Source organism: Natrix helvetica, assembly GCF_964273705.1.
Source record: "Natrix helvetica genome assembly, chromosome: 4".
In the NCBI taxonomy this organism is placed as follows: Eukaryota; Metazoa; Chordata; class Lepidosauria; order Squamata; family Natricidae; genus Natrix; species Natrix helvetica.
The window spans coordinates 116650982-116939339 of NC_138550.1; the positions used below are offsets into that span (position 1 = coordinate 116650982).

At 39.6% G+C, this 288358-nt stretch overlaps 5 protein-coding genes across 25 annotated transcripts; 1 reads left to right on the top strand and 4 right to left on the bottom strand.

Moving 5' to 3' along the window:
• Positions 1–8358: 8358 nt before the first annotated feature.
• Positions 8359–46849, top strand: PPP4R1 (protein phosphatase 4 regulatory subunit 1). 10 transcript variants are annotated; one of them, XM_081951915.1, is made up of 20 exons: positions 8359–8595; positions 9098–9142; positions 19484–19589; positions 20292–20398; positions 22428–22570; positions 25215–25361; positions 28374–28481; positions 29947–30012; positions 30625–30783; positions 31978–32108; positions 32885–33387; positions 35988–36163; positions 36777–36875; positions 38469–38654; positions 39477–39638; positions 39897–39997; positions 42243–42363; positions 42453–42587; positions 43457–43598; positions 45781–46849. In XM_081951915.1, exons 1-20 carry the CDS (start codon positions 8589–8591, stop codon positions 45942–45944), a joined length of 2808 nt encoding a protein of 935 aa, XP_081808041.1. In that variant the 5' UTR covers positions 8359–8588; the 3' UTR covers positions 45945–46849. The 10 variants fall into 10 exon arrangements, with proteins under 10 accessions (XP_081808041.1, XP_081808039.1, XP_081808042.1 ...); XM_081951913.1 differs by having other exon boundaries at positions 8363–8595; positions 19484–19619; XM_081951916.1 differs by lacking the exon at positions 8359–8595 and adding an exon at positions 8785–8887 and having other exon boundaries at positions 19484–19619.
• A 2212-nt stretch (positions 46850–49061) lies between these two features.
• On the bottom strand, positions 49062–99123 carry RALBP1 (ralA binding protein 1). Its single transcript, XM_081951919.1, has 11 exons — positions 98824–99123; positions 82817–83113; positions 79954–80412; positions 74475–74824; positions 60127–60288; positions 58985–59116; positions 58056–58163; positions 56974–57095; positions 56211–56331; positions 50061–51597; positions 49062–50024 (listed from the first exon to the last, which is right to left on the bottom strand). The coding sequence occupies exons 2-10, from the start codon at positions 83058–83060 to the stop codon at positions 51316–51318; spliced, it is 1980 nt and encodes a 659-aa protein (XP_081808045.1). The 5' UTR covers positions 83061–83113; positions 98824–99123; the 3' UTR covers positions 49062–50024; positions 50061–51315.
• A 648-nt stretch (positions 99124–99771) lies between these two features.
• TWSG1 (twisted gastrulation BMP signaling modulator 1) lies at positions 99772–129105 on the bottom strand. Of its 4 annotated transcripts, none has more exons than XM_081951709.1 (6): positions 128377–128565; positions 126273–126429; positions 119669–119768; positions 114867–115130; positions 114421–114575; positions 99772–99795 (listed from the first exon to the last, which is right to left on the bottom strand). In XM_081951709.1, exons 2-6 carry the CDS (start codon positions 126390–126392, stop codon positions 99787–99789), a joined length of 648 nt encoding a protein of 215 aa, XP_081807835.1. In that variant the 5' UTR covers positions 126393–126429; positions 128377–128565; the 3' UTR covers positions 99772–99786. The 4 variants fall into 4 exon arrangements, with proteins under 4 accessions (XP_081807835.1, XP_081807834.1, XP_081807833.1 ...); XM_081951708.1 differs by lacking the exon at positions 99772–99795 and adding an exon at positions 103216–104906; XM_081951707.1 differs by lacking the exons at positions 99772–99795; positions 128377–128565 and adding an exon at positions 128575–129105 and having other exon boundaries at positions 111296–114575.
• Positions 129106–131806: 2701 nt separating this feature from the next.
• ANKRD12 (ankyrin repeat domain 12) lies at positions 131807–207135 on the bottom strand. Of its 9 annotated transcripts, XM_081952774.1 has the most exons (15): positions 206709–206889; positions 189157–189352; positions 172009–172145; positions 163422–163569; positions 162080–162160; positions 157867–157935; positions 151590–151736; positions 150196–150396; positions 148373–148515; positions 145942–146089; positions 140389–144956; positions 138085–138183; positions 137662–137805; positions 133958–134053; positions 131807–133206 (listed from the first exon to the last, which is right to left on the bottom strand). In XM_081952774.1, exons 3-15 carry the CDS (start codon positions 172093–172095, stop codon positions 133021–133023), a joined length of 6117 nt encoding a protein of 2038 aa, XP_081808900.1. In that variant the 5' UTR covers positions 172096–172145; positions 189157–189352; positions 206709–206889; the 3' UTR covers positions 131807–133020. The 9 variants fall into 9 exon arrangements, with proteins under 9 accessions (XP_081808900.1, XP_081808899.1, XP_081808898.1 ...); XM_081952773.1 differs by lacking the exons at positions 189157–189352; positions 206709–206889 and adding an exon at positions 206943–207135; XM_081952772.1 differs by lacking the exon at positions 189157–189352.
• Positions 207136–213699: 6564 nt separating this feature from the next.
• NDUFV2 (NADH:ubiquinone oxidoreductase core subunit V2) lies at positions 213700–235516 on the bottom strand. Its single transcript, XM_081952786.1, has 8 exons — positions 235345–235516; positions 229282–229347; positions 223985–224047; positions 223719–223835; positions 223250–223418; positions 222308–222417; positions 218633–218709; positions 213700–213855 (listed from the first exon to the last, which is right to left on the bottom strand). The coding sequence occupies exons 1-8, from the start codon at positions 235384–235386 to the stop codon at positions 213762–213764; spliced, it is 738 nt and encodes a 245-aa protein (XP_081808912.1). The 5' UTR covers positions 235387–235516; the 3' UTR covers positions 213700–213761.
• Between the last annotated feature and the right edge of the window lie 52842 nt (positions 235517–288358).

Below are 288358 nucleotides of genomic sequence, written 5' to 3' on the forward strand. Positions count from 1 at the left end.
CTTCTCAAATGGGGGTTTCACAGGATTAAAAATGGCTGCTGTTTCAGAAAGGACTGCATCTAGGTCACATTACTTCAGAGACCTCCTGTTGGTCACAATTTTGAATTCCTGTCATAAGTACACTTTTGAGATGTATTCAAACTTCAAACAGTCATTAAATGGCCTGTCTATCTCAAGAACTACCTGAATAGACTTCAGAGAAGTAATCTTTGGACTACTATAAAATAAATACAAAGACTTATTTTATAAATAAAGTGGCTAAGTTTTATAGTCAGATAAATATTCCTATATAACAAATATTTTAAAAAATCAGTCATATTCCAGAAGATATTTGGCAATAATTAAGCAAACAAATATATATCAAATCTATAAAACACTGAAAGAAAATACAAATTCAATCCTATAAGATTTAGCAGAAACGTGTTGTGCCAGATGTCAACAATTAAGAAAACACAGCCATTCTGCTTCATAGATCCTTGCAACATATTTTCCAAAACACGTATGTTAGAATACAAGATGAAAAGGTATCACAACATAGTCCTTTCTAGAGCAATGTTAGTATACCTATTTCTTTGTTTGAAACAACCAAAAGGAAAGATGCGTGAAGAAATAAGAACTATTAAAATAGCAGGACTTTTTTGGGACTTGGAGAATGAAATGTTTATGAGCAGAAGCAGAAGCAGCATCAGTCACTGAAGAGATATGGATGGCAGGGAGACAAATTATGAAATGCATACAACAATGTTATCACACACATTTACATGTTTGTGTCAGAAATTGAAATTCAAATGTATAACAGTGACATTTGTATAAAGTTAACACCCTGTCATCATTGCAGTTGCTGCAGATGGTGCTGTGAAAAAATATATTACTGGGATGTGAAAGACCCATATATGAATCTATAACACAAGCTGTTGGAATTAGTATACATAGAATATGTTAAGGAAATCTCAATGAAGATATGAGTATCTAAAATCCCTGTTTCTTATCAATAAGAAACTTTTGTCAGGAAGTTATTACTAGCCAGAACTACTGGGCATAAGTACACAGTGGCAAATCAAGATTTGTCTCTGCATAAGACATTAATGATCACTAGAAAAAAGATATAGAAATAGAATTATTGGCCACGTGTGATTGGAGACACACAAGGAATTTGTCTCTAGTGCATAAGCTCTCAATATACTGTACATACAAACAACAAGTGATAACCATAACCGTAAAATACAATTATCTGCTTAAATCATAATACAACAATCAGTGATTGTCATAGGTTACTAAAGCAATCAACAAAATCATAATACGATACTAAATAAAAGCAACCAACATGAATCATGAGATACAATAACAAGTTATAGTCATAAGAATCTAAGGAAATAGGTATGTAACAATTCCATACATAAAAATTATGGAATAGGTGCATGAGAAAAAGCAGATAGACCTTTGAGAAAAAAATATATATTGCTCAGTTGCTTCTTCTGACAGCCAAGAAGCAACGCATTGTCATACTGGGATTGTGACACTTCCCTTAACCAGGGATGTAAAGCAGCCAATCATTTGCCTTTGTTCTAGTATTATACTTTTTGTTGCTCAAGGAAACGAAGCTAAGAGAGACAGGTTTGTCACTTATGCTCATTTTATTTATTTCTACAAAATATTATGTTGCTTAGACTCAAGGCTGTCCTTAATTAACCAACATTCATAACTTACAACTCCCTCACAAATTAATTAAGCACCTTTCCTAGCTAGTAAGTGCATGGCAGCTCTTAGATTGCTAACACCAAAGATTCAGTGGAATGACTTATCTCGAGTACCTTCCTGAAGGCTATGAGGTTTAGGATATTTCACACCTCAAGATATGTTCCAGAGTATGAAGGCAGTCCTTAGAGAAGAAAGATCATTGGATCCCCATGTCACTCATATGGAGTGGGAATTCTCAGTGGCTGGTCCCTGCATGAATGACAATTTTCTTTGCTCACAACCATTTTCTATTCCATTTCCTTGTTTTTTACATCAAGTATACTGTATAACAAATGGCTAATAAACATGTGCAACAAATTGCACATAAATATTCTAAAAAGCAAGTCATCTGAATTTTTATAATGGTTACATTTCAGCGTGGACCTAAGCATGCTTCACAGTGTTGGACAGGGATCAAAATATTCTAAATTCAGTAATTCATTTTAAAAATGTTTTTATGAACATAAACTGCAGATCTAATCATATCTACCCTACCTATCTGAGCATAGAGGCAAGGAATGCTGCAAATCCCTTCTTCCAAGGAGGTATATTATCTATTGGGACCAAGAAGAAAGACATCTCTATGATGGTTGCTTCCTTTTGAAACATTATCCCAACAGAAAATAAGATTGGCAACCTGTTTCACACACTTTCACAAGGCCCTAGTTTTGCCAACAAACCTGGGGAACCCAGAATGGAATGGGGCCCATCAAATGGTTTATTTGACGGATTATTGTCTTTAGGTGGGTGAGAAGTTATTGCCTTTAATGGTTTTTTTTTTTGCGATTTTTATCTTTGTAAGCTGCCCAGTCACTGAGAATAAATTAGGCAGCAATATAAATTTTCATTCATTCATAAATGCACCCTTGAATTTGAAGCAGGAACTTGCAATGGAAATTTCTTTTTCCATATTTTCCATTTGTAGCTAATTTTTAAAATAAAATTATATATTATAAAAGTAGTATTCTGGGTGATCACTAAAATCTTTGGACCACTAAATAGTATTTTAGATTGAAATCTATGGGTTATAATCTGGTTACATGAACATAGAGAACTTATTTGTTTTGGTGTTCAGCCTATGAAATGCTTTTTTGTGTCATTTGGAAAATATGAACTGCAATATCTGGCAATGCAAAACGCAACATTCACCTTGTTGTGAATGTCTACACTGTATGTGATTAAATGTACCTTCATATGAAAAGCTCTCTAGTTCCTTAGAACTCATGTTATAGAAATCTTATCCTATTCAACTTAAAATTATCTTTCTATATGATAATTTAAACATTATTTCATATCTTGCATTTAGTAGAACAGACAATAGCTTATGTCTTTTTTGTGAATAACAACTGTCAGGTACTTGATATGTACTGTCATATCTAGCACTTAATACTTTACGAGGGTTAAACATACTTAATTTCTTCAATTTCTCCTTCTAATTTTTCTTTGTGTGTGGCACCAACTTTGTTAATCTTTTTCTGAACCTCTTCTATAAATCTTAAGTCATTCTCATTTTCATCCACGTTTCTGAGAGATGACCTTTTTTTTGGTAAATTTTATTTTTCATTTTCATAACATAATCACATGTATACTAGTACACAACCAACATTGTATTGTATTATTAAATGTTTACATCAATTCATCTTACCATCAACTCCCCATAAGAAAAAAAAAACCCGTTATTGGCTCTTCTGCTCTCCATACACTATATTTGTGCGTTCACTTTCTTCTCCCTCTTTCATCCTCCTCCCTACCTCCTTTCTTCTCTGTCCTCCTTCCCTTCTCTAGTTCCCCTTCCTCTCTCCCCTTTACACTCATTTCTTTCCTCCTCTTTTCCCCTCCTACCCTCTCTCCTTCCCTTCCTCTCTCCTTTTCTTCCCACTCTTCATCTCATTTGCTTGGTGTGTTTCAGCTTCTGAAATGCTCCCCCAATTTGTGACTCTGCCTTTAAGTCTCCATAGTTTCCCATTATAAGTGTATTTCGTGTTCCCTCTCCAATTTTTCCATGTCTTGGATTAGATTATCTTTAGTTGTCTATGAGTAGCAAACCTCGCTGTTCAATATTCATTTCAATTCCCTTAATCTATTGTATAGAATAACAAACGGAAACATCTCACTTTATTTCATCATCTTAAAAGTTCTATGTATATCCATGTTTCATATATTTTAACCCATGCTTAGTTGTCCTTCTGTTGTCGTTTCCAGTCAATTTGCCACTCAGTTTAATTCATGTATAAAAGTGAATGGCAAGCCTCTACTTTACAGAGAGATGACCTTTAATTGGGCAAGATAGTGTGGTAACTTTTGAATAAAGGTACTTCAAATGGGCTAACTTAGTTTCCAAAATCTGGGGATCATGACTCCCAAGGGAATGAAAATTGTGGCTGCTTCAGTGCTACTGGCTGCCATTGTGCTACCAGATTATTGCAATCAAATTATCTTCATTTTTAACATGCTGACAGTTTCCCAGTCAGTCTCACAAACCCTTCCCCCATCTAGCAGCAGCCCCTTTCCTGCATATTAGAAAGGGACGGGATGGGTTGGGTAGGGGAAAGTTTCAAGATTTCAATAAGAAAACCCACTGGTAAAACCAAAAGTTGGAAGATGCTCCTGCTACAGTTTTGCCTGCCTTTGATTATTGGGTTTCTGTTTAGTTAAGGAAATATCTCTAAAACAATGATCCAATGGGACACAGGCTGTCTAATACTTTCTAAATCTCTTGCCATGCACACATTTCACACAACTTTCCTCCAAGGTTGTTAATTCTCATTCTATGTTCTCTTCAGAATCTTAAATATCGAAGTATGGTATTTTATTCTACTGCTTAATGAATCTTCCTGCAGTTCCTGCAAGTATGTGTTTCCTCACTGTTAATGGAAATGCCTTTGCTTCCTCTTTTCTGTTGGTAGTTTTCCGGTGGACCCTTCCTTTCAATCTATGTCCACTTATTTTATATAGATCAGTGACAAAGTGTTTGCTTTCCCTGTTTACTTGTTCTCCACCCAGACTTTTCTTATCTAAATATTGAGCCAGTCTGCAGCTGGTAGTCCTACTGCATTAAGTAAATGTGATTTTTTAAAAATACCATTCTATTTAACAACCATTGTACGATAACTAGTTCACACATAATTTTAATAAACTCTCCAATGGTTTAGAGAGACTTGTGAATAAGTCATTGTGTGTTTTTCAGGGTGGCAGGGTATGAGGTTACAGATTTTAACTATTTAACCTGTTTCCCTGAAAATAAGCCTTCCCCGGATAATAAGCCCAATCGGGCTTTTGAGCATATGCACTAAAATAAGCCCTCCCCGAAAATATTGCAACACAGCAGCAGCCATGAGGTGACCACACTTGCTGCCTCTTGCACCTCAAAAATAATAACACATCCCAAAAATAAGGCCAAGCGCTTATTTCACGGGTCAAAAGAAAATAAGACCCTGTCTTATTTTCGCGGAAACACAGTAAATGGTAATATGTTATTATTTATATTGTATTTTTGTATTTATCTATTTTTTAAAAATAAATGTATATGACTGCCCAACTCACAAATACAACACTTGGCAACTGATAAAAATTAAAAAAATACAATAAGAATATATTTCACAACCAATTGAAAAACAAAGTGGCTAGTGAACCCAACATATACCGGCAGTGTGGGTTCGTTTATCCTTACTATCTCCATGCATGGAAAAACAACTTTAAGTCTTTCCAAAAGTTGAGTGAAGTTGGGGTCACCCTAGTCTTAAGCGATATGGCATTCCAGTACACAGGGACAGCTTTGAAAAGACACTTTATATTGTTTTATCTGTATTTGTATGCAGTATTCTTGACATGGGAAGAATGCAAATAGGCAGGCAGGTTTTAATTAAATAAGGGCAGATGTAGATCTTTAATGTATTAATTATGATTTTTAATATGAGTGTTCTTGGATTTCCAGGATATAGTTTTTGAAGTTTTATTATTTGCTCCATTTTAAAATATTTCAACCTGGATAGTTGTAAATGATACCTATACTAAACTCACCCCCCCCCTCTTCTCCGGGATAGGTACCACAGATTACATGCTACATAGAACAACTTTCAAATGGCCCATGGTAAGATCATAATACAGAAAATGTAATGATACCATACCTGTATCTGACTATATCAGATGAATCTGGAATTTCCTTCTTTTGTAAGAGGAACTGTAACCACAGTAACATAGTTTTACAAGAAGGTTGAGGTTGCAAATGTAGCAGTTATTAATGCAGTGGACATTAAATGAATCAATTGTTTGCGATGAGACATTTTTGTTGAACATTGGAAGTAAAAGCAGTTTTTAGCAAAAATATTATAAAATGAGGTGTCATGATTGTAAGTCTCTGCAAATGGTTGTAAATGTGTTACCAAGACCCTAAAATGAGGTTACATGACTGCAGAGGGGGCCCAGCCCTTGGAACCTCAGAGCTCGGACATAAGTTCCTTTGGGGGTCCATAGTAACTTTGATTGGTTATGAAGTATTTTATCCATATTATACATTGTAATATATTATTGTCTTCATATGATAGATTAGAAGCGGGTGAGACTATTAGCTGATCTGTAACATAAGCCTTACTTCACATATTAGCTTCAAAATTTTATTAAGTTCTACCCTTGATTTACCCTTATACGTGCAATTGGAGGACAAACATTATCTCACTACTGATTTTCATTATATCATGCCCTTATAACATTGCCTTCATTCCATTTCTATCCTACAACTGAAGCAAGTTTTAACTATTCCTATTTTAAAATAGTGCTCTCCCTTTTCTCCCAATGCACTTTTTGACAATGGGAAAATGGCATATCTAGTACTTTTCATTGATAATGTAATATTGTGAGATGTAGGGTCTGCCCAGCTCCTACTGACCAATTTAAGTTTCTGAAGGCATATCCTCTTTGTTATGATCTCTAAGAATTACCATCCATAGCCATCTTTGCATGGGCTAATGGGGTAAGCAGGTAGATGGCTTCTGTGAAGGCTTTTATCTAAGTGATGTCTGGCAGGGGCTTTCTGGTACATTAATAAGGTAATGCAGCCTTTTTATAAATATTGGTTTCGTCTTTTTAAAAGAGTTGTTGTACCTGTTTTTTTTTAAAAATAAGTATTTCATGCCCTGTTGAAAAAGAACTAGATATATTTTTAAAAAGTAGTGCTTCTTTAAGAAAGGGCTAATCCTGTGCTGCAAAGTTTGATATAAATTAGAAGACAGCCAGGTTCTAAATGTTCTCTGTGACTGGTTCTGCCATCAGAGTATAGCATTATCAGGTGGAACTTGTTCATTATCAATCACTCTCTTCTGTTTACCCCAACTCTCTTCCATGCCTACAACTTGTTTGCTAGTTATTTGGACACAGATTTAGCTCTTTAGTGAGAATGCCAGACTCATAATCTAACACAGCATAGGCACTGAGCACATTGGGGTCTACAACCCATTACGTAGACAACCTGATAGGTAGCTAAGCATGCTACACCAAATACTTCCTTATACTAGATCATGTCACATTAGACAGAGTGATTGGTGGCTGTTTTCCTGTTGACAGGTGATGCATGGTGAAGGACTCCACCAATCCTTTTCTTTAAAGTGTTGTGCATTAAAACAGTAAGGATAGCAATAGTCATCAGCTCATTTCTGTGATAGAACAGAGCTAGGAACCGAAGCAGTAAATTTTATGCCAGTATATTTTTCTGCAGAAAAGAAAGAAAAATAGCACATCAAATTATTTTCTCTTCAATCTCAGTGTACTTGTATATGAGCCTAAGGATTCTTATTATTAATGTGTCTTTCCTTCACATAGAAGTTTGCATTCCAAACCATAGTTTCAGATTTTTTTTGTACAATTTCTTATACTGCCAAGAGATAAGATAAAGCATGAATTTGCTGCATTGTGACACCAATTCTGAAAGGTAGTTCTTCATAGAATGACATCATAATGGTTTAATCTATTTATTGCTGTGCCAGACATCAATAGCTCCATTTGCCATCTTATAAACCAAAGGGGTCACCTACAGTTAAAATAGTGAGTTCAATTTTATCATTCGTTTATTGTTGGTTAAATTTAATGCATAATATTCTACATAGGAAAATAGTACTACATAATAACAGGCTTCTAAGGTAACCTAGATAGGGGTTAAAAGCATCCAACAAGAGAAAGATGAAGTCAGTGACAATGCCAAGAGAACATCCGCTCACAAGGGGGAGGGGGACGAGTGTCTGATCCAAGAAACAGAAAGTGTGTAAAGGACACCTAACAATCTTCAAGCTCAACTATGAAATGGTTCCACTGCCCATCAGAAAGACGAACACCTCAAATTTCATGTCTTTCAACCAATTTGAAAGGGAGAGGGCAAGGTCGGGTCCGAGTCAAGTGAAGTCATTCTCAGGACAAGAGCTGGGCTCTGGGAGGGGCGCGCCAATGTGCCATGTGGCTTTTTTTCGAGCGGGCTAAAGCCATTCATTCCGCATTACCGATTCCGGCTGGGCCTGTCCGGCCGGGATAAACCGCTCTTACAGGGCTGCGACCGGTTCAGGCGGCTCTCGAGGCTGCGGTGAGTCAGTCGGAGGAGGAGAGGTGAAAAGCATAGCTGCTCAGCTTGTCTGAGGCAGGCTCGCCCGCCTGCTTTCCCTCCCTGGCGGAGGCGGGGGCAACCGTTTGTGTCCGACTCAGACCCCTCCCTCTCTGGCTCGCTCGGTGTGAGACTCTCCCGGGGACGCCCGGAAACGCGCCTGGGCCCAAAGGCCTCAAGCCAGTCGTCTTTTCCCTCAGCCCTCGCTTCTTGGTGCCCTTGCGGTTAAATGTAGCCCCTGGAACCGGGCGGGGAGGTTTGCAAGAACATGGCGGGTAGGTAGCACCTCCCTTCCACCCCAATTCCCCACTCCCACCCCATCGTCCCGTTGCGAGAACCCCCTTCTCGAAACAAATAAGTCCCAAAAAGAAAGGCAGCGGCGCCTTAAGAGAGAGAGAATGAATCCCAGGCAACTCCCCGATTTGGGTGGGGTATCTGGGGCCTCGCCGCCCGAGTTGCATGGGGTGTGCGCCTGTGCAACTATGGTGAAAGTGTGGGGTGTTTTTCCCCCCTCTTCTTTTGAAAAAAAAACTATGCGGCTCGCTCGCGTTTCTCAGTCACAGTGAGGTAGGAAGGGCTTGTGGGATTTGTTGGCAGAGGGAGGCGTCCCCCTCCCGTCTTCTCTCTTCCCTCGGAGTGTAAATGTGAGGAGGGGGCGAGGTGTGGGCTCGGGTGCCAAAAGGAGCGCGTAATGAGGTTGGGGGGGGGGAGGGCGCCGCGCGGAGTCCCTCGGCGAGAATTCACGGTCTTTTGTTTTGTCTTAATCCGCCTGCCCAGATCTGTCGCTGCTCCAGGAGGACGTTCAGGAGGAGATAGACGGATGTGAGTATCCCCAGCCGCCGCCTTCCCCCTTTGCACATGGAAGGCCCTCCCAGCCCTGCTGCTAACTGGGGAGGGCCGAGGGGAGGGCCCACTACTTCCTTCTCACCCGGAAACTCTGGGTACCCCCAAGTCTTGAAAGAAATGGGGAGAGGGAACCCATCTCTTTTCAAGCGCGGTTGGTGCCTTGGATGAAATCCGGGAGGGGCAGAGGAGTATTGTTGACCTCTTTTAATTTTCTTTCCGTGAATGGAGGGTTTGAAATCGGGAGGGCGGCCCAAGTTGCATTGTGGGAGGAAGTAGCCAAGCTCAGCTGTCCGGGTTGTTTTCCCCATTTGAGGCCATTTAGACGTACCGTATGCAAAATTATCTGTGGGTGCCTTTACTTCCTTGGCAGGCCGTGAACTGAAAATGGGGAATGCTATGAATTTGATGGGTTGGTTGGGTTTAATAGCATGGTTGCTAGTCTTTTGATGAATATGAAATAGATCATGTGCGTCTGAGCTGCTACTTTACTACTCCCGCCTTTGAAGGGAGTTGTTTATTTCTTGCCACTGAAGTTGGTTTAACGTGGAAATACAGGAATTGATTTTCTTCCTGATTATGTTTATATGTTTAATTCATCCCTTGACTGAGGTTGGCTGTATTCTTTTTTGGGCTAGTTGATGCAGTGAAGAACAGTTTACTTCCTATAAAGAAAATTTTTAAATGTGGTAGTTTAACTAGATAGAATAGATGCTTCTACAGTGCAAACAAATAATTCTTCATGTACCCCAAATTTACTCTGGAGAGATATAGATAGCTTAGTAAATAGATCTGGGGTGGTGCAAAGCAGGGGCTGTACAAAAAAGGGGGATGTCCAGCAGTTCAAATAAATATTTATTTACATTGCTTTATATTTTGCTTCAGTTTTAGAAAAATGCAAGTTAATTTTTATTTTAAATAAATTTGGTGATGAATTTGCAGTTGGGTGAAGGTAGAAGGGATTTCCTTCTGAGACTTGCTGCCAATTGGAAGGACTATAATTAATACAAGAAATGTATTTACTTAGAAAAAGGGATAAGTGTTTGAAATAGGTTGTATTTGCACTGTCTATAATTTGGCATATTCTATTAATTCCTGGAAAAGTGTGAGTATCTTTTAAAACTGTTCAGAAAACTTTGTAGCCTTTCCCAACCTATTTATTTTCATGATATGTTTGGCCAGAGGTCATATAATTCTGAGCCAATACTCAGGGTAGGGAATTCTGGGAGTTCCGGTACAATTCATATGAAGGTTATTATTTATTATCAATCAGGTTTGAAAGATTTGTGAATTATGCCTCAGAGACTTGAACTTTTTAAAGTCAATTTGTGCATTCAGCATTTTGATATCATGATATAGAAACTTTTCTTAAAAGGCTGCCATGTAGGAGGGCTTGTCCATTTGAACAATATCAGATTCATTTTGAATCTGGCTAATGAAATATGAAATCTCAGAAGTCAAAACAACAAGATAGCTCTATAGTGTTGTGTGTTGTTCAGCCAGTACTAATTAGAATCCCCTCAATTAGACTTTATTTGTTTTCTGGACAAGTCTGGACATTTATTTTAAAAAATAGAAGTTGTAGAAACTTAACATTTCCCCCTCCTGTAAGATTGCCTATAAGGAATGCAAATAATTCTTGGATATGAAATATAGAATATAGTGATTAGCTGTGCAGAACATCAATTTATTTTTAAAAAGAATCTTTTATTTGTTTTAATGATTGACAGGTACAGGGCTTGTCAAGCATAGATTGAGTATATTGGCTTCCATAGGCATTAATGAAGATCCTTGATATAATGGAAAAGTAAACTAACAATGAAAAAGTCAGAAGTGATTGTACTTGAATTATATATATATCTCCAATAAAGATGTAAAACAGTTTGATATTGCTTATTATAGCATCTTTTTTGAGGGACTCCAAAGCCATCTGCCTGGAGACATATATTGTATGTAATTATTTCCTGGCCATTAACTTTTAGATTGAATTACTGTGCAACAGTTTATCTTGCAAAGTTTCTAAGTTGTAAGGGCAATTTTAGGGGAAAGTAAAGTTGCTTTCTAATTGTAAACAGTGTTCTAGCATTCATCTTGTACAGCTGAATTACATTAATATTCACAGGGTTGTTTTCTCTCTTCCTTTGCTAACCCATGAAAGTGGCATTTGTCGTATGAGCTTTCATGCCTTTACTTTCTTGATTATTAGACTTACAGTGGGAAAATTTTATCAAAGAGGAGTATCTTTTAATGAGTGCTTGACGTGTTTGAAATCTATATTAGCTTCATTTCCTGTAAAAGTCATCTTTGTGCCAAAATTCTTCAACTGAGAACACATTATTTCTTGTTCTTACATGTTTTATTCTGAACGTTGTACCCTGTGTGTTCCTTGAGTAGTGCAGCTGTCTTGGCCCTCTATACAGAGGCTATAGAAATGCTCATCAAAATACTTTATTTGTACACAGAGATTTATGGGTAAAGGTAGAATCTTTACCTGGCCATAAGTGAGGCACTGATAATGCCAGTAAATTGAATTGCATGTTATAAGTTGATCTCCTATTAGAGATTGGTTGGTGGTTATTTAAGCCTAGAATTCAATAATGCAATTTTTTTTGTTCCTAGGTATGGCATTATATGCCTTAGGAAAGAAGAATACTGTTCTTTACTTTTTCATTTGAGAGTTTATACTCTAAAGTTATTTTATGCAAAAATAGTGGCCCAATTTCTAATGTCTAAATTGTGTCTAATTAGACGGGGTTGTATTCCAGTTAGTCATTTTTGAGAACACTATCTTTCCATCTTCTATTCCTCCTTTAATAATCAGGATTAACAAGGGTATTTTGATATTTTTTAACCTTTTCTTAGTTTGGCTGGCTTTGCCAATAATTTTCAAACAAATAAGAAAACAATTCTAAAGAAACTGCTGCCATATGGCCTTTTACCAGAGTTTGTATTATACATGGTCTATGAGAAGGCTAGAGATATTCTTAGGAAACATTTTGGATGCAGAATATACAAAAAAATTAAATCCTGAAAGCTGACCTCTGTTGGAAACCAGTTTGCTACCATACCATTTTAACTATGTCAAAATATTAGAAAACATTTTATAAGGCATTCGTTTTAATGAATACATTTGCCCTTGTGTTTCTGGAACCACTGGAATATTAAAATGATAGGTCATGTTTTCCATTATTACACTTTTTACACAGACAAAGTACATTACTTTTATTAACTTTTGTGGTCGTTAGATGATTTTAACATTTGTCAGGTAAACAGCTGAATAGGATTTACAACATACCTAATTTGGTATAGTAGCTACAAAGATAGGAAAGAGATCCACTATTATTTGTAAATAAATTACACATATATACTATTGTGTAGTTTGCATACTGACAGTTATATTCTTCTTCTTGAACCATTCTAAAGTTACTGAATTTTCAGCCCAAATTATTAGTAGTTGTTGGGTTGGATGTATACAATTAATTCATTATTTAGGAACATAGTGAAAAAAAATTAAACTCCTATAGCTCAACTTGAATACTTGAATTTCAAGATTAATATAATTGCCATTTTGAATGTAATAGTATATCAATCTGTGATAGAAACATTGCACTGAATTACCAATACTCAAATGCTAAAAGCATAGCTAGCTTTTGAAATAATTACGGTATATACTTTTTACATAACTAAACTTTTCTAGCTAATTTGTTTATTATAATCCTCGGTAAGCGTTTTCTCAATTTCCCTACAATTTTGTGGACTATTATATTGATTCTCCTTTAATAGATATTGAATGAATTAATTGGACAAAGTTTTTTCATTTAATTTATGCAAGTACCGATGCTACATTTTGAATGAGTTCCCATTTTAAAAGTTCAATCTAGTTCAGGAATACTTCTCCAGCAGTATTAACCTATATTTTTTCAGAAAGAACTATGTCGCAATGGAACATATGCAAAGATGAATATAGATAAGACCTTCAGAAACACTGCAGCAAGATAATAAAATTTAGCATTTTATGTATGGTTTTTCCCCAAAACTGAAATTAGAAACATTGCAAAAAAAAAAAAAAAAAACCCACTAAAATTCTGGCTTATTTCATGTTTTCATTATAAAAATATTGATGTATTATCACGAAATAAGTACTATTTAACATAATGCTGCGAAAATAGGAGAAATTTCTAATACTTTAAATGAATTTGCATCATATTCATCATATCTGTTTAATAGTCTATAATACATTAATAAGTTATATTGTATAAATATCTCAAAAGCTGTTTCTGTATTCAAAGCATTAAACTGAGCTGAGCTAAATTGAACTGAGATATTTGAACAGAAAAATAGTGGTTTAAATGTAGTATATAAATAAAAAATATTAAATATAATACTGAAATAATACTGAAAAATAATTAGCTAAATAAAATATGTTTGAATTGCTGTGTTCATGTTTACAGTTGTCTGAAAAATCCCTTGAAAAAATTACTTAGCAAATTTTAAAAAGTTCCAATCATATTAGTATCATTTTTCAAAACAACTATGTTTGTCTGAAATGATAATTTTTCTTAAAAGAAATATTTTATTAATTTATGTGTTCCCTTTTGCTTCAAAATAGACTTAAATATTTTACAAATCTTTATAAAGATAGATGTGGAAGACTATTAGCAATTTATGATAATGCAAAAAAAAGCCTTACCTTGCATCAGGGGGTCCCATTGTGATGTATCTACCATTAAGTAAGTAACAAAAAACTGATTTACATCTATACTATAGAGCTGAAGTACAAATAAGAAAGCATGTGGAGACAACTGGAATAACTGTCTGTGTGAAAAGAGTTAATATTTGGGATTTCATCTTCCCATTGTTCACTCAAAAAATGCAATAATGGAAATGCTTTTTTTAAACTTGTTACAAGCATTCTTCTTGCAAGAAGACAGTATTAGGATAAACCTTGTTAGATTGGTAGTGTAATCAAAATGGCTGAAGTGAATTCCACTGATGGCATATACCTGAAAGAATCCAAATCAACCACCTTTTTGGAAATAGAGGGTATTTTGTAAGATTTCTCTAACTGGATTTTCAACAATGTTTAAAATATCTGTAAAATGATTAAATGCTTTAGTTTTAGCTTTGGTTTTAGTTTTAATGTACAGCATTTCCTGGTTCTGTATTTTTTATAGAAAGTTATGTACAAATACAAATTTACACTTTTGATAAAAGGTGTAGAACAATGTGAGAGATTAATGAATTAACAAATGAAACATGTATGTTTACTTCAGTTTTCCATTGAATATTTCTTAGTTTTAGTTGAGAGTTATGTAGAAACTGAGAAGCCTGTGCCAAATTTTCTCATATATTCTCTGTAAATAAATCTTAAAAGAGTCTATAGATCTCAAAGAATCAGGTAAAATGTGGCCTCATGTTTATGGCCTCATGCTTAAAGCTTAATGATGCGCCACTGATTGACATAAGTTAATTTCCATTAATGTGAGTCTCAACTTAAGGCATGTTAGTTTTACACACAGCATTTATATCTGAAAAGACCTTTTTTTATACTAGTTCAAAATAACAAGCGAAAATACAGATTTAAATGAAATGAGGACTTACAGAATTGAATATATAAATTTAAACAAATTCAAATTTTTATTTAGGATTTGTTTTATTAATATTATTGGAAATACTTTAAAATTACAGAAGCCAGCAGACCTCATAAATCTGATATGATCTGGAAAAGGCTAAGCAGAATGGGACCTACTTAGTGCATCAGTAGAAGATCACCAAGATGCACATCTTTGTAGACTAGCTTGTGAAGAAGGCAAATGGTTTCTGAAAGAAATAGCCTAAAAGGGACAATGGCAACCATTTCTGTATTGCTGCCAAGAAAAAGCATAATTTCACCAGAATAAATTTAACTTGAAGACCTGACTTTAAAAAAAAAAACTGTTTTGAAATACTGTGACTTAATAATGTACACTAGGTTTTTAAGAAACCTAGTTTTCATTAGTGTTTAAGAAACGGAGAAATCTAAGTTGGAAGGTTTCAAAAAAGGAAAACATTTCTAGCATTGCAAATAGTCCCTCATTAATGGGATGATTCTGTAAAGCATTAGGCATTATTTTAAAAAGCAAAAAAAAAAAAAAAAAGATTGTGAAGGGCTGCAAAGAATTTCCAAAGCCCTCAACATCTGTCCCAGAGAGCAACTTGAAGCCCCACTGTGCAAATATGCTTGCTTATCATTTTAAAATAATGCACATCAAAATAAAAAACCCAATACTCCTAGCATTAGATTTTGCGAGAAATCTGCTTAGTGAAACTCTTGGCATAATGTGTAACTACTATAAAACAAATTCAGTTTTTGGAAAGAGATTGAAAGTAAACTGTATCCTTACTTTTTAACAATTGTGGTGTGGATGCGCTTGGAATGTTCTGTGCAATGCTGTGCCTCTCTTTTACCAAATTATATTGTAGAGTAAGGACCATTGTGAAAGAAGAAAGTGATCCAGTACTGGAAGTGCTTCTCTATAAACTTAGATTACAATGGCAAAGTTCAGTTGGAATGATATCAGAATTGTTTAAAACTCATTGCTATGATGTGTTCTTTGCTACAGTTGCTGGGTCACCTACTGCAGCAAAACACACACACACACACACACACAAATACACTCCATTGGCAAGAAGAACTGTTAGCATGAAATAGCACACGGCGAATTGTTGTTCAGAATTCTGACTCATCATTGCAAGTGAAGCTTGCAGTCAAGGTGGATACAAATACCGGTAGATGATTTTTAAAAATAAAAAAATGGATTTTTAAATTTAAATTGGATTTTTTAAAAATCAATTTTAATAAAATGCTTTTGGACTAAAAATCTATCTAAAGATACGGTAGTTTAATATTTAAGATACATTAATTTAGTTCATTCAGCATGAAACGAATTACTTGCGTAGCATGAGGCTGTATATTCTGCAATATTAGGACTTGCTGTGTCAACAGCAGGTCAGAGGAGGAGCTGCTGCGGGACAAAGATGACAGTTGCTCTTTAAAAATTATGATTTAAATCAATCCTTTTTACTAGTGATTTAAATCATGGTTTAAATTGACTTGATTTAAATGAAATCTACCCTGCTTGCAGTGTTTGGACTTTTTAGGTTGGAACACTGAAGTGAGTATATGATAGTTACACAGTTATAGACATTTTTTCTATTACTGTAATTCTAGAAACAGGTTATTGAATGGAGGGGAGTTTATAATTGTCTAGAAGAAATAATGTTCACAAAGCATTTATTTAACCTGTGGAATTCGTTTCCTAATGATGTGATCCATCTGTTTATGCTTCAAAAGTGATTGGAAATACTTATGGAGAAATATATGTATTGATAAATTGATGTGGTAGAAATGAGAACCACTCCATTTGCTCAACTAGTTTTAGATACATTTGTTTTTCTCTCATGTCATGCATTTATTTTGCTTACTATTTCTTTCTTCTTTTTGTTGCTTTTAGAGAGAAGCACATCTACAGTACATGGCAATAAGGCTATCAGTGCACATCTACAGTATTAGAAATAGTGGACCTTTCATTACCAGGTTCCAGAGAATAGGAAGAGTGCTGATACACTTGCAGACTCCTCTCATATCTGTTAACCACTGTGGAAAACACAATGGAGGACCTAAAAAGTCTTTAATTGATATAGCAGGACACTTTTTATACAAATAAGCATAGATTTTATGCTTTGTACACACTGCATTCAGGATTACACAGTACTATATAATTGTGCAGCTTATTTGATGTGGCATTTTGCTTACAAGCATAGTCCCTCGTTGGTTCCGTGTTGTGAAGGCACATTAATACTGTGTTCTATGTGCAGGTTGACACAGAAAGAAACAATGGTTCTAGTCCAATTGTCTGCATAGCCAAACTATTGAATGGGATGGTTTACAAATGTAAACTTGTAATTCTTTGTAATTAATTATTTCCCCCTTTTTATGAGAGTTTTTAGCCTATGGGATACAGATTTAAATAGCATATTTATCTCATGTGCCTGATTCAGTTTGTCTTCAAAAGATTTTGTGGATAGTACTGTTAATTTCTGCAAGAGGTGAATTGAATTCTGTAGTATGAGTGACTTAGACTACCGTAAACGCCTCAAACTAAAGACAGTCTGGTTATGTACATTTTTCTAGCTTAACTATCTGATACTGTTATTTTCTTTACCACTTACAATATAGAGTGAGTGAGGATTCTGACTTACTCTACCTCTGTAACTTAGTTCTCTTCCCTCCCTCCCATTGCATTTCCCTGTTTAGTATATCCTTGAATATCTTACTGCTGTTTGAAACTCAAATAATGTTTTCTTAAGACAGAAATAACTCTTTACTTTTCTTCCTATGGCGAAGATGTTGCTAATCATCCTGTTCTAATCTCTCATTATTTTTGCTTGTCACATTCAATCAATTTGCAAGTTAGACTTTTACAGTAGTGTACAAATGTCTTTGATCTCTCAGCTAAAATTCTGGTTCATGCTCTGATAATCTAATGCTCTTACTGTTTCTGCCAGATTCCTTTATAACTGTACAGTGTGCTCACTTACTCAAAATTTGCCCCCCCCCAAAAAAAATAATTCAGCTACTGTGTTCTTCATAGATTTCACTCTGCTTTTTTTCCCTTTAGTTTCTGCGTTGCACTATGCTCACTTCAAAAACTATTGTGTCTTCAACTCTGTGCCCTTCTCATATGTTAAACATCAAGACCTGTCACTTGAATCCTGTTCAACTGGCTAAGTCTCTTAGTACAGCTTTGCACTGAATACCTTATTAGTTTTTCTAATTTTCTGACAAAGCTTCCAACTTTATTCTTGATCCTTATTGGCCAAATATTTCATGTTTTGTTCAAAATATACTTATACTGTGCCTCCTTTTAAGCATGTTTTGTTTAATAAATCTGACTGTGTTATGATATGGTTTATTTGTCTTTGACTTTGTAGAGTATGTGAAACCTATTGCAGTGTGTAGTTGATGTTTCATTTTTATATAATTAGAACATTATAAATGTAATATGACAGTTAAACGCAACCATTTTCCAGATGGATAATAACACTTAAATAAACCTAAATTATAATTTAAATAAGCCTCTTGGGATCTTCTTTTAACATTAGAAGTTTAATCCAGCTGATATTGGCAATTTGCATTTTTTAAAAATAACATTTTATTGTTGTTCAGCTAGATGAATTATGATAAATATTGATGCAAAGATCTTTAAAAACTACTTCATTTTATTATTCATGTGATTTTATTATTTTTATTATTTTGTTCCTTGAGATATCCAATCCTTGCAAAAACCATAATGCTTAAAATATTTCTAAGAACATGATCAAGTGAATTATTCCAATTGGTTTCACATGGAAATTTGGTGTTATATAGTTGTATATTTTATAGCAATAGATTTTAACAGCAGATTTACTGATAGGTTTTCCCATAAAATATGGAAAATGTGAGCTCCGTACATTTTGGAATTTTTAGCCATGTTTGAAAGAAGTTTAAAAATACAGGCATATTGTCTTCGTTTTACCCATTTTCTATAGAACACCAGTATGACTGGTATGATGTGTACAGCACTGACATCAGTTATGTAAAGCATGGAGCATAGCTGATGCTTTCATAGATTTCCTCAGATTTTTTTCATGTATAAAGGAAGTAATGCTTTCTTTAAAAAAATGTTTGCATATAAGCAGTACTTTGGCTTAAATAAACTGAGATTCTAGCCTTTGGAATCTTCACTCATTCTAGTGGGTAAATACACAGATTATAATTATAGAATTTTTATTCAGTATAACATGAATTATAAACTAAGTCTGTCATTTCACTAAAGAGTCCTTTGTAAGTAGCTTTAATTTACTGTTTCCTTACAGAAAGATTACATGGTTTTTGTAACTTTAGAAATTTGAGATATTGGAGATCCTTTTTTAGAATGAAGTGCAATATTTACATGGAAGGAAAATTAATCTGAATGTCATAATTCCTTGTCCAAAAGAAAGGGACTTTTTCTCTAACAACATTATTAGGTTCTTACTATATTTAAAACAGAAAGATCTTTCTATTTAAAAAGACATTTATTTTATGAAATAACTTAGAATATTTTTTCATGGTAAATGCAGTTAAGTGTAAATTTCAAAAAAGTCATTGCATTATTTCCCAAAAGCCTCTTTTGAAAGAGAAACCATTGTGAAAGATTCAGTTTTAAGAAATATTATTGCATAAGGCTTTAAGTATCCATCTGTTTTAAATCATAGAAATGTGATGATGATAAGAAATATTTCTGATGTCTCTGATAGTTGGTGTGGATGACTACATCTCAGAATCTGATGCGATTATTGTATCTTCAGCCCTGGACTTTGTTTCACAAGATGAAATGTTGACGCCTTTGGGAAGATTGGACAAGTACGCTGCAAGCGAGAATATTTTTAATAGGTGTGGTATATAGCCTAAGTAATAGAGTAAATATTTTATTGTGCCTGTGTGTGTGTGTGTGATGTGTATGAGAGAGAGGGAGGGGGAGAGAGAGAGAGAGAGAGAGAGAGAGAGAGAGAGAGAGAGAGAGAGAGAATGTAATCTTTATATCATTTTGAAATGAAATGTATACCCAAATCTACATTTTTTCTATTTTGTGGATTACATGCCCCTTTTCAGGGCTTTTATGATATTTTATATAAAACTATAACAGTAAGAATCTCTTACTATGATCACAGAAAAAATAATAGTAGCTCAAGTACTCAAGTCTTGGATACTGAAATATATGTATGATAAAAATGATCTTAATTATTTAATGAATTCTCAGTTGCAGTTCTATACACTTGTATTGAATGTTTGTAGCAGTACAATAGTGCTGCATTAGGGGAACAAAATTACTATGCTAACTCCGCTTAAGCTCAGATTTGTTGTGAAGGCCTAGGAAATATGTACTAATTTTAATTCTACAAAGAAGGCCAGGATAAAAGTGAGATTGCAAATCATCCAGAGATATTTACTAGCTGGCAATCTATAAATGTTTGGGTTGTTTTTTTTAAAAAAATGGGATAGATAAAGTTCTTGCAATGTAATAATATGCAGTAAAATTACAATAAGCTTCTTTTTATGCTATAGGCAAATGGTGGCTCGAAGTTTGTTGGATACTTTGAAAGAAGTGAGTGATGATGAGAAAGATTGTATTGCTGTATTGGAAAGAGTCAGCAGGCTAGCAGATGATTCAGGTATGTAATCAATGTCAGAAAGAACCATCCATCCAAATTTTATAGATGTGAATAATGCTAAGATACAGAGACATAATTGACGGACAGGGAAATTTAAAAACAATTGAAGAATTTGCAGAACAAAACATGAAAGTTGACTGGCTAACCTACTTGCAAATTAACTAAACACAATAATGATACTAAAATATATGACATCGAAACAGAACCACACGAATTGGATAAAATAATTCACAGCTCAGATAGAAAGATGATAGGGAGAATATATAAATTTCTCCTGAAGCATAAAATAGAAGAGGAAATCGTGAAAGAACAAATGGTAATATGAACAATTTTTATAGGACAGTATGATAAGAGAAAGGACTTGGAAATTCAGAAAGTAATAAAACTTTAAGAAAGGACAGAGTTGTCTAATTGATCAGGAGCCAGGCAGGGAATGGAAATCTTTCTGATTAAATGTAGATTAAAAAAATCAAATAAAATCAAATTCAAAATGATGTTAGCGGTCATGAAAAATAATAATTAAATTAGAAGGAATCCATATGGGATATTTATGTATTTGGGGATGAAGTTCCAGAACTGGTTCATTTCCTACATAAATAATAGCTAATGTCTTCTAGCAAAAAAGAGCTTTTGAAGAAGAAATAATTGCATGCGAGAGACATTTTTATGAAAATATGTTAGCCGTTCCCTTTTTTATTATAACAAAGTTATTGTCTATATATCAGATCCATCCTTTGGGTTGCATGTGTGGGAGTGCTATTGTTACTAGACATTGTATTATAGTCTCTGCTATGAGTCCTGAGAGAATGAGAGATCCTATGAGTGTTCCTCAGATTTGTTGGTATATTTATCCATCAAACTGCAAGTAGGTAGTGAGGCAGATGTGGTCCATGATCCTGGATATTTTAATCTTAATGTATTTAGAGAAGACATGTTTAATCTTAGGTATTTGGAGTACACATATATAACAATGAATATCTTCAAAGGAATAAAATCCAGAAGGGAAGAAAAAAGGAATGTACTTTTCTTCTTGGATATCCTCATTAGCAGAGGAAACAACAAATTAGAAACCCGTCTGTTGACAAACACCCCACATTAACCAAATGTTCCATTGCCAAAGTAACAGCCCAATCTCCCACAACAGGAGCTGTGTAAGAGCATTATTCAGATGAGTACAAATGCACCAGAAAAAGGAAACAGACTGTCGTACAATATTTTCCAACAAAATAGATGGCCAGGCAAGTTTATCAAAAAATGCCTGACTGCTTAACTCACTACAACAAAACTAACACAAGTTATGAAAAGGCTAACAGTACATATGGTACCCCCAAAACATAACAGAAACAACCAATAAACTATTGCAAACACACAACATCACCATAGCACACAAACAAAACTCCTCCAAAACATCTAAGGAAACCAAAAGATTCAGTGGCCAAAGGAAAAATAAAACAAAACTTATCTATAACATACAATGTAAGATATAATAACTGTACAGACTTACAGATGGATGGATATATAATCAATACTCTTTTTTGACATGATATTTAGTGTTTGTTTAATTTCAATATATTTTGAAATATTACTTGACTTATGAAATATTTCTGAATATTTTCCTTACAAAGATTTGAATAATAATCTTAGTTTCATCCTGAATACTTCAAAACTGCCTCCATTATGTAGAGAGCTTTCTGCCCCAGGCTTCCTATCTTTTAATTTAGGTCTACCAAAGGATCAGTAGAGATCTTATGTAGCTTGTAGATATGGGAACAATTGGCTATATTTTGGTTTATCAAAACCCTTTATTTATCAGTGGCTTGAGTTTTAAAGAAGGAAAAATAAGGTATTTTTAAAATAAGGCAATAATACTTTTTTAGGACATTCATTGTCAACTATAAATCAAAATAAGACTAATTATATAACCCCTTTGCTAGCAATATATTGTAAGTAATAGTAATTCACATTCAAATGAACATAAACATGCAACTTACAAGTGATACGATTTCCTTCTTTGTGCTTTTATCGATAGAGCCAACAGTAAGAGCTGAGTTAATGGAACAGGTGCCTCATATTGCTATGTTTTGTCAAGAAAACAGGCCGTCAATCCCTTACGCTTTTTCAAAATATTTATTGCCCATTGTGGTGAGGTATCTAGCAGACCAGAATAATCAGGTAAGATTAAACTTTTTGAAACCATGTAAATATTTTACCTATTTGGAATTAAATAATTTGTATGATGTCTTTTGCATCATATCTAGTTTCATAATTTTTGTAGTTTTTTAAAGTGCAAACATGGTATGTCCTTACCCTTATCTGAAAACCTCACACTTTGAAATCTAGATAAGGGATTGCTTAAAGACATATTAGGTGAAAAATGACTTAGCTACTGAGTTAATCAAATTTCTCATTGATATATTATCTACAACTCAACAGTCCATTATTTTCCACCACTATTTCATTGTTTCAAACAGAATTTGCAGTTCTTGTACGCTGTATATATTTTTAGATTCCTTTTTTCTTTCAAAAAAGTAAGACCTAGGAGTTTTAGAATTACAATTTCTACTACCCAAGCTACTTTTATTACGGATGAATTTCCAAAACTCAGTGACAAAGTACCGTATTGCCAAGGTTTCTAAAATCAAAATATGTGTATTAATCAATTGTTATATGTCACAACAATTTAGGAAGCAGTTCTTCCTAAAGAGTTAAATATTGCAGCTGTGCCAGTGGTGGGTTCCGGATCCCGTTGCAACCGGTATGGTGCAACGGGGGCAGGCTCCACCACATACACGCGCGCAGCACGCACATTTGTACTTACCGCCCATGACACTCCGCGATGCTCCAGGTGCTCGGTGGAGCGTTGCGCAGGCGCCACACGCTCCATGCACATGTGCAGAAACCCCGAAAACCTCAAATACTGGTAAGGTTGCCCTGCCCGGTGGGCGCTCCAGAGCACCATACCAGAATGGTACCAGGTGTTCCCGGCAGGCACAAGTACACTCCGTACCAGGGCGTACCAGCCGTAACCCACCACTAAGCTGTGCCCTTCTAATGATATCACTTGATCCTTTCTGTATCTGAGGGTGCAGAAAGAAAGCAAGGACTCGGGCAAAGATAACTTTTGGCTGCTATATTGGACATTTTATATTTACATTTTATATTTGGGTAAATATGGACAATATAAGGTTTGTGTGGAATATGTACATGCTACTGAATTTCTGCCACCAGATTTTAAAAAAAGGGAGATGCTGAAGCCTGCTCCAAATTTATTCAGAGAAGGAAGAAGTATGGTCCAGAATTTTATTTTAGAAAAAAAAAGAAAAACAAGAGTAACAAAGGAAAAAGCAAAGTTTTTCTTCTAAAAGAATAGGAAATCTGAGAGGTGAAAGACTGGGGAGCACAAGGGGATAAATGTATGTGAGTAGTATAGAGGAAACATGATTTTTTTATTCAAAATGTTTTGTGTAGGAGAAAATAAGGAGGCAAAAACTCACAACCTACACATTGCCAGCACAGCAACTCTGCTGTTCCATGCAACCCGTAGCTAGCTAATATTTTCTGTAGCCGTTCTGGAAGATTAATGTTGGCTTTATCTTTACATAGGAGCTAACACAGCTTTATAAAATTAATTTCTAATTAGGAAAGATTTCGTTATTTGTGAACCAGTGTTTTATTTTGTCATTTTGAGTGCTTTTGTAGTAGTCCTTTTTTTTCTGTTCTGAAGATCAGAAGGATTCTGGTAGCAGCTTTTCAGACTAGCAAATGTTGCTAAAAGGCTTAAACTTTCATGAACTACGATTCATTTCATCAGGTACATAAAATGTCTAACAAATGTAGGATTTAGAAGAATAGAGAAAGGAGAAAGAGGAGAAATCAAGGGTGGTTATGCAGTGCAAGTTATATGTGAGACAGATTACAAGTATTTTATCAATTATGTTTGAGGTGTGAAAAACCTCATGCCTTTATTGAGATCTTCTGAGATGGCCTGAAAATGTTTGATGTGTAGAGTACATGAGTTCAGCAATTTCTTCCCTTTCTGCGTTGGTAAAATATTTTTGTTCCAAAACAACAACTTTGAAACATTGTAGTGCAATGTTCTGGGAGATTAAAATGCTCTGATGTTACTGTGCTCTGAGTTTTGAATCCAGAGTTGTGTCCATTTTTTGTGCAGTTTGCCCCATGGAAAGTTTGTGAATTAAATCTACGTATATGAAGAATGGAAATTAATATTTCCAGATAAGAATTCAGAACCACTTGGATTCCATAACAGAGTGAAACTTCTAAAAAAAACTGTGTGAAAAGGTTATTTGATTATTCATCTCCCATTAATGCTTTGTAATGCTTAACAAATATCATCATTGCAGTAATACAATTAATGCCAATTATTAGAATCTTTATCACACAGATGACTCACTGCTAGGAAATATATTGCAGAATCCATAAATACATGCAGATAGTCTTTGACTTACAGCCATTTGTTTGGTGACAGAAGTTATGACAACACAAAAATAAAAGACTTTTTCCATTTTTCACACTTACAACCATTGAAGCACCCACACGGTCACATGAAATAAATAATAAAAATAATTCAGACACTTGGAAACTGGCATGTATGTATGACAATCTCATGTGACTAACTTTTGCAAACTTTTGATAAGCAAAGTCAATGGGGAAGCCAGATTCGCTCAACAACTATAGTATGAAAGGTCTAAATGAGACAAAACTCACTTAACTGTCTTGCTTAGCAATGGAAATTTTGCAGAGATTGGGACAAATGGAATTGTCCTTTTCCTTCTTTTTTTATATTTTTACATAGGTGAGAAAAACAAGTCAAGCAGCATTACTTGTTCTGTTGGAACAAGAACTTATTGAACGATATGATGTGGAGACCAAAGTATGTCCCGTTTTAGTAGAACTGACTGCTCCAGATAGCAATGATGATGTGAAGACAGAGGCAGTGGCAGTAAGTAAGAAAATGATGTTCCAGGAATTGGTGTTTGACTGATTATCTGAAAATATATTTATACATATACATACATACATACATACATACATACATACATACATACATACATACATACAAACATACATACATACATACATATGTGTGTGTGTGGGGGGGGGGGATTTGTGCTGATAAATAAATAAAGGGAGACTAGTATAGATCTATTTCAAGCTATTTAGCTCTCATCAGCTAGCCATACCCTTACTGGGATTTGAACCTGGGCTGTATTACATATTAGGCAGGAGTCTTAGCCACTAAGCCACAGGCACTCCTCCTTATCAGCTGAGCCAGGGAAATAGGTATGTATTTGTGTTACAACCCCTGGTATGCCCAAATATGGGAGGGAGCTCACTACTCCCCCTTTCTGTATAAATAGCTTGAAATAGATCTATACTAGTCTCCCTTTATTTATTTATCAGCACAAATACAACACAAATATAAAAAGGCAACATTAAAAATAAAAATATGGTTTTCTGCCTGGATGGTTTTCTGAAATGAGCCGAAGTTCAGAAAGGGGGAATAGTGAGCTCCCTCCCATATTTGGGCATACCAGGGGTTGTAACACAAATACACACACACACACACACACACACACACACACACACACACACATATGTATATATGTATATGCTGGTTTTGTTGTATTCGGGTCTTGTAAGGTTGAGATTGTCTTTGCAACGTTTCGGCAGGATCGCACCTGCCATCTTCAAGCTGTGGGCTTAAAAACAGCTTGAAGATGGCAGGTGCGATCCTGCCGAAACGTTGCAAAGACAATCTCAACCTTACACGGGAAAAGACCCGAATACAACAAAACCAGCATACCTACACCCGTGAAAATCTACGAAAACATATATGTATATATGTATATATGTATATATGTATTTGTGTTACAACCCCTGGTATGCCTAAATATGTATATATATATGAAGATGGCAGGTGAGATCCTGCCGAAACGTTGCAAAGACAATCTCAACCTTACACGGGAAAAGACCCGAATACAACAAAACCAGCATACATATATATACATATACATATACATATACATATACATATACATATACATATACATTTATTTATTTATTTATTTATTTATTTATTTATTTATTTATTTATTTATTTATTTATTTATTTATTTATTTATACAATACTTTATCAAAATGTAAAAGACTGTTGATCTAGCATTTCAATAATACAGCTAAATATCTCCAGTTAAAAAAAATAGAAAAGCAATCCAATTTAGATTATCATATAGGGATCAGTAAGTCTCATGGTGTCAGCTCATTTTCCCAAAGTCAGTGGAGAAGTAGAGGCACGTCAAATATTGAGAGAAGCACTTCCATAGGAAAAACACATCTCTGAACCTCCCCTTTCTTTTATCTCCTTCTTCACAAAAGTGAAGGGGTGAGAAGTATTTTTCCTGGGATATCTAAATTGGGTATGTTGAAAGTAGGAGGGAAGATTTTCATGCAAGTACACCATACCAAGCCATGTAGATCTTAAAGATGTATTGCACTCAGAAATGAATAGGGACCCAATGCAGAACCCAAAGCCACAAATTTAATATGTTTATGTTGTAGGCATTGTCTAGTAACTGGGATACTGCATTCTGGACAAGTAAAAGCTTCCAAGTGGTTTTCAAAGGCAGCCCCGTATACAGCAGATTGCTTCCAGGCCACCTTGCCTAGCAGTTTCTTGTAAATGTTAAAAAAGCCATCCCATTCCCAGATCTGAATTGTTCCAGAAAAGAATTGGGATAATGTGTTCCTCTATATTTGTACACTGACCAAAATCTTAGTCATCTGTAATCAATAATCTCCTCTAGAAAGGGAGGGGAGGCTAGAGTCAAAATGATAGTTGTCAAATACTTACAAAATCATGGAGGTCTCTTAAGAAATGGGCAAATTCTTTCAAGCCTCTTTCAACCATGCTGATACTAATTGCCCATTTGAAGCAAAGCATTGACCTTCTCCCAGATGTCATGCTCTCTCCAAGCCTCCAAAGGAGTCAAGAGGGACAAGCAACAAATACACAGTTGGCTGAGGAGGACTTGTCCATTTCATCAGGTCTCAGAGACCAGAAAGAGTTCCAGATAACATGTCAAAATATTGCCCCAGTCATAACAAACTGCACATAAAGTGTCCAAATTTTGGTGAATCTGGATGACTTACCAACCAGGTTCTATACCAATTTGTCCTAGCGGCCTGACAGGAAATTTGTCCCAATACGGTAACTTGCCACTTTAAATAGGATAATATGAGAGGAAAAATCATAATATTTTAATCATAACATTATTTCCCTTATTCCTATTTTATAAGCTCAGCTCTGAGGTCATACCCATATTTAGTCATATTCACTTTTCATTTTTCTCAGTTTTCTTTTTTGATATTTCTAGCCACACAGCCTTTATATTTTAACTGACCTTTATTTATTTGGATTTAAAAAAACCCAGCATAGTGTAATTTTTAATTGAGAGGACTTTGTTTACATGGATGTAACTAACTTCCCATGTGTTTTTCCAAGTCATGTGATTTGTGTATTTATAACAGTGATGGGCAGTTCCCATCACATCCATTATTGACTCTTATGACATTGGATTGGGGGATTGGAATTTATTGTGACACATTGCTCACACATCCTTGAACCAAAAATCAGAAATCTAGTATCAAATCTATATTTCTCTGAACTGTTTATACTGTATCTTACTGCTGCTTAAGAACATGCAATAAAGTGCTGTATAAAACTGACCAAAAGTGCATTTAGTTAATGTCACAGCTCATTCGTAGGTGTCTTCTACTAACTTTATATTGAAAAACAATGTTATTTCAATTTTTGTTGATAATATTTCAGTGTCTATGAATGCAGACAAATACACATACGCACATGTACATTTATAGGATGCAGAGTCATAGGTTTATAAATTTAAAGAAGTTGGACTGCTAGATGCATAACTAAAATTGTCTTTATGTTTAGATAATGTGCAAAATGGCCTCCATGGTTGGAAAGGACATCACAGAGAGACTCATTCTTCCTAGATTTTGTGAAATGTGCTGTGATTGTAGAATGTTTCATGTACGGAAGGTATGTTTTCTTCCTTTATAAATCTGTGCTGCTTTTTATTTAAAAAGCACATCAGTATTAACTAAGAACTAGACATTATGGCTCTCTATTTGTAGTCTGCTATAAGACAAACTGTTATGGTTGAAATGCTGAAAGCTGGTGGTCACAGTTTATACAAGATACTAGCAAAACTATACTCAAGATGCCTAAGAGAAGAAAAACTACACACATGGAAAAAATGATAAAATGTCTCTTATACACAAGAAAGGTGATTTAGAATAGAATAGAGTAGCAGAGTTGGAAGGGACCTTGGAGGTCTTCTAGTTCAACCCCCTGCCTAGTCAGGAAACCCTACACCACTTCAGACAAATGGTTGTCCAACATCTTAAAAACTTCCAGTGTTGCAGCACTCAGAACTTCTGGAGGCAAATTGTTCCACTGATTAAGGCAAGTTGTTCCACTGATTAAAGTTGCTCCACTAATTTATAAAACTATCACCCAGTAAGCCTTCTTTCAGTCATCTACAAAGTTTTCACCAAGATAATAGCAAAAAGAATATTGAGAACATTAAATGATACACAGCCAAAGGAGTAGGCATATAGGTTGGAAACCAGTGGAAGAGACCTTCATCCTGCAGTGGATAGGCAATGGCTAAAATTGATGATAAACTATTCATGTTAAGAATTTCAATTACATTCTAACCTAAAGAAAAATATAATGCATTTGTAAGCCAAGTAAATTGAAAACAGTGTTGCTATAAGGAATTATATTATTTCTCATGGGAAATTTGAGGAGTTGGTCCACATATAAAAAGGGTAAGCATGGGTTTCAAACTTGTGGCGTCATGACGCCATAATGTGATGTATTGTGACATTTTCCCCCTTCACAGAGCTGGGGTGGGTGTGTCCTACACATAACTCATTTGGCCACAGGCTGCCAGTTTGACACCCCTGCCATAGAGAATAGTATTCTATGGAGATTTATTCTGAGAATTTTAGTTTCAGAGAGCTGAGAAAAATTAGAAAGGTCATAAAAATAACCTAATTTAGACAAATTTCTTATGCATAAATGATACTTGATTTACTGACAAAAGTAAAACAATATCAGATTTTTCACTAAGAATGGTAGTTGAAGGCAAAATATCAATTATTCCGTTTAATCTGAGGAATATTATCCTGAATATGGTAGTTAGCAGAATGTAGAAAAAGATTTACTTTTAGATCATCCCATGGAGCACCTATGAATGGTAAATTGGAGTTCCTGAAGCACCAGAGAGAGGTGGGAACTGCAGCGGATAATTTTTCATCAAATAACCTACTGTACTTGCTGTTAATTTAAAAGTACTAAGTAGTAAAAGTACTAAGTACTACTTTAAAAATAATTGAACTGTGGTCCTGCTTTCGTGAATTATCTTCGAATCCCTAAACTATTACTTTCCTTGGTTAATTCATTGCCAATTCTAATTAAAATACTTATTTTTGTCCAGGTGTGTGCAGCCAATTTTGGAGATATTTGTAGTGTAGTCGGACAGCAAGCTACTGAAGAAATGCTGGTGAGTTTCATATGTCAAAGTTTTATCTTTATTTAATTTTTAATTGCAAAACTGTGCTGAATTTCAATTTGGGCATTTAAATAATTTTATTTGAGCTTGAATAAAAATGGATAGGATAGAGAATTTTTGATAATCATTTCTTCAGGAATACAGTCTGTTGTTAATAGATACTGCATTATTACATTTCATACCTAGAATAAGACTATTATATATATTTTTTTCATTTCTATAAGGTTCAAGCACATTTTTTGCATATTGCACATAGTAAATGATTTTATTGAATTATTTGTTTGCTTTTTTCTTTGAATGCATTCCTATAATCCCTGCTTTCACTGATTTGCTACTGTAAAAAATATTTCCTTCTGAAATTATTCTACTTGGGAAAAGGTGGAATTATTCTATTTTAGTTTCCAAAGGTAATATTGGCCATTGTTAAAGACTGTAAAGTAGACTAGTTCCAGAAATAGTAAATAAAGCCCCAGTCCATACTTTTATAATCTTACCCAGTTCCTACATTAGAAAGTTTCTCTTAAATGTTTTGACGTCCATAAGGAATGGAAGAAGACCCAAATTAAATCATTTGTATTTGATATCATATTTTATATTTTCCAGTTACCTAGATTTTTCCAGCTTTGTTCAGATAATGTGTGGGGTGTGCGGAAGGCTTGTGCTGAATGCTTTATGGCTGTTTCATGTGCCACATCACAGGAAGTCCGTCGAACAAAATTGTCAACACTTTTTATTAACCTTATCAGTGACCCTTCACGATGGGCAAGTCCAATTATTAAATTTACCTTCTATTTCTTTAAATTCTCAATTTCTTTGTTTATTCACTTTTTCTAAGAACAAATCATATGATTGAAAGTACAATTAACATGGGGTGGGTCATGTATAAAGAAAACTATTCAGTCCTTTATGGTCTACTCTTTTGGAACCAGTGGTTTGCACTGTAGACAGTGGGTATGTTTAAAATGTAGATTAGGAGGATGGTTTGGAGAATATCTCTGCTTATTTCCACTGTGCTATTTGAGAAGTTTTCTCGGAATTAAAGGCCTTTGGAATAGTATGAAAAAAATGTTACTAGGAGTTGTGTAGAAAAATGGAGCGGGGAGGGGGGGGATCAATGTTTTCCTCCGGGAAACTTCACTGAATCCTGGTGCAAATTCAAAGAAACATCTATCTACAGAGCTCCCATCTGAATGCAACCCATTGATTATATCTGCCCAATAGATCATTATGATTGTGAAGGCTGGGAATATATTTAATATGGGTGAGATATTCCAATTCTGTCACTACTACAGATAGTCCTCAGCTTATGTCCATTTGTTCAGTGACTGTTCATATTTATGTGACATATTCATATGTACTGAAAAAATGGGATGGATGACTGGTCGTTGAAATTCCACCATTGGAACTGCGCCATCACCCTGTAGTACCACCATGATCACATGATTGCCATTTGCAATCTTTTGCAAGTTTTCCTCCCAGCTTCCCACAAGCAAAGTCAATGGAGAAGCTGGCAGGGAAAGTTGCAAATCATTTCAGTAAGTTGCTCCTGCCGGTTTTTCTCTCACCCACAACATTCCTGCCTAATTCTGTATATATGATATCTGAGATTAATATTGATACCATCCATGCTTTCATTTTACAGTAAAAACATTTAAAACTCTAAAATAACTAGATTTCTAATAACTTACTTTTAGTGATTTTAGTAGTAATCACCATAGAGATTAAAAACTATTATTATCCTTCATGAAATAAAATTTGATCTATAAGAAACCTTATCCAAATAAATGTAATTAAAGACTTTTTCAGATAGTTCAAATAGCATATTGCCATATCTGATTTTTGGACCTGAACATTCCCAGATGCAAAAATTCCCTGCTGCATACTTTTGCGAGTGTATCTCCTCCCTAATCATGCCAATAAAATAGCTATAGTTTTCTATGGAATATGTTCTTCCAGGTTCGCCAAGCTGCCTTTCAATCCCTGGGGCCTTTTATATCAACATTTGCAAATCCATCCAGCAGTGGTCAATTTTTTAAAGAAGAAGAATGTAAGAACCCTGACAGTCAGAATTTTATAGAAGAACACAGGTATGGATAATAAAATTCAACGAAAATAATGTTGAAATAAAATATTAACACATTTTCATATTTGCTCATCTTTCTTTAGAAGTGAATCTCTCACATTCTGAGATATTATGATAAAACATGCTCCGATTTTTTCCTAATATTTTGAAAGATGATTCTTTTATTTGTGCCAAATTTCTGTTTATTGTAGAAAAGCCTCAATGATTTTGAGGCTTCCATCTGTGAATGAGTCAGTGAGCTTATGTGTTGTTATACAGATCAGAGTGAGTAATTTTTGAGGGAAATATGCCAGAAGTTGAGATCAGTTTCCTGTGTATTACAGTTTGTCTACTGTTCTTTGTACTTTTGTCAGGTTTTTACCCCTTTTTGTTTGTTTGTTTTTATTATTCCTGTTCAGGCATCCTACAGATCCTCATTTCCTTTTCCCCTTTGTTACTCACAAGTTGTTGTTTGACCAACTGTATTCTAGCTAAATTTGTATGGATGGGTGTGTCTGTGTGTGTGTATTAGCAATAGCACTTAGACTTATATACTGCTTTACAGTGTTAACAGCCCTCTCTAAGCGGTTTACAGAGTCAGCACATTTCCCCCAACAATTTGGGTCCTCATATCACCCACTTCGGAAGGATGGAAGGCTGAGTCAACCTTGAGCCTGGTGAGATTTGAACTGCCAAATTGCAGGCAGTTAGCAGAAGTAGCCTGCAGTACTGCACTCTAACCACTGCGCTACTGTGGCCCTTATGCTAGATGAGCTAATATTGACATCTGTTTTCATCCAGCAGTGAAAACAATAAGGATTCAGAAGATGTATCCACACATGATGTACAAAGCCAGACAGAGTTGTCTTTAGACACTGAGGAATGTGATTTTGAAGCCACCCCTGAAAATGACAAAACAGAAAGTAACTTGGTTCATTTCCAGGATGAGGCATTGCTACATAGTACTTTGTCTTTAGAACCATGCAAAGAACCTTCAGATGAGAATGAACCCAGTTTTGATCATTGTACGTTAGCAGTGCTACCAGAGCCTGCATTGCATTCACAGGAAAATTCACTTGTGGCACAAGAACTGTATAATTCATTCCATTTCTGGAGGACTCCACTTCCTAAGATAGATATTGATTTAGAGCTTCAGGAAAATGCAGAAAAGGATGATTTAGCAAATCAGAAAGGACAACAGGAGATTATGGCATGTGCATCTTCAAACATAATGGCTACAAGAAAGGAGTTGGAAGAAATGATAGAAAATTTGGAGCCTCATATAGATGATCCAGATGTTAAAGGTAATAAACATCTTGTATTGTATTGTATATGTTGAGCTTTGAATTAGATTTTTTATAATGTTTGTTAAAGTTTACAAATAGAAAGCTAAAAAGCTAAAAATATAATAATAAAAGTGCAAAGAAAAAATAAAGGAAATAAAGGAAAATAGTTATACAAGAAATAACTGATTTTCCTGCTTCTATTACTTTTAAAAGATATATATAAATAAAAATATGTAAATGATGAATGTTTTAAGATTATAATAGGAAACATTTGAAATATGTTATTTAATGCATAATTTTTACCTTTGGTAACTTATAAAAGTTTAAAATAATGCTTTAATTGTGTCAGAATCTACCAACATTCTCTGTGAAGCAGTAGCAAGGAAGCAGAGAAAAAGGAAGTAAACACAATTTGGGGAAGCAGGAAATTGCTAACTTGAGAAAAGCCCAGGAAGGGTGTTGAATTGCAATATTTTAGCAATATCAGAAAAAAAAGACATGACAGACAAAATTCGATATAGTAATAAAATTAATGAAATGAAGTAGTAAAACAGCTGGTCAGAGAGAGACTTAGGGAAAATAGGTTCAACAAATGGTCTGTTGGCCTGTCTTATATTATCTCTTTTTTTCTTGTAGACTCCAAAAGTTTCCATTATTAATTAGTTTTAATAATTATTGTCCAAATTATACTTTCTCTTTTACCTTAGTCCAATATTTAAATTGCCTCTGCTGTTGTGAAGCTAGCATGATTTTGCCAATATCGCCCACATTTTATATGGCAGGAATACAAAGAAAGGGTAGCTACAGAAGATGTGAGCACAAAATAGGTCACATAAGGGTAAAACTGAGACCTAGCCAAATGCAATTGCTGGATAAAAACTGTCATTCAGGAAGCAGCGGTTTAGTTGAACTTGAAAACTGAAGATGGGATTAGTGCAAGATGAACTGGGGAAAAACTTTATAATGCTGATCAGAAGCCGAAATCAGTATAACTAATAAAATTATGAATGACATAGTCCAAACGTCAAACATGAGAATAAAGTTACAAATCTAGAAATAATAAAAAACAAATTCTCCCATTTGATATGAATGTGCCTTTAAAGTATGGTGCTAGAATAGTAAAATCCTTTTATTTTTAAGGTAGCATGGAAATTGTTCCTTCAGTGTAGTTTATATTAAAAGACTAGTTCTTTTGCAGAGTATTGAGCAAGTAACCGTTATAATGTGCAATGAGAGATCAGCAAAGTGGAAGTAATGGTTATATTTTCTCCCACAAAAAGGAAACTTTTAGCAAACCACCTGTGCTTTTTCTTTCTCTTATTTTGCAGAGTATAATAATACTTCTGGTTACCTGAAAGCTCCTTTTATAAAATTGATAAAGTAATATTTGTGGAAATCATTAAACGTCCAATATTCTCTTTAACTGTTTGTATTGTTTGTGAGGAATAATATACGTTTAGCTGTTCAGGCTGCATAACACATACCATTGCTGAACAAAGTCCAGGAAAAACAGCAATTAATTTCTTTTTGTCCATATAATTTTTATTAAAAAAATGTTTAAAAGAATAAAAAGCATACAAATTTTGTAAGAAAAGGAAAGTAATAAGAGAAAAAAGTTCAAAGAAAAATAAGGGAGGGAGGGAGGGAAGGAATGAAGGGAAAGGAAAAAGCATAGTTATAAAAAACCAGCTTCTGGTCTTCTTGATAATGGTTACAAATACATTTATATTTTACCACCTCTGTCTAAGGTTTCCTTCTTTCCTTAGTCTAGCCTTTAAAGAACAATTAATTACTAATGCCTGAGAAATACTAGCTGTATATTGAACAGCTAGAATTCTTTCTTTTCAAAAGAAATCAAAAGCTAGCCTGAGATCATCAGTTAGCTGATCTTTTTCTCAGTAGGTAAATAGCCAGAATTAACAGCTTTATTCCCTGTGTTGCTTTCATCTGTTGTGAATTTAACAACTATTAATACAATTAAATTAGGCTCTGAAAATCTTTAGTGCCTGTAGTTTGATCTTTTGGCTTGCACCACTAAACAGGCTTTTATATTATGAAGCCTCCAATAATTTTCATATTCTTGAAGTAAAATTTACATATATGTATACTAACATGCTTTATCTTTGAGTCAGATATGTGGTAAAATGATTGCTGTATAATAATTTTGAAGTTAGACTTTTAACCATAAAAGACTTTTAGAAAGGCAGAAAAAAGGACTTAATAGAATTTAAAAAAAATAATACTGGACTCCCTTTCAGTCTTTGTTTTGTATTTTCAAAAAATGTTGAGGATCCTACTCATTGGTTCTTAACAATTTTCAAACTTGGGTCTTGACTAAATACACTGATTGGAAATTAGGTTCATTTATGATTTTTTGGGTGCATGAATTAACTTGGTTTCACTGAAGTCAGAGAAAACTCTGGAGAGTATGCCTAATTTGGCCACAAAGATATGAATGAATCTGCCCAAAGTTACCAATGGAGATCTCTGTTTGCCCTTGCCCTACCTGTATATTCAGAATGTATGTGGGAAGTGATGCTGAATTACTAATCTGTGTGTATCATTGCTGTGTAGAGGACCTTTCTTGATATATCACAGTATTTCTTCTTTCTGCGCAGCCCAAGTGGAGGTACTCTCTGCTGCTCTCCGAGCTTCCAGTCTAGATCCTCAACAGGAGCCTTCAGCAAGCATGGGCAAGTTCTCAAACTGTCAAAATGAAATGTACATCAAAGACCAACTAAACTGTGCATTCATCCAGAATGACACAGAGCCTTTAATCAATGATGCTGTTGAGGTAAATAAAAGAAAACATAATTTATGAATTAATATAGCACATTCTATATAATCGTGATGGCAAACCTATGGCACGTGTGACATAGGTGGCATGCAGAGCTCTGTCTGTGGGCACGCCAGCCGTCGCCCCAGCCCAGTACCACCACGCATGCGTGTGCGCCTCCCACCGGCCAGCTGGTCTTCAGGTTTCTGCTGCACATACACCGGGGGTGGGGCACATGTGAAGGATGTGCATGTATGGGGGCACTTGCATTGAATTTTGGGATTGCATGCATGCGCCCCCCCCCTCACCCCCGTTTTAGACGTGGAAGGCCTCCTGCACCAACCTGTAAGCCAAAATACGGAGCGGAAATGCCGCGCAAGGCCACCCATGCCCCATTTTGTGCCTGGAAGGTCTCCTGCACCAACCTGGAAGCCAAAAATGGGTGAGGGGCACAGGGCGCATGCACTGGGATGCTTGTATTGCATTTTGAGGTTGTGCATGCGCTTTGGACACTCGGCACCAAAAAGGTTAGCCATCACTGCTTGATAGTTATCCTGTGCTGTGTAAATATGTCTAGGATGTTGCTGTACACAGTCTTTCTACAAAATGTTCTTTTTTCCCTGCACTTCAGGACATTGTAGAATCCACTCTTCATTATATTCATAGTGACTCAGACTTGAACACTAATAGTTTTTTCAGCCCTGAAGAAGAAAAAAAATCTAAAATTCAGGTATGTTTTAAATGTTTCTGTCAGATTCATAGAGAAGCTGTACTTTCGTAGAAGCTAAATCTACATATCATTCATCTCTAGTCTATAACAAGATAACCCTTAATCTGTTGGGTAATTATTTTAGAGATATTTTCTTACCTAAAGAGAAAAATGAATGTCTAAGGGCAAAAAAGCACTAGGAATAGAAACAACTTCTGATTCTTTAGTGACTTAACTGCAGCTGACCACCCTCCAGCAGCCAGTGGTAGGATCAGTCTATGTAGTCTCTAGAGGGGTAGAATACGACTGATCTACTGAACTTCCAGGCGGTGGTGTAGCAGTTTGGCAATATTGAAGCAGTCACAAATTCACCAAATTTCAATCCCATGGGAGTCCTGGGTTATGGATGCATTCTGCAAATTAGCCATTTGAGGATTCTTGATTCAAAAACTGTTGCTCCATGATACTATTTTGGCTCATTGAAGATTACATACAGAAGAGTTTTAGTTGTATATAGATATTTGTAGGTATTTATCAGATCTAATTTTTATTTTGTTAGTGAGCCTTAACACCAGAGATGGTATTCAGCCGGTTTGGACTGGTTTGCCCACCCTGGCTGTTTGCTGTCCTATTTAGGCATGCGCGGAAGGTGCACATGCGAGCAAAGTGCATGTGCAGAAGTGGCACATGTGCCCACAAAGTGGGAGCACACACACAAAGTGGGCGGGCGTGGAGCGAACCAGTGGTAAGAAAACGTGAAACCCACCGCTGCTTAACACAGTTAAGTTGGAATTTGAATGTTCCAGCTCAAAAATGAACATGCAAGATCAAGCTGTATTTCTATTTCTCCTTCTTGTTTATTTATGCTTGGGGAAAACAACTAAAGACATGATTGCTCTAATCCTTTTCTTACAATCATCAGTTTTTATATTCCAATTTTAATCTTTACTGTTCTGTTCCCTTGTAACTCACACTGAGATAGACTGGTTTACCTCTTGGCTTTTTGACAACCTCATGATTAAGAAGGAAGTTACATACTCTTAACTTTGGCAGCTGCAGTATAACACTTCCATGAATCTTGTTTTTCTTTAAATATATCTAAACAGAACGGGAGCAGCATGAATGTAGCCTTTTTTCATCTTTGCCTCAAATCCTGTATCTTTGTTTATTTCTAAGATACTGCTTTTTAATCTTGGGACAACAGTGTGAAGTAGATATTAACAAATTTGGATAAGAGTTTCAATTTATACATATAATTTTTTAATCTGTGTTTTTTATAATTAGACACATGGCATTCTCATTGAATACAATCCTAAATATTGACAGTCTTAACATAAAATCAGAAATCAGGTGTTTAAAATTGACTGTACAACTTCAAATAGAAAGTTGGAGAGAAATCATTAAAGGTATGAGAATTTCCCCCAGCTCTTTAATCCAAACAGATCATCTTGGACAGGATATTTTAGTCTTGTTGGATTTGCCTACTCATAATTTCATTTGTGTATACAGCCACAAATGTCTCATTTAAGATACAACCATGCATTCTCCTTTTCCGGTTTTGCAGAGGTATTTATCTCTTTCAGAAGACTTCTAAATTCTGTTTTTCTGTTTTAGGACGTTGTACCTCAAGCCTTGCTAGACCAGTATTTATCCATGACTGATCCCTCTCGGGCTCAGACTGTTGATACTGAGATTGCCAAACACTGTGCCTATAGCCTTCCAGGGGTGGCACTTACCCTAGGTAGACAGAACTGGCACTGCCTGAAGGATACCTATGAGACTCTAGCTTCTGATATGCAGGTAATGGAAAATCCACATTGTACTTGTACGGTATAGAAATTTGTTATGCTACCTTAAGATTAATTTGTCTCATTGAAGTAATAAAAAAATAAATGTTGGTTTATTTCTTGTGCTTCTTGGATTTTTTCATGAGAAAAGTGTTTTAGGAAAAGTGAGAAAGTTAATGTGTAGATTATATCTCTGTTTAGATAGTCGAATAACTAATGGAATTTTACTTCACTCTACAATAGAGTTACACTGCAATTTGTTTGCTTGTTGAGATGTAATTTCTATAAAATACCATTTTTCCTGCTTAATTGTCGTTTCAGAAATAAATATGGTTATCTAATAAAGGGGGGGGGGGAGGAAGCAAGAATTAGAAAAATATTTTACTTCCTCTCAGTAATCGTTACAAAACTGCTCTAATATTTCTAAAAGGCAGGCATTATTAGCAAAAGAGGAATTGTTTTACTGCAAAATTGCAGGCAAACAAAGAGGAGATTTTACAACTAGCCCTGTATTTTGCTTTGATGCACAGGGAGGCTAAGTTACATGTTAGGCACCTAATCTGGTTAAAAAAGAAGGCTTACTGGTATAAAAATGCTTTGTTTAAGGTTCGTGGGTTGGCAGAGTGCAAAATAATTTTTAAAGAAATCAAAAGAAAGACAAATGAGCATGTATATTTTTTCTCCTGAAAATGTTTCTCCTGTATGCCACTGTTGTTTTTTTCTAACTTCTGATAAAATTCAAACATATCTTCCTTTGTCTTGCTTTAATACTGGACTTGCAATGAAATGAACCGAAGTCATTTTGTATAACTGATAATTGCTTGGGTCCTTTCAGTGGAAAGTTCGAAGAACGTTAGCTTTCTCCATACATGAACTTGCAGTCATTCTTGGAGATCAGCTCACTGCAGGTGATCTGGTTCCAGTCTTTAATGGCTTCTTAAAAGATCTTGATGAAGTTAGGATTGGTGTGCTTAAGCACCTACATGATTTTTTAAAGGTACATTCTTCTTTTATATATATATATTCAAAGATAGATTAGTATTTTTCCTTCATTCCTATATTGTTCTGTGTTTTAACTTGTCAAATTTATTTGTAATGTAATTTCTGATGTAATTTTATATTGCATATTGCTGTCTTAACAATTTCAAAAGTGCCCTTTAAGACAACTTTTTATACAGTGATTTTACTCAGATTCCCTTAGCAATGATTATTTTCTATGTGATTCTTAAAAGTGTTTCATAATTATTTATTCCAGCTTCTTCATCCTGATAAAAGACGGGAGTATCTTTACCAACTTCAGGAATTCTTGGTCACAGACAATAGCAGGAACTGGCGTTTTCGAGCAGAGCTTGCTGAGTACGTTTTTGTGATAATTAGATATGTCAGCAACATGTGTAAGGGCATGTTGCTGGTTTGTTAACATGTGGAACCAAGATCAGTCTTGTTTTTCTCTTAATAATCTGTGTACTAAGCCAAAATGCAAACCAAGGAACTCATGTTGGAAATGGCTTGTGTTTGATTGCATGTTTCTTCCTAACTCGTTCAATGTGCTGCTTAGATACCCCCCCCTGCTTTTGTTGCATACCATCCAGGAGGGTTTTGTTTACCCTTAACAATAACATCTTGGCAATAAACATCATCAAGATGAAACTGATTATTAAGATAGCCATAATTATACTGTTTCAAAAAGAACATAATTAAAATTTTGAGAAAACCAGCTCCTTAATTTTTCTCTTACCAGATGATATTAGCTATGACCCATCTATGGTTGCTCATAAGTAGGTCCTTATGTGTTCAGAATAATGTATTCTCAATAGAGTTTTAATTCAGAGAGGTTTACTATTAAACTAATATACTTGGTATTGTAGTGCACAAGTCTTCTAATTCTAGATACCCAAGAAAACCTTCCTTGCTAAGTCTGGAACAAGCTACAAAGGTGGTGGGTGACCTGTAGATGTTAAAGAATGCTACAGAATCAGCAGTGTCAATAAAGCAGATGGTTCCTGCTATCCTATGGTTTCCTCCGGAAAGGTTATATTAGGTTAGATCAGGACTTAGTTCTATGCTGGGAGAGATCACAGTTCTTTGTGATACATCATCATTTTCAATGAGTGTCAGAAATGATGGCAAAGAATGCTAGCATGGAAAATATGAAGAACAGCCATTTAATGTTAACAAGTCCTATGAATGATGGGTCCTATGTGAGTTGATCAGCAATAAATCCAACAATTGTTGAGTCAGTAAATACATTTGATATTTTCAGACCATGTCATGATTGCTAAACAAAATGACTGGAAATGCCATTCACAGACTGGCTTCTAAGGCTGGTCATAAAACACCAGTTTACCATCAAGCAAGCAAGGTTGTTGCAATACTCCTTTCTATTCTACCCAGGATACTACTATTTGTATTCCTGTGACTTCATCTTTTGGTAGGGAAGGGAACATTTACAAACAAAAAATTGGCTATAACTGCTTTTTATTTTCTCAGCATGCCTGTAAGACTGATGTAGAATCCAAAGGCATCTTGAGAAATGAAAATTATTCTGAAAGCTAGTGTCCTGCTTGGTAGCAAGCCAGCTTTTTTATTTTTGTTGAAATGTCTCTTATTTCATTGGCAGGCTGCCAGCCATTGGCCTTGTTTAAGCTAATGAATTCCCTTTTAGGGAAACCTGCACAAATAAATCATCCATCTGGCCAGTTTGACACTATTGCTCACAACTTTGTCAACAAAATTACTCAGATTCACCTCAGTCTGAACTCTTCATGGGAGGTGCTTGAAGCAATGACTGACATAACATCCTGCAATGGTCTGGTCTGTAGACTGTTCAAATGACCAGAATACTGTTCTCCATCATGTATTGACTGGATCTGTGCCCGCCTAGATGTTTTGGTGGACAGGTGGGAATAGTTTGCACTCAGGGTAAACCTGCTTTGCCTACCACTAAATTTCCAAATGCAATTGAAAGTAGCTATCAGACTCTATATGGCTTGTTACAAGACAATTTGCAGATTGGCAACTAGAACGAACTCATGTGTTTTCAACTAGAGGAAACCCTTAAGGAATTTGCATTTCCATAAAATAAAGAATCAAAACCAAGCAACAATATTTTTCTGTGATGGCTCTTATATTATGGAATAGCATATTAGTATAGGTCATAATAGTAACGGCAGGGATAGGAGTACATGATGTAGATTTTTATAGAGACTCAGCATATATCTTTAGGCATATTGCTGCCGCCATGCATTGTATTTGGGAAATACCATCATTTTCTGGTTTTATCTCCCTAGAGATCAACTCAACTCCAGAGATTAATGATCAGCACTCTAAAATTATTGCCCCAATAATTAGATTTAACAGATTGCCCCTGTAACAACCTCATTTCAGTACTGAAGAATGTCACTCAGGATAAATGATAAACTCCATAGGGGTTGAATAATAGTGATCTTCAAAGGTTTGTTATGTTTTAGGACAGTTGCAAATAATTAATAAATTAGCATATGGTCAACTCATTAACTTTCATTAATTGAAATAAAATCATTATTGTGATTTTTTAAAATAATTCTGACCTCGTTTTGTTTTGTTTTTTCTATTTCTGTAGGCAGCTGATTTTGCTTCTTGATCTGTATAGTCCCAGAGACATATATGATTATCTGCGACCTATTGCCCTCAACCTTTGTGCAGACAAGGTTTCTTCTGTTCGATGGATTTCCTACAAGCTGGTATAAGTTAAAAAGCAGTCCTTGAACACAACAGTTTAATACACCAACTATTTTAGCGATTGATTTACGTAATGGACCATGTTTTCTAGGTTAGTGAAATGGTAAAGAAGCTGTACAATGCTCCAACACCAACATTTGTGATTGATCTTATGAATGAACTGATTGAAAGATTCTGCAGATGTCCAAAGTGGTCTGGTCGACAAGCATTTGTCTTTATTTGCCAGGTAAGAATTATTCTACTACCTCTTCATAATCACTATTGTCTGTGGCTCCTCCATTTTCAGTACTGAATTATTTTGCATTTTAAAATGCAGTGTATGAAAATGGACCCAAAAGGAATAAGGTACAAGCTGCTGACTATATCATTCTTGTTTCTGTGTTCCTTACATAAAGGGCAAAAAATTGCTTGCTCTGGATTAGTGTAAATGTTGATCATTTTCTCAATCTGGATTAATCAATTATTAATCCAATTATTTAGTAATTAATTTAATTACATCAATTTAATTATCAGTTTAGCATAATTTATTTAACAGATTATATGATCATAGGCATTCATGGCCTATTCCAAATACATAGTTAAACAAGCCGGGATTCAGTGTGATTTAGTGTAATTGTTACATATGAGCCGCGATGGTTACAGTGTGGTTGTGCAAGTTACTTCTGCTGATCACCGGCTGCCAGCAGTTTGGCAGATCGAATCTCACCAGGCTCAAGGTTGACTGAGCCTTCCATCTTTCTGAGGTGGGTAAAATGAGGACCCAGATTGTTGGAGGCAATATACGGACTCTGTTAACTGCTTAGAGAGGGCTGTAAAGCACCGTGAAGCAGTATATAATTGCTAGTGCTAGTGCTATTGCTATTTCATTATCCAAAATAAGATTTTTTTTAACTGACTGACTGATTGTATTTACAAGATGAGAAAGAAGAGGCTGAATAGGAGAAGAACATCAAAGCTAGAAAGTAAAGAAAAAAAAGCCCAAATCTGACTTAATTCTTCTTCCATGCTATTTTAAGCCCTTATTGCTCACCTCACTGCCCACCATTAAACATTGGTTTAATGAAGCAGGTGTTTTTAGATATTATTCTTTTTCAGACTATTATAGAAGACGACTGCCTGCCAATGGATCACTTTGCTGAGTATCTACTGCCCCATTTGCTACACTTGGCCTCAGACAGAGTTCCAAACGTTAGAGTCCTGCTTGCAAAGACCTTAAGACAAACACTTCTAGAAAAAGGTTGGTGGTACTAAACTTATCAAATTGCCTTGCTGTCTTTCCTCTTACCTTGAAAGCAATTTCCTATGTGCTTATTATCTAGAAGGGAATGACAAGGACTACTGAGTAATCCTTTGTTTTAAATTGGATTGTAATTTTTGAACTAAATTAGAAAGTGGAGAGTATTTTAGCCAAAAATTTAGGGGGTTATACGTTTTCTAAGAGTCAGGTCTGAATAAAGGAGAAATGGAGATATTAGTATAGGTAGGTAGAAAGTAGTCAGGAAATACAGAATTTGCCTGTCTTAATTTTAACCAGTTTTGTCTCCAGATATTATTTAATTAAAACAGTTCATGATCAAGGCTGTCAGAAGTATTGGCTGTAAAAACTCTTCCTATAATGCAGGGGTAGGACCCAAGAGAATTCTAATAATTCTTGGAGAGGCTTAAATCATCTTTTTTTTTTAAAAAAAAAAGTCTCCCTACAACACACCCCAAATGGATGAAAAGGTTTACCTCTGTTCTTTATGATGTTATAGGTAGTCCTCAATTTTTGACCATAATGGAGCCTCGAATTACAGTCTTAAGTCATGCTAGTCGTTTAGTGAGTCATCACATGGCCATGAACAATTTTGCTATTTTTTTTGTAGCGGTCATTAAGTGAATGCAGCAGTCGTTATGCTAACGTGGCAGTCATTAAGTAAATTCGGATGTCATTAAGCAAATTATTCACAATGGGCATTTTTTTTTGTCAGAAACCAGAAGTAAATATTGGTTTTTGGCAAAAAAAATTATAAATCATAGTCTCCTGAATGCTGCAAATGACCATAAATGCTGGCTAGTTACCAAACACCCAAAGTGTGCTCAGTCGTCAGAACTTTGGATATGGGTTTGTAAGCAGCCTGGGGGAGGTCTGCCATAACTTTGAATGGTTGCTAAGTGACTGGTTGTAAGTTGAGGACAATCTCTACTGTATTTATGCTACACTGTCAGCCATCCTATAGGCAAACCACTCAGGAAACGACGAGATGAGCTAATTCTACTTTATTGTAAGGTTACATTAACAGAATTTCGCAAGTCTAAATGTACAGTTCTCCTGCTGTTCTTTTTAACTGCCTGATCAGTTAGGGTGGGTCCTTCCTAAGTTACTTCCTCTCACTATTAAGCCACTGGGGACGCCTCTCTTTTTTTCTGTTTCCTGGGCAGCGTATCTTCCCCTCTTCCCTCAAGGCCATTCTCACACACCATTATACATGCCCACTTTAGCTTTCAAAACCAAACAAAATAAGAAGAGCAGCTCCTAATATCAAAATAGTTGCCCATTCCAATCAGACTAAACTGATTGTGATTCCCTTATAGTTGAAGATACTTGGCATGTGCTCATGAACAAATCTGCAATCCTGAACACATTTATGGGGAGTAAGTCTACTGGACAGGATTGTGATATATTTGATAAGATTACATTTTACTTTTATTCCTTCCAAACTATATATATTACAGTGAAAGACAGACTTCTTGCTTTCAAAAATGTTCTCCTTTTTATAGAGTTTGAGAAATGAGAGGCACCTGATAAATTATTGAAAAGATTAGTATCCAGCGGGAAAATGAAAGACAGACTGAATATAGAAAATAATGGAGAAAAATATTTATGGGATTATGTGAATAGAAAATGAGTTGGAAAGAAAATACTGCACAATAAAGAGATTTTATTGGCAAAACTGATAGCTTAGAAAAGACTAAGAATAGAATAAGGAAGAGACAGAAGCATAATTAGTGAGAAAGGACCTGTAAACATGGAAGGACAGTGGGAGGAGGAGGAGGAAAAACAAGGTAAAGAATTCATCCTGAATTTTGCAGGGTGGAAAAGGACACACGAGGTAGAATCAATAATTTTTAATTAAAAATGCAAAGTAGGTTAGGTTTAGAGTAAGAAACTGGTCCAGAAGCCAGAATTAAATAACTGATTGCAGAAATAGATCCAACGTTGTTTATTATCTGGATTGAGGTAAAGGAAGATATGAACACTAAGGGAAAAGAAGGGGAAAAGAAAACAATCGCTTGGCTTCTGCAGACTTTAACTTACATTTCATTTCTGTAACACCCTGATTTTGATGACCAATACTTGCTATTTCCTGCATGTTGATTGGAGCATGACTAATAATACTTCATTCCCTTCCCATTTCCTTTCCCCCCTCCCCATGCAGAATACTTTCTGATGTGTGTTAATTCCCATCAAGAGGCTGTAGAACAGACAATCGTGGCCCTCCAGATGGATAATGACAATGATGTCAAGTATTTTGCAAGCATCCACCCGGCCAGTACCAAAATTTCTGATGATGCTATGAGCACAGCCTCTTCAACTTACTAAAAGTAGTTCCTGAATGTTGGTATAATTTTAATAAAAGAGAACAAACATTACAAAATTGTAGGCAATCATCAGGTGCTCCTAACATGGATTACTGAAACCTCTTTTCCACGGAGGAGAGAATATCTTGCCAGACTTTTCAGTTGGATGTTATCTAAATCTGAGATCAAGAATTTTGGAGTCAAGGAAAACCCGTTATGTGTGGAATCTTGACTCTAGAAAAATTTTGCTCAGAGGATTGTATTTGTCACCAGAGCCTTAAATCTTCTGTCTTCCTGAATATGTGAAACTTGAATTGTCTGAGCATTTTCAGTGTAGAAAGGGAGTGATTTCCAGAGACTGTCATTTGTTTTCTGTCAACGAGTTACCTTAGCAAACTCTTTCTTAGGAACCAATAGCTGGCGGATTTATACCGAGAAGCAAAGAAGCTGTCTCCAGTATTAGCTATTAAAGTTTTTAATCTTTGAGAAGACTTACATTTGTGTGCAGCTGGGCACACCCTTAAGTGTGAATAATTTTGATGTGTGTAAATGAGGGGAAAGTAGAAGTTTGGTGTTTTGTTTTTCTCACCTCAAGGGTTCAGTGCCAATGTTAAACCACAATCTGATTTTAACCCTTAAAACACAGCATATTGCTGTGTCTGTGAACAAAAATCTATGCTGAATACCTGTGTCCTGATATTTGATTTTTTTTCATGCTGGTCATGACCTGAAGGAAATCTAATAGCACATGTACTTCAAGTCAGGTATTTTAAACTTGATCATGATCGGTTCTGAGGTGCAACTTTTTCTTCATATACTGTACATATCTTGGACCACTCGTGGGAGTGCAGTCTTTAATCATGCTATTTCAAACTGTTGTGATAACATGTTCTTTCCTTCTCAGAATAAAAAATTTATTAATAAGAATGAACTTTCCTTTTCTTAATGCCATGTAATCCCTTGAAACTATGAATTGTTTTTTATAAACGTTTCCCTGTTCCAGTGTTCAAATGTTCCTAAAATATAGATTTAAATTAGCATGATTATGTCAGTGTGTTTTGATTCCCATGTTTTCCTAAAAAATAGTTGAACATACTTGATTCCATTGGAGAAAACATCTGAACAACTAATATTTGTGTTTATATTTTCATAGCCTCAAATTGCAATGAAGGTATTTTAGGGGACGAAACAATCTGACTTAAGCCAGTTTGTACGTAGGTCTTTTTAACCCTGCAAGTGTGTGTTTTTAGGATCGCAGCATTTATGAATGTCGAAGTGCTTAAGAGCCCTGGTGGTGCAATGGTTAGAATGCAGTATTACAGGCTAACTCTGCCCACGGTCTGGTCTGGAGTTCAATCTGATGGGTCTCATGGTTGACTCAGCCTTCCACCCTTCCAAGGTCGGCAAAATGAGGACCTAGATTATTGGGAGTAATATGCTGACATTGTAAACTGCCCAGAGTGTGCCATAAAGCAATACGAGATGGTATAAAAGTCTAAGTGCTATTGCTACTGCTGTGTGAATACCTCAGCATAGTTTATAATAGTATATAATACAGGTAAGACACTGAGATGGGAATTCATTCCTGTGAGTCCTTTAAATTATAGGCTGACCTTCTAAGGCCTTGTTCATTTTGTTAACTATATATATGCTTTAAATCATTTCATCCACATCCTTAAAACATTTTAGCAAAATAATTTCTCTGCAGAAATCATGGTTTTTCTAAAGCAGGTTTCCTTTTATGTAACTTACAATTTTGACTGGCATTTTTTAATCAATGCATCCAAACCAAGTATTTTAACCAGTCTTCTAGTTTTGAAACACTTATTTCTCCCTGCTATGGCTCTTTTTTTTTTTGAAGAGTTAGCAGAACACGAGTTTCATATAGTTCCTTAGAAGCTGGCCTTATGACCATATTTTAACCCAAAAAAATATGTAAGCAAAAGTTGTTTGCAAGTTTCATAGCTTCTTCTCAAATTGGAACAGAAGGACCATCAGCAAGAGTGGATATGTGGAAGTTGTATGCAACCTTAATTTACAACAATATATGGCATTCTAATCAGATTTGCATTAATTTGCTGATGGTCCTTCTGTTCCAATTTGCATTAAATTGTCATATAACATATTTAACGTTTGCTTCCAATTTTCTGTTTTTGAACCAACGGAAGAGAACTCTTACTCTGGCTCTCTTAATGGAACTTGAACAATACTTATGTATGTTAGTATTTGTGCAGCATTATATATGAAACATTTCCTCTCCTTTCTTCAGTCAGTGGGAAAAGATACTTAAGAATCAGATAAGCAAATGACTTTAAAAACAGTAAACATTTGCTTAGTTAATACCTGCTTAAAACAGAGTTGGAACACTGAATACACTGAAGAATGACATGGGGGAAATAATTATTTTCCATGCTATAATAAGTCCCTAATGAAAACATGGGGCTATCTTCAGAAACTGGAACAAAGCAAGATTGTGTTCTCTTCCAGCTCATTCTGCTATGATGAAAGAATACATGGAAATTGGAAATGGGGAAAACAGATTCTGCTGTCAGACAACAGAAACCAATGTAGGGTCGCAGAAGCAAGCAGCAAGGCACTTGACTTTGTAGCATAGATAGGTAAATTATGCATCTACTAATCTACAGAAAATTCATAAATGAAAGAAGTGGGGATGAATACAAATTTAGGTCTCATTGCTGAGCTGCTTTCTCTTCATTAGGGTGGATAAAACATTTGGAATTCACAACAGTTTGAGCTTACAATGAGTTAAGTTCAAATCAGGTTGTTGTGAACATTCCAGAAACGCTTCGCACTCAAAACTCAATTTGCCAACAATTTGTATCCTAAGAGGATTTTTTTTTCAACTGCCTTCTCTCATTAGTTAACCATTTTCTGCCACAGAGAGTGATTCTGGTTCTTGATTAGACTGAAGAATCATACAGTACAATCCAGAAATGTGAGTCAGAAAGAACCACAATTAGTAATCTGCTGTCCTTTTAGTTTTTCCTTAGAATTGCATTTATTTAATACAAACATTTTTCATAGGTTCAGTTGGTTATTACCACATTAGGGCTTTGAATGTGGACCAGAGAATTTATTTGTGAATCTTGACATTTTTAATTCAATAAAACCATTAGCACATGGCTGTTAAGTTTATTTTCTTGATTAACATGTTCTTGACAAACAAAAATTAGCCAATATCAAAATATTTGATGAACATTGATTATAAAAGTTTGACAATTTAATAGAAATTAGTATGAATTCAAAACAAAAAGGTTTAAATACTGTCAGAAATATAAAATGTATGTAACAGGCCAAAAAAAAACCCTACCTACAATTGTCATTTAACCAACCTCCATAAATTTTCTTTAAGGTTTTTAAAAAAGTCATTCTTTAGAATGCGCATCTCAGTGTCATTTGTACAAACATTAAATCATGGCCAATGATTCACAACAGTGCAATAGGCAAAAAAAAAAAAAAAACCCCAAACACCCCATCCACCACATAAAAAATAAATATTACAGACAGAAACTAAATAAGCTACAAGCACCCTATAGAGTTCAATTAACATTAACCACTTCAAATTGAATTGGGATTTTAATGATGTGGCTCTGAAAAGCCACAATTTATTGTAAGAATTCACTGCTGGCAATGGTAACTAATTAAGCATAAGGCAGCTGAACATTTCTATCACAAATTTATAGATATATATTACCAGCTTTTTTATTTGTTGGAATCACCCTCTTTTAAGCCCACAAAAGATCACAAATGCACTCCCCTATTGCCTTTTAGAAAATGCCAGGAAAGGGCTTGGGATGGACCTTCTTCCCTCCATTGCATTGTGCTTGAGAGGACCACCAAAGCACTTACAACACACTTTCAAATGTGTACCAAACACTGTACAAGTTCTAGAACAATTATGAAGCCCTTTCTGAATGTAATACTTCTTTCAAAGCCACTAAAATGGGTGAGATTGTTTCTTATCATTCACCCCAGTTCCAAGATCCTGTTGGATACAGCGCACTTGTGTTGCACTGTACTTCAAAGGGCTCTTAATCCTTCAAAGAAAGAGTGCAACAAAAATCACCTCCAACTCCTTTTCCTAAATCATGGGACCTTGATGATCAACAACATTCACTTTCTTTAAATTATTAAAAGAAAGAACGAAAGGTCAGCATTATGAGGTTTGCTATAAAACCTACAAAATGCTTCCATTCTCTAATTAATTGGCAACCCTAGGAATCAGTTCTACATATAACTGCATTGACAGGGTTCAAGAATTCATAGTGAATTTATGGATATGTGCTTATCAATCTTTTCAATTTAATTTCACGTACTTTCATAAAGCTTTTAAAAAGTCAGGTGAAAACATTACATAATACTAAAGTTTTGAAGATCTTCCACCGTTTTGGGCACATCTATTTTGTAAAGCTCCTTTGTTACTGAAAGGCACAAGTAAGAGTGAATAAAGACAATTATGAGGAACGAGAGCAAAAAAATTACAAAGCAAATAAATGGGATATGGATTGGATCTCCCCATTCTTAACCAACAGCCACTTTTCATACAATTACTTTACCCCCACAGAAAAGCATGGACCATTGTGGAACATGCTTGCAAACATCTATTTTGCTGTGCCAAGTGTGGCTTCTCTATAAACACTTAACAGACAACTGCACTGATTAGCAATCTATCAGCCTTGTAAATAACGTCATAAAAGCCATTTCGATGCTAAGAGGAAGTTCCTTTTCAAGACCAGAATGGAAATGCTTACCAAACTTCCTTTTAAATTAGACTACCCGCAAATGGCATAGAGAGGACTTGTGCAGTGTTCTCCCCTCCTGTTGGTTTCGGTGCTGGTCAGAGAGAAACATGATTATCTGCATGTGTGGCCAGAAAGATAACCAAATGGAGAGATTTGGGGGAAGGGGATATGCAACCTTCTCTACCTGAAATTTCTGGTGGCCAAGAATTACCAGACATATTGCTATATGCCCAGAAGACTATGTACTTTTTCCTACGTCTGTGCAATGAAATATCTTGTATGAAGTAGCCCTTGGACAGATAATGCATGAGAGAATTTGAAAGTCTGCTTCAGTGTGAGTATGTAATCGTTCTAAAATGTACCATCATCCCCTCAATTCCCAAAGATCAGCCAAAGCTAATGTTTCACAAGGCTGAATAGAGAGCTGCCGCCTCCTGCCATCTCTCTCTCTCTGTTTTATCTTTCCAAGTAACCTGAGCCTGATAGGCAGAAGCCACACATAGGACGGGGACAAAATATCCCCAGAATGTAAAAGAGAAAATATTTACAGAATGTACAGGCCATAGATTTACAGTAAGTTGCGCAGTCCTGGCTTTGCACAGGCAAGAATCCAAATGCTCAGAAATCCAATTAAATTGGAGTTTCTTTTCTATCCTTGCTTGGAGATGGCTTTACTGACTCCTGGATTGCCTTTGGCTGCTCTTTCATAGCTTTTGTCTCTGGGACACTGTCTCTTGGCAGGGGCGGCTGCTGCTGCTGCATCGGGCCCCCTCGTTTCTCAAGCTCTTCCTCTTCCTGCACCTGCTGCTCCGTTTTGGCTCGCTGTATCTGCAAGAGGCGAAGCTGTACTCGCAGTTCAATGATGGCCTCGCGCTCCTCGTGAATCGCTTGGTTCAGATGGTTATTCTTAACCTTGATCCAGCAAAAGGGGAAAAAGGGTCACTTGAGCTTTATATACAGCCAGCTACTGATGGAACTAATGAATCATTAATAAGGTATTCCTCACTGCAGCTCTCTCTTGGAAGGGAGACAAGCGGGGGTCTCATCAGGCAGAACAAAACAAGAAAGGAGGCCCTTGGAAAATCCAGCTCTAGCAGAAATGAGCAATTTACAATGGCAGATTCAAAGGCAGCATAAAATACACGCCTCCTTCCCCCAGCCTTCCTCATAGGTCTTGGGATCTGTTACTTATTTATTCATATATATATTTATTTTTGAAATGTGCTTAAAAAGAAATTTTTATTTGCACTTTTATTGGGGGATTTATCACTCAACATAGGTGAAGACAGATGTGATTAATAGCCTATGAAGTGGTTGCCCAGTATATACACCTTAGCCATTAACTCACAAGCTTTCATGGTCACATCCATGTCATCCCCAAGAGGGCTTAACTCTTAAGAGATGTAAAGGCACATCTGCAAACTACAAAGGCCTAGTTAATACGTCTGCCTCAGCTTTCTTTCCAGCTATAAATAAGAAAGCAATAATGTTGATCAGTTTCTCAGGCTGCTGTAAAGATTGTTGAAAAAAATCTACAAAGTGTCATTGCTTTTGCCTATTATATATTTCTATGTATGGCTTTTGCTGCCAATTTGAAAAAGTTAAATTGCAGAGTTTATTTCTGGGCAGACATTCAGATTTTCTGTAACACAGAAAATTCTAACAATCAAAGAAAACAATTATTTTGGTTACATGTTTTAACTAAAACAGGAAACCTCTGTCTGAACAATATTCTGTATTTCATCTAAATGGAAGAGTTTATTAAACAGTAGAGAAGCAACATGAAATGCCTTTGTTGGAAAGACAGGAAAACTTTTTCAATGAGAAGGTTAACCAGGAAACCCACAGAAATCTGATGAAACTTCCTGCATGGGTAACATGGATCAGTGTTTGCGCACTTCCACAATGTCCTTTTTTTAAAAAAAAAACCTTGCATGAAAGAAAAGGACAGCATGGAAAACAGGCTGGTACAAATTTAAAAAGATTATCATACTCATTCAGTTATTTTTGTTTTATTACATTTCATTGCTCAGCAATACTATTGATTTTGAAATTAAAATTTCAAAACCAGAATGCTGAGAAAAATATTTTGGTTCTTAAATAACATAATAAACTGCATGGAAAGTATTGCAGGAGCCAATATTAGTCTTAATAGTGAGCTTTTCCATCAAGTATCTGTCCAGATGACATCTCTACTAGAAAATCATTGTGGACTACGAGAATGTCACATTCACACTAACTTATAGCTTTATTTTTAAACGGTGCCAAAGGCGCTCCCTCTCATGGGAGGGGTTAGGACAGAAATTAGGAAGAATGACCTCCTGTGCCCGGTGGAAGGGTGAATTGACCTTTGGGAGGAATGTAGGGTCCAAGCGAAAGACCACCTTGTCCTGGTGAAATTGATAAAGGTCGTCCTTGGATGACAAAGCCCCCAACTCGGAAATGCGCCTGGCAGAAGTCACGGAGACTAGAAAAACCACCTTCATGGATAGAAACTTAAGGTGAACCGTGCGCAACGGCTCGAAGGGAGCTCCTGTCAAGGCCTTGAGAACTAGTGGTAGGTCCCAAGTGGGGAACCTATGTATGGGGGGAGGTCGCAGGTTGGTGGCTCCCCATAGAAATTTCGTGACTACAGGAAGGTGAGCCAGAGATAAATGTCCCTCACCAGGCATGACCGAGGACAAGGCCGCTACCTGACGCCGAAGGGTGTTATGGGAGAGACCCCTGTCTAATCCCTTTTGAAGGAAGTTGAGTATCTGAGCGACCGAAGCCTTGGTGGGACAGATCTGAAGAGGGGAACACCATCTAATGAAGGCCGACCACGTAGAATTATAAATTGGTGTGGTTGACAGACGTCTGGATGCTTCTATGGTCGCTATGACCCGGGAGGACAGATTGGCTTTCCTCAGGAGGCTCCGCTCAAGTGCCAGGTGGTCAGGTGGAGCCACTGGGACTCCGGGTGGATTAGGACTCCCTGGCACAGGGAGATCTCCTCCTGAAGAATCCTCCATGGGGGAGATATGGAAAGGTGGATGAGGTCCACAAACCAAGGCCGTCTGGGCCAATGCGGTGCAATCAGAATGATGTCTGCCCTCTCTACCACTACCTTCCTCAAGGTCCCCGGAATTAGTAGGAGATGGGGAAAGGCGTATAGCAGGTCCAGAGGCCATTTGGTCCGAAGGGCATCCATTCCTTCTGCTGCCCGGGCTGGGAATCGGGAGAAGAATCTCGGGAGCTGGGCATTTGCCGGGGTTGCGAACAAATCCACCAGTGGAAATCCGAAGCGGTGGCAAATCTTCCAGAACAGATCAGGGTGACTCTGCCACTCCCCGTGGTCTATAGTCATGGGGCTGAGCCAATCGGCCTGGTGACTGGCCGAGCCCGAAATGTCTTCCGACACCAGTGATGCCAAATGTCTCTCTGCCCAAGAACCGAGCTTCAATGCTTCCAGCCAAAGGGGTCTAGAGTGAATCCCACCCTGATGATTGTGGGCCTTTGTGGCCACATTGTCTGTCAAAAGAAGAACATGACAGCCTGTGATCGAGTCCTTGGAGGGCCAGGCGGGCCACCTTCAGTTCCAGCCAATTTATATTGTGGCGCAGGTCCGACACAGTCCAATGCTCCTGCGCCAACCTGGAGTTCATCAGGGGCCCTCAACCGAATAAGCTCGTGTCCGTGGTAATGGATATGCGATCCGGGTCCCAAATTTGGGACCTGCATCGTAGAGCCGGAGACAGCCACCACTTCACTGACAGGCGTACCATCTGCTGGCATGAGTCGCAGGGAGTTGCTCATGTGCTTCCGTTGGAACGGGATGAGGGCCCACTGCAAGGTTCGGGAGTGGAGACGAGCCCAAGGCACGATCCCTACGCACGACACCATTTTGCCCAATAAGCGGGCCAAAGTCAGGATGGAAGCTGACCTTTTTGCGCATACCTGCCGTGCCAATGACTGGAGGCCGACGAGACGTTCTGGAGAAAGTCGAACTAGGCCTGCAACTGAGTCTATCACCGCCTCCAGATGAAGAATCTTTGTCGAGAGCGAGAGATGACTCTTGGGGAAGTTGATGGAAAACCCCAGGGACTGCAAGGTCTGGGTGGTCAGGCGGAAGTCAAGGACCACCTGTTCATGCGAGTCGGCCTGCATGAGCACGTTGTCTAGGTAGCAGTGGAGTCTCACCGGAGCAGAGCAGAGGTGAGCCGCCAATGCCGCCAGGACCTTCGTGAACGTGCGTGGTGCTGAGACTAGGCCTAAGGGGAGAGCCCTGTATTGGAAGTGGTGTCCCTTGTGGAAGAACCAAAGGTAATTGTGATGGGCGGGCAGGATCAGGATGTGGAGGTACGCCTCCGTTAGATCCACCGACGCTAGGTAATCCCCCCGCCTGATTCCCTGAAGAATAGATCCGAGGGAGGACATTTTGAGGCGCCTCTATACTAGAAATTGGTTCAGGCATTTGAGATCCAGAATGGCTCTCCATCCCCCCAAGTTCTTCGGGACAATGAAGAGATTGGAATAGTGTCCCAACCAGTATTCCGTCTCCGGGACAGGTTCCACCGCCTGAATGTCTAGCAGGTGTTGTATGGCTTGGGACACAGGCGGGAACGATTCGGATCCCGGGAGGTAGGGAACACACGAAAGACCTTGCGGGTGAAGGGCAAATTGCTGACCCGACACTGGCCGCAATGCAATCAGGCACAATTAGTGTCCAAAATGGCCGCCTCCACGTGCGTGTTCCAAAATGGCCACCGGAGGCTCCTTGCGCAGTTTAAATGCTTTGTTTCTCTTCGCCGCGGCTTGTTTGGATAGCTGCGGCTCGATTGATGGGTGCGCGGCTGAGATAAGAAGGAAAAATCGCTGCTAGCCCAACCGGCGCTTTCCGCTTTGCTGTCTCACCCGCAGAGCTGCTGGAAGGAGCCCAACACCCCTGTAGTTCCAGGGATCAATCGGAGCTCCCGGTGCCACGAGGAGAGCGCAAAAGAGCCAATTAGCTCTCCCTCGACTCGCTGCGAGACGAAGGACCCTGTCGAGCGAGGCAGCAACTTTCTTTGGAATTTAGAATGCCCAATGGATCAAATAGAATGATTAATAAATTTACCTATTTCTCTCAATGATGCACTGGGAACCAAAGCAGTTGTTTGGACCAAAGACTGAGAGGAACTGGGAGCCAACAGGGAAAGGAGGAGGTTAAAATAAATTTCCCTCAGTCTTTGGACCAATCAGGCTTTCGGAATATCCCATGTGTAGCCCCTCCCTCGAGTCTACTGGAAAATATTATGTTCTCTACCACACACTGGTCACAGAACAATAAATGAGGAAATTTGCCACAAAACTCATCTAATCCAACCCAGTGACAAAGAACAGCATCCGGTAGATTACCTCTTAAAAAAGGAGGATCTGCTACTTTCTAAACTATGCTATTCCATAGTTAAATAACTTCTAATATTACAAAAACATTCTTGCATCGTATTTTCCTATGCCTGAATAAAGAACTCAGTGAATATCTACTGCACAGGAAGCCATCTCACCTCTAGTTCTTCATTCTGCCGTTGCAAATCTTCTAAGATTATCTGTAACTCTTCTTCATCTTCACTCTCACTCTCACTCTCAGAAGAATATTCTTCAGTTTCACTGCGACCATGCTGGCGACTAGATGTGCAAGTGAAAATTTTGTGACATCTATCACTTTTGGCTTGGTTTGCTATACATTTTTCAAGCATATTCATGCACATACAATGAATCTATTCCAAAACACAATTTAATGAATTTAAATGCTCATGGAGAAGAATTACAATGTGGCATAAAAGTTCATCCACTGTAAATGTTCTGGTGAAACAATGTTGAAAATATTATTTAAATTCAGTAAGTTTAGCACCGTAGAATTTTGGCTGGAAAGGACTATGGAGACCATTTAGTCTGAGCCCTGGTTCCTTTCAGGATCTGTAATATACCACTGTAATAACTTTCACCAACTGGATATCCTGCAGATGTTATTGGTGCTACTACAACTCTTAGAACTTCCACACAAAAGGACCTTGGCCTCAGACTTCCAATCCCAATATATGTGAAAGGTGGCAAGATGGAAAAAGCTATGCTGCAACATTCCCTAAAAAATAACTTTCCAAGTTCAGTTTTAGTCAGTTTCAAGAAAGGAGAGTCCACCACTTTCTTAGGCAGTCACTACCAGCCAGAGCCTATTCTGTAAGAAACAATTTCTTCTAATGTTTAACTGGAATTAGCTGACTTGCAATTTCCACCCACCAGTTAATCCTCAAACAGAAGCTGGGTTACCTTTGAATTTCTGCTATTTCTTCTCGGAGACGATCTATTTCCTCCTTTTCAGTTGCAATTTGTCGACGTAAAAACTGTTCCATTGTTAATAGTTCTTCCTGTTCTGTCAAAATCTCATTCTCCTATGTAATTAAATTACATGAGCAATTTTACTGAAATGATAAACCAATCTTGATTCAGAACATTATTATTTTTTCTTCACTATGGTCATAAAACCTAGCTTCTTATGTAGCTAAGTAGAAAATGTGCAAAAAAGAAGATTGAGTCTCTCTCTGGGGAGGGATGAAAAAAAATACAATGCCCACTGTACATACAATGCCCTCATATGCTTCTCAATATATTTTTCTAGGCTGAGACATTTATTGCAGATTGTACAAAAATAACTCCTTTTTTCTAGTTGTTACACCCTGCATGAAACCATAGTAGTGCAGGTGCTCTTCTCATGTAGTTTTATTTTCATTTCCTAAATATCTCTTGGCAGAGATATTTGCCAAGAGAAGTACATAGGAATCCTAAATTAGGAAGTTTGTGACATAGTTTCATGTATTACATCTGGAAAAACTAGGAAGGAATTGTGCAGCATTTCAGGGATTGGGTTTGGAAAACAGGAAGAATAGGAGATTAAGGAAAATAGGAAAATAGAAGGGGCTTGCTGCAGGGTGGCAAAGAACTAGCAGAGATTGTAAGATGCTATTCAATAAGTAGTTCAATCAATGCAACCAATTTGTTATTTCAAAGGGACTTGAAATTCTGAATTGACAATTGTCCAGATTTACATACAAAAATAAGCTTTTTTAGTTATAAGTCAGTGGTGAAACACATATGCTGGTGCTGTTTTCAACTCTGATTCCAGACATTCCAGATCAGCTACTTTCTGTGTCAACCACCAAGCACTTCATTTAGTCCCTCGGGATATTTATAATTGGCATTATACTTGATAGATATCTATGATTCACTCACAGACACACATACAACATCTGTAAGAAGAAATTATCTCTTTCAGTCAATTCTCCCCAATTTACTTTCACAGTGTGTATAGGATAAACATTAAGAATAAAAATACTTTAAACAACAGATACTACCTGAGCCAGCAAAATATTTATAACTTCTTCATTTTCATTCATTTCTTCTTTGGAAACATCCTCCTTTGAAAGACTAGCAATTTCTCGCGCAATCTTTGTTTCACATTCCTGTATTTTTTAAAAAAATGTCTAATAACTCGGTTCAAAGGATCATACATTAACATGCAAGAATATTTAAACTGCAGCTTCTGCAGGATTTTACCTACAACAATATTGGGAAACTCTGCATGTTATCTCAAGCTTCCTAAAGCAGCATTTGCAGATCAAATTAATCACTCATTTTTATAAGGCAGATGGTAGTCGAATGAGAATGGCTGCTTTGACTTTCCAAAAATTGATAGACCATACATTTTTGTTGGCATATCATCAGATGATTTAGGCAGTACAGCAATTATAAAGCATTCCTACATGCTGGAACATAACTTAATTAAGTAGTTAGGCAATGCCTGATAAAATACAAGGTAAATATAGTATAAGGTGGTTATAGTCAAAGATCAAAACAATCAAACTCTGAAAGTGAAATTACATCCAGAAACCTAAAGCCTACTTATAGGAAAAACAATCAATGGTGCAGTTAGATTTATTCTAAACAGAAACTAAACTGTAAAAAAAAATAGTATCAACAGATGATGTGAACATTATAGTAGAATCACTTAGGTCCTGGCATAGAAGTCCTGATAAAGTACCGTTTCAATTTTTTATCCAATTGAATCAAAGCACCAGTGAAACCAAGAATCTAATAAAAGAATAAGTGGGATTAAAACTATCAAAAGCCCCATAATTCTGCACTGCACTCAAGGAAAAAAAATGAAAGGAAAACTTAATGGTTCTATTTATCTTGCCAGGGTCAGATATTTTAACTATACTGATGTTAACTAAACAGTCAACATTCCATCCACACGATTTAATAACAGAAAAGCACAACTTACTTGTCTTTTAGCTTCTCTTAGCTTCCTTTTCAGAGCTGTCAAAATCCTCTGCACTTCCCATAATCTTTCTTCTTTGGATAAATCTTTAATCCCTACCTGAAGATCTCGGTGCAAACAGTTCAAAAGAAACTCCTGGTTTTAAAAAACAAACACATTATTAAATATGCAGTTAGTCCTTATTTAGCTACCATTACTGTGACAGCAACCTGGTTGCTAATTGGACACACATGACTGTCATTATGCTTATGATTTTACATCAACTTTCCTTTTTCCCCACTCCCTTTTGGAATGTTCACTATGGCACTGGTGATTGCAAGAAGGGAGTTAAACATTCACTGGAGAGAAATTATTGAAAGTTGGCACACAATATAATCAAAAGGAGTGCACTAGCACTTGGCACACTCAGGGGCTAGGTAACTAGCACATTACTTCCAGTGGTATTCTAATCATGTGCCTGCTTACTCTCTTATAATCCTTTCCTGTCCAATCTCTGTGAGGGGAGAAAAAAAACAATAAATAAATAAAAACAGCAAATTGTAAATTGTAACGGCAACACATGATTGTGAAGGTTGTAAAAATACATGCCTGGATCATGAAGTTATTTTTTAGCACTATTATAACTATGAACAGCCACTGTGCAAGGCAGTTAGTAACTGAGTTCTAACTATTTTTCCACAAATGGAATATGTCAATTTAAGTTAGCAAGTTAAATGTCCAAAAGATCAATTTCTGTCTATTATTGAAAGTACTGAGGTAGTTCATATATATCATATTTTAATTAGACCCAAAATCTGAAAATTAGGCCATTTGTTGCAACACTGTGAGATTTGATCTCAATCTACAAAAGAATACAACCTCGTTTGAAAAAAATCAAGGTACTACACGAACAAGGGAGAATTAAATCTTAAAGAGTATGTAAGAGAAAATTATATATTCAAGCCTTAACTTATAATGTCCAGGCTACCTAAATTATAAGTGTAAGCTCTTCTCTTAAATCTAAAAGCTGGAAGTTTTTTTATTCTTCACCATCATACAATAAAACTTTGCTCAATTAAAAGGGCCATAAATCACTGATAAAAAGATTGAAAATAATTCCCTCAATCAAACTTCTAGAAAGTTCTAATCATTCAAAGACGACCAACCTGTCTTCGGATCTCTTCTTTAATGCTTTCCTGTGTTTCTGGCAATGCTGGCATGGTTGCCATGTTAGACCAACGAAGAGGCTTTGTTACTGGCTTGAGGACCACATTTCCAAAGAATTCTTGAACATGAGTGAAAAACACGTAAAGGACACGGTTGCTGATCTGAAAAGACACAGTACCACTTTAGAAGTATTGTCATTCATTGTGTAGACACTTGCAAAATAATAAAACATTCCTTTCCAAACACACTTACAGCATTATATTTGTCAAGGTTGGGAAACATTGTGTTAGATTATTAAAGCAACTGGATCTTTTGCAAGGCTTTTAGAGCTGCTTAGAAAGCTGTCCTGCACGACAGCCATATGGTGACACTCCCAGCAGAAATGGCTGTGTATGCATGCATCTATGCCCAAAAAAAACAGGAGACAGCTGCTGAAGCTACATGAGCCTTACAAAGAACTCTATCTGTGTGAGTAACATACAATAGTTTCTTCTAAATGCACCTGTCCTCAGCACATATTGCTCCATTTTGTAATGGAGAATGACGTGAAATGTCCAAATGATATGGGGCAGTCTGCAATAGCAATAGCACTTAATATGTACCACTTCACAGTGCTTTAAGCCCTCTCTAAGCGGTTTACAGAGTCAGCATATTGCCCTCAACAACCTGGGTCCTCATTTTACCCAGAAGATGGAAGGCTGAGTCAACCTTGAGCCAGTGAGATTTGAACTGCCAAACTGCAGCTAGCAGCCAGCTGAAGTAGACTGCAGTACTACACTCTAACCACTGCACCACCTCGGCTCTCCATATCTCTTGTAGATATGACCAAAGATGGGACTGAATGATTGTCCCCTGCACAGCAGCCCTTAGGAGCAGCAATCTATTCAACACTCATGCTTTGTTGGATATGTGGTCCTGAATATCAGTTGGGAAAAACTGTGCTATAGTCTTCTTAAGAGTGTCATGCAAACACCATACCAATCTGAAAAAGCAGAATGACCATTGGCTTACCTGAATGGTCGTTCCCTAGGCGCTGCGGGGTGTCCAAGCATGGGTTAACTTTAGCTTGCTGCCCAAGGACTGAGTTTAAATCTTTAGTGTAGCCATGCCTCCTGCTCCCTTTGGAGGTCAGTTTGAAAAACGAGGTGAAGTCCAGAAGGATGTCAAAGAAGGTGAACTATGTCTTCAGGAGAGGCGATTCAGCTCCGCCAGATTACCCCAGGGTGGGGTTGGACACTCCCGTAGCACCTAGAGAATGACCATTCAGGTAAGCCAACGGTCATTCTCCTAGGCGTTGCTTGTCCAAGCATGGGACATACCCAAGCTATATAGTCCTAGGGTGGGAAACAGAAACATTCCGTTGCTCCGGAGCCACTAAGACCTGCTGTAGGACCCTCCTTCCAAAGGAGGCCTCCGCTGCTGCAAAGGAGTCCAATTTATAGTTACGAACAAATGGGGATGACGAGGTCCAAGTCGCTGCCCTGCATATCTCTTCGATGGGTGCCTGGGTTGCCCATGCGGCCGAGGTTGCGGCGCTCCTCGTGGAATGAGCAGTGATGCGAGAAGGAACTGGCCGGGCCTGATGTTCATAGGCCAGTTAATGCAGGCGCACAGCCAACGCCAAATAGTCAAAGAAAAGGTACAGTATAAGTGATACCTTGCTCAGTAGTAGTAACTGTGAAAGGGATCTTGGAGTCCTAGTGGACAACCATTTAAATATGAGCCAGCAGTGTGCAGCAGCTGCCAAAAAAGCCAACACAGTTCTAGGCTGCATCAACAGAGGGATAGAATCAAGATCACGTGAAGTGTTAATACCACTTTATAATGCCTTGGTAAGGCCACACTTGGAATACTGCATTCAGTTCTGGTCGCCACGATGTAAAAAAGATGTGGAGACTCTAGAAAGAGTGCAGAGAAGAGCAACAAAGATGATTAGGGGACTGGAGACTAAAACATATGAAGAACGGTTGCAGGAACTGGGTATGTTTAGCTTAAGAGAAAGAAGGACTAGGGGAGACATGATAGCATTGTTCCAATATCTCAGAGGTTGCCACAAAGAAGAGGGAGTCAAACTATTCTCCAAAGCACCTGAGGGTAGAACAAGAAGCAATGGGTGGAAACTAATCAAGGAGAGAAGCAACTTAGAACTGAGGAGAAATTTCCTGACAGTGAGAACAATTAATCAGTGGAACAGCTTGCCTCCAGAAGTTGTGAATGCCCCAACACTGGAAGTCTTTAAGAAGATGTTGGATAGCTATTTGTCTGAAACGGTATAGGGTTTCCTGCCTAGGCAGGGGGTTGGACTAGAAGACCTCCAAGGTCCCTTCCAACTCTACTATTGTATTGTATTGTATTAAGAAACCTTACTGCCCATTGAGGCAGGCTGGAAGGAAATAAAGGATTCGGACTTGCGAAAGGAGGCTGTCCTCTTCTTATATATGCGTATTGCCCGTCATACGTCAAGTTTGTGCCAGACCCACTCTCTGGGATGCGGGCAGAAATCAGGGAGAATTACCTCCTGTGACCAATGGAACAAGGTGTTGACTTTTGGAATGAAGGAGGGGTTAAGCCGAAGAATGACCCTGTCCGGATGCACAACACAGAGGTCCTCCCTGATCGACAGGGCCACCAATTCAGAGATTCTGCGAGCCGAAGTGATTGCAATGAGAAAAGCAGTCTTAAATGATAAATGGCGTAAAGAGCCAGAAGGAAGTGGTTCGAAGGAGCAGAAATCAATGTCTGCAGAACAACTACCAGGTCCAAGGTCGGGTATCGGTGGACCGTTGGGGGATGTAAGTTGGCAGCTCCCTTCAGGAAGCTGCGAACCATGGAGTGTCTGCTGAGCGGTGTAGAGTCATCTCTGGACACGATGGTGGCCAAGGCAGCAGCTTGCCTCCAAAGGGTGTTAGGGGCAAGACCTTTGTCCAATCCGTCCTGAAGGAAGTCAAGAATTTGTGGGATAGTTGCGGCAGTGGCAACAATTTGATGCAATAGACACCAGTCCAAGTAGCGTTATAGATGCGCACCGTGGAGGGACGTCTGGACGCCTGGATGGTGCGGATGACCCTGTCCGAGAAACTGTCTCGCCTCAGGAGGTTCCCCTCAAGTGCCAGATGGCCAACTGGAGCCATTGAGGATCCAGGTGTTGAATGGCCCCCTAGCTGAGGGAGATCTGCTCCTGAGGAATGCGCCAGCACTTGGTCAAGGACAGCTTGACGAAGTCGGAGAACCAGGGTCTTCTCGGCCAATGGGGTGGGACCAGCAGCACCTCGGCACCCTCCAGCAGGATCTTCTTGATCATCTGAGGAATGAGGTTGAAAGGGGGGAAGGTGTAGAGGAGACCTGAGGGCCAGCGACATCTCAGGGCATCCGTCCCCTCTGCTCCGGGGCACTGGTAGCGCGAAATAAACCGGAGGAGTAGCATGTTCAACGGACTGGCGAACAGGTCTATCGTCGGAAAACCGAATCTCTCGGACAGTTGGCAAAAGAGAGATGAATGGAGCTGCAAAATGGTGCCAATAGGAGAAGTCCTCAGGGTGCTGCAGGTCCGCGCTGTTAATAAGGACAAGGAATGGCCCAGAAAGCCAAACTCCTTGTGGCCGCCAATCAAGATCTTTGGGGGAGGGGGGCCTGCCTGGCGACCCAGAGCAAGGCCACTTGACCAGCACCCCTCCCGGCGGTGATCTGCTAAGGGACCAGGCTGCAGCACAGTGGACAAGAAAAAAGTGGCTTGGATTTAAAGCGCATGCTGTTTTTTTTCTCCCAAAATGGCTGCCCTGCATTTGGAGCAACACCTGGCTACCGTCGGTGATCCGGAGTGCTCAGTAGAGCCTCCGGAACTAAGAAGGCTCTTCCGACAGATTGCAGGGGCTCCTGACTTCCCTACCTGACCCCAAGGCTCATCAGCAGCCGCTAACAAGCCTCCCGGTGCTGCCAGAGCCTAGTGGAAACGAGGAAGGCTGTAATGCTCCCAGCAACCTGGTCTGCGCGTGAGGAAGCAATTAGATGAAGGAAACTCTGTTCGTTGGTAAAAACAAAAAAACCTAGATCTACCTAAGACTACAACTGTGTAAAAAACAATAAAAAGGCTATACTAATGCAATTAGGAGAAATCCAGCTTGCTATTCAAGGACTGGAAATTGCAAAAACATCCTTTTAGGGCGACTGAGTTTTTCAAACTGACCTCCAAAGGGAGCAGGAGGCGTGGCTACACTAAAGATTTAAACTCAGTCCTTGGGCAGCAAGCTGAAGTTAACCCATGCTTGGACACTCCAAGCAGCGCCTAGGAGAATAGCAGAGTTGGAAGGGACTTCGGAGGTCTTCTTATCCAACCACCTGCTCAAGCAGGAGATCCTATACTTCTTCTATCCCTCCGAATAGGATTTCTGTTTCTGCTTTGCTTCTTTGTAGCTTGCCATGCCACCCAATTCAGAAAAACACCACCTAACATTAACTATGATTAATCTGACTGAGCTAGGTTCAAATGATTGTTTGTAAATCTGGATTCAAACTAAATCTGGTTAAGGCCAATCACATGTTTCAGTTAGCAAGCTGATCTTATTGCAAAATAGCCTCGGGCCCTGGGTAAGGGTGGTGGGGTGGCGGTAGTTATACAGGAAGGTCTAGAACCGAGGGAGTTCACTGTTCCTCAGATACCCGGGTGTGAGTCCCTTGGTGTGAAATGGGGCCCAGGGAGGCAGTGGGGTTTGCTGATTGTATACTTGGCTCCTCGCTATACATCAGCGGCCCTGCCCGAGCTCCTCGAGCTGATCTCGGAGACGGCGGTTGAGATCCCCAAGCTTGTGGTTATGGGGGATTTCAACCTGCCGTCAACGGGAGCAGCATCTGAGGTGGCTCGGGAGTTCATGGCTTCCATGACAGCCATGGACCTGACCCAATTAATTCAGGGCCCCACACACGAAGGTGGCCACACACTGGACCTTGTTTTTGTATCTGAGCAGTGGACGAGTGATCTGGGAATAGGGGACTTAGCTGTTACACCCGTCATGGTCAGATCACTCATGTTTCCGGTTGGACTTCCCTGGCGCTACCCCCCACCGCGAGGAGGCGGGACCAGACGGTCCAAGCTGGTACCGCCCCAAGCACCTGATGGAGCCGGATAGGTTCCAGACGGAGCGTGGGCCATTACCTGTAGCCCTGACCCGCGCTCGGTCAGAGGACCTAGCGGCCGCCTGGAATAGGGAGGCGGCTGGGGCCTTAGACCGGGTTGCGCCTTTGCGACCTCTCCTGCGGCAGCGACCCACCCGAGCTCCTTGGTATACCGAGGAGTTGAGGGTGATGAAGCGCCATAGGAGACGTCTAGAGAGCAGGTGGAGGTCCTCACGCTCCGAATCTGATCGAACACAGGTAAGAGCCTATTTACGGACCTACCTTGTGGCATTGAGAGCGGCCAAACGTAGATATTGTGCCGCTCTTATTGCGTCCGCTGATAACCGCCCTGCTGCCCTGTTTAGGGTGACCCGCTCCCTCTTATCACAGAGGATGCAGGGGGCGCCCTTGCAGGGCAGAGCAGAGGAGTTTGGGGAATATCTGCAGGACAAAGTCGCTCAGATCCGGAGCGGATGGGCCCACTTCAGTGGACCGGACGGGCCGCCAACAGTGAGTCTTGTGAGACCACTCTGGGAGGAGTTTGATTCTGTTGCCCCCGAGGATTTGGACAGGTTGCGTGGACAGCTGCGACCCACCACATGTTTAATGGACCCGTGTCCCTCCTGGTTGGTACTGGCATCTTGGGAGGTGACTCGAGGCTGGCTTCTGGGCCTGGTGAATGCCTCATTGGGTGAGGGATCCCTACCAACTGCCTTGAAGGAGGCGGTGGTGAGGCCCTTACTTAAGAGGCCTTCACTCGACCCAACGGAGCTAGCTAATTATCGTCCAGTCTCCAACCTTCCCTTTCTAGCGAAGGTTGTCGAGAATGTGGTGGCGCAGCAGTTTCCACGACACCTTGACGAATCCGATTATCTAGACTCACGCCAGTCCAGCTTCCGACCCGGGCACAGCACGGAGACAGCCTTGGTCGCGTTGGTCGATGATCTCTGGAAGGCCAGAGATAGATGTTGTTCCTCTATCCTGGTCCTATTAGACCTCTCGGCGGCTTTTGATACCATCGACCATGGTATCCTATTGCGCCGGTTGGAGGGGATAGGAGTCGGAGGCACCGTTTTGCGGTGGTTCGGCTCCTACCTCTCCGACCAGAAGCAATGTGTGTTGACAGGGGGGCAGAGGTCGACCCTGAGGCCACTCACTTGTGGGGTGCCACAGGGGTCGGTCCTCTCGCCTCTCCTGTTCAACACATATGTGAAGCCGCTGGGTGAGATCATCCGTGGTTTTGGGGTTGAGTACCATCAGTACGCTGATGATACTCAGCTGTACATTTCAACTCCAAACCACCCCAACGAGGCTGTCGAAGTGATGTCCCGGTGTTTGGAGGCCGTCGGGGTCTGGATGGGGGACAACAGACTCAAACTCAACCCCTCCAAGACTGAGTGGCTGTGGCTACCAGCACCTCGGTTCAGCCAGCTAATTCCATCGCTGGCCATAGGGGGCGAACAATTGCCCCCTGTGGAACGGGCGCGCAATTTGGGCGTCCTCCTTGATGCCCGGCTGTCAATGGATGACCATGTGGCAGCCGTGGCAAGGGGGGCGTTCCACCAGGTTCGCCTGGTGCGCCAATTACGCCCCCTACTGGACCGGGATGCCCTGCGCACGGTCACTCATGCGCTGGTGACGTCCCGCCTGGACTACTGCAACGCTCTCTACATGGGGCTGCTCTTGGGACGCGCCCGGAGACTGCAGTTGGTTCAGAATGCAGCCGCGCGGGCTGTGATGGGGAGTACTAGGTACTCCCACATAACACCTCTCCTGCGCGAGCTGCACTGGCTGCCTGTGGTTTTTCGGGTGCGTTTCAAGGTCTTGATTACCATCTTTAAAGCGCTCCATGGCACAGGACCTAGTTACTTGCGGGATCGCATCCTCCCACACACATCCCTGCGGCCAATTCGCTCACACAGGGAGGGGCTTCTCCTGGTGCCGTCCACTAGGCAATGCCAGGGGGCGACACCAAGGAGTAGGGCCTTCTCTGTGATGGGCCCAACCCTCTGGAATGACCTCCCCCCCGATATCAGAACCACCACTGACCTCCGCTCCTTCCGGCAAAAATTGAAGACTCACCTGTTCCGACTAGCGGGCCTGGCATAATTACAACTGTTACCTCCTGGTAGACGTACTATTAACTGGTTATTTTAGGGGTATTGTTTTTAATTTAATTTGTGTGTTTCTTAGGGGTTTTAAAATTATATTTATATATACTGGCTAACTGTACAGTTCTTTTTAATTCTATTTTTAACCTCCTCCATATTTAACTGTACATATTTAATTTTTCTATTTATTGTATTTTGATGTATTCTTTGTATGGACTGTACACCGCCCCGAGTCCCTTTCGGGAGAGGGGGCGGTCTAGAAGCACAGTAAAATAAATAAATAATAAATAAATAAATAAAATCTTCTGTTTACATTTTAATCCAATGTAATCTTCTTTAAAAAGTCTAGAAATATTATATGTGTTTATAAATTAACATGGCAGCTGCTTTAAATATGTATTTTAACCCTTTCCCCACCATAAAATATTCCAATGAACCTTAGTTATGTTCTATTATTTCTCAGGAATCTTAAAATGTAACAAAATTGACCGTTGGCTTACCTGAACGGTCGTTTTCTGGGCGCTGCGGGAGAGTCCAAGCATGGGTTAAATTCAGTCTATTTGCCCAAGGACTGAGTTGATTTTCTTAGCCACGCTGCCTCTCCTCATTGAGGACCAGTTCAAAAATGAAGGCATTGGTCTGTGATGAACGTGTGCACGGTGTCTCTTCCAGTCCTGTTAAAAGTGTCTTTGCTCCACACAGCCTGATGTGATCCAGTAGAGAGGGAGTAAACCCCAGGGCGGGGTTGGACTCTCCCACAGCACCCAGAGAATGACCGTTCAGGTAAGCCAACGGTCATTCTCCTGTGCGCTGCTTGGAGAGTCCAAGTATGGGACATACCCAAGCTATGAAGTCCCAGGGAGGGAAACAGAAATGTCCAAGGTGCGCAGAGTCACTACAACCTGTTGTAACACCCTCCTCCCAAACGAAGCCTCGGCTGCAGCATAGAAATCGATGTGATAGTGCTTAATGAATAAGGTTGGAGAAGTTCATGTGGCTGCACGACATATTTCCTCCACGGGAGCCTGTGTCGCCCATGCTCATTCTCGTAGAATGAGCCGTCACTCTAGGCGTACTGCCTTGCCCTGCTGTAGGTAGGACAACTTAATACAAGCCCTCAGCCAGTGACCGATTGTAGAAGGGGAAACTTTCCGTCCCATGGAGCCTGGCTGGAAGGAGACGAAGAGAGATTCGGATCGGCGAAAACCCTCTGTCCTTTTGATGTATCTGCAGACCATCTGCCAAACGTCTAACTTGTGCCAGGTTCGTTCCCTGGGATGCTGAGGGTGAGGGCAGAAGTTAGGGAGTACCACTTCTTGAGTTCTGTGAAACAGTGAGTTAACTTTCGGCAGAAAGGCCGGATCTAACTGGAGGATGATACGGTCAGCATGAAAGATACACAAGTCCTCACGAATCGAGAGAGCTGCCAGCTCTGACACCCTCCTGGCCGATGTAATAACAATAAGGAAAACGGTTTTCAAGGTTAGGTACGGAAGACTAATGGACCAGATCGGCTCAAATGGAGTCTTGGTCAGAGCCCTGAGAAGAAGGGGAAGGTCCCATGTGGGGAACCCGTGAACAGTAGGCAGATGGAAGCCCCTCTTAGGAAGCTTTTCACCTGAGGATGCTGTCCTAAAGACACTGCAGAATGTCTAGTTAAGATGGTGGACAGGGCAGCAACTTGATGGCAAAGGGTGTTGGGTGCCAAATCCTTGTTCAACCCCTCCTGCAAGAATTCAAGTAGTTGTGGCATTGTAGCTGAAACCACGACAATGTCGTGAGTCCGGCACCAGGTATCGAAGGCGGCCCAGATGGCGTCACAAATTCGAGTTGTGGAAGGACGACACGATACCTGTATGGTACAAATGACTTTGTCAGACAGATTGTCTTTCCTCAGGAGTTCCCCCCCCCAAGGACCAGACGGCCAACTGCAGCCAGCTGGGATCTGGATGTACTATGGTCCCCTGGCTAAGGGAGAGCAGCTCCTGAGGTATCCTCCATGGTCTGCGAATGGAGAGGCTGACAAGGTCCGCGTACCAGGATCTCCTGGGCCAATTCGAAGAACCTCTGCTCCCCCTGCCAGAATCTTCTGGACTACCTGCGGAATGAGAGGCAGTGGCGGGAAGGCGTACAAGAGGCCTCTTGGCCAATAGCAGCGCAGGGCATTGGTCCCTTCTGCTTGCAGAGTGGCGTACCTTGAGAAGAACCTCAGGAGTTGAGAGTTGGCTGGATTCGCGAACAAATCAATCACCAGAAGGCCGAACCTGACCGTGATCTGGTGAAAGGTGTCCGGATGAAGGCGCCATTCCGTGTTGTCGATGGTCGTCCGGCTCAGACAGTCTGCCCTCACATTGTCCACTCCCAAGATGTGGGCCGCTCGTAGGGAGGCCAGATGACGTTCGGCCCACATCCCTAGCGTCTCTGCACCTGGCATGAGGGTCTTGGACCTGATGCCCTCCTGGCGGTTTATGTGGGCCTTCGTTGCTATGTTGTCTGTAAGTAGCAACACATGGTGGTCCACAATGTCCCTGCGAAAATGGCACAAGGCTAGCCTGGCCGCCCGTAGCTCTAACAGGTTTATGCTCTGTGCCGCCACTCTCTGCGACCAGTTGCCTTGAGTCATTTGCTCCTGAAAGTGAGCCCACCCATCCTTGGAGACTTGCATCGGTCGTGACTACCCAGCCAGTCTGGTTCTCTGAAGAGGCAACCCTTCGTCACTGCCCGCGATTCCCACCACCGAAGGGACTGTTTTACCTTCAGGGTTAGCATAACATGCCTGGGAGAGTTGCTGGCCTTCATCCTCTGGATGGGAGGAGGAACCATTGTAGTTCGTGTGTGTGTAGATGTGCCCATGGAACTATGTTTATGCAAAAAATCGTAAGTCCCAGAAGTTGAGACAGTGACATGATGGACGCCAGCTGGTTCACTCTCGCAGTCCATGCGCAGGTTGAGGTTGCGTCTGCGGTCCGGAGACAGGAACACTCGGCAACATTTTGAGTCTATCAGTGCACCTAGATGTAATATGCGGGTGGACAGCGTTAGCTGACTCTTTTCCCGGTTCACCGAGAACCCGTGATGTTGTAGAGTGGAGATGGTGTGTTGAACATCTCTGACGCCTTGTTCGGAGGACGCTGATTGAATCAAGATGTCGTCCAGGTAGCAGAGTAGCCGTATTGGACGGGAGCGCAGTGCGCCACTACCACTGCCAATATCTTTATAAATGTCCTCGGTGCGGAAGACAGGCCAAATGGGAGAGCCCTGTATTGGTAGTGCCTGCTGTCATAGTGGAACCTGAGGAACCTCCTGTGAGACCTGCGGATGGGGATGTGCAGGTATGCTTCCTTCAGGTCTATAGAGGTCAATCTGTCCCCTCGTCTGATGCAACCCAGGATGGTCGGTAGGGATTGCATCTTGAAACCCTTGTAGGCCAGATGTCGATTTAGAGCTTTGAGGTCCAAGATGGCCTTCCACCCCCCGGAACTTTTGGGGACAAGGAATAGAATGGAGTAGAACCCCTTCTTTTCTTGCTCTATGGGAACTGGCTCTATGGCGTTTATCTGTAGGAGACGTTGAATCTCCGCCTGCATGCGTTCCCTCTTGGGAAGGGATGTGGGGCCGGGACACTGGACAAAGGTCCTCGGGGGAAGGGATAGAAACTCCAGGGTTAAGCCCTGCCTGACCATGTTGAGAACCCACACGTCCGTGGAGATCAGCTCCCAAAGGTCTTTCAAAGGTCTTTTCTAAAGCCCTATGCCGGCGGGCCTCAGCCTTGGTGCCCTTATTGCCCTTTTCCACCTCAGGTGGATCTGGCCTACTGCGTTTTGATGAGGGTTCTGGATGGTCCTCTGGCGCCCTCTTGCCTCTCTCAGCCATGATGTCTTCAGCTGGAGTCTTCAACGCTGCAAACAGTAGGCCTGGCACCGGCGCGAGTTAACAGAAGTTGTGTGCCTCACAGTTGTGTCCTCCGGACAGGAGTACAATCCGAGGGCCAAAACTCTCCTAAGCTGCCCGATTTAGGTCTTCTTGGAGGAAGCCTTGCTGGCGCCCAGAACGAAGGCTAAGAACTCCCCCGCGGCAATTTGCTGGCTATAAGGAAAAGCGCGGCAAACTGCAACGGCCGGAGCACCAAAACAGCTTCAAAATGGCTGCCACGCTTCTTCGGGCAATAAGGGAGCTGTCAGACGCAATCCGAGGTCTCTGGGCAACGAAGAATCAATTGACAGCCGAGGGGGGAAGGAAGCCTCCTGCCGCCCCCCGGGCTCGCCAGCCGCCGCTGGACAAGTGCCCCAATGAGTGCTTCCCAGCAGTATAACAGCAACGGCATTTTAAAAGGAAATTTTCCTCCTGACTACGACGAATACAAAAGTAAGAAAATATCTAACTAATTAGGAGAATCTCAGTCTATTCACCCCCAAACTGAGGAACTCCCCAAAAACAAGTCCGAACTGGGCTGGACTGAGTTTTTGAACTGGCCCTCAATGAGGAGAGGAGGCATGGCTAAGAAAATCAACTCAATCCTTGGGCAAATAGACTGAATTTAACCCATGCTTGGACTCTCCAAGCAGCGCACAGGAGAATGGCTATAAGGATGCTAAAAAGATCTACCGGGTGGTATTACTATTAACCATTTTTTAATGTTGCTATATTTAATATCTGGAAAAACTCCAAATTCCATAAAGGACTGAATTCAATTTCATAATACTGAAACTCTAGATAAATAACCAGAGTGAAGAGCATATGAACATGTTGCATTCATTTAACGTAACTGTTAAAAACTAAGGTGGAGTAGGGTGGGTGTAAGTGCCAAGTAAAGGTATGAACAATTTAACCAATCCTTACACGTATACCTTACCAGTAATGAGTCATATCAAAGAAATACAATACCTAGAGTCCACCCTAATCTAATTATGTTAAATTATTGGGCACAATGGAACATATTTGAACAAAATCAATGAAATATCACTTTCAAATTACTTTTTTTTCTGTCATAATTTTTAAACTATTGACAGTAACTGCATAAAACAGCCATTTCACTTAGAAGATACTGTAGAGTTTTTATTGATTGGTCTGGAAACATTAGTAATACAGTAGAACCTCGAGTCACGAACGCTTCTGACCATGATCAAATTGGGTACCGACCAAAAAATCCGCTAAATATTTAACTCTGGTCGCGAACACATCCTCAGAAGGCGATCAAACACAACTGCAGCAATTTTCCCTGCTGCAGCAATTTCCCCTTCCGCACCACTTTTTTTTTTGTACACACATGCACAATCAGTCTTGCTTCCAGTCACAACCAAATGGGGTTGCGACCGAAGTCCTAGAACGGATTACGGTTGTGATAGGAGGTTCCACTGTAGTAGTTGTAGGTTTTTATTCCTGCAACTGCCCACTCAGGGACAAGGACCAAATGCTTGTGACTATTATAATATTTTAATGTTTAAGTTTTATAATTTTAATATGGATTTGTATGTTGTTTTAACTTGTGATTGGGAATGGCCCAGAGATGGTTATAAAATGGGTAGCTATATAAATGTTTTAACTGAATAATAAATTTAACATAAGAATAGGAACTGTTTAGCTACAATCCTACAGTAAAACATCAACACATACACCTGCATTATATTGTGGATGCTCCTTTTGTTGATTCATTCAGAGTTCCTCTTTAATTCAAACGTTTTGAATTATCTGAATCTCTGGCATATTCAATTTCAGGGATATGTTTGAACATTGTGATCATAATTGTTACCAATTGTAATACAAAACAAGATTTTAAACTGTCCAACTTCCTTGTTTTTCTTTACTGCATCCAGATTACAGGTAGTTTGTTAAAACCTGTGGATATCTTTATATCTAAATATATGATCTTACAAATAATAAAAAATATACACTCTGGGGCACTTGGAATTACCCCAACCATCTTTAATTTCTATTTTATACATAATTTTTATTAGAGAATTGAATATAGATAAAAATTCAACAAAAAAACAATAGAAAAAAGAAAAAGTGCAGGAAAATAAGAGAGAGAAAAATATTAAAAAGTATCTTCCAACAGTCACAAACAAACCTATTAGCTCTCCTTACTCTTTAAGATTACATGATTCCCCTTCCCGAATAAAACCCTTTTTTAAATTGGCAAATCTATTAGTTACCTTCTCTTCAAATTCCTGGATAGAGAAATATGTACCAACTTTTATATTAATGAATTCCTTCATGCTAATTTAAGTACACATAGATTGTGAAATGCCTGCCACCAAACTAAATTTTCATTTGTTATACAATTTAACCATATCTATCTTAAATGAAGTACTAATTCAAGATGGAAGGACTAAAATATCTGAATTCAATTAATAGTTTGTTTCAGTAAACCATATAAAAGTTGCCATACACTTATGCATTCTATGTGGCATTTTGTTACTATTTATCACCTAACATACATAATGCATCTAGCTCATAAAAAACCCCTGTTTAAATTTTGATCTGCTTTTGAATACTATATCCAATATGGATTTGGTGCTAACGATATCTGAGCACACTCCACAATGACTTAAGATAGGATTTCTGGTGGCATATGAAAAGCAGAGACTTGTAAGTCCTCAATCCTCAGCACAAATTCGGAATCAAATGCCAATTGAAAGTCCATTTTAATAATGAGTTAATCATTTAGCAATATGCCAGGTCTCTTAACAGTAACATCCATATATGGCCTCATGTTTTTTTTAAAAATTAAGAGAATGTAGTTACCTACTAATACTTCCAACCAAACCTGCTGCAAAATATTAATCACAGTGATTCTGATATCAAAGTCGTCTTAAAATATTAAAAAATATGCTACATCTATAAAATAAAGGCTATGTTAAATTCTAAGAACTCGAAGCATAAAACTAAATCCAGCTTTGTTAAGCAGCAATCCTCTTTGAGATTTGAAGTCCCCGCAAGAGTATCTCTAGCTAGCTCACTTAGTAAGTTCCATTTGAAAGATGCACTCTGTAAGTATATTTCTGTTTTGGACATAGCACACCTTTTCTCTACAGGGGAAATACCATAATCACATGCAATACAAATAAGGTGACTTCCAAAAATATATTTGAAAACAGTTTTAAATAACAGCTGGCTAGCACACATACCTGGACAGTTGGACTGAGCACTATAGAAATATTTTGGATATTCATTTTTGTTTCTAGCTCCTTTGCAATGACATGGTCCATATGCACCATCAGCCAGGAAATCAAGAGAAAGTTACATTCTGGTAGCTCTTTCAGGAGGCGCTGGCATTCCTGCCGTTTCTCGGACTCCAGACTCTTCCCACAAGCATCTTCAAAATGAGGCATCAGCTCTTTGGTAAGCAGGTTTTCAGGAAGTTCACGCAGGTATTGTTTCAACAAGCTAGCTACTGTGTTGGGCTCATAGTCCTCTAGGTTAGGGGATTCTTCTCGGTCATATGCTGCTTTTAACTCATCCACCTTTGATTTAATTCCTTAAAAATATTTAGAATGATTTTTAAATCCTTTGAGAATAAAAAAGAATTATAGTTCAATATTTTCTGTCTTCTCAATGAGCAGTATCACTTGTTACATTTTACTTTTCATCTCAGAACTCCAAAAAATTCACATGGTATACCCTCTAATGTTCTCATAGTAACAATCTATGAGATAGGCAAAGGCACAGACATCAAACTCGCGGTGTCATGTTACCGTCATGTGACGTTTTGCAACATTTTTCCCATTCGCAGAGCTGGGGTAGGGGGTAGATGTGGACTACATGTGACACATCCGGCCCATGGACCACCAGTTTGACACCCCTGAGCTAAGAGAATGACTGATCCAGAATCTCTTCCTAAGAAAAATTGTTAGATGGGAATTTGAACCTAGCTATTTCAGCAGCAATTCTATCCATAAAAGATAGAACAAAATTAGTGATGCCCTTTGAATGGTCAAAAAGCCCTAAATCCTACCAAAATTAAAAGAAAAACACGCGGTAATACGACTTTGTTTACAAGATTCTATCTTTAGCTGCTATTTAAAGCTCTTCTAGTCCTCTTGAACAATACTCAATATTGGTTTTCCATCCTATCTTCCTTCTGGAGAGTAACAAATTCCTGGACCCAAATCACATATAACAATGGTACACAAGGACTGCGAGTGATTTAAAAAAGTGCAATGGAAGAAAGATTTGGCCATCTCTCATTGACAAAAAAAGACAAGAGGAAAATAGAGAGGATGATAATTGGTTTCAATTTCAGAATTCTCTCCATTCCTTGAAATTAGAAAATATGCCTAAAAATATTGCACCTATCAGTTGTCAAAGAAGACAGTCTCTTCCTCTATGACCCATATAATAATACGTTGAGGCTAGCAGAAAGGGAGGGAACGGATCCCTCTAATCCTTTTCAAAGGTTCTAAACCAGGGATGTCAAACTCGCACCTGCGGGCCGGATGTTCCATGTGCTGGCCCCGCCCCCGCCTGGTTTAGCGAAAGGGAAAAAAGTCCCGATACGTCACGTGACGCCACCGTGATGGCACAAGTTTATCACCCCTGTTCTAGACTTTTAGCAGTCTACTAATTTATATGGGCTTAACTGAAAGATTATTATAATCAAACAAATTGGCTTCCTTATATCATTTGAATTTCTGCTCATGTTCTTCTGGATTCTTATATGAATTTTTCTTCAAGCCAGAGAAACATTTAGTTATTACTGAGAGAAGCATGCTTTCTGCTATGCTCAGGTAGCATATTCCTTAAAAGCTCAACAATTCTCCCATCCAGTCCTATCATTTTTCTAAGCACTGGATACACATTGTCCCACTCTGTGATAGTGACATTCATATTTATGGTATTCCAGAGTAATAAGATACTATGCTTGCAAAGTATTTATTTTTGGTGCAGTTTTGTCTTTATTCTTTGCTTCTGCATTACATGAATGTTGCTTGCATCATGTCTCTCACAAGTGGAATTGGCAATAAAAGCATAGCTATGCAAATAAATAACTCACTCAAACCACTGTTAATTTTAAATGAGTCAAAGTTACACAAGTACTGTGAATGCTAATTATCTTGGCCTTACTACCAGGATGTTTTCTTCAAATCTTAACTAAAAATATTTAACTGCTGTTTGGCACTTTCTCTGGTTTGAGGACACATTCTTTGAGAAAGTGACAAAAGTAATGGACCAGAGGAATGCCGTCAATGTAGTTTACTTGGACTTCAGTAAGGCCTCTGATAAGGTAGACCATAACCTGCTACTAGATAAAGTAGAAGAATGTGGGGTAGACAGCATCACGCCAGATGGATTTGTAACTGGTTGACCAACCGCTCTCAACGTGTAATCCTCAATGGAACTGCATCTACATGGAGGGAGTGGAGTACCCCAAGGCTCTGTTTTAGGCCCAGGACTCTTCAACATCTTCATCAATGATTTGGATGAGGGAATAAATGGGGAACTCATCAAATTTGCAGATGACACCAAGCTGGCAGGAATAGCCAACACTCAGAAGGATCTTGACAAACTTGGGCACTATCTAATAAAATGAAATTCAATGGTGAAGAGAGTAAAGTTCTACATTTAGGCAAGAAAAATGAAATACACAGTTACAGTACAGGTGGTACCTTGCTCAGTAGTAGTAACTGTGAGAGGGATCTTGGAGTCCTAGTGGACAACCATTTAAATATGAGCCAGCAGTGTGCAGCAGCTGCCAAAAAAGCCAACACAGTTCTACGCTACATAAACAGAAGGATAGAATCAAGATCACGTGAAGTGTTAATACCACTTTATAATGTCTTGATAAGGCACACTTGGAATACTGCATTCAGTTTTGGTCGCCACGATGTAGAAAGATGTGGAGACTCTAGAAAGAGTGCAGAGAAGAGCAACAAAGATGATTAGGGGACTGGAGACTAAAACATATGAAGAACGGTTGCAGGAACTGGGTATGTCTAGTTTAATGAAAAGAAGGATTAGGGGAGACATGACAGCAGTGTTCCAATATCTCAGGGGTTGCCACAAAGAAGAGGGAGGCAAACTATTCTCCGAGGCACCTGAGGGTAGAACAAGAAGCGATGGGTGGAAACTAATCAAGGAGAGAACCAACTTAGAATTGAGGAGAAATTTCCGACAGTTAGAACAATTAATCAGTGGAACAGCTTGCCCCCAGAAGTTGTGAATGTCCCAACATTGGAAGTCTTTAAGAAGATGTTGGATAGCCATCTGTCTGAAACGGTATAGGGTTTCCTGCCTAGGCAAAGGGTTGGACTAGAAGACCTCCAAGGTCCCTTCCAACTCTGCTATTGTATTGTATTGTATTGTACTAATGAAAAGGAATTCCATCAATACCGAAGCATAGGAAGAAGACACAAATTAATGAACTGTTCTCTAAGTTCTTGACAAATTGTTACTTATTAGTACCATACCTTCTTGCCCTGTATAAATAAAAATATTTGTTTATTTAGTCAATTTGTACGGCTGCACACCTCAATAAATAAGTGACTTTGGGCAGCTAACAGTCTTAAAAGAAAAACAAACACATCTATAAAAAGTAAATAGTACAGAGCAACCCAGCAAAATCATAACAACTATGAGCATAGCCAGGAAATTGCCTCCTTCACATACTTGGGGTCCCAGGAAAACAGCCTCAAGGATAGATCCTAGCACAGTGATGGCGAACCTATGGCACGCGTGCCACAGGTGGCACGCGGAGCCATTTGTCAGGGCACATGAGGCGCTGCCCTGTCAGCTGGCCAGCGCGCATGCGCGCACGGGCCAGCTGAGTTCCCCCTTTTTTAAAGCCATTTTTCGCCCTCCCCAGGCTCCAGAGCCTTTATAGGAGCCTGGGGAGGGCGAAAAGAGCCCCCCAACGGATGCCCTCCGGAGGCATCAAGGAAGCATCCGGACAGTCCCTGAAGCCTTTGGAGCATTTAAAATGACCCTCCGAGCAAACCGGAAGTGACTTCTGGTTTGCTCGGAGGGTCGTTTTGAGCGCTCCGAAGGCTTCAGGGAAGCCTCCGTACGGTCCCTGAAGCCTTTGGAACGCTTAAAACAACCCTCCGAGCAAACCGGATGTCACTTCCAGTTTGCTCGGAGGGTCGTTTTAAGCACTCCAAAGGCTTCAGGGACTGTCCGGAGGCTTCCCTGATGCATTCAGAAGGCTTCAGGGACTGTCCTTCCCTGATGCATTCGAAGGCTTCAGGGACTGTCCGGAGGCTTCCCTGATGCCTCCGGAGGGTATCCCGGGGGGCGGGGGAGGCTCTTTTCGCCCTCCCCAGGCTCCTTTTTAAAAGCCATTTCCGGTTTGCTCGGAGGGTCGTTTTGAGCGCTCCGAATGCGTCAAGGAAGCCTCCGGACGGTCCCTGAAGCCTTCGGAGCGCTTAAAACGACCCTCCGAGCAAACCGGAAGTGACTTCCGGTTTGCTCGGAGGGTCGTTTTAAGCGCTCCAAAGGCTTCATGGACTGTCCGGAGGCTTCCCTGATGCATTCGAAGGCTTCAGGGACTGTCCGGAGGCTTCCCTGATGCCTCCGGAGGGCATCCCGGGGGGCGGGGGAGGCTCTTTTCGCCCTCCCCAGGCTCCTTTTTAAAAGCCATTTCCGGTTTGCTTGGAGGGTCGTTTTGAGCGCTCCGAATGCGTCAGGGAAGCCTCCGGACGGTCCCTGAAGCCTTCGGAGCGCTTAAAACGACCCTCCGAGCAAACAAAAAGTCACTTTCGGTTTGCTTGGAGGATCGTTTTGAGCTCTCCGAAGGCTTCAGGGACTGCCCGGAGGCTTCCCTAACGCCTCCGGAGGGTGTCCAGGGGGGCGGGGGAGGCTGTTTTCACCCTCCCCAGGCTCCTATAAAGCCTCTGGAGCCTGGGGAGGGCGAAAAAAAGCATGCAAAAAGGGGGGGAGAGCCTGTAGTGCGCGCATGCGCACTGGATGTCACACATTGCATTATGGGTGTGGCACACACGCACATGACCACCCTGCGCTCCCACTTATGGCACACAAGCCAAAAAAGGTTCGCCATCGCTGTCCTAGCAGACACAGGATACAAAACTTATTTAAAAATATAAGAAACCTCCTATATATGTTTACACTATTGGCCTTTATATTGCTTTGCATGGAACTTTCTGCATGGAAAACACACACACTATAAATGAGCTACAGTTCCTCTTCATGAACTGTACATTGCTATACTAACTCTGAAGAAATTAAACCAACACCATCCTATTGACATTCAGAACAAAATGACCAATGCAGTTGCAAATTGCAAATTTGCAGTTGCAAATTTGCCCAGTGCCAATTTAAAAATCTGCGCTTATCAAAGGTGGCAGATGGCAAACTATGCTATTTGGAAATCAAAAGCAACCCTGGCATCTGTAGAACAATAGGTTAACCAAACGAACTTTCAAAACACTTGTATTAAATAAGCCACTGAAACTTTTTAAAATATATAAATACGTTTGTGATTCGTTCAATCACAATTACGTCAGAACTAATAATTATATATTTCAAGTCAGTGTAAACCCTTTTTCATTTAGGGAAGCACCCTAATGACAGAAATATTATGGAATTTAAAAAACCATGAAGCAGCAACATCTCATCAGGCAATGAAATCTACCTTCAGATAAGCCACTGTACCTGACACTCTGTAGATGCCTTCACATTTCATGCCGTATTTTTCTACATAATCTATACATTCCCGGAACACTGCTGGTAGACGGATGCCATCATATAACATGGTCCTTTCGGCTGCATCACTCAATGGGACTCCAAACACAGGCTGGTGCCTAGGAACATCCACTGGTGGCATTTCTACCTCTTGAACTGTTTTTTTCTTTTTCTTCTTCTCTTTCCATTGTTTGACAACATCTGCTGCTGTCAAGTCTTTTGATTTCTTCTCTTTTTGCTTCTCTTCCTTGTGCTTGTCATCTTTATGCTTTTCATCTTTGGGTTTTTCTTTTATCTTAAAGTCTTTTTCCTTCTTTTTGGAGAAACTTGGCTTCTTAAAAACATGAATCCCTTTAGAGCGTTTTAGCTTAGAAGGACTTTCAGCTTCATCTCCAGAGCTATCTTCCTGAAAAGCTGCATAACCTTCCGCTGTTGGGGGTTGGGATTGGGGGTGAGACAGGAAAAGCAGAAATAAAACCAGATGTTTAAGTTTTGCGTAAGAAAAAAAGCTAGTGCTGAACTCTAATGTGCTATTATTCAAAACACACACTTTGTTCAGCAGAACTAAACAAGTCAAATATTAGGAGTTTTGCACATTTTCCTTTCTGAGCAAAACCAGAACAGTTCATCTCTTGATTATTTACTGTCTACTACCCAGAGTTTTGTCACTAAGTGCAATCTGAATTTATTATAAATAGCAATGCAATTGTTTGATAATTCTGAAAACATCTCACTTGAATCTAATGGTATTAGATTAAGAACTGTAACGTTATCACAGAATAAAATCTTGTATCAAACTGAATCCAAAACTGATGTACAGAATAATGGCCAGTATAAATGACACATAATCTCCTCAGTCTAAAATCTTAGAAAGATAATGCCAAGGTTATTTTCTGCTCTTAGTTGATTTTAAAAAATCAAGGAATGGGGGAAATAGTTTTTAAAAAATCTCTGTACCCCTTCAGTACTATAATTGTCGTGACCCTAAATCAGTAATTAACAAGCACATTTAAAAACAGTTGTTGAAAACTGCAAAGAATATAATTCCAATTTAACTCTTTCAATCACTTATTTTTTCTTTCTTTTTCAAATATTAAGCCAGGTATTCTAGAATATATATTAATGTGCCCATTCTCTAAAAAGAAAGAAAACTTACTATTTAGTTGGCAAAGCCATCCCAAGCATCCTGTCTCTGTATAAACTACTCTTGCTCAAGTGGGTTATACAAACTGCACACGTGAACCCAATTCCACAGCCATAAAACAAATTTAGCTCTTGCCAAATTGAATTACCAAATTCTTTACAGCCTTTGAACTATATGCATGTCTAATAACCGATATCTCCTCTATAACTAACCCTGCCTAGCCTCTAGGTAGGAATAGGAAAATCAGTTTTAAACAAATAAACACATATACCTGCAATTAATTGCAACACAAATGCTACAATATAAAGCTTCCCAAACTTTTTCCTTCGTTACCCCAAACACTTATCAGAAAGCCCTTTTTACTCAATGTAGGTAGAACATTTTATATCAATTTAAATGTCCTTGTTATGATTGTGTAATAGGTCTCTGTGGTTACCTACAGAAACACCACTTTTACCCAATTTTCAGTAATTTATACAGGTTTGGAAAGCACTGATATAAAGAAAAATCAAGGAATAGGCTGAATGCAATTAAAGTTTTCAGGCTGCAAAATGTGATAATTAGTATACCAGAGGAATTTACAATACAATTTTTGTGCAGTGGAACCTCGATTTAGGATACATACTAACCATGGCGAGTGGGATCCAGTGTTCCTAATTGACATTTAATCAGATAGCAATGTCAGTGTAGTGATTTATGTTATTTAATCATTAATATCATTGCACAAATGACTTAGATCATCAGGATAAGTTGGTCTCTTTTACGTAAAATATGTTGTACCAAAGTACTATATTATGGTTTGGCTATATTCCTAAACCTTGAATAAAAATTACGTTTTTAGAGAACTAGAGTGCATGATGCAACTAGATGAAAATAAAAATTATAATTTTTAAACACATACAGTGTATATTTTCAAACTGTTGTGCCAGAATCCTATTATTTATTAGTAACTACAATAGATTCTAGTTACAAAGTGTGAGCCCAAAAGTGACAATAACAGCAACAAAGTACAACCTTAGGATGCAATACTAATTAAATTTCTATAGAAGTAAGCTTTGATTATTAGTTTCCCCAAAAAGATATATACAATTGTTCTCTACAATCTCAAATTCTATATATTTCTTAAATGACATAATCAGAAAACAGATTAAAATTCATTTAAGGGTTAAAAAATCTCTTTCAATGTTTCAATATTCAAAGTTGTTTTTGTACTTCACAAAATGCTAATAATGGACTGCTAATTAATAAAAATGATATTAAATTATAGCCATTTTTAATTATAAGAACATTTTGTTCTTTGACACACACACACACACACACACACACACACATATATCCATTAGCATACAAAGAAATGAAAGGTATTACTTTGAGAGGACATTGTATTATTTTTCCTATGTGGAAATACTTTTCACATAAAAGCTATGAAAGCTTTTCCATTTTACAGACATTTAGAAACTGACAACTGAAAAGCCAGGGCTTGTCCTGGTTAAAAAAGTTACTCAAAATATATGTTATGAAGTTCTTCATGCTTAAAGAACAGCTGGTTATTTTAAAACATGGATATCATTAACATTCAAAGTGAAGTAATAAATAAAGGATAAAGAACATTTGACAAAGAAACTGGGTCATGAAAAAAAGACAATCACCGCATGCTGATAGCATACAGTTTTTCTTAAAGTGACCTACTTCTTTTCTCCTTTTTCTTAAATTTCCCTTTCTTCTTCCCATGTTCTTTCTCATCGTCAGACACAATATCAGGAGGCTCATGGAGGCTGTCATGAGGTGGTGAAGGCTCATTCGTGCGATATAAACCAGGGAATTTGGTTGGGCTGATTTCTTCAGAGCTTGGGGTCCTGGCCAGACTTCCACCATGCTCGACCCTGCGGTGTTCGCTGGGACTGCTGGTGGGGGGCAGGAAGCACTCTGTCATTCTTACTCACTGGCACCACAGCAGAATAGTATCCTGTTACCTGTCCATTACTCCTGCAACAAAAAAACAAGCTGAAACCCTCCAAATATTCTCAGGGACAAAAAGATTTTTCCAGACACATTTATAATGTGAGCTATAAGATGCCCATCCCTTTGTCACAAATGAGCAGGAATTCCACTACATTTTTCTCTATTATTTTTTATTAAATATATCAGGAAGATTTATCCAGGAAAACAACATAGCCATCACCTCATAACTTTAATTACCTCCTGGCAAATTCTTAGGATTAATTAATCCATGGAAATTCTCAGTTTACGTAATACACTAAACCTAATCAACTGCTTTAATCAAAAGAAAAGTATAATGGCATTCTTGTTGAAACTGGCAGGATAAATATGTTAACCTTGTTTGTACTGTACTTACCATTATCCAAATATACCCTTCCACTTCCTGAGCATTTTATTCTTTTCCAGGCAATCCCCTTGTATTAATTTTGAAATTAAAAACTTCTTAACACAGAGCTATTATTTAGGCTAATAACAAGATACAGCATCAGGGAGGGAGTAATTTAGTTTAGTTTACTTTATTGTCATTGCACCTCATGCAACGAAATTAAATGCCACCTTCAGTGTACATCATACATAAGAAAAGGATATATATATATATATATATATATATATATATATATATATATATATATATATATATATATATATATATATATATATATATATATATATATATATATATATATATATATATATATATATATATATATATATATATATATATATATATATACAAACACACATCCTCACATTCTGTACAATTGAACTGAAAACCCCTGACACTGCATTAATATTACACTGTACAGTAGAATTCAATATAGTTACTACTCTGCGATAGGAGGTGTTTTTCAGCCTATTTGTCCTTGTTTTTATTATCCTGTACTCTCTGCCAGATGGTAATAGTTCAAAAAAAGGGTGCCCAGGACGGATCTTTAAGAATGTTTTGAACTTTCTTAAGGCAGTGGAAGCTATAAAACTCTTCCAAGGAAAGGAGAGGGCAACCAATGATCCTCTGGGCAACGATGTTAACCCTCTGGAGTGCTGTCCTATCTGCCACTGTGCAATTAGCAAACCATACACAGGTGTAGTAAGTTAAAATACTCTCTATAGTGCAGCAGTAGAAGGTCACCAGCAATTTTTTATGCAATTGTTCTTTCCCGAGAAGTTTCAGTAGTATAATCTCTGCTGGGCACTTTTGACCAGTGCTGCAATGTGAGCATCTCAGGTCAGGTCCTCTTTTATGATAACACCCAAAAACGTAAAACTGGCCATTTGCTCCACTTGGTCTCCATTGATAACCAAGAGCTGGATGTCTGATGGTATTCCTTCTGTAGTACAATTCTGTAGAATTGTAATTCTACAATTCCTGTGTATATACATAATAGATAGGCAATTAATAGGCACAAGTTCCCAAATATAATCATTCTTCCCTCAGCCCTTCAAACCACCATCATCTAGTGCTCCAGATTGTCAAAATAATAAGCCAGATCCATGTTGGGTCTCCTGAATGCCAGAACCGAGATCCAGCAAATAAAGGAAAAAGCAAGCAAGGAGATTTTCTTGGCAATTCTTCCTTCCTTATATTGCCTTGATTCACTAGAAACGTTTCCCAATCCTCTGCAACAGTTTGTCAGAAGGAATGGGCAGCTACAAGAGACAACATGAAGACCTGCCTACCTTATCACTACTCTGATTTAAGCTACTGGTAAAATCCCAGGAACAAATGCTAATATGAAAAATAACATTTCAACACCATGTCTCTCCTTTTTCTTGAGATTCTTTGGAAAGATAAAGAGCAGAGGTGCTTCCAAAGTGTTTTTTCATTCCTGAATTGGATATTTGTGTACAGAAATTTAAATAAATACAATAAATAAATGAAATTCAACATTCTCAAACAGAACTGATGCCAGATATTTAACAACATCACAAATACAATGCAGTATTCACCAAATATATTAGGCAGCAACTGGTTCTAAAAGCAGATGCGTAAAATCCACCTGAGAAAACATATTCTCAATTTACATGTCATTTATTTTTATCCCTCCTTTATTATTTTTATGAATAACTCAAGGCAGCAAACAAACCTAATGTTCCTTCTTCCTCCTATTTTCTTAATAAGAAACTTGTGAGGTGGGTTGGGCTGAGTGTGTGTGACTGGCCCAAGGTCACCCAGTTGGCTTTAGCCACTAGACCAGGGCTGACAATCTCTTGGCCCACAGGTCGAGATGCATCATTTGCTGCCTACTCCTGGTTTAGTGAAGGGGGAAAAAGTCCTGATACATTACGTGACACCGCCGTGATGACATGAGTTTGACACCCCTGCACTAGACCAAACTGGCTCTACTATATGTGTCAGTACTCCACTGGTACTTTAAAATATATTTTGAATGTAGATTATTGGGGGCTGCACCTTTAACAAATCTGCGAAGCAAAATGTCAACTCGTGAAACTTTTCTGACCTGCTCCCAAGTTGCCATAGGCAGGGGGATGGGAAATCACGCCTCACAACTGCGATTTCCCATCTCCCTGCCTGTGGCAACTTGGGAACAGGTCAGGAAAGCTTTGAGGGTTGACATCAAGGAATTCACACCTCAAGTCAAAACAAAACACATCCTATCTGGCTGAAGTCAAGCCCATCTCTATGGAGACCGCAATGGCCAGAGGGAGTGACTACTACCACCTGTGAAATTGCTTCATTGGAGAATGTGACTGGTGACACACCTTGGGAGGAGGGGAAAAAAGGGTCAGAGGCAAGATGCGAACTGGGTGAAGTCAGAGCTGGCTTCACTTAGGTTGTGTTGACATGGTGCTCCTAATAAACAACTGGATTTTCCTTGCAAAATGGCTTGAGGCTCCTGATTTTATTAGGGCATTGGTCGGAACCCTGACATCAAATGCTTATATCAGATAAATGACTCCCACCCAATGGCATGACAGCAAATTAGCAATGGTGCACAAGATCGCATCCTCCCACATACATCCCTGCGGCCAATACGCTCACACAGGGAGGGACTTCTCCTGGTGCCATCCACTGGACAATGCCGGCGGGCGACACCGAGGAGTAGGGCCTTCTCTGTGATGGGCCCAACCCTCTGGAATGACCTCCCCCCCGACATTAGAACCACTTCTGACCTCCGCTCCTTCCGGCAAAAACTGAAGACTCACCTGTTCCGATTAGCAGGCCTGGCATAATTCAACTGTCCCTCCTGGCAAACGCACTATATCTGGTTATTTTAGGGGTTTTTTAATTCACTGTATTTGTTTTTAGGGGTTTGAACTTATTTTAATCTGCTTTGTACAGTTCTTTTAATGTCATTCTAACCTCCTCCATGTCAACTGTCAACTGTACATACTTAATTTTATTGTATCTGATATATTTTGTATGAACTGTACACCGCCCCGAGTCCCTTTCGGGAGAGGGGGCGGTCTAGAAGCATTAAATTAAATTAAATTAAATTAAATTAAAGAGGCTGCCAAAATCCTGACCACTTTTATCTTCCTGGTTTCTACATTTTGAAGGTGGGATTTATACATATGAAATTGGAAATTCAGAATAACTACTGCAAGTGGCAGAAGACACAATAACATCTGTCTATTTAGAAACATCTTTCAAAGTGTCTGATAAAGTTTTAAAGCCAAAAATAATCTCAGTAGGTATTCAAGATTTTTTTTCACCATCTTTTCCCAGGGAGTTCCAAGACTGTCCTAGGTTCCAATACATCCTTTCCCTTCATATTAATTTTAAGGTGGGAGGAAGATTCATGAAGCAATACTGTACATTGCACAATTATAATGCAGATCTTTAATTTTCCATTCATTTACTTCGATTGCAGGATATAGGGTTTATTTTAAGGCAAACCATGACTTACATAGGAAACTTTTGTTTTGATTACAATTAATTTATATCCATACAGGCCAGTCTGAAAATAAAAGTACAGTTTTCAACTGAAAGAATAAAATGTCTCACGTGTACAGCACGTGCTGGTAGAACAAGTTTTCATTTCAAAAAACAGTATCATGGGATAAAGATGATCAGGCAATTCATTGTTCCCACATGAATCACAATCACACTACAATTACTATTAGTGAAAGGATTTGTAATGATGCAAGTTTCACAGGCAAAGCAAATACTAAACCGCACCTGATGCAAGAGGTTTCTCTGTACTCCCCTTACCGTCAGGGCTAGTGATAGCTTGTTAGAGAAATTCTAAGAAGCGTGTGAAGTAAATGTATTAAGCTTTCTCTCCATTGGCAATACTACTCTAAAGATCTGTGTTATTTTGAAATGAAATAAAGGAAAACAGGAGTGCAAATCAAAATTTTCCTATATTTCATGCAGTCTGAAAGGTGTCTGCATTTCCAATCTGGTCAGGATGAATAGGCTGCTAGTCCCTCTATGACTTCTAAGGCAGATACACTGCCACAATATGTTTTTATCATTATTAAACCTCAGCTGGACAATCCAAGAATCTAAGACTAAAGCAGAGATTTTCTACACCTTTCCTATTTTCTCTTTAAGATCTGGATAATAATATGTTCTCCCAGTATTGTAACATATGGAGAAGAATCTCAGGCTGGGGTAAAAAATACAGTAGAACCTCGGGTCATGAACATTTTTGACTATGACCAAATCGCCACCCGAGTATTTATTCATGACCACGTGCAAAATTTCGCAAATTTTTTGCACGTGGTCATGAATAAATACTCGGGTGGCGATCAAAACTGCAGTGATTTTCCCTGCCGCAGCAATTTTCCCATATGCACCATTATTTTGTATGCACATGCGCAGTCAGTCTTGCTTCTGGTTACGACCAAATCGGGTTGCAACTGAAGTCCTGGAACAGATTACGGTCGTGACCAGAGGTTCCACTGTACTAAGATCAACTCCAGCAGAATAAAGGTCAGAGGTCAATGAAGATCACATGCAGCAGTCACCTTCAATTTCATGATCCAAATATCACTACCACATAAGAGTTTATTTTTGCAGCGTTGCTTTTGGTGGGGCTTTTTCTCTGATAAAACACTCAAAACCTACTATGGCATATATTTATTTAAAAGACTGTATATCACCACCTATCTTATGAAACAACTCTAGATGGCTCTTAACAATAATAATAAACAAAAGGGAAAACAAAGATCTGGAATCTAAAAAAACATTTTCGGATCCATTTAACAATATAAACCCCCGAGTCTAACCTTATCTTATTCCAATGTTCGGAAGGAAAGTCAGCTCTTTATGGCTTTCCAGAAAGCTAAATCAGTAGGGTCCTATCAGATTCCTGTTGTTCAGGGGAGGGGCTGTTATAGAAATCACATGCTTCCTAAATCCCTCTGGATGGCAACACTTAAAGACTTTGAACCTGTAGCATGCTCACCCTCTAGTCTGGTGAGGAACCAGCTGATACCCCTGAGAGGGAGGTAGTCCCACAGATAACCTGGCTCTGCACCAAAAAAGTGACCTGAAACTTTACCTGAAAAGAAACCGGGGATTGTGCAGTTTGGGCAACAGCTGTGTGACATGAGCAAACAAGGAGCACCCACCAACCTGCATACTGCCACATTATGAACCAGATGTAGCCTCTGGGTGGTGTCTAACGACACCACACTGCAGCAATCCAACTAAGAAGTGACAGAGGCATGATTGATGCAGGCAATGCCAGGAATTGATTTAAATCCATGAGGAGTTCCAAATTGTGCATCACCTGTCTTGGTAAGTGGTACCTTATCGAAAAGCAGAGATAGCACACCACCAAGGTAATGTTAAAATGCTAAGCTATTCCACCTTTATGACTGAGTTAGAGACAGTTTCTCCTGGTACTGGCTCTGCAATGAAACAGCATCAGCAGATTGGATAGGGATGGAGAAGCATAATTGGATATCATCCGCCTACTGATGACGATACTGCATCCCATGTCATCAAATGCTGCTTACCAAGCAGTTTCATGTACAGTAGATTTTTTAAAAAGAATGGTGAGAGACCCAAGCCCTAAGCTAAGGCATCCCAGACACAGGAGTCTAGGGACCTTCTCCCCCCCCCCCCATACCAAATGGAACTGGCCACAAAGGAAGAAGCTGAACCATTGCAAAGCAATGCCTTCCAACCCGTAAAGCTGGTCCAGAAGGATACCACTGTCAGTGATATCAACGGGCCCCAGGAAAGCACAAGTCAGGACTGTAGCATCATTTTTGTTTCAAGTCATCCAGAACAGGGGTCTCCAACCTTGGCAACTTTAAATCTGGCGGACTTCAACTACTAGAATTCCCCAACCAGCAAAGCTTTGTTGGTTGAGGAATTCTAGGAGTTGAAGTCCGCCAGGCTTAAAGTTGCCAAGGTTGGAGACCCCTGCTCCAGAAAAAGGGCGTTGGTACTTACCCAATACGCCTCTTCTCATAGTGGGGGAGGAGTATCCAGGATGGGGCTGACCGTGTCCTCTCTTGATTGGACTGAGTCTGATAAGCTCTTTTAGCCACGCCTTGGTCACCAGGCTCCACCCAGTTATTGGCAAAGAACTCTATCCAACTCGCTGTGTCATCTACTCTAGACAATAATTTAGTTTCAAACCTTTATTTATTACTTCAACAGAACAGTTCAACAAACAACATAACAATTTTGCAACATACCCATATCAGGGAGGGGCTGGATACTCCTCCCCCACTATGAGAAGAGGCGTATCAGGTAAGTACCAACACCCTTTCTCCATAGTGAGGAGAGGAATATCCAGGATGGGATGCACTAAAGCCTACACGTCCCTAGGGAGGGTTACACATTTGAGTATATGCCCAAACTTATGCCTGGTGAGGCGTGTCCCCCGCCCCGTGAACAGCCTGCAACACCCTACGCCGAATGAGGCTTCCGCAGAAGCAAAGGAGTCAAACTTATAATTCCTCACGAATGGTGAGGGGGGAGACCCCGTGGCTGCCCTACAGATCTCAGATAGTGAGGCCTGCATGGCCCAGGTCGCCCAAGTGGCCGTGCTTTGTGTAGAATGCACTATGATAGAGTTCGCCGTTTGCAGACCCTGTGCCTGATAGGCAGAAGCAATACAGGTTCTTAACCACCTGCCTATCATGGTGGAAGTCACTTTGTTCCCCAGGAACCCCGGCTGGAAGGAAACAAATAGGGCTTTCAACTTCCTGTTCAGCCTGGTTCTTCCGAGGTAAATCCTCAGAGCCCTCCTCACGTCCAAGCTATGCCACTTCCTCTCTAATGGGTGAGAAGGGTCCAGGAAGAAATTGGGCAATATCAGCTCCTGCGAGTGATGGAAGCAAGAACACACCTTGGGTATGAAGGAGGGGTCCAACCATAGCACTACCCTGTCCTGGTGGAACATGCAGAGATCTTCCCTGGTAGACAGAGCCTGCAGTTCGGATATCCTCCTGGCAGAGGTGATGGCCATCAAAAAGGCCACCTTAAGTGTCAGGAACTTGATAGAGACAGTACATAATGGTTCGAATGGAGGGCCTGTCAAAGCATCCAACACCTTGTGTAAGTCCCAGGAAGGGTACCTGTGCACCTTGGGTGGTTTAAGATTGGAGGCCCCCTTGAGGAACCACCTGACCATCGGATGGTGAGTCAGTGTCTGAGAACTACTGCACAGGAGTACCGATGAAATGGCCGAGACCTGTCTCCTAATCATGTTGGGAGCCAACCCTCTGTCCAGCCCCACCTGAAGGAAGTCCAGAACTTGTGCAACAGTGGTTTGGACCGGATCGTGGCCCGTAGAGATGCACCATGTTGAAAAAGCCCATCCTGTAGCGCCATAAATTCACTCCGTGGAGGGTCTGCAAGCTGCCTGGACAGTCTGTATAACCCTAGGGGAGAAGTGATCTTCCCTCAGGATGCTCCACTCAAGCACCAAGTGGTCAACTGGAGCCACTGAGGGTGCCGGTGTTCCAGCGACCCCTGAGGGAGATCCTCTCCTGGGGGATCCTCCAGGGCCTGTCCACCGAGAGAGATTGGAGAGCGGCAAACCAAGGCCTTTGGGGCCAGTGTGGGTCAATCAAGTACCACCTCTGCCCCGTCCCACAAGATTTTTTGTATGACCCTGGGGATCAGAGGTAAGGGTGGATAGGCATAGAGGAGCCCCCGGGGCTAAGGACCATGGAGAGCATCTACCCCCTCCACTCCCCGTGTCCAGTACCTGGAGTAAAACCTTGGGAGCTGGGCGTTGAGAGGGGTGGCGAATAGGTCGACCTCTGGGCGTCCGAAGCGCTCTGCCAGCTCCTTGAAGATTACTGGCTGCAGCTTCCACTCCGAATCGTCCACCTCGGTCCGTCTGAGCCAGTCAGCTCTGATGTTGTCCACCCCTGCTATATGTTCTGCCCTCAGAGAATGCTGTCTAAGGTCATAGGTTATCTGAGGTGCTTCTGCGTTTTCTCATAGTTGGACATCCAATTCTGAGTTTGTGGTGGGTTCAGGCATGGGGACCGGCATGTCTGACCCTTTTGCCATGGCTAGAAGGGTGCTATGATTCTATGACTAGGATTAGCTCAGAAAATTTCTTGAATGTATTATGAATTCTTTGAGTTCAATTCACTTGTCGGCCACTAGGATGCGTTGCAAGACTTTGTAGATGCAGGCGCAGTTCACATGTCAGCCACTAGAGTGTGTTGCCAGACTTTGTAAATGCAGCCGCAGTTAACTGGTCAGCCACTAGAGTACGTTGCAGGGCTTTGGAGATGCAGGCGCAGTTCACGTGTCAGCCACTAGAGCGTGTTGCCAGACTTTGTAAATGCAGCCGCAGTTCACTGGTCAGCCACTAGAGTACGTTGCAGGGCTTTGGAGAGTTCACGAGTTGGCCTCTACAGTACAATGCAATGCTTTGGCCACTAGGCGTTGCAAGTGTTGGCCTGAAATACTGGATTGCAGTTTGTAAAGGAGCCACTAGTGGGCGCTGCTTGTGCCTATTGTTTGGATTGATTGGTAACGGCGCCTTCCTTGCTGTTAAAGGACGGAAGGCTAAGTCAATCTTGAGCCAGTGAGATTTCAACTGCCAAACTGCAGCTAGCAGTCAGATGAAGCAGCTGCAGTACTGCACTCTAACCCATGTGCCACTTCGGCTCTAGTTGCCAAGGCTATTCTGCTGGTTAAATTTGTCAAGCTGACTCTTCAATTTTGGAATTCCTAAGGGTCTTTACCTGAACTCAGAACCCGTCTTGGACTTGGCTAGTTTGTTACCTTCTATAGGGGTTGAGCCCTTCCCAAATAATTCATAAACAATAGTAACCAATCCACAAGAGCATAACAATCTCTTCAGCTGAACTACATCTTCCTTTTGGCCCTTTGGCTGCCCGAAGGCTTTGCACACACATGGTAAACTGATGTTGGTATGGTTGGGGCATCTTTATTGCCCCTCTTTGTCAGGACAATTTATCATTAAAGTTCAAAGGATTTGGGAGGTGGGTCTGGGCTAGATGACCTCTTTCTCATTCAAATTTCGTTTCCATGGAGATCTTTCCATGAGGCTTTTACAACCACTTAAGGGGTAAGGCTTGGAATCTGCATCGTTTCTCTTTCTTTGTTAAGCCACATGTGTTTTGCCTTAACAACAATAGATCACATTACATACAGTAGGTTGGGAAGGGTGGGGTTGCTTTATCATGTGATTCCTGGATCCCTTCCCCTGGAGCTCAATTAGATGGAAACAAGATTGAACTTGCTTTCAAACAAGGAGAGAGGAAACATGCTTTTCTAACTTTGCAGGATCTGCTTTCTCAGTGTATCAGAGAAGAACAAAAACAGGCTTTTCAGAGCAGATTGAATCAACTAGGTAGTAGATGCTGCATTTCTCATGCATCTCTTGGCCCCTTTTTAACATATTTTCTTAATCACAACAGAGTCCTTCATCTCAGGAGAGAGAATCAGCCTTCCTCACTGAAACGGGATGTTCCTCTTTGCTCCAAGAGAGGGTGGAGAAAATCCCGGCAGCTGATTTCAGTTAGACTGCAAACAGAGTTTGGAATTCAACTTCAATGTCCCTTTTACTCGAGGAGAGCTCAAAATAACCTCATCTTTATACTGTTCTGCCTCAGGTGTTACCCCAACCTGATGCCTGCAGAGGTAGAAGGGAGGCTTCAGGAGAATGTCCTGTAGTGAGGGTGACTGCCATTCCTGGATAGAGCCCCAGATGCCTGAGGTATCAATGGGAATCCTCACTTGCTGGGAGGGATCCTCCTCTGTGATCGCATCAGGCTCCAGACCAGGGGGAGCCTTTTTGCTCATGGCCTTATGGCAGATGCGCCCTAGGGCTTTAACCTCTGCCTTTCATATTTAGAGGCAGGTTTGGGAGGCTTGGATCCAGAGCTTGCCTCTTTAGTCGCCCTGGAGGAGGTATGCTTCATTTTGCTCTTTGCCTTGCCGCCCCCACCCTTGAATGGACCTTCAGGGGTAATCTCTAACCTGATTGGAGGCTCTTCTGCCCTTCCAGTGGGGCTGCCGGCTTTAGAAGTGAGGACTTGATTCCTGCCTGTGTCCTCTGAGCTGCAGGAGGCCGCCATCTTCGGCCACGTGCGGACTCTCCTCCCCCTTCTTTTCAAATGGCGCTGCGCGGCAAATACAACAGCCCTGCCAGTCAGGGCTTGAAAAAGCGGCTTGTGCTACTAAGAGCTGCGCGCTCTCTCCTGTGGCCTCCTGCTGTTAACAGCAGCTCGCTGAGAGCCTTGCTGCCCCCTCCTCCAGCTGCTTTCCTTTCTCTTCCTTAAATGGAAAGTTTTTCCTTAAAGGGAAGACCTTCTTTAAAGGGAAAGCCTCAGCAGTGATCTGAGCCTCGTTGCCCTGCCTGGGCCTCTCCAGCTAGTCAGGCACTCAGAAAAGGATTGAATAGGGCTTGCATAAATTGTGATAGCAAGGTTGCTGGAACACAGGATGACAAAGCCCGAGGTGGCGAAGGGAATCCTCACCTGGAGGGAGGGGTCCCCTTCTGCAGCCCTGCCAGGGGAAGAGAAACCTGGTAATCTTTCCTCAGGTTCCAGGCCCGGTGGGGGGGGGGTTCTTCCTCCTGCTGGCCTTGTGGCCAATGCGCTCCAGGCTTGGTGCCTCTGCCTTTCATACTTGGAGCTAGGCTTGGGGAGTTTGGATCCACAGCCTGCCTCTTTAGCCCCCTTGGTGGAGATATGCTTTCTTTTTGGTCTTTGCCTTGCCTCCCCCGCCCTTGGCTGATGCCTCCGAGATGGTTTCTAACCTTTTTAAGGGCTCCTCAGTGCCTCCGGTGGTTGCTGGCTGCAGGGCTGAGGGCTTGGCTCCTGCTGGCCTCCTTTGAGCTGCTGGGGGACACCATCTTGGACCACGTGGTTTCAAAATGGCTCCCCGCTCCAAATTCAAAAAGCTCCTCTTTGCTGGAGCACGTGGAAGTGGCTTGTGCCTTTTCAGGCTGCCGTGTGGCTTCCGCTGCCGCTGGGGGCTCTCTCTCGCCTCCCCCTACCTTCCGCAGCTCTTTCTGAGCCTCTCCGGCTCTCACCTTCTATGTCAATCGCTGCCAGTGCGGGCACTCCGGGGCGTTTTAAAACGCTGTGGTTCGTTGCTCAACCCCTGGAGGGAGCGGTGGAGCCCTCCGGCATCCTTACAGCTTCCTTGGGCGTCGCCCTTGCTGCAGAGGCCTCTGCTGAGCTCACTTGCCTGTCTTTGGTGAGAGTCCTCACTTAGTGCCCTGGGTCTCGCTCTGTGACCTGGGCTGTGCACTGCCTTAGCGGTTTCTGCACGGACTTTCTATCCCCGCTGGGGGTTTCCTCAGCCTCTAGTGATTGATCAGGCAGCGTGGAGGCAATTTTGATCGCTTTTGCAGCAATTTAAAATGTTTCCTTTAAGTTTCTTCAGGTTCTCAGGATGAACACAGCCGTCTGTTGATGTACTGAGATAACTGGGTGGAGACTGGTGACCAAGGCGTGGTTAAAAGAGCTTATCTGACTCAGTCCAATCAAGAGAGGACAAGGTCAACCATCCTGGATACTCCTCCCCTCACTATGGAGAACATCCACAAGCGTGATCAATGCTGTCTGCATACTGTAACCCAGCCTAAACCTACAGAAGAAAGGATTCAGATAATCTGCTTCAAATAAGGCCTTCTGCCGTTGAAAGGCAGCTGTCCTAGGTTGGAATTGACAAAGTTGGAATTGACAAACCCAAGTATGGTCTTTGGAAAAGGGGATATATTACTGCCTTCTGCAAGATGGCTATTCATTTGGATAGGTTTAAAAGAGTAATAAATAAATCTATAAGATAAAGGTCTATGAAGTGTTATTCTTAAAACATCTAGGTAGATGAACAATTCAATATAATTAATCTATCTATGACAGAGGATGTCAAAGGACCCATCCAGCCACAGTTCAATATTTCTAAGGTCTCAATCCTATATAAAGGGTGGCAAATAGATAATGATCACAATAACATCTAAAAGTGGACTGTGCAATATCTGAAGAGGGAAGTATGTATTATTTTATTTGGTAGACAAGATGTATATTATGACTCCAAGTTCCCGTTCCAGCCCTTTACCTGTCCCACTGCTTAAAGTGAAGTTCCATGTAACAGTTTCAAGAAGAAAGGAAATAATCAGGCTAATTTTGACCATACTCAGCAAATGCCTTCAAAACAAACAAAAATGTTTGCAACTTTTCTTTGCATTTTATTTTAAAAATCATGCTCCAATCTCTCTCTTCCAACAGCAAGTTATCGCTCTAACCACAACATGCAACATAAAAGTAGGATGAGAATTTAAACATATGACTTTCACATCTGTTTTAGCTTGAAAATAGAGTTTTAATGATAACCCAAAATACATGGGTGTAATAAGCTAAAATATTTGCACAATGCATATTGGTATGCAAATGAAGAAACTTGATTTAAACAGTATTGTATAGGAATGTTCTTTCTTGACTGAAATTCAGATATTATTATAGCTTTAAGAAAGAAATCCAACCATGAGGCTACAGCAACCCGGAAACCTTGGTAATGTATTAACCAGGTTAAACTTTAGAAAAGTTGCAGCTACTTATAATATGCTCACTCTGTGGAACCTAAGCAATTATCATTTGTGGGAGGAGGGGGGGGAATCTCACAACAGGATCAAGGAGGTTTTCATTATATATGCATACACACACCCAAACAAAATATTGCCTTTCCTTATAAAATTCTTCATGGTATTAACTGCTATAAAGAGCAGTCTAATTCTAAGTGAAAATGACAATATAGCTAAAGTAGTTGTGGAATTCTACTACTGTGGAGTTTTATATGTATTATGCTGCTAATAATTAGCATAGGCAATCTTGAATACCCCAAAAACATTGCAAGATTACACAATTTAATGAAAGCCCAAGCACCATGATAATACAAGCAATAATACAATTTTTAGATTAAAAGCTATAAACAATACGGTTACAACAGGGCATGTCCCAACTATGTTAATTCAATTTGTATTTTATTATTCTGAATGGATTAAAACTTTAACAGATTATGAAATCTAAAGAGAACAATTAAAATACCATAAACATAAAATGGTAATATTTACAATTACAACATCAAATAAAAGATTTTTTTAAAGGAATTCTTTATCTATCAAAAAACCATGGACCAAGATATGTTTTTCTAGCCTATCTATGAAGAGAGAAATCTCGGAGGAGGAGGGCAGTCCAGTGTCTTTAATAATCATTGAAAAGTTTCTAGTTACATCAGAACAGAAAGTGGGCCTTTAAGACAAATAACAAGCTTCAAATAGGATTACGGAAGAGATTACTATTATTAAAATACCCTTGTTCTAGACTACTTAGAGTTTTAAACTAAGCTAAACAGACAAATGTGTTTAGGACTGATAATATGGTCAACTGAACATATGGCAAGTTTTTTCCCCCTCCAATTTATGTTGTTGACAATTTTCAAGAGAGTTTTACAGTAATCTAACCTGGATAGAATTAGAAAGCAAATAATTGAAACCAATTTCATCTTTTTTACAATAGACAGCTCTTGATGGATCAGCCTAAATTATTAGAAACAAACAAAAATAATATCCAGGCAACATCTGCTCAACTATCTAGGGAAAGCACAAGATACACTATATTGCCAAAAGTATTTGCTTACAACTGCTTCTGATTATGTGGATGGGGGAGCGAATACTTTTGGCAATATAATGTATATCAGTTGATTATTAGCAATTGATCATAATAAAAGACACAGAATAGTAAAGGTATTTTTTGTACTAAAATAAATGGCATATGAGACAAGACAGATATATTCCATCATTCAGTCACCACCTATTCTGTATCTGCTACCGTATCTATACAAAGGGAAGATAGCCCAATATATCAGAGTATATCAAAGGAACCAAAGATAACAGATGATATGCATACTTATACCATTAATGAGGGAAAGGCTGGGAAGTAGTAAAAGGTTTAAGCAAAATGTAGATAGGACAGACAAAGGAATAAGAAAGGAACAAAGAACAAGGTATTTTCCAACAAAACATCATGAAATTTCAGTCTTAAGTAGAACATATTACCAGCATTGCTTCACCGGTTAATTTCCTCCTTATTAATTTCTCTCACACTAGCCAGAGTATCTCTTCTGCATAACAAGCACAAACAATAGCTTTGGCAGAATCAATTACATTATTTATTTCAGTCTCACACTGCATGACAGATTTAAAAAAAAGAGTAGGACAAGTTGCATTGTGGAATTAGTGATTGAACAAATACATACATATGTGTGAACCTTGATGTTCACGCATTCAAATAGAGTTTGCATTACACATTTCCACCAATTCTTGATAACGGCAGCTGCTGTCACAATGAGTGCAAATGCATACTCATAAATCAGTTTAAGAATATTCCTTCTGTTTAGAACACATAATTATCTTAAATGTGGCATATGGAAGATCTTAACAGTGGCATGTATAATTACAAAACATGTACTTTTAAAATAGAAATGAAGTTGCTACTGGGATTCTCCCAACAATCCCTCTTCATACATACTCTGCTTGCATGCCTGTTTTTTTCCACACAGAAATTAACCAGAAACAATATACAGACTAAGCAAGTAGTTGTTTTAGATTACACTCCAACAAGCCTTACTGCTGCTCAGGGTGGTGGAGTACATGTCAACCACCTGACGACCATGAATTAATTACCATGCACCAGATTTTCCCTGCCAATTATTTTCTTTTTAATTAGGATGGCAAGTCTCACAACATTTACACCTAGCAAAAGATTCTGGAAGTTACAGTCCCTAGGTATCTGGAGGCAACCTGGCCTTTCTAACCAGAGCCCCATCAAGTCTCGTCCACAAATTCATCGTCGAAGTCTGGTGCCTTTGAGCAATGGGGGCAGAGAAATCCGAGGGAGCAATGATACATGGCAGGCAGACTGCAGAGCATTCATTCCAAGTTTGATTCCCAAATAGAAATGCAACCTGAAAGCATTGAATGTGGCACACAAAAAGCCCAGGGCAGTTGCGTTACATCTCCGGAGGGACCCCACAACAGTCAAACATCTGAACAAGCAAGCGGGGTGCGCGGGAAATGACAGCGCAAGTTCCAACCAGAACTCGGGGCGCTGTATGGGGCCGAGTACGCATGCGCATTCCACAGCACGCGTCAGCTACTGCCCATCCCCATCGTGGTCACTGAGGGGCGGCCTCCCTAGTCGGGAGGAATGGAACTTCGGTGGAAGAGAACCCGGAATATGGGACGACCATGCATCCTCTTCACACTGACCTGAGGAATGGGGAGAGGTATCCTGCCGCTCGCACGACGGCTGTGCTAACTTCACCTCGTACCCGGCATCACTCAGACCCCGCTCTGCACTCCAACCCGCTGTTGTCTTGCTTGGAAGGTCGGGTGTATAGGAAACAGAAAGAGGCGCATGCGCGGTCACCCTTTCCCCCGACTTTCTCGTTCTGTTTCTTCCAGCCTTTCGGCTACCTAGGTTAGAGGCCGGAATTAAGCGCGCACGCGCATGATGTACAGGGAGGGGCCGTCATAGTGACTGAGCGACCGAGCTTCCCTGGAGGATCAGAGAAGGCAGGCGGAAGGGTTGCGCCTGCGCGCTCACTCTCTCTGCTATGGTTATGGAATAGGCCAGAGCCGGAGTCACGCCCTCCTCCCTATGGTGCATTTCGGGAAATGTAGTCTAAATCCAAACAAGAGGGACGAGGGAATTGTGAACTGGGATTACTTGTGTGCTTGAACTGCATTTGGAAATTGAGGCTGGCGAGAATGCGTTCAGGATACAGGCCCATGGCTTCAACACACCTATCTAGCTGTGTTGTGTTTTCTAATTGGGCCTTATTCCTGATTGAAGGTGCATTTAGACCAGTATTTTTCAATCTCGCCCACTTTAAAATGTGTAGACTTCAGTTCCCAGAATTCCCCACCTGACATACTGGGTTGAGAATTCTGGGGGTTGAAGTCCGCACATCTTAAAAGTTGCCAAGATTGAAAAATTCTGAGTTAAGCTATCCAGATGGCCAAATCATTCTTACAACCAGTGCTTAAGCTGTACCCATATCCTACCTATAGTAACATTTCACTCCAAAAAGAACTAGGTGGCCTGGGCTTTTATTCAGAAGTAACATACAAAATCAAGAAACTCTCCGATCGTTGCTGGTAGTCCTGTTCAAGAGGATAGAAAGAGAAGGGTCTTCAGCCATTTCAGTCTCTTCATTTCTTGAATGAAAATCAGTTAATCTGCAAGAAAACCCTACATTTAGGACTAAGGCCCTCAAAAACACAAACCTTTCACCTTGATTCGGTTTCTTTTTATTAATTTCTATCCACTATTTACAAGGAGTGGAATGGTCAACTTGTAGTTCTCCAAATATGGGCAGTCTTTGACTTAAAACCATTCATTTAGTGAAAGAAGTGACCATGACCAGTTCTCACACCTAACAACTATCGTAGCATCCTCACAGTCATGTGATCAAAGTTTGTGAGCTTGGCAATCAGCATGTATTTACAGCATCCCATGGTCACATGATCACAACCTTTTCAGACAGCTTCTGACAAAGTCAATGGGGAAAGCCAGGTTAAAAAGGTTGTAAAATCAGGCACAAGTCACTTAACAACTGCCTTGCTTAGCAACACAAATTCTCATCCCAATTGTGGTTGTAAGTCAAGGACTACCTGTATATTGCAGAATAGAGCCCCAGTCAGCATGACTGAGGAGATGCTGATAGCTGCAGCTTAGCTATTTGGGAAAAACTATGGGTTTTCTTTGCTTTATGAAGCCTATCATCCAATGTTATCTGTTGTGGCCCAGCCAGTGCCAGTGCCGCTGCCACCAGACTCCGAGAGTGATAGTCCCCACGAGTCTGCTCCAGAGGAGATGGGCGATCCTGGACAGGATTCAGAGGCTGAGCAGGGATCCGAGAGTCTGGTCGGCCACTAGGAGGCGCCTGAGGCATGGAGCAGCGGTGAGAGCCAGAGGAGGAGGACTCCCGATGCCTTGCCTTGGAGCAGCGGGGAAGAGTCACGTGACAGTGACTCAGGACTCAGCAGGGAGTTTCTAGACGCCCGTTACCGGAGCGCCCACAGACGCAAGGAGCATGGGCGTAATTATAGGCGGTAAAGAGCTCTCAGGTGCTGTTTGGGCGGCGCCCTTTTTAGGTTATAAAAGGGTTGACTCTGGAGACGCCCTTCGCAGAAGTCAACAAAAGACTTATGCCAGAAGCTCTAGTCTGGGATCCTGGCAAGCTGGATAGCTGCTTTTGTGTTCTGTTCCTGTGAGTTTTGTCTTGGTGGCTTGCTGCCACGGAACCTCTTGTCTGTTCGTGTAATAAACCTTGTTCCCTTGTACTGTTCCGGAGTGTGTGTGCTGTGTGGGCAACGGAGGAAGGGGGGTCAGAACCAGTGACGTGCGGTGAGGTTTATGGCTGGTGAGGCTGGTGACATCATCCACGCGAGCCGCGGTCCCCTTCATGTTGACTCAGGAAGGCGGGGAATGGGACCACGTGTGCAGGAGGGAGGCTGAGGCTAGAGGAGCCTCCTGCATACGTGGTCCCATTCCCGGACTACGTGTGCAGAAGGCTCCTCAGCGCCTTTTCCCTTTTCCCTTTTTTTATTTTCATGATGAGAGCGGTGAGGCTCTGCCTCCCCTGCCTCCCCTGACCGCACGTCCCTGGTCAGAACATTTATCTATAAAATAGATTAGAGATCATCAGCCTACAACAGAGGTCCCCAACCTTTTGGGCACCCAGGACCATGGAGAGAGGTTTTTCGGTGGACCAGATGGGGCATGGTTTCATGTGCTGCCTACATTCTGTGGATGGGGCTTTGCTTGTTTGTGTGGCCTGGTTTCTGGCATGGGGACCCCTGGCCTAGAACATCCACTAAATGTCATAGCCCAAGGGAATATTAACCCAGATGTCTGTAATCATAGACCAGTATTTAATAATTAAACCCAAATGGCATTTTTCTTCTTTGTTCCTCAGCCCCACCAAACTACTTTATTCCTTAGCTCATGCTTCACATACTGTTTTACCTTCCTTCCTTCCTTCTTATTGTAGAAACTACAATCTTTTTGATATTCAATTGGTTCCTGTATTTTTGCAATTTAGGAAAAGCCGTTTGCATTAAAGTAATGTCAGTTGGGCTGAACTCAGTTATTTTTTTATTTGATGTTTTCAAACAATCGACATAGTAATGGTTCATTTTTAACATAGTTTGCTACAAGTTGTTTCCAAGATGCTCATCTCTTCTACAAACAACTAAATTCCACTATTCCTTGTAAAACAACAATTCATTACTTTGGCTTGATTGTATCAGGTATTTTTTCAAGTATCAAGTAGAGGTTATTACTTTTCCATGCAATTTGTCCTTTACAGTGAGGGCACTGGGATGTAATTCAGACTAAAGATGTGCGGCTAGGTGATAGTAAACAAAGGTAAGGTAATTAAGGTTGATGATATGGAACTACCAATTGGCCACATAGTGGATATACAGACCAACTAGATGTATCTTAATATCCCAGTCACATGGTAACCATGAAGAGGCAAAGAAGCAACAGCCAAACTATGAAGACAGGTCTTCAAAAGCCAGCTATATGGGAAGAACAAGATCTACATGCCATCAATACAGCTTGCATTTATTTTAGGTCTGTTTTTTTCTTGCTCTTGACCACTTTTTGGTTGGGGAAAAAAAATCCAACTTTCTTGGAAAAAGATCAACAGCTGCTTAGTTCATTCCCACCCACCCCCCTTTCTTCCCCCCAAGCATGCTAATACAATTAAGTTAAAAATGTAATTCACATGCCCGGCATTCAAGCATAATCCTTGAACTTTCGAGTACTTTATTTATATGGCAGATTGCCAAATGCTTTGTCTAATCATTTCAGTTGCAATTTTATTCAATCCTTGCAGAATGAGTTCTTTGTTGTAATTACGCTGGTGATAAAACAAGTTCATTCTGGGAGTTTGTATGTTCTACTCAGTTTGGTGTTTATAAGTGGCTTCATATTTGCAGTGCACTATATAAGCACATACTTCCATTTCACTTGCTGTGTTTGAAGGTAACAGAAATTTAATGCCAACAAGTCCAGTTGCCTCCTGAAAAAAGCACCTTTGGGACAACCATGTCCTGGATGACAAGAGTCTCCACCGACTTTTAATACCAACAGTTTCAAATGGATATCATATATTCCTACCTTTTCCTACCATGTCTGCAAGGTTGCAAAAGATAACTTTTTAAAATGTATTTCTCTAGGAGGTCATTCTTGAATTAATTCAGAAGCAGCTGTTCTTTCTTAGGAAAGCAGTAAATAATTTTTCAGGTTTTTTTTATTATGCTGTACTCCCTTTTCATGATCCTATAATCCCTTAATTCAGGATAGAGTCGGGCAACTGGATGGAGCTGACTGTTCACTGGCCAGATGCCCTTTGTGATGCCACATGAAGTTCATAGCGGATATATTTTTCTTTGCGCCGTAGGAGAGAAAAATCTGCCCCTATCTAGGATTGAACTCTCAACCTTTGGAGTGGGATACAAGCTTCTTCATCACTAGGCAATCATGCCACTCTCTATTTTTTAAATTATATGTATAGAATAAAAAGCCCCAGAAATGCGTATCGTGTTTATTCGACAAAACTAGACTTACATACCCCACTACATACATTAACATTAAATGTATCAGTTTATTTAACAGAACCAAAAAGTCAGTCCAAAATTCTGAATAGTCCTCCAAATGAGACTCCTCAAAATAAAATGTTTGTTTGGGTGTGTAGGTGATCTCTTCCAACTTTGTTTAATTATCAGTGGATTGGAGTCCTGCCAGATTTGTTAGAATTTAGTAGTCGTTTTTTAAAACTGGCAAACACGCAATGAGACACCTCTTATTATGACCTAAGGAAAACAGGCAAGAACATGTTGATCTGACCTGATTTCTTTTTGAAATTGAATATGCTGCCATCCGTCTTTTTCCCTTTCAGGTGTTCCATAATTTAGATTTAAAATCACCCTCCCTCCCTATTTCCTGGTTATTGCTAAACTCATAGAACATACACAGAATGTTCTAGCTTCATATTGCTACACATGGACTCCTGGCGAATGTTTGCAAATTAATTATGGGAAAGGGTTGCAGGAAAAGCAGTCAGTTAATGATGAATCATTAGTTGATTCACCTGTTAATATATTCATAGTTATAAATACTTTAATCCTTTTAGTCTTTTGTTGTTTAGGTTGTGATTAATATTCAACTCATCCCAAACAAGACTGTGTTGTTCTGGATTTGTGGATATAATGATTCTGGGGACCTTCCATCTTTCATTCTAGATGGAGTGGCATAGCCACAGACAGACTTACTGCACATTCTGGGGCTCACGGCTCCTGCTTGAGGAGCAGATATCAACCATGGTTACCAGGCCCTTTACACAGCTGAGGGTATGCCTATTCTTAGAATGGGGGCCCTGTTCATGATCACTTCTGTCCTTGTGACCCCCCAGGTTGGACTACAGCAATATATTTTATGTGGGGCTGCCTTTGAAGTGTATTTGGAAGCTTCAATTGGAGTAAAATATGACAGAATGGGCATATATTAGTGCCAATTATTCATCACATGTGACACAACTGCTCTATGAGCTGCATTGGCTTCTGGTGTGCTCCTGGGTGCAATTCAAAATGCTGGTTTTTGCCACCAGATTACTTATAGGACTGTTTCTTCCCAATTATTTTTACCTGTCCTTTATGATTGAGCAGAAAGAGCATGCTCTGGATACCATCAGTAGGTAATATCGGTTGGCGGAGGCCAGAAGAAAAACCTTTTTTGCTCTGGCGCCCGCTCTGTGGAGCATCATTCAATTGGAGATTAGATTGGCCCATTCCTGTTGGCCTTGAAAACTTGGCTTTTTCTCCAGCCTGGCCCTCTGGATATGGGTTAGAACATATCTCCTGGTTTTATTGATTAGGATTAGTTCATAGCTCATATCATTCATATCTTCAGGTCTGAAGTCAGAGGTAAGAGAAGAAATGCAACAGAATGAATGTTTCCCAGTCAGTTTCAGTGTTGGCTGTTTTCCCATTTTGCACTGAGATCTTCCTTCAGTTTGGCTGCCAATTTTGCTTCTTTCATTTGGGAATTGCAACTATGCGGCGGCGCCTACCTCTGTAGTTTTTCATCTTCCTCTCTTGCTCCAAGGAAGGAGTTCTTGGCACAAAGTTCATTGACAGAGGAGGCAAAATCCAATGCTGTTTTTGAGGCATTATTGGTTTTGGTAAGCCAATACATTTCTAGTGGGGAAATAGTGAGGCCCCTTATTCAGCCTGCCACGTTCAGTGGTGGATAATCAGCAGTCACTCTTTAACGTTTTCTAAGTAATCAGAATGTTTCAAAATTAATTATTGAACAGTGATACCTGGGAAACTGGATTAAAACCCTGCACCCATTAGGCTGGCGTCACCAAGGTCCAAGCAGCCCTTCCTTAGAGCGTATCTAAAGAATTGGACTGTGTCTCATGCTCCAGAGGATGATGCTGTAACCTTTTTGGAATGCTTTTCAGAAGCCACAGAAAATTCTGTACTAACACTTTCCCCAATTTAATTTCACCTTCCTGTTTTAACGTTACAAACATCCTTAGCTAGTTATTTTTATTAACTCTTTTGATTATGTACAAGGGTAGAATGTTTTGACTTGGGATAATTCTGCCATTTATTATGTCTAACATAACTAGAGCCAGCACATTGCTTTTTAAACTTTGCTGGGTTTCTTCCACACTAGGATGTTATTCTGAATAGCTGTGCTCTGTTTACAGAATATGTAAATCATGTTAAAATAATAGTTGCCTGTATTTTGTCTGTAATTTTCCATGTCTTTTAAAAGTGCAGAAATTCCTAACTCTCTGATAAGACTTTTAAGTACACAGTAACCCTGTTTACTGACAGAAAGATGTGCATGTACCTATGTGTATATGACTATACATACTACCCCTTATCTCAATATTGTAAATATAAACACAAACATACATGATGTTCATCCATCGTGTTTGAAGAGGACCTTGACATCTAACATTCACAGAAATTGGGGGGATGTCAAGATTTGCGCATGGATTGGATTAAAGTGAGGGAGAGGTATATATAAATACACATATACTGAGCTTAAATAAAAGGCCATTCAAGTTTGTAATTTAGAAAAATGATACTAAAATGGTTTGATTAATTTAAAAACTGAACAGCAGTTTGTTTGAGATGGACACACTTTAAAAGAAATTTGCTTGATAGGTAGTTATTTTTAATTTTAAAATTTAACCAAAGTAAAATTTGAATTGTTTCTTGAAAATTGATTTGAATGGGATAGCTGGACAATTACTTCCTCACAGTCACCAGCAGTCATTGACTGATATGGGCAGCTATAGAAATGGAATGAATGAATAAACAAATAAATAAATACAGGTAGTCCTCGAGTTAGTTCATTTAGTGACCATTCAAAGTTACAATGGCACTGAATAAAGTGACTTATGACCATTTTTCACACTTCTGACCATTGCACCATCCCTATGGTCACATGATCAAAATTTGGATGCTTTGCAAGTGGTTCGTATTTATAACGGTTGCGCTCTCCTGGGGTCATATGATCCCATTTTGCAACCTTCTGACCACAAAGTCAGTGGGGAAGCCAGATTCACTTAATAACCATGTTACTAATTTTACAAATGCAATAATTCATTTAACAACTGTGGCAAGAAAAGTCATAAAGTGGGGCAAACTCACTTAGCAAATGTTTTACTTGGCAACATAAATTTTGGCCTCAAATGTGGTCATAATTTGAGGACTATCTGTAAACTAGTGGGACATGGTGGCTTAGTGGCTAAGACGCTGAGCTTGTTGATCAGCAAGGTTGGCAGTTTGAATCCCTAGTGCCACGTATTAGAGCGAGTTCCTGTTACTTGTCCCAGCTTCTGCCAACCTAGCAGTTCGAAAGCATGTAAAAATGTAAGTAGAAAAATAGGAACTACCTTGGTGGGAAGGTAGCAGCGTTCTGTGCACCTTCAGCGTTTAGTCATGCCGGCCACATGACCATGGAGATGTTTTTGGATAGCGCTGGCTCTTTGGCTTTGAAATGGAGATGAGCACCGCCCCCTAGATTTGGGAATGACTAGCCCATATGTATGAGGGGAACCTTTACCTTTATCTGTAAACTGGGATCTTAACCTAATAAAAAGTAGATTAAGTAGCATTCAGGTTGCCTGGAAGCTCGCCTTCTCTGGAATGAGGCTCTTCCATAGAGCTGGATGGCCTCCTCCCTGCTGTTTAGAAGAGCCCTTGGCAAGGGGCAATAAAGCCCTTCACTAGGTTCCCATCTACTTTGTTGTTCCTGCAACATTTTATTCATTTTTACTTGTTATTAACTGAATTTCTTTGTTTTAGTTTAGCCACGCAAAGTTGTTGGAAAAGGGCAGCATACAAATTTGATAAATAAATGCAGCAGGCATCCATTGCAGGAAGATCTAAATACTGAAAAATGCCAAATAGCAATTGAAATTTCAGAGCTTAGTAACTATTCAAAATTATTCTCGGAAATGAAGGATCACAAGCAGATGGTCCTGAATATACCTATCGGATCAAATAAGACTTATCAGGTCAAAATCAGTACTTAATAAACTGATTGGTAACTATGGCAGGGACCACAGCATGTACATAATATGCTCATTGCACCCAGTGACAGTTAACAAGCAAGCTATTGCATTCTGTGCCAACCTTCTGAATGGTCTTTAAAAGTGTCACGTGACAGTGTGCCCTGTGAATGTTGCAAGATTCTCCTACTTCGGGTAGAGTCATACCAACCAGAGCTTGGCAAAAGCTCTCCTAGTTATAATTTCCACCTGACCTCCAGCAGTAGTTATGAGATAAGGAGAACCACAAGTGAAGGAACTGTCCCTTTGGTTAAGTCTTAATGAATAAAGAGCAAATTTATTTTTCTGGGGATCAATTTCAGCCTGTCCCCCCCCCCCCAAATCAGATCCTTATAATCAAAGCACAAAGATTTTCCTGGAGGGTTCATCTGAATAAGGAGATCAGGACAAATTACGGTGACGCACAATTTGCTTTAATGTCTTGAGTCAAACCCAGGCCTAAGGAGTTACAATCAATCTTTATAGACTTAAGAAAATTATCAATGGGATTGTATATATTAGCAAGATAATTTGATACAAGTCGTCCTCAATTTAAAACCATTTGTTTAGCAATCATTCAAGTTACATCACTGAAAAAAGTGACTTACTTCTACAGTAGTACTCACACAACTATCACAGCATCCCAACAGCCACTGCTCAAAATTCAGGTGTTTAGCAACTGGCATGTACCGTATTTTTCGGAGTATAAGATGCACCTCTTCTTATCAAAAAAGAGGCTGAAAATCTGGGTGCGTCTTATATACCGAATACAACATTTTTTGCCTCCTGAAACCACGCCCCTTTCACCAAAATGGCCGTGCATACCCTTATGGAGGCTTTTAGACAGCTCCTGGGAGCTGGGGAGGGCAGAAACGAGAAAAAAAACTGGCTGATTTTTGCCCCCACCCAGCCCCCAGCAGCACTCTATAAGCCTCCATAAGGCTATGCATGGGGAAAAAAATTGACAAAAAAACGGCCCCGTTTTCGTGAAAAACGGGCCATTTTTGCCCCTTCCCAGGAGCACTCTGAAAGCCCTCCCCCCAAAGCTATTCATGCCTTTTTTTAAAAAATGGGTCCGTTTTTGTGAAAAACGGGCCGTTTTGGGGAGGTTTGCAGAATGCAAAACCTTTTTTTTCCTTTTGGAAAGCTCTTTAACTGATTGATGAGAATTACATTGATCAAGTGCTGTGCCAGCAGAAACAAAGTCAGGTGCTGCAGATTGTCAGCAATTTCCTTCTCCAGCCCATGGATAAATGCACCTGGAAACATCTACCTGCCTACCTACTCTCTCTCTCTCCCTATCTTCTGTATTTCTCTCTATTTCTCTCTATCCTTCTACCTACCTACTTACCTACACTTTCTCTCCCTCCCTTCCTACTGTATTTCTCTATTTCTCTCTCTCTCTATCCCTTTATCTACCCCCCTACCTACCTAACTACTCTCTCCCTCTCCCTACCTACTGTATTTTTTTCTCTCTCTCCCTCCATCTATCTACCTACCCTACTTTTTTAAAAAAAATGCCTCTTCAAAACCTTGGTGTGTCTTATATTCCGGTGCATCTTATACTCCAAAAATACGGTATTTACATGTATGGTTGCTGTGTCCTAGATGTCATTCTATTGTATCATTATCAGCTTCTGACAAGCAAAGTCAATGGGGGAAGCTGGATTTGCTTAATGATTGTATGAGTCACTTAACTACAGTGATTCACTTAAAAGAGGCAAAAAAGGTTGGAAAACTGGGCATAAATCACTTAACAGCAGCTTTGCGTAACAATAGAAATTCTGGTCCTAACTGTGATCATAAGTCAATGACTGCCTGCCTGTATAACATAATGTATGTGCCTAGTGAGGTCAATGAAACATTAGGGTGTAATTAAAAGCTAATAGGGCAGAACCATAAAGACAATGGGGTTTTGAAATAATAAATAGGCATTGGTCTATGAACATAGTTTCTTTCCAGGGAGCTTCTTTTGCTTTCTCAGAACACTAATCACCATCTTTAACCTCCTACCACCACCTCATTTTTTCTACCTTATCAGAATTCCTTGGTTTTCTAAATGTTTCATGGCTGTCAGTGTATTTCCCAAGGAGGTGTATGGGATAGAGATTATGGAGTTTTAGCCTGAGCCCCCAAATTCTCCTTCAGCTTCAACCTCATCACAGCTGATGCAACCTGATGCAGCCTGAGATGGTGGCATAAAGTTGGTATCACAAGAATATTGATTATGATTCACTCCAAATCAGACCATGACTTCTCTCAACAACTTCATGTAGAGGTTAACAAGGTAAAAGAATGGAACCACATGGTACTTCACACATCCATAAGCTATTAGAATGATTTGTTTTCTTCCACTGAGAAAGGAGCAGAATCACTGTAAATATTCAGTCATGAAGGTAGTTCTGATTGATTTCATGATCAATGGTACCAAAGGCTGCTGATAGGTTTTAGGAGGAGACAAAGCTCATATCCTCTGTGTAGGCACATCCTCTTCCCTGGGACCTGAAAATGATAATTAAGCAGCAAGAGCAATACAGCTCTTATCCATGCCTGAATCTGACCTTTGCCTATAAAGTATCTACTTATAACTTATTCTATTAAATATGTATCCATTTTGTAAAATATTTTTATTCCCAGTTTGTTGCACTAGTAAGGACATTCAAAATACCTAAAGCTGAATTCTCCTTTGAGTCAAACTTACCCATGGTGATTTCACTGAGACACGCAGGCAGTTTTCTTAGCAACAGTGCAGTGACGTGCAGTGAGGGTTATTGCTGGGGAGGCTGGTGACGTCATCAGGAAGGTGGGGAATGGGACCACGTGTGCAGACCACGTGGTCTCGTTCTCCGCCTTCCTGAGTGAACATTAAGGGGACTGCGGCGTAGCATTACTTCCTCCACTGGCACCGGTCCCTTTCACCCCGCTCAAGCCTTGCCGCCTGCAGCCACCGCCCGCCCTCGCTGCTCCTTTCGTTGCTTGCCCGCCCGCCTCTAAGGCACGCCAAAGCCTCCTTCGTCCCCCCCCAGCGCGTGCCCTTTTTATTTCCCGCGACACCCCCCCCCATTTCGGGAAAGCTTTCCCCATTGCCTGGGGGGTGAGGGGGGCGGCTCCTCTCCCCCCACTCCCTCCGTCCCTGCCTCTCTCCTCAGCCCCAAAGCTCCGTCCGCGCGACTCACTTCCAAGGCGGTGGCTGCTCCATCCCGCTCCGGCTCTGGAAGCGACCGAAGATCAGGCTGCGTCGCTCGCTCGCTCGCCGGACTGCTTCGGCGCCATTCTGGCTACCTTTGTCCATCCGCGCCCGGGAGATGTGGAAGCAGTCCGGTGGACGAGTGACCGAAGATCTCGCTGCCTCGCTCGGTCGCTCCCCGGACTGCTTCGGCGCCATTCTGGCTACCTTTGTCCATCCGCGCCCGGGGGACGCGGAGGCAGAAATGTTGTCGGCGCCTCCAGATGACGAACCAGTCGCTTGCTTTCGTCATCGGGAGGCCGATAACATTTCTGCCTCCGCGTCTCCCGGGCGCGGATGGACGAAGGTAGCCAGAATGGCGCCGAAGCAGTCCGGCGAGCGAGCGAGGCAGCGAGATCTTCGGTCACTCGTCCACCGGACTGCTTCCGCATCTCCCGGGCGCGGATGGACGAAGGTAGCCAGAATGGCGCCGAGGCAGTCCGGTGGACGAGTGACCGAAGATCTCGCTGCCTCGCTCGCTGCCTCGCTCGCTCGCTCGCCGGACTGCTTCGGTGCCATTCTGGCTACCTTCGTCCATCCGCGCCCGGGAGATGCGGAGGCAGAAATGTTGTCGGCCTCCCGATGACGAAAGCAAGCGACTGGTTCGTCATCCGGAGGCGCCGACAACATTTCTGCCTCCGCACCTCCCAGGCGCGGCCGGACGGATGTATATAATATTATATATATATAGTATATAATATTATATACTATTATTCCATGAAGAGAGGTGAGGCCCTGCCTCCCTTGCCTCTACTGACCGCACGTCACTGCAACAGTGCAAGCTTGCCATGTTCAACATAAAAATTCCTACAGGCAAGCTAATACTAATTCCTCTACAGATTAAATCAGAAAACAATGAACAAAGTAGATAAACAAGGTGTTGTTTATTAAAACATTCTTGAACAATATAAAAAGTAAGGAAATACTTAATAGTGTTGTAAATTATTACTGTAATTGCATATAAATCTGGAAGATGATTTTAATTGTATTATGAATTGCACTGAACCATTCTTTCTAATATATATTTAAAGGCTGAAGAATTTCTACAACAGTCATTCTGAATTTAATTATTTCTTACAATACTTTTTAAACTATTACAATAATCTCATAAATCCACCCTAACAGAATGAGAAAATAATGATCAGAATTATGCATTTTACAGGCTGAGCATTCAAAATTATATAGAGATTTTTTTACTCGAAGACTGTTACATTGAACAATTTTCTTTGCCGCTTTATAGAACAGACTTCCTATTGCAATACATTGCCAATTGACTAAATGCTATTTGGGTTGCATAACTTGTTATACCAGTCCTCCATTTTAAGGCATAATTTTTGGTTATAGATAGAATCAAGTTAAATTACCTATAGGACTGTTACTGTTTCCTCCAGGAAGCAAGACCGTAAGAGATGCCTCGTGAATACTACATTATAAAATCAAAGAATTCTACATGGAGCAGGGGATGCTGCTGAATATTGTTATCTGTGTATTAATGGAGTTTTAATTGAGTGGACTAAATCCCACCCTCCCTCTTCCAAATTTGGAACTACTTGCAGTGCTGATTTCATCATAATTCATTAAGACACAGACAATAACATTTTAATTGTTTGCCTTGAATGTTTGCAGAAATTAAAAATAATACAATGGAATCATTGTCTACAACATTGTTTTTCAATCGTGGCAAGTTTCAGATGTTTGGACTCCAACTCCCAGAATTTCCCAGTCAACAAAGTGGTGAGACTATTTATTAGCAAAATTAATGAACTGGAATTACGAAGGAGAAATATTTTCTATACAGATTATTTCTTTAAGCAGTTATATATCTTTTCTCCATGGAAATCCAGTGTTACAACTGTATACTAGTTCTAAATGAAAAGTATTGAGGTTTCCACTCAAGACTATCTTAAATTAGCTAAAATATATCAAGGTTTACCTGTAGCTCACATTTAAAAATATACAATACAGGTAATCCCGTTTTGTCCTAACTGTACCAAGAAATTGTTTGAAGACAAACCTTCCATCCAAAAGCTAATTGTGGAATTCTGATGACTACATTCCTGCTGTTACATGACTACTTTTCAGGTGCTTTGATAACTGGATCACTTTTACAGCTGGTTGCAGTCACAGTCACATGACTATGATTTACAATATTTACAATGTTCTGGCCTTTTCAGCCAGAATCTGGCAAAAAAAAAAAAGCCCATAGGAATACATGAAGTTGTTTAACAACTGCGGTGTTTACTTAATGATCGCAGCATTCACCTCATTGATTACCGCAAAAAAACCCATACATGAGATCTGCTCCATTCACATGGGTGCCTCGACTTACAACTGTCATAAATTAAGACAGAAATTCCAGGCTCCATTATGGTCATAAATCGAATGTCCAGAAAACAACTCTTCCACGTGATGCTGTGTGATGTTATCCCACTTGATAAATGCATAGCAGTAGAAACAACTTTGATTAAATCTCCAATATCTGATGGAGATGGGAAAAGGGATTGCGGGAACCTATTTACAAACTAACTGTTCCTCTCTTCCAGAATTATTTTAAATAAGTTCTGTAGAAAAAAATAGATTCTGTGGATACTTGAACACAGCCACATTTTTATCCCTAAACTTTGGGTTTTGATCAGGGATGGGATTCTAGGAATTTTTCCTCTTTAATAGGTTCTACCTGAAAAAGTTTGAAAAATCCTGCTCTAATCTTTGAGAATAGTAAAGATTTTTTTTACAATCTCAACCTGGATGCAATCACATAAAAATTACAAAAGCATCAGTTTCTAGACATATTTTCAAATAAAAGTAGAGTTTCCATAAACAGCAAATTACAGTAATAAATTAGGCAGTTTGTTAACACTAACATTTAAATAATGTATTATGAGAATCTAAAATTGGACATAGGAAAATGGGCAAGCAAGTATATAAATTTTAGTAGATAGCATTGGCTATGATTTTTAAAATAATGTCCTATTTAATCTAAACCCCATATTGTTTTACTGAATTACTATGATTTATAATTTAATATCCAAAACTCCTTCTATTTTGTTCAAAACAAACTACCTGAGGTCAAGAGTTAGGGAAGCAAAGAAAAGAAGGGTGCAATGAAAAGGACATAATTAAGAGTATCAATTTTTTTTAATAAGGGGCTATTTATAAGGAGGATAAATTCTTAAAACAAAAACACAATCTAAATTACTTTTGTCTCTTAAAATCAAATAGCTATTGCTGGGGTAAACAGGTAATCTGCATGGTCTATAAAAGCAATTCACAGTCCACAACTGGCACACATGAAAAGCTCAAAAAATATAACAGTGCTTAATTCAGAACTTGAAATTATGATTCTGGTAAAACTTCATGATCATCTACTTAAGATCATACATTCAGATTAACCAATAGCCTGAAATAAAATTCAACTTACGAAACTTCATACATTGCCCAATCAAAACCAAATCTGAACATTTACTAATTAATTGTTCCAATGCTTTAAAGTGTAAAATTACATATTTAAAATAATATACATATCTAGGTCCTTTCAACTGTGCTGCAGCGTACCATCCAAAGTACTAGAGGTAGTTCTCAACTTACAACCACAATTCAGCCCAAAATTTCTGTTGCTAAGGGCAACAATTGTTAAGTGAGTTTTGCCCCAATTTACGACCTTTTTTGCCACAGTTGTTAAGCGAATCACTGCAGTTGTTAAGTGAATCTAGCTTCCCCATTGACTTTGTTTGTCAGAAGGTTGCAAAAAGTGATCACATGATTGTGGGAATACTGCAAAGGTCGTAACAATGAAAAACAGTCGTAAGTCACTTTTTCCAGTGCCGTTGCAACTTTGAACGGTCACTAAATGAACTGTTGTTAAGTCAAGGACTACCTGTATATGCAAAGTCTACCTCCCCCCCTTCCGCCCCCCCCCCACATTCTTTGGTGTCTGCCATATTAAAATTGAATGATTTAATTTCAGAACATACAATTTGAGCATCTTACAATTTTACTCCCATAGTCGACACAATCAGGTCCAATACATTCACAGCAGGCATTGTGAAACCATCGGTATTTGGAGGCACCCATAGAGTCACAAGAGATCTTGCATTGGTATATTGACAAGCAGTCATCGAAGTAAACCACAGTACATATGCGTTCTAAGTGACCAAAGCAGAAGATAAGATTTTAGTTTTTTGACCAAGGTGTAAATCACAGATCATTCAAATAAAACTTCTAACAAACTCCTAAGTTATTGGTTTCATGTCTCTTTTCCTATAATAATATATTAGATCACTGCTCATTTTTAATATTTCCCATATTTTGGAATAGAGATCATATTTATGTGATTTTAAAAAATAAACAGAAAATCACCACACCTCATTTTAAAAGCTTAAACTTGCAAACATCACCCAACATTTTTTTTCAATCTTTCAACCACAATATTTTACCTTTTTCACTAGAATATGGAGGATGAACATTGTTTGAAACGGAAGCATTGTGATGCTGGGGATGGTTCACTGTTTCTAAAACCGAGACTAAATTCTCATGAGGCGATAACTCCTCTGCAACGGGAAAGGACACAATTTTCCAGCTCAGGTTAGTGTCGCCGTCTGTAAGCGCTCGGAAAAGGGAAGCAATCGGCTCATGCAGTTCCTCCACAGTACTTTTCGAAGTGGGAGGTGTGTCACTATAATTCCGAGGGTTACACATACCTGTAGACAAGTTGTTCAACAACAGTTGCCCGTAAGAATATTTGAGAAATAACATTAGAAAAGTTGACATTAACAACCTTATGGGCATTTTGAGATTAAATTTTGCTGTGAATTTAAAAAAGCATTTTCTCCCCCCCCCCTTTTTTTTTAAAGATCAGGTAGTCCTCGAATTATGCGGACTAAATCCAAAATTTCTGTTACTAAGCGAGACAATTGTTAAGTGATTTTGCCCCAATGTACGACCTTTTTGCTATAGTTGTTAAGTGAATCACTGCACTTAAGTCACAAAAGGTCACATGACTATCATAAATATGTGTCAGTTGCCAAGCACCTGAATTTTGGTCATGTGACCATTCAGATGCTGCAATGGTTATAAGTGGAAATGTCATAAGTCACTTTTTCATTTCTGTTGTAATTTATAATGGTCACTAAACGAATTGGTGTTAAGTCGAGGATTACCTGTAGAGAACTCCGATACTTCTGTCATAAAATTTTCCAATATAAAATACACAAAAATATATATAGCACAAACTGCATTTTAATAGTTTAAGAGCCTTTCAGTGAGAACAAATAAACTTTTCGTTTAGGCTGGAGAAGAACAGACCAAGAATTATGAATCCTGTTTATCTTCTACAACTATCTGGATCTTCGATCCAGGTGCTTTTTAACTCAGCAATTGCAACAAACAATATCACACTATCAATGTAACCTGATTCCCCCCCCCCCCAAAAAAAGGATGGGAAGTCATGGCGACGGCATAGAGCAGTTGCCCAACCTTTTCAGTTTTTCAGACCAGTGGAGGAAGGGAGAGGAGATGGTTCAGTGTGAGCAGGCATGCACATGCGCGCAGCCCCATTTGTGTGAGCAGCGGACATGCGTGCCACCTGCTCGCGTAAATAAAGCACAGGTGCACACGGTCACCCACTTCTCACAAAAGTGGTGATGTTAATTCACCAATACTGGGCTAGTGCACCAGAATCTTACTCTTCCCTAAAGACAGAAAGGCATATAAATTCACTTTTACCACAATTTAAAAGAAATTAAATATGAAACTAGTCTGAAAAACTGTTTTGCTGAATTTCATTTCTGAAGTTCTCAATACAATCCTTAATGTATTCAGCTAACTATAAAAATACAATGCATCCACTAAAATAAAGTTTCAAGAGAACATCTTAAGTCATTATTCCAATAACTAAAGTGGAAATATATTGTAAATGATGCCTGTTAATAGTATCTACACAAACATTAGCACTAACAATCTGTTCCAGCTGTAACATATATTATATAATGGGCTATTTAATTTACACCTTTTGTAATTGTTTAGCATTATACTTTTGACAATATATGATGCAAGGAAAACACTTAAAGGTAGTCCTCAACTTACGATCACAACTGAGACCAGAATTTTGATTGTTACACAAGGGAATTGTTAAGTGATTCATACCCAATTCTATGACCCTTTTTTGCCATAGTTGTTAAGTGAATCACTGCAGTTAAGTGAATCACATGGTTGGTAAATCTGGCTTCCCCCATTGACTCTATTTGTTAGAAGATGGCTGAGAAAGTCGCAAATGGCAATCGTATGACCCCAGGATGCTGCATCTGTCATAAATAGATGTTGGTAAGTGTGAAGGATGCTTTTTAGTCACATTTTTCAGTGACATTGTAAATTTGAATGGTTGTGCTTCAAGGGCTACCTTTATATATAGTTCAAATTTTTTTTTGTTGTATTATGCCACTCTAATAGTCTACTACAGGGGTGTCTGGGAGTTGAAGTCCACAAGTCTGGGAGTTGAAGTCCACAAGTCTTAAAGTTGCCAAGTTTGGACACCTCTGGTCTACTATATTTGCAAAGAAACACTGATCATTATATGGGAAAGTATTGACATTATATATTATTTGTGCTCATAGCTGCTTTTCCTTTTTAATTAGTGCATGATCTACAGTAATTTCTTTTCAGTTTTCTTCCTCAAACAGATCTTAAGAACATGTGGGTTCAGTTTGCTATGGTTTCCCACATATCCCTTTAATAACATGTAAGCAGCAATGTAAGATTCAAATAGCATAATTGCCCCTGAACTTAGTATTAATCACCTAATTAATTTTAGTATAAACATTAAATAGTACAAATCTGAAATTTGTCAGAGACAATTCAAGCACCTGATCCTTTGTTCTCTATTGTGTCCCTAACTAATCATAACTGCAGCATTGTTGTATACTTTTTTCCTTTTTCCATTTTGTACAGCAGAACACAAATGTAAACCTATACCAGCTTTGCTTTGTTGATATTCCTAAATGTGTAGCCTGTTTTGTGATGACGGTTCAGAACACCTGCAATTTTGCGGTTGTTTTTTTTTTAAACTGTGCAATTCAGATGAATAGAAAAATATTTCCTTGTCCTTAGAGACAGTTGGCCAGAGCAAATAACAGCTGGGTAAATCTAGCACTCATAAATGAAACAATATCTAAAATAATATTGCTAGATGTGACACAACCCCTTTTAAATCCTCACTGGAGTTTAAATCTGCCACTACTTTTTTGCACCTTCCATTCTTTGATTGGGAAGCTCTGCGCCTTTCTTACAAGAAGGGAAGCTTTCTCATCCAATGATTCTTCCAAGCAGGAATTCACTTATGGAACCGGATAATTCACTCCAGCTAAATCCCTACAGTAACATCAGTTAAAAGCAACAGGGGTGGATAGCTAGCACATTTTTTTCCATACCAGTGTTGTCTATGACTTTCCTATGGAGCTGCTGGTTTTTATGTACTTAAGTAAGTATAAGAATTCCCTATATTCTATAGCTCCTTTTTTACTGATATTGCAGTGGCATGTAATTCAAATAATAGGAAACAGCAATCTAATTTCTTCCATAATTTATGAACTGGTCTAGAGACTCCTAAAAACAGAGAGTCCTCATTCTCTTTCCAAACAAATCTAGCTTGTAAATGAATCCTAACTCTATCTCAATGAGTCTTCATAAAACAAACAATTTACTCTCAGATTGGCTTGGCAGATTGAGGCAAGAATAAGCTCCTTCGCAACATCCAGCAGATCAACACTATCACAGTGTGATGCAGCCATAAAATATGTGGAAAGGATCATCTTTCCCCAAAACAACATTAGAAAATGAAGACTCAGCTTTCCTTAAGGTCTCAACGTAATTCATTACAGTTGGGAATTTAGCACTTAATATCAGCTGAAAGTACCAAGCTTAGATTTCTTCCCATCCGTCGATGTTAATAAATCCTCAGCTTTGTTCTGTCCACTACTATGGGCATATTCCCACAAGTAGATAGGTGTGCATGTGCCATTCAAGAACATTTAATAGCAATGAAAAACTGAAGAAAGATGAAGAAAGGCCCAACAGAGATTTACTTAGAGTCCTGCGAAAAAATCAGGTGGAACAACAGCTGATGACCTCTTTCTATCAGTCCACCATAGAAAGTGTCCTCACATATTGCATTACAATATGGTATGCTGGTTTAACAGCTGCGGACAGGAAGGCACTACAGAGTGATCAATTCGGCACAAGAAACCATTGGTTGTCCTCTGACACTGGATGACATCGCCAGATCTCGCTGCTTCAGCAGAGTAAGGAAGATACTCAGAGATGATTCATACCCTGGTCAGTGTGCCTTTGCACTTCTACCGTCAGGCAGAAGACATCAAACTACAGCCAGCCGAACAAATAGGTTTAAAGATAGTTTCTAGCCTTGGGCTGTCAGGCTTTTAAATACAACCACAATCACTCCATGCACATGCCAGTTTTTTTCTTTTTCTTTCTTTTTTCGTTTCTGCTATAATTTTGCAGTGAAGTTAAAACCAATTTTGTTGTATTTAAGTACAATGACAATAAAGATTATACTTATACTTATTAAGCACTGTATGCTATAATGATAGCTGGCAGGTCACACAAGAAGTTATGGTTGGGTTAACTAAATTTAATTCCTCTGTCTGCATAGTATATTATATATTCAAACAAATAAAAAGTTTCAAAACAAATGAAAATTAAGTAAATTATTAAATTAAAATTAAACATTGCAAAACAAACTTTCAGATTTTTGCATTGTTCAAACATCATTAAAAATACAATGGCTGGCTTCCTACATGCTGACTCACAAACCACTTAAGCCCATTTTAGTCTAATGTAGCGGGTTGCATGTATCCATTATGTCTTGAACCACAATTTTTCCAACTTTGAAAAAAACTAATCAAAACAATATTTTTCAGAAAGATTTGCAGCATACACTCTCTTTTCTCAATCCTAATAAATGTTTCTTCCCTCCAATATAGGATGAGGTACACATTTCTTGAATTTTGGCTTAAAGCACCAAGTGTTACTTCATAAATAACTTCCTCCATTCATAAATAGCTAATCTTAAACTCGTGTTTAAGATACACTGAGTTAAATGTAAAATACCCATTATTCTACCTGTTGCTACTTTTGGCGTAAACTTTAAAAGCTATTAAAGCATTGAAAATTACTACTGAAAATAGCTGGTTTCGGTATAGGTGAAGAAAAAACATGAACCTACCAACACAGTCACAGCATTCATCCCAAAGTGTGCCTAGACAAAGCATGCACTCCTTGCAGCAAGAACAGTTTCCTTCACCAGGTCGGCATTGACACAGCTCCTAGATAATGAGAGACACACAGACACACAGACAGATGAAAGATTACAGACAAAAATAAGCCACATTATATTATGTCCTTGATATGTGTGGTATCAATGAAAGATTATGATTTGCATTTATGGTTCTTAAATAATCAAACTCTGCATGAGGAAATCGTGGTAGCTGAATGTCCTGGCTGAATGTCCTGACTGAATGTATAAACTTCCCTCTATGATCCCTTATAAATTTAGTCCAGCCTTTGGATGTAGAGTCTCCAAGCCCCACTTATCTTCATTTTAGTGCCTTGAAAAACAAACTGGACAAAAATATAATGAACATTAATTCCATCTAGTAAATAGCCAATTATAAAATTCCTTCCTCGATCTGGTAATGGCACAGATAGCTATCAGTAACAGTCAAAGAAAGAGTGCAACCCTGTTGCAAACATGAAAACTATCTTGCTTTAATACCTTGTTTCCCAGAAAATAAAACAGGGTCTTATTTTCTTTTGACCCCTGAAATAAGTGCTTGGCCTTATTTTCAGGGCAGTCTTATTATTTTTGAGGTGCAGGAGGCAGAAAGCGTGGTCACCTCATGGTTGCTGCTGTGTTGCAATATTTTCAGGGAGGGTTTATTTTCGGGGGAGGGCTTATTTTACCACATGCGCTCAAAAGCCCGATTGGGCTTTAGTAAGGAAGGTCTTATTTTCAGGGAAACAGGATAGTAGTAGTAATAATAATAATAATAAATTTTTATTTGTTAGCCGCACCCTCTCCCGAAGGACTCGGGGCGGCGTACAATAAAAACACATAAAATATACAAGTAAACAATACATATACAGATAAAAATAAACACATACACGTACGTACACATATACATATACATGGAGGAGGTATCAAATATGTAAAACAGAATTTAAAATTGACAATTTAAAACACCCTCAATTAAATTAGAAGATTTAAAAAACCCGTCAGGAGCGATAGATAAAACTATGGTTGAGCCAGGCCAGCTAATTGGAAGAGGTGGGTCTTGAGCTTTGCACGAAAGGAGCGGAGGTCAGAGGTAGTCCTGATATCAGGGGGGAGGTCATTCCACAGGGCTGGGCCCGTCACAGAGAAGGGTCTGCTCCTAGGCGTCGCCCCCCGACACTGTTTGGTGGACGGCACCTGGAGAAGTCCCTCTCTGTGCGAGCGAATTGGTCGTAGGGATGTATGGGGCAGGATGCGATCTGTAATCTTTCCTCTAAACATAATCCTTAACTCTAAGATAAGATATATTCAAAATATATACAGAAGCACGCTATGCTAAAAGTTATTTCTTTACAACAACACCATTACCACCCCCGTCCCCACATAGAACTTTGGATAATACCCAATTGTTGGGAAAAGCTTTAGAAATTATGGACAGCCCCATTTCTAATGTCAGAATAAGACAAAAACAGATGCAAAAAAATAGATATACATTCACATATTTTATACTTTTACAGACCTATATATCATTGTGCTACCAGGATACAATGTTAAGCAATCAATAGACTACTAAAATTTAGTAGCCTTTAGTTGGGTGCATTATAGGGCAAGCATTTTTTCAACCACGATTTCTCAAAGGACTAACTTACAGAACACATCTGAAATCCATGACCAATGACTCCAGTGGAATTGCAATTTGGCAAATTTTATAAAACATTTTATGACATAAAAATTATCAATAAGCATTTTATAACACAAAATGTCATAAAACATTTCCTGTAGACAATTCCTGATGTTTGACGATGCAAATGCACAAGGCAGATACATCTCTGAATATCTCCCTGATTTTTTAGGAACTTTTCCAGTATATTAGAACTCTACTTTCTTTGAAGGCAATGAGGAATCTGGTATGGAAATATCTCTGAAATGATGACCTAACAGTTCACACGTTGCCAAGCATATATTATGTATTTTGTCTGGTTTTAATAAGAACATAAATAATTCCTTCAACACTGTCAAACCATTTACTAAGTCTGTACTACTATTAAGTCTGTACTATTAATCTTCTCATCGTTCCTATCACCCATCTCGTCCCACTTATGACTGTAACTTTGTTGCTTGCATCCTTGCAATTTATATTGTTTCCTAATATGATTTGATTGCTTATTTGTACCCTATGACTATCATTAAGTCTTGTACCTTATGATTCTTGACAAATGTATCTTTTCTTTTATGTACACTGAGAGTATATGCATCAAGACAAATTCCTTGTGTGTCCAATCACACTTGGCCAGTAAAGAAATCTATTCTATTCTGTTCAAGTTGCACTTACTCAGGAGGAGGATGCATCTAATATAGAACCATATTGCAAGTTACATATAAACATACCAACCTATTACAACAATTATGATTACAGTTTCATAAGTTAGCAAAAGCCAGACACACTATTTGAAAACTATTGATTTAAAATTCATCTTAAATACTGATTAGAAAATAAATTGTGCCGAATAAACTTTGTTTCCACAACTCTTGAATGATAGATGGGTTCATACAATTGGCTAACCCACTGATTATTTTTATCACTTTATTATGGATCAAGTCAGAATAGCTGACTTACAGTGCATATTAAGCCAAAATCAGTCCCTGCTTTTTTGCTTATGGTATAGGAACCAAAAAGATTGTATTTATGCATTACAAAAAGTCACGTTATGTTGAATTCAAGTCACCATGGGTTATCTCACTAATACAAATCATATTAGGGCACAATCTTGTCATTCATTTGCTAGATATATCCATGTGATCTGCTAGAAGCAATATATCTACTTATATTGTTACAATTTAGAGATTTATTTTTTTATGAGAACTCTTTCCCCCCCATAAGTTAAATAAGTTGAGATTGTTGAAAAGTTTTATGATACTTGAAATCCCATCTGAACTGGGTTTAAAGAGAACTATCCAGAAAGACAAAACAAATGAAACATGTTTCAATACAAGATTGTTGACTTCATTCACATCTGTTGCACAGCTGATAAAATAAATATTTATGTCGACCATTCCCTGCATTCTATAAAATGGAGTACAGTTCATGCAATCTCTTCTATCCACATGAAGGAAAGAAATGGATTAATACTAGATTAATCTCCCTCAGTTCTTCCCCTCTCTTCAGTACAAGCTCTTATTATACAAAAGAAAAGTCTTCTAAAAATTAATTACTTCTATCTGTGAGGGTAACTTAACTTACACAGTATCCACTAAAACTTGTATATTTAATCAGGGCTTTAATATACAATATTTTTTTTCAGATAAAGAATCTTAATTTAGGGATAATCCCTTATAATGTATTTATAAATTAAATTAAGGTGTTAATCAGTACAGTATTTATTTTTTGACTTGTCAATGAACCATGAAATGCACCAGAACTGTATTTTTGTTAAGGTTCTTTTTTTTAAACAAATGCTCATTATTAAATTTAATTATGAAAATTACAAAAATGTTCAGCAGAAAAAAAGGTTAAAAGGTTTCTAAAAATAAATTATTTAATTTGTTATCTTGATGATAAGAGTGAAGAATTTCCTCATAGGATTATTAATAATTATACTTTATCACACAGAAATATATGCATCTGTACTTCTTTAACATTTGGGGCAAAAGATTAGGCACATTTGGACATGTTAAGTAGGCATAGATTTCAAATTTATACACCAGTTCTCCCTCTAAAAACCCTGAAGATATTTACAGTGAAGTCTTATTGGTGCTAAACACTATAGTTTCAATAATGTCTCACATTCTGGAAGTTGCTTTTTCCCTTTTCTTTTTAATTTAAAATATAGTTTCAAAAAAGATAATGTCTATAGTTGGAGAGTTACAATTATAAAACTGATGTTCAAGATTAAAAAAACCGAGCAAAGTACTTTGAATTGTTTTCACAATGTTAAAAAAAAGGAAATACGAACTTTTGAGCTTAGTAACAAAACCTTTATGGTTTAACATTTACTTAAAACCAGTATGCAAACAGCCAAGAAATAAGCCTCAAGTATGTGTTAGAATTAGATGTTGATGAATTAGTTATTTCTAATTTTAATTCACCCACAGTTACCAAGTTGATGCAGTTCAGAGGTTATTATTCCAGGACAATTATTGCATAATTCAAAGGTAGGTAATGAGATGAACCTGAGTCCCCAGTATGCCTGCAGAAACTTACCTTGGCATCACTAGCATCAATGCCCATACTGACTAATCTTTATTTAGGTTAAATGGAATCTGGCTCCTAAAAAATCAAACTGTCTGCTACCATCTTCATTTGTATTTACAAGAGGTGACACTAGGAATTTTTAGAAAGCCAATAAAAAGATGTAAAGCAAATATTTTGGTCTAGTGGTTAAGTTACCAGGCTAGAAAAGCAAGAGGCTGTGAGTTCTAATTGCACTTTGGGCATAAAAATTGGGTGGATTACTTTGGGCCAGACACACTCTTTGGGCCAGATCCACTCTCTCAGTGCCACCTTGTGTTATTTATAAAAATAATAAAGATGGGTTAAAAAAATTGTTGGAGCATAGTGCTTTATTTGGAAGCATCCATGTTGCCAGGAAAATAATAAAAACAAAAGTAAGTTGGGATGGTAACATGCAACTATCATGATAAATTATAATGTTTACCTTCTGCTTCCTGGTGATTTTTGCCACATTCTGGAACATTTGCCTATGTTGACTCACGTTTGCCATTCTATTTCTATTCATCTCTTTTGAAAATATATTTTTGGATTTCTTTCCAATCCATTTTTGAATTTACAATTCTGGTCATGTGTTACTGGAAAAACTGGCCATTTTATGCTTCAAAACTATCTGCCATTTATCACATGCAAAGTGTTTCCCTACAGAGATATTTTTGCTTTGATTTCTTTTTCTAAGTGACGATCTGGCTGCAGAGATGATGAGTGTGTTCCAGACAGAAGAATTCTACAACCAGGAGCAATGTTTCAACATCAGTGCATGCACACTTAAATTCTGTACTCCGATTCTAGGATAAGTCTATAAATTTGGTAAATTAAATCAGCAAAGGTTGTATAAATGCATTAGTAAACATGAAATACCCAGTGCTAACTTTAGAATCACTTCCCAAACATAATACAAAGAAAAACAAACGTGTCACACAGTTCGGTAAAAAAAATATTTGACCTCTTTTGGATTTCTGTATTTTTGCATATCTTTGCCAGCAAATGTTACCACAGGTTCCACAGGGATCTTACTAATATACTGTAGAGACTTTGAAGTGAACATATAACACCAAAGTGAGAAACTTATTTCAGTATGTAACTTTTTCCCTATTCACTCAGAGTTATCCATCAGCTTCTCCTAATGTTATTTAGTTCTAAACATTCTTCAAAAAACTAAAAAGCAAAAGAAAGTATGTATTGCTTGCCTATTTTACATAAATAAAATATACTCATTTCTGGCCAAAATGTAATACTTCCTTATGAGTTTTAAATATTTTTTTTTCACAAAGTATACTGTATATAAATAAGCCTCATCTGTAATAATATAAAAAATTATGAGTAGTTAAAACAAATCCCCAAAATTAATTCCAAGTTAATTACAGTAATAGCAACATGTTCTACCATTTTAATTACATTCAAACAGAACACTTTAATTTTGATGGAATAGTAAACTTTTATAGCCCTATATTAAGAAAAATCATCAAAGCTCATTGTTTTCATATTTGTTTGATCAATATATTTTTCCTGTATCTACTCTGTCACATAGTTTTCTACAGCAATTTTTTGTACCAGAGATCCAGTTTTATGTTGTGTTTAGATGAGAAATTAGTAGTCACTTTCAATTCATGGATAAACCCATGCAGCATGAAAAAAAAAGTACACTGGATAAACAAAGTGGTATTTTAGCTGGTAATTCGATATTTCAAGAAATACCTTCTCCATTATGGAGGAGGATAGGACCTTCAGACATCTTCAACCATCTTCTTCCAGGTGCTTCCCCCAAGTGATATGTTTCACCTGTAATGTTCCACTCATGTTTGAGGGAAGCATGCATGGTACCCACATAAATACCTCCTCAGTGCAAGACAAAACTTCTCCTTCAGGGCATTTGTATTATTTTAAGTATCTGATCAGTTTTGGACTAATATTTGATTATATATGTCCTATATTTTCCTTATTGTATTTATTATTTGCTTTTTATTGATTCACTGTAAAAGTAAATCAAATACTTTTTGCTTAATGTATATAACTTAGGTTTCAATTATTTAACTTTACAATCTGGCCAAGAATTTAAGTCTCAGTAGATTAGAATGTTATTACATAAGCAAATCACCACATTAATCAGTTTTACTGATTTCAAAATTCTAATTTTATCTTTTATAAGATGATGCTAATAAGCATTTGCATGTTTCTTCATGCATTCAAAGAATGAAAATACAAAATAAAGATTTCCACATTCAATAAATTTCTCTTCAAAATAATTTTCATTTCATTTCTTTCAAAATTATTAGTACAGAAAAATGTCTGGATTCTTATCAAGCATAAGCGTACATGATCTCATACCTGTATTAGGCATTTGCTGACATCACTAGCACAGAGAGCTTTGTTGCAGCACATGGATGATGGGATCCAGAAGTACAGCAAACTGATTATGAGGAACCCTGGGAAGTACCACAACCTCATCTTTCGTTCAGGAGAGAGATTTCAAAAAATGTTCTAACTGTATTGAAATAAAAAATAGTATGAAGAGCCCATATTTTCTGAGGAAAAGACTAAGCTTCTTTCATCTTTATTCCATAATTCTCAAAGGCAGTTTCTTTTCTTTTGTTTCCCATTAGTTTTTTTATGCTCAGATCAGCTGCATGTTTGGTTAAAAAAAGTTCTCATGTAATTATAAGTCTAGACAATTATTTTTCCATTGACTTCAAAGTTATGTAAAGCATGACACTTCAAACGATAATAAATGTAATTATTTTAGTTACAATCCCATCATTGTATTTATTTGCAACAGATTTATTTCATGGAGTAACAGAAAGAACAGGAAAAGGAGGCCTACTAGAACTAATGTAGAAGAATTCTTTCTGTTGGATAAATGAGAACATGTCATAACATAACCTCATTTCAATTCCAGCTATACAGAAGTATTACTTTACAAACAAGGCTTCTGAAAAAGGGATTGGATGAGTGCCTCATATTAATCAACAGAATATTATATTGATAAAGGATATACCCAGTGATTTAATCTCTGCACTCTGCTTCTAATATTACATACACAAATCATATCTTTCTACTTACTATTTCCCTATCATACTTTTTCCAGTACAGTTGCGAAACAACAAAACATAAAGCAGCAAACAAAAGACAGGAAGGGGGGGGGTCCTTTTTGTCAAACAAGGTCTACCATCTTTTCACTAGATACACCTGAACTTTAGCAGAGCAATTTGGAAAAACCTGAAATGACAAACTTCTCTAGGATTCTTTTTTTTTAATTATTATGTTCTTTATATACTGAACATGATTTAAGAGTTACAAAATAAAGGCAAATAATCTGAACAGTAATTTTAGATTCCTTACTGCAGTGTTTCTCAACCTTGGCGACTTTAAGTCCTGTGGACTTCAACTCCCAGAATTCCCCAGCCAACTGGCTGGGGGATCCTGGGAGTTGAAGTTCACAGGACTTAAAGTAGTCAAGGTTGAGAAACATTGCCTTACTGGAAAATTGTTTTGGAGAAATAATTTGAAAACATATGATAAGCCTTTGAAAATTTTAGTCAACAGAAACCTGTTCGATTGAATCCAGTTTCTACAATTTCATTATGTCAGTCCTTCATTTAAACTTCCCTTCACATAATTTGGTCTATCAATTGAAACTATGAGATCTTTCACAATCCAAAATGTACTATTACAAAAAAAAAACACAGTTGAACATTTATTTGATTCTACATTTCAAAGTTTTTATGATGGACAAAAACTATACAGAGAAACATATTTAGATCAAACAAAGCTGGTCGGAAATTATTCACACCTGTTCACCCGTGGCATATTATTCTCTTTTCTACTTGAATGGCACATTAAACCCTTTTGCCTTACTCAGTAAATCGCTAAATTAAGGCCCCGTAGTTGACAAAGGCAAATTTTCTCCAATGCGTAAGCCCCCAACTCTTTCACGCACTTTAAAAAAAAGGGGCTTTTAATGAAATCTCCAACGCGGCGGCCAAGACCCAATCCCGAGGCAAAAACACAGCTCTCCCCTCCCCACCCGCGCATCTGCTTCGCCTCGCTAAATCGGGTCTAGCGCCTGGGGGAGGATGAGAAATTTAAGGACGGAGGCGAGGGGGGCGGGCGGGAAGGCAACAGAGCGAAGCTCATAAAGTAAACTCAAGTTTCTCAGCATGGACCAGCAAAAAGCGGCGGCGGCAGGGAATACAAAGGACAACTGGAGAGATGGAGCAGCACTCGGCTATCCAGGCTTCAAAGAAAAGTTCGCTTCAGGGCAAGGGGCGCAAGCGACGCCGCTTTCTAAAACCCAAGATCCCGCTAAGCTCCAGGTCCTATAAAACAAGCCGCGCTGTTCAGTCCGTGCGCCCACCTCATGCCTTTCTAAGGGGATACCTCCCCCCCCCGCTCGCTCCCGCATGTTTCCACTGCGCCGGGTCGGCTCGCTTACCTCCCAGTTTCCCCTCCTTCAGAGGCCCCTTGCTCACTCTGCCCGCTTCTTTTCCGACGACCGCCTCTTTCCTCGCCTACCCACCACCCGGCTTCAACTTGCGGGACGAGGAGACGAGGCGAGCCCTTTTCCTGCGGCGGCGGCGGCCCCGCTTGGCTGCCTTTGCACAGGGCCCGACGGCAGGCAGCGTCGACCTACCTTAAAGAGACAGGCCGCGGCAGCTGCCTTCGGAGCAGCTTCGGCTGCGAAGGGAGGCGGGAAAAAGTCAGCCAAGTCGTCTCCTCCTTCTCGGCTTAAACATACAAAGCAAACACGCGCACACACCTCACGGCGCCGGAGGGACTCGCCCACGCGCCGTCTCCTCTCAGAAGGTCCCGGAGCGCATCGCGAAATTCGGCTTCTTGGCGCTCTGGGGCGGGAAAGCGCCTCTGGGGAGGGAGACCTGCCCATCCAGGAATGGCCTCGTTGGTAAGCCGGCCCCTTCTTTGACGCCACGGAGCTCACCTTGGGGCTCAGCGGGGTGACTTCTATCCAGGATAATTCCCGCGGAAGGGGAAAAGAGGTTCGCTTCTCCCCAGTGAACGCGAAGGGCTTTTTCACTTGTGACCCTGAGGAGTTGCGCCTCCGCCTGACCTGTTGCTGGATTGGGCTGTCCACGTATTCGTTTTTGAAAAGTCTGCAAAACGGGACCAAAATAAGTTCTACTTCTCTCTCATACACACACGTAGGATTTTTTTCCCTGCAGAGCTAAGCAAGTATTCGTTGCTTTTCTTTAACACGTGTTGCCATACGCGTTGGGCAACTGCATAAAATGAGCATTTTTTTAAATGGGTGCCAGGGTGTTCACAGAAAAAAGGGCAATAAAGGTAATCTTAATTGATACTGGCACAGGAATTTAAAAGCTCTGTGCCACAGTTGCTAAGACCCACTAGCCTGGTCTCCTCTCCTGGATCACCACATTATCTAATTCTTTGTGGATTGGCTAGAAGTGACTCCTGCTCCCCTTCTTTTGTATAAATTAATACGGTGAGCAAATAAGAAAAAGAAATCCTATTATTAGATCATAATCCATACACATATCTCAGCCACAATGTGATTTGTTTGATTTTGCTATGTGGATCCCAACAGTTTGTGCTTTAGCATATTATTTGAGAGGAGCCAATTTGGGCTTTACTCAGTCTTGTTTGAATTGTGATTTATCATGTGCATACCCAGCACTTAATGATTGACTAGGAATATTAGGCCAGTGGCTATTGTTTGCTGCAGTTAATGCCAAGTTTCATGGGGGCTTAAGTAACCAGTATTATTTATTGAGACCATAGTTGTAAATGCAATACTTGCTTTCCTCTTTCTCTCCCATGTACCCCCTTGGAAGGAAAAAAAAGGTCAGTTCCTGTGCTTATTATATACAAACAAGCCTGGTAGCAACTTTAAGCTGAGTGCAGCAGATATGCCCCAGGCAGTTGATTGCTGTGGATAGAACCACACCAAGGAACTGAGAAAAGCCAGTCTGGTGTAGTGATTAAGGTGGTGGCCTAGAAACCAGAAGCCTGAGTTCTAGTCCCATTTTAGGTATGGAACCAGTTGGGTGACCTGGACCAGTCATTCTCAGCCCAACACACCTCACAGGGTTGTCGTTCAAAGGAAAATAGGAGGAAGGAGCAAAACGTTTAGATTCTACAAGAAAAGTAAATAAAGTGAGATGGACAAGAGCAACTGGAGATCAGAGGTCCCTCCAAAATCATCCCATATGCTATGAAGGACTTTATAATGACGACCAACGTGATCATTTATTTTAAAAAAAGAAAACCAAAATGGAGAAGCCATGTGTGAAAAACTAGGTATACCCTTTACTGGTTCCATATATATATATGAAGAAGCTAAGTAGCAGACAGGTGCAGATCAAGTGCCCTTGATCAAGTGATCATCAGCAACTGTGACTGCCTCTAGTTTTAGAGATTACTAGTAACACAATGCCAAAGAAGAAAGACATCTTAGAGAAGCAAATGTTTCTGCCCATAAATCTGGTGTTATAAGGCCATTTCCATTCCATTTCCATAAATTTCATACTTTTCATTTACTTTATATGGTAATATCATTTTTTCAAAAATAAATCTTTCTATGTCTTATAAAGGAAATCTTAAGCGCTTTTATCATTCGTAGTTAATCAGAAATTTCCATTACGAGCTATCAGAGATAACAACATATTGAAATTTAATTCCATCAAATAAGGTACCACAAATTAATTTCCTATCATCTCCTCTCATAAACTCTTTTGGAAGTTTAACACTTTCCTTCCATTTTGATACCACAGCTTATCACTTTCTCTAATACAAGAAGAAATATATTCTTCCCATATTTTGTATATAAATAAACCTTTAAAGCCTTATTCAGTCTTGGTAAAAACACACCATTAAAATATGCTAGGAAAGAAAATACACACGCACCCACACTTTAACCTTGGTCGAACAAGTCAACTTTATAAATCTTTTTAATTTTAAAAATTTAATGTTCATTTTAAATATTGTTCTAGGAGCTGATTCTTTTAATTCATCTTTTTTCAGGAATTCCTTCAATGGTATAATACATCTCCGCCCTGAGTCCTTTTGGAGAAGGGCGGCATATAAATCCAAATAAACAAACAAACAAAACAAACAAACATCTCTTGTAAATCCAAAATAAGAAAGATATTGAAGTTGAAATCCACACATCCAAGTCATTCTTCCGATTTGTGTCTCTTTTACCATTTAAAATGTTAATCAGTTTCATTTGTAAATCCTGTGTAACATCTTTATCATTATTGTATTATATTATACTGTAATTTTAAATCCATATCCAAAATAGCCTGATTCTCAATTGTATCCTATCTCCTATTTTTAACTCAGTTTTCTAGTAAGAGACAGTGTTAAATTTATCACTACTTTGTTGCCAAATAAGATTGCAGAGAGCAATATACTGTAGATGTTTGGAGGGCTGTAATAAAACTTGTATTTCTAAACCAGTGGGTCTCAACCTTCCCAATGCTGCGACCCTTTAATACAGTTCCTCATGTTGTGGTGACCCCCAACCATAAAATTGGTGTCTCAGTTCCTAAGACCATAGAAAATAATGTGTTTTCGGATGGTCTTAGGCGACCCTGTGAAAGGATTGTTCGACCCCCCAAAGGGATCCCGACCCCCAGGTTGAGAACCACTGTTCTAAACGTTCTTAATATCCCAAAAGCAACATTTCCAGTGATGCTGATTAAGAAAGTGTGAAAACTCAGTGCCTCTTTGAAAGCTCCAAAGCTCAGCTTCGGCAAGGCTGACTCTCCTGACTCCAAAACTCTAAAGGCCTTCTATATGCTCCCCATCACAGTGGCAGGCATTTTGCTGACATAATAGCAATATATTATTATATGTTCACAAATAATAGGAATATACAAGTACAATTTTATCATGGAACTTTCAAGGATTTATTTGTCAAATTGTATAAAACTTCAAAAATGAAAATTTCACAATCACAAGGATTCAAACATCTGTTAGCATGACCAATAGAATTTATTAAACATAGTTATTTACAGTTATTTACATATGTTTCTCTCAGGGAATATTAAAATAGACAATATACAATTTAAGATTTCTCATTGAGAGGCATGTAAAAGGAAATAAATTGGACACTGAAAAACTCCTTTAGAGACCAGGATGTAAGAACTGGTTTTCTAATCTTGTAAAGATTTTAAACAAAATACTCTTTTCAAGTTAAGTCACAAATATGGCATTGTAGCAGCAGAGCAAACGACAAATGGCTCTGTGGAGTTAAGACATAATCCAATAAGCACTGCAACAAACTACAATGAAAAGGGATTCATGCAAATTTCTCTGAATGAATGGATGCTGTACAAAGCAGTATATTGGATTGGTAACAAATATTTCAATCAGTTAGGTACCCTGTAGTAGGGGAAAAATTCAACTGAGCTAGCATGCAGTACCACTCAGTATCAAATCTTAGCAGTAATGGTGATGAACAAGCAGCTAAATCAAACACCATGCTTCTAAAATAAAACCGTTTGTACATTACACATAAGAAACAACAACAATTTTGGTCCAATAAACATTAGACAAAACAGTTTTACAATTAAAATATCTATTTTTGTACAGGGCTGAACATTAAATATAAGAATATTTACATTTGCACAATATGTATAAAATAAGTTATTTTAAAAAATGAAAACAATATAACATTTTTTTCAAAAAGAAAACTGTACAGCAACCTATAAATTATGTAAGATGAATACTCTCTCATTCTGCACATTCCCACAAACTTAAAAGTTCTTCCATAGGTTTTTGTTGTTTTTGTATGTTTAATAATAAAAACCACTGAAGTTTTAAATAGACTTTTTGGTGGACTTACAGCTGCCAGCGCTGTTAAATCTTGAGTAAAAGACTGTCATAGATAGATTTATTGAGTAGATGCTTTTTGAACCCAGAGGTTAAAATAATACCATTTATTAACAAATGGTATTTATATGTGCAATACTGAATGAGATTTGGGGCACATTTCAGAAGGAATACATGGAAATATTGATAAAGGCAGTATTCCATTTTAGTGCTGTAATTTAAGCATCCCACAGTCTTGAGCTGTAACAGCAAGAAATGCTAGCTGTCATATAGGTGTCAACTCAAAGTCGTCATTAACATCCACAAGAGGAACATAGAATTCCTGGATTTCATAAATGCTGATTGATTTGTAAGTTGCAGGATCAAGTTCTTGTAGTTTAAGCTGCCATTCCAGTCTCTGAACAGCATTTAAAGCTGCTGCTTCATGTTGCTGCCTCATCAGGAGACATGTCTATTTCAAAATAAATAGAAGAATCTTTAGTTAGCTCAAGCAAGCTTCAATATAAATAAGCACACTGTACTTCTATTAATACAAGAACTATTACTTTGGCAATCCACAGGTTTGGACTTGTGAAATGATTTGGCCTGGTTCTCATAACCTATTCCAAGAGTTATCTACAGATTTCTTTTAAAAGTTTAATACATAATGTTAATAATAATGCAAATACTGTATTGAATATTAATTTTTAATAATAATAATCTCTTATGTTTAAATAATTTAAAAAATAGTACAATCTATCCTCTAAAACAATAGCTAAAGTGTACAATGACCACCATTGGCTCACTCATCTAGTCAATGGGAGAAATATCTCCCTACACAATTCTTCTAATATTGCATTAAACTCAGAATAACGGATGGAAAAGCTTTTTACATGCAAGGAAACTGTGGGAACTGCTCCTTCTGATTCAGTATCATATAAAACAGTTTTGATTAGCATATAGAACAGAAATGTGGATACAAATGCTATGATAACAGCTATGCTACTATTCCTTTCACATTTGAAATCTTAACAGCAAACACAGTCTTTTTAGAATAGCTCTACATACATTTTGAGACATTCTTTAGCAGAAGAGCAATATAAACTGCTATTTCTACTTGAATTTGTAATAACACAAAGAGACGGATAGAGTGGGCAGCATGTCTAATGACTAGAAATTTTTAATGGAAAATATTTTGGGAGGAGTTCAATGAAAATACGTACCTTTAATTTGTCAAATTTGTCATCCACATCCTGTAACCATGACATAAATTGCCTTGCATTAAATCGGTCTCTAACTGATGCTTTACTGTCATCTGTCTGTAAATTAAACATATTAAAATTATACCTGTTAATTATATGCTAATGTCTACTCATTCCCATGCTATATAATGTCTTAGATAGATTTATATGTTTAATGATAACTACAGTTTGTCTGTAAAGGTGATATTATTCTTAAGGAAAAACTTAACAGTATTTCAATTTAGTGGAAGAATTAAAATTTTAAAAATGTCATTTGCTAGACAATCTAGAGAAATCTTTATTGCACAATCTCTTTTTCACTATAGGTAGTTCTCCCTTAAACCTCGCAGTTTGGACCGTCAACTCTGTCACTTAAGTGATGCAGTCATTAAACAAAACTTCACCTGACCACGCTGGATTTATGACAACAGTTCTGCAGCACTTGTTATACAAATCATCCATGGACATAAAGTGAGACATCATGTGATTACAACTTCCAATTTTACTGCTGGCTTCTCTATTGGCTTTGTTTATTGGAAGCCAGATGTTTGCAAATGTGATGCTGCGATGGTTGTAAATCTGCACCTGTTATGAAACACCTAATTGTTAATCAACCTGTATCTTTTTAAGTCCCCTACAGTGTGTGTCTTCTTCATAAGCTATGTCTTTAATAATATAGTTTTAATTCGGCAATACAGCTGCATTATAAGCTCTATTAATACTCTTCTGATAGTTCATAAAATATCTATATATATTTTTCTACTGCCTACAGCCACTTGGCTTCAAGTCATATGCAAATGTAAAGAAATTTTACATTAGTATCACAATGCCTTCTTTGTGGGATGAATGAATTAATATAAATAGAATTTTATGTATTTGGAAAATTTATAACATGAAACATTTTAACATAATTGCAATGCTCACCATTTTATAGCAATATTTATAACAATTTGCTTAGAAAATCAACAGCAATCATGTTAAAATTTAAATATCTGTGGTCATCATTCACAAGATAAATATAAAATGGAGAAAATCTTTAGGGCATATACACAAGAACTTAAGGAAAGTTGTGGTTGATCAAACAAAAATTCTACCCAACCCACAATGTTTCAATGAAATTTAAGGTGTCACAAAAACAATGGTTCTCCCATTTCTCATTTATAAAAAACCACTAGTCAGACCCACATTTCTTTTATTTAAAAAAACCTTAACAATTAATGTATATTTTTCATGAATTTTAACCCACTTCTTAAGTTATAGTGTTGAAGCCATTACTTTATATTTCATACTAGCAAATTCCTTAACTATGTATTGCATTAAAAGCATCTTTTGCCTTTCTTGAATAAAGCTGAAGAACCATGAACGGTGTTATAAAACATATGCATGATTTTAAAGAACTATATTATTGTGTACTGTTGTATTTTATTAATTTTACATAATGGATGACAAAATTAACTATAAAAACATTGTTCATTAAGATTATGAATGCAGTCCCTTCTGAAAACTGAGGATCAACACAACAGCTGCCCCCTAAAATAGTACGCTACACTCCAGAAATTCAGAGGAACAGCAGGACTTGATCTTTACTGTTTTTGAATAAGTTGAGAGAAGGGTATAACCTGCCCTTATGGGACAAAACTATTTTTAAAAACCGGGCGACCACTAAAAAGGCCTTCTCCTTTACCTCTTCTCCAAACATCTCTTAGAATACTCCTTCAGACGTATGTTTGTATGTGATTTAAAAGTTCCAAAATTGACCAATTTTCACTTGCTTACAAGACAATCAAAAGCTCAGTTAAAATATCAAGGTGAGTGACAATGAAAACATAACAATAGTAATAAAAAAGCTGTTTTGTTGTGAAAAGGCTGTTTAGGGTAATTGTTTCCCATAGTAATAACATTGCCAGAGAGAAGCAGCACAATACAATCTAGCTTCGGTTTTCTTCACCTATTGGAAATGTAGGACATTAGTAGCTGTTCCCAAAATGATCTGATACATCAGGCAAATGTTGGGAACAGTAGTTCTCTAGATGCCCAGGGGCCAAACATGAAGCGCTTTATACTAGTAGGTCAACACTAGCATCTTCAATTCTACTCAGAATTGTAGCTCTACTACAATGATGTTATATGCTTCCAGTGTTAGGAATGCAAATATGCAAGCTACATATTCCAAGTCAGTCATGTAAAGTGAGCTACAGTAGTTCGATTGAGTGGTAATGATGGCAACAGTTTTGGAGTTAGGAGTGGGTGGCACAGTTTTGCAATGGTTCTCCTTCCTTCCTCCATAGCTGGTTCCAGTTAATGTTGGTGGGAGGTGGAGAGGTTGAGTTCAGGTCTCTGCAACTGGCTCCCCAAGGCTCTTGGATCTTAACCCTAACCACTGAGCAAGGGATGCATCCTCAGTATACCTATACATCTCCACTCCTTAAAGAGCAGATGATGCTGGTATGGTACTGGCTGAGTTCCTGGAGGTGTAAGGGTCTGGATGGGAAGAAACTAGCCTTGATCCAACCCTGGCAAGATGGAGCGGCTTTACGTTTTTGATCTCTCAGGTCCAGGTGTTACATTATCTTTGACTCTGGATGAGAAAGCCCTTTCCTGGACTGAGCTGGTATGCAATTTGGGGGGTCCTTCTACACTCACGGAACTTGCTTTACCTCCACAACACCTGGGAGACTTTGCTCCTGATTATTCATGCCTTGCTCACTTTCTGCTTGAATTACTGCAATGCACTTTATGTAGAGTTGCCCTTGAGGAACATATGGAAGTTACAACTACTACATAATGTGGTGTCTTCCATAATACTGCTGAGTTCATCCACATTACAATCCTGTTGTGCAAGGTGCACACTGGCTTCCAGTTTCCTTCTAGGTGCAATTCAAAATGCTGGTTATTACCTTTAAAGTCCAAATGGCACAAGATTAAGTTATTTGTGAGATAGTTTCTTGCTAAGAACATCTTCCTGTCCTATCAGATCAAATAGGGTGGGCAGGCTCCTAGTCCCTTCCCTTTAATGTTGCCATATTATGGACCTAGAAAGTGTGCCTTTTCTGTGGAAACCTAAAGCCTATGAACACATCCTTCTCCAAGGTTCAGCAAGCCCCCACCCCATCTGTTTAACCTTTCAAAAAACACTGGCTTTCTTCCCAAGTGCTAGGATACAGTGAGGTTGATGGGATGAACCTGATGAACCTGAATGAGAAAATTTAGCTATAGCGCCACTTTTTTGTTTAAAATATTTTATTGTAGATAGATATTGTTTTATTTTGAGGTTGTGAGCCACCCAGAGGTAGGCTTGAGGTGGACAGCTATAGAGATGTTATAAATAAACACACAAACAAACAGACACATACATATACACATACTATAATTGTGTCCTTCTACAGCAGGTATGATTGTAATTTGCATACCAGCTTATGCTGGCAAAGCTGCCTTTTTAACTATAGCTTCCACCTGCTGTTCTAGCAGGACCCCCAAATCACAAAACTTTTGTTTCATAGGTGTTGCCTACCCATCCAAAGACAATACTAGTTATCAACAGGCGATCCCAAGACAAACAAACCTCATGGAAGAACACAAAGCCACACGACGTTTCTACTATTTTCAATTAACAGCATGGATCTAAACATATTCACAATGAGTCAATAATTTTCCTTTTATCATATTTCTTCAAACAACTTTTTTACCTGTGTATCAAGAGGCACGTTATATACTTCAGCATCCAGCAGTACTGTACATGCACTAAAAGGCAAAGTCTGATTTGCTAAAGTTCTTGCTGCTCGATAATGGACTCGTAGTACTTCTTGCTCATTGGAAACAATAAGTTTTTCCTAATTAAATTAAAAGACATATAATTTAGCTAAATCATATAATCTTTTATTAATTCAAAAATACACTTTATCACTCTGAAAAACTAACCTTTCCCTATACTTATGAAGGAATCCTGTTAAAAATATACAATGCATTGTATTTTAAAATTCCCTTGAAAAAATGGAAATATTTAGTTCTGAATCAACCAACTTAATAATATAATTTCTTATAATTTTCATTTAAAAAATGAAAACCTCTTAAAAGTGGTGATCAGTCAATAGATTTTATTATTTTATTACCCTTTCAATACTGTGTTGTAAACGAAGTTTCATCCTTACAACTTCTTGCTGTCTAAAGAGTTCCTTAAGAGGATCAGATAATGATGGTGGTGGTGTGATCTGTGAAAGAAATATCACTTTGATATAAATCTGTATATGCAAAAGATATATATTCTAATATGCAAAGGATACAATTGATAGGAGGTAAAAGTTACAGTATTTAAATGGTGACTACAAATGGGGCAAAATTCAGTATTAAAAATGAAACACTTGCTGTATATTCTCTTGAACTTTTTAAAATACAGTAATTTAAAAATACACTGGGACCTAAGGTTGGGCTTGATGTAAGGCTTGATTCTAGTAAAATTGATTGTTCATTCAAGATTATTCTAAATATCTGCAATCCTGCATCACCAATCCCTTAGGCTCCCAAGAGTGTCATGAACAATACACACCAGAAAAATACTACCATGCATTTAAAATGCTCTCGCCAGAAAAATATAAATAGGAAAAAAAGGTAAAGCCAGACAAAAAGCCAATGCAATGTTCAGTTTTCTCATTTTTGTCAGCCTAAAGTTGTCTGCAGTAGCTAAAACTTTCCTTCCCTAATGAGTGTGTGTACAAACCAGTGGTAGGTTTCAAAAAATTTTATAACCTCTTCTGTAGATGTGGCCTACTTTGTGGGAGTGGCTTGCCGGCCATGTGACTGGGTAGGAGTGGCTTGCCAGCCATGTGACTGGGTGGGCGTGGCCAACTTGTAAAATATGGTGAAACTCACTTAACAACCCTCTTGCTTAGCAACCAAAATGTTGGCTCAGGAACTCTGGCATTGAAACACACAAGTCTTAAAGCTGTCAAGTTATAAGACCCTTGCACCCCTAACCCTTTAGAAAAAAAAAACCCAGGGAATTTTCAACCTTGACAACTTTAAGACTTGTGGACTTCAACTCCCAGAATTCCTCCTCTCGCCCTTCATCTGGATGTTGTGTGGACGGACGGACGGATGGGAGCGAGCTGGAACCGGTTCTAAAAGGCAATGTAGATTTGTGGAACCTCTTCTATAGAAGAGATTAGAACTGGCAGGAACCCACCCCTGGTACAAACATACTTGTATGTACACAGACATAATCAGCAGTCACTCCAAAAAACTCAGGGCCAGGTCGAGGATGACATACATATATAAAAATACAAAAAAACTATTAAATGCAATAAATAACTAATAAAAATTGCTTGTAAAGTAAGATAAATCTTTTATAAAACAAAATCCCACATCTATATATACAACCAACAATTATTTCTCTCAAAAACAAATCATTGTCACATTGAAAAACACACATGTACTCATGTGTTCCCTATTCTTTTTTTCTGAAAAATAGCAAAAAACAACAAAAAAGACAAAATAAAGACTGAAGAGAACAAGGAAGAAAAGAAAAGATAAAGGGGAGGAACAAAACCAACTGGAGATGAGAGAGAAGGGGAAACGGTAACTGAACAAGGAATTATATATTATTTATATATTATAAAAAGGGTCAATTTTTTTTGATTAAACACTCTCACGTAATTGCTAATCTTTAGTTAATTTCCAAATGCAACCAATTTTTCAGCAGTGAAGTTTGCTATTACTTGCACCTCCTGCTTCTTGTTTTCTCCTATTTCTTTTTATCAGGCTGTCTTTATAGATATTTATGGTGGGAGGTTGTGTATCTATGAATTGATATAGGATAAATAATATGATTTTTCACCAAACTACCACATTAATACATAATAACTGAGCTAATTTGCATCCATTTTTGTACAAATGCTGATGAGCTATTCTCACTATGTATAGGAATTTATGTAATTTAAAAAATGGAGGAATGTACTTAAGCAGGAACTGTCAGTCCAGGAGCATCTCCAAATTGCAGAGCACCTCTGAGCAAGAAGAATGCAACTGTATTCAAAACTAAGTATTACCCTGGAATAATTTAGCCAAAGGTCCAAAGTCAACCAGTTTTGAAAAGATTCAATCTAATGCTGTTCCTCTCCATCCATACTCTGACATTCTCCAAATACATGATTTCTCCTGTATCACCTGCCAACTTATCTAACATATAAATCAGCTGGTTGTACCATGTGCAATTTTTTCATGAGGCACTCAAGATGTCTTTTTTAAATTGTTTATTTGCATAATATGCATTTTATATTTGTTGCAGGAGCAAATGCCTGAGTAAAAACATGATGATGTCAAACACCGATATTGTTAACTTACAATGTAGTGGAGTTTTGAAAGCAATAACTAAGAGCCAACAATTAATTCTACAGTAACTCAAATTCCTAGTTACTTACTGTTGGAATGCATATCTTGCTCAGGGGATTGCCATCTAGGAGGTATGATCCATTGAAGGTTACATACTCATCATAATACTGGGGTGCTTGAGGAATAACGCTACATAGTAATTTACGTTTCTCTTCTATTTTCTTTCTTATATGCAAATATTCAAAATATGGATTTGCTCTCTCTGAACTGTATGGCTGAATCTCTTCTAGTTTTAGAGAGTCTACAATAGCTGCCAGAGACTGATGAGTTTTTTCTTTAGCTTGCATTAAAGATGCATTTATTTGAACAGGCTGAGGAACACGTGACAGCTTTCTTTTACGTGGATGATGTGGCTGAGCATCATCTTCCTCAGTTAATCTTATCCGTCCTTTCAAAGAGGCCGATGAATCAAAATCTCGTTCTGAGATCTGAGAGCAACTAGAAATATTCTGCTTACTTTGATTAGCAAGGATATTTGCTCTATTCCTTGTAATTCTTTGAGGAATTTCATAGTGTTGTGCTTTGGGATCTTCTACGGCTTCTTCCAATTCTAATTTAATACCTGGACTATATTTATGTACTTCATGTCCAGTTAACTGTGAATGGCTTTCCAAATTAGGTGGTAGGTACTGTTGTCTTTCTTCCATTGAATTGTTTTCTGCACTGTCCATATTATAAAAAATTCTATTGTACTCATTTGTAATTCCTTTCAGTGTTCTACCATTTAGATCTTGAAGATCTAGGTCATTTTTATTACCAGCCATATGGGATGAACCGATGTCAATAGAATGGGATTTTTCACCTTGGAACTGAATGTCAATTACAGTATTATCAAGTTCTTCAGCTTGTGACGTTTTATAAATGAGCTTGCTTACTGCTGATGAATTTGCACTGGAGTGTAAGCGGGGATCATTTGCAACAAACTCCTTTTCAAAATTTTGTGAAATATCTTTAGTAATATTTTCAGGATAAACTGTGATAAGCATATCTGCTTTTTTGTTGTTTGACAAGAAGATGCTTTTTTCTATCTTTTTTTTGCTGGCAGCATCTATGTCTAAGATTGAATTGCTAGGTTGAATGGAACTTTGTGAGTTCTTAATCAGAAGCTCTTGGCTGTTTGTATCTGACAAAGCTACATGCTTTGACATATACATCGTATCTGTGCTTGTCTGAATCTGAGAAGGGCAACATGATTGAACAGACAAAAATTCTGCCATTTCCTGGGATGTAGAATTTGATACATTTTCAGCAGGATGATAAAAAGATTCAGAACTTTTCTGCTCTTTCATAGTTTTATTTTCAAAATTAGTTATGGCTGAGGCATTCGTTGCATCAAGCTCACAGCCTGAATAATTTGAACAGGAACACTCACTATTTAATGAAATAAATCTATCCAAAGGCACATCCCATGTTTTACTTGATGGAGTTGTATTATTATGTTCTAAATATGTATGACTTTCTCCTGATGAGCTTGAAGGAGCAGCGTTTTTACCAATTGCATCTAATGCATTAGGTTTATGAACTGGTCTACTTGGGGATAAAGCAGAACTGGAATACAAGCTGGTCAGTCCATTCTGGGAATCCTTTTCAAGCAAATTGCAACATTCATGTTTAGGAAAAGAATTATAACTTTGAACTGAGAGCAAAGTACTGTGATTACTTTCTTCTGGTACTCGGGACTGTTTTGTATTTTCATAAACAGCCGGCATACTGCATCTTCGCACTTCTACAACTGGTCTGCAATCATTTATAACAAATTTTACATCTTCGACTGATGCTGATCTAATATAAGCTGGAGGAAGTCTGTTTAAAGTAGGTGCTTTATTGCGCTCTGGCAACTCTGACAAACTATCATTCTCATAGTTTGCAGGTGATTTGGCACTAGGCAAAAATGGTGAATGTGAAAAAGACATTTGAGAATCAGATCCTTCAAGCATAAAATCTGAATCATACTCAACAACAGGTCTTGGAGGAGTTACTGTAGTATGACAGGAATCCTCTGAGCTAGCAATTGAAATCATGGATATTGATCTAGATGTTAGTCCAGTTTTTTCACTTTCTGATCTAGGAGACCTACTTAAGCTACTGTCCAATGTTAGGGATGGTTTTCCACTAGAATTTTTTATATCAACTGACTGTGATCTACTGCTGGTAGCATCTTTTAGCTGCTTATCTTTCCCAGAAGCATCTGATAACTCTGAGCTTTTTGAACGAATCAGTTCTTTGTTCTTTGATTCAGTAAGTGAATATTTTATTTTATCCTTATCTTTTATTTTATTAAGTTCAGTACAGGATCGATTCTTTAATCTTTCTTTTTCCTTTTGTTTTATTTTTTCTTTGTGTTTTCTATGCCACTGTTCAATTTCCAAATCTTTAAGACTAAGCATTCTTTCAAAGCTTGTCTGCATCAAGTCATCATTTAATAATCTCTTTTCTTTAGGTCGAGTGTCTTTAGACACTGGTAATGGTTTAGATTTAAGTTTTTCAGTGTCAGATTTCAATTTAGATACATTATTTTGTTGCATTTTATCTTTATATTTGTCACGCTCTTTGTATCTGTCAATATCTTTATCTTTTTTATCCTTCTCTCTTCCATCAGGAGTTTTCAGCAATTCATCCTTTGGCTTCTCTTTTAAGAATAAAGTTTTTTCACTACTGCATTTTTTCTCTTCTGCTGTTTGCTTCATGTTTGTAATTACTGAACTATCACGTTCTTTTGATTTCTCCTTTTTTTCCATTTCTTTTTCTTTGTTTCTACTCTTTTCCATTTTAGAATATTCATTATCCTTTTCAGAACTCTTGCATTTCTTATCATTGCTGGTTTTTTCTTTAGATTCTGAAAAGTATTTATCATTTTTTTCTTTATCGTGCTTCTTTTCAAATCTTTCTTTGATTTTTTCTTTGTCATCAAGCTTTTTAATAGTACTGAAGCTTTTTAACTTATCATGTTCTTTGTTTGTTTTTTCTACCTGTTGAATGTATACCTTTTCCTTTTCTTTTATTTTTTCATTATTTTCAAGAGAATCTGATTTATCCTTTTCTGCTTTATGTTCACATTTTACTTTTTTCTCTTTATCTGTATTTTTTCTTTCTATTTTTTCAATAGAAGAGTTGCGCTTTTCATTTTTTTCTCTATGATCCTTTTTTTCTTGTTTATCAATGTCCTCCTTCTCTATTATAGTTATATTTGTTGACATATCCCTAACACCTAAACAGAAAAAATCTGCTTCTTTATCAAGAAATATGTTATGCTCTTTTGTTTTCTCTTCCTTGTCATTTTCTTTTTTAGTTTTTTCTCTTTCTTTTTCTTCTTTAAAATTTTTATCTTTTTGAAAGCTTCTCTCTTTTACATATTTGTCTTCTTTAATTAAGATCTTTTCCAATTTAGATTTCTTTTCTGACATTTGAGGGTCATGGTCTACAGTTAAAATATCTTCTGCCTCATCACTTTTGAAAAAATTTTCTTTCCAAAATTCTCTATCAAACTCAACATTCCTTTGGACTTCCTTGGAATTCTCCTTATGCTTATATCTTTCTTTCTCTCCATCCTGTTCCTTTTTATGCTTATCCCTATCCTTTTCTTTATGCTTCAATTTATGCTTTTTAAGCATTTTCCCCTCGTCAATCTTCTTCATCATAGTGTCAGAATTTTCAAAGATTGGACTGTTATCTTCATCTTTGGACTGTTTAGGACTGGATTTCTCACTAAATTCTAAAATAAATTCTTTCTGATGCTTATTTTTGTCTCTGTTCTTATAAGACTTATTACTAGAATTTTCTAAAAGAAAATCAGTATCTGCATTATGATCATATCGAATTAATTCAGATTGTGAAGTTACCTCTGATCCTTCTGGAGATAAACAAATTTTAACATTTTCTTGTTTAAGTGTTGACGACTGTTTTTCATTAATGCCACATGGATGTTTAGGGGATCTACTAGGAGTAATATGGAGTAAGGACAAAGAAGAATCCTCCTTCGGGCTAAATGTTTTTCGGAAATTATCATCTTCTTTACTTTTGTCTAACGATTCTAACAGAGAAACACCCAGGTTTGTCAATCTGGAATGATCTTTTTCCTGTTTTAATTGCTGATTTTCTTTATTTTTGCTTTGATTTTTTACTTTTCTTTTAACTTTTCCTTTTTGTTTATATTCATTATAAACATATTCTTTTTTAGTCTTTGCATCAGAATTTGAAATTTCTGTAACAGTACATGAAGGAGATATTATTTTTTTGTCTTGAAGAATGTCTTCATCTGAACTTTCAGAACTTGAATACAGTACTCTGGAAGGTTTCTGTTTTTTATTTTTAAATGATTTTGGAAATGATAGTTTTTCCTGTGTAAGAAATAAGTTACTTTCTTCTGTTTCAGACATATCTTCTTTTCTCAGATCTTTTCGTGGAATATGTCTATCATCTATAATTTTCTTTACTTCTTCATCATCATCATCTTTGAATTCATATTCATCAAGAGCTGATGGAAGAGATGTTTTATTAGAAACATGTTTGTTGTCATTAGCTAGAGATTCTTTCTCTGTCTCAGAATCCATATTGCCTTCTATGCTGGAAGGATTTACAGATGGTGCTTCATCAAGATCTAGAATAGAAAAACAGATTGCTGCTATGTTCATTCCTTTACTATTAATGGCAATAAATCTCATATATTTGTCATGATTTTCTAGCTCAATTTATTGTAGTATAAATTAGAAGTAAATATGAAATGTGCTACTTTAATAAAAATTAATTGTATAATAAAACACTATTACATTTAACATAGAATAATAGTAATTTGATAGGTATAAACTGCAAATTAAAAAAATATATTATTATGTGTTATTTAAAACTTTCAATTCATTTTACTTACTATGAACTATAATCTAGTTATGTTATTGTTTTCTTACCATGCATTATTTATTGCATTTATGTTCTTTTTTCCTCTTACCATAGATGTTTTATGCTTTTTCATGCCACAAGTTTAAATGACAGGTATATACAATAACAATGATAATTCTATATATATACACTAAAAATATAAACAGAAAAATCAGAAATAGCTGGAACAACAGGAGGCCCAAAAAGGTTTTTTTTAACTGCACTATAATTCTCTTACAATAATATCCCCATTTCTGCTTCAATGACAAAAGCTAGGTCCTACAGGTGTAAGGACCTCCTCCTTTGGAATAATTATATATTTTACAAAATTAAAATATGTCTTCTTACTTCTGTATCTGTTAAGGATACTTTTTGAAGACACTTGAAATAATCAAGCAAACCTACTTTATCCATTACTATCTCTAAACACAGCAGTTGAAAAAAATGTACATTTAATTTAATTTAATGGATTAACAAAATATTCCAAGTTCATATTTACAGTGTTTATTAATAAATTTTACATATATACCATTTTCAATTTATTAAGTCAAATTCCCTGGGTTAACTTAAAATTTGCAAGTCCTTTGATGTCAGCATTTAGCAACAAAGAACCCATTTGCAAATCCCTACTTGTGCTAGTATTTTGAAATATTGCACAATTTAAACATAGTATATACAAACACAGTTTATTTAACATCATGTTTTCTGACCTGAACAGCCATCTTCATCATCAGAAATAGGAACTTCTCTTTTCAGTAATAGTTCCAGTTCTTCTGTTTCTGCTACATCTACAGGTCTTTCACCATGTTTATTGGCTTGGAATGGATTACCACCATGTCGGAGGAGTAACTTCACAATCTGAAATATTAGGTTCATTGTAACAAAAGCCCAATTTTACAAAGGTTTGATCAGGAAATAAACTGAAGAACTAACCTGTATTTTTAACACTCTTATTCTTAAAAATGCACCATATTATACTGATCCTATCAATAAATGATAGAATGATAGATATGATCAAAAATGTTGAAATCCTCATACTTCTTATATGGAACGTGTCATCTATGATTACTCTAAAGCAGTTTTTGAAGTATTAGATTAATTCTTTTAAAAAAACACTGAATATTTATTAGCCTACAATGTTTAAGGATTTTTACATAATAACCTTATAATCAATTTCTGCCAGCTAAATAAAAATAGGACTTGGCAGAACTTTATATACTCTATCAAAGCAAATATTATATCAAAACCTGACACATAAAAAGGTTTTGACATAACAAGAAACATGTCATCAAGACAGATATTTTATCAAAACATGATAGAAGAAGTATTAATAAGTTTGATAAGGTTCAGGTTAGGGTTAGGGTTAGGGTTTAGTGTTGGAAAATACTATACACCAGCAATGGCGAACCATTTTTGGCTCGCGTGCCATAAGTGGGGGGAACGCAGGGGGGTCGTGTGCGGGCATGGCACATCCATAATGCAATGTGCGACCCCCCCAGTGCGCATGCGCACACTACAGGCGCGACCCCCCATTTTTTGCATGCTTTTTTCGCCCTCCCCAGGCTCCAGAGGCTTTATAGGAACCTGGGGAGGGCGAAAACAGCCCCCCCGCCCCCCCCCGGAAGCTGTCCGGAGGCTTCAGAGACCTTCAGGAGGCTTCCCTGAAGCCTCCGGAGCAGTCAAAACGACCCTCCGAGCAAATCGAAAGTGACTTCTGGTTTGCTCGGAAGGTCGTTTTGAGCGCTCTGAAGGCTTCAGGGACCTTCAGGAGGCTTCCCTGAAGCCTCCGGAGCAGTCAAAACAAACCTCCGAGCAAACCAGAAGTCCGTTTCTGAACTTCCGGTTTGCCCATAGGGCTGGTTTTTTGCACTCCAGAGGCTTCAGGGAAGCTCATGAAGCCTCTGGAGGGCCTCGGGGGGGGGGGGGAGGCTCTTTTCACCCTCCCCAGACTTCTATAAAGCCTCTGGAGCCTGGACAGGGTGAAAAATGGCTTTAAAAAAGGGTGAACTCAATTGGCCAGAGCGCGCATGTGTGCTGGCCAGCTGACAGGGCAGCTCCTCACATGCCCTGACAAATGGCTCTGCAAGCCACCTGTGGAACGCGTGCCATAGGTTCGCCATCATTGCCATAGACAGTTGCCGGGGGGGGAGGGAGAACTGCTCTGATCAACCCCAAATTCTTACTTGAAACAAAAATGACAGGCTCAGATTATTCTATTTGTCATATTATATAAAAACCTAACTCCCTGGAGAAGTCTATAGTACTGGGATAGATAGAAGAAAAAGGAGCAGCAAAATGGATGAACTTACATACAATGGCAATAGGCACATTATTGGAGGACTAGGTTGAGGACAGATGCTCCTGGATAAAATCTATGTGGTTGCTAAAAGTCAACGCCAATTTGACCCTTAATAAATTTCCCTTTAGTAGAACAAGCTTCCATTCCTGCATCTCTATAACATTGCATACTTAACTGTCTGTATCTTGCTCTTTGCCTTCACAACTTAATAAAGGAGCTTTTTCCCTTATAAAGCTTCTTGAAACATTAACCTAGGTAGATTGTCAATGGGGATTCTCAGTCATCAGATCATCAGTGTCCCAAAGGTGCTTTTTAAAAAGGTAATAGTACTTTCTGAATTTTCTTACAGACATTTCACTTGTCATTCAAGAAACTTCTTTGGTTCTTCAGAATTGAGGAAGCTTCTTCCTTGAGAAGTAAAATGTCTTAAAGAAAAATCAGAAAGTCCAACTTCCTTTTTTTAAAAAGCATCTTTGGGACACCCATGACCTGGATAACTGAGAAGACCTATGAAGATTCTGTTTCCTTTGCAGGCTTCTTTCCTCAATGACATTAATACTGTGTATTTTCACAGATAAAATAGTTGAGCTATATTGTGTAATTCTTCTTTATTGCCATATATATTATTGTTGTGATTGCATATGATTTGAATCTCTATCTTAATAGATACCTTTAAATGCACAGTAAAATAATCACCATTGCCTTTTCCAGTGACGCTGGTAAATTATTCATATCCAAGGGCCTAATTGATAATATAGGATTCCTTTGCTATATTCTGTTTAGTAAGCTTTATTAAAATAAACACATATTATACATTTAATTTTTCCATGAATGGTATCTACCTTCCTATGTCCACTGCTTGCAGAATCATGGAGTGGTGTATCATCATCTAAGCCTTGAGTATTTACATCTGCCCCTGCTGCTATCAAGACTTTAGCAACATCATAATAACCAGCATTACAGGCTTCATGGAGTGGTGTCCAACCTATAACAAAAGGCAGAACATAATTTTGGTTTTATTGTTTCGCCTTTCCAAATTTTTGAAATGCAGATAGTATTTTTTATAAGTAAGCTTTAGGTTAAAGCTAGAGTATTGCTATCTTTTAAACATTGCACATAATACAGTTTGCCAGAGCTGTACTTATTTCATTGCATTTATTAAAATCAAAATATGTTATTCTTTGTTACTCCATTTTTGGGGTTACATTAATGCCACATACTCCCAAACTACTTATATCTACCATATTTTTTGGAGTATAAGACGCTCCAAAGTATAAGACGCACCTAGCTTTTGGGGAGGAAAACAAGGGAAAAGTATCTGCCTCTGCCTCTCAGCGATTTGCCTCCTTGCAACAAACAGTAAATACAATATGCAATGTTTGTAGTGTTATATTTCAGACTCTACTTGTACAGATGCTGTTAAAATTGATGTGCTTTCTGGAAGTATAGTTATTCTCTGCTATTTAAAAGAATAGCACTTTTTAAAACAACAGCACGGGACCTCTTCAGATCAAGCCTTTATTTTAAAAAGCTTCTTCATTTTGTTAAGGTGTCTAGAATAATAATAAAGCAGTCTTTAAAAAATAAGTCTAATAATTTGAACATTCTATAGGCATTTATAGTTGTTGACTTACCTCCTTGAAGCAAACAGCCTGATTAGTACAAAAAAAGAATCTGCCTCCCAGCAATTTGCCACATGGAGCAAACAGCAAGTTTCACTTTCAATTTCTCCCGATCATCAGCTGTTACAGGCTGCAGGGATTGCTATAGCTTATTGAAGTCTCCGCAAGCCCCGTTTGCTACAAAGAGTTAAATTGCTGGGACGCAGAGGCCAAAGGGCTGGGGCCGGTGGGTGGGGCTACATTCAGTGTATAAGACATACCCAAATTTTCACCCTCTTTTAGGGGGGGGGGGGAAGATGCATCTTATACTCCGAAAAATACAGTAGTGGACCTGGATAAAAGTCCTGCAGAATCTGTCCCATCTAGATTCTATTTGAATCTTGAATCACCTGTAGACGAGGTAAAAGTTCAGGCATTTGAGGTCCAGAATTGCCCTCCATCCCCCCGAACTCTTCGGGACCACAAAGAGGTTGGAGTAGTAACCCAACCCCTGTTCTGCCATCGGGACTGGTTCCACTGCCCGAATTTCCAGGCGGCAACAGGTCGGATCCTGAGGCGGGGGAAAGGTCCTGAAGAGTGTCAGGGGCAGGGAGAGGAACTCCAGACATAGGCCATTCCACACCGTCGACCTGACCCAGGCATCTGTTGTTATCTGGTCCCACTGATCTGCAAACTGCTCCAGGCGGCCGCCTATGGGAAGACTCGGGTTGGAGTCATTTCTCCTTGCGGAAGGAGCGGGCGCCCACACGTAGCCTCTCCCGCAATTACCATTGGAAAAGAGGACATGTTTCAGTTTCCAGGTGAAACTCTTATTTCCAATTATACCTAGACTCTAGAACTCGTGAGATGTGGAAAGATGACTATTACCCATTCCTCTGCTTCTAAGAAACTCTAAATACGTGAATTCACTGTTTTTAAAAAACATATTGTAAAGAATCTTACATAAATCTGGAATTCAGTTTCATATTTGATAAGGGATCAATCATTTTATTAATTGTAAAATACATTAGATAGTCTTAAAACTGACTACTCATCAAACTTACCTGCAAAATCTTTCACGTTCACATTTGCACCAAGACTAATTAATTCTTTAACTTGTTTAACATCACCTCTAATGGCAGCTGTATGTAAGGGGGTTTCCCCTCGTTCATTTCTTTTGTTAACTTTATCTTTTTGGCGTGAAGAGGAGCTTGGTGTTTTCTTTTGTGTGGCCACTGTTTGTAAAGGGTGATTTAAATTAGGATCTACAAAAATTCAAAAATGAATGTTAACAAATTCATTATTCAGCTATGTAAACACATACTCTACTTCTCATTCTTTCTCTACATATTTTCACATTCTCTCTCCTTCCTTCCTTCCCTCCCCCCCCCTCTCTCTTTTAGCGTGAGGATTAAGGCATCACACTAGAAACCATAAGATTATGAATTCTAATCCCAATTTAAGAACAAAGCCAGTTGGTTGACAGTAGACCAGTCATTGTCTCTTAACTTTAGGAAGCAAACAATGTCAATTCACTTCCAAAATCTTGCCAAGAAAACTGCAGGGACTTGTCTAAGCACTTGCCAGCAATCAAGACTGACTCAAAGGTGTGGGGAGGAAATGCTTGGCATCTCTTTATCCCATTTTAGTATGCAAACCATCAGAAAATACAAATCAGATTCAGACCATGGCAGACTAGTCAAGTGTTTGCAAAGATAAATTGATACATAGCTTCATTGCTTATCAATTAACTTTATTAAATGATATTATAATGCTGAGATAACTTCATTTTCTCAATTCAGCTCAAAAGTGTTATGAGTCACTGATATATAATAAAATAGAATGAATGCAATTAATTAAATATAAAATATCCGAATCTAAACTGCTTAATATTAATTGCTGTTGAACCAAATAGAATCTATTAATTTGTAAACAGTTTATAATCAGAATAAACTACATTTTTGTTGATACCTGATAAGATTAACTTTTAGTGTTAGTTTTAAATAAAACTCCATTATTTTCAAGTTTACTGTATTTAAACTAGCCTGACTTGGAGGGAAAATAAATTGCAAAATAGTATTGTCAAATTAAAAATAAAAATAATTTAATTGTCAAATCAAACCATGATTCAAATACTTTAGTTTACTTTGCAACTACTAAAGTTAGTTAATCAACAAATCAAACCCATGTATGTGTATTCAGAATACATGTCCCAGTACTTAGTAAAGCTTTCTGTCATGAAGGATGCCTCAGGATTAATCATGTTCCATTAATTGTCAGAGTACAAGTGAAGTAATTCGTTGTTTAAAATAATATTGACCTATTATCCCAATCATCCCAAATCAGGAGTAAATTGCAGTGCAGTTCCAATTAAAATCCAAATGTCCTGGTATGTTACCTTACCTTCTACATGGCTTTGATCAGAGAGTCATATACAAATGGAAAGAGTTCTGCTTACCTGGGCTGTTGTCTCTTGCAGTCATCTGCATAAGAAGGGCCATCTGTTTACGTTCTGATAATGGGTAACCAAAAAGAATGCTAACAGGTGCTGTTTTTTTATTTCCAGCTTCCTTTTTCATTTTCTTCTTTTCTGGGACTTCTTTCTCTGGAAATACCAGTAGACTCATAAGAGCAGCAAAATATTCCCAATTATAGCAGATTCTAAATAAAATAAACATCTTCAAATTGGGAAAATAACTCCCTAAAGCTGTTAAATGACTTCCTTATGTTGATGGAAATCCAAAAACATGAAATATTCCTTCTGCCTGAGTACTGAGTAACTGAGAAGTACATAGAGCATTGGTCATAAACTTTGGAGAGTCAGATTCAAATACATGAAAAGCAACACTTTTTACTCTAGGGCACTGATTTAGTCAAAACATCTCAGCTCAATTATGCATAGGCTTATATAGTGGAGGTGATAAAAGAACTCTATTTTATCAGCATAAACTCCTAAAATGGATGTATAGCTGGAAAAGTGGTACTAAACTGCTTCTTCATTGTTTATACACACACAGGTATACATATATGTTATACTATATATTAATGTGTGTGTGTGCGCGCGCACATGCAGATGAATAATGTAATGGTTACAGCATTGCCTTTAATGTGGGAGACCAGGATTCGAATCTCAGCTGGTACCTAAACATACCAATACGTCCTTTGAGCAAGATCCCTTAACATTTCATTCGTCTACCTCAAATATGAGAGTGACACAAACTAGGAAAGTAATACCAGCACAGTTGTCTCCTGGATCAACAAGATCTGAGTCAGCTGTTGGGGAACCAGGACAATCTGACAATAAATGGACTACCAGAACAAACCATAAATGGACTAGGTAAGAGAACCTTGAAATGATGAATGCTACTACTAAAACTTAATGAGAGGGGATATATGAAGCATATAAGGGAGGTACGGATGGACAAAATACCTACATCAATACTAACTGAAAAACAGCTAAATTATCTGATTCTTCAACATAGTAAAGGGAAGCTGCTCTCTGAAAAAGGCCAACTACACGTAACATACCAGACTCAAGAAGACCTACTAAATATGCAGCCAACAACTGAAGCTGGAACATCACGGTTACCTTCACCTTTAGAGAACAGAGCAGCTGAAGTGAGGCATAAGATCATGGATAAAATAGCTGTAGTCAACCTTCAAGACCAGTTACCAAGACTTAGTGGAGAAGTACCATCCAACAGTACTAGCATTGGGAGCCTTCATGACAATTCCTATGATTACTATAGCTCAAAACAATGAACAGATATACTGTATGCTACAACTTCTGTAATGCTGAAGATGCTTGGCTACATGATCAAGAACAACAGCACATACCTACCCACTAGAAAATGAGGTTAGAGGCTAAGATCAAGGCAATTTAGACAGAGATTAGTCAAATGGTAGAATTACAGAAGGGTGTGAAGATTAAAGATAAGGTTTGGCTGCTGAAAAAATACAAGGGCCTGACTCCATCTGAAACCTTAGAGACAGCTACACAAAGGTACTGGCTGCCAGATAAGGAGATATGCTAGAAAAGCAGAGGCCAAGAAGATAAATGTCCCGTTCTCCAAAGAACCATCCAAAGTGTGCTCAAAACTGAAGTGCAACAACAGAGTAACAGCAGATCTATGAATAGCAGCAACTGAACAATATTGGAAGAAGATATAAGAGAAACAGCAGACACATAACACCAATGCAAAGTAACTGCAAGACCCGAGAACAGATAAAATTAATTTCCTAGAACAGGAACCAGTCGCCATCATATTAACAGACATCCAGCAAATAACCACACCTATTTGCTAAAAAAAAAAATCAGCAGTGCATGAATGCCTAGCAATACAGATGAACCAACTGCTAACAGCAGGCTCCCGCCCAGGCTAGCTAATACAAGGAAGGACACAAATCCATTCAACTATCATTTAATAACCTACCTTCCCACAACATAGGAAGTCCTATCAAGGCATATGGTATAGGACAGCAATGGCGAACCTTTTTTGGCTCGCGTGCCATAAGTGGGGGGAGCGCAGGGTGGGTCGTGTGCGGATGTGCCGCACCCATAATGCAATGCGTGACCCCCAGTGCGCATGCACGCACTACAGGCGCTCCCCCTCCCATTTTTACATGCTTTTTTCGCCCTCCCCAGGCTCCAGAGGCTTTATAGGAAGTTATTCCAGTTTGCTCGGAAGATCGTTTTGAGCGCTCCGAAGGCTTCAGGGACTGTCTGGAGTCTTCCCTGACACCTCTGGAGGGCTTCCGGGGGGCAGGGGAGGCTGTTTTTGCCTTCCCCAGGCTCCTATAAAGCCTCTGGAGCCTGGGGAGGGCAAAAAATGGCTTTAAAAAAGGGTGAACGCAGCTGGCCAGCGTGCACATGCGTGCTGGCCAGCTGACAGGGCAGCGCCTCGCGTGCCCTGACAAATGGCTCCGCGTGCCACCTGTGGCACGCGTGCCACAGGTTCACCATCACTGGTATAGGACAATATGGGCCAGTACATATGAGCACAGCTCAGAAGGGCATCGGGAACCACATCAGATGCTCCCGACATCACATGGTCATAGATCAACCATACAAGATTCAAGATCTAGAAAGATCAATCTGAACACAGCCTGGGTTGACTATAGGAAATTCAATGCCACACCCATGGATCTGTGAATGACTGTGATGATATACAAAGTCAACAAGACACTAAGGGCCTTAATCAAGAACTTAATGGGACTGTGGAATACTACACTGGAGTCAACTCAAGGCAACCCATACCAGACAAGACTCAAGGTGCAGACTATGCAGAAAAGCTCAAAGACGGTCCAATACATAATAGCAGGCTATAAGATTCAGGCAGGAACAGCATATACTGAATGACAAAACCAAGGATTTGGCATTGTATACATCTGCACAGTGTTGGGACCAGACCCTCCTAAGTCTCCATGGGAGATTCCACAGAAGGTCAACAGAGCTAAGATCCTGTGGGACTTCCAGATCCTGATGGACAAACAGGTATTGGCCAAATAACCAGACATTGTGGTAATAGACAAGGACCAGAAGAACGCAATGATAATAGATGTAATCGTACCAAGTGACAGATACATCAGGAAAAAGGAGTATGAGAAGCAGAATACCAGAGTCTGAAGAAGAAACTAGAGAGGATGTAGAAAGCAAAGACCAAAGTGCTCACAGTGGTGGTAGGAGTATTCAGGCTGTTACTCCTAAGCTGGGAGAATGGTGCTAACATAAGGGGCAGACATGATAGCAGTGTTCCAATATCTCAGGGGTTGCCACAAAGAAGAGGGAGTCAAACTATTTTCCAAGGCACCTGAGGGTAGAACAAGAAGCAACGGGTGGAAACTAATCAAGGAGAGAAACAACTTCGAACTGAGGAGAAATTTCCTGATAGTTAGAACGGTTAATCAGTGGAGCAGCTTGCTTCCAGAAGTTGTGAATGCCCCAACACTGGAAGTCTTTAAGAAGATGTTGGATAGCCATTTGTCTGAAACGGTATAGGGTTTCTTGCCTAGGCAGGGGGTTGGATTAGAAGACCTCCAAGGTCCCTTCCAACTCTGCTATTGTATTGTATTGTATAACCCAGGAACAACACGAGAGGAATTTGTTCAAAAGAGTACAGTGCTAGGAATAGCTAAGATATTGTGCAGAATCCTCAAACTCTGATCCAAAGCTGCTCATGATCTGGATGACTGAAAATCTCCACAGACCTCAAACTCTGAGGCTTCTGGTAGAAGACAGATATTGAAGAAGAAACATACTATCATGAGAGTAAGATAATATTTTTTTTAACTCTTACTTATTTTCATAATGGAACATCATGATTTAAAATAGTATTTCCCTGTATTGGCAAAAACAGCTTGGAAAAATAAGTGAGGAAGATGGAATACAGAAAAATAAGACTTCAGCATTTCCTTTCTATAACATTTTACACATAATGCCATATTCTATAAGTATTTTACTTGATGTGTTGGTTTATTTAACAATTGGATTTAGTTTGATCATATGACATATCATGTGATATAAAATAAATGTCTTCAGAAATAATATAGCAGAATAGTAATTTCCATATCCTCATCCTAAGTAAGATAATTTTCATAGGAAGTTCATAAATAAAAGTAATTATTTTAATAATTGAATTTCATTGTCCTTGTTAACTGTACTTTTGCCATAATTATAATTTGTAATGTTTCATAAATAAGTACGCATACTGATATTTTCTATATTTATGGTATTTTTATTGGAAGCAACATTATAACATGAAGAAAAATGTACTGTTAGCAATATGACCACATATTCAAGAGCATTATGATTCAGTTACCTATATAACTCTTTGCAAATTTGTCAACAAGGTTTATTCCGATTTTATTATGATGTATAGGACAGTAAGCTAAGTTCCCAATTATAACTACATTGTCTGGATATTCTTTCATACTAAACCAATAATTTTCATGTTGTGAGATCAGGTACATCAACTAGATGTACATGGAACCAGGAGAGAATTGATGGGAAGCCATGTTTACTCTAAAGATGAAATGAGGTGAGGCTTAATATGCACCAATCAATAACTTCTCAACCTTTTTTTGCACCTATTTTAATCAGCAATTCTTATAGCCACATGATTTAGTTTCTTATCTTTTACTGGGCTATAAATTTTCCTTCAAACCTCAATGATTTTATCTAAGAAATCTTGAAATCACTTCCCCATTCACTGAACACACAGAAAAGCACACAAAAATAAAAATATATTTTTTCTGCAGTTTTGCAACAAAATATAATAGGAAAAAACTTAGTGGTATATTTGTTATTATATTCTGAAGGAAAATGAAATTCTTCAATAAAAATAGATTTTTTAGTTTTTTAAGCATCACATAAACTTACTGTTAATTATTGAGTTGTTGTATTGAATCAAAAGTATGTGAAACCTGAAAAATGCTTTTGCTATGGATAAGATTTTTTTCTGTATTATATATTGCCTTTCAAACTAGGTTTAGTAACAAAATTCCCTTTTCCATTTTATTTTTATCTGCAAATAAATTATACATTGAACAACTGTGCCAGAGTAATTTACATATTTAATATTGTCATTGTATTAGTTTGGCATACCTGTGAGCAAAAAGTAGGATTGCCATGTTTATTAGCCTGAATGTCTTGCACAGGGTGCTTTTGTAAATCTAATAAAACAGGCAGGTCAAACTTGTCTGGCATGATTTATCATTTGTAAATTATTTTCTAAGAAATATATATCCCTTGTATAAATACACTGCTCGTATTACATTTGCAAAAAAACATATTTAGCAACAGAAGCATTAAGGACACTTTTACAATTATTTTACAGACCAATACAAATACTTAAACAGAGCTCAGGATCCTAGTTCTCAGAAGCTTCTTTTGCCAATGGAAGAGTTTCATTGCTCTTTCCACCCTGGTGCTCCACTTCTGTCTGACAAAAACAACTCTACTGATTGCAGAAAGTGGGTATTTTATAATATAAGGGCAAGTAATCCCAAGCCATGACATCCCCCCATCCCCTCCGCCCATTCCTTAGGTGCTGGGACTGGACTTCTCAATTATGTTAGCCTGGAGTTAATGTAACAAATACTTAGCCCAAGTGAGTGCATATAATGAGAAAAACGTTAAAGAAAAAATATTTGCTAAATTGATATCATTCCCAACCCTTTTTGCCTGAATTGATATAGCAATAGCACTTAGATTTATATACTGCTTCATAGTGCTTTACAGTACTCTTGGACTGGTTTACGTCAGCATATTGCTCCCAACAATCTTGGTCCTCATTTTATTGACCTCAGAAGGAAAGCTGAGTCAACCTTGGACTCTCAGGATTGAACTCCTGGCTGTGGGCAGAGTTAGCTGACATGTAAAGTTTTAGATGTGAAAATAGATTTCCTGCTTCATTCCCATCAATAAATTGTTCTAGATATTACTTTTATATAAATGATGCAACTGTATATGGAATCAAAGCTGCTTTTGCTAATAAATTAGTGGTTACTTCATGGTAACTGCCATATTCCTCCACAGGTGTTCATTGGAATGGAGAAATACTATAGCAGAAGTTTAATCTGCATTTTTAATTTTCCAATGAAAAGAGTAAGATTACATTTATATTAATAAGTAAATTATGTGCAGGCTGTTCACTAGTACAGAAAATGAACTGCTGTGATGACATTAACACTTTTAAAGAAGCAACTATAATAAGTACACCTGGTAATCTATTTACCTGAAGATGTCCTGTAAGAAGGGATTAATCTCTCCCCCCAGTTTTCATTTGTATGTCCTGGATCTGAATCTATAGAATGAAGAAGACATGGGAGAAAGGGATGGAGAAGAGCAAGAGGAAGGAAGTGTGGCATACAAGATAGATACACTTCACATGATATTTTGGATTTTTTGTAGCATCTATCTACCACCAATTATAGTGTCGTTTAAAGATCACTAACAAACTCTAGAATAATTCCTACTTGCATTAAACACACTAGTGATATCAAATAAATATGGATAATATTATATTGAAATATCGAATAGCAATTCAAGGAAGCAGATTAATGATGTAATTTCCTTTTAGTGCTGTTTTATATGAAAGTTATCACCTTAACTAGTATCAACTTTCTCTTATTTATAAATTGACACACCTTTTTCAGGTGTTGATTGGCTTAGTAACTATCTGCTTTATCCGAAAAGACTTCACTGTTTTTCACTGATTCTATGCATATTTATTATATTTTGCCAATTAGGGAGAGGGGTGGATGAAGTGAAAGAAAAGTTTGCACAGATTTAGCTAAATCATACTTCTACAAGAATATTCAGATGAAATTTTTTTCTTCAAGAGATCATATAAAGCTTTAAATATACAAAGATGTAGCTGATATTTACTTTCATTTTTAAAAACCTGAATGTGCTGAACTGGAGAAAGGACCTAAAGAACCATCAATATGAAATAGGGTCCTTAGAGAGAGTTGAAATAGTTCCATAACAAAATACAATTTGTTAGATTTTTCCTTTACTTTACCAAAGGCAAAAGATGGAATATTGTTTTCTCATGCATTTTTTCCTCTGTGGAAGATAAGACTGAATAATAGTGACTGGTCCAAATTGTTTTAGAGAATTTTCATACCTGAAGGTTGACTTGCACCTGGATTTCGATGGCTCTAATTCAACACTTCAGCCACTATAACATAATTGCTTAATCATATTTGAAAATACGCTTTATAGCTTGTTTCATAAAATATCATTTTATTAAATCTAAAATGAAAATTATAATTTATTAAAACTAAGCCTAAATCGAGATTCAAAGAAAGGAGGGTTAAATTAATTTACTCATTGAAGTTCTGCAAACCCATGAGTAAATGTTAGTATTGCATAAGAAATATTTGATATTAAATAAGGCTATGAAGCTAAATATATTGTATTATGTTGTTTTGGGTCTCAGTTTCTAAATGGGAATACTACATTATGCCTTCAATCATCTTAAAATGAGTAAAAAATATAAAAATAATAATAAACTGCACAAAAGGACAGTAAGCATATCTTAATGTAATTTATAACCAATATTATTTAATTTTCTTAGAAATTAGTTGACGTTTTTAAAATAGTCAGAATATATTACACATTATCAGCAGCAATAAACATTAACAATTATAAATTTCTGAGAGAAAAAAATCATGGTTGTATGTGCTTTTTTAATTGCATCACAATTATTAAAAACTTAATTCATGACCATGGGAATCTGAATTACATTCCCAAACTTATTTTTGGTTTTAAATAGTTTGTTCTTACTAATTAAATATTAATTTATTTCTCTCATCAAAGCATGTTACTATTAAATCACAGAGGAAAACATCAAATTAAAGAATACACAGATACATGCACACAGACACCCACAAAGAAACATTTCAAAATCTTAAGAGATCATTAAGAAGCTGGAGAGTCGAGTTACAACTAATCTTCAACTTAGAATCTTTTGTTTTGAGCCCAATCGCACTGAAAAAAGTGACTTGCAACTGGTCCTCACACTTACAAATGTCGCAGCATCCCTACCAATATGTGATCAAAATTTAAGTGCTCGGCAACTGTCAGGTATTTACAATGCTTGTAGTGTCCTAGGGTCATGTGATTGGCATCTGCAACTTTCCCAGCCAGCTTTTGGCAAGTGAAGCCAATGGGAGAAGTCAAATTCACTTAACAACAGAATGATTCATTTAACCTGTAGTAATTTGCTTGATAAACATGGCAAAAAGGATCATAAAATTGAATGGCGTGGCTCATTTAACAATCATCTTGCTTGGCAATGAAAATTCTGGTTTCAATTGTGATCATAAATTGATGACTATGTATACTTTTGAATTTCCATTAAATCTAAAAGTACATTATTTGCTACAATATAGATAATTAGATAACTAGTTTGGTGTAATGATTAAAGTCCTGATTTAGAAACCAAAAATGGTATGATGCAGTCACTTTCTTTCAGCCCGATCAATCTCACAAAGTTGTTGGGAAAATAAGAGGCAGAAGTACTAGATTTGTTCGCAACATTCAGCTATATATAAAAATGGTAGTATAAATATCAGATTATAATAATGTGTATAAATACATTATTATAAAAATAGCACAAATTATAGCATTCATGAAGATTTATGGTAGTTGTTCAATGTAACATAAATTTAAGTTTCTGTTCTGGACAACTTCAGCTGCAGTTAGTATATTGAAGGGACAACTTCAACTTCAGCTTTTATATCAGGGCCTAGTCAGACAGAGGTTTTGATTATTGCATCTGCAATCTACAAAATAGCAGTTTGTAAATTTTACTCTATTAATAGATTGAATCACTCAGTTTTTTGGAGGACATCTGATGGGGCGGAATACGTGTGAAAGACACCATGCGGTTCAAAGCTTTTTTGTATTTCTCGAAAGCAAAAATAGGTTACCATGTTTCAGAAAACTATAGTAATTAGGAACCTCTAACAAGAAACTACACAAACCTATCTAATCATTATTACATTTTTGGAAGCATTATAGGAAATATATGTTCATTCCTGACCAATTAAACATTTCTTCAAGGTGCAAGAAAAGGAAAAAAGAGGATGACAGGAATAAGATGGCTAAACTCAATTACAGTGGCAGATTGGTGCAATATTGGAAGATCTGAAGGACTAGATTGAGGACAAATCATTCTGGAGAAAATTTAGCTATATAGTTGTTAATAGTCAATACCAAGTTCATGGCACATCACAATCACCCCAGAGTGGGTTTCTGCGAGTTTGCCACGGATCAGGCAAACAGGTAGTGGCGGCGGTGGGAGACTCCGCCCACCTGCCCAGACACTTCTGCACATGCGCAGAAGCATTGTGCAAGCGAGCACAAGCGAACCAGTATAAAATAAATTGAAACCCACCATTACATCACCCCAATCACAACCATGACCCCACTCTCACAGTGCTTTGAAAACCTCTTTTACCAAATCATGCAATTTGTAAAAGTAAGCTTTTGAAAGGTGCTTTTTCAATAGGCAACTGGACTTTCTGGTTTTTCTTTGAAGAAGCTTCTTGGATGAGAAGCAAAACATCTTCATAGAAAAAGCAGAAAAGTCCAGTTGCCTCTTGAAAAAGCACCTTTGGGACAACCATGGCCTGGATGACTGAGAATCTCCATAGATATTAAACTTTTGAAAGATTGCAAGAATGCACCCATTTGCCAAATGGTATGAGGTAGATTCAGTAGTAGCTGGGCACACCTGATAGAAAACTGCAAAGGTAAGTGGGATGGCTTGTGTGTGCTGGGGATCTGTAACTGCTTGAGGTCTCCTCGGGGAGCAACTGAGGTCTCCTGGGCCATGACAGCTTTATGTGTGCTGGTGGGACAGGTGGGTGGATGAGATAGGGGAAGAGATAGCTGGGTAGAGATAGTTGCAGCACACTTTTGTTTGTAAATGCAAGTAGACTGCTAAACTCCCAAATTTTTATCATGTGACTCTGGGAGTGCAACAACTTTGGACACAAATCATAAGTTCTTTCATCTTAATTTTGAAAAAAATGTTGAACAAACGACTGTTAAACAAGGGCTACCTGTATTGTGAATTAACTGAAATTTATACAGTGCCTTAAAAACAGCTTTGTTGAGGAGAGAGGTAAACACACCTATGATACACACATAAGAATAGGAGAGTATGACTTTTTTTCTCCCCAGGAAAGGACACAACTAGTGAACAGATTCCTGGACACTATGACTAGCAATATTTTTTTTAAATCTAGGAGTATTCCTCTGCACAAAGAAAATGTGAATCATTAAATAACATGTAATATATTTCTAGATCATCAAATCACTCATTTCTTAACTGCCTAAATAATCTTTGCTTTTATTGTCTCCGTGCCAAAATGCCAAAATACCCAAACCCACAAAGAACTAAACTTTCTTTCATGTTAATTCAATGTCCTTACTTTCAGGATTAGGAAATGGAAGCTGAATATCATCACAGTCAGGATGAATCCTCACATGAGATTTACTAGGTCCATGTAATGCTAACATGGGAAATAGGAAAATACTGTGAGAGCCCTGTATTATGCATGTGAAATGTAGAAGCAATCTTCCAACAAAATTTAACCCCAAAACAATACAAAAAGCAACAGACAATTATCACTTAAACCTTTCAACATGAATGCAAATGTAAGTATAAAAATATAATATTTGAGGAGGGGGAAGAGGAGATGGACCAAGAATGAAAGAAACTATCTCAATAAAGCTCCATATGGGCCAAATAATTTTGTAATGTTTTATAATCTGATAGAGGAGTGTTTCCTTTGATCTATACCAGGGTTCCCCAATCTCCATTCCGCAGCATGGACCCAGTCTGCAGTCTTTTGGGAAGGGAGCCAGGCAAGTGGCAGGCAAGAGCGTGAGTGTGTGAAGCTCCATTTGTACAAATGGCAGGAGCATGCACAAAACCATCTCCTCTCCCATCCCCGCCACTGCCAGTCCACAGAGCCAGAAAGCTTAGGGACAGCTGATTTATCCTACGGTATGTACAAGCTTGACTCATTTTATATATTAATTAAGTCAACAAAGAATCAAGTGTGCTTTAGAAGTATACATATATTCTGAACTTAAATGTTGCTATTTTCCCTTAGACACTAACATTGCTAAAAGATCAGGCAAGCACAAACACATCTTGAAAATTAGATTTACCATTCACTGAAAATACAAAATCTAAAAGACCATGATCATCAGTTATTTTAAAACAATGGAATATGTAATTTAAGCAATAGAGTGCATATCCACATAATTTCTGAGTACATCATCTGTCCAAATGAACATTTAAGACTCTTTAATTGAGAGATTTAAAGATGCATTTAAATATATATTTTAAATAAGTGGGATTTAAAGATGCTTATATGTAAATAATTTGTGTCCTCTATATTTACATATCGATACATTACTTCATGACAAATATCTGATTATGCTCTTTATAAATTTTATTCTTTTTTCTGCCAACTTACAATTAGCAATTGAGTTCACCATTGATATTTATGGGTATCAATTTATTTAAATACATAATTGGTTAGGGTAAAACAAATGCATAGCAGGTAGAATTGCTATGAATTGTACAAATTGAATATTTTGAAGCTTCTCTTATATTTTAAGAAAATGAGTGCTGGAGTAATAGCTAGCAAATGGGATATTTTACTATTATTTCACTATTAATTTTCATATTTGGTGACAAACCAAATAATAAAATTATCACAAGCAAGATGAAAAGAGAAAATAAAACAAAAAGAGCTCTACCTGTATCTGAATTTCGATCTTCATTTCTGGGTGGACTAACATTAAACTGAAGTTTACGTTTCATGGAAGATTTTTCTTTCATGTCCTTTCCCGCATCACTTCTATCCACTTTTGCAGTTTTGCTGTAAGAAGCAATCTTGTCCTTGCTCTTATATAAGGTAAAATATACTGTTATAAGTACAATGTTTGCATAAGACTGACAATAAACAAAATAAACACATTCACTGAAGGCTTCAATTCAACTAACCAACAATAGTTTCCCCTGTAAACTGTTCTTTAATTTAAACCATTTCAGTAAGATTGTTAAACTTTATTGTGAAACCTTTGTAAACATAGTTGTAACAAAATGCTAAAGAGCCTGATATCTTCTATTTTTATAGATAAAAATAAAATAGTTATTGTGCAAAACTGAGCTAGAATAAACAGATTTATGCAATAAATAAGCTATTCCAAATTTCCCTATTTCAAAAAAAAATCTAGAACAAATTATTAGTTTGATCAACATATCAAAATGTTTTATTAAAGGAAAAAGGAAAAAAATCAATAGGATATAGTAAACTGATTCCTACAACTACAACTGAACCCTTCAGGTATGACAGCTTGTGTGTTCTTATATAATATACTACAGAGGGCACCTGGGTACCATATTTTTCAGAGTATGACGCACCTTTTTCCCTAAAAAAAGAGGCTGAAAATCTGGGTGCTTTTTATATATTGAATACATCATTTTTTGCCTCCCGAAACCCTGCCCCCTTCACCAAAATGGCAGTGCAGAGCCTTTAGGAGGCTTGTAGAATGCTCCTGGGGGTTGGGGAGGGCAGAAATGAGCAAAAAATAGGCCGTTTTTTGCTGAATTTTGCCCCCCCCAAGAGCACTCTACAAGCCTCCTAAAGGCTATTCATGCCTTTTTTGAAAAAAAAAAACCAGGCCCGTTTTCACGAAAAACAGGTGTTTTTTTGGGAGGTCTGCAGAGTGCAAAAACTTTTTTTAAAATTTGCCTCTTCAAAATCTTGGTGCGTCTTACACTCCGGTGCATCTTATACTCCAAAAAAATACAGTGACTGATTGTGCATATAATCAAGTGTACTTTTAAATACAAAACATATAGTACACAAACATATTCTGTGTATATATGCACCCATAGGGAAAAACAGTGGATTACATTTTATCTTTCTCTCCAACATCCTATTTTAGAGTAGCAAAAATGTAAGTGCACAAGCTTTTCCCACTGAAACTTTTGTTAATTATTTAATTGTGGTAGAGTACAAATTAAATGAATTAATAAAGTGATTATCTACACAGTAACCTAATTCAATGAAAGTTAAAATGCACTTGGTTTTTCTTTTCCTATCACCTATTTAGGAACTTACACAGTAATTAAGAATTTTAAGCAAAACTTCAAACTCAACAAGCAGGATGTAGAGGTGGTATTCTGCCAGTTCACACCGGTTCGGGCGAACTGGTAGTGGCAATGGCGCAAGCCTCCGTCCCCTCCACCCCCACCAAGACATCATCACGGACCTTCTGCACATGCCCAGACATGCGTGCTCCCGCTACCAAACCAGTAGTGAAGAAAAGAGGATACCATTACTAGTATCCCATTTCAAACTGATAATATTCCATTATCATATTATTATGAAATGAATGCCATTTCAAACTGATAATATAGAAATCTCTATTATTAATTTTGGTGGTCTCTTATAGAAAATCCAAGACAGAGGTCGTCATGCTTAATAGAACTGGAGTTACTATTAGGAATAAATCAAAAAGACATGCTATAGTATAACAGAAAGATTTATAGTTACTAAACATACAATATTAATGCACAAGAGCAAACTATTTTAAAAGATTTGTATGAAATAGAGGAAATCACACTTAATCTAATCTTGACTTAGATTCTGATAACTCTTAGTGGGTTTTTACTGATTAAGACTAAATGATAAGGCTTTTTGTTATAAAACATGTCAGTAAAAACCTACTAAGAGTTATCAGAAGTAGCAACACATATTTTACCTTTAATCAAATAAACCAATATTGTATTCTTTTCCTTTTAACACAAAAATTACTTTCTTTTAAATACAAAAAACAAATATCTTCTTTCCATTTTTTTAAAATCTTCCCCTAAACAAACTATTAAAATCTTTTCATTTAGTCCTAATTAAAAAAATATTAAATGCTACCAGAAGCAACCTCATATACATATTAATCTTGATCAAATAAATCAATTTTAGACAAACAGTTCTTGAGTTTTGATGGTTCATTTAGTGATGGCTCAAAGTTATGACACCACCTTTAAAATATATATGACCCCGTCCTGAAGTTACATATGTTGCAGCACCACAGTACTTGTTCTCCCTTATCAATAATCCAATACATTGTAGTGCTATAATTAAATCTGCTTCCAGTTTAATAATCTTGACCTCAATGTGCAGTTAATGTAATACTGTTCTGTTTTTAAATAAGTTAAGTCAATTCCTTCTCATTATTTTCAGTTTATATTTAAGAATAGCTATTACTGACTCTCAGAATTTTTAAAATAAAGGTTATATTAAATAGGCTTCCTGCTTTTTTCTGAAATATGGATCTGATTATATTCCATCTTTTTTGTCTGTAAAGGCACATGCAGGGCTCATAAGGTAAATTATGATGGAATTCTGAATGCTCATTTCATGTTTTTCAGTCTGTAAATCATGCACAACTACCACTACTTCCTCAAAAAGTACTTTTTATATCTAATGAGATCAGCTCAAAATAAATTAGTGGTCTGAGAAATTTATCACAAGATAAGAATAAAACATGACAGGGAAACAATTACAAATGCATAATAGTACTGAAACATTTCAATACCTCTACATATAGCAGTGTAAATCACTTACCAATCAGTTGATTCTATTAACTATATAAATAAGATATCGTATTTTTTGGAGTATAAGACACTCCGGAGTATAAGGCCCACCTTAGTTTTTGGGGAGGAAAATAAGAACAAAAAAAATTCTGCCTCTGCCTACCAGCATCCATGGTATTCAGCTGACACATGGTAACAAGGTCAGCCAATGAATAGGCATAGCAACTAAGTCAGCCAATGAGGGCTATTTGGACTCTAAAATTTGCTGGGTTAGCAACAAGGAGACAGGAAGAAGCTTGGCTTAGCCAAGAACTTTTGCTTGTATTTACTATTATCTTGGAAAACCTGCTTTTGGTAATGTATTGTATATTATTATTATTTAGAATCCTGCTGAATCAGTTACTGGGCTTTCTGAATGTGATTGCTGCTGCAAACTCTGACCAGCCAGGTCAGCTTCAGCACTTATTGCAGCCCGATTCAGCACAGCTGATTGGCAATGAATTGTACTGCCAGAATAGCCCCAATCAGCTGTTGCAGGCTGCAGGGATTGCCACAGACCATCGCTGCCTCCATGCCTCGCATTTTTGGACTCTGGTAGGGGTGGGTGGGGCTACATTCGGTGTATAAGACACACACAAATTTTCACCCTCTTTTGGGGGGGAGAAAAGATGTGTGTTATACTTCAAAAATACAGGTAAATATTTTAGACTATATTTTTTTAAAAGGCCAATCTGAAGAAACAAGCATCTATGTGCCTATTTAAACCAACACATATGTGACTTCATATTCTCCATGATGGGGAGTGGGAGGTGCTACAGTTGGGCTGTTATCAGTGCTGATTGGTCCATAGACTGAGAGAAAGTGTTGCAGCCATGCCTCTACTTCTTTTGCCCAGTTCCTCTCAGTCTATGGTCCAAATAGGCTGATAATTTCTTTATTAGCATAAGACCTTAGAGAAATTATAATTAATTAGTTCAATTTGGTTGATTTGGATCCAAAATACACAAAAAATTCAAATTTAATAAATTGCTTACAGCTGCGAGCGAGGGGGCGTCGGTTCTTTGCAGCTGCCTCGCAGGGCGCTGGATCACCGGTCCAGCATTCAGATCTGGCCACCCACACACGTGGAGAGCTAATTCAGGTAGGAGCGACTGGCTTTGTGAAATTGACAGGAAGGCTCACGCAGCAGTAGCCCGTACATCGGGAAACGCTGCTTTTAGTTTGAAATGCTGACTACCGTTTTCTCTTTTTTTTCAGCGAGCCAGCCAGCCGCCACTCGGTCAAAACTTTCACCACCTTTTTGGTTGGCATGACACGGTGAGGGGATCATGTGACTGAGTGGGCGTGAGTGACATCAAGTTGGTCACGCCCACTCAGTCATCCCCCCTCCCATCTAGCCATGCCATCGAACCGGTAGTAAACATTTTGAAACCCATCCCTGGAGAGAACCCCTATTCTTTTCAAACAAAAAGTGACTTAAAAGGATTATTTCTTCTTAATCTCTGAGTTACATAATGCAGAAGCAATAAAACACGCTATACCTACAAACAGAAAGTTTTTGCAATTTTGGCACAGTCAGTCTTAAAAACCTCAATTGAATTTTTCTTATTTATACTCAGTAGACTATAAACATATGTTTTATTACAACAATATATTAGTCTTTTGAAACAGGCAAACACAAGAATTAGTATGCAACAATTTACAACAATATTTAACACATTAATTCATAAGGTAAAATATATTAATTCTGTGTTCATGCTAAATTGTTATCAGATATTGTTCCTTAATCACGCTGTTGATCCAAACAAAGTTCATTTTATTACAGAAAAAATAGCTCTATTAATTATTTAAGAGAGTGCTAGGAAGAAAATAATCCAAAGGAGTACAGAAGATCTTAATTATGTAACACAACATTGATAAATGTAATATATGTGCATTTTCAATTGGGGAGCCTCTGCTATATATTTAATCTAACATATTAAAGAGAGATGCTCCCAGAGAATTATCATTTTTCAGAAACAAAAAACTGACTGCTGTTCAGTTATCTAATTAATGAGAAAAATTTGTACAGTAGACATCAAAAGCCAAGATGAGACAAATAACTGAATCCTAAAGCATTCCCACACTAAATGTCAATATTTTAGCTTGGCACTCTTGTACAATTTTCATTAAGCAGATCTATAATAATGCAGTGTCAAAACCTTCCTACGTACCTTTTCATTATTCAGAACCAAAGTATTCCTAAATCCTAGCATGAACAAAATCTTAGCCATCAAAATGTTTGTTACTGTTTCTCTCGACTGTTGTCTAATCATGATTTTTAGGTCCTGAATAATAGAATGACAGAATAACAGAGTTGGAAGGGACCTTAGAGGTCTTCTAGTCCAACCCCTTGCTCAGGCAGGAAACCCCATACTAGTGATGGTGAACCTTTTTCGCCTCGGGTGCCAAAAGCACATGCGTGCGCGCTATCACACGAACTCGAGTGCCCACCCACATAACTTAATGCCCCCCCTAACCTGTGTGGACTGCGCATTTTTGCGCAAGGCTTCCTCGCCACTCCCTGCTCTGGCTGCTTCCCCTTGACTAACACCCAGTGAGGGGAGAGGTTGCTCTGCCACAAACGGGCAGAGATTGGGGTGGGGGTGGGGGGATGCTCAAGTCTGCTCCTGTGTCAAAAAACCTTCCCTTATCATTCTCCTGTGTAAATATTGAGCCCTTTTTACTATGGCAGGTGTGAGTCCAGTTGCTAAATTCCCCCCTTCTATTAAAGAGGATCCTGGGCACTACAGTCAATAGACAAATGAGGAAGGGAGCTGCTGGCACAGGGAAAGACAAGCGGCAAGGAAAGAAGAAAAAGCAGCTTTTTTCCCTCAAGGTGGCTGCTCTGTTTCCCCCCCTCTCCCGTGCTAGCACAGAGGATCCTGCCTGGTCGCTGCAATCCAAAGGGACATGAGGAAGAGAGTTGTCTGCATGAGGTAAAGACAAGCAGCAAGGAAAGAAGAAAAAGCAGCTTTTTTCCCCTCAAGGTGGCTGCTCTGTTGTCCTTTTCTCCATTTCAGAACCACTCCATGGAGCCTGCCCCACCCACCATCGCCCAGGTCCTCGCTTCTCCCAAGCATTTCTTTGCCTATTTAATTTCCCCTTCATAGCATTTTTCCATCGTGTTTCTTGCCGTTTTGGACAGGAAAACAAAGTTTGTGGGAATAAAAAAAAACCCTTCAATCAATCAATTTTTTTTTAGTCCCACAAACTTTGTTTCTCTGCACACGATGGCAAGAAATGCGATGGAGCTGGAAATCAGGTAGGCAAAGAAATGCTTGGGAGAAGCGAGGACCTGAGCGATGGTGGGTGGAGCAACCTCGATGGCATAGCACTGAAATGGAGAAAAGGGCAACAGCAGCCACGTTGAGTGAAAGAAGCCTCTTTTCTTCTTTCCTTGCCGCTTGTCTTTCCCCCGTTCTGGCAGCTCTCTCCTCATTTCTGGTTTGCATTGGGCTTATTTCGCCCTTTGGAAGCTTCAGAGAATCCTCCGGAGATTAAAAAAAAGCTATCGAAAATCAGCTGGCCAGCGGGCACATGCGCACTGGAGCTGACAGGGCAATGCCTCACATGCCCTCAGAAATGGCCCCGCGTGCCACCTGTGGCACGCGTGCCATAGGTTCGCCATCATGGCCCTATACCATTTCAGACAAATGGTTGTCCATTCTCTTCTTAAAAACTTCCAGTGTTGGAGCATTCACAACATCTGGAATCAAGTTGTTCCATAGATCAATTGTTCTGTCAGGAAATTTCTCCTTAGTTCTAGGTTGCTTCTCTCTTTTATTAGTTTCCATCCATTGCTTCTTGTCCTGCCTTCCGGTGCTTTGGAGAATAGCTTGACTCCCTCTTCTTTGTGGCAACTCTTGAGATATCTAGGGGTTGCCACATCATGTCACCCTTACTCCTTTTTTTCATTAAACGAGACATATCCAATTCCAGCAACTGTTCGTTGTATATTTTAACCTCCAGTCCCCTAATCATATTTGTTGCTCTTCTCTGCACTCTTTCTACAGTCTCAACATCTCTTTTACAGCATGGTAACCAAAACTAGATGCAGTCTTACCAAGGTCTTACCTGAAGGCATTATAAAGTGGTATTAACACTTTAAGTGATTTTGATTCTATTTCTCTGTTAATGCAGCCTAAAACTATGTTGGCTTTTTTAGCAGCTACATCATACTCTGGCTCATATTTAAGTGATTGTTCACTAGGACTCCAAGATCTCTCTCACAATCACTACTTTTGAGCCAGGTACCACATACTATACCTGTGCATTTGTTTTTTCTTGCCTAAATGTAGATTCTTACTTTTTTCACCATCAAACTTCATTTTGTTAGATAGCGCCCAATATTCAAGTCTGTCAAGATCCTTCTGTATCTTAAGCCTGTCTTCTGGAGGGTTGGCTATTCCTACCAGCTTTGTGTTGTCTGCAAATTTGATGAGTTTTCCACCTACCCCCTCATCCAAATTAATAATGATGTCAAAGAATACTGGGCCTAAAACAGAGCCTTGGAATACCCCACTACATACTTCCCTCTATGTAGATGCCGTTCCATTGAGGACTATACGTTGAGTACAGTTAGTCAGCCAGTTACAAATCCATCTGATGGCGATGGTGTCTAACCCACATTTTCTATCTTATCAAGTATTCAGTTACGGTCTACTTTATTAAATGTCTTACTGAAGTCCAAGTAAATTATATCCACAACATTCCTCTGGTCTACTAATTTGTCAAAGAATCACTTTGTCAAAGAATACAATAAGATTTGTCTGGCACAATCTGTTTTTGACAAACCCATGTTGGCTTTTGGTTATGACTTTGTTTACCTCCAGGTGTTCAGAGATTCTTTGCTTAATTATCTTTTCCAGAATCTTCCCAGATATTGAAATCAGACTGATTTCCTGGATCTATTTTTTTTCCTTTTTTTTGAAAATGGAAACTACATCAACTCTTTTCCAGTCTCCTGGTCGTTCCCTAGTGCTCCAGGATCTTTGAAAAATATAGTTCAATGGTTCCGAGATTGCTAGTTCCTTCAGAATATTAGGATGTAATCCATCTGGTTCTGGCAATTTAAACTCATCTAGGGTAGACAGGTGCTCACTTACCATTTTCTTGACTATTTTAACTTGTATTCCTAATCTGTTTTTTATGGTACTGTTTTTGATAGCTTCCTGAAAGATTATTCCAGAAATTATATATACATAAGACCTCCCCTCCATTAACAGGAAATGACTAATTAGCAATGCCTCCATTCCAAAATCCAGTGGTCTTTCCTGAGAAAGATAAACTTCGAACTATTTAATTATTTTTCTCCTCTTCCAATATTTCATACTGCATGGCTTTTGTTGGGATCAAACAGGAAGTCATAGTTTCTATAATTTCCCATCTTTCATATTACTACTGTTTTAAATCTTAAAATTAATGCTATGAAATATCATCTTCAGTATGTTAAATGAAACAGTGAGTTACCTTCAAGCAATTTCACCAGTTATTATATATGACACACTGAAATGTTTTATAAAAATAAAAATAACACAATAAACAATATCATAACAAAGGAGTAAAGTTTTTATTAGCATTTGACTATAGCAATTCATTTTTGTACTATTAAAATCCATTTATTCAACTAATTATTTTTAACTCACAAAGATTCTATTTCCATAAATTAGCTAAAACATAATCTTAAGTTTCTTTTTATACCTTTCTTCCAGTTGGTTTCTCCACCATGGTGCTATCGCTGACAGAATTCTGAACTTGAACTGTCTTTGTTGACCCAAACTTGGGCATTTTATAGTTGTTCACTAAATTTATCTTGCATCAATATGCTCATTATGTATCTGCCAAGTAAAAAAAGAAAAAGAAATACAAATAACCACCTGTATATATGAAATTATTCAGCTACACCGATAAGCAATACACTTCAGCCTTTATAGAATTGTTTACATGTAGTAGCATAAATTAAAAACATAAATATACTAGATATATGGTTCTGTTATCTTTCTTCATCTGATAGACATAATGAAATGAAAAATAAATAGTGGAAACGAGGTAGCTGGCATTCTTGCTGGCATTCTCTCTGGCAACTTAGACCAGTGGTTCCCAAAGTGGGCGGTCCCGCCCCCTGGGGGGCATTTGGATGGCTTAGGCGGGGTAAGAGGCAAGGGGGGCGGCAGGAGGGCAGTAAGAGGCAAGGGGGGCGGCAGAGGAGTGCTGGAGGTGGCCTCTAGGGAGCCATTCGGAACCAGTTCGTTCACTCACCCCCGCCCATCCAGAAGCTGCTCGATCTGCACTATGCTAGCCTTGCCCACCACTCACTGATTGGCTGGCTCACCAATCGCTCCGCCCGCCTCTAAGAGCCCTATTTAAACACAGTTACCTTTTTTCTGCTTGACTTTCTATAGATAGGGCTCTTAGAGGCGGGAGGGACGATTGGTGAGCCAGCCAATTGGTGAGCCAGTGAGCGGTGGGCAGGGTTAGCATAGTGTGGACGGGCGGGGGGAGCGAGTGATCAAAGGGAGGCCACTTCGCCTCCCTTCCCTCCCACTTTGTCTTGATGAGGTTGCTGTAGCTGTCGGGCGCGGATGGACGGAAGTAGCCAGAGCGGTGGGGAAGCCCGGGCTGGCTACCTCTGTCCGTTCGCGCCCGGCAGCTGCAGCAACCTCATCAAGACAAAGTGGGAGGCGAAGGGGCCTCGGTGCTCTGCCTGATCCTCCTTCGCTTGCTCGCTTGCTATTTTGCCTGCACAGGGTGCCTCGGCGGAAGCCCTTTGCTGGCGGCCAGACCTCCCCTCCTCGGGGCGATGGCCTGTCCATGCTCATAGTCCCAGTAGCGCTGCGGCCACCCGTCCTGCAAAGAGAGGGAGTGAGTGAGAATGAAGGGTGGGGGAGAGCAGCAGAAGGGGTGGGGGCTCCGCATTCCCCCCCACCTGAGCCTTCCCAGAGGAGGTGGGGCTGGGGAATGTGTGGTGGGGGGCGCTGTCTGGGGTGGGATTAGATGACCTCTGGGGGTCCCAACCGGCCTCTCTGACTCTGGAGACCAGAAGCAAGAAACATACACACACACACAGCAAAAGTGTCTGATTTTGAATATAATCCTCCCTAGTGCTTGGGGAAAAAAATAAGAGGAACATTTGGATATACATTTTGAATTAACTTGGGAAGAAAATTGCTAAAATCACTTTTAGCTGTGTTCTGCATTAAGGATTCATGCAGTAGCATTTCTTGTTGAATTAGCAGAGTAATATTTACAACAGCCAGCTAAGATAGTTTTATCTGTCTTATAATGTGCGTGGGTAGAGGACTTAGGCATAAGTGCAATGTTTGCCTGTGATTAATAAATTCACAGCTTATACATTTGAATTAGATGTTTTTCAATTCATGTTTAACCTATACTTGATATACTTGTATTCAATACATAAGGTGTTAATTATGTCAATGGAAGAGATAGGAAACTGCATTAGTGATATATATGTCAATGCTTTGATTTGTACTAAAAATGTTTAGTTTAAAGAAGTTATAAGGAATCACAAATATGAGTGTGGAAAATGTAATGTAGTTGTGGATGACCCTTTGCATGAGTTGTATTGGGAAAATAATAATAATAATAATAATAATAATAATAATAATAATAATAATAATAATAATAATAATAATAATAATAATAATGATTCCCCAGGAAAGCCTCCGGAGGCTGGGGAGGGTGAAAAATGGCCCCAACTGGCCAACTTCCCCAGGCTTCAGGAAAGCTTCCAGAGGCTGGGGAGGGCAAAAAAAGGGCCAACTGGAAGTTCGTTCCTGAAGCCTGGAGAAGGAAATCCTCCTGAAACCCGGAGGATTTCCTGAAGCCTACGGAGAGAGAAAAAACGGCCCCAACGGCCCAACCAGAAGTTCAGAAATGATTCATTTCCAGATTCTGGAGGGCCTCTGGGGGCAGGGGGGACAGGGGAGGCTGTTTTTGCCCTCCCTGGGCTTCAGGAAAGCCTCTTGAGGCTGGAAAGGGTTAGGGTGCATGGGGAGGGGGGTGTCATGCATGCGCAGTTGTGCGGGGAGATTGAGTGGGCACATCATAAGAAAAAGGTTCACCATCAGTGCCCTATACCTTTCTTGCGAAGTTTGCTTCAACTTCCTCCATCTGCCAATCCAACCCCCCATCTCTGTCCTTTGGTTTCCCCGTACAGCATGACCAAAATGAAGAGGCTACTGTATTTCTCTGCTGATACCCTCTGCCACCATTGCCCAAGCTGACTTTCAAAATCTTCTTCACCTTGACTCTTTAATGGGTTTGCCATTTGCTTCTGAGCCTCAAACCTACAATGCAGGGCCTTTGTACGGGGCCTTTGGTAGGGATGCCCACTTCACCAGTCTCAGCCCAATTCAGCCTTGCCTGGAAGACTCTGCATGCACTATGTATTCCTGCCCAAGGTCCAAGAAGCAGAATCCACATATCAACATCACCCATAAACTGTATATCAGACATTGTTTTCATCAAAAAGAATAGGGGTAGAACAGATTCTTATATAGGCTGCAACCAGCTGCCACCAGTCAGGTTTATTTATTTGCTTGGAGATAAGGGGCGTTGGTCTTACTTGAGATGCCCTTTCTTATGGTGATCGATGGGAGAGTCCAGGATGGGTAGCTCTAATCTCGTAACTCTATTGACTGAGTTGAAATTCTGAGGACATGCCTCCCTGGTAATGGTCCCTAGTGGAACAATGAAGATGAGGGGAATCTTTCAGTCTGGCTCCAGTTCAAACTTATCCCTTCCCAGAAACTGGACCAGACAGTCAACCGGGTGGGACTGGACTCTCCTGTCGAACACCATGAGAAAGGGCATCTCGGGTAACACCATGCCCCTTCTCCATTAGATCGACAGGAGAGTCCAGGATGGGATATACCAAAGCTTTGGCAGTCCTACGGGCGGGGACTATTCTGGTCTTAAGTCCCAGTCTCCTCATGCACACGCTGCAGAACATGCCTGCCGAATGCCGCCTCCACAGAAGACTATGTGTCTAGTCTATATCATCTAGTGGCAGATGAACAATACCAGAGATGTCCATTTCGCCGCTCGACAAATTTCTTCTACAGAAGCCTGCATAGTCCTGGCCGCTGTTGTGGCAGCAGTCCTAGTGGAATGTGCCGTGATCCCACGAAGCACCGAGAGAGCCTGGAGCTCATAGACCCTGGCAATCCATGCCTGTAGCCAATGACCCACCATGGCAGGTGTCACCCTGTGGCCCAGAGTTGATGGCTGAAAGGATACGAATAGGGACTCAGTTATCCTAACGGAAGTGGTCCTAGAGATGTCAATGCAGAAGGACCTCCTAACATTTAACTTATGCCATCACTGTTCCAAGGCGTGTCAATACCAAGGACAGAAATCAGGCAAGATCAATTCCTGTGCTTGGTGAAACAAGGAGTTAACCTTTGGAAGAAAGGCTGGGTCCACCCGCAGAATCACCCTGTTCAGATGAAACACAAAGAGGTTCTTTCTCACTGATAATGCCACCAACTCCATCTGGCAGATGTGATTGCCACCAAGAAAGTCACCTTACACAAGAGGAGACGTAGGCTGGCCTCCCTTAAGGGTTCAAATGGTGCCCTGGTAAGGGCTGCAACACCCTGGGCAATCCCATATGGGGTAGCGGTGTACTGCTGGAAGCTTAAAATTGGATGCGCTCCTGAGGAAGGCTCGTACCCTAGGGTGGTGAGCGAGGGAACTTAAACCCCCAAATCTCAAAACTGAAGCCAGAGCCGCTACATGTCGCCATAAGGTGTTCAGGGATAGCCCCTTCTCCAGGCCTTCCTGATAAAATTCCAGCACCTCCGGCACCGAGAACAGCGTGGGAGCTATATGGCCCTTAGCACACCAGTCACTGAACATCTTCCAAGTCGTGGAAGGCCGTCTGGCCGCCCGAATCCTCCCTATGACCCTATTAGAGAACTTCTCCCATTTCAGAAGCCTACACCCAACTGCCAAACGGTCAACTGGAGCCACTGAGGCTTCAGATGGATGATGGGACCCTAGCTGAGGGTGACTCTCTCCAGGGGAATCCTCCAAGATCTGGAGATTAACAGGCTGACCAGATAGACAAACCATAGACGCCTGGGCCAGTGGGGAGCTACCAACAGGACCTCCGCCCTCTCCAACAGCACCTTCCTGATTACCCCTGGAATCAGGCCAACAGGGGAAGGCACAAAATAGACCCCCTGTACCATGGGCAGCATAAAATGTCTATTCTTTCCATTCCTGGTGCTGGGAACCTTGCAAAGAATCTGGGAAGGTGAGAGTTCGATAGAGAGGTGAAGAGATCCAGAAACGGGTGGCCAAACTGTTCTGATAGTGCTGCGAACAGACTGAGATGCAGATGCCACTCCAATTGGTCAACAGTGCTCAACCAGTTTGCCCGCAAGTTGGATACTCCTGCAATGTGCTCTGCTCTGATCAATAACAGGTGTGTCTCTGCCCACCAGCACAATGTCTCTGCTTCTTTCATGAGGGGCTTCGACCGAGACATCCCCCTGCCGATTGACGTGTGCATTTGCTGCCACATTGTCCGCTAGGAAGAGGACATGAAGACACAAAATTCCTGCTGGAATGCCCAGAGGGCTAAGCAGGCCGCCCTGAGCTCCAGCCAGTTTATGTTGTGGCATAACTCCTGTGGTGTCTACCATCCCTGGGCCACCTGTGGTCCGAAGTGGGCCCCACAACCTAAAAGGCTTGCATCGGACATTATCGTCAGTCTGTCCGGTTCCTTGTAGAAACAGCCCCATTTGATCCCTTGGGACTCCCACCAGCAGAACGAATGAAGCACCCCCACAGGTACACGTACCCTTGCCATCGAGGTACTACAACCCACCCTCTGGTAGAGAAGAAGAAACCATTGGAGGGGACTGGCATGGAACCATGCCCAAGGCACTATGCCAATACACAATATCATTTTTCCCAGTAGTTGTGACAGCAGCGCTAACAGTACTACTCTGGCTGCCCGAACCTGGCATGCCAAGGCCTTGAGGCTGTCCTGACACTCCTGGGAGAGAAAGACCTGTCTAGCTATCATGTCTATGATTGCCTGCAAATGCACAAGCCTTGACGTGGGTATCAAATGACATTTGTCCAGGTTTATTGAGAGGACCCGGATTGTCATGGTGAGATCTTTTTCTGCCTGTTGGCGGCAGGATGCCTGAATTAATAGATCATCTAAATCCACATTGAATCCAAATGGGTAAGATTCTGAGGTATGCAGCCAGAGCTGCCATGATCTTGGTGAAAGTTCTTGGGGCCGATGCTAGGCCAAACGGGACGGCTGTATACTGAAAATGATGCCCGGCATAACAAAACCTCAGAAATTGCCTGTGACTTGGCCGGATAGAACATGGAGGTATGCCTCCATCAGATCTACAGAAGTCAAGAAGTCCCCCTCCTGGATTCCTTCCAGAATGGAATGAAAGGAGTGCATCTTGAATCTTTTTTTTTTTTTGAATAAACACAAATACAACAAAAAGAATCCTCTTTCTTTACATACTATAGAAAGTGTGTCAATTGGTTACAAAAAGCTTTTGTGCATCTCTTCCACAGTCATCACCTATAATACATATCAAATCATATTTTAAATCAAATATATTTATAGATATTACTATCATCATACCTCAATTTTCATTTTATCACAATTGTTTTAATGTCCTTTTATATAAAATATTCCAAAGTTTAAAGCATAACCTCATAATGGCATTTCGTTAGCTATTTCCATTATCATCCAATAACATTAAATCCTTATAACCTATTCTAAATAAAAATCAATATTTAGTAACCAAGTTTCTAGTCCTTCTTTCCAAATCACTGTTTACAATTTATATCCAATTTCCTTTTATTAAGCACATACCTACCTACCTACCTACCTACCTACCTACCTACCTACCTACCTACATACATACATACATACATAACCAGTGACGTGTGGTGAGGTTTATGGCTGGTGAGGCAGTGACATCATCACAATCTATTTATTAAAATGCCTTTGTAATACAGGGGGTTTTAATAAAAGGATCCGAGCCATTTTGTCCCGTCCTTGCGCGTTTCGAAGGGATGGCGGGCAAGAGTGTATTGCCGAGGACCATATGCGGTGACCACCAGTGGCCAACAACAACAAAAAGAGATTTAGGGGGGAGCAAGGAGCCGAGGAGTTCCTTGTTGTGTTTTCCACAAGGGAGGACAGTCCCTCCAAGGGGGGGGGGAGGAGAGAGAGATGATGATGATGATGATGATGACAATTAAGTATCAAAAACCTTTTGAGTTTGACAATATAATACGTTATCCAAAATTATAAATAATCTTATTTTCAGATGCATTTTTTTTTGCCATCTTTTATTTTCTTTTTAAAAAATCAGACTTGCTTCCAATTTGTGCCTTGTGGCAAAGCGCAGTTTTCTTGGCAAGAGATCTAGCTTGCCATTGCTTTCGTCATAGGTCTGAGAAAGTTAGTTTCTTTCTTCTCTGCGCTGCGGAGAAGAGCCATGCTGTGCAGGAGACTCCTTAGCGCTAGACTCAGCACAAGCTGCGGTCCCATTCCCCTCCTTCCTGAGCCGCCACCGTGATCTGGGGGTATTTTGCTTGCACGTGCAAGAAAGAGATGAAAGAGAAAAGGGGAGAAAGATAGAGAGAAAAGAAAGAGAGCTGGAAGGAGAGAATGGGGGAGAGGGAAAGAGAGGGAAACAAATTAGAAAGAGAAGGGGGAGAGGGAGAGAGAAATGAAAGGGAGCTGGAAGAAGAGAATGGGAGAGAGGGAAAAGAGAGGGGAACAAATTAGAGAGAGAAGGGGGAGAGGGAGAGAGAAATGAAAGGGAGCGGAAGGGAGAGAATGAGAGAGAGAGAGAAAAGAGAGGGAAACAAATCAGTGCTAAAAGCCACCTCCGTCCTCCCTCCCTTCCTCTCCACAACCTTCCCCCCTGGAAGCTTTTTCTCAAATACCAGCAGCCATTTCATCTCCACCAAAGTAGATACATACACACACACGTGTGCGCCACACACACACACACACACTCACACCAAACAAAAAAATAAAATAAAATAAAAAATGGCAGAAATGGAGCAGGAAGCTGGCTCATCCTGTAAAAAGGGAAATCAATGAAGAGATGAAGGTACATCTCTGCACTCCCCCTTTATTGTCACTGTATTGCAAACGAGAAGGGAAGAAAAAGGGAAGAGTTGTGTCACAGGAAGAACGAGCGCCCTCTACTATGAGGCAAGAGAACTGCGTGCCTCACCTACCTCAGGATTTTTTAGGCTTTTAACCCTCGCTTAACTCTGCTGGAGCGATCATAAAACGCATAAAAAGTCAGACTAGCTGAGGCATGCAGTTCTCCTGCCTCATAGTAGAGGGCGCTTTTTTAGAGGCTTTTTAAAACAGTTAGGCAGTCATTCAGTGAGGTAGCAGCTAGCTAGCCTCACCTCAGCACCTGCCTTTTCCCTTTTACATTTTTTTCTTTTCATGATGAGAGCAGTGAGGCTGTGCCTCCCCTGCCTCCCCTGACTGCATATCACTGATACATACATACATACATACATACATACATATAATATATGTTATTATCATTATCAAACATTCATTTGACTATGTCCATTATCATAACATTTTTTTGACCTAATATTAAAAGTTTAACTAAATTCAATTCAATTTTTTATTATTAGCTTTTATGTCATAAAATTTCTAATCTTCCTTTCATAGTCAGCATTTACTACTCATATCCAATTAATTCCTATCAAACCACTACATATGTATACATTATTATCGTCAATTATTATTTAACCATATCCATTATCACTTCATTTTTTACATAATGCTCTAAATTTAACTAAGTTTAACTAATTTTTTATTATACGCTTTCATATATCAACCTGTATCTTTCCAGTAATAATGCAATCTTATGTCTTGCCATTTGTGGAATTAATCTTCTGATTATTCCCTTAATAATATTTGTGCGGATTTCTCTTTGCAGCTCATTGCTTGTTGCATCTCTTATATAATCTCGATACCCTCCATCAGTTTCTTTAATCAGCATATCTTTGGTCATCAATGGTGCTTCTGATAAGATTTCTCTCCTTAAATCCATCAATTCTTCTCTTTCTTCTTCTTCTGTACCTTGCCATCTGGGGTTGAGTTCCTGACCATCTAGCTCCCCTTTCCATATTTCACTCTCTGCATTTCCAACCACACTCCATTCAATTTGTAGATGTCAACAAATTTCTTGTCTTTGTGCTCATTTTTCTCTTCAATTTTTAGGACTCTAGCCTCCACTTTTTCCAATTGAGATTCTCCATCATATTTTGCTGTTACATGCTCTAGATTTTCCAGTTTCTCCTCAATTCTCTCTGATACTTCTAATAATTTTTGAATTTCAAACATTATCTCTTGCAATGTTAAAGTTTCTTTTTGATGTTGATGTTGTGCCATTCTTCCGACTGATAAACACTGCCATTCTGGCTTTCAAGGCTTTTTATTAAATTAAGCACAAATTCATTTATAATCGCTCACAATAAGACCTTGCTTCACTTTTCTCCAGCTGGCAATAAGGTTCAAAAGAACACCAGCATAAACACCCCGTGCTCTTCTTATCACTCTCTGTAAACAAGCTGCAAGGTCATAAAGCACAAAGTCGGAATGATCAAAGAGAGAAGTGAAAGTACGATGTTTCCAAGACTCAAACTTCCAGCCTCCAAGTGGCAATGTTGTTTCCTTTCCCTCTAATGTACTCTTTGTACTCCTTTTGTATCTATTTCCCTCTAATGTACTCTTTGTACTCCTTTTGTATCTTTTTTGTATTCCAGGTTTTAAAAAAAGTAAAATTCTTAAATGAAACAAAATAGAAAAAAGGAAAAAAAACTCTTGTAGAAATGAAAAAAAGAATTTTAATCCATAGGTTACAAAAATAAAAAAGTAGAAGAAAAACTAATCCGTTCACTTTAAAAAGCTTTCCACAAATTCCATCCATAAAATAGCATTTAAAAAGAAAGATAACACACTGTCCAATGCAATCCAATGTAGCTTAATTTCACCGCTTATTTCTTCTGTTCTTAAATTTAATTTAGCTTTAAGGATTTTTTCGGGCAGTCTCTTAAAACAGTAAAGTTTACTCACCAGCTGTACACACTTTCTCTTTCCGTTTCCTTCCGTTCCGGAGCTGTCCCAACTTCATCAGTTTGTGGCTGCGCTTTTGTCGCCGGCTAGAAAAACTTCTCTTGGATCAATCAGGGACTTTGCAGGGGCCCTGAGATCAGCAAGACGTATTCTTCCCGATCACTGTATCTGCGGGATGGTTTAGGTCCATATGGACCGTCCATCGGCAAAAGTATCGACTGCGATCTCGGGAGTTCGAGAATCCAGGTCATGTTGTCGTGACGTCGGCTCCTCCCTCCTCCATTTGAATCTTCTATAGACCATATGCGGGCTGAGTCCCCTGAGATTCAGAATTGCACTCCACCCCACCCCACCCCACCCCGAGGGCTTTGGGATGACAAACAAAATTGAATAAAAGCCTTGCACTCACTGGTACCGGCTGAATGGCCTGAATATCCAACAAATGTTGTATCACTGATTCCATGAGTTCTCTTCTTGCAGGGTCTCTGGAAATGGGACAGTGAAGGAAAAACCTCAGAGGAATGGAGAGGAATTCTAGGGAGAGCCCTGATCTTATAGTCTCCCTGACCCAGGCATCTGTCGTGAGCTCCTCTTAACGATCTGTGAAGAAACCGAGGTGACCCCCTATGGGAAGTAGGGTCCTGATGTCACTTGAATGCTGAATGCTCTACTGTTGTTGCCCCCAAAGGGCCGCTTGCCCTGTGATGCTGTCTGCCTCTGGTTCCAAAACCAGACCTCTTGGTCTGGTAGTTGGATCTGGGTAGAAAGGGCCACTGCTGTCGGGGAAAGCCGGGTCCCGCTATTCCTGCCGAAAGGAGGGCTGCCTGAAATATGGTGAGGCACAGAAATCTGCCCTCCTGCCTTGGGACGGAAACTCTGTTTATCTCTGGTCTCCACTAAAAATAGATCCAGAGACTCCAGAAATAGGTTTACTCCTTCTAAACGGGGCGGACGCCAACTTCCATTTATTCTTGGCGTCCATGCGCCAATGTCGCAGCAACATGTGACAAGCCATTATCAAAGAGGCAATGGCACTTGCCGAAAACCTGGTGGCGTTTAGTGATGCATCTGTGGTAAACTCCATAGCCACAATGTTTTGCAGAGGTCTTGGTGCACTTGCAGATCTTCTGCTGGTATTCGAGCTTCAAGCTGCCTGAGCCAGTGTACCGATGCTCAGGTGAAAAAGGATGCCGCAGTGGAGGCCTGGATCACCCAGGAGTCAGCCTGATGGGCTCTACGAAGAGCCATCTCCTCCCTTTGTTCTTCTGCCTTCAACACATCCTCTGTGTCCAGTGGCAGGACTGAGGAGGAAGTTAAGGCAGCCACAGGAGTATCTACGTTCAGCATTTGGACCAGTTCCAGGAGATCCAAATCTACATTGTAAAGCATGTTCTCCGAGCCATTGCATCTAGAAAGTATGTCTGGAGAGGTCTATTGTCTCTTTATTACGTCCTTGGAATAGGGATCGCACCCGCCTCTGTAGTCAGCTCTGTCAAAAGGAAGTCTTCCTGCTCTGCCATCTCCAGGATTGGCTCTTGTGAAATTGTGTCCTTTCCCAGGCAAGCAGTGCTCCATGCCTTGGAATGCAGAGACTTAAAGAGAGAGGGGTTAAACAGGCCCTTGAAAGCCGGCACACAGGGCAGGTCTCCTTCACAGTCTGAAAATTCCCCCTCCCTTTGAAGCTCCCCCTCTGACAGGGAAGATTGGCTTTGGGTGAAATGCCCTGGGGAATAAGGTCCTTGAAATGGCCCTTGGTAACTCGAAGTCTCACCCGCTGGCTGCCTAAACTCCGGGTGCATGGCCTGGTTCACTACTGGCATGGGCAATTTCTGGCTGTGATATCTCAGCAATTTCCTGTCTGATGGCCTGAGATATTCAAAGCCTCAAAAAGGGAGGCATGGCCTGCTCCTGAAGCCCCCTGCCCGGTGGAGCCCCGCTGCTGTAGGAGTAAAGTTGGTTCTGGAGTGTGCCTGTGCCCCCTAAAGGACTTTCAGAAGCTGTCACAAGGATCTGTGACCTAGAATGAGCAGCAAGATCCAATTGTCTAGTAGGCCCTGAGAAGCCCTCCTGTTCTGACTGCTAAGGCCCCTGCAGGTATACTCTGGTACTTTTCTTGTTGCTCCGTCTGCAAGGCCCTCTCAGTGAACCTCTGCGAGATTGGATTGTCGGCCATTCTGGGATCTGAGTGTCTCTGTCAATCCGATCCCTTTTTGGCCCTGTTAAACTCTTTATCAAGACCTTTTGCCTCTGCTTGGCTGCCTTTTCCTCTGCCCGGGAGGATTTCTTATGTGCATGTGCCTTAGCTTTGATCTTGGCGGCTGCTGCTAGACTAGCCAACCTGGGCTTGACTGGACCTCTACCGTTCCTATCTGTGTCTTGAGGAGATTCTGTCTCTCCCTGCTTTCGCCCAGAAGCTGCACCACCATCCTCCATTTTGTGTCACAGGTGCAGGCCTGAAATTGGGGCAGACATGCTTGAAAGCTCAGCTGCCAGCACTAAGAGACTCCTAGGAAAAATTCCAAAATTCAGGCAGGAGCTCTGGCCCCACCGCAGCCACAGATTATAATTGGGGCCCCGAACCTGGAATTGTGAGGTAACTCAGGATCCAGAAGCAACTGGCATAATCCCAGGCTTGAAAACGTACGCTGGCCTCGCCACTAATATCCCGGCAGTCCTAAGTGACTCACAACTGCTGCAGAGATTCGGAGAGATAAGAAACCTGGCAGAACGATCAACCAGTAACTCCCTCTCTTAATACAGCTGTGTAGGAGCCTTGAGCCACTATAAACTCGCACCGATACTAGCCTTTGAGAAAAATCTGTGAGGAGAATACAGCCTGGCGCACAGTTCCCTCAGGAAAAGGCCGCCTGTTCAGCATGGGCTATGTGTCCTCTATGAATAATGGAAGCATCTACGGAAAAAGCCGCTGGAGTGGCGCTGGGGTTGGAACTTCAAGGGCTGTTCGCTCTCGCAGGTCCCGTAAAGCTCGAAGAATCCATGCACCGTGGCTATTTAAAAGCCTCCGAACCCCTCAATGCCTTCTGTTTTATGAAGAACCAGGGAATTTAAACAAAAAAAATCCTCAGAAGCTCTGTGAGCTGAAAAGAGCGTCTAACAGAGCTGAGACTGAGTTGAGAAACTGGGGACCGATACCAGGGAGGCGTGTCCTCAGAATTTCAACTCAGTCAATAGAGCTACGAGATTAGAACTACCCATTCTGGACTCTCCTGTCGATCCAAGGGAGAAGTCTAATAGACTTTCTCTGTTCTGCTTCCCTCCCTACCCATTGCATGCTTGGGCTGGGATGTTTTTAGTCCTACTCCTCTGACTCTTCCAGTTGCTCAGGTGTTTGATCAGCCACATGTGATTCCGCCTGAGGCTTATATACCAAGATTCAGCTGGAGCTTCTTTTTTAGGCTCAGATTTGAGCCTAGGCCTTGACAGCTGCACCACTAACTTTCACGTTAAGCGTTTGAAGCAGGAGCAACCAAGTCTCACAAATCCATGGTCGAACTGGTGTTTGAGCTGCACCAGCATTGGCAGCAGCAGTTGACTGGTCCATTTCTCTACTCAATGGTTAAAAATTCCTTCACACCACTACACTCACTAAATGGTAAGAGGCGGCCCATCTGTTCTTGGAGGTGAATGCTGTTTTGCCAAAGGTATTACTTGGCCAAGGGATTCCCATGTGGCAAATTGATTGTAGGGGGAAGTGATAGAGAGACTGCATATATAGTTGACAGAGCCCCCATACTGTAGAGCTTGAGGCCAGTCAACATCAGTGAGGCCAGTAAATCAAGGATGATCTGCAGCAGGGGTCTCCAACTGTGGCAACTTTAAGACTTGTGGACTTTAGTTGCCAGAATTCTCCAGGCAGTAAAGTGGTTGGAGACCCCTGATCTATGGAATCTTAATAAACTCTAAATTAAATGGAAAACAACTTATGCCAATCATTAGAATTCTAAAAATAAATACTATTGATAAAATGTTTTAAAATTTAAAATGTCCTTTTTTGATTCTATTCCTCAACGGAGGACTGAACTTTTATTTTTAAAAAGAATCTATGAGTTTTATTTATATATTGACAGTATTTTGGCTTTTCTGAATGACACTTCAAAAGTAAGAGATAATTCCACATTTCTAGACAAACATTATGGCTACTTTGGAAGAAAAAAGAAAACAGCGATTTTATGTATCGAACAAACAGAATAAAGTAGTTCTCTACATTGGAAATCAAAAGAAGCTAACATTTTGCTGCCACCTACAGGAGAAAAGGAAGCTAATAACTGATTTTTGATTAAAGTTTGATTACCAAATTGTAGAGAAAAAACAATATTCAAATTTATATTGAAGACTGAATTTTTTCCATACTGAGCATCTTATAAAATATTTTTTGCTACATTGAAAATAGTGCTCAAGTGAGGCTTTATTAATGCAAGTCAAAGAATAAAGCCTATTTGGTGGACTTTGCTTATTGCTTTGGGTAACTCGTGAATTACCATATTTTGAGTTATTATTTAAAATGGACATTGTTATGATTCATGTATGACTTTTATGAAATTTGACTTAAAAGTAGCAGCAAGGATTTGTACAGATTAAGTGCCCTGATGATATAAGCTCTTGTAAGCAATAGATGGTAATACAGAAATAAAGTTCTCAGGTTAAAATTATATTTTTCTAAAATACATATAACCCAGCAATATTGTCTGTTGTTTATTAAATATACAATAAGAATATTTACTTATTTTATAGAAGTTAAATTGTGAGTACAGCTAGTCCTCGACTTACAACAGTTCATTTAGTGGCCATTTGAAGTTATAACAGCACTGAAAAAAGTAACATGAAATTTTTCATATTTATGACATCCCCATGCTCATGTGATCAAAACTAAGACGCTTGGCAACTGACTCACATTTATGACAGTTGCAGTGTCCTGGAATCATGTGATCCCATTTGTGATCTTTCAACAACCAAAATCAATGGGGAAACCAGGTTCACTTAACTATTACTAATTTATTACTAATTTAAGAATTACAGTGATTCACTTAACAAATGTGGCAAGAAAAGTTGTAAAATGGGCAAAACTCAGTGAACACATTTTTCACCTAGCAACATAAATTTTGGGCTCAATTGTGGTCGAAAGCCAAGGAGTGCCTGTATTTAAATTATCTATTGATTACAATAAAATAAGATCACTTTGAAGGGCACATTTAGGATACTATTACCTGCATTGTGGTTTACTATCTGCTAACATAATTCTCTGTTTGGATATTTGCAAAATTAGCACATCTTACAAAGATGCACATTTTTAAAGGATATCCTCATCTAGAGGAATCATGCATTCATGGAATTTATTCAAGTTTAGAAACTGAATGAGTGCATAACAATGATATATTCAATACAGAAACCAACTGTATTTTGTACACGTTAACATCTTGATATTAATACATTGCCACACTGCCAATGGGCCCAAATATATCTGTAAATCAAGTGATACAACCAGTTAACTTTCATTATTGTATTTTCATCAACATCTGTAGCAAGGATAACACAGACACAGTAACAGAAACCATGGAAGCTTCTTGATTCATCCGATTAATTAGGATTCTACAGATGGAACACTTTTATTTGGAAAAATAATCCAGTCTCATACACTATAGTTTGCTTATTAGTCAATGCTTATTAAGTAAGCAGCAATCATCATCTGACTTTCTGCATTCAGTTTCCATCCAGCATCACTAGAATGGAGGTTGTGACTATATTACTAGATATTAATCCCATTTAACTTTTGTATGTCTCAAATGTTCCTTCGTTACCCTATTAATTTTATTGTAATCATGGTATATAGGCACTGCCCGAGATAGGAATGTGAAAGCATGCAAATGCAAGTAGAGATATAGGTACCACTTCGATGGGAAGGTAACAACATTCCCTGAGCCTTAGAGTATAGTTATACTGGCAACATGAGCACACAAAGGTCTTCAGACAACATTGCCTCCCTCAGATAAGAAATGGAGATGAGCACTGCCCTAAAGACCTCATCAAAGGTCTAATCCACAAAGCAGGCAAAGCTTCATGAAGCAGCTCTTTTTCTTTGCAGCTGTAATATTCATGTCAATATTCTATTATTCAAAGTACTGCTGTTCACTTCAGCCATGCTCTTTCATTCAAATCAACATAATTTGACTTGCCCCCTTTGTTAAAAGATGACAAAATTCCATGATTACCTGCCATATGGGGTTCTTTTTTATTATTTCCTTGTCTTGCAGCAAGTTCACATTAATTTGTTTTTTTGATTAGGGAAAATGCAAATTCAAAAACAGAGCAATTTAAGATTAATTTTCTTTTCCTTAAAATAAAGCAAATGGCTGTAATCCATACAGTTGCAAATCAAAATTCATTCTGTCCTATCTTTCCACAATGAAGATTAATTACAAATGGCATTGCCATGGGAACCACACCCAACAAAAGAAAAATGAGATCGACCATTAGAAATAAATTTCTAAGGAAGGAGGAGCCGAAGTCGTGACGACACGACGTGCGAGCTCAATGCTCTGAGATCGCAGTCGATATTTTTGCCACTGGGTGTCCAAACGGACCTAAACCGTCCCGCAGAGACGGTGAACAGGAAAAATACATCTTGTCGATCTCAGGGACATTGCAAAGTCCCTGATTGATCCAAGATAAGTTCTTCAATCCGGTGACAAAAAATCCTGGCTGATGAAGTTGGGGCAGCTCCAAAACAGAAGGATATGGAAAGAGAAAGTGTTTCCAGCTGGTGAGGAATTTTTACTGTTTTAAAAGTGACTGCCTATAAAAAAACTTAACATTAATTTAAATGGGAGAACAGAAGAAATAAGTGGCGGAATTAAATTTGGACTGGTTTTGGACAGTGGGTTATCTTACTATTTAAATGCTATCTTCATGGATGGAATTTATGCAAGCCTTTTAAAACGAATGGATTAAGTTTCCTTCTTCTATTTTTTTTCTTTTACTATTCTCTGTAATCCATGGACTAAAATTCTCCTCTTTCATTACTGTGGGTGTTTTTTTAAGAATTGGACTTTTTTTTTACTTGAAATACAAAAAAGATACAAAAAGAAACAAAGCAATTGTAACATTGTAACACTGCTACTCGGAGGCTGGAAGTTTGTGTATGGGAAACGAAACACTTTTTTCACTGATTATCCTGGCATGGCACTTCAAGGTCTCACTGCTTGTTTATAGAGAGTGATAAGAAGAAAAGCACACAGATGTTCCTTTGAAGTATATTTTTTACCAGAGAAAGGTGAAATAATGTTGTGATGCTTAATCCTGTTAAAACCTCCTAAGCTAGTGCAGCAGTTTTTGTTAGCTGGAGATAATGGCACAATTTCAACAGCAGAAAGAAGTTTTACATCTGCAAAAGATACTCTCAGAAATACAGAAATTATCAGATACACGTGAGAGGATAGAGAAGAAGTTGGAAGTTTTAGTGCACCTAACAGCAAAATATGATGAAGAAGTTGAAGATTCTAATCAAATGGAAAAAGTGGCGGTTAAAATCCTAAAAATTGAAGAGGAAAATGAATATAAAGAAATTAAAATTGCTGATATTTATGGTGATTGGTTTGTCTCTGAAAAGGGAAAGAGTGGAATACTGAAAGAGGAATTAAATGGAGGGGAAATCTACCCCAGATGGCAAGATACAGAAGAAGAGAAAACGACCGTTGGCTTACCTGAATGGTCCTTCTCTAGGCGCTGCAGGAGTGTCCAAGCATGGGTTAACTTCAGCTTGCTGCCCAAGGACTGAGTTCAAATCTTTGTGTAGCCACGCCTCCTGCTCACTCCAGGAGCTCAGTTTTAAAAACGAAGGAATTCCGATGAAAGGTCGCTGTGTGTAACGTCCGTGTCCCTTGGTGCAAAGACCAGCACCTATGTAGAGAAATGACCCCAGGGTGGGGTTGGACACTCCTGCAGCGCCTAGAGAAGGACCATTCAGGTAAGCCAACGGTCATTCTCCTAGGCGCTGCTTGGAGTGTCCAAGCATGGGACATACCCAAGCTATGTGGTCCCAGGGTGGGAAGAAGAAACTGTCTCGTTTCCAGGGGCCGCAATGATCCTCTGCAAGACCCTTCTTCCGAATGAGGCCTCAGCCGAGGCAAAAAGGTCCAATCTGTAATGCCGGATGAACGGAGACGGCGAAGACCATGTAGCCACCCGGCAAATTTCTTCAATAGAGGCTTGAGTGGCCCAGGCGGCCGTTGTTGCGGCACTCCTCGTGGAGTGTGCCGTAATACGAGGAGTAAGAGGTCTGGCCTGGAGCTCATAGGCCAACTTGATGCATGCCCGCAGCCAGCGGCCAATGGTGGCTGATGTCACCTTTCTGCCCATCGACGCAGGTTGGAAAGACACGAAGAAGGACTCGGACTGACGGAATGAGGCTGTCCTCTTCTTGTACACACGCACGCCCCGGCGCACATCGAGTTTGTGCCAAGTTTGTTCTCTAGGGTGCGTAGGGTGCGGGCAGAAATTGGGCAGGATTACCTCCTGTGTTCTGTGGAATAAACTGTTGATCTTTGGCAAAAAAGCCGGGTCCAACCTCAGAACAACCCTGTCCGAATGGATGATGCACAAGTCTTCTCTCATGGAGAGTGCGGCCAACTCCGAAATTCTGCATGCTGATGTAACAGCCACGAGGAAGGCCGTCTTGAGGGACAGGTGTCGTAGGCTAATCGAGCGAATAGGCTCGAATGGCGGAGATGTCAAGGCCTGTAGAACAATAGACAAGTCCCAAGTCGGATACCGGTGCACTGTTGGGGGGCGCAGGTTGGTAGCCCCCTTCAGGAAACTTCGGACCCTTGGGTGCCTGCTGAGCGGCAGGGAATCACTCCTGGAGAGGATGGTGGCCAAGGCTGCTGTCTGCCTCCGAAGCGTGTTGGGGGCAAGTCCTTTCTCCAGGCCCTCCTGTAAGAATTCCAGGATTTGCGGAATAGTGGCAGCCGTGGCCCTGACTTGATGGGATCGACACCAGGAGGAAAAAGAAGACCACGTTGCCTCATAAATGCGCACGGTCGAGGGCTGTCTGGATGCCAAGATGGTGCGTATCACTCTGTCTGAAAAGTTGTCCTGCCTCAGGAGCTTCCCCTCAAGTGCCACACGGCCAACTGTAGCCATCGAGGGTCCGGGTGAGAGAGACTCCCTTGGCATAGGACTACTTGCTCTTGAGGAATGTGCCAATGCTCGACTATCGATAGACTGATCAGGTCGGCGAACCAGGACCACTGCGGCCAGTGCGGGGCCACTAGCAACACCTCGGCCCCCTCCTGTAGTATCTTCCTGATCACCTGAGGGATGAGCGGAAGTGGCGGGAACGCATAGAGAAGCCCCGGAGGCCAACGACACCGAAGGGCGTCCGTCCCCTCCGCCTCGGGACAGTGGAACCGAGAAATGAACCTTGGAAGTTGGGCATTTTCGGGAGTGGCAAACAGGTCGACCACCGGAAGGCCGAACCTTTGCGTAAGTTGCTGAAACAGGGCCGGTTGTAGCTGCCACTCCGAGTTGCTGATGGTCGTCCTGCTCAGCCAGTCCGCTGTTACATTGTCCTGTCCGGAGATGTGGTCCGCTCTCAGGGACTCCAGGTGGCATTCCGCCCATCGCCCCAACGCCTCCGCCTCTGTCATCAGGGCCGTGGATCGAGTGCCCCCTTGGTGGTTTACGTAGGCCTTGGTTGCGATGTTGTCCATCAGGATGAGGACATGGCGGCCTTCGATGAATTGACGGAAGTGGCGCAGGGCGAGTCTGGCGGCTCTGAGCTCCAGCCAATTGATGTTGTGGGCGAGCTCCGCCTGCGACCACCTGCCCTGCGCTACATGAGTCCGTAGGTGGGCGCCCCAGCCGAACAGGCTGGCGTCTGTTGTCACGACCAGGCGCTCCGGTTCTTTGAAGAGGGACCCATTTGTCATCGCCGATGACTGCCACCACCGAAGCGACCGAAGAACCTTCGGAGGAATTGCGACCACCCTCTTGGAATTGCTGGCCTTTCGTCGTTGGATGGGAAGAAGGAACCATTGCATTTCCCGTGCATGCAGACGTGCCCATGGAACTACCGCTATGCACGAGATCAGTTTCCCCAGTAGCTGGGAAAGGGTGACCAGTGGGGCTGATCTGACCTGGCGCACGAGGGATGCGATGCTGTCTCTCCTCTCCTGAGTGAGGAACACCCTGCAGGTTTTGGAGTCGATCACAGTCCCCAGGTGCTGGATCCTCGAGGTGGGCTGCAGGTGACTCTTCTCGATGTTGATGGAAAACCCGTGCTGTTGCAGCGCGTGAATGGTGGTACGTCGCCATGGTACCTCTTTGCCCTTAAAAGAGCTTTAGAAGAAGCTGCTCCCAGTAGTAAAGGCCCTGCAGGTAGGCCTTTTCACTCCAGGCCAAGCTCTGATGGGACTGGGGCCTTGCCGGAACTCAATGCAGCTAGCAGACTTTTTGGTGGCAAAAGGCAAGGTTCCAGGCAATGCAGATCAGCGTATTAGATAGGCGAGGAACGGCCCGAGAGAGCCAAACTCCTTGCTGCCGCCCACACGATCTTCCTGGAGAGGGGGGGGGGAGATCCTGCCTGGTGACCCAGGGGAAAACCCAATTTAAGGCCCTCCTGGCGGCGATCTGCTCAGGGAATCAGGCTGTGGCAAAGTAACAGCTTGAGAATAAAGCGTGCCACTTTTTTCCTTTTCAAAATGGCCACCGCAAGCTACGGAGCACACCGGGGAACTGCCTGCAGATCGGAGAGCTCAGTAGGGCTTCCGATCTACGTTTTAAAGGCCAGGCAGCGAATTCGAGGGGTTCCTGGCTACCTACCTGCCCTCAAAGCCCGTCAGCAGCCGCTAACGCGCCTCCCGGTGGAGCCTTGACTGCGGAAATCACAGAAGACCCACGCGCTCCGAGCGCCTGTCCCACGCTCTCACAACACTTTTATAAGAATACTAGTTTAACAAACTACACTAAACTAATACAAAAATAATAAAAAGAGGCTACACTAACTGTATGGAGAGTTCAATTTGCTGCTCAAGGTCTGGAGACTCTCCAATTGCATCCTTTTAGGGCGACTGAGTTTTTAAAACTGAGCTCCTGGAGGGAGCAGGAGGCGTGGCTACACAAAGATTTGAACTCAGTCCTTGGGCAGCAAGCTGAAGTTAACCCATGCTTGGACACTCCAAGCAGCGCCTAGGAGAACAAAAGAATTTATGGATTTAAAGAGAGAAATTTTATTAGCAACATCATTGATAACACTACCGACAATCAAAGATAAGCTGATTAAGGAAACAGAAGAAGGGCATCGAAATTACATGAGAGATTTTATAAGCAAAGAGTTGCTAAGAGGAGTCCATACAAAGTTGATTAAGGAGATGACTGACACCACAAATGGCAGAAGATATGAGACTGTTCTGCTACCGGAAAGATACAGGTTGATAGATGGAAGAGTATAATTTAAAACTAGCTAAACTTAGTGAAATTTAGTGACAATAGATATAGTTAAATAAATAATTGATAATGATAATAATGTATACAATATGTAGTGTTATGATAAGTAATAACTGGATATGAATATTGAATGGTACCCATGAAAGGAAGATTAGAAACCATTTTGGATTATATATAAAGGTTAATAAAAAAAAGAATTAAGTTAGATTCAGTTAAGTCTTGATTATTAGGGGGGAAAATGATATGATGCAGGATATAGTCAAATAAAGGAGGGATAATGATAACGTACATATATATATGGGTACAACATAAGGAAATGGGATGTAAATTGTAAACAGTGATTTGGAAAGAAGGATTCAAAAATTTTGTTATTAAATATTATGGATGTTTAGCTAGAATAGGACATAAGGATTTAGTGTCATTGGAGGATTTTAGAAATAGTAAATTAAATGCCAGTATGTGGCTATGTATTAAATCTTGGTATATTTTATGATGAAGGATGTTTAAACAATTATAGTGAAATGAAAATGGAGGTATGATGACGGTAACATGTATAAATACCTGAATTAAAATACTTGAGTTAATATGAATTATGCTTGATTTCTGTGGGAGATGCACGAAACTCTTTTGTAACCAACTGATACACTTTCTACAGTATGTAAAGAAGGAAGATTTTATGTGTTGTGTTTGTTTTGAAAATTAAAAATAAATAAAAAACTTTTATATAAAAAAAGAAATAAGTTCATCTGCTATACTTTTGATATATTATTCCAGTTCCTTTTTTTTCTAATATGCATGCCTACATGTTCTGTTAATTATAAATAGAAATCTGTTAACTTTTGAATTAAACAGAGTGAGCAAATTATTCCCCATTTTAGAGAGAGCTGTTCCTCATTTAATGGCATATAACATACAGGTTGATAACTCTATAAAATCTCTTATCGTAGAATCTGTCCATCAAAAAATGAACACTACTTGCTGTTTCTAACCAGAGCTTTCAACATAAGCAAATCATTTACCCATTCGGATTTGAAAACCTCCCCTACCTATCTCTAGTGTCATCACTATCAAAAATTCCACTATTCTATCTGTGAAACTGAATAAGGCACCTAGAGATTTTCTACTCTTGAAGCTTTTAGGACACATACTAATTGATGAGCCCAATTATTAGCTGAGCTGTTTTCCCATATAAATAATATAGGTTGCATCCTGCCTGGGTTCTCCATATAAATGGGTTCTCCATAAAAAAAAGAGGCAAAGGTGATCCAAAATATTATAGACCTATAGTCGTCTTAGAATCATGGCTAAGATGAGTGTAAAATACTTTTTGAGTACAACAGAAGACTTTATGATGGAAAAAAGGAAACTTCCTTACTGGAAGAACAAACTGCAATTTAGATCAGAGCACTCCACAATAGACAGTTTTGTTTTATACCTTCTCATAACAAAATGAGTAATTAAAAACATGAAACTGTGTACTGCCTTCATAGATCTCAAGTGTGGTTTTTAATTCCATAATAGAAACATTCTTTGGAAGAAATTAGCCACATTAAACATGGAACCCACAAGCATACTACTGATTAAGACCCTCCATTCAAAACCAAATTGAAAGTATACAGTGGCGTAAAACCCTACCCATCAAAAATACTTATTTGTCAACTAAAGGTCCCTTTTATCTTCAGATCTAAAATCCATACTTAAAAGAACAGTCTCCTGGGACCTGAACTGAAGATTGACCTATTTCCTCTTGGACTCTAACATATGCACTGTAAACTGTTTATACACAAGGCAGTTCAGTTAAGAATCTATTATATTAAATAGATTGGCGTATTGAATAAAGGCAATGTATTTATCTGAACTCTGATGTTTGTATTAAGCACATATATATTTTATTATTGAATTTTCTTTTACCTATTTCATCTTGCAAATAGACCTTGTATTTTACCATTATTTTATTTTATTGATATGGTCATAAGACCAATCAATAAATGAACATATTAAACTCAGTCTTATGTTGAATGCCTAGCCATAAAATTGAATAATATTGTTTGGGAGTAAATCATACTGAAATCAGTGTCCTTATTTTAAAAAACATAGCTCTAAATTGAATACCATACAGGTAGAATATATACTAAAATTATCAAATTTATGATACACCAACGTTTGTATAACTATGCAGTACATATTAATGCAAGGAAAGGTTTTTTTTTAAACTGGCTATTTTTGTTTAAACTTTCTGACAACTATTATTGCCGTATTCATTTTCCTAAGTGGGAGTTACTTTCTTTATATATATTGACATGGTGTTATATTTAAAACGGCTGGAAAATATTTAAATTATAAAACATGTTTTACACATGTTTTAAAATTAATTAGAATGCAAATTAAAATTATTTTTATTTTATTACTTGTTTAACTCAATGTTTGTAAATAGAAAAAAATAGTTCAGCCAATATTATTTTGGAAGCTTCACACAATTACCATCACACTGGAAAATGCCAGAACATTTCGCAACAGATTGCTCACACAACAAATATGGAGAGCAACATAAGTGTTGTTTCTTTGAATATTAAACAAGAGAAAACATATTGGAGAAAAATTACCTTTGTTGGTTGTTTAATAAATACAGAACTATAGCTATCAGATTACTATCACCAAGTCCAAAGAGAAGACAAGTACAATAGAGCAGAGGTGTCAAACTCAAGGCCTGTGGGCCAAATCTGGCCCACAGTGTGTTAGATCTGGCCCGCGGGGTCGCCCTGGAAACAGCGAAAGATCAGCCCATGATGCTTCTGCCAGTAAAAACAGAGCTCAGGAGGGCCACATGCGGGTTCCATTTTCATGTGTGATGGCCTCCTCCAGCCCCCTGCCAGCGAAAATGGAGCTTGGGCCATTTTTGTTGGCAGAGGGCTGCATGAAGATCTCCCCAGCGCCACCCAGCCCACCACACGTGCCCCCGGCCATAAGTGACGTTGCGCTGGCCACACCTCCCTGGCCACGCCCCTGATGAGGTTGGTCTTACCTAAATGGTAGTTCTCTGTGCGCTGCACTCCATGCATGGGTTATAACTTCTGCCTATTAGCCCAGAGACTGAGTTTGAATTGTTTTGGATCCAGTTCTTAACAAAGGCGTAGATTGAAAAACATCATCTTGAACACCCTAGAATCTGACATGGATCCTGGACCGGTTCTTCAGGGATGGAATGGAGTCTCCCACAGCGCACAGAGAACTACCATTCAGGTAAGACCAACCGTCTTTCTCCTTTGCGCTGCTTGGAGACTCCATGCATAGGATATAACCAAGCATAGATGATCAAGGGCGGTGACAGGCTGGTCCAGGGTCCCTTCTGCAGAGAGAACCCTTTGAAGCACGTGTCATCTAAACGCCTCCTCCTCCAAAGCAAATGAATATAATCTGCAATGGTGAGGCCCAGGTTGCAGCCCTGCAAATATCTTCCACTGACACCTGCGTTGCCCAGGCAGCAGTGGAGGCAGCACTATGCATCAAGTGAGCCGTGATACGCTGTGGTATGGTTCTAGAGTGCTGCTCATAAGACAGGGCTGTGCCAGCCCTCAACCATCTACCGATCGTGGATGGTGATACCTTGTTGTCCAATGTGGCAGGCTGAAAAGACACAAATAAAGGAAGGCAGCCATCCGTTTTATGTATCAATGAACTGCTTGTCGTATGTCAAGTTTGTGCCATCTCTTTTCGCTGGGTGAACAGCTCTAAGGCAAAAATCTGGCAGAATGACCTCTTGTGCCCTGTGAAACTGCATATTCACTTTTGGAAGAAAGGACAGGTCAAGCCAGAGAATAATTCTGTTTGGTCAGATGAGACACAGTTTTTTGTCCTCCACTTTCAAACCTTCAACTACGTTGGAAGGAACTAGAGCCGAGGACGTGAGCGCAGCTACTGGGGCATCTACCTTTGGCCACTGGAGGAGGTCCTCCAATTCTTGAGCTACATTATAATAATGCCTATCCGTACCACTGGGAGAAGCAGAGGAGGTAGGCGGAGCCCATTGATGCTGAATAATATCAATAAACTATTTTGGGGACGGAAGGGAATCCTGAGTGGCTGCAGGTTCTGTGAACAGCCGTTCACCCAGATCCTGCGATTCCTTGTTGGGCGCAGCGGAATCTCCCCTTCCCTCCAAATTAGTAATGGCTCTAGCTTTGAATAGGAGAGACTTAAAAAGAGTTGGTGCGAACAAGCCTGTGAATGTTGGTTTGTCAGGAGTCAAGCCTTCATCTTCCAACAACTCTTAATCATCAACCACTCCTTCCTCTAAGATGAAATCATCGCTATGGTCGGATCATTGGTCAGCGGAAAGATCTTGAAGGCCCACGTTATCCAGCTCCAGTGGTTGCTGTCTGTTGACAGTTGTGGAAGCAGCAGCATTGCGCTGGGTTCTGCAGAGAAGTGCGGCCTTAATGCCTTGGAGAATGGCCTCCATGATGTAATCTTTCATTTCTTGGGAGAAAGGAGAACTGGTATGCCCAGAAGGATGGATCTCTGCAGGAGGAGGAGTGTCAGATGTAGGAGGAATAGGTTAAGAACCTGTAGACTTCCTCTCCATGGCTGGAAAACTATCAGAGGGTGCAAAAGACTCCTCGAAACAGGCCAGATATGCAGATGGAACATTGGGCGCATCAGGTGAGAGCTCACACTGTGGTCTGCGTGTCACTGGTGGAGAATCCTGTGCAACTGTAGACTTGCTGGCCTGCAAAGTGGCTGCCTTTTGGGCCTTAGCAAATTGTTTTTCAAGGGCTTTTTGACATCTGGAAGTGTTTGTCAGTGGTGGAAGATGACTGAGATGATGATAAATGACAGGCCTTGCCAGGTCCATGTCTGTTGTCAGCCATGTGGAATGGAGTTAGTTGGAAAGATAAAATGAGGAATAGCAGTAAAATGAGCTATGTATAAAGACCTAGAGCCCCGGGATGTGACCAATTATTTGGAGTGACACCGGGGATAGAAGAAATTATGGCTGCGGTGTTAGATGTATGGGCCCTCAGGAACAAGACAGCACTCCAGTCGATCCAATGGCTATGAGGGAGGCTTCAGGTGAAAAGGCCAGCTAGATTCAAATGAGGTAGCTGGTTTATCTGAGTACGTTTGGTAGGCCAGACGCGGTCGCAGGTATGAGGCAAGTTTCTAACCTGATGTCTGCCCTTACGATTGCCCACCGCTATAGGATCTAAGAGTACTGACCAGGGGTGAGCCCCAAAATGGCGGCCGGGTGGAGAAACGGTGAAAGGGTGATCAAAATGGCAGTCAGAATGAAAGAACAAACTCCTTGATGTTGTCAGCCTGCCGCAAAGAGCGCCGGTTGATTACCACCAAAGTAAAGGCCTTCGTGCCTCAATATGAAGAGTGAGTCACCTGCAAGCTCCCAAACTATTGGAGTGATGCAGCGCTGCAGAAAAATAGCTTCCAAGTGAAGGATGAAGGATTGACGAAGCGTGGCAAAACCAGCTCTCAAAATGGCTGCTGGTGAGGCGATGATAAGGAGCAGCCTCCAAACGGTGGGAAAAAAACAACTCTCTGGCAGATCGGGAATCAAAAGAAATTTCCTCTGCTTTCCTATAGTCAGCAATTAGCCAAGCTGCTGCTGGTGCTCAATTTGTGAGCGGTGCGGCTGGGAGAGAAACAACAACATGGGAGACGTCAGTACGTGTATAAAGCGGTCGTCAGAATAAGCCTTACTATGGAACGGCTGGCAACTATGTGGCAGCCACTCAGAAGCTCCAACGATACCTTGGGACTGCTTAAGAAATAGTTGTGCTGTCAGATGTTCTTCCTGCCTGATGTAGACTCCAGTATGAATTTATTTCAAAACTCTGTCCATTAAGAGAGAGTGAGTTGAAGATGCGTCTCTTTGGGCTTAGACTGAGTTAAGAACTGGATCCAGTCAAGCCAAGGAAATGTGTCCAAACAATTCAAACTCAGTCTCTGGGCTAATAGGCAGAAGTTATAACCCATGCATGGAGTCTGCAAGCAACGCACAGGAGAACATCTATGTCTATCCTGAGTACATTATTTCTAATGATGTTTGTGAAAGAAATAGTATGGACAATTTTCAAAGAATTTGCTGTATGTTTGATGTATTATGAAATAATCATGACTATACTCTTCCATTTAATTGCAAAAACATTAAAAACAAATGTAAAATATTTTGTAGTTTCTAAAAGTATGAATAAAATAACTATTTAAAATTAAAAGGCATTCTAGTCAGTGTACAATAAAATCTGAATTAAAATAAATATATGAAAGCATACATAGTTTAAAAAAAAATTCAGTTTATCTCAGGGAGAGGGACTAACTTCCGGTATATTTTTCTATCTAAAAAGAAAACCACTGTGTTCAGGAGGAAACTAAATTTAAAAAAATTCAGTTTATCTCAGGGAGAGGGACTAACTTCCGGTATATTTTTCTATCTAAAAAGAAAACCACTGTGTTCAGGAGGAAACTAAATTTAAATTTAGATAGTACATATATGCAGAATATTTTGAATTCAAAAATATTTCGAGCTCAAAAGAGTTGTTACTTCAACTGTCATTTGAAATGGGTTGTTCAGATCTTACTGGAACTGTTCTAATGTTGTTCCAAAGTTGTTCCATATCCCTCTAAATATTTGTAAATTTTATAATGGCCATAATGTGATGTTTTGTTTTTCTTGCTTAGCTTAATTTGTAGAAACCCCCATTAGCCAGCGAGTTCCATGGGAACTGGACTATTATCATTTAATCAACATACCATGGTTAAAAGGTTAAACACTTGAACTCCTGAAAAAAAGAAAGATAACGAACAAATAATATATTCATTTAAGGCAATGTGTGATTTTGGCTACTGGTATAGTTCAAAGGTTTGAATAGTATAAGCATTGTGTCACCTGCTCTCTTTCTTGCTGAGATCTCAGAGAAGACTGAAATTTGTTCAAAGCTATTCAGTACACTGTTGATTTAAGCAGGATATGATAAACTGAATACATTCAACAGTCTGTCTTTAAATTCATGTTAAAATATTTTTTGTTCATTCTGCTTAGTAGGTACCGTGTTTCCCTGAAAATACGACCTGTCCCGAAACTAACGCCTTGCCACATTTTTCGCATGGGCAAAAATATAAGCCCACCCCCGAAAATAAACCCCCTGAACCACCACCCCTCCAGCCAGGCAGAGCACCGCTCACCAACCTAGCGGTATCCCAAAGGCGCCAAGCCACGGGAGCCGAGGGGAAGGCGCTCACGTTGCTTGCCGCCTTTGGGATACCGCTAGGTTGGGGAGTGGAGTTCTGCCTGGCTGGACGGGGGAGTTACTGGGCGGCTGCTCCCTTGCGAGCGGGCTCCCGAAGAGCCGGGCACAGCCTCAGGGGCGAAGCAGCCATGAGGTGACCACGCCCACGAGCAGCCGCCCGGCAAATCCCCTCTCCAGCCAGGCAGAACGCCATTCACTGACCTAGGGGGTATCACTAAGGCACCAAGCCATGTGGTGCTCTGCCCGCCCCCGAGCTCCCGCGGCCTGGCACATTTGGGATACCCCCTAGGTCAGTGCATGGAGCTCTGCCCGGCTGGAGAGGGGGGTTGCACGAGCGCCTGTTCCGCCCCCAGCCTCACCAAGCGCCTTGCACAGCTCTCCTAAGGTACTGCTGCCGCCACGCTCCGAGCATAGCTTCCAAACTCCAAAACTCGGCTGCTGAGTCTTTCAGCATCAGCCGCTCTAGGAATGCTCTCTATGGTGGGCCGGCTGCTGGAAGAATCTCTGTCCGGAAGACTCTCTGTCCGGCAGCTGGCCCACCATAGAGAGCACTCCTAGAGTGGCCGATGCTGGAAGACTCGGCAGCAAGTTTTGGAGTTTGGAAGTTACGCTCGGAGCATGGTGGTGGCCAGCAGCGGTGCCCTGGGAGAGCTACGCAAGGGCTTGGTGAGGCTGGGGGCGGAACAGGCACTCGCGCAACCCCCTCTCCAGCCAGGAAGAGCTCCATGCACTGACCTAGGGGGTATCCTGAATGTGCCAAGCCGTGGGAGCTGGGGGGCGGGCAGAGCCCCACAGGGCTTGGCGCCTTAGTGATACCCCCTAGGTCAGTGAATGGCGCTCTGCCTGCCTGGAGAGGGGATTTGCCGGGCGGCTGCTCGTGAGCATGGTTATCTCATGGCTCCTTTGCCCCTGAGGCTGTGCCCAGCTCTTCGGGAGTCCACTCGCAAGGGAGCAGCCGCCCAGCAACCCAAAAACAATAAGCCCTCCCTGATAATAAGCCCAAGGCCATATTTCATGGGGCAAAAGAAAATAAGACCCTGTCGTTTTTTCGGGGAAACACGGCACATTCTCTGATACGTCAATGGGTACTGAAATGCTATGCTAAGTACAGAGAAGAGACGAACCGAATACAGATAGTCCTCAAGTTACGATCACAATTGAGCCCAAGATTTATGTTACTAAGTCACCCATTTTATGATTTTTCTTGCCACAGTTGTTAAGTGAATCATTGCATTTGTTAAGTTAATAATATGGTTGTTAAGTGAATCTGGATTACCCAATGACGTTGTTGTCAGAAGGTTGCAAAAAGCTGATCACATGACCCAAGGACTCTGCAACCATCATAAATATGAACACATTCCAAGCATCTGAATTTTGATTATGTGACCATGGGGATGCTATAACAGTCATGTAAAAAACAGTCTTAAGTCACTTTTTTTCAGTCCGGTTGTAACTTTGAATGGTCAATCAATGAACTATTGTAAATCAAGAACTACCTGTACTATACTATATAGGTGACTATTCTCCTCCAGAATAGTCATCTATATAAAATATTTTATCATTTCTGGCTGCAGGTGAATGTTTAAACATAAGGTTGCATGACTAACTATATCATACTGGCATTTGGAATGTTTGACCTCAACATGCATTTTATACAAGTAAACCTCATTACCTGTTTCTAATCAGTGGAAAGATCAGAAAATCTAGATAATTGATCTAAAATTGACCAATCCATGGAACTCTCTGCTTTCCTTCTACATGTCATTGTCCTGATAACTCATGGGTGTCAAACTCGATTGTGTCATGTGACATATCACAATGTTTTTTGCCTTTGTGGAGCCAGGGTGGGCGTGGCCTGCACATGATGCATCCAGCCCATGGGCTGCCAGTTTGACACCCCTGTGCTAACTGAATATCAGCACAGCTTTGCTAAAATTTCAGTTGAAAATATTCAGAAGATAAAGAAGAGGCTTGATGCATAGGGAAAAAGAAGTTTGGTTTTTCTCCCTCTATGCAAATCAATCAATATGCCGTTTGTCAATAAAACATCCAAGTAACATCATTTAGCAGGGAGGACGAAGAGAGGATAGCATTTTAGTGCTTAGATAGATATTTTACCTCTGGTCTTTGAAAGGAAGTTATTAGAAAAGAATGGAAAATTAAATTAGGATCCAAAACTTAACAGTGGCACTAGAATAGTTAGATAAATTAGTGAATCAATGAATCAATAAATTAATTCTATGGAGAATGAAGTGATATGGTGAGGAATTGAAATAGTATGCCAAAAGGTAGGCGATTAGAGAAAAGCATCCACCTCACTTGGAAATTCTCTCTCTCTCTCTTTCCTCTCCCCACCCTCGAATTTTAACTCATAGAAGAGTGATCTTCCCTGAAGGAAGGAAGGAAGGAAGAAGGGCCACATTATTGAAGAAAAGATTAACTTTTACAGGAACAGAAAAAATACAACAGAAAAGCTTAATTACAGGTGATGCTTTTCTTGGATACTCACTGTGGCGATAGTATGCTAATTGGGTTCTAATACCACTACATCATAGTGATATGGAAAGGTCTATGTTTAACATGATATTTGAATTTCACTTAAGATCAGACAAATTTAAGATGTTAATGGTGCAAACACTGTAAAAATCAATTAAAAATATTTACTTATTTTGCAAATCATCTTGTCTAGTATCTTTGTATGTTGACCAGAGTAGTCCTACAGAAATTTATAAATTTAGAAAATATTATAATGAATTTGCAGTATTTAGAACAGGGGTGTCAAACTCAATTTCATTGAAGGCTGCATCAGCGTTATTTTTGACCTCAGGAGGCGGGGTGAGGGTGGCCAGCTATACATCACTCATGTCAGGATGCTTGTGGTGGCCCGAGAGCTCTGCCAGCAAAAACGGGGTGTTTCCAGGGTGGCTCTGTGAGTCAGATCTAAGCACCCCAGAGGCCGGATCCAGCTCCCGGGCCTTGAGTTTGACCTCCCTGATTTAGAAGATCAGAAATTCCATTTTACACTTCTGGGTTTTAAACATTCTTTTTAGTTGAAAACCAATATATTTTAACCAATAGGTCAATTATTATTTTATTTGTCATACAGTCAAGATTTGGCATTTTTATCCACCTATTGAGATCTGGAATAGTCTATATTTGAATTGCATAGTCAATTATCCTTATTTCTGGATTTGAAGATTTGCAGATTTGCTTACTAACGAAAATGCATTTGTAAGCAAAAGTCAATACTCATGGTGCTTTCACAATCATTCATAGATGTGCAGAAATTGTGTCCATGAATCAAAATATATCATTAAGGGAGGAGAAGAAAGCAAATCTGAAGCTTATTTAAAACAGCTAGCCTAGAAATAAGAGTAATTATCTTTCATCTTGGCAACAATTTTACATTGTTTAATACAATAATCTCAATATTTCATTAGATTTATTTTGTATGCTACCTTACTACAGAGAGAAAAACAAATAATAGTAACAAAGAATAACAATACTACAAATTGGAATAAAATGATTGCTCAAAATACATAATAAGGTCTCAAAGTTTTCCAGGTTTGTTTTCAGGTTTCATAAACAAAGCACCTATCCTAAAAAGGTCCTTTTTGCGATTATCTGCCTCACTTAATTTGGCAAAGGTACTTGGAGAGAAGCCTTATACACAGATCACTAGAATCCAAATAGGTAAATATTAGGAAGAGATGTTCCTAAGTTACTAAGCCATTTAGTGCTAGTAAATTGAACACTAGTACTTTGAAATGGGTTTGGAAATGGACTATAGGAACACTGTAAAGCAACAGCATAATATATTTTGCACCTGTCAGTCCAGCTGGCATAGATGCTGATTTGAATGAATCATAGTTTTTACATTGTTACCTAATATTTTAAGTGGCGTGAAATACTTTTCCTGTTCATGTAGAATATTTTCTTGAACCGATATGAATAGTATTCAGAATAAATAAGAATGAATATTCTTAACCACAAGAATGATTATCAGAAATACTGAATCATTTTTCCATTATTCCAGCACATATTTATGTTGTGGTGCAGTAGTCCATGCTACTGATTCTGAACAGCAGAATGAGGGAGCATTCATCTCAGGTTTGATTTACACAGCTGGTAAAACCTTCTTGGCCTACTTACAACTATTCATATACTTTATCTCTATATGAATATTAGTATCAAACTGAAATTACCCAAATACATTTATGTATGGCTAAATAACAATTTCAAATGGAAATATAATGCAATAATCCAATGCACTTATGAATAGGACTTTGGATAACAATCTTGAAAAGAGCTCAACTAAGGAAACAGCAGGTTAGGTACAGTCTACCTGTCATCAACCCTGAGCTATCTTTTCTGGTCCAATCTGGCACAGATACCATTTCATTTATAATCTCATTTTCTTCTGCCAGATGAAATACTGCCAAAGTTGTATGACATTTTCACATCATGCCATGTAACCAGTATCTATCATATACAAAAAATTACAAAACCTCCTTGCACCCGATTCTACAGCTAACCAAATTTCTATGTGTGATTTACTCTAATACACAGGTCAAGATGAACAGTAAGGAAAAAGATGAGAAACAAAAAATTCCAGAATGTTTGTGAGCAAAAGGACAGGAAACCTTTCATTTAGGACAACAGATAAACAAGTGGTTCTTATATATAGACGTATGTATTCCCAAACAATACATATGCATGTAATTCAGGGGAAATGATCTTCCCCTATTGTCAGTATAGAAAGAAACAGCAACTTTCAGTCTGAAATTTCTGGAACCAGATAAAGGACCACCTCAAAGACCACTCAATTACGATTATACATCTGTGACATCTGCAATTATTTTCAGTCAGTATGATCCAAAAGTAATGGCTTGTGTGAGGCACAGAAGCAAGTGAGAGCTAATTAAATCTTCTACAACACTTCCTGTCTTCCAAGTATATTTATTAATTACATAATTCATTACTATATAATTTCAGCATAACTGCATTATTAACTGTGGCAAACTTGGAGAGTGTTTTGTCTAAAAGCACACAGAAATATCTAATACTTATCAACCTTTACCAAACTCCATGATTCCCAATATGCTATTTTTCTCATTCTCAAACCATTTTTAGTCAAAGACTGCACTCCTTTTCCTTTCTTTTAATTTTCAAGTCGTTTCACTTTTAAAAGTTAAATAAGAATTTTAGCACCGGCAAAAGTCAAACGAGAGACAGAAAGCTATTTAATATATAACGGAAAGATATAAATATTTTATTCCGTCTTAAGACCCAGCCAAGAGACACATGTCTCGCACCAAACTAGGCTAACCGGCTTCTCTGAACTTAAGGCGCAGTTTTTAAATACTCTTTTTGCTCCTAGCATACACTGTCCATCAAAATGAGGCTGGCAATAACTATTTCCGTAAGCTCTAGAAACACCGTTTATGCTTTCTCTTTTTTTTTCACCCCCTCAGCAGCCTGTAGAAATGTACGCAAACACTCGCGGGCGGGGGCGCGCGCGCGCCCGCTAACCACCGCCTCTTCCTTTTAAAAAAGGGCTGACAATGCTGCAGACCAGAAAACTCGGGAGTTAGCAGCGCTAGGATAGCTATGAATTAACCTACTTTGGCCCATAAACGCAGATGCCTTAGTACCGTAGACGATGGGGAACGCGGAGAGAAAACGCGTATCAGGGACCAGCCCACAAGCACGGAGAAGTAGTGACAGCAGCGGCAGCCATGGCTCCAGCTGCAGCCGCGCCAAAGGTGACAGGCTGGAAGCGCCAGAAAGCTTGGCGATTGCTGCCTCCGGAGCGACCGTTCTAGAGAATGCAAGCCTTTTCGTGGCGGCTGAGAGAAGGCGTGTCGGGAGAGCCGAGAAGGATTCGTGCCCGTTCTAGGAAGGCAAACCGGCTGCAGCACCTCCATTACGAGGAAAGGCAATGCAAGAAAGGGGGTGGGAAGCAGGAGTGTTCTCTCTTCCTCTCAAACGCGCCGGGGGGAAACACAGCGGAGCAAAACGTCCCCCGCTCAGCACACAACACCCAGGCCCCCAAGAAGGGACGATTCGCGGGGTGCACCACAGTAGACTGTGCACTGACCCGGGTCCGCACACGTACACGCGCTTGTAAGCACGCACACACGGGCACACACGCACATACATACACAGGCACGAATAATATACACACGCCGACGTCCGTCCATCTATCTATCCATCGCATCCATCTATAGACCGGGTTGGGGCTGAAGAGGGGCGGACAAACACGCTCCCCTCTAAACAACCACATTTGCAGAAAGGAGCGAGTTTGACAGACACGTATATATCTCTATATATGGCAGAAGGAAGCGAAAGAGAAAATCTCGGAGCAGCGTTAAAGCACAACCGCGGCTGTTTTTATTCCCGCCACCTCTTCCCCCACCCCTCACCCCCTCACCTCAGCGCGATATTAACCAAGGTTGTCATCCACGTAATTGCCGCCGCCGCCGCCTTTATTCCCCCTCCCCGGACCCGAATCTGCGGTAGCGACACTGGCAGTTTCTTCCTCTCTTTACCTTTCCTCAGCGGAAGAGAGAGAGACGACTCCTGACAAGACGGGCTGTCCTTTCCAGGTTGCTCAGCCACCCGCTGCCAGTGAGCGGCGCCCCGAGTTCCAACCCCGTTCCAACAGCTACGGTAACAGTCGGGTTTGGACGACACCCCTTCCCCTCAGTTCAGTCGCTCCCCTTTCCCTCGCCTCTCATTCCCCTCCTCCCTCAAGCCCGTCAGTATGTCGGTTTGTCACTCGCCTGCGGGATTGGTGGAAACGCCATTCACGTGACGGGAGTCGGGCGAGAGGAACGGGTAGACACGCGGTGCGGTCGTGAGCATTAGCGAGGCGAAGGGAGGTGAGGAGAGTTCGGAGCAAAGGCCGACGTCACAATTGCCCGTTCTTAGCGTTTCTAGAGGTTCCGCGGCAGTAATTTAACTCGTTTCTTAACATAGCCACCGGCCAGAAGGAGAAGAGGGGGAGAAAAAAAGAATAACGGGCACGGTTACGATTAGAGGGCGGAGAAAGTGTTAGTGCGCAAGCGTCGAGATCTTCTCCTCTTCTTGGGTGGTGCGGCTAGAACTTTCTCGAAATACCGGCGGCGGGGGCAGGGGTGGTTCTGTAAGGAGGCGTAGAGGGGAGAGAAGAACCTACACACTTGGCTTGACCAGGGGGATTCGAACAGGTACCGAAGCACGTCTAGGAGTCGGTCATTCATGTTACTCCCCGAGGGAAGGGCTTTGGGAAGGACGGTGGCGCAGTGAATTTTTAATAAACACTGAGCACGCATGCGTGGCTGGTCTGAGAAGCTCTGCTGCATCCTAATAAAACAGCCGTCCGGGTGCAGGTGTTAAACCGCATTCGGGTCTTTTTTTCTTTGTACTTGTTGGCAGACCTCCCCCCCCCCGTTTTTCCCTCCCTTTCGAAGGATGGATGGGTGAAATCCACGTATGGCGCTCAGTGCATTATTGACATGTCAGTGTAGGCCGACTTCCATACAATCCGTTTGCTTGTCTTGAATAAGTGTCGCGAACAACCGGGTTTCTGTTGGAAGATTTTGATTAGACGCCGACGTTACAAATCGGAAAGGCTGCTCGGAACATTCTTGCGTGGTTTAATCGTGATCTCTACCTCTCTCTGCTTGAATATAGAAAAATAGGCTTTAGAATTAAGATTTAAATCAAAATACTGTATGTTGGTAAGTTATCAAGTACCATATTATTAAGTTTAACCTTAAATTAAAAATGATTGGTGGATACACAGTGATTGTCCTAGGTTACAACGGTAAACGAAGATTTATTCTATATTTAGAATCTGAAAAGGTGGTGTATACAGCACTATTTGTATACAAATAGATCTGTAGGCAATAGAGCTATATTAAGATTGTTCCGTTTCAGCATTCAGGAACACACATAGCAGGTAGTTGGGAACCTCTGCTTCTTTGAATTTCATAGCAGATTTTTAATTGTAACAGACTAGACATTATTTATGAGATTAACTGTATTGCTGCCAGCTAGTGGTCATTCGGGTTTTTTGGCCCTACAAGTAATAAATGTGTGCCTTCAAGTAAGCTTTAATGCCTGGTGATGCTTGGACAAGCTCATGTAGTTTTCTTGGCTTGCCACTGCCATCATTCTAGGACAGAGCACAACTGGCCCAAAGTCATTGGGCTAGCTTTGTGTTTAAAGCAGAACAGGTTATTGGAATTCTAATTTGTAGCTTGATGCATTAATACCAAACTGCCTCTCTTAGTAGCCCAGATATTTAAATAATAAGGATGTTTGCCCATGTGACATAAAAAAACCAAATCTCCAATAACAACAAAAATCAAATGGTTATCTTGGTCTGAATAATTCCTCCTAAATATAAAATGTTACGGAGTTTTTCTAAAGGGATCTTAGTCGAGAGATTGCATTGCCATAATTCTAAGAAAAAATAGCCTAAATATCAACATGATTCACTCAGTGATATGTAAGCTTCTTATTCTTTTTGCAGTAGGACTTTCACTTTCCCTCTGAATCCATGAATTCCCTTAATTTTCCTCCAGAGGATTCCTCAATTTTCCAAAAGATTTTTATGAGAAAAGGAGAGGTCCCCACAGATTTAGTTGAATATAATTCAAGGCTATTTTCTTCTTTAACAGATTTAGTAGCGTTTTGGAGAATGAGAAATACAAACGTATTATGCTGAATAGTTTGATCCATCAATTTACAGATTTTTTTAAATTAGTGAATTTATTTTATCCTTATGCAATCCCCATTTTCTAAACCTTCATAATATGTGGGGAGGTTTTTCTCATTTACCCCACATGCAGAGGATTCTGTAATTTTGTTGTATAGAGAATGCATAGAAAAGTATAGTTTGTTATAATACACATTTGACCATAACAAACATGCAACAAAGTTGAATATTAATCTCTTCGGAAGATTATATTCTCCTATTTCTTTCTTTCTGTTCTTTCAGTTCCCATGCATAACTGAAAGCAGTATCATAAGTGGTTTTTGTCATTCATCAGAGGAACAGCGCCCATAAGTTGGAATCTTTAATAAAGAATGCTTAATTCTTTATTTATATTCCATTTTTATTTAAAGCTTTGCATGAACATTTTATATCTATTCTCGAAAGGCTGTCCACACTCTGTGATCAATGAGCACAACTTGCATTCAGTTTTGTAGCATTAAGACTTTAGATGGAAGACAATCTATAAAATTTCAGATTCATAGGAAACAATGAAATAATGCCAGAATATCAATCAAAATGTATATAATGGGAACATGACAGTAATAATTCAGAAGTATAGTAAGTGCTTAATCAGAATTATAGCTAGTTACAGCTACTGATACTAACTTAAAGCTACTTTAGGTTTGGCCTAAAGACTTCATTAATTATATTTTCTTAAAAGAAAACTAGTTTTAAAATATAAGCACTAAATAAAAAAATTCAGATGAGAACAAAATAAAAACTAGAAAATCCTCTTCTATCCATGAAAGAAAAATAATATATTTTTGAATATTGCATTAGCTTGATTATAAAATTCTACGCACACATATTGAGACATACATACATAAAATGAATTTGAATTTGCAATATCATAAGTTGTTGACCTTAAAAACAGATTTTCAGTAACATTTTAGGATAATTGATGAATGGGATTTAGTTTGAGAATCTGTAACTATTCAAACCAAACTGAAAATTCATTTGAAATAAGGCAGAGAAATATTGTATTATTTATGTGTATGTCCTCCAAGTCAAGCCGTGCTGTCTCATCATGGTGGGTGTGTAGTTGTTCCTGGGAAAATGGGCTATGAACGCCAGGAGTTTACAACAATACAATATAGTTACATCATCTGGGATGTGAAAGTCATCCTAGGTGCCCTTTTAAGGCTGACAGGGATTTATATACAGAAGCAGTCACATAGGAAAAAGAGGAAATGGCTGATTGCTTTAGTAACAACTCAAAATATATCATTTCATACTGCTTGGGAAAAGGCAATGGTAGGTCATTCCTGTATTTAACCATGAAAACCACCTGGATAGACAGAATAAAGTGATTGATGATATAATATCAGATGATGGGCTCCATGGACCAAGTGGCACAACTAAATGGCAGCAAATACGACATTGAGAACAGTTGAGCTTTTTGAGTACTACTAATGGTTTTATGAATTGACTGGATTGAAGCAATGTCTACTTCTGGGCATCTGAAACTGAAAACAGAATTACAGTGGGAACAAGAAGATAAGAAACATGGATATGGAAAATCTCAGTGAAATCATATGAATCAACTACAGAGTGACATCTCAGGTATTAATGAATTGAAATAATGAATTGAGTAGTTTTATGTTGTTTTTACTAAGGGAATTTTTAAAAATGGCATTTCTTTCATAGGATTATAGCAAATACAGTACTGGGGTAGAGTCTAGTCAGTGACAAAATACGTTTTACACTTCAGGGACAGCCTTTCTTCAATAATTGATGTAGTATAGAGGTTAATGAATTTTATAATCAATCTGAAATGAACAGAATGTGGAAACGAAACATGCTGCTTGTGGTTGGAGAATGGGATGCCACAGTTGGAAAAGGAGGACAACAATGTTCGACTATATGGCCTAGGAAACGAAAATGAAGCAGAACAATTTAGCTTTTGACAATCGAATAATTTATTATTAATGCATTCTTCAAACAACCAAAACAACTGCTACACATATGGATATCTTCAGACACAGCACACAAAAATTAAACACTATGTTATTGGCAATCATTGGAAAAGTTGTTATAATACAAAAAAATGTGGCGAGGGGCTTGATTGTGAAGGAGATCAACTGCTCATATACAAGTTCCAAGTCAAGCTAAAGTGAAAGAAAGCCAAGGAGTTTCTACAATGTGATCCTAAGCACCATCGTTTTCACGGATAACATCAAGTATTGCTTTCAAGACCTGAACATCATTTGTAAAGAATTAGAAGAACTGTACAATAAAATCAAATAAGTTGTTAAGGGTCAATATGAAAAGAGATTGTAAAAGATCAAGCAGCATGTCAGAACAGATGATGGAAAATTGTCAAGAAGAGATGAGCCCTAAAAACCTGAGATCATGAAAAGAAACTTATTTTAAAAATTCAGAGAAAAGACAAGTAGAATTAGGATGACATCTGTAAAAATATTGAGAATAGAAACAGATTATAGAAAAAAGGCAAAGCCTTCCAAATCCAAAAGATTTCTGAACATAGAAGAATGTGGTGTACTAAAAGATCCCACTTGGCAAGATGCAAGGATTATACTGAAATTCTATACAATAGGTATAGCAGTCAAAATACTTTAGATTTTTCCTATTTATAAGAAACTAATAATGAAAATGAATTTAGATCACATTACAATTATTACCACAACAGAAAGCTACAAGAACTCATAGATATCTCCAGAAGTATGGCAAGCAATAGAAGAAAAGATTCTGACCAAACTATGCCAGTAAACAATTCCAAAATATCTTATTGGATGGAATATGCAATAAAACCTATTGATTAGTTCTTTCATTGTCTGATATACAGTTTCGTTGTTTTCAGACTGACATTATTGACAAATTGATGATTAATTCATTTTCCTGTCAATCAGAAATTTAAAAAAATGTTTTTCCATTTATTTACTAAATTTATAAGCTACCCATTTTATGTAAGTATCTAGGTAATGTACACAATTTAAATTTTATACTTACAATACACATACACAAATTATGAAGCAGGATTGTCTACCTTTTAAATTTTTTTGGTAGTCAGCTTGGCTGGATATAGTTATAGCTATAGTTTGCATTAATAAGTATGCCATTCTCCTACGCGCTGCTTGGAGAGTCCAAGCATGGGTTAACTTCAGCTTGATGCCCAAGGACTTAGTTCCAAGTGGTGTAGCCACGCCTCCTGCTCCTTATAGAGGCCAGTTTAAAAAACTCAGTCGCCCTAAAAGGACGCATTTTGGGGAGCTCTAGTACTTGAGCAGCAAAGTTGGACTCTCCAAACAGTGTAGTGTAGCCTTTATTATTTTTGTATTTAGTTGATAATTTAAGTGTTTTTGCAGTTTAGAATTTTTTTCCCTCAGCTTTTCTCGACGTGCAGAGCAGGCTGCTCGGTGCGAAGCTGCCTTCCGCGATCATTGCGGTTGAGGCATCACCATGGGAGGCTCGTTCAGTGGCTGCTGACGAACCTGGGGGCAGATAGGAAGCCTAGGAGTACCCCAAAACTGTCGGAGGATCTTCCTTCTTGCTCCAGAAGTTCCCCTGAGCTCTCCGGATTGCCAACAGTCCCCGGTGTTGCTCCGAGCCGCGCAGCGGCCTTTTTGGACAGTTTAAAATTGGCGCATTTTTTCTTCTTGGCTGTTTGCATTGCCGCTGTCTGTCTCCAAAGCAGATTGCTGCTGGGAGGGGTATTAATTCAGCGACCTTGCTCCAGGCTTCCAGACATGTCTCCCCCTCCCCAGGAAGGACATTCTGAGCGGCTGGAGGATGTTTAGCTGTTTGCCTTGGCCATACCCTACTTTAAATTTAGCGTGGATCTGTGGGCGCACTGGGCCTTTTCTGATAGCCGCCATTTTATTCCTGCTTGAGTACTTCATTGCCTCAGGACAGTTACTGTTCTATTTGGGACTTTAATTCACTTCGACCTCCAGTGGTAGCAGACCTGCAGTGAAGGACAATTTATTGTGCCCTGATCCCTTGGCAATGGCAAGCAACAGTGCAGCCGAGGATGTTGAGCAAGCAGGTCCTTCCACCAGTAAGCGCAGCAGGCCCAGTCCTGCTTACAAGGGTGATGGTACTGGGCGTACATCTAAGGGGAAACAACTCAAGCCTAAAACGGCATCCAAAGCTGCTGAAAAAATTGCTGAGAGACACCAAAGGGCCCTGGAAAACAATTTCAAAAAGCCCAAAGGCTTGTCAGGGGTCCTTCTCTGCCTGTGGAGACTTCTGCAGGTCCTTCCCTGCCCACTTTCCATCAAGATATTTCTCCATCCCTGGCAGAGGAAGGGGAGCCTGATTTATCACCTGATCAATTTTTAGTAGCTTGTGCAAAGGCAATGCTCTCAGAAGTAATAAGGAAAAAGTGCAAGTCTTTTTTAAAGATTAAAATTAGTCTAGCTTTTCCTTCAGTTCTCATTTAACAGTAGATAAGTACTTTTGTAAGAATCACTTTTTAAAAATTATCTTTGTACCATTATCTCCAAAGAATTTTTATAGCATTCTGGCTACTTCATCAGTATACCAATTAATCCTGTATTGTGGGATGGGAAAGAGCTTCACTTTTGTTAGAAAAATCTTGTAATTGGTGAGCAATATGCTATCTTTTCCATTAAATTTATTTTATGCATCATATATAATGAGTGAAACATCGATATAACAGTTCATTAATAATTATTAATGTAGTTGATCTACACTGTTTCTGATTAATTGGAATTTTTGGATTTCTTCCATTTCTTGTTTCTAATAAATAAAATACATGTTTAGCCTGTTTAAAATAACAATATAAACTTGCATTTCCATCATCCATATTTTAGAATTTATTTTTTCAATGATTTTTACACTTAGAACAATAGTTTTAAAGATCTGACCGAACTCCAAAACCAGGTCCCTTGGGTGGCTGTGTCAGGGAAGTCAGACCACCAGATGGTTCACAAGAGAAACGTCCACTTCTGGGGAAAAAATAAATATTAAATATTAGAATTTATATTGAATATATAATTCAGTATATTTTTAGTCATTCCGAAACAGCCACAAAAATCTGTTTCAACTTTCGATGATTTGTTTTAAGCATCTTTTAGTTCAATACAAGATAGAATGTGATGGAAAGAAATAGAAATGCAGGGGTGAGAGGTTTTTAGTTGCCAAATGTACACATTATTTCTGATTACAGATAATGTTGAACTTAATGATTGTAATGAAGTTTGCCCATTATGGCTGCAAGTCATGATAGTTATAAAGTGGGTCACCACACGATCAACCTAATTTTACAACCTTTTTTGAAGCGATTGCTAAGTAACCACCAGTCCTTCAGTGAACCAACTGTTGCCAATGAGCCAGTTTTATGGAAAACCAGAAATAAATGTTAATTGTAAATGCCAAGTAAATGTGACTGCAGGAAACTGCAAATGTGGGCCAGTTACTAACTGCCCAAAATATGGCCATGTGAACTGGGAGAAGGGGGCTGTCCATTAGAACTGGGTCATAAGTATCCTTGGCGAGGTCCATCGTAACTTCGAATGATTGCTAAGCAATTTGTCATAAATTGAGGACTGCCTGTGCACTGAAGTATATGTTTGCTTGAGTGTAATTCCACTGAAATTAGAAAGAATTAAGAGTAACTGTGAACAAGATTAGAATCTATGACTACCTAATAAGAAGAAATGGCTTCCAAAAGGAATGCTGTTGTTGCTGCCTTCCTCTGGACCCGTAAGCTGCTCTGTCCTGCCCCCTGTCTCCTGTCTGGGGAAATGGTCTCTGATAAGAAGAAGTAGAGCCGGAAGCTTGAGAGGTTTCCTGCGCTCTAAAGGACTGTCTCCTGAAGGACCCTGAACCTTTACGTTCATTCTTCTTCAGGGTGGCCGGGAGAATTTTACGTTTGTCCTTAGTTTCAATGACAAACTTCTCCAGGGCCTCCCCGAAGAGTTGCCCTCCCTTAAATGGGGCGGAAGCAAGCTTCCATTTGGCTTTCATATCAGCCTGCCAGTGGCGGAGCCACAGCAGGCGACGTGATGTCACATTGGATGCCAGAGCCCTGGATGCGAATTTGGCCGCATTGAGGGAGGCATCCGCTGAGTATTCTACGGCGGTTATTATCTTATTGATGTCATGCCGCCATCTAGAACCCCCTGTGGGAGGTTTGGACCTTAGCTATCATAGCCAAAGAAGAGAAGCTCTGGTGAAGAATGATGCCGAGGTGGATGCTCTAATGGCCCAGGCAGCCGCCTGGTGCGTCTTGTGGCACGCCTTCTCTGAACGTTTGTCCTCGGCCTTGAGCCCTTCGAGTAAATCTGCTGGAAGATTAGAAGTAGAAGTTAGAGAAACCACCGGGGCATCCACCTCAGGCAACTTCAGCACCTCATCCATTTTGCCTTCTACAGCGTAGAGGGATTTGTCCCCCCGCTGGGATTGGTCAGGGTACCAGGTTGGACCCATTGCCTTTGGACTACGTCCAGGAATAAATCCGGAACAGGAATCAGTTCCTGGGTTGGGGTTGGTTCCTGGAACAAGCCCTCCTTATGATCCTTAGTGGGAGGAGAGGTGGCCAAAGCACTCTTGGGAGTGGAGCCAAGATCAGTGGCTGCTTTGGCCTTATGAAGGATCGATTTAAATAAGGATGGTTTGAATAGCCCTGTAAAGGCCGGTTTATCAGGAGGAAGGTCTTCATCCTCTGATAACTCAAAGTCATCAATTTCCCCCTCCTCCAATCCTGTGTCCTCCGTGGCAATAGAAGTGCCAGGAGAAGCAGGGGCTTGGTCTCTTGCATGAGTAGGGGTTGCCCTGGCTTTAGGAGTGCCAGAAGGACCGGCTTCCTTTTGCTTGAGGCCATCAGCTATGCCTTGGGAGATGGCTTTAGCTATCACCTCCCTCATTTCAGCTGATAAGGCGGGACCTTTGTCCTCTCTCGGGCGCCCTCTGGAGCCCTTGAAGGTTCTCCTTTCCTCCTTCTGAAATATATCCTGACATGGTTCCAATTCTTCCCTAACAGAAGAACTGGGGGAATCTGGGTAGCCCCAGGAAGCATCTGGGGAGGAGTCCCTTGAAATCCCCCCAGTTGATGGGGGTGAGCCATCCTGGTGGGGAGAATCCTGATCCTGATCCTTCCCTTGGGGAGAATGAGGCCTTGCCCATGTCTCCTCCTGGTCTGGGGACCTGCTGGTTTTTTGGGCCTGTGAGGTATGGCCTCTATGGGTTCCCTCCTTACTGGTGGGTAAATCCCCTGAGGCCCGGGAAGGGGATCTATTAGTGTTGCCTCTCCCTCCCTTGTTTCCCTTGGGGGGGGGCTCCACTCTGGGCCTCTTGGAAGAGGGCCCAGCCTGCACCTCCAAACCTTCGTCTGCCATTGGTGTTCAGGAGTCACAGGATGGCTGGATGGATTTGGAGGTAACCGCTTGGACGAGCTAGACGGCCAAGAAACGTCCGCGGTTGTTTTAATAGGCAAGGGAAGCCAGACGGCGAAATCCCTGCCTTGGATTTCGAATAAGTTGTATCCGAATCACGCGGCCTTGCCGGAGCCCCGGACAAGGCCTCTCAGTCACTTAGATTTGCTGCTGTTGCTGCTGCTGTCGAGGTCTGACTGTGAGGCTTGTAACTGCTGCCGTTTGAATCGTGAGGCAATTTGGTGCTCTAAAATGGCCGCCGCTGCGCGCGCAGCTCTAGTAACCAAGGCAACCCTCCCCGTAGTGGAGAAAAGGGCGCGAAAGGCTTAAAATGGCCGCCGCTGTTGCCGGGCAGAGTTTGGAAGCCGTTAGGACACCGAAACGTCCGAAAAGGCTTTCGCGGCTTTACAGAGCGATCCGCCAGCGCCAAACAGCTGGCTTGTCCCAGCAGCGATTCCGCTCGCCGGCTGGAGCCGGACAAGCTTCAAACCTCCCTCACTTAGCTTACATGCAGCAGAGGAAGGGAAAACTGCAGACCTCCTGAAGCTGTTGTCACTAATTGTTGTAGCTGATCCCAAATTGTGAAATGGTCAAGAATTCTCCTATGCTCTGATGTGGGGAGTCCAAGCAAAAAGCCTAAACTGAGGAGCTCCCCTGCTATAGTCCTATCGGGCGGACTGAGTTTTTAAAACTGACCTGCCAGAGGCAAAGGGGGCGTGGTCAAGGAAAAAACTCAGTCAGTCCTAGGGCAGTTAGGCTGTGTTAACCCATGCTTGGACTCTCCAAGCAGTGCACAGGAGAATCTATGACTACCTAATAAGAGTATTATTTTCTTTTTCCATCTTGAATACTTTCCCACATTTCCTATAGACATATCTTTGTTCTTAAAAGGAACATTAACATCAAGTAACAAGAAAATGGTTTCTCAACAACTAAAACCCCCTGAAATTTCAAAAAGCAGAATTTGATGGAAATTAACCAAATGATCATCACAAATCACTGATGCACAGTTCAATATACCTACCAAACACATTTAATTAACTTTATCCTATACAACAGGGGTGTCAAACTCACATCGTCATAGCAGCATCACGTGACATATAGGGACTCCCCCCCCTTCGCTAAACCGGGCATGGGAGTAGCTAGTACGTGATGCATCAGGGCCATGAGTTTGACAGCCCTGCTATACAACATCAAAATACATTGATAATTGTTGGCTGAAACTTTGCTTAGAAAGGTCATATAACATCTGAAATAAATTTGGGGACATAGGGCTACCAAATTAAACTCTTGACAGACTGTTATCATATTTAGAAATGAGAAAAATATTTCATATATAAACAAAGCAATCCATCTCCAATAAAATATGGCAAATACTCGCTATAACTTCTCAAAAATGCCTAAACACCTTTCTCTGCTTCTTAAAAATTAAGAAGCAGCTTCTTGTAGGCCACCACAGCATGGAACATAAAAAGCAAAATGTCATGGTAATAAGATTTTATATTTAATTTCATACTGAAATATATATCCTAATAACTTTATACAGTAGGGGTCCCCAACCCCCAGGCCATGGATTGGTACCGGGCTGCAGCATACCAGAAAAGGGCCCTGCAGTTCTGACCTAGGCTTCATCAAATCATGAAGCAGACTCCTTGTCCTGACAAAACCCCTTTTTATTAAACTAATGTAAATTCCTCTTATTCACATCCAGCAAAGTCCAGGCAAACAGTCTTTCAAGGTTGAATTCACAATCACAGATCTTATCAGGCTTGGAGATGCAACGCTGTACAAGAAAATACTAGGCAAAGAGTCTCAGAGTTACGAACAAATCTTCACTCTAATTGTCTCCTGCAAACTCCACTCCCCTTTTGCTCCTCTTTATTCCCTATGGGAGGGGCCATTCACCATCCACCTGTGCCTTTAGTCCTGTGTTGGCCTTTGTTCCTTAACTGTTCCCTTCTCCAGGCAGCTCTACGCATGAGCACATCCGGAACAGACTCCAGCTGTTCTTCTGCTCCACTGATAACTGTCGGACAGCCCTGGCTCCATCTCTGCCTCCGATACAGAGCACTCATCGGAGCCTTCCCCAGACTCCAGGACTGGCCCATGTTCTTCCCTAACCTCCTCACTGAGTCTGCCACCAGCTCTGCTGGCCCCTGGCAGGCCACAACACATGCAAACAAGTGAAGCCCCATCCACAGGATGCAAAACCACAGCCCCTCCGGTCCATAGAAAAACCTCTCCATGGAACCAGTGCCCAAAAGGTTGGGGGCCACTGTTCTATAGAATTGTTTTAGTAGGTTTTTTTTCTCTTGCTTTCTCATGGTATTTTATTATGCAAGTAATATACCTTGGTCCAGGTTTTGGAACATTTCCAGCTTTCAGTTCATCAATTATGTTTTCAATATCTTTCGTTGTCAGATCTTCCTGTAAAATTAAATGAAAACAATATTCCACAAATTAAATATGACATTTTCTTCATCTATGAGTATGTTTATTGTATTTAATATGTTATAGAACTTTCTTTTGCTACAGAAGACTACAATAATTGTACTTCAGAAGTTATAGACTATCATACTTATTTATATGGTCTAATACTTTCAATGGTGACTTTCTGTAATATTCTGAACATAATCTAAAAACTATATATTAAATATGCATATATCTGAATATGATAGATGTCTTAATTTCCCAACTAAAGTCAAAAAAGGAAAATACTGAAATCTGTCTATATGTTTATGTCAAATGAGTTGAATTCCACACATAGTAAAAATCATACTCTCATTGAACATTACATGTGATTTAGCACAGGCGTTTTCAAGCTTTTTCTAGTTATGGAAACAATTTACATTTTTTAAAAAAATTCTGCCACTCCCAACAAGAGGTAACGCTCTAGTAAGAAAACATTGACTATGTTTGAACTCCCCCCCTTAATCTTTCAAGGAACCACATCAAGTTCTCATGAAACCCTAGTGAGAACAAGGATACAATTTGAAAAACTTGATTTAGTGCACAAAAGCAATGTAGGTGTACACAAGCAAACTTGCCAACTGAATGTGGAGTAAGAGTTTTACACTGGTATAGATACATCTCAAGTTGCCAGGATAAAAGCCTTTATAATGCATCATCTTGTAATTAATTTATTCAGATAAATATGCATAAGGACACATGCCAATTAGAAACAATTCAGTTAAAGATAATGGTTTCACAATGGACAAAATCTCCTGACAAGAAAAACCTGACAGAGATTAATATGTTCTCCTGCAGGAGCCATATTCATGATAATTCGTTCCCATTGTGTTTTCAATCAGTACAGGCATTACCTATATATTCCTGCCCAGTCAGAAAGCCAATAGCACCAATGACCAATTTGCACTCAGTGCCAAGAGTCTAGGTGTGAATTATGTTATACAGGTAATCCTTGATTTACCACCTTTTGTTTAGTGACTATTCGAAGTTACTACAAGATAAAAAAGTGACTTAAGATTCTTTTTCACACTTGGAGCCATTGCAGCTCCCCATAGACATGTGATCGAAATTTGGATGCCTGGCAACTGGCTCATATTTATGACATCTGTAGTATCCTGGGGTCTTGTGATAACGTTTTGCAATCATCTGAGAAGTAAAGTCAATGGGGAAGCCACTCTCATTTTACAACAATGTTACTAACTTCAAAAGTGCAGTGATTCATTTAATATTGTGGCAAGAAAGTCATAAAATGGGACAAAACTCACTTAACTGTTTTGTTTAGCAATAGAAATGTTAGGCTTCATTGTGGTCATAGATAGAGGACTACCTATACCTACTTTTGAAAGTACCTTAACCAGACTGTTAAGGTATACTTTGCTCATCATGGAGGCAATCTTGCTATTATTAGGCAATGAAATTTGTTGGGTCCACTTCTAAGCTTCCTCTGGTAGCATTTCTGCTCTGTTGAAGACTAATAAGAATCCAAGCTGCGTTATTTTGTCTTACCTTCCTCTCTTCTAGATAGGTCTGTAACAGGTATAGCCAGTCAGTAAAAAGGAATAAGGAACTGGCTATAATAGACAACTGGACAGAATTGCAAGCATTTTGCTTGTTCAGTTTCTTGAAGAGGTATCTTTTTTAGTGCAATCATATCATTTACTTCTAACTTTATTTTAGTTTTGATACTATTTTGAGGATTTATTTATTTTGAGTGCATTATAGGTGTTTCTTATAATTCAATTATTTCTGTTTTTGCCACAAATAAAAGTGATTATTGATAATGATGGAAAAGCAAAAAATCCTTCTTTGAGGCAATTTATTTTTTAAATCAGTTAAAGCTTTAAAAAATAATTGTGGTTCTCTCACCAAAATATGTCCTTTGGAACATAAATATGTGTATGTGGTGCCTTCCTATTGGTTGGCTGGTATGTTGATGGCTTGCAACTGGCTGTTGTTTACTTGTGCTGCCAAAACTACAAGGCTTAAATGTGACTCTTGATAAGATTATGGTCTCCTCTGACCATACTTATTTACATCCACCTCTCCTCACTTAGCATACAAATAATAGATTTAAAAAATCAGATCAGAACAACCTAACCAGGACAATAATCATGAAGTTACTCCAGTATCGCCAGCATATCTTCTTCATATTCAAAAGGGAAATGTATGAGCAAAAAGAAGGGACACCCATGGGATCCCCAGTATCAGGATTCATTGGAAAAACTATCCTGTGTGAACTAGAACATCATGCATTTCAAAACTAGACATCTACATTTTGCTGCCGCCACATGGGCAACAAGTTTGTCATCAACAAAAGAAATGCACTGAAAAGACTTTCATACTCTACTGAACTCCATCTTTCTAGACATACAATTCATAATGGAGGAAGAAACAGACAATTACCATTTTTAGATATGCTTGTCAATAAGCAGGAAGATGGAAGCCTACAAACCAGTTTATCTCAAGGCTACCAACACTCCACATATTCTTAATTTCAACAATAACCATCCATTGTCACACAAAAAGAGTTGCCTCAGAACATCAAATGGCAGGGTGAGAACTTACTGTAGTACAAAGCAAGCTAAATAACTGGAGAGAAAGTACCTATGTGAACAATTCAGGCAGAATGGGTACTCAGAAGCATTTATTACAAGATACCTGTGCAACACACAAAATGAAATGAAGAAAGAAGGCATAAGACCAATATATGGCACACTCTGCCATATATCAAAAACATTTCAAAGCTGTAGAACGCAGCTTCTGATATCTGCAAATATGAGGACAAATAGGACAAATCATGCATTGCAAAGATAACTTGGAGGTGGGAGATACTTCTAATGTAATCTATTGGATTTCCTGCATGGATTGCCCCATGACTATGTAGGATGGACAGGGAGGAAGCTAACAAACATTGCAAGAACACGAGTGGTCAGACAAGTTGAGTCAAACTCATTGATAGCCTCACAGCAATGAACAAGGACATATATTCAATTTAGCAGTTACTAATTGTTGACTGTGCAGGTAGAAAGAGCCAGGGAAACGATTGAAGTCTGAGAAACAGGCCCCTTCTCAGTAAACAGGAGTACTGATTTACCACCAGCTTACCAGGTACTTAGGAGCCAAGGATTTGTCAGCACATCAACACACCAATCAATCAATAGGAACGCACCATATAAATACAATGCATAGAATAGCCTAAAGGACACGTTCTGGTAGAGAGAAGTTCCCTGAGGATGGGCTCCAACCTAAGTTCAAAAGCTTGGAAGACTAAATCTCTGGTCCCAGTGACTGACCTAATTAGATCTTGCAGAAAATATATTGTTCTATGCTTGGCACACAACATAGCCATATTGATATCATGATGGAACAAACAAAATATTGAGAACCATGATCTAATTCATATAAAATTAATTTTAGAAAATCTGTTCAATAGAATATCATATGAAAACCCATACTACAATAGAAACTCTTGCTGTTTATGCTAATTTAATTTTTCCAGGCAACAAGCGTATACAAAATGGATACACTGAAAGATCTAAGGCTTATTTCTACTTACATAATAGTTGTCATTTATTTGTACCATTGGTGCATTTACGCAAGCTCCCAGACATTCAACTTCAGTTAAAGTGAAAAGTTTATCAGATGTAGTTTCCCCAACTTTTATACCTGAGACAAGACAAATTACTTTGATTTATAATAAAGCAAACTGTAAACATGAAAACGTTATGGCTATTTGTCCCAACACAGACAATGTTATAGCAGTTTGTATAATTCAGCATGGCTTTACTGTATTAAATTAACATGTTTCCAAATCTGTTCTCACCACTAGAGTTGCAATCCTGTTTATAGGAATGTATGGGTATATAGCTGGCTGTAAGATAATATAATGAGCTAAATGTTATCTTAAATGAAAGTATTAATTTTATTTCATAAACTTCACAAGAAACTATTTTGTGGGCTGAGGGAAGAATGAAATAGCACCGTAAATTTCAGCAAGCTTAACGGTATGCATCTTGACCCTTAAGGGAACTCACACCACAAAAACCCAAAAAGTTAAAATAGAATAGAATAACAGAGTTTAGAAGGGACCTTTGAGGTCTTCTAGTCCAACCCTTATACCATTTCATACAAATGGTTCTCCAATCTCTTAAACATTCCCAGTGTTGGAGCACCCACAACTGTTCCACTGATTGTTCTGTCAGGAAATTTCTCCTTAGTTTTAAGGTTGCTTCTCTCCTTGTTTTGTTTTCTTCGATTTGTTTTTTCAGGCTCTTATTTCCTTTTCCCCTTTTTCTTAGCTATAAACCAGCCTCTCAGGCTATGCAGCTCCATCATCAAAAACCATGTTGTCCAGCTCTCTAGGATACAAGGGTAACTTTGTCATGATCAAGTTTCTTTGCAAATATGCTTTTCAGAATACAAATATAAATTGGATTAAGAAAAATCAATACAACATGAACAGACTCATGATACAGGTAAATTAAGTGTTGTTTCATACCAAGCTTCTTCTGAATGGCTTCTAATATACTATCTGAATCTTGAAGCATGCAAGGTGTGGTAGTGCAGATTTGAATGTGATATTTCCCAACAGCCTTACGATTAAACATTGTATAAAATGTTGCTACTTCATAAACTCTCATAGGAGGCATTTGTAGAATCTCAGCAACCTATAAATAGGAGAAAATCATTTTTATTTGAATTATATATTTACATATATTGGTACTTTTAGCAGAAGCAATAAAAATCTTGCAATGTCTTAATTTTTTTAAATTATAACTCACATAATTCTTGAAGTCAGTAAATACTGTAAATTATCTGAATATTTTTAAGATTGAAAAACTTCCTTATATCATCTGACAACATTCTAAATTATTTGTTTTAACAGAGGTTCCTACTGAATATTAAAATTATTTTGTGTTAATATAGTTGTTATACATATGCTAAAATATCAGATTAAAGATAAGTACCTTATTCATAGCTGATATAGGTAGCCATCCATTTTGCCTTTGAGCTAAATCCAGGACTGGGATTACTGCTGAAGATTTATGTCCTTCTGGGTAGTTACTTACTATTCCATCTATTCTCTATTATTAAAGAAAATAAATATTACAATAACCAATTTTATTGAAATAGAAATACAGCATTTCACCCATCAAAATATGAAAGGTTATCAAAAAGGAACTAAAATGGCATAAAGCCCAATTAATTTAATAACAAAATAAAGGAAATATACCTTATAGTTTTCAGGAGTGAAATCAAATGGGGTATTTGGGTTGTTTTCAGGAGTATCTCTGTGCTGTATAAATTACAATAAAATAATGAAAATATGGTTAGATATAGAAAAAATATAGCTTCTGTATCTTAATAATTATGATACTTCATGAGGAGAGATTCACCTCATGAAGATATGAAAAGCTGTACTAGCAGCTGATTACTGGAATCATCATGCATCATCACTGTACTTAGTAATTTCAGAAATAAAATGTTGCATCATGCTATTTAATTATATCACATGGGATATAAAAAAGGTGTAGTAGTGATCATTGTTTCAACTTATATGTTTATTATGCAAGCAAATTGAAAGTAAATGAAAAGAATGTTGCAGTAATTGGGTGCAGAATTAAAAAATAAAAGTTTATGATAACCTATACAGTTGAAGGTTGTTTTAACTGATCACCTAAAGCTATAAACATGATTGTATCTAGTCAAATATTACAGTACAAGAAACAACAGGCCATTTGACGACTATTCAAACGACTGACACTCCAAAACTACATATGAACCTGTTTCTTCAAAGTTACATCAGATGCAGCGCTCCACAATCAACAGACCAGGGGGTATCTGCTGCGCAATCTCCTGCCAAGCCTCCCCCCCCAATCCCCTGAAACACTGATCCCAATGATTCCTGGAAGCAGTGCCATTTTCGTTATCCCTAAAATAACAACTGCTTTTCGTCTGCTGGCCCTGATCAGCTGGCAAGCAAGTAGGCTGCAAAACTGTCCTACCTCTCTAGACTTTGGGAAGCCAGCCCTTGCAAAAAAAAAAAAAAAGGCAAGCTTCCCAAACCCTTTTCCTGCTTACTCCCTCCCTGCCCCACTTCCACATTTTTTCAATTAAAAACAGGTGACGACCATGCTATATGGACACTGTTATTTAAAATTCAAGAGAAATAAATGGTATGGAATATAAATGAAATGAATAAGGCTACACTGTATTTTTCTGTAACTAAGGGGGAAAAGATGGATGTAACAGATATGAATAAAGATGGTATGAACTTGTGGACTGGACTGATGAAGGTATATTGGGAAATGAAGGGTGTGAGTCCCTTGGTGTGAAATGGGACCCAGGGAGGCAGTGGGGCTTGCTGATTGTATACTTGGCTCCTCGCTATGCATCAGCAGCCCTGCCCGAGCTCCTCGAGCTGATCTCAGAAACGGCAGTTGAGACCCCCAAACTTATGGTTATGGGGGACTTCAACCTGCCGTCGACAGGGGAAGCTTCCGAGGTGGCTCGAGAGTTCATGGCTTCCATGACAGCCATGGACCTGACCCAATTAATTCAGGGCCCCACACACGAAGGCGGTCACACGCTGGACCTTGTTTTTGTATCTGGGCAGTGGATGAGTGATCTGGGAATAGGGGATTTGGTTGTTACCCCCCTGTCATGGTCAGATCACTCATCTCTCCGGCTCGACTTCCCTGGCACTACCCCCCACCGCGGGGAGGCGGAAGCAGACTGTCCAAGATGGTTCCGCCCCAGGCGCCTGATGGAACCGGATAGATTCCAGATGGAGCTTGGGCCACTTCCTGTAGCCCTGACCCGCTCTCGGACGGAGGACCTAGTGGCTGCCTGGAATAGGGCGGCTGCTGGAGCCTTGGACCGGGTTGCGCCTTTGCGGCCTCTCCTGCGGCAACGAACCACCCTGGCTCTTTGGTTTACCGAGGACCTAAGGGTGATGAAATGCCACAGGAGACGCCTAGAGAACAGGTGGAGGTCCTCGCGCTCCGAATCTGATCGAACACAGTTAAGAGCCTATTCACGGACCTACCTTGTGGCATTAAGAGAAGCCAAACGTAGACATTGTGCCGCTCTTATTGCGTGCGCCGATAACCGCCCTGCTGCCCTGTTTCGGGTGACCCGCTCCCTCTTATCACAGAGGCCGCGGGAAGCCCCTTTACAGGGCAGAGCAGAGGAGTTTGGGGAATATCTGCAGGACAAAATCGCTCAGATCCGGAGTGGATGGGCCCCCTTCAGTGGACCGGAGGAGTCGTCAGCAGCGAGTCTTGAGGGACCATACTGGGAGGAGTTTGACTCTGTTGCCCCCGAGGATTTGGACAGGTTACGTGGGCGGCTGCGAGCCACTACATGTTTATTGGACCCGTGCCCCTCCTGGCTGGTACTGGCATCCTGGGAGGTGACACGAGGCTGGCTCCTGGGTCTAGTGAACGCTTCATTGGGTGAGGGGTCCTTACCGGCCGCCTTGAAAGAGGCGGTGGTGAGGCCCTTACTCAAGAAGCCTTCCCTGGACCCGATGGAACTAACTAATTATCGTCCTATCTCCAACCTTCCTTTTTTAGCGAAGGTTGTAGATAATGTGGTGGCACAGCAATTCCCAGGGCACCTGGAAGAAACCGATTATCTAGACCCGCGCCAGTCCGGTTTCCGACCCGGTCACAGCAGGGAGACGGCCTTGGTCGCGTTGGTTGATGATCTCTGGAGGGCCAGAGATAGGGGTTGTTCCTCTATCCTGGTCCTATTAGATCTATCAGCGGCTTTTGATACCATCGACCATGGTATCCTATTGCGCCGGCTGGAGGGGATGGGAGTAAGGGGCACCGTTTTACGGTGGTTCGGCTCCTACCTCTCCGACCGGACGCAATGTGTGTTGGCAGGGGAGCAGAGGTCGACCCTGAGGTCGCTCACTTGTGTGCTGCAGGGGTCGGTCCTCTCGCCCCTTCTGTTCAACATATACGTGAAGCCACTGGGTGAGATCATCCGTGGTTTTGGGGTTGGATACCATCTGTACGCTGATGACACTCAGCTGTACATTTCCACCCCAAACCACCCCAACGAGGCTGTCGAAATGATGTCCCGGTGTTTGGAAGCCGTCCGGGTCTGGATGGGGGACAAGACTCAGGCTCAACCCCTCCAAGACAGAGAGGCTGTGGTTACCGGTGCCTCGGTTCAACCAGTGGATTCCATCACTGGCCATAGGGGGTGAGCAACTGCCCCCTGTGGAACGGGCGTGCAATTTGGGCGTCCTCCTAGATGCCCGGCTGTCGATGGATGACCATGTGGCAGCCGTGGCAAGGGGGGCGTTCCACCAGGTTCGCCTGGTACACCAATTGCGCCCCCTATTGGACCGGGACGCCTTACGCACAGTCACTCATGCGCTGGTGACGTCTCGTCTGGACTACTGCAATGCTCTCTACATGGGGCTCCCCTTGAGATGCACCCGAAGACTACAGCTAGTTCAGAATGCGGCCGCGCGGGCCATCATGGGGAGTACTAGGTAGTCCCACATAACACTTCTCCTGCGCGAGCTGCACTGGCTGCCTGTGGTTTTTCGGGTGCGTTTCAAGGTGTTGATTACCATCTTCAAAGCGCTCCATGGCACAGGACCTAGTTACCTGCAGGATCGCATCCTACCGTATACATCCCTGCGACCAATTCGCTCTCACAGGGAGGGACTCCTCCGGGTGCCGTCCACCAAGCAATGCCAACAGGCGGCGCCTAGGAGTAGAGCCTTCTCTGTGATGGGCCCAACCCTCTGGAATGACCTCCCCCCGATATCAGAACTACTACCGACCTCCGCTCCTTCCGACAAAAACTTAAGACTCACCTGTTCCAATTAGCTGGCCTGGCCCATTTATAGTCCCATTCATACCTCCTGGCAAATATTTTTACCCTGGGATAGTTTTTAGGGGTGTTTCTAATGTATTTTTAAATTTTTAAAATTTTAATCTAACTTTAACTATTGTACAGTAAATTATTGCTAACTCCTCCAGCCCTATATTTATTTTATATTTATACTATGTATATTTACTGTTTTTAATATGACTGTACACCGCCCCGAGTCCCTTCTGGGAGAGGGGCGGTCTAGAAATTAAATAAAAGTTAAAAGTTAATTACAAATAAAAGCGCTACAATATGTTTTAAAATGAGTTGGTAACATTCAGACTGTTAAGGGAACCTATACAAGTAGGAATTTGTAGGTTAGTGATAGTCCACTGAAAGGGGCTAGTGAAAGAACCATGTGTGAATTTCAGGAGAAACTGCACAATATTTTGAATAAGAAGATCCAGGGAAGAATATTACTTGGTTAGATAACATGAATGAAAAATATTAATTCCAGTGTATGTTAAAATACATGGAGCCATTCAGACCCAAGAAGGAGTGAGAACAGTGACAGGTGAATATTTGCTTAGAAAAATATTGCTTTGTTTAGAATACATAGTTAAGAACTCGTGTAAACATTAAAAAGGAATAAATATGAATTTTAAAACTGACAGTTTATAATGAAAGTTTAAGAGTTAGTGAAGGATACATGGGTGACAGGAAATTATGAATATGGGACAGACAACATGTTTGTAGAAAGAAATGATTGTTAGGGGAAAATATAAACAGAACAAAGGAGATTAAACAAAAGTGAAAGTACAAAGAATGTGATGAGATGGTACCAGTCCTGTATGAAAGAAAACATTAATTTCTCAATTAAATGTAATAACAATAATACATAGTGCCACAAATGTACAGAATGATGCCAATATTGAAAAAAGATTTTTTTCATATTTTCCGGAAAAGAGAAAAATAGCAGAAAATTAAAAGTTTTAGGTGAACACTGATGAAAGTGGGGAAGGTCCTCTAATCAAATATCTTATCTTTGGAATTATTAAAATGCTTTTTAACACAAAATTTTTAACCCCAAAAATATCAATGTTTATATAAAATGAATTGCTAGAAATTAAATGTTGTTATAAAGTTTTAACAACTAAATATGCTACTAATCCTCAATATATACTGTAATCACACCACACTAATTGTTCAATAAATATACTTTTTAAGTTATAAAAAATGTTTTTTGTTTCCAACTTTGATTCTTACTTCACTATTAACAAAATCAAAAATCTGGTCAGATATACATTCAGATAGACTTATACAAAATTAGTAATTTTGTGTATGTAAAACTAATGCAGGAAGCCTATACATGACTCCTTAATAGGATATGTTTGGATATAACAGATAAGCATTTACACTTCGGGACCTAATATTCTCTATATGCTTGCTGGAAATATATTCCAATAAACAAAATGAGTTTTACTTCTAAGTGAAAATTCAGTAGATTTATATATTTTCCAAGTACAACAATCATATATACAATCACCTACAAGACTGTATAGCAGTTTTATTATTACTAATAAAAAGGAAGTGTAATGTTACAAATACCATTAAGAAATTGCACACAAATAAAAGCCACATTTTTTCAATTTTACTAAACATTTTGTATAATCATTTATGCAAATTACTTACCACAAACAAAGTTCCACCACTACTTCTGCATTCTGCTGATGTATGAAGGCAGCGAATATTTGTCACCTACAAGTATTTCATATAAAGTAAATAGTTTGTATTTCCAATTACAGCTAAGAAATTGAACCAATCTTTAATTATGTTTATCCTTACTGAATTAGATGGGTCTATTTTAAGTTACTGTACTGCTGATAATATCTCTACACTATATATAAACCAAAAGTATACAGTATTAAATGAAAATGAAAAGTTAGGTAATATTTGTAATAATATGTATTAACGTTTCAAATTTGTCCTCTATCTGCATCTAAATCTCCATGATTCAAAAGAAGAAATTACCTGCAGGAAATTTGGAACAGTAAACAGCTTGAATTTCGTCTTGCTGTAGAAAACCCTATAAGGCTCATTTTCTACAGGAACTAAAAAAAGGCATCCTATCAACAGAATCTTCAGTGCTTTTGTGACATAATAACCAACTATAATCATCCCCTTCTATACATCTGCCTACATGAATAAAACTCTTGAGAACTAGATTACAAATCTTTAATATAGAAATATCTAGCAGCTTGATTTACTGTATTTGCTGGCATGCTAAAGAAACTGCAAGTTCTGAAATAATAAAATTTGTTATCTTCAAAATAATGTTATGTTTCTAAAACAGTCCAAAAATAGTTCCCTAATGAAATTGATTGGGGAATTACTGCAAACAAGGAAGTTGTTCATTTTTGAACAAAACTGAATGACAATGAGGAAGCATTCGATAGGAACATGCTGAGGGAATACAGTATTTCTTTGGATGAGTTTAAAACTCCAGACCAAATACATTGGCTATAGGTACTCTTGAAGGTATAGATCAGTGATGGCTAACCTTTTTGCCATTGTGTGCCAAAAGTGGGGAGAACGCAGGGGGGCTGTGCCCTGTGCATGTGACCCCCCATGCATGCATGAATGACCCCCCCTCCCCGCTTTTGATGGCATAGTGGACCCATTTTTCACCCTCCCCAGGCTCCAGAGGCTTTCTAGGAGCCTGGGGAGTATGAAAATGGCCTCCCCCACTCCTGCAGGCCTTCCAGAGGCTGAAAATGGCCCATTTTCCGGCTTCTGGGTTGCCCATAGGACCGTTTTTCTCCCTCCAGAGGGAGAAAAATGGCCCAATGCGCAAACCGGAAGTCCATTCCTGAACTTCTGGTTTGCACGTTGGGTTGTTTTTTGCCCTCCAGAGGCTTCCCTGAATGGCCAAAAATGAAGGCCAAAATCAACTGGACAATACCTCATGTGCCCTAAGAAATGGCTCCGCGTGCCACCTGTGGCATGTGTACCATAGATTCACCATCATGGCTATAGATATTAAGGAATTCTGGGCAACTGATGAAATGACAGCTGAATAAATGATAGCAAATGTCCCAAGAGGAAAGGAGAGGAGAGGAACCTCCAACAAACTAGTCAGTACAATTTCAATATCTAGGAAGATTCTAGAGCAGATAATAAAAAGATACAGTACCCTGAAAATAATGTGGTAATTCCCAGAAATCAGAACCAATCTTGCTAGGCTAATATGACCTCTTTTTGATCATGTAATTTTCCTAATGGATTCTAAGAATCTAAAGCCTTAATTTTGCAAATATTTAACAAAGTATTCACATGGTAAGTTAATTAGCAAGTTAGTTAGGTGTGGACCAGATACTCTGACAATTAAATAATCTTGTAAGAATGCTCATCTGTGATACCTGATCTTGACAGAAGGATCTTAACAAATTGGAACAGTAAGCACAAAGCTGCAATAGGGACAAATGTAAATTTGTATGTTTGGGTAGCTAAAAGTAAAAAATTGAATACAGGATGACCATTATTAGTCAGCAATACCTGCAAAATATATCTTATATGTTGGTGAATCACAAATGAACATAAGCCAAAAGCATGATGTACAGTTACAAGAAAAAGTATGTGAACCCCTTAAGATTATGTGGAGTTTAGCATGAATTGGTCATAAAATGTGCTCTGAACTTCATCTAAGTCACAACAATAGAAAAACACAGTCTGCTGAAAATACTACTACACAAACATTAGATGTTGCCATGGTTTAATTGAACATAACATGTAAACATTCACAGTGCAGGGAGGAAAAAGTATGTGAGCCCCTAGCCTAATGACTTCTCCAAGAGCTAATTGGAGCCAGGAGTGAGCCAACCTTGACTCCAATCAGTGTGATGATATTGGATGTGTTGCTGACAGTTGTCCTGCCCTTTAAAAAAAACACACCTGTTTTGGGTTTACTGGTTTCAAGAAGCACTGTCTGATGTGAACCATGCCTCGCAGAAAAGAGCTCTCAGACATACGATCAAGAATTGTTGTCATTGATGGGAAAATGAATTTCAGAGTTTATCAAGACATTTTGCAGGAAAACGTACGACCATCTGTCCGCCAACTGAAGCTTGGCAGAGGATGGGTGATGCAACAGGACAATGACCCAAAGCATACAAGTAATTGAACAAAAAATGACTTCAACAGCACAGAATACGCCTTCTGGAGTGGTCCAGTCAGAGTCCTGACCTCAACCCGATTGAAATGTTGTGGCATGATCTTAAGAGAGCGATTCACACCAGACATCCCAAGAATATTGCTACACTGAATCAGTTTTGTGAAGAGGAGTGGTCCAAAATTACTCCAGATTGTTGTGCAGGTCTGATCTGCAACTACAGGAAACGTTTGGTTGAGGTTATTGCTGCCAAAAGAGGGTCAATCAGTTATTAAGTCCAACGGTTCACATACTTTTTCCTCCCTGCACTGTGAATGTTTACATGTTATGTTCAATTAAACCATGGCAACATCTAATGTTTGTGTAGTATTATTTTCAGCAGACTGTGTTTTTCTATTGTTGTGACTTAGATGACGTTCAGAGCACATTTTATGACCAATTCATGCAAAACTCCACATAATCCCAAGGGGTTCACATACTTTTTCTTGCAACTGTACCTGCAAAATAATCATGAAGGATATGAACAAAGTTCTTGCAAGAATTAAAGTAACATCTCAATCAGTTTGTCTACAATTGAGCAGTGATGGTTACAGAAGAATTGGGTACCAAAATTAGAAAACCAAAAGCAAAATCATATTTAATACCAAAGTGGAATGTCACAAAAATAAACAAAGATAAAAATAAAATAAGATCAGATACAAGTAATTTAAAGAACATGAAAGAGTAAAAATTAAACAATGTAAGGATCAAGACAAGCTTAGTTTAAAAAAAAACCTTTGCACTGGAAAAATTGAAGCAGCTTTGGAAATCATAAAGCAACTAGTAAAAACAATAGCTGGGAAACCCAAGGCATGAATCATTCAATTTAAACAAAATCAGCTATTTCAATCAAACCAGTAGCAATTCTACCGAAGTATATATGATAAATTCTGAAAATGGAAAACCAAACAAAAAGAAAACAATCCAGTTTTGAAAAGATCTATGAAAAACTCAAAAAACTATAATAAAAATGATGAAGAGATAAAAGAATGAATTTGAAGATGAAAATGATTTTAATAAAAATTAAATAGAAGAACAGCAGAAATAGTTAACAATTGAGTGAAAAGGATTTAAAAGTTGACATTTTGTTTTGCAAATGATCAATTGCATAGCTTTCAGCTCAGGTAACTGACATTGTTATAGCTAAACAGCTTAATGAAGTATTGCACAAAGGAGACATTAGTAACTGATTAATAACTGACAAAACTTATGATTCAAAAAGACCCAGCAAAAGGGACAACACGGGGTCAATAGGCCAATAACATACCCACTTGCCTGTTTAAATTATTTACAAGCATAATAGTAGACAAATCTAAGAATTAGAAGAAGAAAATTTTTCCAGGACAGAAAGAAAATAAAAGGAAAAGGAGTAAAAAACATCAAAAACTGATCAATAAAATGATATTGGAGAATTATAACAGCTGAAATCCCAATTTACATATGGTATGAATTGATTATAAAAAAGTGTTTGTTTCCTTACAAATTCATTGGAGCAGCAAATGTTTATAGAAAAAATAATGAAGCAGTAAAGACAGAATTGGTGGTTGGAAATATTTCCTAATGATAAGAGTGGTTCAATTATGGAAGACTCTGGTTAGGAGATGGGTGGCTAAAGGCCACCTGTCAGATGTTTAGGTGCATTTCTGCAGTAGGCAAGGAACTGAAGTAGATCTAAGGTCTTTCTAATCAGTACATCTTAACTGAAAAGAGATATAAAGTCAGTTGCCACAACGATCACTCCTCGATTTTCTAAACATTTTATTAATATTTACAAAAGAAATGCTTATCGAAGTTGTAACACTCAGTTATATGATATGCTAATTTCTTAGAAGCCTGAAATCAAATTCAACACAACTTTGCTGCATTAGAGATACAAGCTGAAATTAATAGAATGGAATAAAGTGAATGACTGGAATGAAATCTATCAGAGAAAATTGTAAAGAGTTTTGTTTAGGTAACAAAAATCAAATCAGAAGGAAAAAAAGTACTTTACTTTTTACAATTAAAAAAAATACAATTTTAGATATCAACAGAATATAATTTCCAAACCCAGGAAGTTAAGAATTCCACTTTTAGTTATACTCAGTTGTGTTTAACTCATTTTAGTGTGCTCAAAATAAAGCATCCTGAAACAAGTTTTTAGTTCTAGGCAACCCCCCCCCCTTAAAAAATTCTGAGGAACTGAATAAATTCAGAGACTGACAATGGGATGATTTACGAATTAAAATATTAAGTCATATGGAGAGAAATTGCAGGAGTATGGCATATTTAGCCATGAGAGAAGATAGCAAAGAGTGGGGTGTAGCAAGATGATGAATGAGATGGCAGCTTGATCTGGAGGTTTTTGTTGTTTGTTTACCAAATTTATGAAAAGGGTTGCACAACTGGCAAGGAGATTTTTAGATTAAATAAATGCCTTCAGACCATCTAATTTCTCCTAATTGGCCTAAATTACTTCTTCAGTTCCATGAAATAATCTATGCTTTGATAGCCTCCATGCAAGACACAATACGCAGTAGATACAACAGACATGTAAGCAGCAAATGTACAGTAATTAATATGAATGTTTAAAAATAATGTTGATGCAGCTATTAGCCAGATATATCACTGACCTTGACATAATTTTGATCAAGCAAGCATTCTACAAGATATGACTGGTAGTTTAATGACTTATTTGAAATTTGACTGTGTCCTGGGTAGCAAACGTTTTCTGCAATGTCCATCTAAAACAACCAGGTCATACAAATACAAAAATAGTGCATGGTGTACAAATGTAAACATACTGCCCACTTCTTTGCCTGGTATACTATTCCCTTTTATTTCTGTTTACTAAAAAATAGATAGAATCCATAAGTGCTTAATATCTTGGGACATTATTAAAAGGAAAAATGTGCAATAAACCTTTTGAGTTTTGTATTTCTAATGACCTAGGCTTCTTTTAAAAATCAATATTCATATATCTTCCACACCAATGTTACTTGTCAATAGGACAACAGACCATATCAGCTTCAAATACGTGTAATTATCCAATTCAAATGTATGTAAAAAATGCTGCCAGCATTAATCTGGCATACAGCTTCAGCCCCCGGATTCAACTGGCAGGGTGTATTTTAAGGCGAGAGGACCTTTATGGAAGTCAAGAGGTAGGAAAACCGTTCGAGCAATTATGACGATTGCAAATTTCAGTCCTAATACCACTATCACCTAGTTCGACACACACGAATTCGCATAAACGGAACGAATCTGAGAATTAAGATGGACTGGTTTTCGGGGCGATATAAAGGCATAGGTAGTTCGCTCCGCATCCATCTACCACTCGCTTGCCGGCTTAGGCCCGCCGCCTGTAGCAAAATAACGTTGCTCTGACACCCACCCTTCGTTTCTCTTCCGCCGAGGAAGTGAGGTACAACCGCCCGAACCTCACGCTCCTCCCCTTCCCGAAGAGGAAGGCCACTATGCCCTTGGTAGCTCAAATTCTCCCTCGAGCTCTCTAAGGGCGCCCCACTTGCTCCTTGAAGGGAGCCAACCTTTCCCGGCCCCCTCCTTACCAAGCGTGGAAAGGCAGTCCGAAAACGAACAGAGAGCGACATGGTAGCAGCCACGCACACCACCACCTCAACCCGGTTCGCCCGCCCTCAAGAGTCACAGAGGCTCAGTACACTGGGCGCTCTCGGCAGCGCATGCGCAACCGCCGCAGTGAAAACAACCGGCCTGTCGTGAGTGCGGCGCGCGCGCTCTTTTAGGCCCATTACGGTGGACGCGCTCAGGAATGGAATGGCCCCTTAGAAAAACGCCAGGTTTTCCTTTCAAATGTGCAGCTGAAGAACGTGGAAGAGATCAGATGCGGCTGTCCCTTTTTCAGGCTGTTAGTCCCGATGCATGATACGTATTTTTAGGTATGCGAGCTTTTTAAAAACAGTCCCAGCTTGCAAAACCGTACTTCTACAAAGCTGCTAGGACTGTCTTTCTGTGCTGTTCCCGTCTGCGCTTGAGATGTTTACTAAAAGTTGTAGCAGCCGAGGAAAGAACCAATTTCATCTCTCCCAATAAATTTTATGTCAATAATAAAGCGGTAAAGAGGACACTAAGAGAGCAGTAAATCGGCCAAATATGACATCTTAGTTGTACATAGCAGTTGACTGGAGCAGAGATACATGCTTATTATAGTGTAATCGTATGTAAATCCATCTAAAAAGAATTGAAGAGAACTTACTTGCATAAGAAAAAAAACAATTTAGGAGAACTTACAATGCCATTCTAGGTTGCATGAACAAAGGGATAGTATGAAGGTTACCTAAAGTGTTAACACTGCTTTATACTGCTTTGGAAAACCTCACCTGGAATAGTTTGTCTAGTTTTGTTACTATACTATAACTTAGATGTTGAAACTCTAGAAAGGTGTAGAGAAGAGCAGCAAAAATGATTAGAAAGCTGGTGGCTAAAACAATAGTTGCAATAATTGGGTATGTCTACTCTAAGAGGATTAGAGGTGACATGATAGCAGTCTTTCAATATTTGAGGGGTTTCCACAAAGAAGAGGGAGTCAAACTATTCTCCAAAGCACCTGAAGGCAGGACAAGAAGCAATGGATGGAAACTAATCAAGGAGAGAAGCAGCCTAAAACTGAGGAGAAATTCCCTGACAGAACAATTAATCAGTGGAACAACTTGCTTCCAGAAGTTGTGAATGCTCCAACACAAAGTTTTTAAGAACAGAGTGGACAACCATTGAAATGGTACAGGGGTGGTGATAGCTAACCTTTTTGCCATTGCATGCCAAAAGCGGGGGGCGCAGGGGTGCGTGCTCACACCCATAATTCTATGCATCCCCCCCGTGCATGCATGTGACCCCCCATGTAAGTGTGCGTGACCACCACCCCACCCTCACCAAAGGCTTTCTAGGAGCCTGGGGAGAGCGAAAATGGTCTCCCCGCCACTCTGGAGGCCAGAAACAGCCCATTTTCTGACTTCTGGTTGGCGTGTTGAGCTATCCGCCCAACACACAAACTGGAAGTTCGGAATGGACTTCCAGGTTGCCTGTTGGGCTGTTTTTCTCCCTCTGGGGGGCAAAAATGGCTGAAATCAGCTGGTTAGCACACGCATGTGCGCTGGAGCTGACAGCAATGCCTCACATTCCCTCAGAAATGTCTCTGCGTGCCATCTGTGGTATGCGTGCCATAGGTTCGCCATCACAGGTATAGGGTTTCTTGCCTGAGCAGAGGGTTGGACTAGAAGACCTCCAAGGTCCCTTCCAGCTCTGTTATTCTGCATTCTGCATACGGATTTTAAAAGGGGCAGGGAGTTTGGCATACCTGTTGCCTCTGATTCTCATTTGGGAAGCTGTTGGAGACCCTTTTGATGAAAGTTGCCAAAATCACTATAATCTTTTCTTCCTACTTTGACATGTGAACAGAACTGTTGTAATTTAAGTCCTAAAATATGCTTATTTAAAAATATATCTCTATAACACATACTATTGCAGAAAAACGTTGGACTATCATTGGAATGTCCAGATTGGGATAATACAAATGAAGAATGAACAATTCAAGTTTTCTGAAATATTTTAGTTCAAGAACTGTATGTTTCTTATACATGATTAGGGGACTGGAGACTAAAACATATGAAGAACGGTTGCAGGAACTGGATATGTCTAGTTTAATGAAAAGAAGGACTAGGGGAGACATGATAGCAGTGTTCCAATATCTCAGGGGTTGCCACAAAGAAGAGGGAGTCAAACTATTCTCCAAGGCACCTGAGTGTAGAACAAGAAGCAATGGGTGGAAACTAATCAAGGAGAGAAGCAACTTAGGAGAAATTTCCTGATAGTCAGTGGAACGGCTTGCCTCCAGAAGTTGTGAATGCCCCAACACTGGAAGTCTTTAAGAAGATGTTGGATAACCATTTGTCTGAAATGGTATAGGGTTTCCTGCCTAGGCAGGGGGTTGGACTAGAAGACCTCCAAGGTCCCGTCCAACTCTGCTATTGTATTGTATCATTTTAAAAAACAATGTTTTATTAACATCTTCATAAAACTAGGCTGTCTCCCCCCCCCCCCCAAAAAAAAAACAATCCTGACTTTGCTTTGTGTATCATATGAAAGCTTTTTGTAAAATACCTTTTATAAAAATTAAGTATGCATCTTGGTCACCTAAAGGTCACTCACCCCTAAAATATATAGGACTGCACCATCAATATATGAATATTTGCATTCTAATTATGAGGAAATGATCTCACCTTTCTATTTAGTAAATCATTATTGATATTCCACATATCCAAAACAAATTTGGAAGGTATTACAAATAGCAGATAACTAGATAGAAAAGAGAGTTCCAGTTCTCAAATAATGTTATTGTAACTAAATGGTACAGAAGGTTAAACTTTCTCAATTTCCATCTAGTAATAATAGCACACATATTCCAAATTCTCAGCAACCAAATTGAAAATTGAAACTTTTTAAATCTTGCCTTGCAGTGCAAACATTGTGCAAATATATTTTGGCCTATTAATATTGATCTAGAAAGATAGTAGATTTAGCACTAGAACAATGGTTCCTAACATGGGGCCCACGCCCCATAGGGGGGAAATTGGATTTTTAATGGGGGCAATTTGAACCTTGTTTAAACTAAGTTAATGGCCTTTTAGGCTTCCTCCGGTGAGTAGAGTTCATTTTTTGAGTAAAGTAAATATCACCTTTTGATGTAAGATGAGAAACAGTTTGGTTTGTAAATGAAGGAACAATTAAGAAACATTTTATCATGATGTATCCTTTAATTAAAAGGCTTAAGGCAGAATTAACTAGTTCTAGTAAAAATACTGATATAGCATTTATTGACTGCCATCTTCTGGACAAATGCAAGAAGCACTCAGTTGTGTGTGTGTGAATAGAATTGAGATGTTTAGCCACCATATTTCTGAATTTCAAGCATTTATATATAAATTCCAGTTTAAATCTCCAGTCATTTCTTTTGATTATATAAATATTGTACCGAAGGCCTACAGGATTTCAAATGATAGTCACAGTCATCATTTTACCAACAAGTTGTGTAAAGACATGTATGTTTGTATACATAACCTTAGATCGTATAGGCTTATCTGAAAAGATTCATTATGGACCACTTTTAATCTGCTTGTTTATTCCTTATTACTGCAGAATTTGGTTGAGCCAGAAGGAAATGGATTTTTTAAAGGCCCCCTGAGTTCAGCCCAAATTAGGTTTTCTCTCAGCCAGCCAGACATGCATGCAAGGCATCTGCTGGGACTGTCAAAAAGTCAAGATACTTGCCATCACTCTGGAATCAAAGCCCTGCTCCTATTTTCGATCCCACAGTTATGACCACTGTTTTGATTTTGGAAGTGGAGTTTCACTTTTTTGACCTCTCTGCAGACCCACCTGCCTTCTTTTTTTTTTTTAAACAAAGTTTTATTGGTGTTTTGGTGTTTTACAAAAGGAAAAGGTATGGGGAAAGTTACAAATTGTGGCAGCCGCAAACTGCGGTAGGTATACGCCCCCTCCAGACTCATGGTGTACATTTGCATAGCATTCAAATATAACATAATAACATATAGTCAGTGTGATAAATTAAAAATAATTTCAATCAATTTGTATCATGTGGATTTTTTTACTTATTTGTGTGATCTAAGCTTTCTTGATGTCGCCCCATCTCCCCCCGTTGGCAGTGCTCCGGCCCCTCCCTTGTCTTGTGTATCTACTGGGATGTCTTCTGGTTTTTCTAGGAGTAATTTATTTTTTTCCATAAAGGCCTGCGCCTCTATGGGTGTGTTAATTCTGACCCTTGTCTCCTCCCAGAATATTAACATACCTTCAGGCAGCAACCAACGAAACCACACCCCCTTCTGGTATAATTTATTCGCCAATTGCGAATAATATTTTCTTTTCTCCCTCACTTTCTTGGGGATCTGTTTCAGTATGGTTATCTCCTTATCTTTGTATATCAGGGCTTGTCCCCTTTGTGTATTCAGAATTTCATCTCTTGTGCTTTTCCTAAGAAATTTAATGTGCACCTCCCTGGGGACATTGTGTGTTCTAGCATATGCGGAGTTCACTCTATAGACCAGGTCTATTTCCCACCCCATCTGTTGCTTTTCTTTCTGGGTATACTCAGCCAAGATAGTTGTCATGATGTCCCTAATGTTTTCATCATCTGTCTCCATCACATTCTGAAATCTAAGAAAAAAGGACATTCTCTCAAACTCTGTTTTCATTTGTTGGGTGTCAAGCTCTTTGTTTTCCTTTTGCACGCCCTCCACCCCCCCCTTCATCTCAGCCGCCCCCTGCTCCAAGAGATCCAATCTCTGTGAGTTCTTATCAATTTTTTCCTGGTTCCCTCTAATTTCTTCTTTCATCTCCTTCAGCTGTTTCTTAATTTCCTCTTGTCCCTGTAGAATTTGCTGAAACATTTGATGAAACTCCAAGTCCGCAGTTTTAACTTGTTTAAAAGCTGTCAATGTTGATTGCGTGCTTTGACTTGAGGTTGTAGATGTCGGGGCAGAGGCAGCAAAGCCGGACTTTCCAGGAGGTGGTCTTTTAGATGTCATTGTTAGTAATAAAGAGTCCAGTCAGTATAGAGAAGAATCAGTCAGAGTGGTAGAGCAGCCAAGAGAGTTCGGGGGGGTAGAGAGACCAGGCACAAGGGAACTCTCTAATCACCCTGGCAGGGAACAGACGTTTTTCACTCCAGAAAGTTCAAAAGCAAACAATCCACAAGAGAGGTATCCAAATAACACGGAGACAAAGACCAGAAGCCTGAAGCTAAAAGGTGGAGTCAAGTTCAGCTTTCATGAAGACAACGGAAGTGTGCCATCTTGCCCTGCCAACTTCGGGTACTGAGGCAACAAATAAAGTTTTCAGAGTTCAAAGTTCCCAAAGATCACATTTTCTTAAAGCCTAAGGGTTTAAGTCTGAAGATCCATTTAGTTGGAGTGTGACCTCTTTGGTTTGGCTCTCCCCCTCCTCCTTCCCTGGGGCTACGAGCACTTTTGTTTCTAGCCGCTTGTCCAAGGGGGGGGGGGAAATCCCCCTCCCCTCCAGCCGCACTTCTCCAAGTTAACCAAAAGTTCCAAGTAACACAACTGACAGGTTTTAGAATTGGTAATAGGTATGAAGGGAGTCTACGCCTCACCGCACCGCCGCTGCATCCTTCAAGTATCTTTTTTTCTTCCGGACAGCCTCACAGCGAAGACGCTTCGCGCCTCCCCTTCGCGCTCCTCGGTGCCTGGACCGAAGCGGGAGCCCCCCGACGGCCGCCGCCGATGCAGGGGTCCTCCCGCCATGCCGCTCCTCCGGCAGAACGCCTCTTCGGGGCGTCCTGTGCCCCCCAAGGAGTGGGGAGCCCACCGGGGATGCGCGGGGCGAGCAGTCTCTGCCCGTCGCCGTCAGCCGCCGGAACCGGAAGCCAGACCCACCTGCCTTCTTGCCATCCTTCTCCTAGAGCAGAAGAGTGCTGGTTTCTTTATAAGAGTGAGCTGCTTGCTACAAAGCATGTCTCTGGCCTCAAGGGGGAGATTGAAGATTAGAGTTGAATTTAGGAATAGGAAGCAAATCAGGTTACAAGAGGATGGGAAACAATGACGGCAGAGGAGAGAGCCCAGTGGCATAAACAATAATGGTGTGCACAGCAGCCTCAAGTAGCCAATAGGTGCTGCATTGTTCCCATTTGGATGGCCGTCTGGCTACATTCCTGACAGAATAATCTGTAGACCACTGTTCCTTTATCTGTCCACAAATCTTAAAAGTTGTCAGGGTTGATACACTCTAGTTTAAAGTATGTCAGACTTCACATACTTCGAAAATTGCTGAAGGATGCTGCCAGCTTAAGGGTTGCGTACTAATACTAAAACATTTAAGGGTTGTCTAACACATGGGTATAGTCATGGAAACTTGACAGCATTATGCAGTTGCTGTGGCATGGCACCAGCTTCTGTGCATTTTGTGAACAGAGAGTAAAGTGGACCTGTATATATAAATATGATTTCACATAATGCTCTGCTGGATGAATGTATTTCTATCTCTTATCACTGTGTACCCATAATGGGGAAAACGGAATATTTGTGAGAGAGCTGTAGCCCTGTAACCCTCCTGAAACCAGGAATGTCTGGGAGCTATAATTCAGCCATCAGAAATATTCCCCACCCTTCAACTTCAGGATATGCTGTAGATATTAACATTTTTCGTAAGACTAATTATCAAACCAGTAGATGGTACTGTTGCATCCAATTGCAGGGAATGAGCCTCACTGACACATACACTTGCTAATGGGAAAGTATAATTGATATTACATTTATTTACCATACATTTATACACACATATATACTGAGGTCAATCAGTCTGAATTTTTATCAGTTCACTCTTTTCTTATGATAATATCTAAACAGTTAGAGGGAGGCTCATTCCCTGCAAGGAGATGCAACAAAAGAAACCATAAATATAAGACAGACACATATATAAATAAAAATTGGGAAATATAATTGCTCCATTTTTCATTAACAGTTAAATCAATCTCAGCACTATATCAAAAACCTGAAACCAAATACATTTAAACTATAATGATGTATAGAAATTATCGTACACAATTCATTTATAAAACAGGAAAACCGTGTTTCTAATTTGCTCAGTATGTTATTTGTACTGCAAATGACATTGAAGTTGTGAGTAAATGCAATTGTTAATACATTTAATTCCTAGTTATGTGTTTCTGTTAGAACACTTGTTACATCTCTGTTGCACAAGTTGCAATGGTTATTAGTTTATTTCTGGGCCCAATTTAAGGTGCTGACATTGAGCCCTAGATGGTATGGGACAGGGTTATTTGAGGGACTGCCTCTTTCCAATTTCATCTGCACTTTCCACCACATCCAACAAAATGGGCATATAATCAGATGGGATGCTGGGGGTTTGCAGGGGTTTGGGAGAACTTCTAGCTAAGATTCTGTGCAGTTTGGAGAACCTCCAAATCCAACTCCTGGATGGCTCCACCCACTCTGCCCCTCCCCTCCCAGGAGTCCCCACGCAACTCATTTTGGATGCAGGTAAGTGCAAGGTGTGCGCGGAAGCTTGGGGAGAGTAAAAACGGACCTACCGGAAGTTTGGGAAGGCCGGAAACGGGCTCGTTTCCAGTCTCCAGAACGCCTCTGGAGCCTGGGAAGGCCATTTCCTCCTGGAGGCTCAAGGAAAGTCCCCGGAGCCTGGGGAGGGCAAAATTGCCCCCCACCATGGTGCAGGAGGCCCGCCAGGCCACCCAGCAACCGAACAGAGAATCCCTTGCTAAAAGCTTTGAAGCCCATCCTGGGTATATTACAGTTCTATTGTCTAGGAAGCTACTTTTTGCAGGCCCTAGGTGGCATGCCTTTGTGTGTGTGTGGTACTCACATTGTGGAATCTTCTCTCTCCCAGAGATCAAATCAGCCTCATTATTTCTGATCTTCTGAAGGTCCTTCAAGACCTGGTTATGCCCACAGGCCTGGGAACTCCAGGGGATGGATGAACTCATGAGGTGTCTCTGTTATTGTAAATATTGTCTAGTATTCTATGTTCTCTTAATTCTCCTTTTATAGTTTTTAATGTTTTTAATAATACTATATAAAAGTTTTAGGTAATAATTGTTCTATATTTATTTATGTTTGGGTTGTTGTACCCCCAGAGTTACTTTCTATGAGATGGGTGTGCATCTGCATTTGAACAATCAATCAAACAATATGAAACAAGCCCTGAGTGGTTCACAGTATAAACACAGAATAACAAATATACAATCCAAATAGAAATATTGAAAAAAGATGTGGAATCTGGCCAGCAATAATAAAAAAATATCATACACCTAGAGAGGAGGAGCCAACGTCGTGACGATATGGACGTGTGGTCTCGATGCTCCGAGACCGCAGCTGATACTTTTGCCGCTGGGTAATCCAATCGGATCTAAACCGTCCCACAGAGATGGTGAACAGGAAGAATACGTCTTGCTGATCTCAGGGACATCGCAAAGTTCCTGATCGATCCAAGAGAAGTTCTTCAAGTCGGCGACAAAAAGTCTAGCCATCAGGCTGATGAAGTCGATGGAAGGATATGGAAAGAGAAAGTGTTTCCAGCTGGTGAGGAATTTTTACCATTTTAAAAGAGACTGCCTATAAAAAACAAAGTTAATTTAAATTTGAGAACAGAAGAAATAAGCGGCTGAATTAAGCTTTGAATAGTTTTGGACAGTGGGTTATCTTACTTTTTAAATGTTATTTTCATGGATGGAATTTATGCAAGCCTTTTAAACCAAAGGGATTAAGTTTTCTTCTTTTTTCATTATTATTTTTTGCAACCTATGGACTAAAATTCTCCTTCTTTATTACTGCGTGTGTTTTTCCCTTTTTCTTCTCTATTTCATTCAAGAATTTGACTTTTTTTAAAACTTGGAATAAAAAAAGATACAAAAAGCAGCAAAGAAAATTGTAACAACAGAGGGAAAGACCACTGCTACTCAGAGGCTGAAAGTTTGTATATTGGAAACAAAACACTTTTACTTTCCTCACTGATTATTCTGGCTTCGCACTTCAAGGTCTCACTGTTTTGTCTATAGAGAGTGATAAGAAGAACAGCATACAGATGTTCCTTTGAAGTATATCTTTAACCAGAGAAAAGTGAAAATAAGACCTTATTTTGAATTGCGGGGATGCAAACCATCACCCCAGCTCAGCTCCAACGCCTATGCGTGCGCTTCTTCTACTGGCCAGCTGTTTTTTGGGTCTCTGCCACACATATATGAGAGGTGGAGGTGCATACGGAAGATGGGAGTGCATGTCGGGGGTGGGGGAGCATGAAGGTCATGCATGCATGCGGGGGGGAAGGCAGATGCAGGGGGTCGTATGCATATGCACAGGGGTTGCATGCCTATGCATGGAGGGAAGGGGTGCATGCAGAGGATTGTGCGTGCATGCTTGGGGATTGGGGAGCATAAGGGGGTCATGTGTGCATGCATGGGGTGGCGGGATGCATGCATGAGGGTCGTGCATGGATGTGGGGGCACGTGTGTGGGTGGCACATGCATTGCATTATGGGCGTGCACGCACATGTGTGTGCTTTCGGCATGCAGCAACGAAAAGGTTAGCCATCACTGGACTAGGACATGAGTAATATCTGAAGGGCCTCTTGCTCTAGTCTAGGAAATGATGCAACTGGGCACCAAATGAAGCTGTGTGAAGCCACATTCTCTGCTGTTTACTAAGTGCATAGAAGCAAGCAAGGGATTTATTTAGGGCACAGTCTATGCAATTAACATACTTGAGTGCTATGCTATATAGAGGTTTTCCTTCCTTCCCATGATGCAACATAACAAGCAAGAGTGGCTTTCTTTTTGACTGACTGCTTACTTATGATGTATTGAATAAACAATTGACTGGGTTCATCCATACATTAAAGCAAAATGAAACAGTCCATATTCTGGGTTTATGTCTAATTTGGTGACCTGTAAATAGTTTACATTTTATTTCCTTTTTATTTTTTTAACAAACTGTTTGTGATACAATATAAGGCCAAATTGTGTTGGCTGGGAAGTGCAGAGAGATTCCAGATGCCTTTTCAATGAGAAAATGAGACAAAAAAAAACAAACCCTAGTTCCCGAGCAAAATTAATTAGATAGGAAGTTAAACTACTCAGTTGCAGCATATTAATCTTTAATGTAAGTGGTAAGTTGACTTGTACACTTAATTGTGGAATGCATTAAACACAGCTGTGTTCTATTCTCTTCATTTTATTATTTTTAAAAAAACTCTGTACAGCATACATTTCCTTAAAAGCCTAAACTTTTCTCTTTTTGGCCATCTCTCTTTTAAAATCTCAAGAAATCTTTTCCCAAAGTAAGTTCAGACCATATTTGAACCAAAGTCCTAAAATACAGAACAAAACAAGTATAGTGTTTATTAGCTAGTATAATATTTTGTGTTATTATAATTATTATTGCTTTTTTTAACAGGTACAACTTTATTTAATTAAAAATTTAGAGATTAAGTGTAAGGTGCCAGAATCAAAACCAGGAGATAATGAGTTGTAGTTCCAGTTTAGGCATGAAGACCAGCTGGGTGACTTTGAGCCAGTCACTCTCTCTCAGCCCAGGATGTCGGGCTCAGACAAGAAACCAGACCAATGGATTGACATTTGGTTGATCTGCGGGAAAATGCTAGGAAGGAAAAAAAGAGCACATACAGATTTAGAGACATATTTTAATTTCCCCCTTTTAAAAGGCATATCAACAGTGTGCTTGTTTCTTAATATTATATACTTTATTCATTAAACATGAAACTCTGCCAACTGAACATTCAAAAATGCATCACAAATACCATTGACTAGTGCTAATGGTTGATACGGTTTGCTGCCAGCGTCCTAGGTATCAGCCAAGTACCTTCTTAAAATATAAGATGTTCCGAATAGCACCGTTTTTTGCAGTTCCGCTGGTGTTATTGCAGGAAGTTGCAATTTGTTGATGTATCTTATAAAATTTTTGGATGGTGCCCCGATGACAATGGATATCACTGTTACATGCTTCAGCCATAGCTGTGTAGTTTCGATGGCCAGGTCGTGATATTTCATTATTTTTTCTAGCTCTTTTTCTTCGACTCTGGCATCTCCAGGAACAGCGATATCAATAAACTGTACAATTCGGCCCTCTACAACTGTGATATCTGGCGTGTTGTGCTCCAAATGACAATCCGTTTGTATTCAAAAGTCCCACAAGATCTTCACCTTCTCATTTTCAATAACTTTTTCCACTTTATGTTCCCATGACTTTCTGGATACAGATAAATCATATTTTTACATAATGACCAGTGGATTAATTTAGCAACTCGGTCGTATCTAGCTTTGTAATCAGTTTGTGCGATTTTGCTGCATCACATATTAAATGTGAACCAGTTTCGACTTTGTTATTGAAAAGTCAGCAGTTTGGATTGTCAATGGATTTTTGTATCTTTGTTTTCATGGCATTAGTTTGTATTGCTTGTTCTTGGGTAGCTAGTATTAAACCTTCCATTTCTTTCTTGATAGTTCCCATCTTAAGCCATGTCCATGTCAAGTTGTCATCACATGTTCCTTCAATATTTTTGAAGTGCTGTCCATGCAAAGCTTTGGTTTTCCATCTATTTAATCTGTCATCCAGCTGTTTTTCCTTATATTCTGCCTTTGTTCTGTTGTTTTTATGCTGTTCTACGTTTTCACAGCCTGCAGCAATTTTTCTCTACTTTAGTTCACATGATCATTCAAACTTTGTTTTTCTTCTACATTTGATGGATTTGCAATAGCTCCCTGCCCTCCATTTTTCTTGTCAGGTACAACCTGTCAATGTCACTTCGTGGATGTAAAGCGTGGTACATATTCAAAAGTGTGCGTGTTTTCCCGCCCAAGGTTTCTAGTTCAGCCAAAGTCCAGTTGATGATTCCAGCTGAGTAGCATATCACTGGAACTGCCCCTGTATTAATGGCTTTAATTATGTTTCCAGCATTCAGCTTTGATTTTAATATTTTGCGGACCCTCCTGATGTATTCCTTTTGTGTTGACTCTTTGACTTTTCCATTCAAGATGTTATCTGCTTCCAATATGCCTAGGTACTTGTAACCATCATCCTTTGCTAATGCTTTCACTATATTTCCATTTCCCAGTTCTATTCCTTCTGTTTTTTCCATTTTCCCTCACTGCATGGATAATATAGCACATTTTTCAAGTCCAAAGTTCATTTTGATGTCACTGCTGAACAGTTGAACTATGTTGAGTATTGATTTAAGTTCAGTGGGGCTTTTCACATACATGGATACCATACCAGGGTGTTGGGCTCAGCCAAGAAGCCAGACCATGGATTGACATTTGCTTGATCTGCGGGAAAATGCTAGGAAGGAAAAAAAGAGCATATTTTAATTTCCCCCTTTAAAAGACATATCAACAGTGTGCTTGGTTTTTTTATATTATTATTATTAATCTTTAAAATTAAATTTTATTTTAAACAAAATTCTATTTTTTAAAAAAATTATCAGTGAAAAATAGATAATCAATGAAACAATACAATTATTGCTCAATATAACATTAGTAAAAATACCAAAGTGTATTAAATTGTTTTTTCGATATAAAAATTATACATTTTGAACAGTGTCAAATCTTCATTAATAATGTTTTAGAAATATTAAAAAAGAAGAAAAAGAAAAACTTTTCTAAAAATAATATAGATAAATATTTAATTCTGGCTTGCCCCTTTGTTCCAATTAATGTGTAGTAACCCCCCCGCCAACCCCATGATTGAGGATTATGATTGATAGTAGTGTCTATGGAGATTCTCAGTCATCCAGATCATAGTTAATATTAATCTATTGACTAAATGTACCTGTGACTTTATATTGTTACTTGATTACCTTGGACCACCCGTATATATTTTAATTTTTCACTCATGGGTTTTAGTTTTTCTGTCAAGAAATTAAATACCAGAAAAGCCAATGCCTAGCCCCAATTTACTTTATTTGATCAATAGAAAAAACCCAATAGTTATTAGTGGCCAAATTCCCAATATATAACCAATCAAATAATTCTGGCTGCTGGACTACAGCTCTCTTGTGTACAATTATGCTATTTTTAATTATAGAACACTATACTTCAAATAAATCACTTCTGCCCGGAAGACAAATTAACGTCACAAATTTTGTTGATCTCTTTGGTTTCTATTTTTATTGTTTTAACTATGAGGAAACTGAGAAAATGTTCCGCCAATGCTGTTGAACCAAATTATACTGTTCTCCCACCCCTTTTCCCTTCTTTTCAATTTATTGAACTTTGGAAAAATAAGTGTATAATGCAAAACATTATTTGTTTAATTGTACTATTTTGCATAATATTAAAAATATTTTAATAGCATATCAGAAAATAGTTCTGCTTATGTTCTGCATGGAATTAAAGAGTCGTTAGGACCATCCCTTTTTCCAATTCTGAGACAAAAATTGCTATTTCTCACTCTAGGCAGGAAGTAGTAAATGAAAGGGAAAATACAGATATATACCACATTATAGATATACCTTAATACCCACCACTTCCCTTTCTATTCTTTGGGCATGTCTAAAGAATGAAAAGGGCCCAATGATTACAGGTGTATCACATCAGCAAATAAACAGTTAAGCACAGAAGACTCTGAATTGCCTTTGGGATTTCCTGCAGTACCAACAGGATCAGAACACAGAACAAACGAGAAAGTAGTTTCAGACTCAGAATGAGGTCTGATTTTGTTAATGGCTTACATTTGGATCAGACAAATTAAAACATCTACTCAGAGCTCAGTGATCAAGGGGCCTTCTTCTGTTTGTCATATTCTTATTATATACTAAAGAATAAATAATGGAAAGACTCAGTTTCCAATTTTTGCTGACCATAAACCAGACAGACACACAGACACACACACAAGCACACCTAGGTGTTCTAGGTCAAGACAAATAATTATGTGGACTGCTCCAAATGTAAGCCATGGCTTTTGTGACTAGCCATGAAAGTGAGGAAAAGTCAGGGGCCATCCTAGGACAAGATGGCTAATGTGGCCTACAAACTGCACTCAGGGTCCCAGCAGTTCATCTCTATGGGTGTCAAGAAAGGACAGTATGAGAGGAAATATGAATGGCTACATCATCACACAAATGCTGAAAAATAAATCTTTTTGTCAGAGATCTGAATACAAACATGCAAAAGGTTTGTTTCCTGTGATTGTATCACTGCATACATGTCATTATTTAAACATCACTGTGATTTTCTATGAGCAACATTGCCCATTTATAGCCCACAAAACCATTTTTAAAGAGGGAATCCTGGCATTTGGATCCTTGTTCGCTTTTTCAGGAGTCGGTTTAGGAGAGATTAAGGGCCAAAATGGGCAATTTAGGCCTGGCAGAATGTTAAGGCACTTCATTTGTCCCTTAAACACTGTAATTCCAGATTCAGTTTGCCTTTTTTCCACTTTTTTTAAAGAGGGAGGAAGGGGGAGCCCTCCATTTTGATGATACCATGACAAGTCCAGGCAAAGGACAGTAACAAAACTGTGACTCCGGATCGACAGTAAAGTCCACTCTAGAAATATATTGTTGGTACATGTGCTCAGTGTCAGAGTTTTAGAGAATTGAAGAATGTCTCCAAAGTTAAAATGATATCAGAGATAGTAAAAAATGAATGTACCTTACTTCAAAAGATTTATAGTAGTAGATTTATACTTATCTTTCTGAGTCAGGGAGCATTTTTGGAATTTTAGAGGATGCTATTAGTGCTTCACAAAATGAGCTCTCGTGGGCTTTGGCCTATTTACAGCAATTGCGGTATTGCCTATGGCCAATTACAAAGACTCATTTTCAAAAATCAAACTAACAAGATTGCTTCTTAGTAGCCCTTCTTACCCAGGATGTTTGGGAAACAAAGCTCAATAATTAAGCATAATAATAATATGTGAGGCAATGAATGAGCTAATTAATTTCTTACTTTTTTTCACCTCTACAGTCATGTAGATAAATGTATGTACATTTTAGTAATTTTTCCCAAAACAGCTGCAATTATCATTTATTTTTTTAAAACTCAAATTTTAAACCCTACCAAAAAGTCCTGTCATCAAGACTTTTATTTTTCAGAGAAAATAACAAAATCAAAAGGCCCTTGACTTTAAAATAATTCCACTGTGATTAAGGAAGTTTCGGTGATATCTATTTAGTCTATATAACACTAAAACTTGTGTGTCTGTAATTTTTAAACGGATGAAACAATGAATCTCAGGGCAAAACTGCTTCAACCAAGTGGGCTAACTTATAGAATGTGTTCAAAATACAGGATCCATGACTGCCATGAAATTTGGAATTTGGAAAATGTTATAAACATTTAATGAACATTTAATGACATAATGCAAAATGTCATAAAATACGTAGTTCCAGTGATCAACCCCTGGTATTTGTCTAGGCTATGCAGTTCAAGTTTGGGCTACTTTCAAGGCAGATACATATTGGACTATCTCCCTGAATTTTTAAGAACTGACATTGTTGAAGGCATTGGGAATCTGATAAAGAAATATCTCTAATTTTATCTATTTATCTATTATCATTTAAATCCTCTGACTGTCCTGCAATTTAAATGCTCAGAAATGAATCTTTTCAGTATAAGAAATATTGTTTCACCTAAAAGTGTTCCAAAGTCAATGTTGATGTTTCTAGAGTCAAAGGTTTATGATCTAAATCCAACACTTTTTCCAGATATAAATGGAATTTCAGAGCAAAAATTATCAGAATGTCAGGACTTGGCCTCTCATATGCAAATTGTCCTAACCTAGCCATTGATTTATATCTCACAGAAATCTCTTCTAAATCTCATTGATATATAAGTTTATGTCAAGGAATTTGCAAAAGAGAAGTTTGGAAGACATAAAGTAAAAGTATTCCTAACATAGCCATAAGGGGGCCATATCTATCAGATTCTCCTGCACTGGGTTATTTTAAAAAAATGAAGTTCATATATGGTAACCCTCTACTATGTAGTTCCTGAAATTTAATTATTGAGAAAAAAATTAATATCAGACTTTAGTTTGCAACTCTCCAGATCTATAAAATAGGCATTTCCCGAGTCCCTTAAAAGTCTTCTCTTTATTCCTAGCTTTAAGTGAACAAACAAAAGTTGTAAACCAAGGAGAGTTGTTCTTGCAAACAAGTCCTTAAGGATTTTCCTCACCCCTACAAACATGTATATTTGTTACTGTGGTATTTGCCAGTTATCTTGTCTAATGGTTTGCACAGCAGTTCAGATCCCATTGTAGCCATTAGTGACTTTTCAAACCAGCCATCAGCACTTGTATAGTTTTCCCTGAGCAATTAGACAGCACGTTTCTTAATGCCCAGGAACAGGCTGGTTTGAATGTTCATTAGTGCTGATTTAAGGGGGGGGGGGAGAGAAGCCAGTATATAATTCTGGTGCATGAGACTGAAATCCAGCCTATCCAAATAAACATGGTATAGAGTAGGACTGTCAAACTTGTGGCCCGCAGGCCGGATGCATCACACGCTGGCCATGCCCACTCTCGGTTTAGCAAAGGGGGAAAACGTTCCAATACATCACATTGACGAATTTCACACCCCTGATATAGAGCATTAAATCTCAATCTGATAATACTGTATGCAGAAACTATTTAGGTGTCATGGAAGGATACCTGCTAAATAGAGCAGAGGCGGGGATTTAAAGCAAGTAACACTGGATTGTGATATTTTGGACCACAGTAAAAAAAAAAGGAAGGGTGTTCTTAAAAGTCCCTTTATGAAGGAAATACTGCATATATTAGCAGGAACTGAATAATAGTTGACTGTGAATTTCATAGGACAACTGGAATATATAACTGGAATGCAGCCATTTGTGCTCAATATGGCTTCTCCATAATGGAGATGCCCGCTTGCAAGAAAAAGAAAGGAAGTCTTACTTCTGGTAATGGCTGAGAAAGATGGAAAAGCCTTTAGAAATATCCATCCATGGTCTTTCCTGTTTCTTTTTATTGCTTTTTAAATCATTCTGAACACCAGTTCCATTGTACCGCTCAGCTCTGAGGCCAAAAATATCAATGTGTACCATCAACATTTTGGTCAAAATGAACAGCACTTTACCTAGACATGTTTTCTAGCTGACAACACCATGCACTTTTTTTGCCCAGGAGTAATGAGAGCACCTACCCCTTTTTCATAGCTGTGGCTATTGAAGAGCACAGGGGTCAAAGTCTTCAGATTGTACTTTACATAGCTGGGGGAGGGGGCTTGGAATGATAGGACCAACCCATCTGAGGAACAACCAGATTTTCAACAGTTTGTGAAAAATCAACACAGTGAGCAATATGGAATTCTGGAGAGAGATATTTCCATAGAGTATTATTATGTGTGTATGTGTGGGGAGATGCTGATGTGCTACATGTCCCAGAATCCTTTGGACTGAATGAGAAATACTATAATACTATAAAAGAAGGAACTGACTAAGTATATGAAAAGTTGTTTTGGACATTTTGAGAATTATGCTTCTGTTGATCAGGGCTTCATCAGAGCTTGGTACTTTCCCTTTGAGAAAGGCAGTTGTACCTGCTACTAGCTACATAGCTGCCCACTTTGAAGACTGTTCTGCTGGCCAGAACAGGGCTTATCACTATATCTAAAGGTTGGATTGTTAAATCTTTATATAAGATTCTCTTATGTTCTAAATAAGATATTTTTTCTATTTTTTTTAACTAGAGAAGGATAAAGAAGCACAGTCTTGCAATAATAAGAAAACAAGTTACAGTTGATAAATATTTCATGAGTTAATCAGACCTAGTTTTCCATGGCTTCTTAGATCTGGGTCATAGTTTTCATTTTTCATATTGCAAACATGATCATATCTTGACAAGTTCTACTTCCTTTTCATGAATCAAAAGTTGTGGTCTGTGGATAAACAAAGTGGTTTTCAAGAAATGTGCATGTCAACAATTTTGTTTTGTTAGCTGGGCCTGGAAAGCACTCTATCTCTGCCTGGTTGAATTGTCAACCATCATACCAAGATCTATTCAAAGATATGCCAATCTCTTCATTTTCTTACTGAACTGGACAGAGGGAGTGTTAATTTTCTCTGATAGGCATGTTTACAGAAAAATATGAAATGGGAATAGGGCTTCAGAGGAATTCTTCCTGTTATTCTTTAGGGAGGAGGAGGAGGAGGAAAGGGAATTGTCAAAGCAAGTTTATATATGCCTTATAAATTAGAATGATATTTTATTACTTAAGGCAGGGATGTCAAACTGATGGCCCATGGGCTGGACGTGTCACATGCAGGGAATAAACACCGTGAAACATCACGTGACGGCAATGTGATGCCACAAGTTTGACACCCGTGACTTAAGGTAAGAAGTGAGATTGAAATTATAGAATCAAAGTTTAATCCATCATCATGGCACCTGCAAAAGGCTCAATAATAATAATAATAATAATAATAATAATAATAATAATAATAATAATAATAATAATAATAATAATAATAATAATAATTTTATTTGTTAGCCGCAACCCTCTCCCGAAGGACTCGGGGCGGCGTACAATCAAAACAAATAAAATACAGATAATGACAGACATACATACATAAAACAAGGACATAAACATGTACATGGAGGAGGTAGACTAATGAGTGAAAACAATTAAAAAACACAATTTAAAATCCCATTGAATAAAATTACCGAATTAAAAACCCATCAGGAGCGTTATGAAGTTATGGTTGAGCCAGGCCAGCTATTTGGAATAGGTGGGTCTTGAGCTTTACATGGAAGGAGCGGAGGTCAGTGGTGGTCCTAATATCCGGAGGGAGGTCGTTCCACAGGGCTGGGCCCGCCACAGAGAAGGCTCTGCTCCTAGGCGCCGCCCCTCGACACTGTCTGGTGGACGGCACCTGGAGAAGTCCCTCTCTGTGCGAGCGGATGGGTCGTAGGGATGTATGGGGCAGAATACGATCCCGCAGGTAACTAGGTCCTGAGCCATGTCTTAGATAAGCTACACAACTGATTATTTTTAGACATTTCTCTTTAGTAACCCTGTTCCCTTGTAATTGATAGATGTCTTGTTATATTGAGGGTAATTATACTGTGCCTTTTGCTTATGTTTTATAATGATCAAACAAAGAAGAGGGGAGGAGAACATTCCACCTGGATGTAAATATTAAACTAACGCAGATATATTTCCCAAAGGCTTAGGAATTTCTGCAAGGGAGAATTGAGTCTTGTTGGCATGCTCTCCCTTAATCACTTCTTTTTTCATATATCCATATTTTTGTACAGAAATAATAAACGAGGGTTGTTTATTTAGGAACTATTAATGAAGATGGAACATTTTTCTTTAAAATGACCCAAACTGATAAGGAGCCCTAGCATGTCAACAGAAACACATTCAAATGCAGAAGAAGAAGAAAAGGGTGCAGTTTGAAATACTGTTAGAATGTAATTTCATATAGTATTTAAATATTGCAGTGTCCAGGAATTACTTAATAAAATTATCATTTTAATGTGAAACTCTAAAGTCTGTATTACAGGAAAGTTGTCAGTTTAACAATTCATTATTTTGCCTGGGGACTAGAGCGATCTCACGCTCATTGACAAAGGAGCTCTAGGCAAATGTTTCCATTGTAGAAAACAAGGCGTCAGTGTTGCACCAGCACTTTTTTTTCTAATGAGAGAGATCAAATGTTGACCTTCTGCTGTCAAGGAAGCAGCTATTAAAATGCTTTATTCATTCAAGTGGACTTCTGCAAAAACAACCTTTTGCCAGCTGGCAAAATTCATTTGAACTTGTCAGTTAATAGAGTTCCTCTCTAGAGTCAATAGCTTTCAGCCAGGTTTGTGTAGCATCCTTATAATGTTTTTTGGCTCCTTTGGATTGATCAGACAAACCCGTTTTTCATCTCCCACTTAACACCTTACACAAGCTCGGAAGTGCAGGATCATGCACATAAATGACAGAGAGGGGAAAAAAAGAAAGAGAAAGAGGAGAGACTAAGGTATACACGTGTGTGTGTGTGTATGCATTTTGCTTTCTATATTATTAAATATTATCTATTCTTCATACAACGCTCAGGCAATGCGATTTTAAGCAATTGTGCCTTAAGCAATTGAGGAGAAATTTCCTGACAGTGAGAACAATTAATCAGTGGAACAGCTTGCCTCCAGAAGTTGTGAATGCCCCAACACTGGAAGTCTTTAAGAAGATGTTGGATAGCTATTTGTCTGAAACGGTATAGGGTTTCCTGCCTAGGCAGGGGGTTGGACTAGAAGACCTCCAAGGTCCCTTCCAACTCTACTATTGTATTGTATTGTATTGTATTGTATTGTATTGTATTGTATTGCCTGCCTCTAAAATGCAACCTTATGTTGATTCTGATTTTTGCTTTGCATATGCTTTTGTGCATGTAGATTCTCTAATATTATGTGAAATTCAACTGAAAGAAACTGATGTTTTACATTTGTAATAATGAGATTGGTTTTTTTAATTCGGTTTGCATACATTTAGCATAAAAATATTGCTTATTGAGGAGTATTGCTTTCTTGAGTGCCAGGAATCGGCAGGTAATTGCAAATATCTACAAATTTGAGGAAGGAATTACAGATTTATCCAACATGTAAATCTGAATTTTCTTCCTAAATTATGGTCTAGTTTTAGGCTTTTTCTTATAGCCATGCTATTTATGCAGTACCAAGAACATTTTTTTTTCAGGAGTCAAGGAACGTACATGGCATAGCCATTATGCTATTAAATAACCACTGTCTGAGCACTGTCTGACTAATGGGCTAACTCAGTGTTCTTCAATGTCTTGGATTATTATTGGCACCATTAGGAGACAGGAAATGGAATGGATCAGAGAATTAAAGTACCATCAAAACATATCCCAAGTGCCTCTTATTCTTGTTGCAATGTTCACTGGAACACTTAATAATATTCCAGAATGACGTTCTGCAAATGCACATACACACACTATACCACACACATACAAATACAAACACACACACAAACACACATGCATATCTGATCTCAGACTCATTTGTCAACTTTTCCTATTTCTAAAGAAAGATGCTAAGTAGCCATTACGCTTCTCAACATAAATGAAATACATTTAAAAATGTGTCCCTTTCTCTTCTTTAAGAGAAGACATTTTCAGAATGAAAAAAAAAAAGATACAACAGAGGAAAAAATGGTTTTCTCCATTGGTTCTAGCAATTCCTACCTACATAAACTATCCACACAGGTTATCCATATGGAAATGCCATAAACTAAACAAAGCTTCTCATCTACTTAAGGGGGCAGATATGGGTATAAAATGGAGATCGTTCACTGGATACAACCCCATAAAGTACAACAGCTTCCTCAGTGGGTCCTTTTGGTCAATACAACTCATCTGTTGACTGAGACGGCAACACTAAGGGAAGTAGTGGTCAACGGTTTTCTTTCTTTCAGGTTTAAATTGCCATTGCAAAGCAACTTTGTGCAATTTTCCCATCAACCAAAAGAAAAGGGCTTGGATTGTAGCCACATTTCCGATGATGTAATGGAAAAGGGCCTCATAATAAGACATCCAAAAGGGCTGCTATTTCGTTCTGAAAAATAAAATCCTGGTTTTAATTCTGTACTTACTTTGCTTTCTCGTCCTATATTATTACAAGCTTATTACCACTAGATGGTGCTCCATCTTCTTGAGGAGAAAATAAGCTTTGTATTGGATAGTTAGAAGCAAATCTTATTAATAGAGTTCATGTGGGAATGACAAGATATTGCCCATCCAAAAGTACTATTGACCATTAGGACAGTTTTGTTGCAAATGCTTGATCTTCTTTGAAAGAGGACAATATAATAGGGAACACACAATGATTATTTGGAGATTTTGTTTATGAACATTTAAAGGAAGACTTTGATGTAAAGGTTTCAATTAACCATCCTTGGAAATGAAGGGGCACAGAAAATGCCTTCCCTTCAACAGTTTAAAGACAGAATAGCCTTAAATATTTCCAGCGTTGGGGATAAATGTCTTCAGTTTTATCTGTTCCTAGATAAAATGCCTGGAGCTTGATTCCATTGAAAGCCTGAACTTACATAACTTTGGAAGCCTCTCTTGTTGTATAACTTAATCCAAACCTGAGAAACATCAAGACAGTTGAAGCCAAGGCAAGAGTAACTGCAGGTGTTATACCATAATCTAATCCACCTTGCTCAGCAAAGCATCTGAATATGCTGGTATTGCTTATGCAGTTGGACATTTTCATAGCGATAGTCCTACTACTGATGGAGTACACCCATTTTGTGAAGATTTTCCCTCTGCAATTATTATCTTACAATTTTAATAATAAACCATAATTAAATATTAAAGAAACTGCTGTTCATTTTAGCCCCACAACAACCCTATGAGTTTTAGGCTCTAAAGTCACCCAAGACAATTCATGGCTGAATAAAGGGATTTATTCTTGGGTTTCTCCAGTCCCAGTTCAACAAGGTAGTTTTTACATACATTGGTTCTCAGATTCAATGATTTGTAATCTGACTATATCTTGTTTTATTACTGTTGTGGCCTCTGTTTCACCCAGGATCTTCCCTTTCTTTTTCTTCAGTTCCATCCATATAATAGTAGTATAAGATGCTTCCTTTGCAAGGACTATTTATTTTAAAACATAAACATTGTATTGGTTACATTTCTGAAAACATGTCTGTTAAATTATGAAATGGTGGATTTTGACAAAGTCTATTTCAATTGCTCATCTATTTGTATTTATGAAATGTATTGGCATCCAATTTAAAAAATTGTGCCAGATATTTTACAAAAAAACAGGTGGCGCTTTGATCACACCATTGCAGTGCTATCTTGGACACTCCTTAATCAAATGACTCATTTTCAAGGAATCACAAAGCAATTGAAAAAGGTGCTTTCAACCATGCTAGCCTGAACAAAACAGCTCTCTTTGAAAAGGCAAAACAGCCTTATAGTGTGCAAGGGAAGTTAGTCTGTAGAGATAGCCAGGGAGAGCTTTAGAAACAGCTGTGCAGGCTGAGCAATGGATATGGCTTCTCAGTCATTTTGAAAGAGGTGCTTTGTTCATGCTAACTTGCTTTCCAACGCCCCTCTTTTAAATGCTTTGTGCAGTTGTTCCATTTATCATTATCAGAATTTGGTAGTAGCAAATTAGAACCCTTCTTTATATAGTAATGGTGAAATAGACTTAACTTAGCTAAGAGTTACGTAGTGTAATTTAGCCCTAGCATAATTAGGAAACCAAATTTAATTGTATTAATTCAAATTTTAGCATAATATTTTAACATGAACTCAATGCATATACTGTATGCAATATGGAAAGGAAAAAAATATGTAGACCCATCATTTATTTTTCATTTTCCTGGAGCGAACTACCATATTTCTCCCTTCCTTTCTCCCTCCCAAGATTCTAGTCAAGGTATGAAGTTTCTCATCTTTTCATTCTTTCCAAAATGGACAATAAAATGGGATTTGCTGGCTGTTCATTTCCTGATCATACATCGCCACAAGGCCAAAAGTACCATAACCATTTGTGTTACAATGAACCAAATTTGCTGTTGTTATGGTGATTCATTCTGCAAATAGGGCATTCTATTCCAGAGCTCCTGTTTCTTGCTAAGGGTGCCCATCTGGATCTTACGCTCTTGTTTATGCCAGTGAATTAACTTTACCGTAGATTGTTCATTTGTCACTCCAAGAAACAGTAGCTTCAAACGTGTGAGATGGAGAGGCAATGCAAACAGATGGTACTTAGGAATAAACGGGGGAGGGAGAGGGCAGCTGCATTAAATAGGGATTGTCCTGATGGTTATAAACAGTGTCTGGAAGATGATGGATTAGACTTGCCAACTAGATTATGCAAAATGTCTCATCTCTCCAACAACTTTGCAGCTTTTCAGCACTTCCTCTGTGCTGTGTTATATTGGACGTTTTTCTGGGTTTGTTTTGAAAACTCAAACATATGCCATTTAGAAAAAGGCCCATCCTTCATTTCATAAAAAGCTGAAATTATATTTTCCTTTAGAAAGGGAATATCTCTTTTCTTTCCTCTCTCATCATTTTTGTTTCATTATCTGAAGATGAGATTTAAAAAGATCAGTTCTGAGTTAGAAGGATAATATGACTCTAAGTATTACTTAAATTCTTTTTTAACTACAATATTGAACGTTTGCGTTTTTTAATTTTACTGACTATATTAATGTCCCACATATATTTTTCTTAGGCAACTGGCAAAGGGATGCTTTATAAAATAAATAAATAAATAAAATAAATGCTCATCTATACATGGAATAAGTAGGTATAAGTAATTCATTTTAAACCTATTCCAAGTGACTGGTTTAGATCAATGGTTTTTGTTCCCTTCCCATTTGTATTTAACTACAAAGCTTTGTCTAAAAGGGGGATATTGAAAAGTGGAGAATTAACGGTATTTTCCATATTGAGAAACTGCTTTCCTTATTATTACTTATAGCGCATATTATTTATAGGAAATCATGATATCTCCATTAATGTTCAGCTGATCGTTAAGATGACAGCATGCTCCCTAAAACAACATTTATTTGATGAAAGTAGAATTTCATGCTGGGTAAACCCTAATGAGAAAGGATTGACATTTGAAGGAAAAGTCAAAGAGATTTAGATATACCAGTACATGTAAGAATAATATCAAGCTGATCTATCATCATTAGGGCATGAAAACCTAGTTAGTGACTTCTTTTTGGATTTGTCTTCTGTCTATTGATACCTGAATGAACTTTAGGTATGCTGTTCGGCTTAGCTTATATAAAGCCTTCCATTGGTGGTTCTTTTCAACATCAGGCCAATTGTCATACATTTTTTAAAAAGCATCCCATCACAAAGTTTATTTCAGAGAGGATTCTAGAGAAAGCAATGCAAAGGTTTTATCAGTGCTGCTGTTAGAAACACAGATATATTTTCTGTTCCTTTGAGATGATCCTTTCTCACTTGGATTAGTACATGCAAATGGAAATAACAGACAAATTTTGCAAGAGATTAGTACCATTCTTGGTTATTTCTCTAGTGAGTAATTTTTAAAGGAAACCTCTATTAAAATTATTACTGCATGAGTGCCTAGACCTGGGTAAAGAGTCCCTTGAGTCAAATTTAACTCCTGCTGATTAGATAGTGTAGTGACCATGGGAAAAATAAGGAAATGGTTTCTACTTATTTTTTCAGAAGCTCTCTATACAGGCATATTTAAAAAATGTAATCTTTCAAAGAAATATGTATGTGGAATCATAATAGTCTATTTTGTGTTGAGCAGCCTGTGGGTTTCCTGTTATTACTGAATTAAAAGTCCAACTCTCCCTTAACATTGACTTTGCTGGATGGGAATTAATGGTTCCCATTAGCGGAGAATCAGAATTTATCTATGCTGTTTTTCTTTAGAAAGTTTTACATAGTTATTGAGACAAACAGACATCTCTACTATGAGAGAAGAAAGCTTCCTATTCTAGACCACCAAGATATTCAACACTGTATTTATTTTATGACGTATTATTGCTTTTATATTCTGACTTTTTATTTTCACAATATTTCCTTTCTTTACTTTTTCCATGCTAAGAAATTTAGTCTATTCCTCTTCAAAATGTTTCTCATTATCCCCATCTTTCAATCACAAGTTATTGCAGTATATCTCAGCCTTATGTAATGTGGGGCCTCCTTGTTATGGTTTACAGGTAGTCCTTGAGTTACAATCACTCCTCCAATGATCATTCAAAGTTATGTGGTACTAAATGAAGAGGCTTACGACTGGACCCTGAAGTTGCAACCATTGCAGCAATCCTGTGGTCACATTATTGTGATCTGGGTACTTGGCAACCTACTTGCACTTATGACCAGTTGCTAAGCATCCTGCGATCCATCCCCATTTGAAACCTTCCCTGCCAGCTTCCCACAAGCAAGGTCAATGGGGAAACTGGCAGGGGAGATCACAAATTACTTGAATAAGCCTGCTCTACTCACCCTGGACTTTCTGACTTCACTTGCATGCACCAGGGTCTATGACAACTTGCCACAGCCAACTCACCATAGCCAACTCACCACTGTCAACTTGCCATAGTCAACTTGCCACAGCCAACTTGTTGCAACCAACTCACCACAGGGCAACTCACCCCGGGACAAGAATTACACTAATATTGAAGAAATAGTGGAATAGAATCATTAAAGAAAAGATGCCAAAGGAGGGACAAAATAAATGTGAATGACAAAAATTAAAATGATGTTTTAATTATTTTTAAATGCTTAAATTAAAATTAAATTGTGGGATTATTCCATAGCGAATTGGCCCATGGCGAGTTGGTCAAGACGAGTTGACTGTGATGAGTTGGCTGTTGCATGTTGTCCCATTCCATGTGCACCATGCCCTCCTTCACTCACTTGCACACACTTCACCCTCCTTACTTTTTCGTTCACATACACACACACACACACACACAAAACACTCTCTTACCCCTTCACTTGATAGCTTGCATACATTATGTCCTCTTTCCCCCCTTCACTCATTCACAGACGCCACATCCTTCTTCCACCTTTGCTTGCTTGCATACATTGTAGTCCCCCTCACACAATTTGCATGCAGTCAGTTACTAGGGAAGTTCTCTGCTACCTGCATAACAACTCATTTGTCTTGGGGTTACAACAACTACCAAGACTACCTGGATTGCCATCAATAAATGATGCAGTCGCAGGTCATAGCTCTTTCTGGCCTTATTGATTAGTGGCAATTATCCCAGTTCCAAATAGTATCTTAACTTGAGGACTGCCTGTAATTTTTTCCCTCCAATAATTATTTGTTCTCCCCGAGTATTTTTCTTTTCTAAAAATGATCCTTTCTAACGGGAATATTATTTTCCATCAATAAGGGCTGGGAAGGATGGTTGATAGAAGGCTCATCAGTTTTTCTCATTATTCTTATCTTGACCCTCTTACCAAAAATCCCTTATGGTTCAGCCTGCTTAAGTGAAGCAATGCAATGATATCATCATAATGGCTGTCAGTTGGACAAACCACTTGAACAGAGTAGCATATTATTATATGTTGCCATAAACATCATTTTAGGGATGAGGAACATGTGGCCATTAAATGATTTTGGACTTCAGCTCCCATTAATTCTGATCATTGGCCATGCTGGGTGTAAAAGATGGGGGTCAGAGTTTGAAAACACTCGAAAGATTCCAGTTTTCTCATGTCTGGTCCATTGAAGTTATTCTGCCCTTGGGTTCTAAGCTTTTCCTTACTATACTTCCACTTCTTGACAAGTGGAATTTGCTTTGTAAATTTAGAACCTAATATAAACTGATAACTTAGGCATCTGCAGCACATTCCTGTCTTGGATAGTTGTTCTTTAGCCACTAGCGTAATACTACCATACGGAAGAATTATGGTCCCATCTTATCATAAGTTTAATAGAAAATGATCACATTGCATGAATGCTGGTGGATACCCGCTCCCATGTAACTTTGTCAAGTACACTTTGTACTGGATGTGCAGTCAGGCACACAGAAAGCTAAGATTGGAAGATATATATTTTAATAATTGTTCAGTGAGTTAATTTGGCGTGCTGAATCCCTTCTACTGTAAAAAGTATTAAAAGGAGCACTTTTCCCCTTTACTCGGCAAAAATGATATTTCTGTTCCTACTGCTAAAACCTCTTGTCTCTGTGCATTAGCTCCTTGAAGAAAATGAACAGCCCCTTCAGAGTTTGACTGAGATATTTTCAAGACTAACTCAGATAGTTTATAAAAACATAGCATTATCCCAAACATAATGACTGACAAGAGGGACAAAATGATTAATAACATATTGTCACTGGACTAACTTTAAGATGGAAGCACTCACAAGACTAATCTTTGTTGGGAAGTGTGACTTCAGTGGCATTGTTTTTGGTACCTCACAATCTACTGATTACAAGGGGTAGCAAAGTATAAATAGAAAGCTAAGAATTTACTTGGGGTCCCCTTTTTGTTTATTCCTCTGCCTGTTCTTTGTCTACAAATCTGCTAATCACAGTTCCCTCCTTGTTCCTTTCTTCCTAGGCAGATGTGCAAAGAGCAGTTGTTCTCTGGGTTGGTAGGATGCGGTTAGCTAAATGCAAGGTTTGTCAATCATACTCATATACTTCTTTAAATTAATCTTTGTAAGAATTATAAGCCCGCCTCTCTAATGTTTGTTCAGGCTACCTTCCTGCTATCAATGCCATGAATAAAGAGAATGGTCTTCAGGGACAAAGGGAAGATCAGCTACCAAGGCAACAAGTAGATAAACAAAACCTGTGCCCTGGCCAAGCAAGTAGATTGCAAAAAGTTGCAGACAGCAAACACCCTATTATCTCCCCCAAATTCTCATGAAGATAAAAGAGGGAGTAAAGGAAGCACCTACATTCAGACTTGGAAGATTCTGTTACTATAGTTCTGATAAAAGTAGCATTAGGTCCACGTAGAATCTTAGACCTGTCTACCTGATAAGACTGACAATCAGGAACAGAAAACAAGCACTTTCATTCCAATAGTCTTTGAGGAGTACACAATGGAATGAATCTTTCCTCTTTCAGCACATAAAAAAGCCTTCATTCACATTGTTGTGCCACCATCTTGATTTTTTTGCTCATGTCCTGTGAACACCCCTGTGCAGAGGTGGTATTCAGCTGGTTCAGACCGGTTCACCTGAACTAATAGTGGAAATCACAGGTGGGCCTGCCCACTAGCTGCAGCTCTATGCCATCCTATTTAGGCACGTTTTCAAGCCGCACATGTGATCAAAGTGCATGCATAGAAGACCGAGCGCATGCATGGATGAATGCGCTCACATTTGCGAACCAGTAGGGAAAGTAAGTGAATACCACCCCTGCCCCTGTCCCCACCTCATTTTCCCTTTGTCTTTCATTTCCCGCACTTTCTCCCCATCCTTCCCAATTATCTGTTGAGGGAAGAAGAGATAGTCCCAGGAAACTGATTTGAGAGGTTGCGGAAAAGTCGTGGGAATAAAGGAAGGGTCTCATAAAATTAAATCAAGGAATCTAAAAGCTCTCACAGCACATTGTCTTATTTGCTTGAATTCATTAGGACTTTTCTGTCACTTGCTAAATTAAAAAATAAAAAGAAATAGGGAAAACCACACAAAATAATGTCATTCTGTACTTCTAAATCTCTTGTATGGTTTAGATCAGGGGTGTCCAAACTTGGGAACTTTAAGACTTGTGGACTTCAACTCCCAGAATTCCCCAGCCAGCATGGCTGGCTGGGGAATTATGGGAGTTGAAGTCCACAAGTCTTAAAGTTCCCAAGTTTGGACACCCCTGGTTTAGATGTTGGAGGGGTGCTCCTATATCTGATGTAATTTTGAAGAGTGATAATAAATTTTCAAACAAGATTCTAGTGGACTCTTATGCCATGATTTTCTGGAATTGACTATGTTTTTCTTATCCTTTTTGGGGGAATATTACAAATAAGCAAGTCAGACAAACATGGTTTTTATGCATTCTCTACTGTTGTGGAATGGAGATGGCATTTGAAATTATTGAGACTGGGGAATGTTTGTCTGAAATCATAAACCAGTAAATGGAGCAATGTTGGTCTAAGTTTGGTAAGAAATCAGATTAATTACAACTGTGAAACAATATAAATGTTCACTGAAAGATCCATTTCCCTTTTAAGTAGAAAGACTAATCTGATTAGCATAGTATCTTTGACTCTATTTTTATTAGAACTAAAACATAAGCAGTCTCTGAGCATTTCAAAACAACATTCAGTTCACCATTTATGGGGTTAGTAACTCATATCAACCAAATTATAATAACTTTAGTTATATAAAAAGAGCCGTGGTGGCACAGTGGTTAGAATACAGTATTGCACTTTGCAGGCTAACTCGGCCGACTGCCAGGAGTTTGATTCTGACTGGTTCAAATTTGATTCAGCCTTCCATCCTTCCAAGGTTGCTAAAATAAAGACCAAGATTGTTGAGGACAATATGCTGACTCTGTAAACCACTTGGAGAGGGCTGTAAAGCACTATGCATAGGTACATAAGTCTAAGTGCTATTGCTATAAGTAGTGCCTTGCTGGATAGGGCTCTGGCCAGAAACTGTTCTCGTAGTGGCCAGGATAGTGACCAACCACTAATCCCCCAGCAGATGGCCCTCAGAGGCAGTCACAGGACAAATAGTTATTGATTCCTTGACTTCCACACTATAAAGAAGAAAACTGGCAAGAATATCTTGTGTTAATAAGTATTGCATGTAATAAATGAAAATGAGATTGGTGATGTGGCTTCAGCAAAGACAGGCAAACAACCCCCCCTTTTAATCTCATCTTACTTCAGTGGCCTTGCTGTCGGTTGCACAGGAGAAAGCCTCCTTTCCTTTGCCCAATAATCCCGCTAAACATGTCTTTTCCTTGCTGGAAAGTCAAAGTTTCAATGTGTGTGATGTGTGTGTTTACACAGATCTGTTTGCTTAGGCATGTACATGTGAGAATGTATATGCTTCTGTCAGAGGTGGGATTTGCTTACCTTCCCTACCAGTTCGCAAATGTGAGCACACTCATGCTTGCCCTCGTCTGAGCATGCACACTGCCTTCTGCACATGCACAGTACTCGCGCATTATGTCTGGGTGAGTGGGCAGAGCCTCCCGCAGCCACCGCTACCAGTTCTCTCAAACTGGAGAGAACCGGCTGAATACCACCTCTGGCTTCTGTATATGTGATGTCTCCATCCACCATTATTGCCCACTTTTATAGGCTCCAAAAGATTTCCAAAAATGAAAGTACTAACCTGACTGAAAAAGATTGCTTCCTTCTCTTTTAATACACAATAAAGCCTTCTCTGCAAGCCTCACTTTTGATGATTTCATGGTATGTTGTTTAAGCAACAATTAGATGAGATTTGCTACGGGAATGTTCTTCAGCTGCTTAGTTGAGTTGCCTGTCTGAGTACTAACCAAGCCTGACATTGCTTAGCTTTTTGTGCTCAGATTCAATCAAATATTTTCTCATTTACAATTTTTCACATCTGATTCTGAGCTTGGTTTTACAAGGCTTTAAATAATATACTTGTTTGAATAATACATATAAACCAAAACGTCTCAACTCAGGCACTAGGAAACAGAATTGACGACTTAAAGGAGATGTGATTCTTCAAGAAGGTATTGATGTTGAACTGGCTACACATAAACATACCGGACAGACATATTCAGACCCATTTTGCACACTAAAAGCAAAATGGACTCATAGCATCTGTGCTACTAACTGAATAAAAGATGGAGAATCAATAAAAAGACTTTCAATACACACAGGAATGCATAAACCTTATGGATGGACTTTCTGCACACCTGAAATAAATTCTGCATTATTTATTACTGATGGATAATTTGCTGTGCTGTTTCCTGATGTGTCTGGAGAAGAATTTACAGCAATGCCTTTGGAGCAAAGTTGAAAGGGATTATTAATACAAACAGTACATCATAGACACATCTCCTCAGAATGAGGAGGATAAAAGCTACATCTAAATTCCATTACATCAAACAGTATTTATTTCCTGAGAACAACAATGATGCTGGTAAATCTTTAATTCCTGTTTTGCTGTGGGAGTTTATACTAGTCTCCTAAGTGAAGGAAATTGATTTATATACTTACAGTCAAAAAGTCTCAGACTAAGAGGTGGAATTACCAGTGAAGCCTAAAAATTCCTTGAAAACCCTCATAATGTTGTACTACTGTCTTGACATTTTGTTCCCTGTCTTCCTCTGGTATGTTTTCCTACTTGGGGGTGGGAGTGAGTAATTAAGAGCCCTTACAAGAAGCCGAGCAAACTTTACCTGTGTTGAAAGAGTATTTGCTTCTTCTGAAAGTCCTCATCACCTAAAGGGCTCATCACAGATCTGCAGAGTTATAGGGCTACTACAGGGGGTGGGTTCCTGCCAGTTCTAACCTCCTCTATAGAAGAGGTTCTACAAATCTACAGGGCCGTTTAGAACCGGTTCCAGCTCTCTCTCTCTCCCGGCCTGTCCGCACATCATCAAGATGAAGAGCAAGAGGAGGAATTCTGGGAGTTGAAGTCCACAAGTCTTAAAGGTGTCAAGTTTGAACACCCCTGGAGTTTTTTTTTTCTAAAGGGTTAGGGGTGCAAGGGTCTTGTAACTTGACAGCTTTAAGACTTGCGTGCTTCAAATGCCAGAGTTTCTGAGCCAACATTTTGGTTGCTAAGCAAGAGCATTGTTAAGTGAGTTTCACCAATTTTACAAGTTGGCCACGCCCACCCAGTCACATGACTGCCAAGCCACTCCCATCCGGTCACATGGCTGGCAAGCCACTCCCATCCGGTCACATGGCCGGCAAGCCACTTCTACAAAGCAGGCCACACTTACAGAAGAGGTTCTAAAAAAAATTGAAACCCACCACTACTGTATCATTTCTGCTGCTATTTCTATTGTCCAATATATCCAGATGATCTATGCCTGTAGAAAACTCAGTATAGATTCATTATCATACAAAATAATTACAACCAATTTTAAACCATTATAAATTTAATTAGGGAACTCTACATATATTCCTGACCATCCCATTCTTCTTATTTCCAGTTTCCAATAGCTTCCCAATGCATCCATAGGTGAGAGAAGTGGAGGCACCACAAAGCTAGCATTATGGTGTTGCAACTCAATCTCTGCCTGTTTTTTGTATATGCATCCTGATATCACACATGTATATACAGGCAGTTTGTAATGTGATGCCACAGCACTGCTTATGTTGTTCTGGTAAAAGCAATGAGCTGCTGCATGCACCATAGCTCCCTATAAGCTCAGTTCTTCATTCCCCTCAAAGAGTGACTATGTTCCCTTAAACTGGGAGATTTCAGGCTATAGGGACTTAGACTTTAAGATTACAACTCTAGTAATACTATTCTTCTTCTTCTTCTTCTTCTTCTTCTTCTTCTTCTTCTTCTTCTTCTTCTTCTTCTTCTTCTTCTTCTTCTTCTTCTTCTTCTTCATCATCATCATCATCATCATCATCATCATCATCATCATCATCATTTTAGCCATTGTCTATCCATTGCAGGATGAAGGCCTCTTCTTTATGCTTCCAACTAACATGGTCCTGAGAGTTCTTTTGCCAGTTGGGCCCACAATACTTGCTGATGTCATAGATCCATCTTGTTTTAGGTTGTTTTGTGGATACTTTTTATCAAGTGGGAGCCATTTTATGACTGCCTTGATGTATCTACCATCAGTTCTTCTTGCTATGTGACCAGCCCATTTCCATTTCAATTCTTTTAATCTCTTGATGATATCATATACTTTCATTTATTCTCTAATCCATGTGCAGGTTTTTCGGTCTTGTCTTGTAGTGCCAAGCATGTATCTTTCCATGGCTCTTTGCACCACTCATAGCTTTTCTATCGATTATGAGGTCAATGTCCATGTTTCACTGGCATACGTTAGAGCAGATAGCACACACTGATCCAAAACTTTTCTCTTCAGGCATAAGGGAAGGTTGTTCTTGAAAATTATGCTTAGCTTCAGGGGTGGTATTTACTTACCTTCCTGTTAAATCTCGCACTGAGGAGACTGAGGCGGCTGTTAGTTCAACACGTTTATTGTTTAACAGGCTGACAGGAACAAACAGAACACGAGCCGTCTGACAGCTATTTATACTCGCAGCTGTCAGACGGCGAACCAATAGAATTCAACCAATTCTCCCGCCGGCTGGAGAGCGCGCCTGGACCAATCAGAGAGCTTCCCTGAACGCCCTCTGCTGGCCAGGCTCATCAATATATAACACCCCTTTCCCCCGGATCGCGCATGTGTAATCTTCGAGATAACCTGGGCGTCTGCGCACGCGTTGCGAACGCCTCGGCAAAGATGGCGCATCGTCCGAGGTGGAAGGAGTGTCGGCTCCGCCTTCATGACGAACAGTCAGTGGGGTGGCTCTGGCAGGCCCAACCCCCTGCAAGGAACCCAACGGAACAGGTAAGGCTGCCAGCGCACCGGGAATGGATTGCGCGGACTCGGAGACGGGGTTTTTTGCATGGTCAGGCCGGCAGGCGGCGTTGCTAGGGCCTGGTTGTTTCGGTCCGGTGTTTGCGCTCGCAGGCTCTTCTGTAGGTCGCCGCCGCAGCAGGTCTACATGCCGCCGCCAATATCTCCCATCGTGGAGGAGGACCCTGTAAGAACAGGGCCCTGTTACATCGGCAATTTGCCCCGGCACCCATTTCGGCTCCCCTGCAAAATTGCGAGCGAATACTCCCTCCCCCACCAGAAAGGCCCTCGGGGGTGCTGAAGGAGACAAGGGAGGGGGAGAATAGAGAGGGTGAAAGCGGTCTAAAGTAGACCTGAGGCGGCGGCCCATTAATAGTTCTGAGGGAGCTTTGCTGGTGGATGGGCAAGGAGTAGAGTGTTGGGAATGGAGGTATGTGTGAATGCGAGCGGGCCAAGGGAGGGCTGACATACGGGCAAATGCATCTTTGGCAGATCATACCGCACGTTCTGCCAGGCCATTGCTGGCCGGGTGGTAGGGGGAGACGGGGGCGTGGCGGATACCTAGTGAATCAAGGAAGGATTTGAACTCAGCAGAGGAGAATTGGGGCCCGTTATCAGAAACGATAACATCGGGCAGCCCGTGTGTTGTAAAAAGCGAATCAAGAACGCGGATAGTGGCCGTGGAGGTGGAGCTGGTCATTGGGAAAAGTTCCACCCATTTGGACCATGCGTCCACAACGATGAGGAAAGAATGACCGTCAAGAGGACCCATGAAGTCGATATGTAAACGACTCCATGGGGCCATTGGCCGTTCCCACTCCCGGGGTGGAGAGGTCGGAGGGGCCGCTTGCACGCGTTGGCAGGGAGCGCATCGCTGGACGTAGGAGGTGATGTCTGCATCCATGGACGGCCACCAGACATATCCACGGCTGAGGCCCTTCATACGGACGATGCCTGGGTGGCCGTCATGGAGGCGAGACAGCACTGCACTGCGCAGGGAGGTAGGAATGACTACTCGGGATCCCCATAGAAGGCAATCCTGAAGAACGGAGAGTTCTAAACGGCGGCGGAAGAATGGAAGCATAAGGGAATCGGTGGCACATGCTGACCAACCTCGGGTTACGGCGGCCATAGCACGGGAGATTAAGGGGTCGGTGCGGGAAGCCTGTGCGATGTCCAAAACGGACATTGGAAGGCTAAGGTCAGTAAGGAGGCATATGGAGTGAGTAGGAGCCGGGTCAGTGATAGGAAGAGGAAGAGGGCAACGGCTTAAGGCATCTGCGTGAGCGATGTGACCGCCGGGCTTGTAAGAAAGGGAGTAGGAGTAGGCGGATAGGAATTCTACCCAGCGGGACATGCGTGGGGACAAAATCGGAGGGGTAGGGCGGTCACCGGCAGTGATGCCGAGAAGGGGCTTATGATCTGTCACTAGGGAGAAGGGGCAGCCGTAGAAATAGTAGTGAAACCCTTTTACTCCCGCAACGGCGGCCAGCGCCTCCTTATCAAGCTGGCTGTAATTTTGCTCAGGCTTTGATAAGGTGCGGGAGTAAAAGGCGATGGGAAGTTCTGAGCCATCAGGGAAAGAGTGACTAAGGACAGCCCCAACCCCAAAGGGGGAAGCGTCACACACCAAGACAAGAGGAAGAGTCTCGTCGTATTGGGCGAGGACCGGAGGGGCAGTAAGTGAGTGTTTGATAGCCACGAGCGCCGGCGCCTCGCGGCTTGTCCAATTCCAAGGTGTCGCAGAGTCAAGGAGGCGATGGAGAGGTTCCACCAGGGAGGCTTTGTGGGGAATAAAGGATGAATAAAAGTTTAGGAGTCCTAAAAAGGCTTGCAGCTCCGTTTTGTTTGTAGGGGGGGAGCAGATAAAATAGCCTCGAGTTTGTCGGGATCGGGGTGAATACCGTCGGCGTCAATGCGGTACCCCAGAAATGTGACAGCAGGGACACCTAATTTGCATTTGGAGGCTTTTAGGTGCAGTCCAGCAGCGCGGAAACGCTGAAGGACTGCGCGCAACGTTTTAACGAGTTCCAATGCGTCTGGGGCTGCGATTAAAACGTCATCGAAATATGGGGTGACCCCAGGAATGCCATGGAGCAAACGCTTCATTAAGCCTTGGAAAATTCCCGGGGCGACACTAATTTCGAACTGCAAGCGGCGGCATTTGAATGCCCGTCGGTGGGTTACTATAGTCTGCGCAAGCGCGGTGGGGTCGTCCACGGGCAGCTGCTGGTACGCCTGCGCAAGATCTAATTTGGCAAAAATTCAGCCCTTGCCCAGTGAGTGCAATACATGTTGCACCACTGGGACAGGGTATGGGTGCAACTGCAAGGCCTTGTTTAAAGTTGACTTAAAGTCTGCGCAGATCCTTATGGATCCGTCGGACTTCAAGGGAACCACGATCGGTGTTTCCCATGGGAAGAAGTCAACAGGCTCGAGAATGCCTTGGTTGATTAGCTTATCTAGCTCCGCGTCCACTTTGGCTTTAAGAGCGAGCGGCAAACGGCGAGCTTTGAGGCGTATGGGAGCGATGGAGGGGTCGAGGTTGAGAGATATGGGGGAGCCAGTGTAACAGCCGAGGGAGGAGTCAAAAATGTCGGAAAATTCAGTTAGGAGAGAGGAAAGGGAAGTAGCGGAGGGAAGAGGAGAGCGGCTAGAGAGTGGACCCCAGAGATAGACAGACCTAGCGCCCTGAACCAATCTAACCCCAATAATGAAGATAGTGGATTTTTAACAATTAATAGGGGTAATATGGCATTATGGGAGCCATAGGTGATGTTAAATTTCCCACAGCCTAATAAGTCAATGGGATTTCCCTGGTAGTCTCGAAGACGACAGTCCGGGGAAGTTAGGCATTGGCGGCGGAAAGCTGGTAGCAAGGAGTGGAAGGTGTCCCAGGACATAATGGATCGGGCTGATCCTGTGTCCACTTCCATAGAGGTCGGGACCCCCTCAATGAAGATAGGGAGGTGCAGCTTACCTCGGCCCTCCATAGAGGAAGAGGCCGAGTCAACCAGCCATTCTGGGAAGGCTGCGGCAGGGTCACCGACGGAGAGGGAATTCTGGCGTCAAGCTGGCAAGCGAGCTGGAGTGCGGGGCAGCTGAGGTAATTGTTGTTGAGTGCGACAGTCAGGAGGTGTGGAACGGCAGACGGCAGCGAGGTGACCCTTCTTGCCGCATTGGTGGCAGAGGGCTGCTCGGAAGCGGCATTGTGAGCGGAGGTGGCGGCTGCCACAGCTGAGGCAGGGACGGCCATCCCTCGTAGAGAGCGATTGAAGACGATCAATTGTCTGCTCAACATCGGTACGGAATGAGGTAGCCGCAGATGGAGCGTAGTTGGAAGGCGCAGCATAGGGTGAGGGCGGTGCGTAGGCGGCGTGTGGATGTTGATTGAGGTGGCTGAAATCCGGAGTGGATTGATCAGCCATTTCATAAGCCCGGGCGTCATCGACCGCAATTTTTAAAGTGAGCTCAGGCCGAGCTAATATGCGGCGATGGAGCTTGACGTCGCGGAGGCCGTAGATAAATTGTTCAAGCAGCGCCTCTTCGAGGTCGCTGAATTCACAGTGAATAGCCTCCCCGCGGAGGGCGGCAACATACTGAGCAATCGTCTGTCCTTCCTTTTGGATGCAGCGACGGAAGTATTGCCGCCGGGCAAAACGAGATGGCGCGGGCTCATAATGATGCTTAAGTCGGAGGAGCAGCTCATCCCACGGCAGCGTGTGGGCTGGATCAGGCGAAGCAAGGGCCCTTGCTGTGGCAAGCATTTCCGGCCCACAGTAGTTCAAGAAGATGCCTCGCTTACGGTCGAGGGAGAGGCTGGTGAGGTCATGGGCTATAAGAAAGCATTCAAAGCGTTCGAGGAACGCTTCCCATGCCTCAGCCTCTGGCCGGAACGGCGAGAAAACGGCATTAGTGGCCATTGGAGGCACTACGTGAGGATCCGTGTCGCCCGTCCTCGTCGCCAGTGTTAAATCTCGCACTGAGGAGACTGAGGCGGCTGTTAGTTCAATACGTTTATTGTTTAACAGGCTGACAGGAACGAACAGAACACGAGCCGTCTGACAGCTATTTATACTCGCAGCTGTCAGACGGCGAACCAATAGAATTCAACCAATTCTCCCGCCGGCTGGAGAACGCACCTGGACCAATCAGAGAGCTTCCCTGAACGCCCTCTGCTGGCCAGGCTCATCAATATATAACACTTCCCTACCAGTTTGCAAATGTGAGCACACATGCCATCTCCACTCATACACTAAGCCTTCCGTGCACACACTTTTCACTAAAATACCTGTGATTTCTGCTACCGGTTCAGGCGAACCGATCCAAACCAGTAGAATATCACCTCTGCTTAGTTTGCTGAATGCCTGCCAACCACATTTAACACGCCATTCAATTTCCTTTATTGTATCATCTTCCATGGAGATCCATTGGCCAAGGTATATGTAGTGGTCTACTATGTCTCGTTCTTCTCCAGATATAATGTTTTTCTTTCTTTGGTGAATTTATTAACCAAAGCTCTTTTTCAGGTTTATTTTTAATCCTGTTTTGTGCAGCTCTTGTATGTGTCTTTGTAGGTCTTCTGGAAAGTGATGAAACTCAATTTTTTTTTTACTACCGGTTGACCTGCTGAATTTCATCCCTGCTTCTGAGTCTTGTGCAAAGAGAACAACATCATCTGCAAATCTTAAGTGATTTTGCCTAGTTTAGTTTGGGAAATACTTCTTCAAAGCAGGCTGAGAAAAGGGTAGGAATTATTGTATTGCCTTCCTTGTCATACACCTCCTTTTATGTTGACTTCAACTTTAAGATCATTAAGGTAAATGATCACCATTTTGTTTTCATATATTGATTGTAGTAAGTTTATGTAAGTAATGTCTACGCCTTGGTTGAGCAATGCATTAATGATTGCTTGCCTGAAATACTGAGCCAAATGCTTTTTCATAATCAAAGAAGGCCATGCACAGAAGCATGGTGTACTTGTTGTGCCTTTCAATGACTTGCTGAACAACCTGGATGTAATTCATTGTGCTGTAGCCACTTCTGAACCCTGCCTACGTCTTTGGCTGTGGATCATTTAATGTTCTCAATATTCTTTTTGCTATTATTGTGGTGAAAACTTTGTAGATGCCTGAAAGTAGGCTTACTGGGAAATAGTTCTTTAAATCATTTGGGTTCCTTTTTTGTGTATAAGAACCACTTCAGCATTTTTCCCATGCATCGGGCATTTTTCTTCTCTGAGGCATCTCGAGTATAGTTTTGCTACTATCTTGTGTAAACTGTGACCACCAGCTTACAGCATTTCAACCGTAACATAGTCATTTCCTGAAACTTTGTCATTTTTCATTGATTTTGTGGCACTTGATACCTTTCACTAGGATATCCGGCATTTCCTATTTCATGAGTGTTATTACTTTTGAGTGTCTTGATCTTTGTATAGCTCTGAATAGAATTTTCCAATTATTTCTAATATTTCCTGTCTTGTTCTACATACAGAGCAATCTTCCTATTTTAATGCAAAAACCTTCTTTCTTGTATTCATAAGCTTGCATTGTGCTCTGTTAATCCCTCTGTTTTCTTCAACTGCTTTTTTTTCACAAACTTTGCGTTAAACTGACACATTTCTTCTTGGGTACTATAATGCTATTATAACTGTATCATTTTAATGAACATATACAAAAGTATTCCCCTTGGAATTGTTTTGCTTAGAATATGTTTTTTTTTAAAGTTGGGTTTTTTTGGAGCCTTGTTGAAAGTAAAGTTTAGATTTACTTCTCTCTCTCTTCTGCCCCCCATTGTCCTCATAGTCTGTATTTTCCAAACTTTTATTACTTACTGTGGAATTTTCTTCTCAAATATGAATATTATTATGAACTATAATTATAAGGATTGATGTCTTCCATTTGTATATAAAGTGATTCCACTGGTGACATCATGAGCAATCAAGACTTGCAAATTACAGGAAATCTCTACATAATCCTGTCCTTTCCTTAGGAGGAGAACTTCGTTTACTCCTGACTCCAGGAAGCCACAACAATTAATAGGAAGCAAGCACCCTGGAATAAAGCCCTGCAGCCTTTATTTGGTGTGAGTACACAGGGCACGAAGACTGAAACTTCTATACATAGGAGGGAGGGCAGGGGAAGAAGCTTTGGCATCCCCCTAGCTACTTGTATACAAAATGCATGGGGGGGGGGGCTTAACAAGAGAAGGAAAACACTCTCTACCTGCTTCACATCACCCGCATCATTAGAACGTTCCCAGCCTGAAAGCACTGAGTTATGGCATATACAATTCCGATGAGAAGTGATAGTGACATGATCTGCAACAGCTACTATATTTCAAAGCAATCCTCAGGCTCTTTTCTTGCCTGTGATCTTTTTGACCTTGATGATGATATCAGAGCAGGAAGAAGTGATTGCTTGGAGTCCTGCCAGTGCAACAGATGTGGCAGATATATATGTTGACATTTTCAATGGCAGATCGGTACCCTAAAAGAAAAATCTGCCCGGTAATGTACTTGTGATGTGTAGCATTGATGTAGGCCTGTTTTATAAGTGGATAACTTTGTTCAGGTTAAAAAGTACTTTAACTCGGTAATTGCTCAGTCAGTCTTCGGTATTTTGCTGTGTTCAAGTTCACTTTATTAAAGAGAGTATATTCCAAATAAAGTAGCATTACAGCCAAAATTATCATCTAAAAATATATTGGGACTATTAATATGTAAACTACAGATAATACCATTTAGAGTGTTTCTATAACTTGTAGGCATTTAAACGCCTTTTTTCTCGATAACTTCAGCATTCCAATGAATGTTGGAGCACATTCTTTCAATTCAGCTGGTCTGGGATGAATCCCATCCTCATCGTCAATTGATCTGACCCAATGCTCGGGGTGACAGACTGAGCGGAAGGCTAACAGACTTTATTTAGACTTACAATTACCTTTAACCAGTGGCTGCTTGGCTCACTACCACAGCAGCCATTCAGCACTTTTGACGGCTCTTTAATATCCAGCGCCGTCTGACACATAACCAATCAGAGGGTGTCCTGCTCCTCATGCCAGGAGCGGACCAAAGTGGAAGTAGAACGCAGCAGTCAGTGTATTAGTTGCAATTAATATTGTTTGGGAACATCAACTGATCCAGAATACCATGATCAGATTATTGGCCTGGGCCAAATATAGGGATCATAGACAGCATATGATTTATGAGAGTGAATATATAACATAGAACATGAGAATATATCAGCCATGGTGGGGGGGGGGGTGCTTCATGACTACAGGGCTTTCACAATTTGAATGACTGCATGGAAGTCTGAGAGGATCCAAGCCACCAAGAGAGGACTTTCTCATTGTTCCACTGTTACCAGAAGCACACGAGAAGCACACAACTTTCCTCTCCAACAGCTTGTGGATGAATTATTTTTCACAAGGTGCAGCTCTTTATTTCATGATTTTTAAATTTGATCAGTATTTAATTGTCCAGGTTGTTAATTATAATATTACAATTATATATTTAGCACTTCCTAAAATAAAAGATGCTATTTTTGCTGGAAATATGAGTTAGGGTTAGGATTAAGACGATCCTCAAGAATTCAGGTATTGACATAATAATTTAAATTAAAAACACTTTGCAACATTAAGCATAAACATGGAAAATGAATGCCAAGAAATCCAACAAAAAGACAATCCTACAGCCCCAGAATCCTGGAAAAACAAAAAGCTCAACAGTGTACAGTAAAGTCCAAATTGTCCTCTTAAAATCAAGCTGTTCCAGTTGCATTTGGCTTAATGTATCAGTGGTGGGTTCCGGATCCCATTGTAACCAGTACAGTTGCAATGGGGCCCGGCATCTTCCACATGAACGTGCACGGTGCGCGCTCACCAGCGCACTTTGCACACATGCATCTTACAGTCCAGCGATGCCTCTGCGAGCCTCCGCAACGCTCCAGCTGCTCAGCGGAACATTGCGCAGGCGCTGTACGTGACGTGTGCATGTATGGAAGTGCCGAAGAGTTTAAAGACAGGTAAGGAGCACAGGCAGGTGGGTGGGCCCTCCGGAGCACCGGAATGGTACCCAGTGTTTCGGTACGCCCATACCGGGGCATACCACCTGCAACCCACCACTGTAATGTATATAGAAAGAAAAAGCAAGTTGCAAAGAATGTAGTCAGGCTGAATAAAGATTGGGAGGGCTTGCATTTAAACAAACAGAACTGAAAATAATAGTGATGGACAAATTAGGGTTGACAGTGAAATGAGGGAATGTAGAAATACCACTCTAAAGACTTGATGGGAATGGTAGGAATATATGGAAGAAGAGCGGAACTGAAACAAATGCTATAAATGTTAATGTTTAAAAACAATAATGAATGAAGAAAAGGCAGAATAGTAATAGAAATAGAAATAGCACTTAGACTTATTGTGGCATTTCACATTGCTTTATAGCCCTCTCTAAACGATTTACAGAGTCAGCATATTGCCCTCAACAATCTGGGTCCTCATTTTACTGACCTTGGAAAAATGGAAGGATGAGTCAACCTTGAGACTGTGAGAATCAAATTGCCAAACTGCTGGCAGTCAGCAGAATTAGCCTGCAGTACTGCATTCTAACCACTGCCCCATCAGAGCTCTTAGAAGGAGTGAATGCAAAAAGTACAAGGCAAGGGGACTAGATAATTGTTCTTGGGAGGGTGTTTAGCAGAATGTTGATTGATAACCTATGAACAGTGCATACATTTGGAAAGTGCACTGTGGCTTTATGCCAGGCAGAGGGTGTGCAGACTAGATTTTTGCTCTTCTTCAATCCACCGAGCAATGCGTGAATGCAGCTGATGCAGAAAAAAATGTACAATGAAGTGAGTAAGCTTAGAATAGGAATGTTTTGCATTATATGAAGGTTTGCTGAATATAATAAGAGAAGTATATGGTGGAAGTCAAGCTTTTGTGAGAATAAATGGAATCCAAGTGAATGATTGCAGACAATGTATGCAAACACTGGCTTCTGATTGGTTAACAATCCAAATGATAATGAATGTTACACTGTATGATGCAGCAAGGAGTATGGATCTGAGAATTAATGCATCAGACACCAACATGGCTATGGCAGAGTGGCAACTGGGGTGAACAATTCCAGGTTATATATAATGGTGAATAACTAAAGCAAGTATTGGTGTTCCTTGGTAGAATATTTGGTAAAGAAGGAAAAATGGAAAGAGCAATTTGGTGATATGGAAATGTTGGTGGAAATATCATGGTTAGTATGTGGCCTGTTGTAGGGAATGACAATTTGTCAAAATAAGCAGAAATGATTGGGTACCAAAGTGAATGTGAGAGCTATGTGTGTCAGGAGAAACATGTTGAATGTAGTGGGTCTGGAGTAGTTAAAATGTGTGCATAGTAAGACCCAAAGAGGTAGGGTAAGAATAGATGGGGGCTGAACAAATGTGGATGAGTAGTGCCAGAAAGAAATAAATACTTTGAGGTGTTTTGATCATGTTGGAAAACATGAGTGAAAATGAAATTGCAATATATGAATATACGAATGGAAAACCGAGAAAGTAGTGATTGAACAGAGATGATATTTTTGAAGAGTGGCAAGGTTCTTAAATAAGTCAATTAATGAAGCAGGGTATGGATCAGAGGTGGTATTCAGCCGGTTCTCTCCGGTTCAGGCGAACTGGTAGCGGCAGCTGCCGGAAGCTCTGCCCACCTGCCCTGACATAATGCATGACCACTGGACATGCATAGAAGGCGGTGTGCATGCGCAGATGCGGCATGTGAGCTCACATTTGTGAATTGGTAGGGAAGGTAAGTGAATCCCACTGTTGGTATGGATGTAATGAAGCAAGGATCATATCAGTGATGGGATTCACTTACCTTCTCTACCGGTTTACAAATGTGAGCATGCACGCCACATCTGCGCATGTGCAAAGACTTCTGTGCATGTGCAGTGCTTGCACATTACATTGGGGTGAGTGGGTGGAGCCTCCTGCAGCCGTTGCTACCACCAGTTCGCCCGAACTGGAGAGAACCAGCTGAATACAACCTCTGGGTCATATCCAGAGATAGAGTCAGGCCCAAGCCCAGAGACAACACCACAATGTCCAGTCAGATCCAATCCTTTATTTGCATCTATCTGGATGGATAGAATATTGCCAAATTAAAGCCACAACCTTCAAACCTTCTAGAAATATCCTGAGGGATTCTGGGGTTATCCTGAACCTCTTCCCCACTTCCTCTCCAGTTTGGGGCTGGCCAGTCTCTTAATCTCAGCCTCTCCCTGGGAAAAGCTCTGTGTTTCCAAAACTCTTCCCCACTGCTCAAGCAGGTGCATAGTCCTTCACAGATAGATAGCCAGTATATGGAGATTTTTATGGTTATTCTTGTCTTTTAGTCAGAGACATTTTTGAACTTTTGGCAAGCTTTAGGTTCCACATGTACTAACTCCCAATTATCCTTTTGTTTTGATTTCAAATTACATGGGAAATTGGTATCGTGGACTAACTCAAATTTGGAAATAGTGGGAAAATGTTTTATTGAAATGTTTGGATTAAACAAGGGATTAACAGTTCACATGAATTGATTTCTAACAGGTCTTTTAAAGCTTTTGAGAGATTGCATCTTGAGTTTGACCTACGGTATTTTTTGGAGTATAAAACGCACCTTTTTTCCTCAAAAAAGAGGCTGAAAATCTGGGTGCGTCTTATACACCGAATACAGCATTTTTTGCCTCTCGAAACCCCACCCCTTCACCAAAATGGCCGTGCATAGCTCCTGGGGGCTGGGAAGGGCAGAAATGAGCAAAAAATGGGCCGTTTTCTGCCCCCCCCCAGCGTCCAGCAGCATTCTATAAGCCTCCATAAGGCTATGCCTGCAATATTTTTGACAAAAATGGGCCTGTTTTTGTGAAAAATGGGCTGTTTCTTGCTCATTTTTGCCCCTCACCACCCCAGGAGCACTCTGCAAGCCCCCCAAGGCTATTCATGCCTTTTTTGGGAGAAAAAACGGGTCTGTTTTCATGAAAAATGGGCCAGTTTTGGGAGGTTTGCAGAGTGCAAAAACCTTTTTTTTCCTTTTGGAAAGCTCTTTAACTGATTGATGAGAATTACATTGATCAAGTGCTTTGCCAGCAGAAACAAAGTCTTAGGTGCTGCAGATTGTCAGCGATTTCCTTCTCCAGCACATGGATAAATACACCGGGAAACATCTACCTACCTATCTACTCTCTCTCTCTCTCCCTGCCTACCTACTGTATTTCTCTCCCCCCTTTATCTAACTACATACCTACCTACTCTTTCTCTCTCTCTCTCTCTCCCTACCTATCTACTGTATTTCTCTCTCTCTCTCCCTCTACCTACCAACCTACCTCCTCTCTCTCTCTCTCCCTACCCATCTACTGTATTTCTGTCTCTCTCTTTCTATTTCTTTCTCTCTCTATCCCTCTACCTACCTACCTACCTACCTACCTACCTACCTACCTACCTACCTACACAAACTCTCTCTCCCTACATTCCTACTGTATTTCTCTATCCCCCCCTCTCTCTATTTCTCTCTCTCTCTCTCTATCCCTTTATCTACCTATCTACTTACCTAACTACTCTCTCTCTCTCTCCTTACCTGCCTACTGTATTTCTCTCTCTTTCTCTCCCTCTCTCTACCTACCTACTTTTTTAAAAAAATTGCCTCTTCAAAACCTTGGTGCGTCTGATACTCTGGTGCGTCTTATACTCCGAAAAATGCAGTATCTACAATACAGATAGTCCTTGACATGACCACAATTGAGCCCAAATTTTATGTTGCTAAATGAGAAGTTGTTAACTGAAATTTGCCCCATTTTACTATCTTTCATGCAACAGTTGTTAAGTAAACCACAGTTAAGTGAATCTGGCTACCCCATTGACTTTGTTTGTGATAAAAAAGCGGGATCACATGATCCTGGGACATGGCAACTGTCAGAAATATGAAGCAGTTGCCAAGCATCTGAATTTTGATCATATAACCATGGGAGTGCTGCAATGGTCGAAACTGTAAAAAATGGTCGTAAGTCACTTTTTTCAGTGCCAGTGTAACTTTGAATGGTCACTAACTGAACTGAAAGTCGAGGAATCCCTGTATATAAAATAATAGAACTGAAATGTGTATAACAATGATTCAATAGTATGGCCTGATGCTTTAGTAACCTCTGAGGAACCGAAAATTTTGGTTTCTTTGAATTTCTTTAAGAACTTGAAGAGAAACAATTACATTTTTAAGGCATTAGAAAGAGGAATGAAAGTCAGCAATAGCTATATTTGAATTGTGAAATGGAGAATTGGAATATCCAATTCTGAAGACATAAACATTCCAAGAATATCCAATTCTGAAGACCTAAACATTCCAACATTTCAAAATATGAAATAGATTTCTTGAGATTTACAAACAAAATTAATTCATTTTAAAAATTCTTCCCTGAGGATTCTCTGGATGTTTCTTAAAAGTAGCGGTCATTGAACTCAATCAATACAAAGGATTGAGGCTTATCTTTTCCTTTATTTTTTAAAAACCTTTTAGATATTTGCTTAGAAACTTTATTGGCTATATTCCTTTGTCTGGAATTTTCCAAGAAAGGATTCTAAATAATTTAGCAGTTTTTAGAAAGAAACTCTAATAAAGTCTCACTTAAAAGAGAAGTTACTAAATGGCTAGATGATTAATGCTGAGCCATTATGCTGGAAAACCTCAGTTGCTATAAAATGTGTTCTTGTGACCTCAGGTTTAATCCTTCAGAAATCACGAAACATTATTTTCCTATTACAGGCTGATATATTTGACCTGATAACCACCAGTAGTCCAGTTATTCACATCAAGGTTTTGAAAATGACGAGGATGCATATATAGAATTGTATTTCCATCGCGGGTTAGCTGGGTTCCCCTGTGTGTTGGCTGCCTCATTTCTGGTTCTCTTCTTTCAGCCCTAAATCAGGTAGAAGAAGACATGCACATATTTTGTTTCCATGTTTGAAGGTTTCTGCCTATGAAAACCATGGAAATTATACATACAATGTCAGGAATTCATTGGACCGCTATTACCTAAGTGGAGATGAATATGTCCAGCTTCAGTAGTGTGTTCATATAATTCTAACTCTTTGTTTAATTCTTTAACGTGTTGGTTGAACTCAGTCTTCTTCAACCTGCTGCCTTCCAGCATTAAAATTTCTTGTAGAATTGCCCAGAAATTCCAATACATCCCTGAGTGACAGGGATGTATTGAGAAGGCCTTGTGTAAATAATTAATGCAATAGCACCAGGATACTTAATTATTTAAAAAACAGACGGGTAGGAATTGGGGCATCTGCAATGGGGAGCAAGGGACATTGTAGGATGTCATTGCACAAATGATACTCATATTACAATGCAACTAATTCAAATTACATAACTCATGATATTTGTGTGATTTTCATTAGGACACATACACTGTCATGGTGCCTTTCTACTTGATGCTTTGAGGATAGGACCTTAAAAAGCTCCAAATGGGACTGAACTGGATTCCCCATCATCCCTCATCTTTGATTAGGCTGACTAGAGTTACAGTTTGGCAATATCTGAATGGTTTGCTATCTGTATTTTAGATTATACCTTATAACTGGATTTTATATTTAGAGGGGAATAAATGCCACTAAATAGGAACGCTGTGGCTTAGTGGCTAAGATGATGAGCTTGTTGATCAGAAAGGTCAGCAGTTCAAATCCCTAGCGCTGCGAAACAAAGTGAGCTCCCGTTACTTGTCCCAGCTTCTGCCAACCTAGCAGTTCGAAAGCATGTAAAAATGCAAGTAGAAAAATAGGAACCACCTTTGGTGGGAAGGTAACAGCGTTCCATGTGCCTTTGGCATTTAGTCATGCCAGCCACATGACCATGGAGACGACTTCGGACAGCGCTGGCTCTTCGGCTTTGAAACAGAGATGAGCACCGCCCCTAGAGTTTATTTATTATTTATTTATTCACATTTCTAAACCGCCCCCTCTCCCAAAAAGGGACTCGGGGCGGTGTACAGTCCACAATAAATCACAGATAAAATACAAATATAAATAGGGCTATAAATATATGTATGTATGTGGAGGAGGTTAAAATTAAGAGTCCTGTACAGCAGAATAAATATGAGGCTAAAAGCCCTAAAAACAATTAAAACTAAAACATTACCCTTAAAATAACCAGATGAGAATATACTACCAGGAGTTCATAGATGTAACATTTATAATCATGCCAGGCCAGCTAGTCGGAACAGGTGAGTCTTCAATTTTTGACGGAAGGAGCGGAAGTCCGAGGTGGTTCTAATGTCGGGGGGGAGGTCATTCCAGAGGGTTGGGCCCATCACAGAGAAGGCTCTACTCCTCGGCGCCGCCCGTTGGCATTGCCTAGTGGACTTCACTTGGAGAAGGCCCTCTCTGTGAGAGCGGATTGGCCGCAGGGATGTATGTGGGAGGATGCGATCCCGCAAGTAACTAGGTCCTGAGCCATGGAGCGCTTTAAAGATAGTAATCAGGACCTTGAAACGCACCCGAAAAACCACAGGTAGCCAGTGCAGCTCGCGCAGGAGCGGTGTTACGTGGGAGTATCTAGACCTCCCCATGATAACCCGCGCGACCGCGTTCTGGACTAGCTGCAGTCTCCGGGCGCGTCCCAAGGGAAGCCCCATGTAGAGAGCATTACAGTAATCTAGGCGAGACGTCACCAGCGCATGAGTGACTGTGCGTAGGGCATCCCGGTCCAGTAGGGGGCGCAATTGGCGCACCAGGCGAACCTGGTGGAACGCCCCCCTTGCCACGGCTGCCACATGGTCATCCATTGACAGCCGGGCATCTAGGAGGACGCCCAAATTGCACGCCCGTTCCACAGGGGGCAGTAGCTCGTCCCCTATGGCCAGCGATGGAGTCAGCTGGCTGAACCGAGGTGCCGGAAGCCACAGCCACTCAGTCTTGGAGGGGTTGAGTTTGAGTCTGTTGTCCCCCATCCAGACCCAGACGGCTTCCAGACACCGGGACATCACTGCGACAGCCTCGTTGGGGTGGTTTGGGGTTGAAATGTACAGCTGCGTATCATCAGCGTACAGATGGTATTCAACCCCAAAACCATGGATGATCTCGCCCAGCGGCTTCACGTATGCATTGAACAGAAGGGGCGAGAGAACCGACCCCTGCGGCACCCCACAAGAGAGTGGCCTCGGGGTCGATCTCATATCATTCCCCTCACATATGTGCGAGGGGAACCTTTACCTTTACTTTTAATGCCACTAAATTCAGCAGAATTAACTTCTCATAAATTCCACATAAGATTACATCATAATTTTTTTTGCAAGCTTAATATTTCAGATTAAAATTGTTCATAATAGAGAAATATAGCTGTCTAGTATCTAGAGAAAAAGCTATCATCGTGGCTAACCATGAACACCTCAGGGCTTTTATAACCTATGGCCAATACCCTTGCTGTTGTCAGGCTTGTTAACTTGGCAACAGGGAACCTAACATTGAATTAACGTTAATTTCAGATCATGACAGAAGCTTTCATATTTGACCATTTCTTTTTTTTTTCTTTTCTTTTCTTTTCTTGCTCCTCATGGTCAGTCTGCCTCTTGACTCGGTAATTCCTCCAATTACTGACAGTAACTCCTGCAGTTTCTTTGACAGACTAGGCAAGCTGCTTATCTTATCACATTGTACTATTTCAGGATGACTGACAATTAATCTGAGGGCTCAGCTGTGTTCAGTGATTCTAGAGAATAACCTCACTTCTCAGTCATTAACCAGCTCTGTATGTTGTAAAGTCTGCCTCTGTTTTCTCTTTTTTTTAAAAAAAGGATGGATCATGAATATTCAGACATCCCTTAGGCTGCTCCCCCCCCCTTCTTTTGGGTAGTGATAATCTGTTTTCTCATTTTTCTACTTCAGTTGGAGAAAAAAAAAATCTACCAATTTTTTAGCAGCAAAGGACAGGCAGAGGGAAGAAATTATTGCTTCTGATAAATATTAGTGCATGTTGGAATATAATTCTTCATACCTCATAGAACATTGGCAGGAATATATTTCACATTTACTTTTTATAATTAGGTGATGCAGTTTTTATTTTAATTGTAAAAAAACTATTGCCACCTGATGAGAACAGCTGCATTTCCTCTTGATTCAATTGAAAGCTACATTTGTTTTTTTGGGGGGTGGGTGGGTGGGGGAAAATCATATACATTGCTGTTATATCTTCAGTTTGCCATCAGATTTTTGGCACATACTAAGCATCCTATCTCCCCCCGCCCACTGCCATCCCAGCTTTGTGTCATTAGCAATTCTGCCAATTTTATCTAAATCTTTTATGAGACCTTGAATAGAAAGCCCTTGTGGCAGTCCACTCGAAGTCTTCTCATGGTTTCATAAAACCATCAGTGATGATCATGTTTCAAGTCCACAAAGTATCCACTCGTGATCCCAGGCAGTTTGCACGTAACTAACTGTGAAGAGCCTTATGTGCTACTTTGTCAAACGTTGCACTGAAATTAAAGTATATTGTATCTGCGGTATTCCCACTCTGCATTAAAAAATAACTTTTAAAAAAGGCCAAGATAAATTTAGCCTGCTGAGACTTGCTTTTGTCAAATTCAGTTTGGTGTCTAATGGCCACCAGCTTTTTCAAAGAGCTTACAGCAAAATCATTTTATACAATAATAATACAATAGTAGAGTTGGAAGGGACCTTGGAGGTCTTCTAGTCCAACCCCCTGCCTAGGCAGGAAACCCTATACCGTTTCAGACAAATGGCTATCCAACATCTTCTTAAAGACTTCCAGTGTTGGGGCATTCACAACTTCTGGAGGCAAGCTGTTCCACTGATTAATTGTTCTCACTGTCAGGAAATTTCTCCTCAGTTCTAAGTTGCTTCTCTCCTTGATTAGTTTCCACCCATTGCTTCTTGTTCTACCCTCAGGTGCTTTGGAGAATAGTTTGACTCCCTCTTCTTTGTGGCAACCCCTGAGATATTGGAACACTGCTATCATGTCTCCCCTAGTCCTTCTTTCTCTTAAGCTAAACATACCCAGTTCCTGCAACTGTTCTTCATATGTTTTAGTCTCCAGTCCCCTAATCATCTTTGTTGCTCTTCTCTGCACTCTTTCTAGAGTCTCCACATCTTTTTTACATCGTGGCGACCAGAACTGAATGCAGTATTCCAAGTGTGGCCTTACCAAGGCATTATAAAGTGGTATTAACACTTCACGTGATCTTGATTCTATCCCTCTGTTGATGCAGCCTAGAACTGTGTTGGCTTTTTTGGCAGCTGCTGCACACTGCTGGCTCATATTTAAATGGTTGTCCACTAGGACTCCAAGATCCCTTTCACAGTTACTACTACTGAGTAAGGTATCACCTATACTGTACCTGTGCATTCCGTTTTTGTTGCCTAAATGTAGAACCTTACTCTTTTCACCATTGAATTTCATTTTATTAGATAGTGCCCAATGTTCAAGTTTGTCAAGATCCTTCTGTATCTTAAGCCTATCTTCTGGAGTGTTGGCTATTCCTGCCAGCTTGGTATCATCTGCAAATTTGATGAGTTCCCCATTTATTCCCTCATCCAAATCATTGATGAAGATGTTGAAGAGTACTGGGCCTAAAACAGAGCCTTGGGGTACTCCACTGCATACTTCCCTCCATGTAGATGCAGTTCCATTGAGAACTACACGTTGAGTGCGGTTGGTCAGCCAGTTACCAATCCATCTGGTGGTGATGCTGTCTAACCCACATTCTTCTACTTTATCTAGTAGTAGGTTATGGTCTACCTTATCAAAAGCCTTACTGAAGTCCAAGTAAACTATATCAACGGCATTCCTCTGGTCCACTAATTTTGTCACATTATCAAAGAATGCAATAAGATTAGTCTGGCATGAATTAGGTGACCTGCTTTATCCTCTCCTCCAATATTGATATCAGGAAGATTTGTAATTGTGAAGTCCTCGGTACTCTCTGAGCTTGGTGTTTCCTTGGACTTGTAGATGTTTCATTACCAAACTAGGTAACATCATCAGTGCTTTTTACATGGGGTTTTCTTTTACAGCTAAGAGTTCAGATGTGCAATTTGTATTTTATGTTTCCATTCATTAATGTTATTATTTTAGAGCTCTGTTTGGTCTTTTTGCTGACAATTGGCTTGGAGAAGATGTTTCCATGTTTCAATCTGATAGGCAGCTCTTTCACGCTCAAAGAGACTGATGAAAAAGTACCCTGTTCATATAATTGGGGGGGGGGGGGGGAGGACTGGGCCAGCTTTGGATCTCACAAGATTCAAGCTTCATTCAGCCCACTCATTCAGCCATTGAGTGACGATGCAAACTCCAGCCTGTTTCATGTGCAGGGAGTATGGATGAGAATACTGCCTAAGCTCCTACATTTTCAGTTTTGCCAGACCTTCAACATCTTTGGTGATGCATTATGCTGTTCTTTGCTACACTCTCATTTGTCTCAAATGAACAATTGATTACTAGTGGATTTATTTTTGGGGACGTTTTCTGTAATATTCCAGCTTTATGCTCTTAGTAAATAACACATTTCATCAACCAGTGGGTCTAATTGGTATGTATTTGTTTTAGAGCATTACAGTGTTGCATTGTGCCTGGCTGGGGCCTGACTGAAGCAAGTAATGTTCTAAAATACAGCTCAGCAATGGTGCCCCTGAGCCCTTCCATTACCTAACTAACATTAAGACTCACTAAGTACTGGATGTGCTTATTCTATTTAATGATTAATCCAGGACTGCATCCAGCCTTTAGGGATCCATGTTCATATCATTTATTCTGAAATGTCTGCTTCTTCAAATGTTAAAAGCCTGAAAAAGAAGGCTAATAGTGCACAGTGTCTTCTGTCTCTTGCTTCTGGTTACTACTGTACTGCTATATTTGCTGTTTGCCTTCCATATGGAGAGTGCAAGTAGTCCTTGACTTACGATGCCAACTGAGACCAGAATTTCCATCATTAAATGACAAGGTTGCATTTGACAACTGGATTGCTTAGCAGCA

Coding starts and splice junctions, on each gene's coding strand:
- PPP4R1 (XM_081951913.1), top strand. Junction 9,143..19,483: donor TCAGGAGGAGATAGACGGAT/GTGAGTATCCCC, acceptor TGTCTCTGATAG/TTGGTGTGGATGACTACATC. Junction 43,599..45,780: donor ACAAACACTTCTAGAAAAAG/GTTGGTGGTACT, acceptor CTCCCCATGCAG/AATACTTTCTGATGTGTGTT.
- RALBP1 (XM_081951919.1), bottom strand. CDS start 83,060: ATGACAGAGTGCTTCCTGCCCCCCACCAGCAGTCCCAGCGAACACCGC. Junction 74,825..79,953: donor AGGCATCTACAGAGTGTCAG/GTACAGTGGCTT, acceptor AATATTTTTAAG/GAATTAAATCAAAGGTGGAT. Junction 60,289..74,474: donor TGCTCAGTCCAACTGTCCAG/GTATGTGTGCTA, acceptor GTGTCTTTTCAG/ATCAGCAACCGTGTCCTTTA.
- TWSG1 (XM_081951707.1), bottom strand. CDS start 126,392: ATGAGGTTGTGGTACTTCCCAGGGTTCCTCATAATCAGTTTGCTGTAC. Junction 119,769..126,272: donor TCAGCAAATGCCTAATACAG/GTATGAGATCAT, acceptor CTCATTATCTAG/GAGCTGTGTCAATGCCGACC. Junction 114,576..114,866: donor TCCATATTCTAGTGAAAAAG/GTAAAATATTGT, acceptor TTGGTCACTTAG/AACGCATATGTACTGTGGTT.
- ANKRD12 (XM_081952773.1), bottom strand. CDS start 172,095: ATGCCCAAGTTTGGGTCAACAAAGACAGTTCAAGTTCAGAATTCTGTC. Junction 150,397..151,589: donor TGCAAGAGACAACAGCCCAG/GTAAGCAGAACT, acceptor GAATTTTTGTAG/ATCCTAATTTAAATCACCCT. Junction 148,516..150,195: donor GAACGTGAAAGATTTTGCAG/GTAAGTTTGATG, acceptor CTTTTGTTATAG/GTTGGACACCACTCCATGAA.
- NDUFV2 (XM_081952786.1), bottom strand. CDS start 235,386: ATGTCGCTCTCTGTTCGTTTTCGGACTGCCTTTCCACGCTTG. Junction 223,836..223,984: donor TCACTCCTGAAAACTATAAG/GTATATTTCCTT, acceptor CTTTAATAATAG/AGAATAGATGGAATAGTAAG. Junction 223,419..223,718: donor CTATATCAGCTATGAATAAG/GTACTTATCTTT, acceptor TCCTATTTATAG/GTTGCTGAGATTCTACAAAT.